Raw genomic sequence first — 288358 nt, forward strand, 5'->3', positions numbered from 1 at the left:
TCTAGCGATCCCACCTGCTTCCAATAAAATGTGGCAGAAAACATTTAGAATGATGTATCCCAGTTCTCACGCCTATTACCACACACATAGACACAACCCTCACCGTTGATATAACTTGCAGGGTTCCCCTTCCCCCAGAGGGCTGGATTGGGGCCCAGAGCAAACTGGATTAGGCCCATGGCCAGAGGTTGCCCTCCCTTTATCCAATAAACCCTTGTGTGTGATTTTTTTTTTAAAGGTTTTAGGCAGTGGCCCTAGAATGGTAGTTCATCTGGGGCTGGGATTGTAGTGTGAACACCATCACTGGCTTAGTAGTTTTGCTTGGCTGGGCAACCTGCAAAGCATGATCACTAGTGCCCAGTCCAGTTTTATTATAATAAGCCTAATTTACTTGTTATATTTGTATCCTATCTTTCCTCTGAGCATTTCAACTCTGTAGGTAGTGTAGGTTAGGCTGAGAGATAATAATTTGCATAAAGCCACCCACTGGCTGCCTTCAGACAACATAACAGTCAACGGTGTGGTAATAATCAACTCAACAGTTGTTTATCTAGAGGCACTCCCCACACAGCATGATAATCAACTGTGGTGTGGATTAGGATCAGTGTTGAGTTGACTATTAGTCCATGCTGAGTTGACTCACTCATCCCCCCCTCTTTCCTCTCAGTCCTCCCGGTAGTATCCCATCAGCCATTGCGTCCAAAAAACTATCCTGCCAGCTGGACTAGAGCAGCAGCCACCGCTTTGACTGCTCTTGCCTTCTGACTCAGTGGCTGACGAAAATAACCAATGGTGACTGACAAAATAACCAACGGTGCCCCCCACACAACACAATAACCAATGGTGGTTCAAATAGCCAACTCTGACAGTGTTGGTTCTTAGTGTGTTTTATTTTGGCCCAATAACCAACCAGAATCCCTCCACACAACACTATCATCTATGGCTGCATCAAAATACAAAAACAATAGAAATGAAGTCCAAAAGTGTATATATGAACTTTGATCAGAACTGACCCTATCTGGTCCTAGCTGCAACACTTTCTCAGAGGAAATCTCTTTATATATTGCAAAAGATGATAAAGACACTTTTCTTCTTTGTCTTGTAATTGTCTCAAAAGTGCTTTAGATATTACTTCCGCCCCCTTTGTTTTTTAACATGGAAAGCACTTCTATGTAGGAGAATAAGTAAAAGTCTCATGTAAATCATTATATACGATCATACATGCATCTTTTCCCTGCGTGTACATATTGAAGTGGTTTGCACATAATGCATTCTGGGTTATTGTGATGCATGAACCATGATTTGTTAACCACAAACCCATGAAAACAACCTGTGATTTTTTGTTGGGTTATGAACTCTGGGTTATTTAAACCGTGGGTGGTCATTATGGGTGAACCCCAAACTTTGGATTGCTCATGGTTGTTTTGCCAGGCCACAGAGGTGGCGGGCACAAGCGGTAAGAACAAACCAACCCAGCCACACTACACGCCTATACTGGAGCATCACAAAGGTGTCTGGGATACAGGGAAGAAGCAGGTGAAGGAGGAAGGAAATAAGTCAGGGACTGAGGAAACAAACCACAGGTATATATATATACAACCCTGTTGGGGCAACAAACCATGGATTGAATAAACCATGGGTGGAGAACTATGTCCAATTGCAGGTTCTCACTGTGGTTGGTGAGAACAGTGGTTGGGATTGTCACTTGTTACATAGGGGTAGTATCCATTGTTCGTCCTACTTAGACATTCGTTTCAATGGGCCTGCTCTAACACTGGATACTACCCTAGGTTTTAAGTGTACATTGTACGTTGAAATATCTTACATGTTAGAATTTATAACATACCAAGAAACCCTTAGTCCATATTGGAGGCACTAGCTTCTTCTTTATGTGTAAATAACCTCATTTGATCTAAAAATGTTCTAGAGAGCAGCATGTAAAGGTACCTTGATTCAGCAGAACAGCTCTCTCCCAAGTGATGAAGCAAAAACATTTCCCCAGTCCAATGCTTTTAAAACAGGTCCATCTGTTGTTATGCCTGGAGGAAAGGAAACTGATTTCCTGCGGGAGCCAAGTGGAGACACTGTTCCCTCAGTAATTAGTAGCTTAGGGTGGTTGCATTTTCCAGACCCTTGTCCAGCGACTAGTAACATCAGAAGAAAAACAAACCCTTCATCACCAAGGTCACTCTTCCCTTTTGCGGCTTCAAAAAGGGCTAATGTGATTTGGGACTGCATTAACAGAAACAAAGACCATAGCTAGATGGGGCAATATCCTGGGCGATCCCCTGGATCATCCCTGTGCATCCACATGACGCACAGGGGATCCTGGGAGCAGGGAGGGATGATCCCTCCCTCGCCCCGGGATCTCGCCCTAGCCTTTGAGCCCGCTTTTTCCACGGTCTTGGGCTGATTCCGAGACTGTGGAACGTTTGTACAGGGGGCGCGGTTTGTCCCGGCTCTTCGTGGGTGGGGTGGGGTGGGGTGAGCGGAGAAAATTAATTAAAAAATCCTTACCTTTTGTGCACAAGCATTTGTGTGTTCTTCTTTTAAAAAAGCAAAAACAAAATGGCAGGCACGGTGTCCACTCCCTCCGAGGTCACTGTGCACTGCGTGTAAACAGGGGGAGATCTCATGATAAAAATATTGCAAGATCTTCACCCTCCGCCATGCTAAACTAGCTAGGTCTAGCTGAGGCCATAGTTTCCAACAGGTAAAATGTATACTGCAGGTCAGGAAAGGTAGCACCAAGTCCAAGAGGTCACCACCAGCATGGTTAACAAGCAGTAGAAAAAAGAGCCAGTGTGTTGTAGTGGCTAGAGTGATGGACTGGGAGTCGGGAGATCCGGGTTCTAGTACCCACTTGGCCATGGAAGCTCACTGGGTGACTTTGGGCCAGTCACAGACTCTCAGTCCTATCTCACAACAACAACAACAACAACAAATTTATTTCTTACCCGCCTCTCCATTTTGATCGAGGCAGGGAACAACAGAAAAACAGAAAACTGAATTAAATCATAATATACATTGTTAAAACATCCTGAAAACATCCTCACAAGATATAATGTAGAAGACGAGGATTATATACGCTACCTTGGATTCCTTGGAGAAAAGAAGGGATATAAATGTAATTAACTAATTAATTAAAGGCAGAATCAGATCCTGGTTTTTTATCCATGTTTGTTAACTAGGATTAAGCCAGAGTTCAACTGCCAAGAGGTAATAGGGAACTTTGGCTTAATGCCAGTCAGGATCCCTGCACTGAAGCCAGTGCGTAAGGTGGGGAGACAAGAGGGGGTGAGGAAGGAGTGTGCTTCCATAGAGTTAACATCAAACCATGGACAATTGTTTGATGAAGTCTGGATTGTTTGATCTATAAACAACCCAAAGTTCTGGGTTTGCATGTCATGAAACAACTGAGATACTGGGGTGTTCCTGTGTTGTTAATTAAAAGTGGAAATGGCTTGCATGTGACTTGCACGTGACTCGCGTACTCTCCTTGTCCTCCTAATTCCTGGGTTAAACAATCTAGCAATTGCCACCATGAGGTGCAAATTGGATCTATATGTCTGTTTTTGGTTAAATTAAGGCAAAATGTTTGCACATTTATATGGTTCTGGGTGAGCTGCCAATGGACTTCCTAGTAATTCTGAGTACCAGGGGTAAGAGACCCACTGCCCTCCAGATGCTTTGGATTACAGTTCCCCTAAATTCTGACCATCCTGGCTGGGGCTTATGGGGGTTGTAGTCCTAAACATCGGGGACCAAGTTGCCTAAACCCATAAGAGGCTGAAATCTCCCATCACCATGCCTAATGAAGTTGGCTATGACTTCCGATAGCTACTGGTTAATAATGCTTGTCTGCTTCCTCTGGGCCTTCATCCCTTTCCACCCAGTCGTGGCCTCTGTCCCACTGCCAGTTGGTCCAGTGTTGCTAACAGCAGCTGTTAATTGTTCTTGTGTTCTGTGCTATATTTAATTCCTTGCTAATTTTCACCCTCCTTAATCATATTAAAAAGCCTGAATTTCCCAAGGGACGATTATTGCCTCAACTATGGAAATTTACCTGCAAATCACCCAGAGCTATGCCTAGAGGGAACTGAATATATTTTTAAACAAGAACTCAAAGTGACTTCATTTCTGAATTTATTTAACCCTTTAAAAATTGGGAAATGTGTATTTGGTGGTGTTGGTGTTCGTTTGTTAACTTTATGTTCCAGATTTATGTACTTCCTGATCACAAAAATTCTCTGGTCAGTTGAGAAATAAAATAAAATAAAATGGTAAAATGCAAAAATATAACATGACAGTAAAATCTAAAACGGAATAAAAGAGCAACGTAATAAAACCAGAATAAAACCAACAGCAGAGAATAGCATCACTAGAGCAGAACTAAAATGTATTATGAATATAAAGCCTGGGGAAATAAAAAGGCCTCCACCTAGGACTGAAAATACCCTAATGAAAGGTCAGGAGAACCTCCCTGAGTTTTTTTTTTTTTTAAAAAAAGATGCTTGTTTTCTTGTTCTTAACCTATTTGTTATATTGTGTTACAGTTTTTAAGTTTAAGTTTTACATTGCAAGTCATCTCAGAGGCCTTTAGACCAAAATGTGACTCAAAAAGAATATTATACATAAATAAATAACCAGTGTACCAAATCTGAAAAGTCCCTTTGCATGGTTTCCTTTGCATGTGTACTACTTTTGTAACAACATGCACATTTTATGTTTTCTACAGGAGACAGCAGACAACCATAATTGCCCTCTGATAGAATCAAGTTGGCAAGGTCCATGCTAGGTTTGCAGTGTGCTCAGCTGCCAACCCCTGATAAGGATTGTTATACATTGTAGAGGGGGCAGGAACGAGCACAAATATAAGTGCAAACCCCCAGCAAGTGTGAAGGGCTAGGCAGGAAAGCCTCTTGGAACGGGAGGTTCCCGCTTAATATCCTTTCACCTAGAAACCTGCTCAATAAGTGCTGTGTTTCCTAAAGATTAGCAAGTGCTTGCACGGAAGGGATAGTCAACTGCAATTGTTGGCTTTGCTGAGAAGGAAGAACTTCAGCGTAAAGAATGCCAGGCTTTGTAACCCACAAGTCTGCTTTTGTGCTTCTGTATCTTATGCCGGATTCTGTGACTACCAGCTCATATTCCTTTTCCCTGGAGGCAGGAGCTCTTTCATCTGTCAGCGTGCAGCTGAGTGCCTGGAGGTAGCTGCAGTACAGTGGTGCAAAGGAGCCAGAGCTCACAGGGACACCGACTTTTTTGTTAGCAAGGATAGACGCACTCCCAGCTCCAGACTTCACTTTGAGTTGAGCCATAATCCTCAGGTTGGCTGAGGGGGAAATGGATGTTCCCAACAACATTCTACTGTTGTGAACTATCTCTGTTCTAATGCACAATATTTGTGGGGAGGCTGGGCAATGACAAAATTGGATTGAATCAGCTTTACAAAAGACCATTGTCTATACGGCTTCTTTACCCCGACGTAAATGCTCAGATTCGCGTTTCAGGACACATGATGCAGCCACCCATTCGCTGCAGTGCCAGGTTTTTAACACGACAATGTGCATATTCGTAGTTGCGATTTACCGTGACTTTTGGATCAACGTCTGAGTTTGCACCACATTGTGACACTCTTTGCGTAAATTCAAATCTACAAAAATTCGGGTTTATATTCAATGAGGAGCAACCCCGTTGTTGTATAGAAGGGGGCCTGCTCCTGGTTGAGATGAACACACTGCTAGAAATGGTTTGCTGATATGGATCAACACAGCAGCCTGCATTCTTGGACTATCCTTGGGACTATGGGGACCGTCATGATGAGTGCTTGCGCTTCCAAATTGACCACTACACCACTGGGTGGTTGTCATCAAGGCCAGTAATGTTCAACTTTCTACCTCCATGAAATACTTGCGCCACATCAACTTCTCGGTCACATAAAAAGGATACTGGGAGAGACATATTTTAAGGCTACAGCAGTCACCTGTGGTTAATCTCCTCTTCTGGGTGTTGTGGGGTGGGAGTCGTGCGTTATTTTCAAAGGGGGTTCTTACATCTGGGATTATGCTCGGACTCTTGTGTATAAACTACTAGGCCCCGCAGCATACAATACAGGTGTGTAATACTCAGTTCCCCTGGGGCACAGGCAATGGGTTAGACATGCTTACCTGTGTTCTCACAAATTTAGGTCTGATAATCTTCCTCCCTTATGGGATTACCTTTATGGGATTACACAGTTTGCTCAACTGTGCAAACAATCCAAACGGGTTCTCAATTTGGCAGTATTTTTAGGAGTGTGAATAAAACAGTGTCTGATCCAAGATGTGCCACCCCAGGATCCCTTGCAATTTCTTAGAGGACCCTGGAGAATAATGTGCATGTGCACGTCTGAGCAGTGGTGCGGCTAGGTAATTTTAGACCTATCTGCACCACTGGGGGCCTGGCTTCAGTTGTGATGGAAGCACATGACTAACATTTCTCTTCCTCCCCTCCAACCACCATTCCATGCTTTAAAACTACTTTTACATTCCTGTTGTGTTAGAAGAACAAAACGGTTTGCCAACCCTGATTTTTTAAAAAAATTCTGAGCACGTGCAATTTTGCATTTTAAACTTACTTAAATCATAGCACCATCATGACTAGAGGAATAAAATGAGGTTTGCTTTTGCTGTCTTAACCACCTAGTGCTCTCTAGGTGGTCATTTGGGGGTACCCTGTGGAGGCCTGGATTTAGGCCTCAAAGGTCAGGTCCTAGTCACACCACTAAGTCAGAGAGTGGGTGCCCCAAATCCCCAGTGACATTGCTAAGGATTCTGTGGTGTCAGTTCAGCTGAGCGGCTTTGGGCTGTTGGTTCTGCCCTTCTCTTTTCTTGGTCTGCCCCTGCCCCTCTTATACTGATTGTCTTTATCCAGTGATGTAGTAGTACATTTTGAAGTGGAGGTGCTTACCTTGACAGTCCCCATACAAGAGTTCAAAAATTGGAGGCAGCTGTGTTGATCCATAACAACAAACCAGTTCTAGCGATTTTATCTTCTTAAATAAAATGTTTCTACTTCTAGAAACTTTGGGGTGTGTTGGTAAATTTTGAAATGCAGGTGATCTTTGTGACAGCCTCCAGAGCCACATCACCAAGGAATGTCCAAAAATGCAGGCTGCTGTGTTGATCCATATCAGCAAACCAGTCCTAGAAGGTTTAATCTCTACCAAGAGCAGGTCTTCTGTAAAGCTTTTAGGCCTTAATTGCCCATTAAAAACCAAGCTGTCCCACAAATACTGCGCATTATGATAGGGAACAATGTATTGGCCCAGTTTTCACCATTACGGTGCAAACAGGGCACGCCAGTTGCCTGCCAGCAGGATGGTCATAATTACCCTTGTCAGTTTGGCTTGTTGTGTTGTATGAAACTGGGTGGTTTGTTGCCACAGTTAACAAGCTGCCCAAAAGCCATGGACTGTTTTAGGGTTCTGGGGTGGCCTGTTAACCACAGCAACAACCCCCCATCAGATTTGCATGACAGATATACAAATCTCCCCAGCAAGTGATTAGCACACATGGTGGGGAAATAAGCCACTGTTGCTTATTTTCTCCACCATAATTGTGTAAACCAGGTCACTGTTGCTTAGAAAATTAATTTCCCTTCAGGTACTGTGAGGATCACAGCTAACCTCCAATGATGCCAGTGCCCCTGCTGATTAAAAAGCGCAGGGACAGCTTCCCTGTGAGCCCTGAATCCACTACGCTGCTTCCTTTATCCCTGTGTAAGAACCTTCTCTTTTGAATCTTCTCCTATACAGTTGGCCTTTTCCTATGGCCTTTTCATTTTGTATTTTATTAAACATTATTTAAAAAAATATGAATGAAGTCAAGATGAATTGTGGATCGGAATCTCCTCTAGTTGGTTTCTTTTCTCCCTGTTCTTGCTGTTATATTATCACCCTGTGCACCTTCTAGAGGAGGTTGGGCCCAGAATGAAAGGTCCTACAGAGAACCCATCCTTGTTAGACTGCATTGTGCTTCTGTGTAACAGCTGAGGCCAGTGGAGTGGGAGAAGATTTATCTCACAGGCCAAGAATTCCTCCTTTTATATTTTCTCCCCCTAGAGAATTCCTTCTCTTTTGGAGTTGGCTGTGAAGACAAAGGGCCCAGTGTCTCTACTGTTCTTTATAACAGTAAGAGTCATTTTCACTTTCACATTGCCAGCTACTTCATCGTCAAATGCTTGCTTGGCTTTGGCTGGCTTACTGATGGCCAGATAATATTGCAGTGCAAAAATACATGGCTGTAAACATGTCATTAGCCATGTATTCCATCCAGTGGATTCAACTTAATGTAATTTAATTTTGCAGGGATCCTTAGGATCAGGTAGAACTATTCACATTCAGTGTGGAGCACTCGAAAGCCCAGGATGCCATAGGTTTCAGGTAGAAGCATTTTCCCAGTGTAGTTACATTAAAAAAAAGGTTCAGCAGTGGGACTATTTAATCTGGGGCTGATCTAAATAGAGATGCGTTCTGAAGCGATTTGGGCTAAATCTGGATTTTGAGAGAGAAAGAGAGAGAGATGGTAAGAGGATAATCTAGAACACTTCAATTTTCTTTCATTCTAGAGCTACACGAATACACTAGGGTGGAGTAAGTGGAGGTATTGCTAGTATGGCTTTCTTCAAAACACTGGTTTGCCTTTCTAGGATACACCTTGCAAGAATGTGCATCATTCTCCAACCTAGTGCCCTCCAGAAGTGTTGGAGGACAACTCCCAGTATGCTTAGCAAGTATGGCTGGCTGGGGGTGCTGGGAGTTGTAGTCCAACACATCTGGAGGGCACCAGGTTGGAGAAGGTTGATGAACAGCTTTTATTCCCCCCCCCCCGTCCTCTCAGCCACCTTTCTCAAGCCTGTTTTGCAAGGTTGGCAAGGTGCTGGTTTACAAAAAAAAATCTGGTGGACTCCATTCATATGGTTAGAACAATTTACTCCCAGTTTGTTCCATCTAAAGCTCATACTTCCCCAAACAAACCTCTCTCTCTTTTCACTGCCTGTTTTTCTCCTCCCACATGTCTACACCAGTTGTTCTTTAGAGTTTAACACAGTTCCCAGTGCCCCCCTGCTCCGAAAGGCTCTTTGATTTGATGTGGTCCTTCATGGCAGCCAAGGTGGGCATCTTTCGTTCCTATGTGACATCACATTGGAGAGAGAATATCTGAGCCTGCTGGAAGAGATGCCTGTGCAGTCTAGGAACGACTTCCCCTTAAACGCAGTGGTGTGAGAAACATGACAAAGCCAAAGCTGATCCAAGGAAGGGTGTGTGCACTGTGAGTGGGTGGAGAGGATCCGTTGCCAGAGGAAACTCCAGTGTGCAGGGGGATCCGTGGTTTGAAATGCTTCCCATTGAAGGATTGAAGCATGGAAAAGGAATGCAACCCAGCCACCGAGAGACACTGTGCCGTGGAGCCCGATGACTTTGCTGCCATAACCACACTGAGTCACACTGAGATGCCTCTTGCAATCACTTCCTTTCCAGAGAAACTCCTATTTTAATGTACCCTATAGTTCGTATGCACGGAGGAAGGAAATACATTTATAGATCCTCCCTTGAACTATAGGCCTGGAGGCAGAGATAGTGGAGTTGTGCAAATGCAATATATGTGGATGGGGGCCAGAAAGGCAGCACATGACTAGTCTGTAGAATCATCATCATCATCATCATCATCTCAGAGGAACATCCCTGCTCTGCTTTCATGTTCCACCCTTCTAAGACAATGGCCACGACTATACGAGGTTGCATTTGTACCTCGTGTTTCATCATCCCGCATTTGCCCTCCTCTAGCGTTATCCTGACAACAAGGAGCACAAATGCAGGGTTTGTAAGTAATCCGGGGGCGGGGGGGGGGAACGCACTAATTTTTAATCCCTCCCCCCTTTTCCTGTAATTGCACGTGCGTGACCCAGCACCCATTCGGCTTGCTGGGCACCCCTTCCCCATTCACTCCCCGTAGTTTATTTGAAGGGAAAAGGAGGAAGCAAATGGACAGGAGGAACGTGCACAGTGTCAAGGTGGCGGTCCGTCTCTGTACCTCCCTGTAACTGCGACACCGCGCAGTTAAAGTTTTAAAAAACATTGAGCAAGGGTCCATCTTTCTCCTCCCCTTTGGGTGGCTGGTCTGTAAAAAAGAGAGCCTCTTTCATCTTTCTTTTAACTTTCTTCTACCTTTACAAGTGCTGAGGCTTGCTGGTCTGCCCTCTCCTTCCCCCTCTTCCTGTCTGGTCATGGCGACCAATTAGGGGTTGCTGCTGGCCAGGACATGCCACCCCTGCTGCTCCGAAGCAAGGTGACAGATGGCAGATGCTGTCTTCACCTTGCTGGAAGTGGGAAAAGTCCCAGTAAGTGCTGACTTTTTAAAACTGGAGCTTCGGGGATTTGCTCCTGGATAGCTTCACGATGGCGGCTGCGTCATGTAGATGACCTGCCGCCACTGCGGATGCACCCTGGGGCAAACCAGTCAAGACAAGCCCAATGTCTCAGCCTCCCCTTAAGTTTCCATTGACCAGTTGGGTCTCTGTGCATTTGGCCTTTCTGTAAATCTAGTCTGGTTTGTTTTCAAAATGGCATGAAAACATGATCAAGTTGCAATTTTTTCTTCCTTTCCCCTCCCCTTCTTCGCCCTCAATCCCTTCTTGCTCAATGATTATGAATATTCTCTTTGGAAAGATCTTACTCTCTCAAACAACTCCCTTGGTCCTTCCACATAACTAGGGCCCCACCCACAAAGCTAAAACCACATGTCTCTTTAAAGGAATTACCCCCATCATTTAAATTCACAGTTGGCTACAGAATCGAACTCAAAGAGTACTTATCAATGGAACCTTCTCAAACTGGGGAGAGGCAACGAGTGGGGTACTGCAGGGATCAGTCCTGGGCCCAGTGCTCTTCAACATTTTTATTAATGATTTGGACGAGGAGGTGCAGGGAACGCTTATCAAATTTGCAGATGACACAAAATTGGGTGGGATAGCTAATACCCTGGAAGACAGAAACAAAGTTCAAAGTGATCTTGATACGCTGGAGTGCTGGGCTGAAAACAACAGAATGAAATGTAATAGGGATAAATGCCAAGTTCTACATTTAGGAAATAGAAACCAAATGCACAGTTACAAGATGGGGGATACTGGGCTCAGCAATACTACAAACGAGAAGGATCTTGGAATTGTTGTAGATCGCAAGCTGAATATGAGCCAACAGTGCAATATGGCTGCAAGAAAGGCAAATGCTATTTTGGGCTGCATTAACAGAAGTATAGCTTCCAAATCACATGAGGTACTGGTTCCTCTCTATTTGGCCCTGGTTAGGCCTCATCTAGAGTATTGCGTCCAGTTCTGGGCTCCACAATTCAAGAAGGACGCAGACAAGCTGGAACGTGTTCAGAGGAGGGCAACCAGGATGATCAGGGGTCTGGAAACAAAGCCCTATGAAGAGAGACTGAAAGAACTCGGCATGTTTAGCCTGGGGGGATCTACACTACTGCTTTTAAAGCGCTTTAAAGCACTTTGAAAACGTTTTGAAAACTGTATATGCAGTGTGTCCTGGACCCCAACAGTTGTCAAAACTGTTATAAAGCGCTTTAAAGCAGTAGTGTAGATCCCTTCCTGGAGAAGAGAAGATTGAGGGGAGACATGATAGCACTCTTCAAATACTTAAAAGGTTGTCACACAGAGGAGGGCCAGGATCTCTTCTTGATCCTCCCAGAGTGCAGGACACAGAATAACGGGCTCAAGTTAAAGGAAGCCAGATTCCAGCTGGACATCAGGAAAAACTTCCTGACTGTTAGAGCAGTACGACAATGGAATCAGTTACCTAGGGAGGTTGTGGGCTCTCCCACACTAGAGGCATTCAAGAGGCAGCTGGAGGCATTCAAGAGGCAGCTGGACAACCATCTGTCAGGGATGCTTTAGGGTGAATTCCTGCATTGAGCAGGGGGTTGGACTCGATGGCCTTGTAGGCCCCTTCCAACTCTGCTATTCTATGATTCTATGAAATTAACCAGAAACAGTAGCTCTTTACTTATCTCTGATTTGTTAAAGGCTCAATGAGCTAACCAGACTTAAAGCCAAGGCAAAAGCTCCCCCTTAATTAGTAGCTCCTCAGTATTAGAATTCCATGCACAAATTCAAATCTATTTCATCACTGGTCCCTTTGTAAACTATTGCATGGTCATTATATTATGCATTCAGAGGTGGGTGGATTTCTACTTTCATTGCAAGCATACAAGCTGAAATATTTTCAGATTTCGTGTCCACGCAAACAAGAGTTGCTAATTCAGTATAATAAACCTGAATTGACAATCTCTGAAACAAGCTGAAGTATCAGATTCCATTGGGACAGCCATATTAATCTGCTGCAGGCAGCAGCAGAAAGAACAAAGAGCCTTGTGATACCTCCAATATGTACAGATTTATTGTGGTGTGTGAACTAACTTTGTCTGATGTATTAAATATTATCCTCATTTGGGGTGTGTACACTCACGGGCACCAGGCTGAATATGCAGTGCCCACTCAGGGGTTGTTGTGTTGTGTGAACCTGCTGAGTGTGGGTTATGCAAGGCTTCGACTACCCTCACATGACTCATGGGGCCTGTTCAGCCGACATGTCACACGCTCACTGTGGATCGCTAAAAAATGTGATCCATGGTAGTTTAGCATGTTGTGCAGCAGGAGAATTTCCTCCCCATGCTGGGTCAAGTACCCACGCCTGCTACCCATCTTCTGCGAGATGGGTAGCAGGCATCCATGGTTATTTGTGCTCATTCTGCTATGAAATAAATGGCAGAGTCCAGCAGCAAGAGCAACCACCATTTCCGGCGATGCTCTTGCTGTTGCAGATGTCCCCCCACCCCCATTTTTGCAATGGAGCAGCTGCCCATCCATGGTTCCCTTCCTCACCCACCCTCCGTGCATGCCTGAACAGGCTCATGATCTGTTCTAGGGTTTTGCAAGGGTTGGTTAACCCTCTCAGAACCCACACTTGCCAGGTTCTCATGACGTAAAAACCCCTGAGTAGGGGTTGAATATGCAAAATCCCGCATGCCTCACAGCTTCACTGTAAGTTAAATTATCCACGGAGGGCTGTCGGATCATGTAAACACCCCCACTGAATAGCTAGGGGGAAGGCAGTATTCAGCCCAGTTCATAAAATGGAGACCCAGTTTTAAGATCAGAGCTTCAGCTAAAGCCTAGTGTTTATTTCTGACTGATTATTCATCTGGGATAAAAGTTTCTAAATTTGCCTTGCTCTAAAAATGCAACGCTTCCTGACAGACCTGAATTTTCAGTTCCCCTGCAGAAGCAGCATTCTATGGTTTCCCAGGGCTGCTGTATATAGGAGGTAGGGGAGGGGGAGGGGGGAAGGATCTCTGAATTATCTTGAAGTCTAAAAACTGTTCCTGTTCCAGAAACGAATGGAAAATATATTTATTTTTAAATGTGTTTATTATTACAACAGAGGCAATAGGTAAATTGGAAAGGCAGTATATGGAAATGCGAAGCAGGTGAGGTGTGAGTCTGCTGTGGGTTGTCCCTCTGCAGTGATGCTGATGAAGGCCGGGGCAAAGGAGGAAATCTCCGTTGGGGCAACATTCTATCTACCTGCAATAGGTGTCTCCTGTATTCTCTTTTGGAAGATCCACTATTACAATGCAATGAGAGGGCTGATCAAAAGTAGTAATTACTGTTCCTGTGTATTGCAAAGTCTTTGTCAATCAAGGTTTTTTATAAACTTTGAGCTGGTTTGCATAGAACACTAACCCATTTTTAACCCATGATTTGTCTGCCAGATGATCAAACAAACCATGGTTTGTTTTCTCAATTCCTAGGTTGTTTCCCTCCTCCTTCACCTGCTCCCTCCTTGTATTCCAAATGTCTTTCAGTGCTGTAGTATTGGTATGCAGAGCAGCTGTGGGTTTCTTTTTACCATCTTACCCGCCACCTCTATAACCTGGTGAAATAACTATTAACAACCCCTGGCTCTATGTTCACATGTATAACAACAACCCATAGATTCAACAACCCAGAGTTCACAACCCAACAACAAACCATGGGTTCTGTTCTGGGTTATTCGTGGTTAACAAACTGCATTTGCACATCATGACAATCCAGAATTCAAGAACTCAGAGGTTAAATAATCTGTTGGTGAGCTTTATGCACAAACCAGGTCCTTGAATGCAGTCATTTAAACATAGGCTCAGGTTCAACCTTAGGCTCAGGGCCTCCACATAACAATAGAAGGAGTAATCAACATTCTTTAATTGGCTGTAACAAGTGAATCCTGCACAATAAATAAATAAATAAATAAATAAATAAATAAATAAAATGTTGCTGTGCATCCTCCTTCCTAACCAGAGTCTACCTTTCAGGGTGCCAACCAGCTGTCACTGTCACATGTCAGACCCTTTCCTGCTTCTTTGCCATTGAATACAGACCCTGATTGGGACACATTACTACTTGCATGGAGGAACTTTATGGGTGTACATCAGTATGTCTGTAGAGTGCTTTCCCACATTTGATTGAATACACACATGGCAGGTAAACATTTCCACCTCTAGCTGTGGGTTTTTTTTTCCAGTTGAGGATACTTTACCTGGGCCCTGTTTTAGATGAGTCCCCACAAAACTCACCCAAGAAAGGCAGCTTTGGATCTTGCTTTTCTGTCCATCTTCTTAAATTGAACAGCACAGTCACTTGATAACTAAAATACACCAAATTTATTTAAAAGGTATTAAGACAACAGTAAAGGATAAGTACTGTGGCTCCTTATAACATAGTTTATGAGTGGAAAACCACACATACAAGTTTAAAATAAAACTTCATACATTACCCATGACTAGGGTGACCATAGGCACCGGATTACTCCGGTAACCACCGGGGAAACCGCACGATCCGGAGGATCCGGAGTGGGCCGCTGAAACACCGGGGCGGGGGGGGGGACTCGGCCGCCATGACAGCTTTCTCCTAGCAGAGGCGACCCCATGTCAGACATGATCTCAATTAATAATATCCTAAATTCCTTTAAATACCCCATTCAATGTATCAAATGTGGTAATTGTGTGCCCTGAAATCTGTTTGGCTTCTGTACCTATGATGTTCTGGCCTATTCCTGTCTACCCATGCTTTCTGCCCACATCATTTGTTTCTTCCAAAATTTCAGTAACCATCATTGCCCCTAGGATGCCCTTTTGATTCCTAGGCCACAAGATCGCCTGTCTAGCCTCTTTGTAACTCATTTCTAACTAATAAATCAGCAAATGTCTAGTTCTTGTACTTCCTAGGTTCCTCTTTCTGTGATCTTTTATGTCTTTGCCGTGTGGTTTGACTTCTTAGCCAAATTTGTACAGACAGGCAATGTTGGCTTCTTGGCCAAACTTACCATATGTTATAGCTGCACTATGAGGCTTTATGCCATATCTTCTGAGCCATAGTTTGGTCCCTTCTGAGCCATTATTATATTTTTAATCTGTCCAATGTTCTCTGGATTACAAACAGTTGAAAGGCTGAAATACTGTATAAACACTTAATATTCCTGAACCTTGTCCTGCATTTCATAGCTCTACCCATTCCAGGAGAGGTAATGTTATTGATAGGGATATACACAAGATGAACAGCCTCCAAGTTCTAACAGAACTCACAGACAAGGAAGCAGTTTGACAGATAAGGAATAAGACCATGTGGGGAACACACACACACACATATGGTTTTTATGGCTGTTTTATCAATTCCTGTGCTAAATATCTGTATTGCATTTTATACAATACAATATTTAGCACAGGAATTGATAAAACAGCCATAAAAACCGTGTGTGTTCCCCACATGGTCTTATTCCTTATCTGTCAAACCGCTTCCCTGTCTGTGAGTTCTGTTAGAACTTGGAGGCTGTTCATCTTGTGTGTTATATAACAATAACATTATTACCTCTCCTGGAATGGGTAGAGCTATGCAATGCAGGACAAGGTTCAGGAATCCACTTTCAGGGGGGCTCCATCCCCAATACGTTTCCCACTAAGTCTGTTGCATCACCGATTCTATCTGGTGCCCTTCCAAACAGTTTTAAATGTTCTGCATTCTCTTTCACATCACAGGCATCAGCAGCAGGGAATGGGGCTGCGGTAGATCTCGGCGAGGACAGGGCCTACCCCGCACAATCCTGCAACTCTTCCCCTGCATTTTTTCAATATGAATGTGTGTGTATGTGTGTGGAGGGGTCATGTGAATCTCCCTATCCCTTCATAGTCTGTCATTACTGAGCATGCTCAGTCCTCATTGAGCTGTGTGGTTTTGTTTTAAACTATGTTTTCTTTTTAAAATGCCCCCCCCACTTCTGTAAACCTCAGGATTGCCTGAGCATGCCACCTGCCTCTTGTTCCTCAATGGCCCTGTGTCAACCATCACCACTGAATTTACTATTACAAGGAAGGCTAGTCTATGGCAGAGGTGTGGTTCTCCAGATGTTTTGGCATATGTCTCCCATCAGCCCTGGCCAACATAGGCAATAGTGAGGCATGATGGGAGTTCTATGCTAAAACACCTGGAGGGCCACATGTTGCATAGTCTCGGAGTAAATGTGTCTGCTGGTCTAAAAACTTATTATCCAGCAACATTGTTTATGTGAAGCAGATCTAGTTCTGGTTAGAGTCTAGATGGGGAACTGGAAACCCTAAAACATGCAGCCTCGAGCTTCATGAATAAATGGATAGATGTAATAATTTCATCTACCCAGCACCACACATTTATCATTCCCATTTTCTGCCGTGGCACAAACTACTTCAGGGCTACAAGACATGCTAAATGCTGCTGTGAGCTTGATGAACCCAGTTCAGCCTGGATCTATTTAACTCAAACACTTTGCCAGCTGGGTATTGAAACATCAGGCGGGGGGTTGTTATGTGTAAAATAACCTAGGCCACTTCAATTTGGGAAGGATTCGGGCAAGAAAGAAAGCCAAGTAAGGTACGGCGGGGGCCCAGTGTAGTAATCCTATGACAGGAAGGAACTTAGCAGGTAAAGTTTTCCTCATCATTGCATCTCCATACTAAGAAAGGCTGCAGGGTCAAATTGCTGCCTGTTAAAGTGACAGGATCTCTGTCAGGGGAAAATGTGTTAACCCTAAAAAGAAACTAGATCTCCTGGCACCTCCAATTCCCATTTTTGCCTGTTTTGGTACAGCTGAAAAGGAAACTGTTTCAAATTCGGCTGGGCCAAGACATTTTTCTGCCTGAGGCACATAACAAGATGACGCCCCCCTCCCATTTCCATTCTGTGTATGAAAGCTAACCAGACTGGCAGTTGAATCTGTGTTTGATGTTAGCAGTGGGGCATCCTCCTCTACCACACCTGAAAGCAGCAGTCTGGCTTAAAGGGCTTAAAGGGCTGTCAGTGCAGCTCACAGCTCTCTCTTTCCAAACTTTGCTGCAGCCTCCCAGCAACTGCCACTGGAGGCCACTGACTTGCTCTGCCTAATAGTAGCAATACTAATATTAATAAGGCAAAAGAGTAGTGGGGAATGAGTGAGCGATAGTAGGAGGCAAGTGTGTGTGTGTGAGGGGGAGAGAAACAGCAAGGCAAGGAGAGAGAAGAGCAATAGCAAGGCTAGAGGCTGGGAGTGAAAAGAAATAACAAGATAAAGGGATGACAGGGAGAGAAAGAGCAAGGCTAGGGCCTAGGAAGGGAGAGACAGAACAAAGCTAGGGATCAGGAAGGGAGAGAAATAGTGAGGGAAGTGAGCAAGGTTGGAGGCTGGGAGTGGACAGAGAGCGCATAAAGGGGAAAGGTCCATATGGACAGAAAAAGATTGGGCCGGCCAGGAAGCAATGCTTTCTACCACTCCCAGCCTGTAGCCACACTTTCTCTCCCCATATACCTCTAGCCAGGCCCTCACAGCAGCCATTATGTGACTAGCCACAGCCTCCACTGGTACCATTTTACCCACAGGTTTTTTTAAAAAAATTCCAAAGTGTGTACACAGGTCCAAAAGGTAATCAGACCCAGACTCCATGGCTTGAATATCAGCCACCCCACCCCACACTTTTTCCTTTTCCTGCTTGATGAAGACTTCTGAAGAACCAAAAGGTTGCTCAATTTTGTGTGACCTTTCAGCTGGCATAGTAAAAAAAAATGCAACTGGTGGTGCAGATTTAGGAAATATTCTTGGGCAATGTTCAAAAAAGTTTGTTTGGGTGTGTCTAGTACACGAATCCGTCAGGATTTCCCCTTTTTTTTACGGTTTTAAGCTACTTTCAGTTTTCCTCCCTGGGGCAATCCGAAAGCACTGTCTATCCCTCCCTAGCTCCAGCTGTTTATGAAAATCAGGGCTGCGGCCCCTTTAAAAACAAACTTTGCTGCTACTATTTTCCTAAGCGAAACAAAAGGGAGAGTCAGCCAGAGCAACTCGTGTGTTCTTTTCCGCCGGAGGCTGAGCCGCAGCGCCTACCTCGCCACAGGAAGCCTGCGCGGCCGCGTCGAAATCCCCACCGGGGCCGCCACCCGGGCCGTGCCCAGAGAAACGTCGTGTACCGCCGCTGATGTGAACGCCACACGCAAGTCGGCGGCGATGAAAACAAATGTGCTTCCTCTCCTGCCCCCGATCCACCGAAAGCCAGCCGAGAGCCGGGGTCGGTGGGGGACGATAGTGGCGTGTGTGACCTGATGCTTGAATGAAAAGCATTCCTCCCCGGGTCGGATGCAAAGTGCCAGAGCGCGCATGATCGCGGTTGAAGAGCAGTCATCGTTTTCACAGGGAAATCAAGCCCAATGTTGTTGTTGTTTGCCTAATAAATAGAGACGGCTGCGAGCCTGTTTGTTTTCCCATTGTCTCGGCAGATTCTTCGTACCGTGGCCATAGCGTGGGTAATCGCGGGGGTGCGGTGCGGGGGTGGGGGGAGGCAGTTCTGGCAAGAACAAGCCGAGGTGAATATATCTGTTTGGAACACGCACTTTCAGGGCAGGCTGGTGGCTCCGATGGCGGTAGGGCTGTGAATCCATTCTGGGTCTCAGTCAGAACCAACTAGAACTCTAATGGAACTACCTAAGATGCTGAGCCCAATCGCCAAAATAGCTCCGGAGGTTTTTTTTTTTTTTTAGAGTTCTGGCTGGTTCTGACTGAAACCTAGAATGGATTTACAGCCCCACCGAAATCGGAGCCACCAGCCTCCACTGCACACTGTGGGGCAGGGGAACGGAGGAAAGCATGGATTTCCTTCTCTCTCGCCCTCCCTCTCGCCCACCACGCCCCAGTTTCTCGCTCCCGCCTCGCTACGAGAGACTCTCGTTCAAAGCGAGCCTTTCTTTCCGTCTAGCTCGCTCGAGGTTGGAAAAGTTTCTTCAGTGGGTGGGAGGCGTGGCCAGCAGGGGTGTGGCTTTTCCGCCTGCACCCCTCGCAGTCCCAATTTGCATCGAATATTTCATCAGGACTTCCTGATCGCTTTCGATTGGCTGCAGGTAGCGAGCTGTACGAAAAAGAGAGAGTGCCAGTGGGAACTCATGCAAGTCTCTGGACGATCCTCCGCTGCCCCCGCCCCCGCCCCCGGCCGAAAGCACACAACACCAACTTCTGGCTCCGGCTCTGCCTCTGCGCTGCTGCTGTCGAGACGAACCGCGTCCCGGATAAGCATAAGCACGTGTGAGCGGGGGAGGGGGGGATCACTCCTGATCTCGCCTCTGGCTCGCCGGTGCAACGCGTGGAGGAGCTTTTGGACCACTCGTCCCCGGTGCCCCGCTAGCCACATGGTGGAGCCCTCGGGTGAGAGGTGAAAAAAGCCACGAAGAACAAGCACCGGGACAAGCGGTCGGAACCATGAATGAGATGTCCAGCTTCTTGCACATTGGGGACATCGTCTCCTTGTACGCCGAAGGGTCGGTCAATGGCTTCATCAGTACTTTGGGGTGAGTGATCAGCGCCCGACAAACCTTTCCCAGGCAGGGCAAAGCGGGGGACACCGTCAGTTCGGGGAAATGAATTTGGTGGTTGGGTTAAAAAGGAAACGGGGCTTCCCCACCGCGGGCTGCATCACTTAGGTCAGCCTTCCCCAACCTGGTGCCCTTCAGATGGACTACAACCACCATCGTCCCCAGCCGGCATATACCAGGTCGGTGGAGGCATAATTGAGCCCAATGCCATAGTCTAAAGAACTGAACAGAAATGGGTTCAGCAGCGATTTTGAAGTTGATCTGAAGTGTGCCCAAGTTCGGTTTCAAAAATGATTTGGGCTCAGTCAGACACAGACATTGCTTAAAGGAAGTTTAGATCTCTCTCTCTCTCCCCTCCCCCTCCCCACAGTGCCTGAATTTAGATGGGGAGAGGATGAGGGTGAATGTAGTGCCTTGTCCAGCAGGATATGTGCAGGATCTGCCGGCGAGTGTGATCGAAATGAGTTATTGTATACTTCTTGAGAGGTCTTCCTGCTGTGAGCAGCTTGCAGTGTGTCTCCTTACCAGCAGGGCTCCCTTGATGACAACAACAGTCCAATCACTTTGATAGGAGGCTTCCTTGAGCTTGTTGGGTGTTCGGAAAGATGGAGGGCAAACTGGTTTTGGCCATAAGCATAACTGTCCTATAGCAGCAAGAAAACAACAAATAACAAATAACAAAACAACAAATAAAAATGCTGTGGCTTTTGAAGAGGCTCAGGACCAATTTGCACAAAATGTTTTTAATCTACGCAGGACCCGACCCAACCCTTTCTGGGCTTGCACATGCATGGGCAAATTAATTTGTACTGGTTGGTTATGGATATGGTCAGCAGAAATTCCCATGATTGCAACAATGGGGAGCAGTGTCAGAATAATTGTGGAAATTGTTGCCACCTTGTATATATGATTGCCTGATAGTCCTTTTGCCCACAACTGCTTGCCTGGACAAAAACAAAACTGAATGTAGCAACTCTGAATGTAGCAACTCTAACTGGTATATTAAACTTGATGTTGTGCAGACTTCTACTGTTACTTTCTACTGTTAGTTTTACCCTACCCTGTGCCTGCTTACCCTACCCTGTACCTGTTTGCATTCTCTTCCCCTCCTTATTGTTTTACTATGATTTTATTAGATTGTAAGCCTATGCGGCAGGGTCTTGCTATTTACTGTTTTACTCTGTACAGCACCATGTACACTGATGGTGCTATATAAATTAATAATAATAATAATAATAATAATAATAATTAACATGGCAGATATTTTCATAGGCAAGATCCTGCTGCTTCTGATGCATGAAGTGGTAGGAATGTACTTGTCCACTATCAATTGCTGCCCTTCCTAATATATGTCAAAACAAAACCCTGTTGCTTTGGAACTGTTGCCTGAATCCTCCATGCACAGCCTGAAAAAGTGTAATTCATGCTACCAGTGTTGTATAGATTAATGCTAATCTTCAATGAATAGAAGGCCCTGCTTTTGCTGTTCTTCTAGAAAAACAAACTGTATCAAGAACTGCAGACGCCTTTCCTGAATCACCATGGCCTCGCCTATATTATGCTGTCTGCTTCCAGTTAACCCTCCCACCCTTGTTCCTCCTTTCTCTAAATCTCTCCGTTCACTTTTGTCTTGTCTTCTGTTTGAGGTGGTAAGCCTGCTGAGCGGGGACTTAGTCGCTTCTGTGTTCTGTATAGCACCTAGTGCATGGCTGGTGTTCAATCAGTGCTAATTAGCAGCTATGAATCAGTGCCTGCAAACTGTGACATAACTTGCCAAGTAGCTTGTCAGCATACAGTACTCAATAGCAGCTAAAGACTGACATCCAGCTGTGCTCATTTTATTACTTGCTTTGGTGGTCCATTTGTATCCTCAGCAGACTCTGTAAGTGTTCCCCATGAGAAGTAAAAGAACGAAATAATGTTACTGGCTGAATGTGGGTAGATCTTGGCTTCTCTCTGCTTGGGATCCTACTTAGTTCGCTGAAACTACACATCAGTGCCTGTAAATCTGAGGTAGGGGTCAGTAGTCATGGGGCCACCTCCCACAATCTGCCGATCAAGGCATTTTTCCTTAGCAGTCTGTTTGTGTCTAGATGGCAGAGTCCTGCGTTGATTATTCCAAGGAGCATGTTCCCTTGTGTGCTTGTGCCATCCTAACATCCCCCTATGTGATCAGTGGACAAGGACAAGAAAGAATTATCTTCCTATCAGAAATGACGTGTTGAAAGGTGTGTTGATACCACAGCTACCTCCTTCTGCTCTTGCTCTTCGTGTCCTCAGAGATAGACTCTCCAAGTTGTTTTAAGGGTCTCCATCGCTATAACTCTGGTAGATAGAACTGATGCTTAGAAAGCGGCTACCAATGTCCTGTACAACTGTGCATTATCTACCTTGTACAAAGATCATTGTGGTCTTTCTGGTAAAGCAATCAGCTAAACATACTGGCTTTCTGGGTTCTTTCCTTGTTACTTTTCTGAGTCAACACTCCTACCCATCTGCATTGGCTGGTCACATCCAGCTTTCCACACCCATAAATAGTATATAGAGCACCAGATGTGAGTGCACATAATTATAGAGGTATATATGTACATGCTTAACTTCATCAAGATACAGGTATGGTCTGGAAAGTGTTACAAAATTTGCTTGAGAGGTTTCAGAATACCTGTAGAACATTATTTTGGCCACAGAGCATTATGTTCTTTGTCCCAATAAATGTTGTCTACTGGGAGATTTGAGTAGAAGTTGAGACACACGGCTGTCTTGTTTCCAATTAGAGCAATCTCTGCCTCCAGCTAAGGCAATCTCTGTGCAGCAATGACAGAGCTGTGGGCAAGAGAAAAGAGAACCCAAGGCAAGGAGTATTACCGCAATGGAGAAGGAGAACCAGGGATCCACAATCCATTGCTCAGTCATCACAGTTTCACATCATTCTTAACTGCCACAATCGGCCATTGCTCGCAATAAACAAACATTTCATAACATGTTAAAAGACATTTTTTAAAACCTCTGTAAGTTACTGTGCAATCCTCTACACAGTCTACTCAGTCCCTCTTAATGAGACCTACTCCCAGGATGTGTATAGGATTGCAGCCTCAGTTTATTGAACCAAATTGCATTGTCAATTCACATTCTGCTAGAATCATCCATGCCTTTAGTGTATATGCGGATAAAATACCAACCTGCCTCACAGGGCTGTTGTAAGAATTACTATATATTATATTCAATTGCCTTGCACACGGTATAAATGCTAAACATTATTACTGTGATGGGCTGCCCCTAATGCTCCCGTCTGGATACACTAAAAGCTACCATGCAGTTCAGCACTGGATGAAAGTTGAGTAGGCAACTTTCATGGATGGACCAAAGTGCCCTAATTACTTGTCAAGTGTGTCATACTTAATATAGGGTAAAACCGTAACATATATATATATTCCAAATTAAGGCTCTGTTGCTATAGAATTGGGATTTTGATAGAGAATAAACTGGGAGTTGGAGTTTTCATTCCTGGAACAGTTCACAGCTGGGAGGTGCACAAACAGAGTGGGAGGCATGTGAGTGAGCAGATGCTTCTTGGTCCTGCTGGCTGGCTATGCAGGTGGGCAGCAGGACCAAGAAGCAGCAGACCCTGGACCACATAAAGTTCCTTCAGGAAGCATCTGTGCAAAGGGATTGTTATCTGCAGGGATGATTCTACTTATCACTGGCCCATTGCCTTCAGTTCTTCAGGCTAGGATGGGACCTCCTAATTTCAGGTATAGGGCATAGTCATTAGATTGCTGGGCAGGATCTACAGTACTGCTTTAAAATGGTTTATAACAATAGTGACAACTGTTGGGGCCCAGGACACACCCCATATACAGTTTTCAAACCGTTTTCAAAGTGTCATATCCTGCTTGGTGTAGATCTGGACCTGGATCCGTGTTGTAGGTAGGAGATATTATCCTGTATTGATTGAGTACATTTGCATATATTTAAGCCATGGCTAATATGTGATGTAACTTGCTGTGGCTTTTAATGGCATGTCTAATTCCTTGATCCAAACCACATTATGTTAGAAGCAAATCCTGCTAAGCTCAGTGGCACATTTACTCAAGACTATCATGTTTATATTCTCAACTGTAACTTGTTAGACATTTTATCAATAGACAAGGAAGGACTGGTTCTTGAATATGCAGGGAAGCCCAACAAACAAGGACAAGTGAAGGGAAACCCAATAGAAGCACCATTGCTTGACTCAGCCCTAAAGAATACTTTGTAGGATTCATAGCTGGTTTGAAGCCAGGATACCCAAAGGACTATCTTTTTCTGTATGATCCTGCCCATCCACTAAGTTCATTGGATGAAGTCATCTTTCATGTCTTGCCACCATCCAAGGCATGGTGGGTGGACATGACTGAGAAAGGTTTCTCAGTTCTGTCCAGCTGTTAGAACTCTTTGCCTCAGGAGATCTAATTGCCCCCCCCCCAATGTATTTTGAAAAACAACTTCCATCAACACCAGCTAACATAGCCAATGGTTAGGCATGCTGGGAGTTGTAACTCAGGACAGCATGTTGGGTGTTGTAACTCAGGACTGGAAAAGGCTGGTAGAAGTATTCTTAACAATAATGATGCAAAAACTGCAAACACCTGGATCAACTGATATAAAAGTTCTCCACTTAACCACACAAAGCAGCTGCTGCATTGCTCAAAATGATATATTTTAGTCTCAGGCTCTTGTACCCCATTGTAACTTATCTGTCTATAGATAAGTTTAAGGCTGTGGTACTGAGTTAAATTCAAGAAATGAAGAATTACCATTCTACAGCCAAAGTCTGATACCTTCCTGTAATCTTTCTTCCCCCCCCCCCAGACCCTATGCATTCATACGTAAGGGTGCAATCTTATGCATGTTTAGTCAGAAAAAGCCCCTACAGTTCTCAGCATTTCCCAGCCAGCCATACTGGCTGGGGCATGCTGGGAGTTGTAGGGCATTTTTCTGTCTAAACATGCATAAGATTGTCCCTTAAAAGAACTGCTCTCCACTAGTATACGTATTTTTGCTGATACAATTGTAGCATAACACTGTGGTTGGGTTGAACAACAACAACAAAAATCGGAAATAAACAACAAACGAGGGAAATGGAATCAGCTACATGTAGATCTTGTATAAAAATCCTTTCTATAGCTTGACTTGAATGCTTATTCTACAGCATTCGAACTTCTCTCACTGACCTGAACTACTGAGCTTCCTTGAATTGTAACATAAATCTAAAATAAAAATCTGTACATTGTCCAATAGTCAAGGCACTTCTAAAGAAGCTACTGCAGTATATTTTGGATATAAGCCTTTGACACAATCTGGTGTCTTTTTAGCTTATCTCTTATATTATCCATAAAATGAGGCTGTTGCTATAGGTTCCTTGCTATGAAGAATGAGACTTTGGTGGGAAAGGATGAAGGAAATCAGGTCAGCTGAAGAAATGAGGTTTAAATTCCTGCACCCTCATTCTCAAGGCCTCCTTTAGTTCCCTCTAGTGAACAGCAATTAATCTACAAGTCAGGATGTTTTGATCATTGCCATTAATGAAAAGGTTCCTATGGAACCCTTAGGATAAAATGGCATGCAAAAAAGTTTTAGTTGGGATGCCCATGTATAAATCAAAGGTGAAAACAGTGAGAATGTGATAATCATCTGACTTAAACTACCAAGATGTCATTTGGTTGTGTACATGTTCTTACATTTGTATAGCAATTGTAATTACATTGGGTAGTATCCAATGTTCATCCTACATAGAATCATAGAATAGTAGAGTTGGAAGGGGAATGCAAGGCCATCGAGTCCAACCTCCTGCTCATTGCAGGAATCCACCTTAAAGCATACCCGACGTAGAATACACCCATTGAAATGAATGGGGCTAACTTAAGTCTCATTCCTTTAAAAGTGTCTACTCTACGTAGTACTAACATTGGATACTACCTATTGTGTTTGGAAATGTTAGATGTTTTGATGGTCCAGTGAGAAGGGAGCAACCTCTACCCTGGTCCTCCCAGCCACTCTGGTGCAGCAGACCAGTGATAGGGGAAAGAAGAAATGAAATAACCTTATCCTTTTTGTTGCTCATTTTTGAAATATTGCATTGCTATTGTTTAGCTCAGTGTTTAACTTTGCTTAGGCTGTTCTTTGTACTTAAATTTCAATCCCAGCTCATGTTTTTTGCTAAGATCGGTATTGAAAGCTGGCCAAAAACGCTAAAATTACATGAAATGACAAGGTTGGAATGAATGCGGGAGACAATTAAAGACTCCTTGCAGAAATGAAAGGTTGCTCTCTTATAACAGCAGAACCCGGTGGCGACCAAACATGTGGAAAGAGAATTACCCTAAGGCTAAATAAAGCTGCCAGTTCCACCCTTTAGCCACATACTTAGTTTAGAAGGCTTTGCATTAATCTCACGAAAGAACAGGCAGGTGGGGAAGGGTGGAAAATCTACCAAAGCAGTGATCATGAAAGCCATTTTGATGAAATAAACAAATTCCTAAAGGGGTCATCTTTGTATTAGAAGGATCCAAGCCCTGCTTTCCCTGTCTCAGTTAGGAGTTAACTCTGGCCAGATAGGGAGGCATTATTTATTGCATGAATTCAGCAATGATAGTTTGATGGTTGCCAGGGCTACGAAGTGGTTTGTTGAGGGTGCTGAAAAAGAAGGGCTGGCCCAAGACATAGAATCATAGAATAGCAGAGTTGGAAGGGGCCTACAAGGCCATCGAGTCCAACTCCCTGCTCAATGCAGGAATCCACCCTAAAGCATCCCTGACAGATGCTTGTCTAGCTGCCTCTTGGACATGTTGCGTCCTGAGGCAAAGACAATATGGTGTTCCTTCTTGTTCTGTCTATAGTAGCTGATTTGACTGGCAGATGGATCTGTCTTCAACATGGATGATGGGGCAGGATCCTCCCCTGCTTATGAAGGCACCAGGCTAACTTAGGGAAGACTGTATGGCACACAGGTCTCTTCTTGAACATCTTGTGACTGGTTTCACTCAGCCTAATAGTAGGGCCAGCCCTGTGCGAGAGATCCTTAGCCCCTCTCCTGCTATAGATACAGTACTCACGCTTCCCTGGAGAGAGGAGATTATTGTGAAACCTGTCTAAGTCTGCATTGTAGATACAACCATTAGCTCAGAGAGATAATGATGGAATGGAGCAGAAAGAAGGTAGATTGTGGCTTACTTAGTGGTGAACCACCTAAGTGCCTTCTGGTTCCTGGTTATGAGGACCTTTTTCTGATCCAACAATGCACCTTATTTTCTTCAACAAGAGTGCTTGATACTGTGCCTGAAATATTAAGAGGTCCTGAGTACACACTCTTGCTTTGTTATCACCAGTGGATCATGTGGAGAAACTCCCTTCCAGTAAGAGGTGTTTGAGAATGGAAGAGACTGTGGCCCTTTCTACACATAAGGGTCTTCGGGGAGGGGGAGAGAGGGAACGATCCTGGACTTACCTGCTTCTGGGATTGTCCCTGGGCATCTAAATGGAAGAGCTATGTCCCAGAAGGAAAGAGGGACGTCATGCCCATCATTTAAAACACAAACACAGAAGCCAGGGTGCAATTGCTCTCCAGTGAAAAGCATGTGAAAAGACAAACAAAAAAAGCCCCAACTCCACTCCCCCCCCATGTCCCTGGACTCCCCCTGGCCTGGCTCCTTCCCTCTGCTGACCCCCACTACTCATGGGGAGGAGGGAAGAAGCCGGGATGGGTGCCCACCCTGCCTGCGGTCCTCGGGATCGTCTAGGAAAATGGAGGGATCATCCCTGACTGCTCCTGGGATCCCCTGTGCATCATTTGGACACAGAGGGACAATCCTGGGGAAAAAGGCAGGTGTGAAAGAAAGAAAGGGCCTGTGTCAAAAAGTGGTGGCTCTCCTTTACTGGAAGTATTTAAGTAGAGGCTGGACACAATTGAGGCTGGTGGCTCTGATGTCAGTGGGGCGGTGAATCTGCTTCAGGTTGTAAGCCTATGCGGCAGGGTATTGCTATTTACTGTTTTACTCTGTACAGCACCATGTACATTGATGGTGCTATATAAAATAATAATAATAATAATAATAAGGTTTCAGTCAGGACACTAAAGGAGCTGTCCAAGGTATGGAACTGGGGTGATACTGGGGAATGTGAAGCAGCTTGGGCAGCTCCTTTAGCATTCTGATTGAAACCTGGAGTGGATTCATCACCCCACTGACATCGGGGCCACCTTGATGGCCATCTGTCAGAGATGTTTTAGTTGCAAGATTCCTCCTTTGAGCAGGGCCCTGGACTAGATGATCTCTAAGAGCCCTTCCAATCCCCTTTCAGTAGGGGTTCCACAAGGCTCGGTGCTTGGCCCGTTGTTGTTCTCTCTATACATGCTGCCCTTGGGTAAGCTTATTCAGTCTCATGGCCTCCAATATCACCTATATGCCGATGATACACAATTATATCTCTCATCTCCGGAACTTTCTCCTGATGTTCACGATCGTATCTCGGCATGTCTTTCAGATATCTCAGCCTGGCTGCTTCATCGTCGTTTGAAACTTAATATGGCAAAAACTGAACTGCTTGTTTTTCCTCCTAAACCTTCTCCTCACCTCTCATTCTCTCTTACTGTCAACGATGTCACACTTACTCCGGTCAAGGAAGCTCGTAGTCTTGGCTTTATATTTGATTCCTCGCTCTCCTTTATTCCTCATATTGAGGCAGTAGCTAAATCCTGTCGTTTCTTCCTGTATAATATTGCCAGGATTCGACCATTTTTGTCTGTCTCTTCTGCCAAGACTCTCGTTCACGCACTGGTTATCTCTCGGTTGGACTACTGCAACCTTCTTCTCTCTGGCCTTCCTTCGTCTCACATCAATCCGCTGGTCTCTGTCCACCACTCTACCGCCAAGATCATCTTCTTGGCCCGCCGCTCTGACCACTTCTGAAATCTCTTCATTGGCTTCCAATTCACTCCAGAATCCAATATAAACTTCTCCTGTTGACCTTCAAAGCTCTTCACGGTCTAGCTCTTGCCTATCTCTCCTCTCTCATCTCACACTATTGCCCCGCTCGTGCTCTCCGCTTCTCTGATGCCATGCTTCTCGCCTGCCCAAGGGCCTCTACTTCCCTTACTCGGCTTCGTCCTTTTTCTTCTGCTGCCCCTTACGCCTGGAACGCTCTTCCAGAACACTTGAGAACTACAAACTCAATCACAGCTTTTCAAACTCAGCTAAAAACTTTTCTTTTCCCTATAGCTTTTAAATATTAAGTTTGTTCTGACCCTATACTGTCAGCTTCACCCTACCCAGTGCCTGTTTACACTTCCCTGTGCCTGTTTGCATTCTCCTTCCCTCTTTATTGTTTACTACAACTTTATTAGATTGTAAGCCTATGCGGCAGGGTCTTGCTATTTACTGTGTTATCTGTACAGCACCATGTACATTGATGGTGCTATATAAATAAATAAATAAATAAATAAATAAATAATAATAATAATAATAATAATGAAATTTTAGGATTCTAGTAAGAAAAAAAGGAAGGAAGAATAGATCACGCAAGAGTGAAACCAGCCTACTCCTGTTTTAGAAAGCATTTTGGGTTGCATACACCTGGTTTAAACAAATCTTGTAAACATCTACATGAAGATTTGAATCTATGATTCTTTACATCACAAGCCACAAACTTGCATTCCATCAGGGCAGGACAACTTACGCATAGTGTGAAGAATGTTGCATGCAAAGAGTATGTCAGAAAGTGAGCGTGACTACGTGTGGTGGATGCACTCTGACCCTGTTGCAGAGGAAGGGCTTTGAGTAAACATGGCTGAATAAGTGACTGCTATTTAGCTTTCAATCACACCTTTAGATAACCATTATTGTGGCTGCAGGTGGATTTGAAGGGTGGGGCTCTACGGAACATTACTTATTGCATGAGAAAGAGCAGTAGCAATGTGAAATGCCATTCTGTATAACAATAACAGCCACAGTAACGGTGCTTCTGCGCTCATTATTTCATATTGTTACTCTTCTAGGATTGAGAAAGAGTGGGACCAATTTCAGCTGGCTGGCAGAGAGATAAGTGCTCACAGAGCAAGTAATGGATTTGATACTTTTTTGTAATAAAAAACAATTCCCCATTAAGAGTGACCAATATGTAACAGTCTCCTTGGCCTAAGGGTTAAGTTTAGATGTGGGTGTGCTTTTTAAGCAACCGCTTGCTGGTTCAGGAGCAAACGTTGCTCCCTCCCTTCCTTGCCTTAGTCCACACTCTGCTGCTTTAGCACCTTTCCCTCCATCTCAGCTCTGATGCCAAAAGTGAGCCTTTTATCTCCTTTCTCTTGATCCTTTCACCCGTCCATTTAACATTAAGTATCACTTCTATGCAGCTTAATTGTTCCTTTTCTGATATACTTCTCCCACTTTCTAATGTTTCTTGTTGTTGTTGCTAATTCTGACCAGTTGTCTATTAATTATCTTAGGGTGCAATCCTATGCATGTTTAGACGGAAAAAAACTCCTACAATTCCCAGCATTTCCTAGCTTGCCATGTTGGCTGGGGAATGCTGGGAGTTGTAGGACTTCCCCCCCATCTAAACATGCAAAGGATTTCACCTTTAAGCTTAATTGAGCAATTGGTCTATTCTCCTTCTGCATCTGTAACTTTTATCTCATTCTGCTCATTCTGTTCTTCTTTCTCACAAAGCAGGGAAGCTCATATGGTCTTTGATTGCCCTCTCTCTTTTTATTTTATTCACACTATCCAATAATGTTCTTTGCTTCAAACTTTTAAAAATCACTAAGGGTGCAATCCTATGCATGTTTAAACATGCATTGGATTACACCCTAATAATCTTTTTTTCTCCTTTTTTTGTATGTCTCCCTCTAAGTTAATAGTTTGATCACTATCATTCTTATTTCTGGTTTGCCTCTTTCCTAGCTTCACCCTCTCTCCTCCATTCTTAACTCCAGTATCTATGTGTGTGTGTGTGTGTGTGTGTGTGTGTGTGTGTGTCTCATTTTGTCCACGTTTCTCCTGTATTACCCTCCTTCATCAGTTTTCTTATTGGGTCCAGTTTTAGGTACTACTTTGTTTTTTGTTCTTTTTTTTAAACCCCCCCCCCACTCACTCCTTTGCTCCTTGCTTTATTTGCCTTGTAATCTTCATTCTACTAATGTATTCCTCTTGGCTAAACCCTATTAATTTATTTACTAATCCATTTCTTAACTGCCTTTCGAGACAATAGTCTTCTGTATGTGGCTTACAATATAAAAACAATGTAAAGATATTAATAAAATCATATCCAATATGAACAATTTAAAATAAGATCAGTTTCAATAAAAGGCTACTAAGATAGTAATAAAATCATATTAAATATAGACAATTTTAAATTAAACCAGTTTCAATAAAATACAGGATGGTAGGGGCCACCAATGAGAAGGCCCTACCTCTAGTGCCCCTCAGCCTTGCTGTTCTTGGTGGTGGCCCAGCAAGCACAACCTCTAAAGATGAACTTAAAACATGGGCAGGTACATACAGGTATAGACAAATAACCTCTAGGGGGGTTAAAGGACTTGGAAATATACTGTATACTGGAAATATACAGGACTGGTGTAAAATGACTGACTGTGTAGCCCCAATGAGGATTTGAGCAGTTGCCTGTACCAGCTGAAGTTTCCAAGTCATCTTCAATGGCAGTCCCACATAGAGCACATTACAGTAGTCTAGTCTGGATGTAAGCAGGGTAGGCATGAATGAGGCCAGGTCCTCTTTCCTTGGATAGGGTCATAGCTGCCCTATTAACTACAAGTGGTAAAAAGGCATTCCTGGCTACTGCTGTCACTTGCATTTCCAGTCAGCGATGAAACCAGAAGGACCCCCAACCATGAACTTGGTTCTTAAGGGGGAGTGCAACCCCGTACAATACCAATTGCATCCCTCTATCCAGATCAGAAAAATTATCTGCGCAAAGTACTTCTGTCTCGCCTTGTGCTGTGAAATTACAGCGTACAACTTTGTACATTGTAGCCCTGCTATGAGATTACAGTATCAATATATACAAGTACATTCTTGTTCATTTCCTGAACAGACATAAAACAATGTTTACTGCAAATCAGTACTTTTCATACGAATCTAGGAACAGTCTTACTAGGACAGAGTTATGGGTCCATTTTACAGGGTGCCTTTTCCCTGATAGTGTCCTATGTGAACACCTAAGGCAAAAAACGTTTTATTTATTTTTACATTTATATTCTTCCTTTTCCCCTCTTGCAAGGAGCCCAAGTGCACAATCTTCCTCATCTCAGTTTAATCCTCACAACAACCCTGTGAGGTGGGTCATGCTGAGAGACAGTGACTTGGTCCAAAGTCACCCAGTGAGCTCCCTGGCCGAGTGGGGTCTAGAACCTGGATGTCCAGAGTCCCAATCCAACACTTGAGCCACTACATCACATTGGTGTAACAGAATGTGGGGCTGCCCTTCAGATGATTTAGAAGCTGCTGCTAGTGCAGAAAACAGTGGCTGGGTTATTGAGTGGAGTGCCTTGCTATGGATGTATGGCATCTGTGCTAAGGAATCCACGCCAGCTGCCAATTCTCTGCTGAGCTAGGTTCATGGTTGTGGCATTAGTACACAAAGCCCAACACAACACAAGACCAGGTTATCTCAAGGAACATCTCCCTGTATACCAACCTCCGAGGCCACTGCAATCTTCAGGGGAGGCCTTATTGTTCATGCTGTGGCCTACAGATTTCTGTTTAGTAGCAAATTGGGCCTTCTCTGCAGTGGTGCCCACCCCCTGAGATGCATCAAGTCTCATCACTAGGATGTGCTAGGTGTTTATTGAAAATGTATCTGTTTATTTTGGCTTTTCCCCAGCCATGAGCTACGTTTGTACCAGCCTCATGTGTGTATAGTTTTTGTTTGTTTGATTGTTTATTCTTTGGTAAATTGCTTTTGGATTTGTTTCAAATACAAAAGCAGTATATAGATATTGCTAATAAATAAACACACAAATTTGACAGAGTACTTGATGGAGCACTATATTCTGCGACAATTCTTTATAGCAATTTAAAGAGAATCCACACATCCAGTTGCTGCGATTGCTGGCTAATTTGAACTTGTAAAATGGTCATTTCTTGATGAGTGTTTTTATTACCTGACACAACTATTCAACGGTAGCCTCCCCCTCCCCACACAACATATTCACTGAATGGTGGTGGGCAATGGGATTGCACTTCCTGTTCTTATTCCTGACTTCCTATATTCAGTTCAAGATGTGATGAGAGCCTAAATGCATACACCCAGACTATGTATGTGTGCAGGGACCTTGCCTTTTGCAGGGTTCTCAATGATGTGGAGAGACCTATGCATATACAACTTGCATGTTGTGGGCTCTGTGCAACTGAGCATATGAAGGTGCAGCATGGGGACAAGGGGCTTGAGCCCACTCCCTCTTCCACACCTTTAATGAATATGCGAAAGCCGTTAGAAGGTGCTAAGCTTAGAGCAAGCAAGTATGTTTTGGGTTGGCTTGCCTATTGCTTTGCAGCTTGGCTCAGATGTAGACTGAATACTGAATTCTGTTTCAGGGCAATTCATGCATGCATAGACATCCCTTGATAACACATCAGGCATGGCCTGAACATAAGAATTGCTTTGCCGTATCAGGCCAGGGTTCATTATCCAGCATTCTGTTTTCAACAGTGATCAATTAGATGCCTCTGGCTTTTCACACACAGATCATAGAGGCGAGGGCCCATATTTGTCCTCAGGATCTGGTACTTTATATTTACTTTGTATTTACTGTGATGATGGCCCTTCGTACAACTTGTTTTAAAGGGGGGCATTCAAAGAAGGGCTGGTTGAATACATGGTGAATGGACATATAATATTAGCTATTACAAAGGGTGAGTTCACACACGTGTGCAATGTTCGTCCCTTGATGATTGCGGCAACAAAAAATATTTGAATAGAACTTCATGTTGTATTAAATTATGCATGATGCTTCTCAGTGGGGGAAGCTCACATGTTCAGCAGCTGTGAGTCATCATAGGATGTGACGTAGCAAGATTATCAGTATGTTGGTGTAAACCAGGAGTAGGTAACTTGGTGCCCTTCAGATGTTTTGGACAACAACTCTCATAATGCCTGACTATTGACCAAGCTGGTTGCAGCTTATGGGAGTTAAGTTTAAGATAGCTGGAAGATGCCAGGTTGCCTATTTCTTTTGAAAACCATAAGGGTGGTGGTGGTGATTTCACACAAACTCATCAGGGCATTCAGTTAACATGCAAACAGGTTCTAGGGGATATGTAGGCCCACTGTGGGAATGGTACGGGACCTCTCCCCTTCCCTAACAAAGGTCCAGTGGACACACATGAGAAGGAGTTCTTTGCATGTGGAGATGTGCACAAAGAGAACACTTTCTCATGAATGTTGACAGGACATTCATCAGGAAAGGAGAGGTAGGAGTGTGTAGTTTCAGTGGTGCATTGGGCTAGATCATGCGCCCTCAAAGCCCCCTCCTCATGTTCTCTCATGGTGAGCGTTGTGCATACCTCCTCTGTAGGGTTTCACATGTCACAGCTCTGCAGCTTGGTTAAGGCACAATCGATGAAAGATTAATGTGGACTGAAATGCTGTAAAAGTAAAGATTCTGGTGGCTGAAGTGTTGGGACTAAAAGCGTGAAAAAGAGCCTCGTTTTCCCTGTTTCTCCTTTATGCCCTTTAGGGACATTTGGCAGGACTGCATGGTTCACGATATGTTGTGCATTTGCAGTTTTCATGCCACACTTCTACTCTGCTGAAAGCTGCATAGCGAATTGACTTCCACCAGGTCGGACTATTTGTCTACCTACCCAGTATTGTTTACGCTGATTGACAAGGGCTCTCCAGGCTCTCAGGCAATAGTCTCCCTCATCACCTGTTTCCTGATCCTTTCGTTGGAGATGCCAGAGGCTGAACCAGGGACCATCTTTATGCAAAGAATATGCTACTCTTCAATGCTCCATCACAGAGATAGCTATAGTTTGACATGGAAGAATTTTGTCTGAAAACTCAAGTGTTTGATTGCTTTGGAATAAATTCAGTAAAATATTAGGAGAGCTGGCCCATTTCCCCCCTTCCTTGGCATGTTGTTGTTGTTGTTGTTGTTGTTGTTGTTGTTGTTTTCTATATCACCCCATAGTTGAAATTCTCTGGGCAGTTTACAAAATATTAATACATTAAAATGATATTTAAACCGTAAAAACATACAACAGAGAGTATACACAAAGACAACATACACCTAAAAACAACATGCTGCTAAATGACTGGGAAAAGGGAAAAGTCGACCTGGTGCCAAAAAGTTAGCATTGGTGGCACCAGGTGGGCCTGATTGGGGAGATCACTCCATAATTGACTCTGATTTCCTTCAGCATCCTACTCTGTTGCCCAAATGGTTCCTGAGATCCACTAACCTAGGGAAAGGAGGAAAGGGCTCCTTTACCTTTAACAGTTGCATAGAAAACGGAATTTCAACAGCTGTTATTTGTATGTGTGTAGCACCTGGTGGAATTTCCTCTTCATCACAACAGTTAAAGTTGCAGGAACCCTGCCTTCTTTTGTATCTGGTCAAGAGGGCAGGGCTCCTGCAGCTTTAACTGTTGTGATGAAGAGGGAATTTCACCAGGTGCTGCACGCATACAAGTAACACCCTTTTCTATACAACAGTTAATTATACAGAAGCCCTGTCCCCCTTTCCATATAGTCACCTTAACTAATCCCACTATGGTATAACATCTTATATACATTTGCAAAGAAATGCTTTGATTTTAGCAAAACCTATTTCAGATACTTCAGACTGATGCTTTTAAAAGTACAATGATGCCTCAGTGCTTTTTAGATTTAATCTAATCTTTTTCACTACAACACTGTCTATGATTCTGCAGTTAGTTTGGATTCTACTAATATACTGATTGTGTATGACTGTTTCCTGTGGTAGAGGTGCCTCCCCAGAGCAATCCAATTGACAATACCCATTTTATGAATATTCTATAATCATGTAATATATTCTGGCATACTAATCTATTTATTTATTTATTTATTTATTGCATATTTATGCCTCCCAACAGCCTACGCTCTCTGGGCAGTTTACAACTAAAACCATAAAATCCAGATTAAAACTTTAAAATCACAAAAGACCAGAATAAATTACAGTCTAGGGAAGGCTTGTTTAAAAAAGCTTGTTGTTGTTGTTGTTGTTTATGTTTCTGATGGTTTTTTAAATTTTGTGTACTTTTTAATGTTTACCATTTTTAACTGTTGTAAACCGCCCAGGGAGTTTTGGCTGTGGGGCGGTATATAAATATAATAATAAATAAAATAAATAAAAATATATGTTTTTAGGAGGCGTTTAAAAGTTATTACGTTTTCCGCCTCCTGAACCACACGAGGGAGGGATTTCCAGAGGGTGGGTGCTGTGCAGGATCAGACCAAAAGCCTGTCTAGTCCAGCATTCTGTTCCTGGGCCTGTTCAGACAACACGCTAAGCCATGGTTAAGCCACTAACCCTTTTGCAGCAAATGGTTAGTGAGTGTGTTTAAACTGTGGTTATGTAGCCGCCATGGTTAGGAATGGTTCACATGACATGCTAAGCCATCATGTTTAGCTCAAAATGCTTAGCCACCATGGCTTAGCATGTCTGAACAGGGTCACTGTGGGCAACCAGATGCCTACAGGAAGCCCACAATGTCTCTGGAAGGAGACCACACTTTATTTTCTCACTTACATGATTGGCTCATACATAGAGTGACCAGATACAAAGGAGGACAAGTGAGGGTTTTTTGGCAGGTGTAGGATTGAAAAAATAAGCTTCATCTGACGGCATTTCTCTTTTGAACAGCTGGTAAATGTACAGGAACCCTTTCATCATTCCAGATATCTGGTGACCCTGCATGCATTTGCTCTTTTGTTTGTGCATTCTGAGTACTAAACATAGTTCTTTGACATTAGGATTGTCCCATATTAGCATTCTGAAGATTCAGTGCTTTGTGATCGTACCAAAAAAATTCAGGATTTCTATTTTTGTGAGCATCCTACTGGGACAATGCAACACCGAACGTAAGGACAGCAGTGGCCCAGCCAGGACCTGTGCTAATTAACACGGGTGAAACTTCCTTAGATCATGCTGCACTAATTGCCTAATTGTAGTATCTAGATAAGGAATCCCATATAACCTAATTACAGTAAGATTCTCAGTGCCTAACATCCTTACTGAATCTATTTCTGTATTAAGCACCACGTTAACTATTTCATATCAACTGTACGCAAACATGCATTCTTGTTTACTCTGGCTTTGCCCTGATTATGTTTCAGTGGACTGTTCTGCTCTGTAGCTGCAATTATGTTATTGGCTTTTAGACATGTCTTATTGCTAGTGTTTTATGAATGTTTGCTGCCTTATTACTGTATCCTTTTAAAAATTATTATATAAATTTTACGTTGTGGGCTGCCTTGGGAGGGCTTCTGCTTTGAAAGGTGACCTAGAAATATTATAAATAAATAAATAAATAAATAAATAAATACAACTATGGCTCTGGGTAAAAGATAAACTGCAGCTGATATTTGAAGGAATTTTTCCAGGTTTAAAGGAAAACAAAAATCCCGTCCCCCTGTTATTCTCTGACCATGTTGCACCTTCCATCACTGCATGTAGGTAGACTTAACTGACCAGTATGCTGCCCTGAGATACTAGTGATATAGGGCAAGATACAAATGTTTTAAATAAATATTTCATTAATTCTACTAGTCATAGCTACTTACATTGTCTTGTTAATATTACATAGACAATGTACTATGCCAATAACACAGAATCAGGGCTCACCAATACATGAAATCAAACAGATAAAATCTTCATCTTCTTCTTCTTCATCATCACCCTCTTTAGAAGTAATCTCTGACATAACCTAAAGCTTTTAAAACTTGATGTTGTGCGGACTTTATACTGTTAGTTTTACCCTTCCCTGTGCCTGCTTACCCTACCCTGTGCCTGTTGGCATTCTCTTCTCTTCCCCTCCTTATTGTTTTACTATGATTTTATTAGATTGTAAGCCTATGCGGCAGGGCCTTGCTATTTACTGTTTTACTCTGTACAGCACCATGTACATTGATGGTGCTATATAAAATAATAATAATAATAATAATAATAATAATAATAATAATAATAATAATAATTGTCCTTTTGTGATCTGCAGTACCAACAAAGGATTGTATTCTTATCAGTAAATGTGCTTAAATTGGCAAACTAGACACCAGAAAATTGAATCGACGTACTACTCTATGAGAATTATAGAACTTCAAACAGAAGTCATATGAGCAGTGGGTAAATCCAACTTTCACAAGTGTACTTTGCTTATCATTGACTGCAGATTATCTACAAGTATTTAAAGAACAATTTTCATGTTTAATGTGTGTGCTTATTTTCATGTTTAATGTGTGTGCTTATTTTCATGTTTAATGTGTACGCTTATTTTAAATATCAACAAACTATTGCCTAAATGCCTTGTGAAATGTGTCCTTCACCATTTCATAGAGTTGGAAGGTACCTCAGAGATAATCTAGTCCAACCCCCTGCCAGTGCAGGAAGTCCACTGCTACAGCATCTGTAACAGGAGGCCATCTACCCTGTTTGAAACAAGTCCACCTTCTTCCGAGGTAAACTGTTGAACACCTAATGTTTGGCTGAAATCCTGCTTCTTGTAATTTGAATCTGTTGGCTTGGATCCTACTTTCTGGAGCAGCAGAAAGACAATTTGCTCTATTATCTGTGAGACAAGACAGCCCATCAAGTATTGCTTCTTAATCATCTCTTCTCTGAGATAAACAAACTGAACCCCTTCAACCTTTCATAGTTTTTGTTTCATATTAGCCTTTTTTTAAATTTAATGCAAGTTGATGTAAAGGTTTATTAAAATAAGAAATTCTCATGTGCCTCTTGAAGCTGATGAGTTTGTTCACCCTTAATTTGCATAGCTAATGTACTGTACATTAAGTATATATATGGGCGAGTTCATACGTTACGCTAAGTCACCCTAAGAATAAGCCACGGTGGATAGCTTGATCATTACTCCGAAAAGATGATTGCCCACTTGGGTGGCTTGCCATGGCTTGTTTCTCCCTCAGTCCCTCTTAGTCCTTCCGGCCACTGCCAGCACATATTCCTGGGGCCTTTATGGTAAAAATCCTTGTTTCCTCATTCCTTACGTCAGCACCCATTCTGCAATTAGTCTGCTTGGATTGTTGGCTCATGAGGGAACACCCCCCCCCCCTGCATCAGATTGACAAAGGAATTTAAGTTTCTGGGTCTTACAACTGCGTAAATGCATTTGCAAACTCCCCCCCCCCCAATATTTTTATTTTAGGGGTCTTGCGCAAGTGCTGTTGAGCTCAGCTTAGCCATATTCCCACTTGTCAATGTCCTTGTCAATTTCATCATCCACTTTGGCATTTCCCAAGTGAAACTACCCCCCCCCCCCCGATTAGATCGCAAAAACGAAATAATTTTCTGAGGCTTTATGAACATGGGAACACGTCTATAAATTTTTAAAAGCTTCCCCCCACCACCCCAGGGTCTTGTGCAGGTGTGCAAGACTGCATGTCCACTATTGAGCCAAGCATAATGATAGCCCCTGCTTGTCAATGTCCTGGTCAATTTAATCCTCTATTTTGGCACTTCCCTTACTAGTGAACACCTTTTTTTTTTTTTTTTTTAAAAAAAGGATGCTTCATGTTCTACTGAAGTTACAACACCCAGCCCGAAAGCTCCTTCTCTCCCATAGTCACCAGCCTCACCATTACTATTTGTCAGATGGACATGAGGATTACAGAACAGTGAGTGGGACTGCTAAACATACACAAATTTCAAGGCAGACAAGTGAGGCAGATTGCTAAGAATATGCACATTTCATAGCAAAGCGATAAATGGAGGGGGAAATTCTGCAAAATTCCTAGGAGTAGATATTCTCTCCTGTGCGCTTGCATAGGACTGGGAAAAAAATGTGAATGCATTCGGGACAGTCTTCAGTTTCCTTTCTTCAAGATTTCATATATTTAGATATCCATCCTGAGGTGGAGGATGGGGAGAATGGCAGCGGCACTAGTGAGATTACCAGTGGTTTTCGTCGCTCTTGCTGGGCAGCTCTCTAGCCATTCCCAGCAACCTACAATAAAATCACCCTACCAGGTTTGAATGCTATTTCAAGCCACTCTGAGAATAAGCCACCCTGAACAACTCCACTACAAGCCATGGGTTCTCATGGTGCTTGTTTGCATAAAAAAACCCACCCCGCTCTGGGTTCAGATGCCATGCTAACCCACCCTGCAACCACCCACGATAACAACCTACCATTGCTTAGCATGATGTGCGAACGAGGCCTGTGTAGTCAATTGAATCCTGGCCTCCCAAGTTTCAGCTTTGACTCTTCTGTACTGGACCACTTTATATATCTAAAACGTAGCCCCTCACTTCTCATGCAAGGTTCCTTTAGAGTTAAATACATTTTATTTCACCAACTTTGTTTTCATCAGGCTTGGTGCCTCAGGGTACCCTTTATTCTTGAATTCAGAGTGAGTAACACGAATGATAAACCAACTGAAATACAGACACGCTAAACACATTACTAAATGGATTCCTATGCTGATGCCATGTTCATCCTTGAAAACTTTCATTGAGGGGAAGTGAAAGGTTTTTCCCCATGGTTTTGTGTTTTTAAATTGTTGGTTTTATTATGCTCTTCATGGTTTTAATTTTTGTGATCCGCCCAGAGAGCTTCGGCTATTGGGCGGTATAGAAATGAAATGAAATAAATAAAGAAGATGTCCGGGTTTAGGTTTCAGGTGGCAAGGAATTCCAACACTAGTGGATCCTGATGTGTTGTTTTTGCTGTTCATACTGAGGTGGAGGTAATGTTATTGCTTGACGGCCCCTGGAGGATAATATGGATAGGGAGGAGACGGACACCATGTCTCTGGCCTACCTTAGTCATCACTGTTTTTGCAAAATGAATATCGGTGACTCATATCAGTGTAATCAGAGTTCTCTTTGTTTCAACTGCTTTTATGGTTGAAAGTTGTTCCATTCTGTCAATATATAATAAAAGAAGAAAATAAAACCAGCCATGTTTGCTTTTTTCAGAGTGTTGGTTATGTTGAGAGTGTAAAAGTCTGGCGTTTCCTGTTGTGCCAACTCCAAGGAGGTGGGTGGGTGTTTCTTTTATTGAAATAACTCTTCCAGCTTGGTAAAAGATGGTCCTTTGACATTTGGGAGAGTTTCCTTTATTAGATAATATTGTTTGGCGTTTATATAGTGCTTTGACGTGTTTATAGAACCTCACATGCATCTTTTCACTAATCGTTATGACAGCCTGGTAAGGTAGATATATTATTATTCCCATTTTGCACATTGGGTGATAAGGAGTGGTGGTGGTGGTGGTAGTGGGAGCCTGAGAAGGAAAGTAATTTAATTCCAGCTAAGTGTGAACAGGACTGCAGCCCTGGTGGGTTCATGGCAGGACTCCTGTACCTTTAAATGCAGCATGATAATCAGAAATGTCTATCTGCAGTTTTTCCCAATAGAGGGGTGCAATGGTGGGAAAGGTTGCTAGTCTTTAAAGAGACAGGTGTCTTCTTAGCAGAGAGAGGGCACCTTTAGGAGCAGGCTAATAAGAGATGAATGAGTATGAGAGGGAGAGAAATGAATGGGTTTTTTGAAGAGGTGTTTGGGCCTTCACTGTGTCTGTAGACCATAGAAACAAGAAGATGTGGTGCATTTTGGGCAGGAAGTATGAGTAGTTTATCTATTTGGGGGATACACAATGAGTTGCCCATACCTGGTAGGGCAGGCCTGTCAGTCATGATAAATAGCTAGGCACAGTGACATGGTTTGCCTGGGGGAAGCCGTGGGGCAGAAGAGTTGGCCGGCCAATGCAGGAACCAGATGCTAGGCCCATGAGCACCACCCTGATTGGCTCAGGTGTGCCTGAGCATGGGGCTCTTCCCACCTTTCCTAGTCTTGGAGTTGTGCCTTGGATTGGAAACAGGGTCCTTCAGCATATAACACAGTCTTCCCCAATCTGGTGCCCTCCATATGTGCTGGAGTACATCTCCCAGAATACCCCAGCCACACTAGAACTCCTCCTGAAACTCCTGTTCTCCTGGTTTCTATGACTGAACCTTAGGGCTGGGAGGGAGAAAACAAATGCCCCACACGATGCATCTGGGTTTGAGTCCTGAGAGCTCCTTGACTTTTGCCTAGAGCTGGAAAAAGTGCAGAAACGGGCAACTAAAATGATTAAGGGGCTGGGATTGTTTAGCTTAGAAAAAAAGGTGGCTAAGGGGAGACATGATAGAGGTGTACAAAATTATGTATGGTGTGGAGACTGTGGATAGGGAGACATTTTTCTCCTCCCATAATAATAGAACCCGGGGTCATCCCATGAAGCTGATTGTTTGGAGATTCAGGACAAATAAAAAGAAGGACTTCTTCACACAGTGCTTAGTTAAACTATGGAATTCACTACCCCAAGATGTAGTGATGGCCACCAATTTGGCTGGCTTTAAAAGAGGGTTGGATAAATTCGTGGAGGAGAAAACTTTCAATGGGTCTGTTTAGACATACACTAAACCACGTTTAGTCCACTGACCCTTTTGTAGCAAATGGTCCTGAGAGCTTTACATTATGTTTTGATCTGCTGTATTTTATGGTTTTTAATTGTGAACTGCCCAGAGAGCCTTGGCTATTGGGCAGTATAAAAATGTAATAAATAAATACTATGCGTCCCCTAAATTAGCCTTCACCCTTCAACTTCAGTGGAGAACGTTGTCCCATCATTAGTGAAGACAGAGTCATCTGCCCGCGCAGTTGGCTTTTATATGTGGAATTGGAATAGGACGTTATTTTGCCCTATACCTCAGGCAGCAAAATGTCTTGGGCCAGCCCTGCTCAAAATATACCCAGCTTCCTAATTGTGCTGATAAATCTTTTACAAACTTGAATGTCACTTACCCATCCCGAAAACCCATTCTATTTGATCAGACATGTATGCACAAAAATTAGAATTGTGGAAAACGGGCAATATCCAATTTGGCACAAGTGCTAAGATAAATTACATCATCCTAGCTTAAGCGGCTTCTATCGCAATGCCGACAGTATTTGCTAGTAGGACAAGGATTTCTGGGGAAACCCCATTGTGCCAACAGATGCTTTTGCCGTTGTGCTAGATGTTGCTTATACTAGTGCAACTTGATTCATGTTGGCGCTAGTGCTGAATTCGTTGCTGCCCCAGGGGAAAATGCACAGAAGTATAATTTCACCTTTTTAATTCAATTTAACTCTTTTGCAAGACTCCCAAAACAAGAGGAAAGCTAGAATAACCAAAAAATGCTAGCAGCAACGTCATGGTAGATGCAGGTGGCTCAGGGCTGCTAGATGGATGGATGTACATGTAAAAGTGAGATGCAGAAGGATTGGGGGAGGCTGCAGGATTTAGGGAGAGCTAGACAGGGTGGCAGCCACACTGTTGGCAGCTATCACTGTACATGAATGACATAAATAAATGCCATCTCTCCATTGAATAAATTGGGAACTGGAAAACATCCTAAGATTAAAGGTACACAAATGATTCTTCAAAAAGTAAACAAAGGGCACATATCAGTGGCAAAACTGAATTTCCTAAATCATCTAGGCTTCCAATTCAGGTAACTTGAAACAGTGTTTCTCCCATAAACAAAAGAATTAGAAACAACCAGTGGAAAACACACACAAACGGAACCTGTTTTGCTTCCAATTCATTTGTTTTTCATCCAGTTTACCTGACATTTGGGCAGCCTGTACCTGTCACCAAGATGACCAGTTTTCATAGTGATACACAGATAATCTCATTTTCACAAAGAACAGATTTTTGTGATTTTAGCATTTGTTAGCGGCATCTATGCAATTTCATGGGCATAGTGGTGTTCAGATGTTGATAATTTCCTGCTGTCAGACATTTGAAAAAAATCTGTTTTCAACAATGCAACTTCAAGAGGCAAACTCTTTTTTGAGCAATCATATTCACACTGGCATGGTGAAAATTTCCCTAACTGCATGGTGAACCATTGAAAACTGGCAGCTTATCACATGATATTATAAAAACAACATTACTACCACATCCTTTGGCAAGAACTCCCAGGGCTTCTCACAATCAATAAAAATAATTAAAGCAACATATCAAATCAGCAATAATAAAATTAAATAGCAGACACATAAAAGCAACCAGTACTAGAGGAGCAAAATAAAATCAGATACAGCTGACGCTTAAAGAATTGTAAAAGTCTTTGCCCAGTGCCTAGCTCTGCAATACTATACATGCTTAATTAGAGGTAAGTCCTACTGAGTTCAGTGAGTTTACTCCCAAGTAAGTGAGTATGGGATTGCAGCCTTAAGATATAATAGTAGGAGCCAGATGAGCTGTAAATGTAAAAGATGTAAAAGAACATGGGATACAGGTTGGAGATGAATACTATCAATGGCTACTAGTCCTTATGGCTAAGTGCAACCTTCAGTATCAGAGGCAGTAAGCCTGCATATACCAGTTGCTGGGGAACATGGGTGGGAGGGTGCTGTTTCACCGTATCCTCCTTGTGGTTCCCTGGTCAACAGCTGATTGACCACTGTGTGAACAGAGTGCTGGACTAGATGGATCCTTGGTCTGATCTAGGATGGTACTTCTTATGTTCTTAACCTGTGGCAGAAGACTCATGGAGGTGAACTGTAGTCTCCAGCAGCACTACTAGAATCAATCCTCCAGGTAGGGATGTAGTGACCCTAATCCTCAACCTGGTCAACATATGTGGAAGAATACCAGCGTCAACAGTATCAAAAGCTGTCAAGATTTCCAGGAGTATCAGCAGGGTTGCACTCCCCCTGTCCTTCTCCTGGCGTAGGTCATCCATCAGGGCAACAAGAGCTGCTTCCATGCTGAAATGGGTGTGGGAGGCATCAAACAGAAACAAGAGGAGAGGTGACCTCTAGGATGTGCTCAAAATGTTATTTATTAGTTAGGACCAAAATGCACTGGACCTACTTACTTAATAATTAACAGATATTCAGTAATCTCTTAAAGGTAATCTCCTCTATTGTTCATACTGAAACAAGGTCTGAAACCAGATTAAAACATATCTATAAAATCGTTCTAATCTAACAGAGACTGGAGTTGAAATTATTTATATCATTTCTATACTGCCCAATAGCCAAAGCTCTCTGGCAGGTTCACAAAAATTAAAACCATAAGGTACAGCATAAAATATAAAATATGGAAGATTAAGACCACAATATAAATCCACAGTATAAAAGTACAAACAGAATAAAACTGAACAGCAATGCAGAGATTTAAAATACAGATTTAAAACAGCAAAGCTAAAAGACTAGGATGCTAAAATACTGGGAAAATAAAATGGTCTAAACCTGGCTTGGGAAGGCGTACAATGTAGGTGCCAGGCGAACCTCTAGGGAGCGCATTCCACAGGCCCCTTTCCTGGTAGCTACCCACCTCACTTCCTTTGGCAGGGGCTTATGGAGAAGGAATGGCAATTACCTGCTCAAGACCCTTCCTCAAGATAAGCGCCAGTCCAAGACATTTTGCTTCCTGAGCCAGACCAACTCCAGTGACTGCTGCTTGTTCCTCCTCCTCCCCATCCTCCAAAGTGTAGCATCCTTTCTCAGAGTGAGGCGTTGTGGGACAAACAGAAAAGATGGTCTCTAAGAGTGCTGATTGCTGCAGGCTTCTTTGCTTTGCTGACAAATAGTGTTAAGCTCTAAGCAGTACAATATTGAACTTTAAATAGGTTTTGCTGCTGAGGCCAAGTGGTGGCGTTATGGATAATCCTAAAACTTTCTGGGGCCATCTTGCCCCACCATGCCTTGCTTTGACGAAGGGCACCAGGAACCCAATGTAGCACCCTACATCTCAGGAAAACTGTTGAACTTTAAACTGTTAACTGTTAAACTGTAAACACCTTTTGACACTGTGGGAAAGTGGTGGCTGCACTTTTAGGTGTGTAGGCACACCCAACCAGCAGACACACCCGGCTTTCTCTTGTGCAAGGGGTGGGTGGACAGCAGTGATAGCTGGCTGATGGCTGCAGCATGTACATGTGTCACCCTCCCAGTCCACTATAAGAGGCAAAAGGCTCGTCTTGCAGATGCTGATACCCCGTAGGAATAAACGGAAGCATGATTATAATGTTTCTGTGCTGCTTTTATATTTATTAATTCTTGGAGTTATATCCCACCTTTTTACACCTGGTACTTTAAGATGGCCACTAATATTAAAATATTAAATATTAATATTAAAATATCCAATACAATTTATAATTTCAGCATAAAGCCAAACTATAGCCCCAAAATTGAATAAGATACAAAGACTAATAAATGTAATAAAGTGACTATACTGCAGTCTAATAACTAGGTGCCAGATAAACCTATGTAGGACTGTATTGGTCTGGCATTTATAATCCCATTGCATGTCAGTGCTTTAAATAGTCTGGATGGTGTTAAACCTCTTACACAGAAGGTTGTCCATCTATAAACAGGTGTCTCCTGAATGCTTGAAAACAGCTTTTAAGATATTCAAGGGAAATAAGCAAAATACTGCTTGCTGCCTACCTCAGCAGAATGGAAATTGGTGCTGTGATAAGACTAAGGACACCTAAATTAGGTATTTGGTAATGACTTTAGGGGATATTCCAGTTTCAGCAACATCGGTGTTCGCTTGAAGCTGCTCTCTTAGCTCCTCAGGAAAATATGTTGGATTCAGCCTGGATGCCAGAAATAAGAATTTGCCCCCCTTTGCTGCATGTTTTCTGATGTTTACTTCCTTGCACCTCCAATTTCAGGGGTGCTGCGTTGTTTTCTTCATAGTGGGGCTTGGGGCAGGGGTCCAAATGCCACTTCCAGATGGCAGACCAATGGGAGGGCCTGCTCGCCTCAGCTGGACCCCACATTGTGAGAGCAGCTCAGGGGAGGGGAAAGGCTACTTGTATAATCTTCATAACTTGAAGTAGCTCCCAAGTGTTGAACGAAGAGACTTCAGCTAGTCTATTTTCCCTCACTTAAGAGGAGAGGCAAACAATGTGTGGTTTTTGGGCCTGTTCCAAAGTACTCAAGAGGCCAATGCTGCTAAGTGCCTGCATCTATTTCCCAGCTCTTAGTTTTTATTTCTTTTTCCAAAGCAGTAACATTTCAGCTCTTGTGAAAAGGCTGACTGGCCCTTTTCATGTCACACAGAGGCAGGTCTATTAATTATTATTTGTAGTAGCAGGTGCCTCCTTTCCTTCAGCGAACTCAAGGTGGTGTACGTGGGGTTGCCTTACCTTTGAAGACAGCCCGGAAATGCCGACTGGTACAAAATGCAGCAGCAACAAATCCTAATTTGGATGTTTGCCAGGACCATATAGCACGAGACCTAAAACATCTGCATTGGTTACATCGGGCCCAGTTCAGTTGGATTTCCTTTTTACATTTAAAGCACTACACAGCCTAGGTCCTGCCAGTTAAATGGAACACCTATTGTCTCTCCCCCGCCCACCATAGTTTATTAGGATTGGTGGAGGAGTTCTCTTGTGAGTGCCCTTGCCAAGTACTGTGGATGACTAAGAGATCTAGAGCCTTCTTGGTGATGATGTCCCAGCTCTGGAACCAGCTGTCCCCTCTCCAGGGAACTTTGGGTGGAACCCTTCCTGCTAGCGTTCAGGCGGAAGGCGGAAATCTTTTTGTTTTGAAGAGCCTTTAACTCAATTCAGTTTTTAAGATGGAGTCTTAAGAACATTGGTTCCTAGCCCCTTTAATAAGAGGATCCTCTACACTACAGCACCACAACATCACTTTGCCTTTGTTTGGAATACACTATCCAGTCCTAATATCTACACCGATATCATAGAATCATAGAATAGTAGAGTTGTAAGGGGCCTAAAACACTGCTAAACTGTTTTTTTGCATTTCTCATGACTGCAATTTGAATGCAAAACCTGTCTCTACTGGAAAGTACTTTTGATCTGAAAAGAGCTGTCTACCCTTTTTCTATTCTACATTTATAATGATCAGAAAAGACACATCCCAGACTAAAAGGCCTTCACACTGTCACTTGTGAAAATGCCCCATACCTCTTTATCTGTAGGTGAAAATCTGCTTGGTGATGGGAAGACAATTTTGAGTGGAAAACCGGCTGGAGTTGAAATGCTTAAGCAGCTGCATCTCCCCTTTACCTTCCCCCTCCCCTAAAGATTGCACTCTCCTTGTTTACTTTTGGTTGTGTGATTTTTAAGTCCATTTTAAGGAAGAACATGCAGCAAATACATTAATAGAGAAATGGAGTTTATTTACTATGATTTTTTAAGACAATATACAACCAGATATATGATTTGGTCTTATCTAATGTACTGAATCAATTTGTGGTACGTTTTTCAAATGATTACGTTATTGATCTAGTTTCAATGGTATTTCTTGTATACTCTAGTTCAGGAGTAGGTAACCTGGTACTCATTCTCCCGAAGTTTTGGACTACAGTTCCCATAAGACCCAGTCAGCATGGCCATTGCTCAGGGATTACGGGAGCTATAGCCAAAACCTCTAGAAGGTACCATGCTGGAGCTGTTTCTAAAAGTGTGTGTGTGAGTGTGTTATCTTTAAGTTGGGAAAATGCTTGACTGAGTTTCACATACTGTTTGGGCCTTAGTGTAATTTGTGAAAATACCTCACCAGCCTTCTGGTGCTCATTCACCAAAGTTCACTGCTTGAAGTTTCAACAGGGTGGATGAAAATTAAAGAAACAAAAACAATTACCTTTTGTGATGGCAGAGAAGAACTTTTAATTTTAGATAAGTGTAAGTATTGTTTCACGGAAAGCTAATCATCAACATGAATCTGTTTACTCACATTAAACTATAAAATGCCAGCAAAATGATAGACGGCTGAGCTGATAACTTGGCCAGTTGCCTTCACCCAATCGTGGGTCCTGATCCATTGTTTTGGAATCAAGACCACCTCCAGTCAAAGGATTTTTGTTGTGGGATCACATACGTACTCTGACTCTTCCTACTGAGTGTACCTTGGCATTCTTGGAATACTTTGAATGAGATCAGGAATGCATATGAAATTGTTGCTGCTTGATTAACGTGCTTGCCTAAATGCCAACAGTGGCTAGCGCTTCATGTCATGGCCCTAGGAAGAGTTGGAATGGAGACATACAGAATGAAGTGGTCTAGCAGACAGACCCTAATTCACTTGAGGAACTTTGTCCCCTAATACAAAAGCAGTTTGTTTTCTCAACATCTAAGTGTAGATTCTGAGGTTGGATCCAACTGAAGTCCCCAATGTCTCTTTTCCCAAAATGGTCCAGAGCAGAACATACTGGCAGCCTGTAATGTGGTGCCATATTGCTTCTGTGCATCCAATATCAAAAGTAATAGTTTATTAATAAACCTGGGGATTCTAAAATGAAAATGCATATGCTCATTAACAATAGGCTTACCAACTATACTCTGGTTCTTTCTTATTTGCATATGCTAATGTATTTGTATCAGCAAATTTTGCCTTTCATTGATGAGGATTTGATTTCCTATGAATACTGCAGCCCTAGTATAGATATCCATTTTAGGCTACTGAAGGAGGGTATAGCTGTGCTGGCTTGGGAATGCTGGGTGTTGTAGGACTTTTTTTGTCTAAACACACATAGGATTGTGCCCTTTTGGGACACACATCAAAAAACAAACCAATGAGAACTGAGCATGCTCAAAGGCCACAGAATGTGGACTGACCTGTGAGGGGGGAAATGGATAAGTGGGTGGGAGTGGGAATGGAATGGAATATCCCAGCAGAAGGCACAGCTGATATTTTGTTCCACGTGCCAGTTGTAAAGAATGTTCCATATCACAATAGCACACAAGAGCCAAAATGGATTAAGACACAAACAAGTTCAGATCTTATCAATATTGTGTAAGTGCCAGGTTTTGAAGACTGATTGACACATTTTTATCTGAACGCTTTGGGTTTCGATTGGATGAGTTCTTTCTGCTGCAAGAAAAGCCATACAAATAGGGCAGAAAAGGCCTCCATAAAACTTATTTTCATCAAATGTGGGATGAAAGGGAAGGCGCTGGCACATCTCTAGGGCTTGCATGTCAATGTGCATTTTAATCTCAACCTCATTGGTTAATCAGTGGCACATTTTCAACAATTAAACATTCAGTTTACACATCATATCAGTTCAAGCTTGTGGCCCTTATAAAGATAGAAACATACTTAAAAAAACCAAAACAGTTAAGAGGTATAGACCCATTTCGTAAGTGATGGCAAATTGTGCATGAGTGGGAGAGAGTGGGCATACTTCACCACCACATCAGCCACTTCCACTTCTAATCAACAGCCTACAATCAGCTTGGTTGTAGGTTGTTGAGCCTGACATGCAAACCCAGTGCTCCAGATCTGCATGTTACACCCAACAACTTACGACTCGGGTGTTCATAGCTTGTTGATTAAAGTGGAAATGAGGAACAATTGGGAGGCAGTGTGCATGGCAAATCATGGGTTAATGAATCCACGATTAAATTCATGTAAATTAGACACATGAAAGGTTATTGTGACTCCTAAAATTAAAAACAAACAAACACACAAGTTGGTACATCCCCAACACCCTTGATGTACTGTTGGTTTCTGTTGACTTCCTTAACTGACAAGCCATGGATTTTACTGGCATTCTGTTTTTTAAAAATGTTTTAATATGTTTTTTAATCTCTTAATTTTTTTACTAGTTTGCCTGTCATTGATCACCAGTCTGGAATCTGTTTAGACGTGGAGTGGTATATGAATGTTATAAATAAATAAATACATTTCGGTTGACAATTTTCTGAGCTGTGTTGCAACTGGAAGCATGCGTGCCAAAATACATTGAGGAATTCTTTTTTTTAAAAAAAATACTGAGGGTTGATGGCAAGTTACCAAACCACTTACCTCATTAATATAGTGCAAAGAGATTCTGTTGACAAACAGGAAATAACTTTTTAATTGCACATCATAAGTACGTTTTAAGTATTGTTGCCAAGACGGATTGAATGAGTTCTTGAGTAGTGATGTGAGGGAGGAGCTATAATTGAGGGATAGACGAATTCATGCTTTCCATGAAGAAGGTCTCAGGTCACTTGGCATCTCCAGTTAAATTGATCTCGGGGAACAGGCTGGAGAAAGACCTGGTGTCCGGCAGCTTTATATATTCCCACTCAGATACCCACTGACTTCCAATATCAGTATTCTCCGCAGTGGAGAAATAGTATGTACAGAGACCATCAATGTGTTCAGCCTTCAGGATCATATTGAAAATGTATTATAATCAAGGAAAGCTATCACATGTAATGTTGTGTTCCAAGTCACATATTTCAGAGGACTTTCGAATGATCACACAAAAGGTAGCCTTCTTGCCCCTTGATATTCTAACATTTACATTTCATTGCCTCCCTCTGTCAAATTGATTCTTAACTCTATACAGTTTATAAAGTGGTTTGCTGAGTGTGGGACTGCAGAGGGCAGCAGGAATAAAATTGGTGTGCATGTGAATCTGGCAAGCATGATTTGGGATATTAAAGCCAACTTGTTAAATATTGTAATGACCGATTTCTTATTTCTATGATAAAAAGTGTAGCATTACTGTAATCAACTTAAATGATGGCTGCTTGGAAGCATCTAGTGCTGAGTTCTGGCAAACTGTCTTCTGTGGAATTGAGGTTCTGCAGAAATGTATCAGAGATTCTATGAAAGGATGGATAATGGTAGTGAAGATGCCCCCCCCCCCAAATAGCTTGTCCTCTATACTGCCTAGTATCTTACCCTATAATGTGCTGTGGGAACCCATAATATGTTCCTGATCATCCAAACTTTGGATTGAGAATGCGACAATTATAGAAATGGCAAGAGTAGAGGGGAGGTTTAGAGATGTGAAGGCCTGGAAGAGAAAATAGAAACCCCCAACAAATATTTTAAAAAGGTACTATTTTTCTTCCTTGCAAAATAACTGGGGAAAACAGGGCTGTTTTTTATTTTGTGTGTGTGCCTTTTCCAGTTTTTTTCTAGGCCATCACATCTCTAAGGAGGTTTTATGACAACCCTGTCCCATCATATGGATAATCCCTTATCCAGTAAATAACAATGAATGTACTTTCCAACATGAAACAATTTTTATTTATTTATTTATTTATTTATTTATTGCATTTCTATACCGCCCAATAGCCGAAGCTCCCTGGGCGGTTTACATATAATTCTTAGGATGTTTTGGAAATTATTATGCTGAATCGAGGTGTCAGTTGACACTTAGAATGAAAGTGTTTGCTTTTGAATATATGCAGTGCCAGAAAGATGTTATGCAAAATTTGTGTATTTTGAATGACTCAGGGCGCCTAGTATGGCTAATCCCAGATGTTCCAAATCATGAATCAGCCTCCTCAAAGTTTTAAGATTAGCCTAAATATCATTTTGAAATTTCAACACGTAATATATTTTTCAGGCTTTTGCATTAGTTGCCTATTTTAGAACCTCTTGGCAGATGATAATCGCATGTTCAAGTTTAGCTTCACCTTTACAAGATTTTAAAAAAGTTATTTTTATATATTTCATAGGAGAGGAAATTTGTATTTATTTTTAAAAGCATACTATATCTATGAGCTATATACGTCCCAAATTTAAGTGTAAGCAACTATTTGTCCTGCACGACTCATTAACACAACAGTTAAGAAAATATATCCTCCTGCCATGTTCAGTGTGCAAAACCATAAAAGCTTCCCATTTATTGCAGGTCCTAGCTGGATCTACATCTATAGATCTGCCTTTGTGGGATTAAAAAACCCAAGATGTCTGGTTGCTTGGGCACCCAAAAATGTGATGCTGATGTACAGCATAATACCTTGATAGTGTCTTTCCCAAATTTGGGACTAGTTCTAAAAAGCTGAATTCTTAAATTGCATTTGTCAAGGCTAGAAAAATAATTCAAACCGAGAAGTCATCCTGTCTCTTCTCTTCTCTGCAATGGTCACTAAATAAAATGGAATAAGGAAACAGTAAAGCAGAGAACTTTTGGTGCGACCACTGAAAACACTGTTGGTCAAAGCAAAATAACACAATTGAATATTTTCTTGCTTGTTATTCAGGCTGGTGGATGATCGGTGTGTGGTGGAACCTGCAGCTGGCGATCTGGATAACCCACCCAAGAAGTTTCGAGGTAAGAAATAAAGCTGTAAACTCAGCTTTCATTGATGGGCCTTGCTGCTACTTTAGATTCTCTAGAAATAATTCTTTTCAGTTTCGATACTGGCTTGCCGTTTGCGTTAGCAGTGCCACAGCTATCATTGTTACAAGTCTAGCACCAATGGTACAGATTTGGGTGTGCTAGCCAAGAGGAAAGACTGTGTGCTGTGAACTTTCTCTGTCAGGGCTTACAAACCGAAGATGAAACGGATTGTTTTCAAACTTGTAATTCAGTTTGACATGTTCAGCTTTACACTCTTTGAGAAGGTCTGTGAAATCTGATTGCGTCTGAATTCTTTCTCTTGTATTCAGTATATCAGTCGCTCAGGAAACCCTTTCAGGGTTGAAATGCAGGGTATAAATATATGTGTGCAATTAAAAATAGATGGTCAACCTTCACCAGGGTTCACAGGATATTCTAGATCTAACTTTAAATGAAGCGGATTGTGACTATTACAAATGGGAAGTATCACTGGCAATTTATTTCCACTGCTGTGGAATGGAGAAGAGAAGGAGATGCTATGGCATTTAAGAGGCTATGGGTAGGCGCACAGGTCATGCTAAGTAACACACCCTGCAAATAAGCCACAGTGTTTGCAGAACAACCCATGGTATGCCCGACAGGCGATTGGGCTTGCCGTGGGTTGTTCTCCCTCTCCTTCCCCCTCCTTCCTCCAGCCTGCTCTGGCATGTACCCTTCCTTTCCCTTAGTATTATTTTTTCCCTGGTTCTTCGCAACTGTGAGCAAATTATCTGATAGGCAAGCTTGTTGTGTCAAATTTCCCTGTATGTTACTTGCTCCACTTCTACACTCCCTTTGAAAGCTGACACACAGAAATTGACCAGTCAAGACTACATATCTGATAGCCATTAGAGTGCACTTGTGCAAGTCTTACACAATAATAATAATAATAATAATAATAATAATAATAATAATAATTTGCAACTTCAATTGTGCATTTTAAAATTTAAAATATATATTTTTAAAAAAATTGGGGAATGAGTGACAGTCCATCCAAAGTACTGTTTTGGCACTGGTGGAAGAGCAGTCAGTGGCGAGATCCTGTAAAGTGAGCAGCCTGGGGTGTTTTTGCTGCTCTTGCCAAGTGGCTCTGTAGCCAGTTGTGGCAATCCACAAGAAAATTGGTATCCTGGGTTTGGATGACACAACAACCCATTGTGGGGCAAGAACAACCCCTGTGGCTTGTTCTCAAAATATAAGTAAATAAACCACCCTGCAGAAAATGCTCTGGGTTCAGATGACACAACAACCCAGTATGGCTGGCTGCCCTTGGTGGGTTGTCATGTTGTGTGAACTCAGTCTATTTCTGCAGTACTTCACCATGCATGAATGGAGCAGGATTCAGAATGGACTCTCATAAGAACCCAGTTTAGTCATAAAATAATAGTACTTTCAAGTGTCCAAAGTGCTTTGTAGGCAGTATCTAATCCTTACAACAATCCTTACCTGTAAAGAAAGTCAGTAAGATTATCCTCCATTTTGCAAGGGGGGGGGACAGAGGCTGAGAGAGAATGCTTTGCCCAGGGCAACCTACTGACTTCATTGGCAGAGGTAAGATTCAAATCAGGGATTTCCAAATTCATAGCTCTGTCTCTTAGCTGTCTTCTGAACCATCCATTGATCTATCCTCAGGTAGCTTACAAGTTAGGAGTGAAGAATAAGTGGCAGAGTAGCACAGGTAGGACACTTAAGGAACATGGATGCATTACTAAGCTTTGTGTAAGTTAACTTGGATATGATTATGATTTGAATTTATATACCGCTTTCCATAAATATATCAAAGCAATGAATAAGAAATACAATGGCGTAAAAGCAACAACAAATATAACCATAAAAACAACACAATGCAAATTAATCAACAATAAAACTGCACACTTTACTGTGTGCTCCAAACCATAGCTGGCTGGGTCACACATCAGGAAAGGCCTGTGTAAAGAGAGGAATTTTAAGAAGATGTATGAATTTTATTAGAACTGTGGGTGAGCTGTCCAATGTCACTTGCAAAGTGCTCCAGAGAGTGGGCGCTGCAACACTAAATGCTCTACTGCAAGTGCTCCTGAGGCAAACCTCAGGCGCACGGGGCATCCTCAGAAGTGATCCCTCTGACGATCTCCGAGACCAAGCAGGGACATAAGGAATGAGGTGGTCCCGAAGGTAACCTGGTGCCAAGTTCTTTAGGGCTTTTTATCTTGAACTTGGCCTGGTAGCTTATTGGCAGCCAGTGCAGTTCTTTTACCAAGAGTGCAGTTTGCTGTTGGAAGGAGGCCCCAATTAGCAGTCTTGCGCTGCATTCTGCACCAGCTGCAGCTTCTGGATCAAGCCCAAAGGTAGTCCCACATAGAGTGCATTACAATAATCCAATCTTGAGGTTACCAATGCTTGTACCACTATGGCTAAACTGTCCTGGTCCTGGTATGGCTGTAGTTGGCATACCAGCCGAAGCTAGTAAAAGGCACTCCTAGGCATTGAAGCCATCTGAGTCTCCAGTGATGGCGATGAATCCTGGCGTACCCCCAAACTACCTATGTTCCTTTGCGGGGAGTGTAACCTCATCCAAAACAGGTAATTGACCTATTTGCGGCCCACCCATCCAGAGTGCTTCCATCTTGCTAGGATTCAAGCTCAGTTTATTGGCCCTCATCCAAAAGACTGGATTTTAGTCTTTGCTGTGGTGCTGCATGAGCTCTGTTAACTTATTGGCAACAAGTCAGTAGCGCTGTGAATGTAATCAACCATTAAACCAGAAGCTTGATGGAAAAGTAGGGGAGAATGTAGGATGCATAGTTGAGAAGGTGACATTAATCTATTATACTTCAGCTTGAGAAACATTCCCCCAAGGCTATTGGTGGAGTTTCTGTTTCTCACCTTACAATGGATGTTCTCACCTGAACATCAATGGAAACAGACTTACAGGTGTGGCTCTGTGTGTTGCTCTAAATCTGCTCAGGGATTTAAGGGAAAGGGAAACCATGTTTTCTGCCCAACCTTCCCTCCTTAATTTCTTTGGCAGCTACTGTGAGGGCTACGTAAAATCTCATCCCCCAACCCCACATCTCACAGTATTTGCTTAACATAAGGATTTTGTTTAGTTTAGTTTTGAAATCGCCTTACAGGCTGCAAACAATTTCAGAGCCACCTCATGCTAGTTGCTGCTCACAGTGAGAGACAGCCCCACCCAAGAACAACAGATAATCTGAAAGAAAAACTAAACAAAGCAGAGGATTTTGGAACCAAGGTCTACCAGGACTTGAAGCCCTATAGGTATTTAGGATGGAGCAGATTATCTGCAGCTCCAGCATGCTATCACAAACCATACATGAATAGTTAGGACAGATCTGTCAGTGCAAATATTTAGGATAGATGAGTTATGTCTTGCCCAAGTTTAATTAGGGAATCGTGGAGGCCTGAAGGGGTCAAGAGAGTCAAGCAATGAGTAGAGAGAGTCAAGCAGGGAGAAGCAATCAAAGTGAGGAGCTGTGCCAGGTGTAAGGTGGCCACATGTGAATTGCTGAAACAGAGGACATACATTGCCAAAAAAGAGCACAACAGCTTGCATAAATTTTGTACAGAATTTGCACGTGCTAATTTATATGTATGCATGCAAATTTAGAAATAATAATTATAATTTAAATCTAAATACTGTAATTTCACCATAGTGTGGAAGACTGTGATCAGGTCTTCTGTGTGCCTTGCTCAGCCTGCTGTATAAGGGAGCTGCTAGTGGGCAGCTTCAAGACCCAGCTCTTCCTTTGGATGGGTCTTTAACTTTAAACTAGGCTTGGGCTGGCCTGTGCTTCAAACAGAGGATGCCTTTAAAATAGACACTCCTCTGGCTGCCCTGCAGTCCTCAGTAAAATGGCCAACCCTGTGACCCTTTGGGCATCTTGTGTCACCCGATCCCTGCTGAGTTGGAAGCTGCTATACTTCTGGCCAGCTGCTTTGGTAATGCTTGTTGTTGTTTATTCGTTCAGTCGCTTCACAAATATTAAGCTAGTGGTTTCCTCTGCTTGCGAGCAGGCATGGGGGTGCAAAGGGTAAGGCATCCTGGCCCTGCTACTACAGTTCTTTGTTTCAATACCCTTGAGGCCTTACAGGAATCAATTCCAAAGTGATAAATGGAATTAACATTTTCTAAATATGCCTAATGGGCTTTCATTACCTTGGAAACTTAAAAGTGTAATCTTATGCATGTCTGCTTAGAAGAAATTCACACTGAATTCAGTGGGGCTTACTCCAAAGTAAGTGTGCTTAAGGTTGCTGCCCTAAACTCACAATTTTGAGGAGTAACATCTAGCCCATAGCCAGATATTTATTGGAGAGTGGGTGCTAAAGGTATATTGGTAGGGAAATTGTAAGTGTGAAACAGCAAAAATTTACATACAAGTACATTACACTCATTATTTTCTCTGGAATTGCCATAGTTTAATCATTCACTTTTTATGGAGAATCCAGATGATGTTGTTGCCAAATGATTGCATTTACATGTTTTCATGTATTTTTTTCCAGGCCTGATTCATGGTGGTGGTGTGTATGCAGTACACAATTGCAGCACTTGGGTGGACAAGCAAAGTGCTATTGAGGCTTTTCAGTGTTCCTGTGTCTTTAATTAAACCTTCCTTTCTGCAAATTTGGCTTGTTTTGGGGGCCGATTCATGTGATTCAACAGCCCACCATGACTTATTTAAGCCACTATGGGCTGTGCAGGAACATGTGGTTGACCATTTTGAATATTCACTGCCCAGTCATGTGGGGGTTGTGCGAGGGTTAAACAATGGTGTTCTAGGATTAGATGAGGGTTATTTAACCCTTGTACAGTCCCTGTCTTCCAGGTTGGCATGACACAACAAGCCATGGTCAGACAGTGAATATTCAAATCCTGGTCAGCATATTCCCCCTGCCCCCCTCCCCCCCCCCCGTAGAACCCTGTGGGCTGTTTTGATTGTGTGAACTGGAACATTGTGTTCTGTTCAGTGCAGTTCAAAAGCTAGTGATAAATTGCCCATTAATTAGTTAGTTTAAGGGTTTTGGGGGGCTTTAATTACTGGTTTTTCTTGAATAATTTTTCGTAGTGAAAAATAGTGCTATTGCACTATAAGAGATTTTTTTTAAAAAAAAGGAAATCAGAAATTAAAACTCTCCTCCTTGCACCATTGGGAAACAGAACTGAGTAATTAAGGGTCAATTCATCACCAATCCCCCAGATATTCTGAATAGGAAGAAATAAAATGGGCTGAATTTGCAAGGAGAAACATTAAAGGAAACCTTGCTGAATGGTACTTCCTTGTGAGTAGAAGGTATTCGTGGATAATATAGCATTGTCTGGAATCACCATTTTAATTCTGCTTCCAGCGAATTGTGGAAAAGCAATGCCTCAATTGTGCTATAGGGTTCTATCACTGCATCAATGTAACATGATTAAATTAAAAAAGGAAGAGTGCTAATTGCTTGTTAGAATATTGGAAGCTGAGGGCAGTTTGATCTCATACTTAGCAGTTAGCAAGAATGGTGCTTTATATTTCTGCAAGTAAAGAGCTAACCACTGAAAGAAGAACCTAAAGTTGACAATTCAGTGCTGGAGTTCAGAATATTTTTTGAGAGTCTTCCCATAGCTACAAGCCCATAGCAGAACAAATATTGTTGAAAAACAGTTTGAATTCTTTCATATAAAAGCATTAGTCTTTCTGTAGAAATGAGATGGGATGGGATGGGAAGGAAAGGGAGATTAGAAATCCGTGGTGCAGACAGGATTTAGGGAGATATATTAATCCAAGCCTTTCTTTGACCCAAGTTTTGGTAATTATTTCCCATTCATACAACAGTCACTGATTCTGAAGTATCCCTTTGTGTGTTGGCTGACTCCTGATCCGAAAGGAAAAGAGATGAGTCAGCGAAAGGGCAGGGCGGCTTTTGGCATATGAAATAGGATGCCAAGGCCAAAGCAAGCACACAAGCAAACTAGATTCTTGGCCTGCAACTATTCCTTTTTCTAATCCTTCTGTGTCCAATCCTGACAACTGCAGTTTCTCTCAGTACTGAGGTTTATTTCTCTCCCGCAACTGGGTGTTCCTTCCAGTCTTTGTTGTCAGACATCACCTCAGCATGAGCAGCCTCCTAGACCATTTGGGATGGAATCCATATATGCTGACTGTCCCAATTTACCAGGGACAGCCCTATTTTCTGGTACCTTCTCCTGGTAAATCATTGTCCCCTTCAGAGATGCCTTTGTAGTGTGAGATGTTGTCTTACTTCAGCATGAGATGTTGTCTTTCTTCAGCTGTTGTCTTCCTTCAGGATTTAGCTCCCTCCAGTCTCTAGAGATTGAAGTTGCATTTCTGAGTGGGGATTGGATGCATTTCACTTCTAGTGCGCAGACTTGTAGATGCATGCCCATGATCACTAAGGCAACATGGCAGTGTACAGCTTGACTTTTCGCTCGCTGTAGTTTCTATGTTTTGAACTGTTGATATCATACTGTGTAGAGTCAACCACTGTATTTGTCAAGTCTATCTTTAGCCAAAAGAAATGTTCTTTTGGCTTTTACATCTGGAGGTGTGTGTTGGGGTGGGGGTGGGGAAGATAGGCTATGGCAATGTAAACAAATGCAGCACACAGCGGGCAGGGTAAGGCCTTTGGCAATGTGTGATAATAGCAGGGTGTGTGGGAGAGGCATGGGCAGGGATCCTAGGTATTAGAATCGACATGTCCTTATTTTAATCTGCAAAATGTTGGCGGGTGTGGCATTGTCCTGTGTTACAGTATGAGGAGAAGCAGCAGCCGGGCAAGGGAGTTGGAGACACCTTTAAAATATGTCATAAGAAGAGCCCTGCTGGATCAGATGAAGGGCCCATCTCGTCCAGTACTCTGTTCACACAGTGGCCAACCAGCAGTCGACCACTGAACCCACTAGCAGGACATAGCTGCAAGAGCACCCTCCAGCCCTGGTCCCCAGCAACTGGTATATAGGCTTTCTGCCTCTGATACTGGAGGTAGCACATAGCCCTCAGGACTAGTGTCCATTGATAATCCTCTCCTCCAGGAATTTATCCACTCCCTTTTAAACCATCTAAATTGGTCACCATCACTACATCTTGTGTCACTGTCTTTTCAAAGCTTGCTGTCCAGGCCAAGGTCTCTCTCTCACACATACAAGTTCAACAAGAAGCCATTGTAGAACTACGGGTTCTCTTCCATACAGTTCCGTCAACATATGGACACCCAAGGAAGCAGAATAGAGTCCCACCCTTGGTCTAATGGAACTGGGAATACAGTGTCATTGCCTCCATTATGAAACATTATAAAGACATTTCCCATGATCCTCCTTAGCTCATCTGGCATCATACATGTATTTATTTATATTAAACTTTTAAATCCTGTCTGTCCTAAACATTTCAAGGGGGCTGAGAAATGGAAAAATAATTACAAATACAGTAAAAATATTTAAAAAGTACAAATAAACTAAAAACATCACTATTCATAAGACCAGTGGGAAAAGCAGTTAAATCCAACAGTTCCACAAAAAGACCTCCCCCTTCTCCTCATGTTTGCATTCTTTCATCTCCACATTAAAGAGAATGCTACATTGCAGGGGGAAGGCGAGCCGCAACAAACACATGGGAAAAACAAAAAAAGTGCAACCTGAATTCTTTTGAGATGCAAACTTTTGACCTGTTGCTCAAAAGGAAGAGAGGGTGCGCATTCCAAGCTGTGTGTGTGTATTCTGTATCATTGTATAAGGCTCATGAGATGGAAATAGCTTCTGGCTAATTGTAGGTTAAAATACCATCATTGACAGCTTATGTCAATTATATTGTGGCTCTGTTAAACTGCTTGTTGCTCTTGCTTATATCACCATTTGATCTGGCATTTTTATACTTGCCCTTTTGCTTTCAAAAAAATATTTTGCAGCAGGGAGTTCTATAGGTGAAATTGTATGCGGTATTGAAGGTGTTCCCTTCTTTGCATTTGAGATGGAAAAGAAGGGACACCTAAAGTTTGGGTGCGGTGATATTTCAGCTGATGCTGGTTCTGGAAGTGAAAAACCACCCATCACTCGCCCTTGTCTTGCTTCCTCTGCCATGACCAGTGGAGGCAGGTGGCTTCAATTTTGGTGGGGCTGTGAATCCATTCTGGGTTTTAGTCAGAAACAGCCAGAACTCTAGAGGAGCTATCCAAGATGCTGAACCCATTTTAGAGCTGGGGCTCAGCACTTTGGATAGACCCTTTAGAGTTCTAGCTAATTCTGACTGAAATCCAGAATGGATTTAGTTGCACCAAAACGGGAGCCACCAGCCTCCACTAGCTGTAGCTCACAATTGTATATATGTGTGTATGGGGGAGTCTACACTATTCATTATATCGTTATTTTCTTTGATTGTTCCGTTTTTCATTTTAATGTTACTGAATGTAACTGAGCTCATTCGCGTGAAATACCTCTCTTTGTTACGTTGTCTCTGTTTCTTTGTTACTGTTGTTTCCCGCATTGTTCTTTATTCTTCATTTGGTTCTTCAGTGATCCGCCTACTTCCTCTTTGTCACTTGTGCGCCTCTGCCTTTGCCCACGTTCTATGCGCATGCTCTTAATTTGAAAATTTTCAGGCGGGATTTCTAGAGCGAGGTTGTGTTTCGGATTGTGGATGTTGTTAGATATGATGGCTGGTGAACGTAATCCCGGTAATGTTAAAATGTTTTTTGATATGATTTCCGTGGCCTTGCATTCATTGGAGACTGCTATAAACGCATTACAAGATCTGGATGAGGAGGAAGTCATGATACGTAGTTCTCGCCTTAGTTCATACAGATCGTATCGAAGAAGATTCGCCTCCCTTGTGGCACGCGTTAATATTAACTTATCTGACATGGCCCAAATTGCAAGATGCATCCATATGCCTGTTGTTTTCCGCCACTACTGGGCCATTCCTACCAGCATGGATTGGTGGGAGAACTTTGTCCTCAAAGTCTGGAGCCATTCGCAATGGATTGCCACCTTCCGAATGAGTAGAGCTACGTTATTCGAAATTGTTGCCCTGTTAAACCCTTCTCTCCTTCGCAAACGTACGGCAATGCGGGAACTTATTCCTGTTGAGAAGAAAGTGGCTATTGCCATTTGGAAATTAGCTAGTCCAGGCTATTATAAAAATGCTGATGATCTTTTCAGAAGCAACAATATCCATTTAAAACAAACAATGGAAGCAGACAGGGAAACACAACAGAAATACACTGAGCTTTGGATGGGAAGTTTTCAGGTCCTGCCAACCTTTCTGCACGCATACCTTTGGCTATACTGTGGGTTTTTGAAGCGGAATGAATCTTGCAAGGATACAAGGATATATGCAACAGCTAGGAAAAGTCCCCAGAGGTTTAAGCTTTACTGTCTTGGGATTTAGTATATTTGACCCTGAATGCAATGCCATTAAGCCTTGTACTGTTCCAGGGCTGCTTTTCCTCTCAACGTCATAAGATTTCAGTAGGAGCAGCTTCAAGTTACTGCAATTAAACCTGTGACAATAATAATTTTGTCATCTTCAAAATGACTGATCCTCCTAACACCTAGAAAAATCTCACACTCTTAAAAGCTGCCTGAACGAAAACCTTGCATACCACCTTCCAGCTTTCAGGAAGATTCATTCACAGGGAACAGAGGTGGAATATCTAAAAGTATTTTATCAACCACCCTCAGAGAGGTTCAACGCTTTTGGTATTTGGAAACTAGAGCTAGTGCAAATCGCGGTGGCCAGATTTTTTAATCTGGTGTGTGTTTTATAGACCATCTAACAGTTATGCCATAATGCCAGTCTTGAAACATCTCCTTCAGCTTTCGATTTGTTTCTGATCCCAATTCAAGGAGCTAATTCTTAACCATAAAGCCTTAAATGGCTTGGGATATTTGAGAGACCTCTTCCTCCTGTATGAGCCTTCCTTTGTCCTACTTTTTTATTCTGAGGTCCTGTTATGTGACCAACTTTCTGGAGAGGTGAGATTGAAGGGGACCTGAGGCAGGGCCTTCTATGTACCAGCACCCCAGTTGTGGAATTCCTCTCCCAGGGAGGTGAGATTGGTTCACTCTTTATTGGCCTTTAGAGAGCTGGGAAAAATTATATTGTCCCACTGAGATTTTACTGATTAAGACAACTCTTTGATTTTTATTTGTTTACCCTGTTTTGTTGTTATGTATTTAATTTGTTTTGTTTTAGTCTTGTTTGAAAATGTTGTATTTTACTGTGTTTATGATTTTATTGTAAATCAGAGTACTTGTTGAGTGGAGGGGTGAAATAAATATTTGAAATAAATAAATAAATATTGATTATGTTACAAGATTAAAAAGTTACTGGTCTTTGACCTGTATCATTAGATGTCTTTGGTCCAGTTGCAGGGGAAAACTCCACTTTAGACTCATTTTTCAGTCAAAAAACTTTGGTCTTTTTTGTGAAAAAGGAAGAGATGCATAGGCACCAATTGGGGTGGGGGACCTACAGACAACTACTATACAACCTCCGAATTAAATAAAATAAAACATCTTGGGACCAGGTTACTTGAAAGACCACCTTCTCCCACATAGAACTGCCTGTACCATAAGTCCCCTGATCCAAGAGGCAGGTGGCTACTAGGGGGAGCCCCGCCTAAGCTGTGATATAACCTCCCCGGAGAGGCTCACCCAGTGCCTTCGTTATGATCTTTTCAGTGCCAAGTGAACATCCTTTTCCTCTTCTGGATTTTTAAAATCTGATCTTAAAATCTAACTTTTTAGCCCATTGCTTGTATATTTTTAGTTCTGCCCTGAAATTGATTTTAGGTCTCTCTTCTGGAAATGTTTCTGCGTTTCGGTTTTTATGATAATCTCAAATATTTTACTTTTTTCAGTTAATATTTGTGAGCCTCCCACAAAACTTTTACTTTTTTCATTTTATATTTGTGGGTCACCCAGAAAACTATGTTATTGGCTAGCCAATATAAATACTATAAATTGAGCATCGAGCAGAGGGTTGGACTCAATGGCCTTATAGTCCCCTTTCAACCATTCTATGATTTTATGAAATACATTAATTAAATAAATAATCCTAAAGCATGGATTCCTTTTGATATATCCTGCTTTGTGTTGGGAATCTTAACAATCTCGTCTACAAGTTACTGGAAGGGACGGTGTTGCAGTTAGTTAATTCATGGGATATTTGATCACGGCTAGCATTAGCATCTCTATAGTCTAAAATGTATTTCCATGTGATTTCTTGCCTTTGCTCCTCCCCTTCCTTGTGTGTAAAACTGTTTTACCTTTTCTTCACCAAAGAAGGATGTGGTCCCCTTTTTATAGCCTTGTGTGCATGTGGGACTGGTAAATGCTCACATTCTGTTTTGCCTTTTTGTTTTGTTTTTTTCCTCTGCTATTATTATTATTTATTTATTTATTTATTTATTTATATAGCACCATCAATGTACATGGTGCTGTACAGAGTAAAACAGTAAATAGCAAGACCCTGCATTCTACTAAAATCATAATAAAGCAATACGGAGGGGAAGGGAATGCAAACAGGCACAGGGTAGGGTAAAACTAACAGTATAGAGTCCAAACTAATTGCCTTTCTAAGTGGAGGCATTGTTACCAATAGTCCCATCAATCTGGACCCTGGCATTTCTCTTACAGTATTCGTCTGATCCCTCTGGAGTCCCTTTTGTAGACTGCCTATAGCTTGAATTCCTAACTGCTCTGGCATAACTTTTTAAATAGATGCATCCAAGGCCTCTACTTCCCTTGCTCGGCTTCGTCCATTTTCTTCTGCTGCCCCTTACGCCTGGAACGCTCTTCCAGAACATTTGAGAACTACAAGTTCAATCGCAGCTTTTAAAGCTCAACTAAAAACTTTTCTTTTTCCTAAAGCTTTTAAAACTTGATGTTGTGCAGACTTTATACTGTTAGTTTTACCCTACCCTGTGCCTGCTTACCCTACCCTGTGCCTGTTGGCATTCTCTTCCCCTCCTTATTGTTTTACTATGATTTTATTAGATTGTAAGCCTATGCGGCAGGGCCTTGCTATTTACTGTTTTACTCTGTACAGCACCATGTACATTGATGGTGCTATATAAATAAATAATAATAATAATAATAATCCAAAGACCCATGCAAATGCTGCTTAAGAAGTCTTATATATTTGTTTCTGATTCTTTGCACAAGATGTACATTCATGTGAAGAGCTGCAGATTTGCTGAATATGTATGTATGCTTCCACATATGTATGCTGCCACATACTGGCATTCAATGGGTGGCTATTCATGAGCAGCCTTTCCTGTGGTGGCCCCCAAATTGTGGAATGTCCTCCTTAGAGAGGTCTGCTTGGTGCCTACTTTGTTGACTTGTTGGCACCAGGCAAAGACCATTTTAATCTCCCAGGGTTTTTAAAAAGAATGTTTAACTACTGCTTGATTTAATTAGGCGTTTCATGCTGCATTTTAAAATCATCCTTTCCCAGGTGCTTGGATGTTGATCTCTTCTTTTAAAAATATATGTTTTAAATTGCTGCTGCTGCTTTTAAAACTCAAAACAATGATTTTAATGTGTTTGATCGCCTCATAAATGAAATGAATGAATGAATAATAATATAAAGAACTAGACTTCTGAAATGAATGAGGTTTTAAGGTGTACATGTTTAAGAAGTCATATTGGCAGCAGCCCTTCCAATCCGGTTGAAAACACATTGTTCAGCTATGAAGTGTCTGGACTTGGCCAGGCCAACAGAAGCTTCTGAGGCCAACTTGGCTTTTCCTGCTCCCTCCCTTTCTGTAGTTTCCCCTGAGGCTCCTCAGCAAAGCAGGGGCCCCATGTTTGAACACGTTAGGAATCAAAACAGGCAAGGTGTTCAAATCCTGTACTTTGTCAGCGAGACGATGAGAAATGGTTTAATATTTTTTTAATGGTTGTTTGTGTGGGTGGGTGGATTTAACAGACAATATAATTGCAGAGCATGATCTATTCCTTCCCCCTGCCGCCCCACCCCTCCGTTATGCTTGCACATGTGCATGAGGGAAACACATCCAACTTATGGTTGGTGCCATTCATAGTTTCCAGACAGAAGAAACTCAGCCCTTAGCAGGATCAGCAGGAAGCAGAAGCCATTTTAGTAAGGCATTTACATTTCTGCTCTCCCTCTGGTTTTGAGTCCGCAGGGCAAATGCAGTTTAACCCTGACATGACTCACTTGAAAAGTATACACATATTCCTTTAATGATTATGGCAGAGCTAAGGAGTGGGAGGACTCTGAATTTAAGGACACACTCTATCCCCGGCTATGCCAATGTATTGCTGTGTCACCTCCCAAGATCCTTATTTTTCTAGCTTTAGTATTTGGGTTCCCCATTCTGGCCTTTCTTTGTTTAAATTACGGGTTGCTCTCCTTTAGGCACTCTGGAACTTCTGAAGCAGCCCTTACTTTTGCCTTCACCTGGTATTAAAGCAGATCAACCAAAGAGGTAGCAGAGCCATAGGCCCACAGCTGTTTTCAGCTGCCAGGAGACAGAAATCGAGGGGAGTGGAGGCAATTTGCAAAAGAAATATGTAAAACTGTCCCTTTAATCTACAGCACTGGCAATTGCTACAAGAATTGGGGTACAGGAGTCATTGTACTGGGATACACTAAGCATGGGTGTGGCATGCCTTCATTGGTTCAATCGAGATCCCCATCAGGCTGTTGCTCACTGATACTAGATGGTATCAGGTAGGAAACTCATGTGGGCCCTAGTCCATGGCCTTGCTCCATAGGGAGAACAACTACTGTCAAATATTTTTTGCTATAGCAAACTCTAAGTTAAGGATAGAGACTGGATTCGCACAACACAATTGTTGTGGGTTGTTGTTGAAATGTAGGTTGTTGTGCTGATTGAACCCAGCCCCGCTAAAAAACCATGAAAAACTCATGGTTTATTCTTGGGTTGTGAACTGTGGGTTTCTCATGGTTAACAAACTACAATTGTGTTGTCTGAACCCAGCTGCGATAACAAACAACCCACATTTCAACAAACAACCCACTGTTCAATGTCCACCCACACTCAACCATATTCAACCTTGAGTGGCCTTCCAGATGTGGAAACTTCTGGCCTTCCAGATGTTTTGCCTGCAACTCCCATCCATTTCCAGTGGCTATGTTGGCAAAAACTGATTGGAGTTGTAGACCAAAATACTTGGAGGACCACAACTTGCCCTCTCTTGGGTTAGAGTGTCAGATTTATTTATTTATTAAAAATATTTCTTGGCCGCCTGTCTGGGCAGAAGCCCTCCCAAGACAGCTTAGAGCAATAAAATATGTGAGTCAAGACTAAGACCAGGGAGAGACGAGATCAAACACTGACTTAGAATGAATCTCACTGAGCGTCTTTGGGTCAACCTAATCTTTCAACCTAATTTACCTCACAAGGTTGTTGTGAAGATAATATGGGTGGCCAGGGCAGGGGGGTGGTAGAACCATATATACCACCCTGAGCTCCTTAGAGGAAGGGCAAATAAACAAACTTGTTTGGGACAACATAAGTAGCATTCATGAACTATTATCTGCAGAGCTAATCAGTAGTACCACGATATGATCACTGTTTGCATCACACTTATGGTTCGAACTAGCAGTTCGACCTAGTCCTCAAAACCAGCAGAGGAGGTGGTATATCTATACCTAGGCGTTACCATTTCTAGATGCAGGTGGGGCATTACATAATGTAGGGTGACCATATGAAAAGGAGGACAGGGCTCCTGTATCTTTAACAGTTGTATTGAAAAGGGAATTTCAGCAGGGGTCATTTGTATATATGGGGAACCTGGGGAAATTCCCTCCTCCTCACAACAGTTAAAGATGCAGGTGCCCTGCCCTCTTTTAAATCTGGTCACAGTATAGCTGCAGTATAGCTCCTGCAGCTTTCACTGTTGTGATGAAGAGGGAATTTCACCAGGTTCTCCATATATACAAATGACACCTGCAGAAATTCCCTTTTCTGTGCAACTGTTAAAGCTACAAGAGCCTTGTAAAGCTACAGGAGCCTTGTCCTCCTTTTCATATAGTCACCCTACATAATGGGATGTTTTCCTATGTGGGGGAAGATCCTACACATAGAGAACTAGCATGTCAAGGAGAAAGCTAGGGTAGAACACTTCTTACTGACATCTATGTACAGGATTTGCTGTGTACAGGATTTGGGGGGTTTCTGTGAGCACCTACCTGCAGCAAGGAGTAGTACAGTACAGAGGCACAGGTTGGCCACCTCATTTGCCGATTGTGAGAAGCAGCAGGCCCTCATTCTGCAAAGGAGGAGAAAAGGCCAGCGAAGGAGTTGCACGCGAAGGGCACAGTGACTCACGAGGTCTTTGCTATGGGCCTTGCTAATAGCACAAAGAGTGCTGTGAAATGAGACATGAAAAATGGCTGTCCTCCAGAAGCAGTGAGAAATGTTTTTTTGTGCCTGCTTATTCATCATTGTCAGATAAATAACTGGCAGCTTGGGATGGGATCCAAGAATGGAAATGGTTTTCTTCTTGTGCGTGAAGTGTCCCGGGCTGCTATTTCAGGAGCAATTAGAGACACCAAGAGCTTTGATCTCACCCACCTGGGACCTTCCTTTCCACAAACAATTTCCAAAGCCAATTGAAATGAGTGCTGAGCCAAAGTGTTCGGCCAGCGTTTTTGCAAGTTTCAGGGGAGATGAGGGGTGTGTGTGAAAATCCCCCTGAAACTTGGATTAATCAGCAACTAATCATGCATGAACATTAAGCATTTTCAGGAAGCAGCCTTACCTTTAAATAAGAGATGGCTGAGTTTCTCCCCTTTCTTCTGCAAAAACGTAAAAAGAAATAAGAAACCTAGCCAACACTTCAAGCGTTCTGTCCCAGGAACTTGGCTGAACAGTCAAAACGCCGCTTGGAGAGGTGGCAAGGCTATCTATGTGTGTGAAAGAAAGATCCTTCAGCAGCTCATATTTAAAGATACCCCCTCCCCTCTGAAGCATATTAAAAATTTCCAGCCTCCTGAAGTCTCAGAACACCCCATCTACTCTTTCATAGGGGAGGAATGATCCCATAAAAAGGTGTGTGTGTGTGTATTCGGCTCAGCATTAATCAAAATAGCAGCCACTGCTTAATCCTGTACACAAATAGCAGGGTGGTGGGGCAGACTTCTTCAATCTGGCACCCTTCAAATGTTTTGGACTTCAACTCCCACCAGCCCCAGCTAGCATGACTAATGATCAGGAATTCTGGGAGTTATAGTCCAAAACATTTGGAGGGCACCAGGTTGGGGAAGGCTGAAATAGGCACTCTGACTGCACAGTGGTCCATTAGGAAGGGAGAACATAAAAGCCATGCTGGATCAGACCAAGAGTCCATCTAGTCCAGCACTCTTTTCACACAGTGGCCAACCAGCTTGTGGGCCAGGGAACAGCAAAGCAGGACACAGTGCAACAGCACCCTCCCGCCCATGTTCCCCAACAACTGGTGCATATTTACTGAATCAGATACTGGAGGTAGCACATAGCCATTAGGGCTTAGTGGCCATGGGAAACCCACAAGCAGAACACGAGTGCAGCAGCACTCTCCCGCCCATGCTCCTCAGCTACTGGTGTACGTAGGCATACTGCCTCTGATACTGGAGATAACATATAGCCATCAGGCCTAGTTGCCATTGATTGCCTTCTCCTCCATGAGATGTGTGATGCTCCTGCTATTCTACTTGCTCTCATATGTTAGGAGTTCTGGTGCATTGAGCAAGGGGAAGAAAGGGGAGCTGTTTAGAGGTCCACCTGGCACCTACACTGTACTCCTTTCGTCGCCAGCTGAAGACCTTTTTATTCTCTCAGTATTTTAACACTTAATTTTAACTTAAATTTAAATTTTACTCTTCTAATTCTGTATTTCAATCTTATATCAATTTCTGCTGCGTGGTTTTTATCCTGGTTGTGCTTTTTATACTGTATTTTGTATTTGTGTTTTTAGACTGTTGGTTGTTTTATTATGGTTTTAATTTTTGTGAACCGCCCAGAGAGCTTCAGCTATTGGGCGGTATAAAAATGTAATAAATAAATATCAATATTCCATCAAGTACCACATTCTTATTCATTCTCTCTCTCTCTCTCTCTCTCTCTCTTGTACTTGATGGAATATTGATATTTCTATGCATGTAATTTTTGTTCTCTTTTCATTATTTGTTGTTTGTTTTGTTTTGTTAAAAATAAAGGCAAACAAGTTTACTGAAAAGCTTGGGACCTGCTGGGAGGAGAGGATTTCTCTGAAATTCCTAGGGGATTCAGGGCTGACTTTATGGTTAGCCAGAGTGAAGTGGCTGCCTCAGGCAGCAAAGGCTGGGGATTAGAGAGAGAAGTGGTGAGATCCTGAGGGACACAGCTGTGTGGACTAGACATGGTGCCCAGCATCCTCTCAAGTGCCCTTGGGTGCAGTGGAGGATGTTGTTCTGTTGCCAGTGACGAGGTCAGATTCAACTGCCAGTCCAGTTAGCTTCTGGAATTGGAATGGGCACCATCTTATCCTTCGCCTCAGGGAGCAAAATGTCTTGGCCTGGCTCTGCCACGGCTTATATTCAAGGATTATATCTTACTCTAGGGATAGCCCTTGTTAACTACGGAACCTCTGAGCATGCATAGAGTGCCTCTGCCCCTCACCACTAGTGTAAGTACAGGTTGTTCACGCATGCCAATTTTACTTCTTTCTGTCTCCACCCCATTTACGCTGATATATATTTCATATTGGGTAAAATGTGTGGAAAAATTATTCTTGCTCCATACTACGTATCTTTGCCTATCTTTGCGTCTAGAGGAATTGTTATTCCTTTATTAAAGGTAGAGGAGAATCTGTTTTTCTACCGTCGGACTCCTGCAGGAGAGTTGGCGCATGTGAAAACCTGCCGTCTTTTCTCTGGTCTAAAAGCTGTAGGGAAATTTGGTTTCTCACACAGCTTTTTGATGCGAGGAGTGAAGAGACTCAAGTAGCTTTTAAGCTCTACAAAGGTAGATGGATTCCCATTATGAAGAATATTTTCTTTTTCAGGACGTTCGGATCTGTATCATATCTATTACAATACGTATCTGTTTCTCTTGGATGTGAATGTTGTTTCTGATGTTAACTTATATTTAACATCGGTAACAACAAACACACTTGAGAGTAACAGCTCTCTATAATAAATAGCAAGCAATACAAAAATGAATTCTGAGTTTAGTATGACATGAGATCACTCTAACTCCTTGGCTTCTTCTCATTTCAGATTGTCTCTTTAGAGTATGTCCCATGAACCGCTACTCTGCTCAGAAGCAGTACTGGAAAGCCAAACAAACCAAGCAGGACAAAGACAAGATAGCTGATGTAGTCCTGTTGCAGAAACTTCAGGTATGACCAGCGCAAAGACGTTTTAACCAAGTTTCTTTCTGATCAAAGGAATGGAAAAGCAAGTCCTCACTTAGCAATAAGAGTGATTCCAGTGCATTGTTACATTACTATGCCTGGTGTGTGTGTATTTAACCTTCTGCACCACATACTTCAGAGTACACCACACGAAAGTGTCAGTTCTGCAAGCAGAATCCATTATACAATATGGGAATTGGGTGTATATCATTTAGCATAATAAATGTGCAAAACTGAAGTGGTTGTCTTGCTTTATGAAATTTTGAACTGTTGTTTTATGGAAACAGAGGTGGTTGCATGCAACACAGTAGAGGCCTTGGCACTGTGGCAGTATTGGGTGGACTGGGGTTGAAGCAGGGTCTGGCCATTGCAAGGAAATCGTTTGAAACAAGTTCACAATATGCTGCTGACATCCTGGGCCCTTTATTGATCATAGGAACAGCGTGAGCCCACTAAGAGAAGCTGGAGGTGGTCACTTGATCCTTCTGTTGGTCTGACTGTTATTTTAATTGTTCATGTTCCCAGAGTCCTGTCATATTTTGTGGGTTCAAAGGTTTTTTTTAGTGTGTTGGAGCTCAGACCCGCTCTGCTTTGTGCTCAGTGATCCGGTTCACATGTAACACCAATTCATTAGTTGTTTAATCCATGAATTGGCGGGGATGAGTGGGAGTGAGTACGTTGCCTTTGGCACTCTCCTCACTTCTGTTTTCAGTTAACAACTATGATCGCCCTGCTTTTAGGTTGTTATTGTGATGGCTGAATTCAGACACTCTTGAGTTGTTGAGGGGTTAAATAAATCATAGCTTAACTGTGCACTCTCTCCCATTTGTGAGTGACAACCTATGGTTCAAACAAACCATGGGTTGTTCTTATGTGTGAACAGGGCCAGTCTTTTTGGCAGGTTACTTGTATTTTGCAACAGTTCTCATGGCAGCAGTTTTATGGTGGTGGCTACAAAAGCTTCTCAAATTGCAAAATGTGTCCATGGCCACAAAAGGTTGCCTACTGCCCGTGTAGATAATATTTATTTATTTATTTTATTTATTTTATTTAAGGATTTTTATGCCGCCATTCAGCCAAAAAAGGCTCTCATGGCGGCTTACAAAGGTATTTCTTGACAGTCCCTGCCCACAGGCTTACAATCTAAAAGACATGACACAAAAGGAAAGGGGATTGGGAGGGAGGAGGAGGAGGGGGAAAAGGAAAGCAAATTCAGGCACTACAATCTTAGTTGGAAAGTTCAGCAGTTACAGGTGACAGCAGGAGGGAGGGGGCTCTCAGCTGGAGCTGGACCCAGGCACAGTGGAGAGGTGCCTGGCTGCTGCTTCCTCCCTCACTGGTGGCCTCTCCAGAGACAGTTGGTAGCAGGAGGGAGGGGGCTCTCAGGTGGAGCTGGACCCAGGCACGATGGAGAGGTGCCTGGCTGCTGCTTCCTCCCTCACTGGTGGCCTCTCCAGAGACAGTTGGTAGCAGGAGGGAGGGGGCTCTCAGCTGGAGCTGGACACAGGCACAGTGGAGAGGTGCCTGGCTGCTGCTTCCTCCCTCACTGGTGGCCTCTCCAGAGACAGTTGGTAGCAGGAGGGAGGGGGCTCTCAGGTGGAGCTGGACCCAGGCACGATGGAGAGGTGCCTGGCTGCTGCTTCCTCCCTCACTGGTGGCCTCTCCAGAGACAGTTGGTAGCAGGAGGGAGGGGGCTCTCAGCTGGAGCTGGACCCAGACACGGTGGAGAGGTGCCTGGCTGCTGCTTCCTCCCTCACTGGTGGCCTCTCCAGAGACAGTTGGTAGCAGGAGGGAGGGGGCTCTCAGCTGGAGCTGGACCCAGGCACGGTGGAGAGGTGCCTGGCTGCTGCTTCCTCCCTCACTGGTGGCCTCTCCAGAGACAGTTGGTAGCAGGAGGGAGGCGGCTCTCAGCTGGAGCTGGACCCAGGCACGGTGGAAAGGTGCCTGGCTGCTGCTTCCTCCCAATGGTCTGACTCAGTAAAAGTTAACTTCCTATTTTCCTCTTCGCCTGAAAAAATATTTAAATTTGCATTTATTTTGCATAATTTATTCTGCACCTAATAGTTATGGATTGAGACAAAGTTTACAGGGTATTGAAGCTCCCCTCACCCACCAGCCCCGGCCAAGCACTGGGAAGCCACTTTTCCAAGCTCTGGTCCTGTAGCTTGAATTGGAATGTAACACATACACATTTAGCTGGGCATGATCTTCCAATCATGCATCTCCAGGCCAGAAAAGGTTTCACCTGCTCAGTTCCTGCATTCAGACAACACATTAACCTATCCTATGGTAAATGCCCTGCTTTCAGACCACACAGTAATCCATGGTGGGTTACCATGTTGTGTGAACTCAGCCTGTGCATCAGCCTGCAGTTAAAGGCATGGGGCTAGCAAAAGAAGTTGAACGTCCAATGCTTATCCCCACATACCCAGTGCCAATTTCTTAGATTTGGGTCTAGAGATGTCCAAATTCATTTTCACTGCTTTTATGGCTTAAACATTCTTTTAAACATGAAAACTCAGGGTTTTCAGGATGTTGAATTTTGTGCACAATACCAATTTCTGCATGTGTGTAGTGTGCTTGTGGAATGCTGGCCTGGCTATAGAATGGCTTGCACTTGCATTTCCTGTATTTTTTCCGTAACTGACAATGCATCCCAGCTGTTCTCTGGATTGCAGCCAGTGTCTTTTGACCTTGTATAATGAGATTAATTCGTACACTATCAACAGTTTGGTTAACCTACATGGAAACAAATTAGCAAATTAATATTTGATATAAAATAGAAGGGGGTTTTCTGTGTTAGGGGAAGCATGACATCACTCCATTCTTCCTTACCTCTCTTACCTTATTTAACCCATATATATGCTGTAGTGGTTAGAGTGTTGGGCTAGGACTGGGAAGTTCTGGGCTGAAATCCCCACTTTGTTATGATTCTCACTGGGTGATAATGGTTCATTCACTACCTCTTAGCCTAACCTGCCTCGCAGGGTCGTTGTGAGGATACAATGAGGCAGGGGAGGCGGAAACGTATTTGCTTCCTTGAGCTCCTTAGAGCAAAGACAGGATATAAATGAATAATAAATTATTATTATTATTATTATTATTATTATTATTATTATTATTATTATTTCTTACCCACCTCACCCTCTGGATCAAGGTGGGGAACAACATTGAATACAAAAATATAAAATACATACAAGTGATTAAAAACATAAAACCAATACATTATTAAAATCTCAACATCTTTAAGACATTTTAAAATTTGACTGGGTAGGCCTGCTGGAAGAGATCTGTCTTTATAGTTTTTTTAAATTCAGAAAGACTATTAAGCTGGCAAATCTCTCCCAGCAGGGCATTCCACAGTCTGGGAGCAGCAGAAGAGAAGGTCCTTTGGGTAATGGTTGTCAGCCTAGTTTTGGCTGATTGAAGTATAAATTCTTCCCAGAGGACCTGAGTGTGCAGGGCGGATTGTACGGGAGAAGGTGATCCTGCAGGTAACCGGACCCAAACCATGTAAGGCTTTAAAGGTGATAACCAACACTTTATACTTCGCCTGGAAACTAAATGGCAGCCAGTGAAGTGATTTTAAAGTTGGTGTAAACTGGTCACCCCTAGGTGTACCAGTGACCAACCTGGCTGCCATATTTTGCACTAGTTGAAGTTTCCGGACTAGGCACAAAGGTAGCCCTATGTAGAGCACATTGCAGAAGTCGAGCCTTGAAGTTACCAGCATGTGCACTACCGTCTTTAGGTCTTCTAACTCTAGGAAGGGTGGCAGCTAGCGTATCAGCCAAAGCTGATAGTAGGCACTCCTGGCAGTCGCATCTATCTGGGCTGTCATTTGGAGCGACGGATCCAGGAGAACCCCCAAGCTGTGAGCGCGGTCTTTTAGCGGGAGTGTAACCCCATCCAGAACTGGTTGACACACCTCCAAACTCAGGTTAGGGCCCTTAATAGTAAGCATCTCCGTCTTGTCTGGATTCAGCTTCAGCTTGTTTTTGCTCATCCAGTCCATTACCGCCTCCAAGCATTCATTCAGAGGAGACACACTATCCTTAGCTGTTGCTGAAGGCATAGAGAAATATAAAGCAAAGCAAATTATAAAGCAAAGCAAAATGCAAATCCAACATCCAGACAAAAAAGAAGTAGCAGAAAATCAAATTTTAAAGCAGTGACAAAAAATCAGCCATAAATACTTGCTCTTTCAAAGGAGCCTGTATGTTTGGAGTGATAAACGACCCAGGCTACAATAAAGCCTTTTGCATATGACTTAAGAAACATGAGATCTATTGTTAGTTATCAAGGAACATCCTTCTCCCCATGGCCAGGTTAGGCTGATAACTGTTTTTCAATCAGAGGAAATAATTTTCTAAAATAGAACTGGTCCCAAAATAAAGAACGGAAATCCAGTCCCAATGTTTTATAAAACAACAGTCTGAAGAATGCTGAGGTTATTCTTTCACATCTTTGAATTTGAGTGGCGCCATCAGAGCTCGCTTTACAGTACAATTCTACACATGTCTACTCAGATGTAACTCTCAGTGAGTTTAATGGGACTGACCAGGCAAGTGCATTGCAGCCCGAGTTCATTTTGGTGGCCCGGGGGAACAGCAGCCCATCCTTACCCATCATTCTAGGTCCCTTCAAGTTCCATTGGGGTAATGAGAAGTAATCTGGCCTGTTGCTGGATATTCTCTCTCATGCCTTAAGACCATGAGGTGAGACCCTGCTTTTTGGGCCCCTGTTACCTAATGTTTAGGCAGTGACAGCAAGATCTAGGGCAGGGGTAGCCAACTTGTGTCCCTTTGAATGGTTTTAGTCTATAATTCCCAGCATCCCTTCACTATTGGCTATACTGGTTAGGGCTGATGGGAGTTGTAGCCCCCACAACAACAACAACAACAACAACAACAATAATAATAATAATAATAAAATTCTAGAGAGCCAGAAGTTTCCCACTCCTGATCTGGAGAGCCTTTCCTCTCCATTCTCCTCTTAGGAAAACTCCTAGTACAATAGCCCATATCAAAAAACTTACATTACAAGGTACAAAAAGTTTGACTATCTTGACTTCTTCTTACAGAGGTTGTGGCATCTCCACAACTGCCAGTCTTATGTGGAACTGCTGGGGGGGGATTTAGGGGGTGGCAGCCCACCCAAACTGTTTCAGGGCCAATAATTACATCATAAATTACATGGATGAAACAAGCAGCATCTGTTGGGGAATTCCAGACTGTCCAACCTGTCTGATGATATTAAATGGCCTGATCAGGGTTGGCCCCATGTAAAGTAGTCAGATTGGATATTTTAAGATACAGGAAGGTGATCTCTACCAAGTGGTTCCAGTTTCAGCCACGTACTTTAAGAACATAAGAGAAGAGCCCTGCTAGATCAGACCAAGGGTCCTTGTAGTCCACCATTCCATTCACACAGAGGCAAACAGAGGCTTTTGTGAGCCGCCCAGAGAGCTTCGGCTATTGGGCGGTGTAGAAATGTAATAAATAAATAAATAAATAAATAAATAAACCAGCTGTCCACCAGGAACCCATAAGCAGGACACAGGTGCAACAGCACCCTCCCGTCCATGTTCCGCAGCAACTGGTGTACATAGGTATACTGCCTCTGATATGGGAGGTAAAATCTAGCTATCAAGACTAGTTGGAATTTATCCAATCCTCCAGGAATTTATCCAATCCCCTTTTAAAGCCATCCAAATTAGTGGCCATCAGTACACCTCATGGCAGTGAATTCCATAGTTTCACTATGCGCTGCTTATATCTGTTGGGAATCTCCCTCCAGTCAGCTTCTCGGAATGATCCTGGGTTTATTTATTTATTTATTTATTTATTACATTTTTATACCGCCCAATAGCCGAAGCTCTCTGGGCGGTTCACAAAAATTAAAACCACAGTAAAACACCCAACAGTTTAAAACACAATTACGAAATACAGTATAAAAAGCGCAACCAGGATAAAACCACACAGCAAAGTTGATATAGGATTAAAATACAGAGTTAAAACAGTAAAATTTAAATTTAAGTTAAAATTAAGTGTTAAAATACTGAGTGAATAAAAAGGTCTTCAGCTGGCGACGAAAGCAGTACAGTGTAGGCGCCAAGCGGACCTCTCTGGGGAGCTCGTTCCACAACCGGGGTGCCACAGCGGAGAAAGCCCTCCTCCTAGTAGCCACCTGCCTCACTTCCTTTGGCAGGGGCTCACGGAGAAGGCCCCCTGTAGATGATCTTAAGGTCCGGGTAGGTACATATGGGAGGAGGCGTTCCTTCAGATAACCTGGCCCCAAACCGTTTAGGGCTTTAAATGTCAATACCAGCACTTTGAATTGGGCCCGGACCTGGACTGGCAGCCAATGAAGTTGTAAAAGGACTGGCGTAATGTGATCTCGCCGGCCAGTCCCTGTTAATAACCTTGCTGCCCTGTTTTGCACCAGTTGAAGTTTCCGGACCGTTTTCAAAGGCAGCCCCACGTATAACGCATTGCAGTAATCCAAACGAGAGGTTATCAGAGCATGGATAACTGTAGCTAAGCTATCTCTGTCCAGATAAGGGCGCAGCTGGTATATCAGCCTGAGCTGATAAAAGGTGCTCTTTGCCACTGAGTTCACCTGTGCCTCAAGTGACAGTTCTGGATCGAAGAGCACCCCCAAACTACGGACCCGATCCTTTAGGGGGAGTGCAACCCCGTCCAGGACAGGGCAAACATCACCTCGCCGGACAGAAGAACCACCCGCTAACAGTACCTCCGTCTTGTCTGGATTGAGTTTCAGTTTATTAGCCCTCATCCAGTCCATTACCGTGCCCAGGCACTGGTTCAGAACAGCCACTGCCTCACCTGGGTTTGATGAAAAGGAAAGGTAGAGCTGGGTATCATCTGCATATTGATGACACCTCAGTCCACATCTCCGGATAACATTACATTATTATGTAATGACTGCCCCAGCAAAGTCAATGAGATTGGACAGTCTGAAGTTATATACACAATTCCCCAATGGATGCTGCTTATTTCATCCAAGTATTTTATGATGTAATTATTGGGACTGAAAAGGGGTTTGGGGGGGGGGGCTGCCACCCCTTAAACAACCCTGCTGTTGCACACAAGACTGGCAGTTTTGGAGATGACACCAGAGGTCTAAACAGTCAAACCTTTAGTACCTTATGATATACGTTTGCACTATCCCTATGTGACCAGCACCCTTTTGATACTTAGAAGAGTGGTAAAACCTTCTTATGCAGCCTTTGAATGGTTTGGGAATGGGGTGGGACAGAGATTGAGGCTGTTTTTAAACAACTCTTGGCTGTTTCGGGATCTGTGTGGGTCGTGTCATTGTTTGCTAATTGCTGCTGTTATTTTGTATTGTTTTACTGAATGGGTTTGTTTGTTTTTAAAAGCTGGTTTGCTACAAATTGGGGAGGGGGGTTAACACATTTTTGAAGCAAATAAATAAAATATGGCCTACAGGCTTGCTAACCCTTTTGCATCAAATGGTTAATAACCACAATTAAAACATGGTTATATAGCCACCATGGCTAGGAATGGTTCACACGACATGCTAAGTCATAATATTTAGCTCAAAATGCTTAACCGCTCAGACTTGGCGTGTCATCTTGACATGGTCAGTGTGAACATAAAGTGTTCAAGCTGCACTCCTCGGTCCCTTACCTGTTGATTAGCTTTCTCTGGCCACGAAGGATCTTCTTCATTGCACTCTTCCTAAGAACCGGTAAAATATCTACACCACGGGTGAGCAAGTTGTGGCCCTCCAGATGTTTTGGCCTACAACACCCATCAGCCCTCACTATTGGCTAAGCTAGCTAGGGTTGATGGGAGTTGTAGACCAAAACGTCTGGAGGACCCTGAAATTGCCCACCCCTAACACAGACAATCTACTGATCCAACAAAATCATTGCGTCTTTAAAAGGACACTGATCCAGGCAGCTGATTAGGGTTGCTTAATAGCCATAAAGCCAGCCAGCACCTTCCCCACCACAATTTTTGTATGTGGGAACTAAGACTAGTTTGCCCCATTTTGGTTTTGTTTAAAAATCTTTGCCATTGACATTCTATGAGCGTAGTCACATGCGGGGGAATCATATTTCCTTACCGTCGCTTCTCCACCCCCACTTTTGTCCTTCATTACTTCCTTTTCCCAGAGAGGAAAGAGGAAGTAAACATAAACCATGTGGCCCTTTCAGGGGCCGTTTTTATTGCCCAGCTTTTTCTGCACACATCAGAAGATCGTGGCTCATTCTGTTTTTTAAAGAAAGTTGGATTAAAGGGATCTATTTTGCAATGGAAAAACAAGTGGGAGGCACGGGGGAGGCGGACGTTGAAATCTAAAGGATGCGTGAACATCTGTAAGTGGGCAGTAGCAAGCATACGATAAAATGCTCGTCTGATGATGCCCTATGTCAATAAAGATGAATCCTCTGACTCGCATAAAGTATGCCAGTGCCACAGTTGTTACTTTTTTTACACACATTTATTGTGCTTCTGCTAACCATGGGGCTGAGTATGGTGCTACAGGTCAGTGAGTCCTTTCCCCAAACAATGGAAATTTTATTCCATCACATTGGTTAGTTTCTGAGGTTTCATGGCACGGTTTCAGCATGGTCAAAGGAAGAAACAAAGCTGGAACTCTCAGAATGCTGAATTTTGCACCCAGTATCTAATTTGATACTTGTGTGGAATTGGGATTATACACGGCCCTGAATCCAGACCAGCAATCCAAGTTTATCTTCATCATCTATAGGAGGCCAGAAAAAAAGAAGACAACCCTGAACCACAGAGAGGGTTTTAAATTATGCCCTGCTGCCTGAATTTATTGCTGTTTGCTGATCCCTTCCTAGGATCAGAATTGGTCGATCCGAGGCATGCTTTCTCTGCTTTGCCTTCCTAGATCCGTTTCACTATCTGCTCCTTCCCACACTTCCTGTACTTTGACCAAGCCCGGCAGCCTTAGGGCTTATTTGTTTATTTTTCTGACGGTTCCTTTGGCCGCCCATATTTTTCCCGAGTTCCAGGCCTGTCCCAAACTGTACGTGCTCTGCTTACATCTCATTTGCTGCCAGACTGGAAACCGAGTCAAATATTAATCCTGTGTTTAGCAGAGATTACGGCTGAATTGAATAAAAGTGCAGTAGCATTTTAAAGAGCTTTCAATTGCCAGTGAAGCATCCCTAAAGAGGAGGCCTCTGCCAGTATGGATTTATTGTCGGGGCACCACCTACATGGAAGATTGTTTTACGCCGTTGCTTTGAAGTGGCTGACTCATGGCAAATGGAGGCTCCGTTGCACCACAGAAGGCATCCACTTTCCTCCAGGGCAGGCTCAGAAATCCACCCTCCCTCATTACTTCTATACTTATTATTAGATACTGATCTGACCAGCAATTTCATTACAATTATATCCCAATCATCCTTAAGGGAGCTGAGAAGAAGGAAAGAGCTTAATAGGCTGAAGGGAAGGTTCCCTGATAGCTTTTCCTGTGCTGATTCTGTTTCAGCGGTTCAGTTATATGAGAACTGGAATCAACCTCTATATGTACTCCATTGGGATGGACAGTTTGTGTGCAAATGAGCCATATGTAGGCCCTGTTGAACTTTGTTTGGTGGGGGTAGGAAGCTGTGTACCTTCGATACACTTTTGAAAAGATTAGTTTTAATTTTAAAATAATAATCTTTACATCCACATGATCAGGGGGACAAACATGCAAAACATGTTCATAGTTTGTTTTATTAAATCAAAAAATAGAAAACAATGATCTCTCTCCCTGCTCCTTTTCTTCACCAATGTATTACCCTTCTAAAAGCTTAGGGCTTCTAGAGGCTGATTTAAGCAGACATTAATAGCAGGGCTGGTACCCAATTAAAGACATCGAGCAGGGCAATCCGAAACCTTATCTTGAACAGCTCCAGTGTTAAAACCTCTGAGACATCCATAGGCCTGCCAGACTCATGGAAGTCAGGAAAGAGGGGCATTTTGCTCCTTTCCCCGCTCCCTAGCATGGGTTTCTGTCTTTTAACCGATTCCCTCCCATGGAAACCCATGGGAGGGTATTAATCTATGCCAGCTTCAGGGTTGGTATAGATTACTGGCAGGTTTGGAGGTGTGATCAGCCTCTACTGATCTCCCCCCGCCCACATCCCCAGCACCCCTTCTTTCCCCCCTCTTTGACGTTGGTTGAATGTTTCCACAGGGGCTTGGAGTGGGGGATCTGACATCCGTTCTCCCCTTCCACAGCTGGTCCTCCCTCTCTGCTCTTGGTGGGGGAGATCCAGTATATCCTATGGCCCATGGGACACTCTCCCAGTGACCATAGGATTGCCTTGTTAGTCAACACTGCAGTGTTACACATGCTTCCTTGGGCGTAAGTCCAACTGGAAGTAAGTCTTTACTGCTAAGTAAACATGCATAGGATTTTGCTTCTATTGTAGAAGTTTAACAAACAAATCTGCATAAATTAGCACAATAATACAATAATCATTCTGGGGGGAAAGCATGCTTCCTCTGTTTTAGATGACAATGGATCATCCTAGCAGAGGCTCTCTTGTCCAAAAGAGAAGGGCAGGAGGAATGCGTCTCCTATGAGATCATCTGCCACCTGCAGGTTTTTATAGGTAGTTGTGTTAAAAATAAGTAAACATTAAAAGGCACTCAGTTAATTGGTGGCACCGTTGAAATCAATCAATGGAGCTTGAGTCAGTTCAGCTGGCTCACTGACTGAATAGTGCATCTCTAATGGATATATATATATATATCATCATAAGATATTAATACATAAATCAGTTTAGGACTCGTGGTTGCCTAATCTGGATGAAACAGTTGTGAAGTGAAAGGTGATTTATCGCCATTCCTAGGTTGAAAGAAGTAGTTTCCTGAACCCAAAAAGAAACACAGATTGTGGACACACACACACACACACACACACACACACACACACGGATTTACTTTTTTAGTATGGAGAAATTGTTGCTGATCTCTGAAGGAAGGTGCTTGTTGAGTTTCGTTTTTTGCTGTGGCATTTGTTCACAAATGAGAATGAGCTTTTAAGGCTGACAGTAGCCTCAGACAGATGAGTGCAATCAGGGTACACTGAATGCATGGTGACAGAGTGAGATTATGGCAGCAGGCTTCATGTCCAGCCTTCATTAATAGGTTGTATCTTGTAAACAGAGGCTGTGAGCGTGGAAGGTTGTATGCATTTAATTGAATCTTCCCGAGCCTGTTGCTCTTGAGATGCTTTGAATTACAACTCTGAGCATTCTTGAACATTGGCCATGATAGATGAGCTGATGGGAGTTGAAGTCCAAAACATCTGGAAGGCACTAGGTTGGGGAAGGCTTTTGCAGGATCCTAGATCATGCATACAGAACCTACATTTTGCATTCAGCGGTCTGTACAAATCAAATGTGCAATAAAACACATCTAAATTCTGCATCAAGGAAATTATTATCATCAGCTGTTTATTTGTACTCTGCTTTCCCAGACGATTGTGCCCAAACTGGCTCACAACATATCAAATGAATAGCAATAAATACATATCAGAAAACAGAATAGAAAAATTACACATAACAAATACGAACAAAATTACAACAAATAACAAAATATAAATTACAAATGACAGCATTGCAGGTTAATTCTGGGTTGTTTAAAAACCCAAACAACCCAGAATGCCCTGGTTTGAACATTACGATTACAACCTACAAACAGGACAATCGTAGGTTGTTAATTGAAAGTGTAAGTGAGGAGCATGCTGGAGAAAGCACTCTCTTTCACTCCATTTGGGCATAACAACCCATGGTTTAAACAGCCCATGGATTGCCGTTACTTGCAAACTAGGTCACTAAATTATGCCTGTTCCATAGATTTGCTTAGTTATCATACTTTATGTTAAGACAGTGTCTGGGCTTTTATAAAATCCAGAATAATATGGGAAGGGACTGGGATTGGAAAGGGCTGCAAAAGAAGAAGAATATGAACTAGTATAAAGAGGGTCAAAATTAAGTGGCCAATAAGAGCTACTGAAACTTTATCATTTATTAACCATAAATTACTGATGAAAGCCCGAGAGCTACAAAATCAAATTTGGTTTGATAATGGCTATGATTCTTATGAAGGCATTTTTGTACTGGAACCCAGGTTCTCTGTAGAGTGCAGGCAGGCCGACTAGGATGAACAACCTGGAGCTGCCAGAATTTTGATGCTTGTGAGAACTCGTTTAGCCAGAAGACCACTTTCTGAAAGGACTGGGAGGTGGTGGAGGCATATTGGTAAAGGTGCCACCACCTCTGGACTACTTCTTTGCATCTGGGTTTTCATCACCAGCTTCTCAGGGGGTTGGACTTAGCCCATTCACTGTTCCTTTATGGTATCCACATGTGGAACTCTGTTTCCATGCCCGCATAGCCCTCAGCCTGATGCAAGAGACTATTCCCTGCCCCTCCACTTTTAAGTTATTCTCTCCTCCTTTGCAATTCATGGCTTGGATTCACTCTACTATGTTTCCAAACAGCATGCAGCTCAGATGGAGCAGAAGCAGAATGAAACGGAAAATAAGAAGGTGCATGGAGATGTGGTGAAGTATGGAAGCGTCATACAGGTATGTACTATTGTCTTTCTCATGCCATTGCCCAAGGGTCACCTTTATGAAGCTGCATTTTAGCTTGGGGAGCATGAATAATGTTAATTAATGTCCATGTCCCAGGGTGTGGTCTGAAGGCACATGAGGCAGCCATTTTGCTGAAGCTAAGTAGATCTGGGACTGGTCAGTGCTTGGAGGGGAGTCCACTGGGGAACCACATGTAGCCACTTTAAGTTCCACAATGGATGAAAGGTGGGACATAAATGTAATAAATCTTGGGTTAGAATGTCATCGGGATGTCAGTACATCAAGATATCAGTTCTACAGTTATCTGTTAGTCACCTCCTATCACTCCTCACCCCAGTCACAAAGCACAGGTATTAAACAGAATTTGGAGACTGGGTAGCTGTAACTACTGGAATCTAAGTTCAGTTTCTATTGGTCTAAGTTGTTTTTAGGCATGTGGTTTGATATTCAACATTAGACCAGTGTTACCCCAAGATATTTTGTTGTCTTAGTAGGTAAGTCTAAAATTTAGAGTCTAAATTGTACTCTTATCCTATATACTCTGCCTTGTATAAAAATAATAATAGGAAATTAAATAGCAAAGACTTTCACATCCTTTAATGGTGGCCCCAAATCTGTCACCTGAGCTGAACTAACAGTATTTATAGCTCTCACACTTCTCAGTTGATGAGATATTGGGTGAGGTACATGGGTGTGTGAATCAGCCAACCCCATCTCCTACGCTTGGGAAGTCTATTAGGAAGTAAAGCTGGGGACGTGTTTGCATCAGGGAGTAAGCCATTGATGCTTTGGCTTCAGGCAACATGGGCATCGTTTATGGAAGACGTGGATGCTCATACACTGGGATACGTGGAAATGGTTTCAGGTTAGTGCCAGGGTCTCTTACTTCCTGCCTAGAGGCACCAGTGCCCATGTCCACCTCTCTTGGCTCCTGCCTGGCTCCGTAACCCTTCCTGATTTTTATTTCAAGATTGCTTTTTTAATTGGAAAACTGGCATGCTGCAAAATGAACAGCTGTCCACCAACAACTTCTTTATTTTGTGGTTTTGTGTTTTAGAGCACCTAAGTATAAAGCAGATCCCTTCTCTGCTTTATACTTAGGTTGTTAGACAAGTTACTTTTCTTTAAGTCTCACCACTGCATCTTCTGGGAAATGGGTATTTTGTCATTGGTCATGCCCAGTGTGGCCACCAGTTTATTAATGGGCAAGCCGCCCCCCATGGTTATCATTATGTGAGAGCACCCACAACTCTCTCTCAAAATTCCAAATGTGCCCACCGACTCCAAAAGTTTGGACACTTCTCCGGTAGTGGTTAGATCTGTTGCGAAGTGCTAAATGAAATTGAAGTTAAAATATTGATCTTGCTTTCCAGGAGGTATTTCCTTCTAATTGCCTAGAGCTCAGCTTTGTGTTGTATGAAGGCTCCATTTCAGCCTTATGAATTTTGATTCAAGGGGCTTGGGGAGCAATAAAGTTAAATGTTAAAAAGCGTTCAGCCAAGGTTAGGTTGGAGGTGAGTATCCACCATAATGAACCCATGCACTTTATAACTGCAGAAAGATTTCTCTTTGTTGGGGCTACTAAACATAATGTTTCTCTTCAGCTCTTTGTGTTACTGAGTACCGCATGAGGTTCTAGCTAGGAATTGCCTTGAATTGTTTTTCAGCTTCTCCACATGAAGAGTAATAAATACCTGACCGTGAACAAGCGCCTCCCAGCCCTACTGGAGAAGAATGCTATGAGGGTGACGCTTGATGCCACAGGCAATGAAGGCTCTTGGCTCTTCATCCAACCCTTCTGGAAGCTGAGAAGTAATGGAGATAATGTGAGTCTGTGGTGAAGAGGTGACTCCTCATAGTAATACGACATAGAGTTTGTAATTTTTAAGCTGTAGATCTCCAAGGGCTTTACAAAATGGAATTGTTTTAAATTTCTCTACTTCCCAGTGGAGTGGGCTCACCTTTACAGATGAGGAACATCAGATAGGGCTATCATGTTGGCTAGAGACATGCAAGGAGTCAGTGACAGAGCTCCCATGATACGAATTCTCAGTGCCAACCCTGATTCCCATGCAGAAATGCTAAACTTCTTGAGTTCAAACTTATTAGAGGAGAGACTGATTTAAGAACATAAGAAGAGCCTTGCTGGATCAGACCAAGGGTCCATCTAGTCCAGCATTCTGTTCACCAGGAATCCACAAGCAGGCCACAAGTGCAACAGCTTCCTCCCGCTGATGTTCCCCAGCAACTGGGGCACATAGGCTTACTGCCTCTGATACTGGAGGTAGCACATTGTCATCAGGACTAGTAGCCATTGATAGCCTTCTCCTCCAAGAATGTATTTAATCTCTTTTAAAGCTATCCAGATTGGTGGCCATCACTACATCTTGTGTTACTGAATTCCATAGTTTAAGTATGCACTGTGTGAAGAAGTCCTTCCTTTTTTCTGTCCTGAATCTCCCACCAATCAGCTCCCCGGGTTCTAATATTATGGGGCCCAAAGGAGTGCAGAATTGGGTGAGTTTACACATGTATATTCATTACTTCACAACTACAACATCAAGTAATGATTTATGTGTGTGAAACAACTGTAGACTGAGCTTTAATTTCAGTTCAAGCTAAACACTTTTTTGCATTTGCTCACATACAGAATTGCAAGGAACTACGGTAAGGTATCAACTTAAGTGATGTTGCGTGACGTACATGCATGTGGGGATCAGTCCATCCTCTGCGATTGGAAATGTATTTGCAATTCAAATAGGCAAGTAAAGATCCACAGGTTAAAATCCTTGACATACCTGGGAGCAAGCCCCATTGAGCTTGCTTCTGAGTAGTCATGTATAGGATTGTGCTGCCAGTTCCTCCATCCTCAAGTTGCTTCATGTTCATTGGAGAAGTTTTAGGGGAGCTTCACATGCCTGAGATCAATACCCTCTAACCATGATGTGATCCTTCCTCAGGTAGTTGTTGGAGATAAAGTGATTCTGAATCCTGTGAATGCTGGGCAGCCACTGCATGCCAGCAACTATGAGCTTGCCGATAACCTTGGATGCAAAGAGGTATGAGTTGCTGGGAGAAGGAAAGTCTTCTAAAGATGGCGACTTAATCATAAGTGTTCTGAGTTAAATGGCTATTTGCGATGTAATTTTTGACTGCCCCTTATTTGTAGCATGTCCCGCTCAATAACTCCTTGTCTTTCTAGGTGAATTCTGTCAATTGCAACACCAGCTGGAAGATCAACTTGTTTATGCAGTTCCGGGACCACATGGAGGAAGTGCTTAAAGGGGTAATGAGTGTGTGCCTGTCAACCTTGACTTACTTTGCCGGTTTTGTGTTTCTCTCTGCACTGTTCTTTCTTTGTGCTCAGTGGAGCCCTTTTATACTATCTCCAGCTTCTGAATGATGCTACTGACAGACAGAAAGAAGAGCAGTGTATGTATACCTTTAAGAGCTGGAGCATACAGAGGGCCAAACTACATTTGAATCAATGGAAGCTTTTTTCTCTCTTTTGAAGCCTCGGGCAGGTCTGTGTGAAGTTTTCGGAAGCAAATAGGCAAGATGGGAAGATTTAATCCTTCCCTTAAAGTGTGCTGGTCACGATCCGAATCTGGGCCATATGCACTTTTTCTAAAGTTAGGGTGACCATATGAAAAGGAGGACAGGGCTCCTGTATCTTTAACAGTTGTATAGAAAAAGGAATTTCAGCAGGTGTCATTTGTATGCATGCAGCACCTGGTGAAATTCCCTCTTTATCACAACAGTTAAAAGCTGCAGGAGCTATACTAGAGTGACCAGATACAGAAGAGGGCAGGGCTCCTGCAGCTTTCATTGTTGTGATGAAGAGGGAATTTCCCCAGGTGCTGCATGCATACAAATGACACCTGCTGAAATTTCCTTTTCTATACAACTGTTAAAGATACAGGAGCCTAGTCCTCCTTTCCATATGGTCACCCTAGTATATGTAATTGCTCTGCTGCACCAAATAGGCAGAGCCATCCTATGGTCCTTGAGAGAGCTTCCCAGGGACCAGAGGATATAGTGGATTCCCCCTCCTGAGGCTTTAGACACTACGGTGACCCAGGAAGATGAATCTGAGATTGGGCTGTTCCCCATCCTCCCCTTACAGCTGCCGTGGAAAACACTGTGGCAGTTGCTCTTCCAAGGTCACAATAGTGGCCTTTGAAGAGCTCGGGGAGGACAGAAAAGGGGAGGGATGGTGGGCAGGGAGAGGGGAGGCATGGATCTGCAGGATCCTACAGCCTCTCTCTGCAGCTGTCCCCAACTACTGCTGGTAAGTCTGCTCAGAAGCCCACCTAGCTGAAATTGCTTGTTTAAAGGAGGAACAGGGTGTGAGATCTCCTCCGGCAGCATAGCATAGACAGAGGGCACTAATCTTGGTCTTTGATAGAGAAATTGACCTACTTTTGTTACCTCCATGCAGCAGCTGTCACAATGCATGGACAGCGACTCATAATCCTTGCATACGGAAAGTTAACTTTGTATATTTCCTCGGCAGGGGGACGTGGTCAGGTTGTTCCATGCAGAGCAGGAGAAATTCCTTACCTGTGATGAATACAAGGCCAAGCTGCATGTGTTTCTTCGAACCACCTTGCGACAATCAGCCACGTCAGCCACAAGCTCCAATGCACTCTGGGAAGTTGAGGTGAGAGCGAGGCTTACGTACAGGTGCAGCATGCTTGCAAAATGCCTGCTTTACTTTTCTCTGGGGGGCTTATGTAACCTGAACGCATTGTGACCTTAGCCTACATGGCAGAACTGTGCGTTTTGGTGCTGATGTCCCAGTTCTGAGTCTCACTGATGGCAGTAAGAGGAAGTGGAATTCCCACAGAAGGTGGCATAGCATTCTTGGTCCATTTAGGGACAATGCAGTTGTTGTATCCAAAGGGAGGCGGAATAAAATATAAAGCCTTTATTTCAAGGTATCCATCACAAAGCTAGCAGCACTAGCACTATGCCTAATTAAGCCTACGCCAAGGATCCACCGTCTGCACCACACCCCATTTATCCAAACTCATTCGTTTAGCTTCCTCCAGGGCTGCCTCAATTTGAGTTGCAATAGTAATAGCTTTCTCTAATTTGAGGTCCATCTCTAGGAGTAAGCGCTCCCGTATACGAGGCAGAGATGTTTCCTCAATTAGCTGGTCTCTAATCATCTCATCCGCCCTATCGACAAAGTTACATTAGCTCATTTAGTCTCTCAAAGCAGCAGCATACTGTAATAGTGATTCCTCTGGGTTTTGCTACCACATTAGCGATTAGCTACCATATCCTCTTTTGACACAAAAATGCTCTTAAAAGCAACGCAGGCACTCTCATATTTCTCATCAACAAGCGGAAGGTTGTAGAATGTATGAAGTCCTTCAACTCCCAAGCAATGAGTAAGCAACACACATTTTCTTGCTTGAGCAAGCTCCTTATCACAGACTGCCAACAAGTAGTTTTCAGATATCTGAATCCAAACAAAATCCAACTGGAGGCTCACCAAAATGTTGTATCCGAAGAGAGGCAGAATAAAATATAAATCCTTTATTTAAAAGGTATCCATCACTAAACTAGCACCACTAGCACTATGCCTAACTAAGCCTATGCCACGGATCCACTGCTTGCACCCTATCCATATCCTTCATATCATGTATAATTTTTGTACACCTCTATCATGTCTCCCCTTACCCTCTTTTTTTCTAAGCTAAAACAATCCCAGCCCCTTGATCATTTTAGTTGCCCTTTTCTGCACTTTTCCCAGCTCTGCAATATCTTTTTTGAGGCGTGGTGACCAGAATGGTACACAATATCCATCACTAAGATGGATACTGGATCACAGTATCTACACTAAGTAGAGAGGAAATGTGAGATTCTGTCTTAGGGAATGAGATGGAGGAATGGTTCCTAGAGCTAAATTGCCATAACTGTACTTCTGGTTAATCGCAACATGGAAAGGATGTTTTCTTCTTAATACTGTTGTGAGAAGTAGCTAATCTGTCTTTCTGGTCATGGGTTTGCTGGTGATGGTGAGGATAAAGAGAATCCAAGCGTGGATCCTGAGTAAATGTACAATAATAGTGTAATCAGAGAACACTTCAATATTATGTATTGTAAAAGTTTGCCAACTATTCAAGAGTAGCTCAAGGGAAGGTTCTCGTTTGGAGGCTCAGAGAAAAAAACTTTGAGGTGTCACAAAATGTGGAAGGGTTACAGCATCCTTTGTTTAAATGTGTCGATCTTCAGAGGTTGCCGGGAAAATCCAGAAGTGTTATGGCCTTAAAAAGTCAGAGGATTCAAGCATTCCTGGACTTCTGCCAGCACCAGCACAGTGGCAAGTATCAGACCAAAGACATATGTATGACAACAATTCACTGATTTTACTTTCCAGGTGGTCCATCATGATCCCTGCCGTGGTGGAGCTGGGCACTGGAATGGCTTATACCGCTTCAAACATCTTGCGACTGGGAACTACCTAGCAGCAGAGGTGAGAGGAACTGAGTACACTGTAGCTATGTTGCATGGGTGTGTAAGATAGAGGTTTGGAGACAGATCCTGAAATTCAAAATTTTCCACAGACTACATTTCAGATCACACATGGAAACAAGGACTGATCTGGCATGGCTGATATTGCCTAGGGTTGTGGCATTAATTCTCTTAATTATTAGTTTTCTATATCTATTATGTGTTTTGGGTTGGGGCAAAGTTTGGTTGTTAGTTTTTATGTATATAATGTTGACAAAAAAAGACAAGAAGACAATAACAAGATTTTTTATAGCATGTTAAAACTATATATTAAAACCAAACTTTAAATTGTTGTAAACCGCCCAGAGAGCTTCAGCTGTGGGGCGGTATATAAATGTAATTAAATAAATAAATTTTTTAAAAAATAAACAAAAACTGAACAGTAGCTCCATTAGACAGTAGGCAAAGTGATTGCTCTTTTTATTGGCTCATGGGGGGTGGGGAGATCCTTGAATCATTTTTGCCCTTTTGATGCATGTATAGATTTGAGGCCTCCTTTTCTTTTTCTTTAGCTAAATAATTTATAGCTTTCTACAGGTCCTGATATGGATGGATGGGTATTTATTTATTTATTTGTTATATTTCTATACCGCCCAATAACCAAAGCTCTCTGGACGGTTCACAAAAACGTTGTTTAATGAGCAAGTGTTCAGCTGTTTCAGCTGGGAATTATGGGAATTGCAGTCAAGCACATCTGGGGAGAACCAGGATGGGGAAAGCTGATGTTGTGATTCTAAGCCCTCCTGCTGATGTGTGAGACAATAAAGAGGTCTGCTGTATAATCTACAAATCTTTATTCCGCAAATAGACATCTCTTCATACCTGAAAAGAGTGTGAAGGCTAAGAGGTGTTCTCTAGGTTTAATTAGCTTAACAAAGCAAGGCAGTTGCATATCAATTAAATGGACAGTTTCCTGTCATGCCTGACAGGCTTTTACTGGATCCCTCCTACAGGGAGGGTCTTTAAGCTGTAACTTCTGGCATGTGGCTAGTCTACCCGACCACCTCCCACCTCCTCTCAACTCTGCCCACTTGACTCTGTGGTGGACTCTGGGATCTGTCAATTCCAATACTCCCTCCCCCTCCGACAAACACTGAGTTCCCAGGGAGAGGAAGGAGGGGGAAGATGATATTTGAACCTGGGCCTCGTTTCGATAAGCTCCTGGGAAGATTCCTCCTTGATTCCTGGAGAGTCTTGGAGAATTTCCTCCCCCACTTCCTCTCTTGGCCAGTCTTCTTCTGATTCTGAGTCTGATTCGGGATCCACACCAGGGGGACTGATCCTGATCCTGACACCTGCTATAGACAGACTGGTAGTTTTTATTTTATAGTGGAGATATTCTGAGAAAGAGTGGAGTAGACTTTGCTCCAGCTACGTTCACATCGGGAATGGGAGTATGCCCTCCTAGGAGAGGTCTGTAATCCTGTTTCCTCCTTGCTTGGGCTCTTCCCTCAGAAAGAACAACACTGAAGTTTTGGCATATAATTAGATTTGTTAGGCTGATGTTCATGTGGACGTGGTCTTTCTCTTTAGTCCTTTCTTGCCTGCACTTGTTGAAATGGTTCCTGGGTGATTGTATGCCCCTCTCAAAGCTCTTCCTTGTTTACAAGCAGCAGAAAAGAAAAGCCTTGAGACCAGAGCCATAAATGCTATTGCTACTTGTCTGTTCCCAATGCCAGGCTCCTCCCAGTAGCAGTCCCCGTTCAACTTTCCCCCTTTACTGCAGCCTCTTCAACCTGTTAGTTGCTCTTTCATCACTTTATAGTGCTCTCCGTTTCTTGACTTTAAGATCGGTTGCTGTGGACAGAGGAAATCTCTTTTTTGTTTGTTTGTTCACTTTGAGCCAAAATCTACTCTCACTTCTAGAGGATTATGCTTGATGTTTAGGTAGCTCTAAAAATGTGGCTTGGCAGGTTGTGGTTCACTCAAAACTCTCTTGCCCAAATCCTGTTTTCCTTGTGCACCTGGATAGTGCGGTGATCCAGTCAAAGCAACACTCCCTTGGTACAGGTGTCTCCTGGAGACTGAAAAGGCACCATTCTAAGCTATGTTATGCAGCTCACCTCTATTAAGACAGTTCCATGATTTTAAAATAACTTCTCTGAAACATGTGCTGAAAACTTCAGCCATAGGCCAGAATCCACACACACATTCACAAATGGGGAAGCATGCAAGTTGTTCCTCATGGCCCAGAATATATTTAAAGGCAACTGAGTCAGTAAGAGCACTAGGCAGACATTCAGCCTTTTGTATATGCCGCAACTTAGGTATCTAGTACAGGATTTACATCAACACACATTTTTATGCCATGAAAGATAGGAGCTGTAATATTTGAGGCAGGGAAATCAGCCACAAGCCTTTACAATTTAATCTATGGTCGCATTTCACCAGCACCTTTGGCTATACTGGTTCCTTGATATTTTCAGCGCTTCACGCTTACATTTAAGCAGCTAGTACAGAAAAAGCTTGAGACTCCCTGACAACTGGACCATCCATTCACCCTGGGATTTCACTGTCCTACCAAAAATAACATTATATCAGGCAAGTGGCTTCCTTGCTTTGGAATGCTTTGGAATGCGAAAGGTCAAGATCAGAGGGCTCTTGTTGTTCCTTTATGCTGATGCTCTTAATTATTTCTTTCACTTTCTAGGAAAACCCCAGTTACAAAGGCGACACAGGGGAACCCAAGTCTTTGGTAAGCTGTCAGTTGCATCTAAGTTGATCGTTTTGTGGTTGTCCCGCTTCCCCTTCCCCTTTTAAAAAGTTGAAATGTCTCTGCTAAGGCTTAGCTACTGGCCGTAAGAGCTTTAACCTAAAACATGCTGGTACTTTTGGTACTTTGGCTTTATCCCTTTTGCCTTTGGTCTCGCTCACCGCTGTAATATGGCCCCTGAAAGTTCCTCTGAAACTGAATTTGGTCCTTGGATTGGGGGAGGCTCCCCCCCTGCATTAGGGAAATTACCTAGAGGCAGCAAGGGGGGTCCTAGCACAGAGCGATGCTATGGATGGCATCCAGCAGGAATTAGAAGACAGTCATTCCCTGTCCTAAAAAGCAATGGCAGACAGTGATGATGCCTGCCTGCTTCAGGAGAGGTGAAACTAGCATGGAAGAGGGAATATTCAGCAAACCCCTCCTTTTGGTGTCACCACAGATATATTGGAGTAAGTGCACATTGGCTCTTGCCCTGTTAAAATGCACATTAGATTAAACTTTCCCAGTTTGGGCCATTCTGTTGGCTGTATCAATACTTCTGCTGCCTTCTGTTGTAGTGTGGGTTCTAGATTTGCAATGCACTTGGCCTATCATCATAGCAACTCCTTGAACCCATGCCCTCTGGTGAAGGCTTTGAACCATACAACCCCAATCCTATGCAAAGTTACCTGCTGCTAAGACATTTATATCGATGGGTTTAGACACACCTAAGACTCAAGCTACATGTTACATTAAGCACACTTTTGAAAAAGCATGCTTAAAGCTGCCAGTTTTATTTTTGAAGGAAAAAGGATAGGAAGGGAACATCAGCACTCCCACCTCAGCCCCTGTGTGCTGCACTGGCGCGTGCTAAGCATGGACTTGAAAGTCATTTTAGGAAGTTACTTGACTGAAGTGGTAGTAAGGTGGTGCAAGTCTTTCTCAGCATGACTCTATCTTATTTACATACCTGGAAACCCCCTGAAGATTCCATAACACAATCACAATAATGTTTGGTGCATGAACCTTTGTGGCCCTGCAAACGCAACATTGAAATGTTTCCTTCTCTTGGGACAGGCTGGAACCAGTCGCTCCAGTCGGAGATATACAGGGGAAAAGATCAAGTACCGCTTGGTGGCTGTGCCCCATGGCAATGACATTGCTTCCCTTTTTGAACTGGATCCCACCACGCTGCAGAAGACTGACTCCTTTGTTCCCCGGTAAGGGGCTCTATGCAGAACATGCAGATCCGTCTGATCCAGAATGGAGACACTGGGCACAATCCAAAGGAATCTGCATGTTTGCGTGGAAAGCATGGCCAGTATCCCACTGTGTCATTCCACTGGCGCAAATGACGTTATGCTAGCAGAAACTAGGTTCCCAACTATGCACAAGAGGAGAATGCAACTAAAGTTACATTTGTAGAAGCGTGGTTGCACAACTGTTTGCCTAAGCATAATGTGCAACCACTTGTGTAATGGTGTAATGGAATGATTTGGCAGAGCTCTGCCAGTGCTATTTGGGAATGACACCGTTGGGTACTTATCTACCAATATAGAACAGAACAGGAAGAGAATAGATCCATCTGAATAAATGCTATGATTTAAGTGCCGTGGGTCCATGATGAAAAGCCAGCAGTCTTCAGAAAAATACTGACTGAGGAGGTACTCAAGAAAGGGATTTGCCATGTGAATCACCTCAGTTTCTTCTCTGCCTGAGATTTCTGTGCCAGAGTATCTTCCACTAATTCACTAGACTTAATTCATGTCTAGCATTTGTAATTATTTACCTAAGTTCACGTTTTTTATCTTCAAACCTTCCTTGCATATGTTGCTCAATAGCCCTGACATCATAAATTAGGCAGAAAGGAGATCAAGAAGATAAGGCAAGAGACACAAGTTGGTTATTGCAAGTAGTAAATAGAAGGCATCTCAAAATCCCCTGCTTCCAATCACTCTATGCGTATGCAAATAGACACACACAAGTGCTCTAAATAGCACTTAAGGTGCTTTAGTAATGGATACAGTTCATAGGCTGTAGGAATGAAGTCCCATTGAAATGAATGGAATTTAAGGCTTTAACTGCTTCAGTCTCATCAATGTCACTGGATTTATAGATGCTTAATAACTTCTCCCTTTCTTCCACCCCTAAAATCATGTTACACAGGCCTAGTAGCAAGAAATTATTTCTATGCTATAGAATTGGATGGTGTTTTTTTTTTCAGAATGGGAGGAGAGGATGTGGATTGTATGCTTACAATTTATTTTACTTATTTTATTTTTATTATTTTATTTATTACATTTTTATACCGCCCAATCGCTGAAGCTCTCTGGGCGATTCACATCTCTGGGCGGTTCACAATTTAGGAAATGCTCACAGACCGTTATTGGAGGCACCATAGAAATGAAATACATTGGTCATTTCAGGAACTCATATGTTCGATTGCGTCACCTCTGCACCAACACCTGGATTCAGAGTACCAATGTACCCATTGATGTTGATGAAGAGAGACCAATTCGCCTTATGGTATGTTTCTTTCTTGGTCAGAGGTGGCTTCTGCTATACATAGGGAACTAGTCCCTGATGGAAAAATGCCAGTTGCTAGAGGATGTGTTTCAAAAGGGCTTCAAAAGGGAGAACTTTAGCAGATTAACCTTCTTCCCTCACTGTAGCACCATGTCAGGAGAAGTTGTCTATCTGTGCAGTACGGTCCATGATGTTATAGTTATCTCTTCTGTAATTTTTATACTTGCATTTGTATTAATCAAATATTCAAGATGATCAGAGATGCAACTTCATTCTTAAGTTATTCGTATACTTCTTAGTTCTAGAAGCCATTGGTGAATTATACAGGATGGACAATTCCACAGTTCTGTTTCTTATATACAACCTTTTATTTCTTATGTTCACCACTCAAATATATTTTAGATACAGAGCAATATAAAAATTGTAAATAAATCTTTGAAGCATTCAATGTTGGCTGCAGCTAAGAAGCAGTGTTATGGGCTAGATGGATGATTGGCTATATAAATGTGCCACTGTAGAGCTACAATTTATTATTTATTTATTTATTTATTTATTTATTTATATAGCACCATGCTTGATTTGGTTTGATTTATTAGAATATTTCTGTTATGGGCTAGATGGATGATTGGCTATATAAATGTGCCACTGTAGAGCTACAATTTATTATTTATTTATTTATTTATTTATTTATTTATTTATTTATATAGCACCATGCTTGATTTGGTTTGATTTATTAGAATATTTCTGTCCTGCTACCTTTCTGTCCAAAAAAGAACATTCAGGGTGGTTCCCATTACAGTGAATATAATATAATATTTTTTTTAAAAAACCCACAATAGCTCACTAGCCAATGCCAATAATAACAATTTTAACACTCCAGAAGAATTTTAGAATAAAATAATCTGTGATGGTAGTTTGCAAAAAACAAATAAAGGAGCTTAGAACTTATAGGTGTTGCCCAGATCGGATGCTTGCTTTTTGACTTGGCACCTAAAAACAAGCAAGGAGGTGGCCAGAGGGGAAATGTACCTGCAGGGAATGTCTCCTGCCAAGGAGCTATCTACAGGTATTAGGTCCTTTTCAGGACAAAGTGAACTATGGCACTGGATGACAAGGCTCTCTTTTTCAGCTTGGCACATGCCCCACCAAGGAGGACAAAGAGGCTTTTGCCATTGTCTCTGTGCCAGTGTCAGAAATCCGAGACCTGGACTTTGCCAATGATGCCAGCTACATGCTGGCCAATGTGGTGGAGAAGATGAATGAAGGCTTCCTCAGCCAGAATGATCGGAGGTATAAAAACCAAGTACTTTGGGGATCCAGCCAGAATGTGCAAGGGAGGCAATGATGGGATGGAATCCATTGAGAAATATAAGCAACATGTGTGTGTTGTCCATTGCCTTGAAGGACCAATACAAGGTTATATTTTGCAAGAACGCAAGTTTTTGTTCTGCAAGAAGAAATCACTCATGCCCATGAAGGGCATGACAATTGCCTGAGTGTTTTGGATTGATTTGCATAGTTTATCTTGGGCACATAATTGGATATTTATTGCTGCAAAACATTTTGGTGCATGATGTGAGTTGCTATGAATTACAGGGAATTAGGGAATTAATTTAGATCATGGTTTACCTTTGTGTTGTTTTGGGTTGCTATGAACTACTCTTATAGAGAATCCAAATTACTATTGTATATGTGTTATTAATGTTCCTGGTTTGACCCTAACCATCACCTGTCTGGCAGGTTTGTGATCCAACTGCTGGAGGACTTGGTGTTTTTCGTCGGTGATGTATCCAACAATGGTCAGAATGTTTTGGATATTGTTGTTACCAAGCCCAACCGGGAGAGGCAGAAACTCATGAGAGAGCAGAATATTCTGAAACAGGTAAGTGGGGCCAGAGTAAAGGAGTCTACAGAGAAGGACCAGATGAAGAGCAGAGAAATGGCAGTATTAAATGGAGAGTTTTGAACAGTTTTGCAATGAGTGTGTTCTTCTAAGGCTGCAATTCTAAACACACTTACTAGGGAGTAAGCCTCATTTAACATAGTGGGACTTATTTCTGAGTAAACCTTTATATGAATGCACTGCACATCAGTTTTTCTCCAACAGTGAAGGGTTTGAGTATCCTGAAATCAGTTACTCCCCCATTTTTTTGGGTAACAGGCAAGACTTCTTCAAATTAGCTTTAGAATCTATGTCCCTGGAGAAGTAACTGCCGTTTCCCAGTTTCTGACCAGCATCTTTCACCATTACAAGGCTCCTGGGGAGCTCTGGCTCCATTTTCAACTTTACTTGACATTTGTTGAGCAACAGACTGAAAATGTTTTCCCCCCACCCAATCCCAGATTGGGTAGTCATGGCAGTAATGGAGTCTGCCATTTTGAATTCTTCGGAGCAAGAACTTCTCAGCAGAGAATATTTTTCTACAGAAAGCACTTTGTCTGTTGCCTTGGGTTTATAGGGAAAAAAGACAATTTTAAAGGGTTGCTCCTCTCCACATATTGTCTCATACTGCTTCATAGAGTGGCATGGGTCTTAGAGCCTTCTCACAGCAGCTGCCAGAGTGTCTCCTAGACACTAGGCCCTCTGAGACTGGCTTCCTAGAGTAGCATGGAAGCAGGCAGTAACTCCAGGAAGCTGCTCAGCATTGGTGCCTCATCTCTAGTGGTAAATTTGGCAGAGGGGGCAGGAGTCATGGGGGGGGTACACTAAACAGTGGGGGAGGGCTGATGTATGCAGCCTACAGACCATGGGTTGTGCACCCATGATATTGACAAAAATTGGAATGGTGGTGTGGGGCAGGAATTAGAGCAACCACTGTGATGTTGCAGGAAGCCCTGATGTGAAAGCAGACACTTTTTCAGAGACCTGAATTATATGTGAGCCCAGACTTTCACAAAGATTTTTTTATAAACACCCCATAGATGGTTCTTCAGATCTGCAGATAAATGAACCTGCTGCATCCCATTATTTACCTCCATTGGAAACTTTTAGAAACATTGAGATCAGACCTAAGATTGCATGGTCCCATCCAATCTAGGTAGCAGGCAATCACTTACTTCAGAGTCAGCTGGTAAACCCCATATAAATTTATTCATTCATAACAAAAAAAAAACCACGGAAGGAAGGAAACATCGCAGAATCACAGCTCTTCTAGTTGGAAAGTAATCTTTGGAAGTCACTTGAGAGGTAACCTCCCTTCTGTGCTGGCTAGATCTTTGGGATCCTGAAGGCTCCATTCAAGGACAAGGGTGAGGAAGGCCCACTGGTGAGACTGGAAGAACTGTCTGACCAGAAAAACGCTCCCTACCAATACATGTTCCGGCTCTGCTACAGGGTACTGCGGCATTCCCAGGAGGACTATCGCAAGAACCAGGTAGGCCTTCATTAAAGGGTGTATGGGGGTTCTACTGTCATTAGGTCATAATCCTGTGGGGGATTTTAGATTAACACCCAGAACTTTGGGCCTGTATTTTTCTGGGGCCTTTAGGCATAATGAGAAAATGATCCATTGGGAAATAACGTAAGTAATATTCACTTGCTCTGTGAGCTTCCATTTCCTCTGACCCATAAGAGAACTACCGCTCAGGCAGTGGTGGGTTTCTTTTGAAGCCCCTGGGTCTACTCACACAGGTGTGTTCTCCTATCCCACAGGAACACATTGCCAAGCAGTTTGGCATGATGCAGTCCCAGATTGGCTATGACATCTTGGCTGAAGACACCATCACGGCCCTCCTGCACAACAACCGCAAGCTGCTCGAAAAGCATATCACCAAGACTGAGGTGGAGACCTTTGTGAGCTTGGTGCGAAAGAACCGGGAACCCAGGTGGGTGACACCCCATTGGTAGTGAGGCAGCGAGGACAGATCACTTTGGGACCAGCTCCATGACAAAAGCTTGAGCTGCTAATTCTGGCTAAATCAAGCTGTTGTTAAAGACAAAATAAGAGGCTAGGCTGTTTCTATCTGGCTATTTGGCAATCTTAGGTATTGCTCAATGACCTCGTATTCAGGGAACCTTTTTTTCTGCTGCATTCCTTTTTTCTTTTCTTTCCGTTTTATGTCGTGGAGTTCCCTACTCCCAGTGCATTGGTTGGAGGATAATGTGAGCCTCTCATGTGTGTCCTAGGTTTTTAGACTATCTATCGGACTTGTGTGTGTCAAATCATGTAGCCATTCCTGTCACTCAGGAGCTGATCTGCAAATGTGTACTGGATCCCAAGAACACGGACATCCTTATCCAAACTGAGTGAGTATCCAGGAAGTCCCTTTTATGCCCTGAACGCTGGAGCTGCCTTCCGCTTCTGCTCTCTTCTAAGATGTGACGGGGAAAATAGTAATGGGGGAAAGGATTACTAAGGGGGTGGGGGTTCTCTTTCAGCCCATAACAGGTTGTTTAAAAATGAGTGCCTTGTAGTCAGTGGGTTCATCTTAAAACAAGTTCATGAAGATGTTCTTGAGAGCCTAGTCCTTTGAGCTTACAATATACCACATTTGGGCATATACCAGGCACAGTTTATCATGCAAGGCAAACTCAAGTCTGAGATGGTTGTCTTCCAAACCTTTTCTCAATATTGTAGACAAAAGTTCCAAAAAGGCCGGTTTCTTTCAAATGCAATTATTTCTGCAGCATGATGCACATTTACAAGATGGGGCTAAGCAAAGCTACAGACGAGAAGGACCTTGGAAGTGTTGTAGAAGATCACAAACTGAATGTGAGCCAGCAGGGTGATGTGGCTGCAAAAACAGCAAATGCTATTTTCTGCTACATTATTAGAAGTATAGCTTCCAAATTGTGCGAGGTATTGGTTTCCCCCCCTGTTTGACACTGGTTAAGCCTCATCTTGAGTACTGCATCCTCACACTTTAAGAAACATGCAGACAAACTGGAGGAGTTCGGAGGAGGGCAATGTGGGGAGGAGAGACTGAAAGAACTGGGCATGTTTAGCCTTGAGAAGAGAAGGCTGAGGGGAGGCATGATAGCACTCTTCAAGTACTTGAAAGGTTGTCACACGGAGGAGGGCCAGGATCTCTCCTTGATCATCCAAGAGTGCAGGAAGTTAAAGGAAGCCAGTTTCCAGCTGGACATCAGGAAAAACTTCTTGACGGTTAGAGCAGTATGACAATGGAACCAATTACCTAGGGAGGTCGTGGGCTCTCCCACACTAGAAACCTACAAGAGGCAGCTGGACAACCATCTGTCAGGGATGCTTTAACGTGGATTCCGGCATTGAGCAGGGGATTGGGCTCAATGGCTTTATAGGCCACTTCCAACTCTACGATTCTATGAATCTATGAACAATACAACAATATTGATTTCAGAGAAAGCATTATATTATATTGTTTCTAAAAGGGTCAGTGCATTTTAAAGGTTAAATTATTAGATGATTAGATAGGAATCACTGGAACCCCATTTTGTAGTAAAATAAAAAAGCAGGTTAGAAATATAGATTAATTATTTAATTAAGAGAAAGACTGGCAGATGGACTGATAGGGAGGGAGTTGCTTACTTTGAACTGGCCAAGGATTGAATGACACTGAATAAGTTCCTGGTTGGAAAGCAGGAAGAAGTGCTTTTGTTCAATGACCCACTTTGCTTTTCAGGCTGAGGCCGGTGAAGGAGATGTCCCAGACTCACGAGTACTTGAGTATTGAATTTTCGGAGGAGGAGGTCTGGTTGACCTGGAGTGACAGAAACAATGATCACCATGAGAAAAGCATCCGGCAGCTAGCCCAGGAAGCCCGAGCAGGCAATGCCCATGACGAGAATGTTCTGAGTTACTACAGGTAACAAGCAGTTCTCATTCTGGTTCCTGTTTGTGAACGGACAAGGAACTGCTTTGGTAAAGTCCTTGTAGCCAGGCTCAGTCTTTATTAATTTTGAAGTTCTTCATCTCCTCTTCCTTCTGCTCTTACTCATGCTCAATTTACTGATCTCTTCTTTGCCTCTTCTCCATCTGCCCTTCACAGATACCAGCTGAAGTTGTTTGCCCGTATGTGCATGGACCGGCAATACTTGGCCATTAAAGAAATCTCCAAGCAACTGGGGGTGGAGCTAATCTTCCTCTGCATGGCAGATGAAATGTTACCCTTTGACCTCCGGGCCTCCTTCTGCCATCTCATGCTGCATGTACATGTAGACAGAGATCCACAGGAGAAGGTGATGCCTGTGAAATTTGCACGTCTCTGGACTGAGATTCCTACAGCCATCACCATCAAAGAGTAAGACATATGAAAGATCTCTGAAGCAACGGGGAATGGGGGATGTATGAGGAGCAATCAGAGCATCAAATGTAGTGATCCTTCTATCCTACCCTTTCCAATGGTCACAGTATGTGGGCAACTTACTTTACCTTGTGGGAAGTATCCGTCTGTCGTCCAAATCTGATGTCATAAATCCAGCCACCCGAGTGAATCATTCAGTGTATTGGGAAAGTCTAGCAGCGGTCTGTGCTGAAGATCAGGTATCCTTTTGATTCATTTCAGTCATTTCCTTTCCTTCGCAGCTACGACGCCAATGTGAATAGCTCAAGGGATGACAAGAAGAACAAGTTTGCCAGCACCATGGAGTTTGTGGAGGACTATCTCAACAATGTGGTCAGCGAGGCCGTGCCCTTTGCTAACGAGGAAAAGAACAAGCTCACTTTTGAGGTGAGAAACCTGCCTGTGACATATTGTGAGAATGTCCATCCACATCTGCGACAGGATGACTGCACTCAGATGTTGACTCCTGGAAAAGACAAGAGATCAAGCCTGCTGTTCTTCCATATCCTCTGTCTGCATTGGGAAGAAAGCCAGATTATGTTTTGTGAACTTTTGGTGTGCCTTTGTGTCCCGCCATTTGCTCCTCTCCACATAAACTGGCATGCTGAAATCATTGGCTTCCTTCCCACATTCTAGACAGGTGTCTTTTTGGTCTCTTGCCCTCTTGTGAGTATTATGACTACACATCCATTCATGCAACACTAAAATAATACAGCTGTGGACAGTACAAACAAGGGACTCCCTCCTTCCCTCAGCCCTCGTGAAATGGTCACAACCTGCTCTGCTACGGTTGGCAGCAATAATGTTCCATCTGTGGGAATTCACATATATATATATATATATATTTAGTGGCAAACTGAAATATGGAAATCTGTGCCCCTTCAAACAGTTTTTAGTGTAGTACCATCACCGAAATACCATTGCCCAGATTTTTTCACTATAGGTGCAGCTAACTCTGGTTGCTACACAGATGCAATAAAAGGTTTGAGCAGGCTAATGCCAGCTTTGGTTTTTACCAGCCCATATTGGTGAAGTCCTGGGAGAGGGCAAGGCTGGCCGAGTCCTGTTGTTGTCTAGAAAGCAAGCCTAACCCAGACGTTTCTTTTACGGGGGTGGGGTGGGGTGGGTGGGTCATGTAGTATCACCTGAACTGTTTTGACCTATTGCTGTTCCAGAGGCTTCTTTGCTGGCCTGATTGGTCATTCATTCATTCATTCATTCATTTTTTTTTGTATTTTTAATCTTCTCAATAGCAAACGTCCTCTGGGCGAATTATTTTATTTATTTATTTATTTATTTATTACATTTTTATACCGCCCAATAGCCGAAGCTCTCTGGGCGGTTCACAAAAATTAAAACCATCATAAAACAACCAGCAAGTTAAAAACACAAATACAAAATACAATATAAAAAGCACAACCAGGATAAAACCACGCAGCAAAATTGATATAAGGTTAAAATATGAGGATTATCCTCATTTGGTCAGATCTAGCTGGTGGCTGAGAATTCCAGCCTAATACCCTAATGGGGGTATCTATATTTCCGCCCCACTAGGAACAATGCAATGTCATGATGTAGCATTATTTCCAGGGACATTCTGTTCCAGGAATGCAGCTGGAGCTTTCTGTTAACCCCCCCCCCACAACCTTTGAAAAAAGGGGGAAAACAACCCTGGCCACCTTGTATTATAAAGCAGGGATGGGCAATGTCCTCCAGATGTTTTGGCCTACAACAGTCCCCACCATTGACTGTGCTTGCTAGGGTTGATGGCAGTTGCAGACAAAAACATCTGGAGGGCTACAGGTTGTCTACCCATATATTAAGGTAAGAAAAAGAATATAGAAATTTGTTTAGCCCCCTGAAGATAAATCCAATTTGCTGCACCTCCTGAACCTCATGAAAATCATTGGGGTAGATCCTTTGGCCCAGCACAACTTTTGACCCAGAGGGTGGTTTTGTCTTCACCTACTTCATGAAGCTGGTCTCTTTTCTAGGTTGTCAGTCTGGCCCACAACCTCATCTACTTTGGCTTCTATAGCTTCAGTGAGCTTCTGCGCTTGACACGGACTCTTCTTGGTATCATAGACTGTGTCCAGAACCCTCAACTGATGATGCAGACCATGTACAATGATGATATGGCTGGTAGGTCCAGTGAGCCTTCCTGAGGATGAATCTTATTGAGACAAATGCTACTGCTGTCCCTTGTATTAATAATAAGAGAAGGCCACAGTATTAAACTCATAGCTATTTTTTTTTATATTGAGATAAATTTCTTGTACATGTGGTCAGACTACACTGCATGGCCACAATACTCCTTTTGACTTTAAAGGCAATTAAACCATAGAACAGACATTAAATGAATGTTGATTGAGCAGGGAATGTAAAAGTAAAACCTGAGAAAACTTCTGAACATCAAAACTTACCTTATAAGTTGTTTAATTTGGTTTGTTCGTTACATTTACAGGCTTGATAGTTATGAGCATGGGTTTGACAGGTGTCTTATAATCAGTTGCATGGGATATTCACACACTGGACAACAATGCAGAGGTGATAAAGATATCAACAGGATAACTAAGGAAAGGAATTTGAAATTTCTGCAGAAATAAATAATATTTCTGTATTCTTCAAGGACATGGAGCAGATATTTTATAATTTCCAGTGTAAAAAGTTTTACATTTCAGATTTAGAAATTTAAAATCAAGCTAATTTGTCTTGAGCTTGGACAGGCCTTTCTTCCTAATCCCCAATGGGATTTTTACAAGCTCAGCGCACAGCCACTGCATGATTTCAGTGAAAGTAGGACTGGCTTTAACTTTTGTCTGAATGTGGTTGCTCTTCCAGGGAAAAATGTCCGCAAGTCTATCCATGGTGTTGGCCAGATGATGTCTACTATGGTGCTGAATAGGAAGCAGTCCATCTTCGGCTCCTCAACCATGAATACTGTGGTAGTTCCTGAGCCAGCAGATAGAGGGAGGAGCATCGAAAATGAAAACATTGTGGTGATGGAAACGAAGCTGAAAATTCTGCAGATTTTGCAGGTTAGAGCAAATCTGTGATTCTGCCCCCCCCCCCCCCCCCGTAGCTGGTAACCATTTGACTTAGCGACTGATCCGGATGAGCCTTTTATTGATAAGGCACTGGGAGGTGGGTGGGGGATGATGAAAGATGGGAAAGGTATGGGAATGGGATGGATTGACTGTCTTTCCATACTTTCTGCTCTTCTCCAGTTCATCTTGAATGTACGGCTGGATTACAGGATCTCCTATTTGCTCTCCGTCTTCAAGAAAGAGTTTGTAGAGGTGTACCCAATGCAAGACAGTGGGGCCGATGGAACAGCTCCAGCTTTTGACTCCACAAGTAACCGTCTGCTTCTCCTTTCTTGCTCTTTGAACTGATGTGTGGAATCTCTTCTGACTTCATGCTGCCTTAATAGTCAATACATTCTCTCAAAGCAGATAGGTTTTTGATCACTGGATGAGACTCTATGGTCTACTACAGGGCTGGAGAACAATTTTGGGGTGGGGGAGCTCAATGAAGCCCTTCCTGACCCTCAATGGGCTGGATAATATCATGGGCCATGTCCATGTCCTGACATCCCTGATGACATCCAGTCTCTGGCTGACATGTTGGCCAGAGCTTCAGCTGACAATGTAGTCAGGGACTGGCTTTGTCCACACTCTGTCCTCCCCAATGGGGGAAAGTGCAGTGTGGGTGAGGCCGTCCCAATTCAGGTGGCAGCTGGAGTGCTTCATCTGCTGCCTAGGCTAAGGAGGCTTTGCCCACGCTGGGCCCTCCCCAATGTAGGAAGGGGAAGTCGGCGCCAGTCCCCGGCTTCATGCAGTGCACGTTATACCCTTGGGGTTAGCACGTGAACTGACTTGGCCAGTACTGGGAGGAACCAATCCTCCAAGCGCCAGCAGAGTTTCCTGCTGTCCATGTCCCCGTCATTATCTCCGATATCAGATCAGAGAAAATTGGGTTATTCCTGCATGGGGTGGGGCTTGGAGGGCCAGAGCCATCCCCTGCAGCAATCCAAGGCAGCTCTGCAGGCAGCAGGTTCCCTATCCCTGGCCTACTATGTCATCACAGTGTCTGTAGGAAGCAGTGGAGGCTGGTGGCTCTGATGTCCATGGGGCAGCGAGACAAGAACTCACCCTCATGGGATAGCTCTTTTAGAGTTCTGGCTGGTTCTGACTGAAACCAGGAGCAAATTCACCTCCCCACGGACAATGGAGCCACCAGCCTCCACTGGTAGGAAACATATTTGTGCAGAAACATCCTAATACAAGAGAGGGAGAGAGAGAGAATAAATACATAGTGACTGGGGCATGAGTGGGGTGGGGGTGGGGCTAGGACTTTAATACATCCAGCAGTTCAGATTATTATTTTCTTTTTTTTCGTATGTTTCCCTCATCCTCTCTCAATTGTCTCACGATAGTCCTCTGCATTTCTCACTTCATGTCCATTTCCTTTTCCTCCAGCTGCAGCTATGAACCTGGACCGGATTGGAGAACAGGCTGAAGCCATGTTTGGGGTTGGGTGAGTTCTTGTCTCTTTGGGGTTGGGTGAGTTCTTGTCCTTAGAACTGTGGGTCACCTTTTCCATAGAACACATGTACGCTCGGAGCCAAAAGTGTACATGTAAGACATAATTGATGGCAAGGAATTATGATAAAAATAATAATAATGGGATGAAAAGACATCAGGATTGTTACTGACCAATGCACGAAAAGCAAGGAGAATTCATTCCCTAGTGCTGGAGGTTCTAGAGCCAGGTTTGGTTTTGATTTCTTTTCTTTTTTTTCATTTGGCTGCAGGAAAACAAGCAGCATGTTAGAAGTGGATGATGAAGGAGGGCGGATGTTTCTCCGTGTGCTGATCCATTTGACAATGCATGACTACCCCCCACTTGTCTCAGGTTCCCTTCAGCTCCTCTTCAAACACTTCAGCCAGAGGCAGGAGGTTCTACACACCTTTAAGCAGGTAATGCTCTGTGCTGCTTTTGCAGGGCAGTAAGTCCTCTCCATCCACCTCCTCTAAATGCTTTCTTAAAAGTCTTCCTCAATGGAACTGGGCAGATGCCGGACATGATGTGCTTATCTGTGTCTCAGCGTTAGGCATAATTCTTCTCTTTGGAACTCCCTGTGGGGTAAGAGCAAAAAAAATGTTGCCTTTCTACTGTGTGTCTTGGGTGGCGTTTGGTCCACTGAGACCCTTCAGTATGTCTTCTGATATCTAAGGTTAAAAATACAAATTTTGTGGCTGGCGGCCACACAACACAGTATATGCTTCAAATGTGAGTCCTTTATTTATCACTGGATCCAGCTTAGCTGATGTGATAGTGACAGCTAGTTTTGCAAGAAACTGCACTGGTGCCATTGTGGGACACATAACAACAACAACAACAACAACAACAACAACAACAACAACAACAACAACATATTTATTCGTTACCTGCCTCTCCCTCCGGATCGAGGCGGGGTACAACATAAATGATAAAGATAAAAAGGCAAAGATAAAAAGAAGTGGGTCTAGCATCTCATCGCTGAGGCATTTTATGGCTTCCACATAAATAATGATGATGATGTATAAAGCTCCTTGAAAAATAGGTCCTGTACAATGATTGTGTTAAAAAGAACAAAGCTTGTCCGAAGTATTACCAGCGAGGAGGAAAAATCAGAGGCAATGAACAATTGCCATAGCCTAGTGACTCAGTTTGCACATAAACAACCCATGGTGAGTTGTCGTGTTGTCCGAACCCACATTTTGGCTTATTTTTTGCCAACAAGCCACCCTGACAGTACATGGTTTGTTTTAAGGGGTTGTTTTACCCACAGTGGGTTGGGTAAACCCGGCAGAGCCATCCTATCATTGGTCTTTTGCAGTCAAGCAAGTACAAACTTGTGTCTGTCAAATATATGTAACCTGGCCTTGTGTGTTTCAGCTGTTGAAAGGAAGGCAGTGCAGTATGAAACATACAAGGAAACTGACAAGATGAGCCTGCGTATAGGCTAATTTGACAGCCGTTGACAGTAACAGGTTGGAAATGGGGACAAGATTGGCCACTTGGCAATGTGATTCCCCAGGTTTGTAAGTGTTGAACTGACACTTGTGGGTGTCCTGCTTCCATTCCACACCTTCCCCAGGTTTCCCCAGCAAGTCTTTTTAAGAGCGATCTTGCCTCCCCCAACTTTTTGCAGCTTCCATTATTGTTCCTAAGTGGGGCTACACACACACACACACTTATATAAGTAGAATGGGCTGATGTTCTTCATGGTATCTTAATCCAGGTCCAGCTGCTTATCTCTGCTCAGGATGTTGAGAACTACAAAGTGATCAAGTCAGAGCTGGACAAACTGCGCATGATGGTGGAGAAGTCGGAGCTCTGGGTGGAAAAAAAAGGCAGCTCCAAAGGGGAAGATGGACAAGAAGGGGAGAAGAAGGAGAAGAAAGAGGTAAAGTCCAAGTAGCCACAGGGCAGGTGGCACGAAATACCTCTGGGTTGCTGGTTCATAGCCTGGGCAATCTTCATGAATTGAGGACCATTCCATGTGTCCTGTGGCAGAAAAGCTGGGCTTGTCACTGGATGTACACCCAACAGGAAACCAGTTTGGTATCTCTGATGAATGTCTGCAACAAAAAGAGGATGACAAAAGAGGGTTGGGAAGGCAGGGCCATTTTGGCCTGTCAGGCTGGTCCACCTTGATTGAGGCTCCTTCCCTCTTGTTCAGGGCAAGTGGGCAGAGGAATCCCCAACCCACAGTTCAAAATTACCCACACTCAACCACAGAATGTGGGTTGGTGTGTTGTGTTAGTAGCCCCTTAGTTTAATTATTACACCATAGGATGGTATATATCTGAAGCAGCCTTCAGCAGCCTGGTGCCCTCCAGCCATTTTGGACTAGAAATCCCAGCATTTCTGTCCATTGACTATGCTGGCTGAGACTCATGGGAATGGATGTCCAAAACATCTGGAGAGGACCTGGTTGGGGAAGGCTGCCCCAAAAGATGAGTTTGTGTACATTTATTTTGTCTGCTCTAAAGTTACAGTAGGGGTAGTGGGAAATGAACTAGGATGGCTAATACCCAACCACCTGAATAGTCGTATCTCTTCCTCCCCACCTGCCAGCGTACCACAGATGAAGACCCTGGGACTCCTGGAGAAAAAAGCAGTGAGAACTACCAGCTGGTAAAAGGGGTAAGCTTGGAGGAAGGGTGGGATAAAAATGTAATTGATAAATAAATAGCACAGATAAAACTGAGGTTATCTCAGGCATGAGACACCTTGGCATTCATCAGTTCTTCAGTAGCAAGGTCATATGAGGGCATCTCATTCTGCTTCTTTAAAACTGTGGTAAGATGGCTAAATGCTCACTTTCTTTCATTAATTCATCTCCCTTCATGGTGCTTTTTCTTTGTTTTCCTGCAGATACTGGAGCGGCTCAATAAAATGTGTGGTGTTGGTGAGCAGATGCGGAAGAAGCAGCAGCGCTTGCTGAAGAATATGGATGCCCACAAAGTGATGCTGGACCTCCTGCAGATCCCTTATGAGAAGGTGGGAAGAAGGAAATGGAAGATCAGTAGCCTGGTTAGGATAGTTGAACCGGTTGGGACTCTTGAGTTCTTACAGGATAATAAATTCATAACTCTGGGGTCGTCCAGTGCAGTGGTCTTCAACTGGTCCAGGCCTGAAACCCACCTTGGACTCCCAACCTTCAACATGGGATTCATTTTCACCATTTCCTCCATGCCCAATATGGTGGCAACAGCTGGAATTATCTGGTGACCCACTTTTGCATTGTGACCTACCAATTGAAGACCATTGTTCTAGTGCAACCTTCTCTCCTCCCATCTCCACCCAAAAAACCCAGGATATCGTATACCTAAAGTCTTCCTGATGGGTGTCTGCTTCCCTTCCCAGAAAACCTCCAGCGAAGGAGATTCTGCAGCCTTTGTCGGCATCTGATTTGATTGCTAATTCCATTCCACTTAATGTAGTTGAAGTCTAATCCGTCTCCCTCTGCCTTTGTATCTAAAGATAGTACACTTACCTACTGGCAGGCTTTCAGTTGGCAAATCAAGCACATTCTTGAAAAGTCAAGTAAAATGTCTTGTTCTGTTTGGTCATATGAGATCACATAAGATCTGGTATACGAAAACAATAATGGAGCAGAAAGTGCTACTTGCGAACCTGTTCAGATGACACACTAAGCCATGGTTAGGCTGCTAACCTTTTGCATAACGTTTACCTCAAATGCTTAACCTCTGTGGGGCTTAGCGTGTGTGAACAGGGTCTGTAAATGCAAAGGGGAGATCTTTCCTGTCTCACCTACATGATAGGTGATATGGACTAGGCCAGGATCTTTTGTACTAGGAACTTACTCTTTTATTCTTATGAACATATGCAGGGTGACACCAAGATGTTGGAGATTCTGAGATTAACCCACCAGTTCCTGCAAAAGTTCTGTGCTGGCAACCAAGAAAACCAGGCCCTCCTGCATAAGCATCTCACCTTGTTCCTCACCCCCGGGGTAAGAGAGTAGGTGCAAGTGGAAGAAGATGAAAAACACAAGAACAGTTGCGTATAGGCAGCGTGAACAGAATTCTAATAGATCACCATTTGCTGCTCAGTATAGAGCTTATAATTTAAATAACAGACCCATTGTCCCACTTGGAGCGTAAGGCCAAAGGTGGCTGGCCATGATGAGCCATGTTGCTCAGACGGTAGATTGGGAGGGATGGTGGATTACGCCACCGTATCTGAGACCTGCATGTCTGTCTGTTGTCACTGCCATTGCTTCGCCACATCTGTATGTCACCAATGGCAGCTGCAGGTACTGCTGCCACAGCCTGCCAATCTGCAGGCAAGTGGACTCTCCTTAAGAAACAGAATCATAGAACAGTAGAGTTGGAAGGGACCTATAAAGCCATTGAGTCCAACCCCCTGCTCAATGCAGGAATCCACTTCAAAGCATACCCGACAGATGGTTGTCCAGCTGCCTCTTGAATGCCTCTAGTGTGGGAGAGCCCACAACCTCCCCAGGTAACTGGTTCCATTGTCATACTGCTCTAACAGTCAGGAAGTTTTGATAGTTGGAGCCTTGGTCGTTGCTTTTTCCAGTGGACTATTAGGACGCACTCCAGCATGTCCGTGTCTCCTGAGATCTTACCCCTAGTCTTATCTCTCCTTATTCTTGCCAGCTGCTGGAGGCAGAGACAATGCAGCACATCTTCCTGAACAACTATCAGCTCTGCTCAGAGATCAGCGAGACAGTGCTGCAGCATTTCATCCACTGCCTGGCCACACATGGGCGCCATGTGCAGTACCTTGACTTTCTGCACACCATCATCAAGGCAGAGGGCAAGTACATCAAGAAGTGCCAGGACATGATCATGACTGAGGTGAGGTCTCTGTCAAGTGGAGGTTGGGTAAGCTCTGGGAAAAAAGGGTGGAGAGGAGGAACAGATCGAGATATGGGGTGATGAGAGAGCTGAAGAGAAGCAATAAGAGGTTGTAGGCCAACCGGGGAAAGCAGGCAGGCTCAAATGTGGGCTTTCACCAGGCTCTGAGGAACCAGAGAGTGAAGGTGAGCCGAGTGTCTTGGCTGTACGTCTTTTATAACCTCAGGGAAGGGGGCAAACTGGAAAATTTTGAAGGAGAAAGCTGGATGTCTCTGGCTGGGTTGACGGAGGGAAATTACATGGCTTATGGCAAACTCGTAAAATGAGACATCTGGTTTGGGCTGGTGGGAGGCAGAAGAGGGAGACGTCTTTGGATTGGCTGTGTCTCGGAAGCTTCTTGGCCCTACGTCAGAAGGTTAAGGAAGATGTTATCAAAATGGCCACACCTGTACATAACACGTTCTTAATTGTTGGGCATGCTGGCATGAGCCGCTGGGAGTTGAAGTCTATAACAACTGGAGATTTACCTTCTGCCCACCCATGTCTTAAAAGGATCTTCCTGCGATGCATCTGAAACCAGTGTAGCAACCATCACATTATCGACTACTGCTAAGGCCAGCTCAGCCATGGCATGGGCAGGAGCTTCTAATCACATTGGCAAACACATTTTGGAAAAGAGAAAAAGAATGGAGATTCAGGCCAAGAAGGTGTCTCATAGGCTAGGAGATTTGCTTTGTATGGCTGTCAGTGTACTCTTTAGCTCTACCATGGCCTGTATACTGTAGGAGTCGAGGCCAGAAAGAGAGAAAGAGGCTAGAAAGTGGTTATTTCCTTGTAGAGGTTTGGCAGTCTTGTCCTTTTGGAGCCATCTTGCTGAGAGTTCTTGCCTCTTTTCTGTAGCTGACCAACGCTGGGGATGATGTGGTGGTGTTCTACAATGATAAGGCCTCCCTGGCCAACATGTTGGAGATGATGACAACAGCCCAGGATGGGATAGAGGAGAACAGCCCCCTCATGTACCACATCTCCCTGGTGGATCTGCTGGCTGCCTGTGCTGAAGGCAAAAACGTGTACACGGAGATCAAGTGCACGTCTCTACTTCCGTTGGAGGATGTGGTGCGAGTGGTCACTCATGAAGACTGCATCACGGAGGTATCGGCAGGATGGAGGCCTCTGTCATAGACGAAGGCTGTGGCTTTGTGGTTGTAGAAGTACCCTGAGGTTTTGTCCTTCTGTGTAGAGACCAAGTTTTACACAGGGTTACTCGAAATAGGAGAGTCAGTGTGCAGTGGCACCGCTAGGGCCCAACCTCCAGGCGCAGGTCTTGGGGCCCTCAAACAGAAATGGGAACCACTTCTTTTTCTTTTCTGTTCTGTAAAACATTTTTACGGGACACGCATGCTGCTGCAGAACGAAGTTCCACAGACATCCCCACCGCTTTCATTTCCCAATTCCAGAGTACCTCTGGGCCCTCCATGGGGATTAGAGAGGCATCCTGGTTTGGACCATGGCGCCGCAGCAACCATGCATAAAGTTAAAAAGAAGAAGAAGAAGGTGACAGCTGCTGTTGCCTGCAAGGACCCAGGAAGCCAGAGGCAGGATGGGTGGGATTGAATAAGTCCCTCTTTTATTTTTTTAAAGAAAAAACCCTCTTTACACCGGTTTCTGAGCCAGCATGTCCAAAAACCCATGTAAAGAGTATAAAAAGGAAGAAAGTTTGATCTGTTTGAACTCTTTGCACTGCCTGGTAAGTGGGGAAGGGGATATGTCCCTTTTCTTTCTCATAAACCCAGAAAAATGCCCTCTCCTTTCTTCCACTTACCAGGAAGCAGAAAGAGAATAGAAGTTTCCCTTTTTTTATTTAAAGTAGGGGAGGTGTAAGTTAGCGGGAGACATGGGTGGTGGGGGTGGGCAGGAACGAGCCATCAGCATGGAGGACCCACCAGAGGGCATTTTGCCAGAGCCCCCTGAGACCTAGCAGTGCTGTGGCCAGCGTGGTGTAGTGAAAAGATGGGCAGAACTGGACAGATCCCTGCTCAGCTGTGACACCCACCGGGTGACCTTATAGCTAATCACTGTAAGAACCTGTGGAAGCTGGTGGCTCTGATGACCGTCGGGTGGTGAATCCGCTCCAGGCTTCAGTCAGAACCAATCAGAACTCTAAAGGAACTCTCCAAGGTGCTTCCACTGGTAAGAATGTCAGCAGAGCCCTGCTGGGTCAGACCAAGGCTCCATCTGGTTCCCCCTCCTGCTTCTCATGGTGGCTGGCCAATTTCCTCCGGGAAACTCAAAAGCAGAGCTTAAAAGCAGCAGCCCTCTCTTCCTATTGCACCCCAGCTGCTGGCAGTCAATGGCAAACTGCCTCTGATCACAGACGTTCCATTTAGTCCTCCTGGCATTCTCTCTTCTGAGCCTAAGCATCATCACAGGCTGTTGTGAGGATGACATGGATCGAAACCCCCCCCCCCCCCATGCTTTATGCCCTGTGCTCCTTGGATAAAGAGCAGAATGTGAAGACGATGGTGGTCATTAAGCACTTGCTCAGATCCCATCCCCACTTTTCACCATACAGATGTGGATAGTGATCTGGAGGACGTCCCCGGTGCTAATAAAAACAAAGGTGCCGATGATACAGAAGGGAGATGGAGGAATATGGAAGGTGTTTGCTTTGCTTCTTCTCTTCTTGCACCAGGCAGGAGCTTTTAACCCAGGCCTGTCTATTTCTTGTCTTTCAGGTGAAGATTGCATATGTAAACTTCGTCAACCATTGTTACGTGGACACAGAAGTGGAGATGAAGGAGATCTACACAAGCAACCACATCTGGACACTGTTTGAGAACTTCACCCTGGACATGGCCAGGGTGGGTGTTTTGGGTCCTGAACTGTGTTCCTGGGGGAAAGGTTGAACTGCCTTTGGTGAAGAAAAGGGAGAAGCAAATTCTCAGGATGCTGAACTTTTTCTTTGTAGGTTGAAGAGTGCTATTAACAATCTGAGAAAGACATTCTTTTGATAAGAAGATTTTTGCAGACATCTTCTTACAACCCTCTGAAGAAGGCCTTGAAAAGATACAGGCCGAAACGCGTCGGGCTCTTCAACCTTCAAATAAAAAGTTCAGCATCCTGAGAATTTGCTTCTCCCTTTTTTCACCTGATTTGGGTGCTTTTCTCCCCCTATTTTTGATTCTGAACTGCCTTTGGGACTGGGCTCTGGGAAAAGGAAGGCCATGAACCCCTAACGTAGGGCTGATGCGTTTCTGATGGCAGCTACGCAAACAGTTAGTTGAAGGTGAAGAAATTGGTGGAAGCATGACTTCCCACACAAGACCTCCTCTGTCTGTGGAACCCATAGCTGAAGGTGCTTTGTTGGTCTTTAGCAAAAACAGCTCTTTTTTAAAAGAGAGAGAGAGAGAGAGAGAGAGATTCAGTGACATCACATGAAGGAAAGGACTGTTAGTGGCTAGCAGTTCTGATAGAAAGGAGAAAAGGAATTGCAGGCACCAGTGCAGGAATGGGAGGAGAGAGCCTCTAAGGCAGCCTTCCCCAACCTGGTGCTCTCCAGATGTGCTGGATTGCCATTGGCCATGCTAGCTGAGAATGATGGGAATTGCAGTCCAACACAACTGGGGGGCATCAGATTGGAAAAGGCTGCTTGAAGGTGCACTAAATTATTACTTCTAGAGCCCAATGAATTTTGATTTCAGTTATCTTCAGGAACTCTATAAAACAAAACCACACCCTGCATTTTCTGTGTGCACTATTTCACAACAATTAGCCTTGATACCACTTTGGAGTTGTAAGACAGTACGCCTCTGACTACCCAATGCAGGCGGCTGTCAACAGGGAATAGGTTATCGCTGTCATGCCCTGCTCGTGAACTTCCCTTTGGTGCCTGGCCAGTCCACCGTTCCGGCTGTGGAACAATCTCCCCAGAGAGGTTCGCTTGGCGCCTACATTGTTTTCCTTTCGTTGCCAGCTGAAGACCTTTTTATTTCCTCAGTATTATAACACCTAATTTAATTTAAATTTAAACTCTGCTGTTTTAATCTCATATTTTAACCTATATCAATTTTTGCTGTGTGGTTTTATCCTGGTCATGCTTTTTATATTGTATTTTATATTTGTGTTTTTAAATTGTTGGTTGTTTTATTATGCTCTTCATGGTTTTAATTTTTGTGAACCGCCCAGAGAGCTTCGGCTATTGGAATGAAATGAAATGAAATGAAATGAAATAAATAAATAAATAAATAAATAAGACAGAACGCTCTGCTAGACAGACACGTTTCTTACTTTTCAGTGTGCTGAAGCTCTGTGTGCCATGATGTTTTATAGTCATGGGTTTTTGCGTGGCGAGGAATTGCTTCCTCAAATTATACTGTGCTGTTATGGCTACAGGTAATACACATTTGTTCCTTCTTATTTATTTATTTATTACACTTATATACCACTCCCATAGCCAGGGCTCTCTGGGCGGTTTACAGAAATTCTAAAACTGAGATAAAAACAAGTATACAAAATTTAAAACTCTAAAACACAGAACATACACAAGTAAAGTATTAAAAACCATTAAAAACTAAACATGTGGGTGATTAAGATGGCAGAACGCTACAACAGCAGGGACTCTATAGTATCGTAGGATATAGAACCTCTGCTCTGGATTAGAGGCAGCTCTGCAGAGTTCCCTAATTTTGGCAGTGGGAAAAAAGAGGTCGGCCTTCTGGCCCTCATGCCCCCTAGGCTCCTCACATTCTAGAAAGATTACCTTCATGCAGGGCTGGCTCTATCATTAAACAGGATGAGGCAGTCACCTCAGGCGGCAGATGCTGAGAGGCAGAAGGAAGGTGTTCAAGGATTGTGCCTTGCAGCCTATTCCGAACCCTCTAAGATAGCCTGCTGCCTTCAAGTTTAGTGAAGAATGTTGTCCCATCATTAGTATTGAAGACAGATTCATCTGCTGGTCCAATCAATATGGAATGGGACAGGGTGCCATCTTCTCCTTTGCCTCAGGCAGCAAAATGTCTTGGGCCAGCCCTGCCTTCATGCTATGTGCTTTTGTGCTGGTTTGAGCTAATTCACTGTCACTAAAAGTGTGAGCTGGGGAGGCCCAAATTCAAAGCTCATCTCAACCATGAACTCATTAGGGGCCTGAAGCAGCCCCCACCCCAGCTTGATGGGAGGCTGTGGTCTCAGCCTCCCATAACTTAGCAACCTTATGCTAGTATAATAATACTTAAAAGGCTGTACAAAAGGGAAGTACTATGATTTTGTCTCTACTTCCACAGGTGTGCAAGAAACGTGAGAAGCGCTTGGCAGATTCTACCTTGGAGAAGTATGTGCTCACCGTGGTTCTGGACACAATCAATGCCTTCTTCAGTTCTCCCTTCTCTGAGAACAGCACCTCCCTACAGGTACAAATGGGAAATTCAGGTTTCTGAATCATTTCCCCACCTCCTCCAGTACAGGAGAGCAGTTCTTTGGAGCATGCATGGGAATTGGAGATGTTGTCCATGGTGCCACTACCTCTGAGGAATGAAGGCACTGTACAGTTCTGTGTCTACACAGGCCACATGTAACAAGCCTCTTTCTTCTGTATTAAGCCACAGACACACTGGTGACAGGGGGAAAAGGTCCAGGGAAGCTCAATAGTGATTGGGGAAGCCCTCTTCGTGACCAAAATTAGGATTCAGTTTGCATATTCTTCTTCTTACTTGAATCAGGCTAGCAATTTAGGGACTTGAGATTAGAATCTAAAAACAAAAGAGTTGATAGATGCCAGTTTGATAGTGTCACTCTTAGGGCACAATCCTAAGCATGTTTAGATAGAAAAAAGTCCTACAACTCCCAGCATGGCTGGCTGGAGAATGCCGGGAGTTGGAGGATTTCTTTCTATCCTAATATGCATAGGATTGTGCCCTTAAGCATGTGATTGGATTTCCCACGTTTCCCCCCCCCCCCAAAGGTAAATGCAGGTGGAGGGACACGTGCATGCATGCAATCAGATCAGTACCATGGCATGGGGGGAGTGAGTGAGTGGGGGAGGGTTTAACCTTTCCCCCCATGCTATATCCCAATCCATGTTGTGCCCTCCGCCCTTGCTATTAGCTTTCCTCTGGAGAAAACAGCTTCTTTGGAGTGGGAGCAATTTGGATTGGGAAAATAGTTCAGGGGAAAGGGTGAACTACCTCCTCCCCCAAACACCACAACCCTGATCCCATTCAGGCCCCCACAGCTGCTGTTACAACTTCTTTAAGGCACCAGTTTTCCTATCTCCTGCAGTCTCCTCTCGCTGCACCCTAGCAGAAGCTGGTCTAGCAGTAGATGCAGCGTGCCAAAGGATGCTCTTAAATGCCTCCCCTCTTTTGCAGACTCATCAGACTATTGTGGTGCAGCTCCTCCAGTCTACCACACGGCTCCTGGAGTGTCCTTGGCTGCAGCAGCAGCACAAGAGCTCAGTGGAAGCTTGCATCCGCACGCTGGCTATGGTCGGTAAGGAGTGGTACCCATGCATCCCATAGAGGGTCTTCTGGAGGGCCTTTTGTCTGGGGTTTATCTCCTGAGTTCAGCATGAGGAAGACGAAGGTAGTCACCACATCCACATTTTTCAGCCTTTTATCATCAGATCTGGGTTGGGAGGCCTATTCTGCCCTTTTTGGTTGTGCTTTGCTTTGGCATCCAAGAACCCGCCTGGCTGCAATTCATTGTCTAGGTGGCCCAAGTACGACTTTTCCATTGGATCTCTGAGGGTCAAACTACATACTCCAATAATTGTGTGGCTTACAGACCTGTGAGGAATTAAAACATTTTTTTCCAATCCTGTGCACTGTGTGAACAGCACACAGGGAAGGGGGATTGAACCCTTCCCTCCCCAGGCATGAATGAAGATTGCTCTCCTCCCCAATGCATAAAAACTCTCAATGGAGCTCTTAGGAGCCTTTTCCCTCCTAAAGCCAACTCTAGAAGGGGTGGTGGTGGTGGTGTTTGTCCAGGCTTTAGCAGGGGGAGGAAGGGTCCAGCCTCCCTGCAACCCCCATAGGGTTAAAAAAAGAATCAAATCCCCTGACATGGCTGCAAGCCACACAATTAACATAATGTATACCTTGAGCCTTGATTTTTGGGTGGTGTGTACAGTAGCAGAGCAATGTCACAGGTGGCTGTGACCCGGGCAGTCTGCTAGAACCGGGGCTGCAGGAGATTATCTGTGCTGAACCACGGAGTGCCTTCCTTGCTGTAAGCCTCCTCTCCTTCCAGCCAAGAGCCGCTCCATTGCAGTACCCATGGACCTGGATGCCCACGTCAGTTCCCTGCTGAACAGCAGCTCCATCAGCAGCGCACAGAGGAACGCCTCCAACTACAAGACGGCCTCGCGCACCTTCCCTCGCGTCTCCGCTACGGCCAACCAATGGGACTACAAGAACATCATTGAGAAGCTGCAGGTGGGGGGTGACGGAGGCCTCATTGTGGGGCGCGCCCAGTGTGGGCTTGTTATGGAGGCAGGCCAATGGGTGCTCTGCATTCAGGAACAAAAATCTAAATTCTACTTCGAGGGAACCCAAATTCCCTGTTTGGTGTGAGGAAGACATCCAACTGGGTCAGCTCCCCTTACTGCCCCTCAGAAGCAGGGATTGTGTGACCTGGATCATTGCCCTGTGCTTGGTGCCAGCAGATTCCACCCTGTTTTCCCTCCCAAGACAGAGATTCTTGCTCAGTTTCCCCCCTAAAGAACCTCACTTTTTCCTCAACAGCTTTCTTTCTGAGGATCTTACCTTCTAACTTTTCCCTTCTGCTATGAACCAAAACCCAACCTCTTCTCAGTATTTCTTCCTCTTCTCAGAATCCTCTCCTTCACTGCTCTCAGGGACTCCTCCTACCATTCTTCTTCCCCTGACCCTAACCCAACCCTCAGACAGGTCCTGGCACAAGCTGGATGTTCGCAGAGCACTAAAACATTACATCTGCTGCACTGCGTCCTTTAGGCACACTGCTCTTGGGGTCTCCTTTAACACCTGTTTAAGAGGGCAATGAGCTCCACCATAATTAGAAGGCTAAAGACCTACAACACCACAGCATATGAGCCTTAATACCTGCCTAAGCTGCTCCATCTCTCACCCCAATATACCACGTCTGCAGCATTCTCCACTAATGCACTCATTGTAGGGAGTGGGAATGCATGAGAATTTCGTTTTTGCTCACAATGTGGGCATGCCCCTTTTGAAGCTCTGGACGTGAGCACGTGCCTTCCAGAAATATTCGCAAATTGTCGAACATGTGCTCATCTCGTTCCTGATCCCCAGTCTGATTTGCGCAAATTTCCTCAGTAGACTGGATCAGCCCAGCTTTAGTCTATGGAGGAAATCTGTGTACCATTCGATCACTGATTTGCGCACGTTTCCTGTTTGCAGAAAGTGCAGTGATCGCAAACGCAAATGGGAACTGGGCACAAGACGAGCGGTTGATGATGTTCGGAGAATTCTATCGATCTCATAGTTCGCTCATTCGCCCATCCCTAATTTAGCATCGTTTATTTTGTACTATTTATTTTGTTTCTGTTAGTTTTGGGGATGGGCAAATTAAAGAGCCATTCAGAGCACCCTTGCTGCCAGGATAGTCTACCCTCTGGCTTTGCTCACATATTTTCAAGTTTATCTTTGCAGGCTTAAGGACTAGAAACTTCTACTCAGTAGCAAATGTCACACTTGCACTGCATAATCCTAGAATCACACAGTACTCATAGCTTTGCCCTGAAAATACTATACTGTTACAGGACATCATAAATGCCCTAGAGGAACGCTTGCAACCCCTGGTGGAAGCTGAACTTTCAGTCCTGGTGGATGTTCTGCACCGTCCAGAACTGCTTTTCATGGAAGGAACGGAGGCCTACCAGCGTTGCGAAAGTGGTGGTTTCCTCTCCAAGTAAGTGGGTCCTAGGAGATGGTATCAATGCATTCTTTGGGGAGTGGTTCTGACCCCTAGATCACTGTTGTGTGATCTATAATATTGTTGTGTGGTCCAGCTCCATCTCTTGATCTGGTATCCTGGAGCCCTCAGCTGTCCTCTGCTCCTACTGCCCCAGTTGTGGCCACCACTTTAGATGACACCTTGGCCATTTTATTTTGATACTGAGCATGTGCAGCATCATAAGGAACAATGACAGTCAGGAGCGGGGGACACAGGGAGAAGCAGAGCAAAGTGCAGAATTGAAGAGTTAAAGGCTTAGTTTCTTTGCTGGTGAGCCTGAGTGAGGCTGAGGCAATTCGCAGGCTGTCTACTTAGGAATAGGATTCTTGATCTTTCTTAACACACTCGCTCTTTATTGATGATATATGTAGTGGAAATGAGGAGCATGAATTCTTTTTGTGTTTAACTAGATTGGTCCAGCACACCAAGGACCTGATGGATGCTGAGGAGAAGCTTTGCATTAAGGTGCTGAGGACACTTCAGCAAATGCTGGTGAAGAGGAACAAATATGGAGACCGGGTGAGTGAGAAAGCCTGTGCTAACACGTAAGCTTGATTTCATAGAATCATAGAATCATAGAATAGAGTTGGAAGGGGCCTACAAAGCCATCGAGTCCAACCCCCTGCTCAATGCAGGAATCCACCCTAAAGCTTGTGTCTTTAGTAAAACTTCTCAGTCTTGTGTTTCCCCGCTGGGCTTTCTGGGTAAAGAGCCAAGCCCTGGTTCTCCTCTTTCTTAGTAGGAGCCCTTCATAATCACTGGGTCAGCCATCCTTTAATTGCACAAAACTGTTCCAGCACTGCTCTTTTACAGGCTTTAACTCATTCACCGGGAGCCTGAATAAAAAGGGTAGTTACTATTAGAAACATAAAAAGGGCCCTGCTGGATTAGCCAAAAACAAAAGGAGGAGAGCATCCAAGCCAAGCCAGGTCAGAAAAAAGGAGAAATGGGCTCTCGGGATGCAAATAATTTATTTTCATGGAGCCCAACACATTTCGGCCTGTACTTTTTTCAAAGGCCTACATAAGAAGTGCCATGCTGGATGGGACCAAGGGTCCATCTAGTCCAGCACTCTGTTCACACAGTGGCCAACCAGCCATCGGCCAGGGACCAACAAAGCAGGACATGGGGCAACAGCACTGTCCCACCCATGTTCCCCAGCAACTGGTGCACACAGGCTTACTACCTCAAATACTGGAGGTAGCACATCACCACCAGGGCGAGTAGCCATTGATAGCCTTCTCCTCCAGGAATTTATCCAACCCTCTTTTGGAACCATCCAAGGGGGTTGTTAGAAGACAGTGTCATCAGAATTTCCTCTAGCAAGATAATTGTCTCCTGTGATAATATGGTGACTGACAGTCACTGTCTTCTAACAACCCCCTGAGGGAAGGCCTTTGAACAAAGTACAGGCCAAAACACATCGGGCTTTGTGAAAATAAATTATTTGCATCCTAAATTATTTCTCCTTTTTTTAATACTATTTTTTATTGATTTTCAAGTAAGGACAAATACAATAAACACAGAGAGTAAAAGAAAACACTCAACAACAATATAAATGTTCCCACAGTACCACTATTAAAAAGCATGGGTGTTCATTCCTTCAATAAGCACTTGGTACAGAAAAAGATGCAGGTTAAGATAGAACCTCTGACCAAAAGGTCCCTCAGGTCCAACAGTCTGTTTCCTACATTGGTCAAGCAGATTGGAAGCCCCCAAGAAGACATGAAGGCAGTAGTTCTCCTGTGCATACAGCCTCTGAAGATGGAGGCTCCACTTCGCTGTTGTTCGTGAATTTGTCTCCACAAGCAAAGGTCTTTAAAAAAATATCTCAGCAAAAGCTTGCAATTCATCCCATTTCTTTCTCATGCCAGGGCAACACGTTAAGAAAAATGCTTTTGGCTAATTACCTGCAAACCAAAAAGTCTGGTGCCAAAGGAGAGATTGTTGACCCTTCTGGGGCTGGTGAGTGCCTTGCAGTTCTGGTTTTCATCTTCATTTTCTTTGCCTCCTTTCCTCCACATCCCTTCTCTGGGTCCCTTAAATTCATCTCTTCATCTGCTGTCTTCGACTACTTAGGTGTTTGTGACACAAATCTAGTAAAAGGTTGAAAGAGGTTCCCCACCCCTGGTCTACATTGACTGGTGGCAGCTCTCTAGGTTTTCAGGTAGGGGCCTTTCCCAAACCCTATCTCAAAATACCAGGGTTTAGCAAAGCATGTGTTTTACCACTAAACTATGGGAATCTTGCCTTGTCAAGGCCTGAACAATAGTTTTCAGCACACTCTGTCAAGCTATCACTTTAAATCAGGGAGCTATCCGAGCTAAATGGGGAGGAGATTGAAGCCAAGAGTGGCCCAGTTTGCAAATACTATGCATGTATACAAATTACTCATCATCAACTACTAAAACTGCACTGTGCCCCTAATACAGTTCAACCATACTAATGGCTTTTGCATCTTTTTGTGCTTGATTTGGCCCAAGTCACATGAACTGCCTGAGGGAATGAATTAAATGAATTTCCATGTCTGGGGGTGATACATTAACCACTGAATCAGCCTTCCTCATCTTATTAGTTAAGTTATAAATTTTAAAGCTGTTGAACAGGCTCTTCCCATAATATTTTTCTGCATCCAGGCCAAGACCAGGACTGGTCAATCATTGCCGCCATTCAGTGCCGGCTGGACAGAGAAGGGGCCACCAAGCTGGTGTCAGACCTCATCATGAACACCAAAAATGAAAAGATCTTTCAGGAAAGTATCCGCTTGGCCATCCGACTGCTTGATGGGGGCAACACAGAGATACAGGTATTGCGTTCGGAAGACTTTCCACTGACCCCTGAGATAACTACCCAAGGGTTCACATTATGCTTTTGGTACATTGTAAATTCTGATTCCATACTATGAATGTGGAGTACAATATTTCATTCATGGCAGGAACAAAGTTACCAGATTTAAACTATTCATCATGGGTAGCTTTACCGCCGTAGAATTTTTATCGTGTAGCAATTATCTGGGGTGCCCTAGAGCAGCAAACACAAAAACGTTAAGTGGAATAAACTCCATTTTGTTGTTGTTGTTTATTCATTCAGTCGCTTCCGACTCTTCGTGACTTCATGGACCAGCCCACGCCAGAGCTTTCTGTCGGCTGTCGCCACCCCTAGCTCCCCCAAGGTCAAGTCTGTCACCTCCAGAATATCATCCATCCATCTTGCCCTTGGTCGGCCCCTCTTCCTTTTGCCTTCCTAGATAGACAATTGGTTCATGGCATAAGTAGAAGAAAGAATGAGTTGTAAGACATCTAGTCAGGTTTCTTTTATCATACCCTTGAGAATTTTAACTGCTGTAATCTATTTTCTTAAATAACATTTGCTCCCTCTGCTGGGCATCTTTAAAATAGCATGTTTTGCCCATCTCCCCCGCCCCCTGTCAGCATTCCTTTATTTCGGAAACATGACCTGGGCATAATTAACTCTGAAAAACACATAACTAAATTTGTTCTGATTTAAGTTCTTAAAATCCTTATAAAAGCCAATAGCATTGCAGGTTTCTGACACAAAAATGAATTACAATCCGTCTAAGATTTTAACTCACTACGTCTGTGGAGAAACTGGTGATGAAAAATGATATATCGTAAGTCTGATAGCGTGGACCAAACCACTGGCTGCTTCTCCTGGCATCCTTTCTCCTTTTTTGTGTTTTGTTCTTGAAACGTTAGTGTAATATGAGTCCTGCTTGTTGGGCTTCAAAGGGTAGGAATGTTGTGATGATGTGCCTACCAGATGAATTTTAAACCTAAGAATTTTAAGATGTTGTGATTATTTTAATACTGTATTGGTTTTATATACTCTTTAAACTAATTTTATGTATTATATTTTATTTGGTGTTGTTCCCCACCTCGATCCAGAGGGAGAGGCGGGTAATAAATAAAATAATAATATGATACCTGAGACCTTTTCGTTGGGGATGGCCCTGGAAGCAATGCTGGGTGCTAACTGGGGTGTGTCTAACCACTGTGCCTGTCTTCTCTCTTCCTCCTTTCTGAAGAAATCATTCTATAACTTGATGACCAGTGACAAGAAGTCAGAAAAGTTCTTCAAAGTTCTGCACGACAGGATGAAGAAGGCCCAGCAGGAGGTCAAGTCCACCGTAACTGTGAACATGAGTGACATCGGGAACAAGCCTCGGGAGGACAAAGACTCCCCGGATCATAGCAATAAAGGTAATGTGGAAAGGGAGGATTTTCCTTTGAGCTCGCCTGGGCATGGCTAAGGAATCAGCAAATGCCCTACCAAGTCAAGAAAGGACACAGTTTTACACATGTTCAGACAGTCCCATGCTGACTGAGGAATGCTGGGAGTTGTAGGACTTTTTTCTTTCTTTGGATGATGCTAACAGCAAGGGAGAGGCTCAGGGTAGCCAAGAGGGATCATAGAATCATAGAATAATAGAATAGTAGAGTTGGAAGGGGCCTATAAGACCATTGAGTCCAACCCCCCACTCATTGCAGGATGCAGGATGCGGCCCTTTCTCTGATGAGTCAGACAGGCTGTACTCCTTGGCTTTAGTCCATCTGTTAGAGATTCTTAGGGATTGTGCCCTAACCATCTCTAAAAATGGCTTGGATTCTAGAAAGAGGAACAATACTTGCCTCTTGAAGAATGCGAGACTTCAGCCTGAAACTCATGCTTTTCTCCAACTACTTCCTGACCAGATGGTTCCCTAAGTATTCAGTCAACTTGATCATTACTAAACAAAAGTAGTGTTAGATGCAAAACGTTGCTGAGAAGCCAACTCACAGTATGTATGAAGGGCTGTCTATGTGATTCAGGCTGACTGTAACCAAGTAAGGGAAACGCCCAGTTATCAGTGTGTGTGTGTGTCCTTGATGTGGTTATTGTCAGTCTGAATCACTTGCAATTCATCTTCCTGGTAGCAGCCATGCTGCAGGATAACAAATGAGCCAGTCCTATATCTTCCCATTACATAGTTTTAAATGGGCCATTCTGGAATGCCAAAGGGGTGATATTTCTTATTCATTTATTTTATTTACAATATTTATATTCAGCTCTGTATCCAAAGATTTCAGAGCAGTGAACAAATAGAATAAAATAATAAAAACGGAATAAAAATGTTATTAAAAACTACATTTTTAAAAGAACAACGTTCAGATAAAACCATGGCCAGTCATGGCCAGTTTTCAGAACAGCGTTTTCAGGAGGCACCAGAAGCAATAAAACGTTGGTGCCTGCATGACTTCCAAAGGCAGGGAATTCCATAGGAAGGGGGCCACTACACTGAAGGCTCTTCTTGTGTTGGACTCCAATCGGACCATAGGTTCATGTGGAACCACCAGGAAATGGCCTTAGATGACCTCAGTGACTGGGCAGGTTGGTAAGGGAGAAGGTGCTCTCTCAGCTATCATAGTCCCAAGTTGTGTCTTGACCTTTTGGATGATGCTTACAGCAAGGGAGAGGCTCAGAATAGCTGTGGTCCTTTCTCTGAAGAGTCAAATAGGCTGTACTCCTTGGCTAGTCCGTCTAGATAGATCACAGGTGCTTGTGTGCTAGCAAGGGATGAAATGTGGATTTCATTGCAGGACGAGTAACCACTTTCATGCTGCCTGGTGCTCCTTCCCGCTACCCAGTGAATGTAGGGTTCCGGACTGGCCATGATACAAGAGACAGGGGGCAGAACAATGAAATGGGGATGTCCATTTTGATCATGGAGCCAATCCTTCGCTTCCTGCAGCTGCTGTGTGAGAATCACAACCGTGATCTTCAGGTGGGTCTCCATCAGTGAAATGGCTGCCTTATGTGAACCTGCCAGTGTCATGGCTGCTGTTATCAAACAGTTCACCGCTAAGATGCCTCTTTCATTCTGCTCTGTGTTTTCCAGAACTTCCTCCGCTGCCAGAACAATAAGACCAACTACAATTTGGTGTGCGAAACGCTGCAGTTTCTGGATATCATGTGTGGTAGCACCACAGGACGGCTGGGCTTGTTGGGCCTCTATATCAATGAATACAATGTGGCCCTCATCACCCAGACTCTCGAGACCCTGACGGAATATTGTCAGGGACCCTGTCATGAGAACCAGGTAACCCAACCCTTCTCATGAATAAAATCACATTGTTTTGTAGTGAGGTGAAACAGCTGCCAGGAAGGTCAGCAGGCCAGCTTTGGTTTACTTGCTCAGGATAAGGCAATGCTGGACAGAGCGTTGATGCTTCCTGCAATGCCTGAGCATCTGAACAGGAGCAGGGATTTGGAGGCAGCTGCGAACTCTTTGGGTAACTGCATGTATTAATCCACAGAGCTGCATTGTGACCCACGAGTCGAATGGCATCGACATAATCACCGCCCTGATCCTCAATGACATCAGCCCCCTCTGCAAGTACAGGATGGACTTGGTTCTTCAGCTGAAGGTAGATGGGGCAGCTAAAGAGCCTGGGGTGGTTCAGAAAGGAATGGGACGGGATTATTCCACATTATTCTATCACCAATCTGCAATCTACGTTTGAGGTTGCATATTTATTTATTTCATTTCATTTCATTTCTATACCACTCAATGGCCGAAGCTCTCTGGGCAGTTCATAATGGCAGTTGCTCTCCTGGATGCTGGTGTGAAAGATTTTTTTTTAAAAAAATTTGTATGATTCTCTGACCGTAGGACTAGAACAGGCTTGAAAATCATAAAGTCTGTCTTCTTACACCAAGGCAAGGTCTTGTACGCACCAAGCGTCTTCCACTCCCTGCCTTCCCGGTGCCCATCCTTCGTCACAATACATGTCAGTTACAGAGAACAAGTGTGAACGAGCCAGGAGTGCCTGTATAATTCAAGAAATAGATGAGTAGACCTCCTTCCCCTATATGTACCCAGCCGACCTTTAAAGTGGTCAGAGGAGGTCTTGCTGGTCATTCTGAAATTAACGGGACGTCACCATGCAATACCTTGATGGTGGACCTTCTTGGTAGCAGCATCTACTCTCCGGAAAACCCTCCCTTGTGGAGTTTGGGAAGCAGGAGGTGTGCCATCTTTCAAACACCTCCTGAAATGTGCTTGTTCACCTAGGTTTTCCCTGGCTTGTAATTAAATTTATCACACTGCTTCATCTTACTGCTCTTTGTATTGCTCTTATTGTAATTGGAATTGTTTTCCCTACTGTATTTTAAATGTGATTTTAATATTTCTATGTAAACCGCTTAGGGGTTTTATTATATTTAGCGGTATATAAAATCACAAATAAATCAGTAATGAAATGGACTCAAGCGTGTTCACGAAGGAAGTTAGCAAATAGAGCTTGGGTGAGAATTTCTTCAAACTTCCGATATACCCATCACCTGTTCAAAGGAAGCAGAAACATACTGCAAAACACTCACACTCAACAGCATCATAGTAATATTTGATGTCCTAGAACCAGGGTGGCCAATTGGTGGCCCATGGGCATATGGATATGTGAAGTTGCCTTCATGGCTATTGGTCCATCTAGCCCAATGGTGTCCACTCTGACTGGCAGTGGCTTTTTCCAGAAGAGGTCTTTTAACTGGAGATGCTGTGGATTGAACTTTGGAAATCATACAGTGTGTACTTTATGATGGAGCTATGGCCTGCATATCCAAGATGGGTTTATGTGGTCTCTAAGGGCTTGTCTATACGCTCTATATACTCCAGCGTAGCTGCACAGTTGCACCCCATTGTTTATATGACTTAGCTGCCAACTTGCAGCCACATTGTGCTATTCTCTGCAAAGCTGCAGATTTTTGATGTGTCTTTTTTCCATGAGTTTTTACTATGCTCCAACATCACCACGGCTTTTTGTGTGTGTATCAGTGGTGGCTTCAGTTTGAATTAAGAGAGAGGGTGAAATTATACTATTTTATACTGTTGCTTTTATGTTTTTGATGGTTTTAAATTTTGTATACTTTTTAATGTTCACTGTTTTTAACTTTTGTGAACCGCCCAGATAGCTTTGGCTATGGGGCGGTATATAAATTAAATAAATAATTAGGGGGCAGGTCCCAGTGCAGGATAGGCGGGGCAATACAGGGCAGGGGGTGGACTCCATGGTGACATTAAAGTCTCATTCTGGAACAAAAGTAGGAACAGTTATGTATAATGCATAAATTCAATGAACTCTAGCAGTGCAGATGTGCAGCTACAGGCTTTCAAAGCTACAATGTTGCACAGAGTTGCCAGAGAACAAACGAAAAAAGGTTCTGGTGGTTTTCAGTCACTTGATATTTGCTGCCCATTACCGTCTGACAACAGTGCTGCAAATTTTCCTGTTTGGATAGGCCAACCCCACTCCTGCCATGTAACCCTATTAATGCTGCTTCGCAGCAGCGATGCTATGGGTTTTGGGGAGAATCGGTAGGTAAAGCAGCGCCATATAGATGCCTCCCAAAATGTCTTGTGGAGATGAATCAGGGATCTCAGTGTGGACGAATCCATGATGAGTCATTTCCACCTGCGGATTTAGCCTATTCCTGCAATGTGCAGGGGGTTGGACTTGATGGCTTGTAGGCCCCTTCCAACTCTACTATTCTTTGATTGTAACTGTTGGGTTCTGCTGCTTTTGGTCTCCCCTCCTTACCACTCCTTTTGAATCCTGACTTTGATTTGTGCTACAAATTCTGTTGTAGCCTTGATGAAGGGTGGCTGATTCTCTGCAGAGGAAGGGAGTTATAGATGGATGGTTTTAGCATCCCTTCAATCTGCCGTCTTTCCCTCCCCAGGACAATGCCTCCAAGCTTTTGTTGGCCCTGATGGAGAGTAGGCATGACAGTGAGAATGCTGAGCGGATTCTCATCAGTCTCCGGCCGCAGGAACTGGTAAGGAGGCTGAGGAAGTTGGGAATGTTTTGCTTGGCGGTTTCTGCTTGTGCATTGGGGTCCACATCATGATTGAAAGCAAGGAGGAAGGGACCTGAATTCCATGCAACCTCTTGAGTGAGTGAACATCAGCTAGAATATAGGATAACAGTTCCCCAAGCAGCTTCTCATCCTTCTCCTTTACTTAATCCCAGCTTTGCAGTAGATTTCCTCTTGCTAGGGCTGTGTAAAAATGCAGCCAGCTCTACTTCATGCATATGGAAGCCACTTGCTCCGAAGTAGCTAGCCTCACCCTACATCATGGCAGATGGGTATCCTCATTGGGACCTCTTCAAACAAGGCAGTAACCCTTTGCTGCCCATTTGCACCATTTGCTGGGGAACATGGGTGGGAGGGTGCTGTTGCACCATGTCCTGCTTGTTCATCCCTGGCTGATGGCTGGTTGGCCACTGTGTGAACAGAATTCTGGACTAGATGGACCCTTGGTCTGATCCAGCAGGGCTCTTCTTATGTTCTTAACAATGTCAACCCTTTTGTGAATTGGCCAAAAAATGAATGGGTTACATGCAACTTATTACTCAATTTCATCTGGGTCAGGAGTTGACCCAGATGAAGAACATTTGTCTTGCTCTCTCATGGTTTGGCAAGAATTAAAATGGAATAAGGAATTGGCATGGAGAATGGGAATGTATGGACTCTAGGAGAGGACAGGGCACCCATGTGGATGGAATAAAGACCTGTCCACGGCATTAGTTCTACCCTCTAGCCACTGGACTTTCTACTCATAATTTCTTGATTCTGACATTTTCAGTAATTTCCTTACAAGAACTAGAAATATAAAAGCTAGGAATGTTCTTCCTAAACACAAAAGCTTCCTAAACACAAAAGCTGAGATTCACTGCAGGTAGTGGGTGGTGTCCAATGGGGTGTATCCAATCTTCATTAATTTAAGCATCTAATTCATCTAATTTCAATGGGTCTATTCTAAGTAGGATTAACTTTGGATACAACCCTCTCTGCCTGTGTAGCAAGTCCATAAATATGCAGGATATCGCCTGTTTATACCAGGTTACTATACTAAAGCCCTACCCGATTCCTGGTTTAGTGTTTGGATCTTACTTGCAAAATATCTTACAGGTTGATGTCATTAAGAAAGCCTATCTTCAAGAAGAAGAATGTGAGAATTCTGAGGTTTCCCCTCGGGAAGTTGGACACAACATCTACATTTTAGCCTTACAGGTATCCTTTGTCAGGATGTTCTATGCGTTTGTAAAATTCCTTTCTCCTTTTCTATGCTATAGTGTTGTCATAGGAGGGATTAGAAAGGGAAGCTGTCCCCCCCCCCACCACCATTTCATTCAGCCCAATTAAAATAGTTTCTCAAGCCCAGCGCAGGAAGATCTTGGCTTCAGCTGAGATGCAGATGGAGCTTCAGTGTTGATTCATACATGTACACATTGTCAGAGAAATTGGCAATGGATTCCAATGAGTACAGATTTCTATAAATATGACCTGTGGGTGCTGCAGCAGACCAGCTTTTTCCAAGATGTGTGGAATTGCAGATAATTTTTAAACTGGGGGGTCGGATTTGCACAAATTTGCACTTGCCCTAATGCACATTAGCGTTAATTCACACTTGTGAGTGGAATGAAATTCTCGTACATTTCTAAAAAAAAATCCAATTCTATCAATGAGCAGACAGTGGAACAGAAGATGGCTGCCAAACTGTGAAACACAGGAGGAACGGATTTAACAAAATCCCAAAATTCCTAACTCTAGCTTACTTCCTATGGAAAGAAATGGGAATTTGGGCTCCTGTTCTCCCTTCAAACCTATATCAGCTTGACACTTAAGATGTAAGCATTGACTCCACCTTCCTACCCACATGCCCAGATCAAGTCTGTACAGCTCCTTATTTTTCTAAGCAATGTTGTGCTGCCAGCATGGACTTTAGTGACATTGTACCCCCATATCATAGCTCCATCTAATCCTTCAAAGAAGAGTAATGGTACAACTGATTTGGACATATTTGGATGTTAACAAAGAAGTAGGGAGAACAGGAAAAGGAAGAGTAAGTGATGCCCTTACTGGCCTGGTTCAGACAACACGCTAAATTATGCTGCTTAACCACAAAATGGTTAAGGGAATGCATTGATGGTTAATGGTTAATGCATTCCCTTAACCATTTTGTGGTTAAGCAGCATGGTTTAGCGTGTTGTCTGAACCAGGCCTTTGTGTGAGTAACATCTAAAGGAGAACGGTCTTGCATCTCACCTGGGGGATGTGGCAACAGAGTTCCAGTTGAGACACAGTAGAATGAAGTGTGGGAAGGAGCACTGTGGGCCATTTATTTATTGTATTGTATTTACTACATTCCTATACCTGCTAATAGAGAGAGTTTTTTGGGCGGTTCACAAAAATTAAAGACCAAAAATACAACTTAATAAAAAAATAATATAAAACCTTTAATGTTTAAAACAGAATAAAACCAAAGTAAAAAAACAGAGTAAAGGCCAGCAGCAGACTAAAGCTCTAAAAAAAGATCACATAACATTGCCCAGCTAGTTCTCCGTAATGGCTGCATCCATCCTTAAAATCCAGTGCCAGGCTAAAACCATTTCTCCAGTGCGTGTTTAATGATGAAGGGCCAAGCCACACATTTTCAGTCTGTGGCAGCCACTGGTTTTAATCAGCCCGTGAGGACTTTTAGACACCATACTTGAACCTGATCTGGTCATGTGCATTTTGATTAAGAGCTAATAATTTTTTGAGGGCTGTGATTGCTTGAAATTTAGGTTGCAATGACCCATCCACAAATGACTCCAAGACAACACTCAAACTCTTGTTAATCCAAGCTTGTTGCCTCTCTTAACATTTCCAGCTCTCTCGGCACAACAGGCAGCTTCAGCATCTCTTGAAACCTGTGAAGCGGATTCAGGAGGAGGAAGAAGAGGGGATCTCTTCTATGGTATGTATGTGCCCCTCGGTAATCCCATTAAAAAAGGGAGGAAGTACTGCCCACATAAATGTGTCAGTGCTGGCGAGGCAGAGTTCTGTGGGAGTTTCCTATCATATCATTTTTCATCTGTTTAGGTATTCCTGTGAGGTGAAGTGTAGAGTTGGTAAAGCTTCACTGATCTTCAAATATCCAATTCCATAATGACATTAACTAAGGTTATTGTCACTATCCCAGCTTGTAAGGCTAGGGGTAGGCAACCTGGTGCTTTCCAGATTATTTTGGACTACAGCTCCCATAATCCCATAACTTTGGCCATGCTGGCTTGGGTTTATGGGAGTTGTAGTCCAAAACATATGGACAGTGCCAGGTTGCCTCTCCCTGTTATAAAAGGCATTATTAAAACTCTATTGAAACTACTGAGGTGTTTTGTGGTGGTGAAATCAATGGCAACAATTGGTTGACAAACTGCTATGTAATTGAATGTTCACAAACATTCTAACTGCTGAGGGAATGAAACTGTCAGTATCAGTATGTTTGAAAACAGTCCATCTGTGAGGGAAGTGAAATGTCAGTTTGCTGGGATTAAAACTGTACACAGACAGATTGGCTAAAGGGAGAGGGCAGAGCAGGCAGTGGACTTAGAAACAGGTAGAAGTGACAGAGGATTGAAGAAAAGTTGGGCAAGGAAGAGAGGAAAAATACAGAGCTGTGGGGTTGCAGGAAAAGTTCAAGTATGTTGTAAGGACAAGAGAAACTGATATTGTTGGCAGAATGGGGATGGAGGATACTTAGTCACTATTATTGTTGTGTATATAATGTGGTTTCTATTTGATGTGGTATGGCATTATTGTGTAACTTGGATTTGTTAGCTGCCTAGAGCAGCTTTTCGGACAGGCAGTATTGAACTTAAATTATAAGAGTTCTAGGCAGTCAAGGAGGCTGGTTAAAAGTCAGGGTGGTGAAAGGATGCAGGATGGAATGGCACTGGGTTCAACAATAGGTGGCAGAGGCACAGAATGGAACGACAGGAGGCCATTGCTTTTTGGCCATAAGATTAAGATCAAGAGAGAGGAGCCAAGAAGAGAACTGAGCTAAAAGATAACCTCATAAAGAGCCTAGAGCCAGAAAGGGAGCGAACAGGTAAGGGAGCTTTGGAAGCTGGAAGATTCTAGGGCCAGGATACAATGGGGCATAGCTTCACTTTCTGAGTATACCAAGTTGTGGCTTCTCTTGTTTCCACTGTAGTATGTTGGGAAAAGACACACCAGGTGAAATTCCCCCTACCACCAGTCACATCTGCCATCAGAGCAAGTGAAGGCAAGGCAAACAATAGGCTGGATCACTTTGAGTAACTTCCTTCAGTGATCAGAGATCAGTGTGGTGGGCAGCGGCACCATCCTTCACTTTATCTTGCCCCCTCTTCTTGGTGATGGCAGCATGGCTTTCTGAGAGCAACAGCTGGTACCGCCTCTGGAGTGGGCAAGGCATTATTCTGGCCCCACCTCCTTCCCTTAAGGCAATATCCCATCTGTGGGATACAGTGGCACTTGTAGGCCCCTAATCAATCTGATGAATTCCTACCGTATACTTCCATTGCCAGAAAATCTTAAATATTGCACAGCCTTTTGTGAAATGCCCATAATTATAACATTGGTGAAGGGGAGTCCATATATTGCAGGGACTCCTGAGAGGAAAAAAAAGCTACGGGTGGTACATTATACCAGATTAGAAAAAGAACCAGCACACCCAATGTAGGACTTTTCTGGACGCTTGTACATCCTTGTGCCAATTTCATATGGGTCTCTGGGCACACATGCCCTCACCTCCTGGTAGAACTTTTTTATATAGCAATGCAGGTGAGATTTTCCTGTAGTTGAGCCAACTTGCTCTTTACCTTCAGAGATAGCAAAATCGACCACTTGACTGCGTTTGTTTGCTCTCGTAGCTTAGTCCAAGACCATGATCACTATTCAGCTGCAATTCCATTTCTGTGGGGATTTATGGGCACTGATTTGTAATTTGTGGATTAGTGGTCTTTGGCTGTAATTACTGTGGTGAATTGAATAGCTGTCTCCCAGGGGAATTCCAGGCCCTGTTTACACTCACTGTATTTGCTCCCCTTTCCCCAAAGCTTGTCAGGCCTAGTAAATACAAGGAAATGTGTTGTTAATATATAGAAGGAGATCCCTGCAGGCTTTTTCAAGCTGCAGTGAACTGATATAATTTCTTTCCCCTTCTTTTTCACGCAGCTCATTCTACACAACAAACAGCTGACCCAGATGCTGAAATCAACAACTCCTGTCCAAGAGGAAGAGGAAGACCCATTAGCATATTATGAGAAGCACACGTCCCAGATAGAGGTGCAGCTCACTATCCCCTAGCTCTTTCTACACAGAATTAGATTTGTTTTCTAATATCTAGTGTCCTGATTTCCCTTTAACATGATCTAAATTATGTAAAACACAAGTTGTTATCTAACAACAAGTGGATAATCTGCTCTGAAGTCACAATGAGTCCAGCAGGCAAATGTGCCACAGCTCTTCTGTTCACCATTGGCTTGGCTGTTGTGATGTCACAGAATAACAGGGCAGTCTAGGACTAAGCAAACAATGCTGAAAAGGGCTTGGAAGAATCTGGAAATGGAACTCTATAGCCAATCCATTCTGCATTGAGTATGTGGTTCAAGGACTGCATTATCACTGACTCCTAATTACAGGGTTTAGGGCTCACTGTTGAGATTCCAGCCCATCCAGGAATGGAAGCCCTTTCTCCTTGTTTCCCATCACCTTTGTTCCCATTTGTGAGCTCTAGATCCATGCAACCAGAGCTAAACAGATGTGACATCTGATCAATGGTCTCCCTGTGTGGGGTTTAGGTAATAGTGGTGGTGTGCTGTGATTGAATGTTGTGCCATATCCTGTACTATGTTGAAGCAACGCAGGCTACTTCATGACAAAGCTGTGAGGTGTATTTGTGGGGATGGCTATTTTCTAATTTATTTTCACCTCCCATTGAGTTCAGTGTAGGGGAGAAAGGGAATGCTGGGAGTTGTAGGACTTTCTTCTGTTTAAACATGCATAGTATTGCACCCTAAGAGAGACGCCGTGGGGTTGACTCAATCCAGATTCAACTTTATCACGTTCTTTCTCCGATTCTGAACCATGTAAAAACATTTGTGGTGATGGTTCCTGTTGCCAGCCAATGCGGCTGCACTAACGCAAATTCCAGGGGTCTGGGCAATGCGCTTCAACCTATTTATTTCCTGTCTTAACAGCTCATAGGGTGGGGATACTTGTTGGAATAAAAGGGGCACTGATTTTAACTGAATATTTTGTACATGCTGTTTTAACCGCTGTTACCTGTCCTGAGCCATTAAGATGGGGCAGGCTAAAACCACAGTCCCCTCCGAACCCTATAAGTTTTGTAACTGCAGATAAAAAGAAACCCAATGATGCCTCATTCCCTGCTTTCCTCCAGATCGTGCGCCTGGACCGGAGCATGGAGCAGATCATCTTCCCAGTGCCCAGCATCTGTGAGTTCTTGACCAAAGAGACAAAATACCGGCTGTTTACCACTACGGAGCAGGACGAGCAGGGCAGCAAAGTCAGTGACTTCTTTGAACAGTCGTCCTTTCTCCACAATGAGATGGAATGGCAGAAGAAACTGCGTAGTAAGTCCCGGACGAGACTGTGGAGTTGCTCACGTCACTCTCATTTGGGATGTGGAATTGCATGTCAGCTCAGGTCCCTGCTGCACTATGCAGCACCTGTTGAATTTTAGGCGATGGATAATAAAGTGACATTTACTGACTTGAAATAAAGAGCTTATATTTCCTGGCTTAGAAATAGGAGCGCAGGAGGCCCATAATACTCACCTCAAATTCAAGGCAAGCATTTTGCTCCCATAATTCTTCTTTGGCTCTGATTTATTTTTATTTTATTTATTATTGTATTTATATCCCGCCTTTGTTTCCTGCAAGGAACCCAAGGCGGCATACATAATCCTCCTCTCCACTTTATCCTCACAACAACAACCCTGTGAGGTGGATTGGGCTGAGAGTTTGTGACTGGCCCAAAGTCACCCAGTTGGTTTCTATGGCTGAGAGGGGACTAGAACCCTGATCTCCCGACTCACAGTCCGGCACTCTAGCCACTACACCACACTGGATCACTGATTAAAATCAGTCAGAGGTTTGGATAATATTGTAGGTCCCCCCCAAAAAAAGATTCTCTAAGAGAGCCAGGGGCAGAGGATGCTTTCTAAATATCCCACAATCCCAGCATGAAACTATCTTTTTCCATATGTATTGATATTTCTAAAATGGTTTTTCCCCATCTGGCAGTAGTGGCATAATATCATCAGGTTTTATGATTTTGTGTTGGCCTACCTGGCTGTATGTCCCTTTAAGCAGGTATGTTTACGTTCAGAAATTCTTAGTAATGTTTTTCTACAGACAACAGAGGAAGAAAGAAGGATATGAGGACATAATCCTGTGCTACAGTATACTGAAGCTTGATGAGCCCAAGCTATGTGCTACCACTTGGAAATTGTGTCCCCGTTTCTTGCAATTGATAGCGTTTGCAACTAGGTTGAGGAAACAGGAGTATTGATCCCTGGCCTTGTGAATAATTGTACTGAGATTGCTGGGTCTTTGGGGAGGCCTGTGCTACTTCTTAGAAGCAGACGATATTCACTCAGCTTTGCTTCTCATTCTTCCCATAGGCAATCCACTGATGTACTGGTTCTCCCGCAGAATGACACTCTGGGGAAGTATCTCCTTCAACCTGGCTGTCTTCATAAACATCATCATTGCTTTCTTCTATCCTTATGTCGAGGTGTCCTCAATGGGTATGTGCTCCATCATGCTCACTTCAATTTTTACACCATCACTTCTGGCATTCACGTATCCCTTTCTGGGGACACTCTGCAGTTGTGTCATCTGAACAAAAAAAAATGTTATCTGGAGTGCTGTGAAGCTACAGAAAACTTTGCTAGCTAGGCCTTTGCAGCCAACTCTTTGGAATTACTCTAACATGCTACCATTTGAAAACCACCAAACATTTATTTATTGTCAGTCACAAAGGTAGCTGTGTGGGCCATAAGAAAAACCTCCAAAATCCATATTAGTATAATATTAATATATTTACTGGGCCTACCAGAACGTCACCCCTCAAAATATGCAAAACTGTGATCATGCAGACTTCGAGATCTTATAAAGGGGCAGAGATCTCGAATGCTTACACATTTTTTGTGACCTTTGGTTGGTTCGATAAAGGTATTACACCAATATGGATTTTGGAACGTTTATTTTTTTTGTTAAAGTTAAAAATAAAACCCCTCTGGAAATAACCTTTCAGTGTAATCACCATGTCTTCGGTAAAACAGTAATAAAAGAAGTGTTATTCCATTCATGAATTGTGAGAGTTTCTGGCTTGATTTGTGAAAAAATACTTGTAAGTCTGATAGATTGTGCATACCTTGATTTGGTATTCTAATGCAAATGCATCCCTTTAGATCTGGGTACGCCAACATCACTGGGTGCTTTGGCAGCAGCCGTTAATGAACTGGGGTTGGAAATGGTAAAGGTATTGTAGGCAGCTGAGTCAGGATGTGGCTTGTTTAGCCCCATGCAGGTGTGCTGCTGTTGAATGGCTAGCTGTGCCCAGTGTGCTTACAGGCTGATGACATCTTTCATCCATACTAGGCACTGCTGGCTATGCATTAGCAACAAACATGCGCTGTCTGTGCAAGCCACTCTCTGCCTTGACAGACACCTGCCAGTAAAGGCACAGGGTTTCCTTTCCTGCCAGTGGCTTCCCAGTGATGATGGCCACTTACTGCATTCAGTTTCACCTCGCTGACTTCCACTGAGCATGTGCTCAGCTCGTATTTATTTAAAGTGAAGTCATTAACTCTTTGGGCTCCCAACGTTTCTCTCATTCTCCAGATCTATTGTTGTGTAAAGAGATAACATAACAGCATATCTTACAAATATTCACTCAGCGTGGCTGCTTAATTAGTGTATCTGTCTGTTTTCCAGGATTGTTGGATTCCCCATTGATCCCCCTTCTCTCGTGGTTTTTAATCTGCTTCTCTATCATGGCTCTGTTCACCCGGCGCTATGGTGTCAGACCACTTCTCGTGGCACTGATCCTGCGATCCATCTACCATCTGGGCATTGGCCTCACTTTGAACATACTGGGAGCTCTCAATGTAAGGCACCTGGCTAAACTGAAATCACACTTAGGCTGCAAAGTTGCACACACTAACCTGGGAGTAAGCCCTATTGAACAGTGGGGCTTACTTCTGAGCAAACATGTATAGGATTGTACTGTTAATGTACCTTAGGTTGAGCTCTCTGAAGCAGAGTTCACAGTTAAAAAAATAATCAGCTGAAGGTATTGGGACAATTCCTAAAGCTAAGTTCGGTTCTTTGCCTGTGCAAATGTAATGGCAATAGATTTATGTTAGTGTTAAATGAAATCAGAATTCCAAAGTGGCATAATAAATATAAATTCACTCTGAAAAGTAACTGCTTGCCCCCTACCCTTTCTGTCTTGTGATTGCTTCACAGCTGACAAATAAGATTGTGTTTGTGGTAAGCTTTGTTGGCAACCGTGGGACATTCATCCGAGGATATAAGGCCATGATCATGGATGTGGAATTTCTCTATCACGTCGCCTACATCCTGACCAGCGTCTTGGGGCTCTTTGTACATGAACTCTTCTACAGCATCTTGGTACAGTAGTCTCATCTGTACAGGGACAGGTTGTGGTTTATTAATGATGCCTTTTCTTTTCTTGCTTTTTATTACCTACCTGCCCATTGTATGCATAACATTTTGCCCATCTTTATGTCTGTCTTGTTCTGCCTAGCTATTATTTGTTGCATTCACTGGAAAGACATATGATTTACTAGTTAGATTGGAGTGTCCGTGATCTGGGAATAGTGAAGCCAAGATCCTAAAGCAAGAGACTGGGGGTGGCCAGAGTCCAAAGGTTTTTGCATTCCATATTTACATAGTGACCATATTTACAGTACATAGTTTATCTATCATTAAAGTAGGGATGCTGATGTTTAGTGGAATGGAGTGTAGCCAATCATTCTTCAGTTCTGGGGATAATGGTGATAGGAATAAAGGACTGTCACAGAACTCCTGTTTTCTTTGGATTGATTCTGTTGATTCTAAGGAAGTTTTTTCCCCCCCGTTTCAGCTTTTTGACTTGATCTACCGGGAAGAGACCTTATTTAATGTCATCAAAAGTGTGACACGAAACGGACGCTCCATTCTGCTGACAGCCTTGCTGGCCCTCATCCTCGTCTACCTCTTCTCCATTGTAGGCTTCCTATTCCTGAAAGATGACTTCATTATGGAAGTCGACCCACTGCCCAACATCAAATCTAAAGGTCTCTGCCACCCCACACCCCTATACTTCAAGTCCAGTATCCCCTTTCCCCATTCTGAAATGCCAATGAACTGGAGAGAACCAGAACTGTTTGCTCTTGGTCCTGCTAAGAAAATTTTCATAGCTCAATTCATAGACTTAATTTGAAGGACTTTTGATATGCAGCCCATCATCTGCATGTTGACTTAGAAACAAGTGCCGCTGAGTCTCAACAGGGCTTACTCTCAAGTAAGCATGCATAGGCTTGCAATCTTAGGCCGGTTTAGTCCTACCAGTTCAGGTAAATTAGATTCAATTCTGTTGCGTTAGCTTTAACTTGGCTGTGGATTGGACTTGGAGTCTAGATCTTGGAAGGGATGTGTGTTGAAACAGTATCCCTATGAAAAACAACCATGGCTTAAATATAGATGTAGTGACTTCCTTTGTTTTCAGTCGGGTTCATCCAGTTACATTGGTATCCCTGGGAACTTGTACATTCACCTACTGCGTTGTTTTAGCAATTGGTTTTCACCTTAATTGTGTCCTGGACTTTTTAACCAAGACTTAATAACTAGCTTGTTCATGCAGTTAAAGCTGGCAGCTTGGAGGCCCTGGTGGCACTTTATAAAGAGATCCAACAACGAAAACAAACAGGCAAAATCGTACAAAACGTTTCACTTTGATAGCGGATTGGGTGATGGTTGTGCATATCTTTAGTGTCTTTTATGAGTAGCATGTATGTGAACAAGTAGTTTTTGCCACCCAGCAAACTGGCTCCTTGTTTGAATGTATTTTGCAAGCTAACGCTGCAATCTGCATACTTGGTATTTTTCTTAAATTACGCTATGCACATGTATTTTGCAAATCTATTCTCAAATACAAAGTAAAATATATAAGGACAATCTTAGACTGGGGTTCAGATAGCATAATAACCAATGGTGGTTTAAATAGTCGATCATTGGTTATTTAACCCACCATGGGTTATCGTGTTGTGTGGAGGGAGTTTTGGGCCAAATAACCAATGCTGTGCAGAGGTGGCTATTGAAACCACCGTTGGTTATTGTGTTATGTGGAGGGCACTGTTGGTAATTTCCTCAGCCAACATGGGTTACTTTGTCAGCCACAGATTCGCAAGGCGAGGGCAGTCATCAAAGCGGTGGCTGCTGCTCTAGTCCAGCTGGCAGGATAGATTTTCGGCAGCAATGGCTGATGGGATACTATTTATTTATTTATTTATTTATTTATTTATTACATTTTTATACTGCCCAATAGCCAAAGCTCTCTGGGCGGTTCACAAAAATTAATACTAGTGGGAGGACTGAGTGGGGAGAGAGGATGGGGGATGAGTGAGTCAACTCAGTGGGGACTAATAGTCAACTCAACGCTGATCCTAATCCACACCACGGTTATTATCATGTTGTGTGGGGAGTACCACCTAGATGAACAACTGTCAAGTTGATTATTACCCCATCGTTGACTACTGTATTGTCTGAACACAGCAATCTTCAGTTCAGGTGTAGTGGAATCTGGATCTCAAGGGGGCAGGGGAGATGACTCACATTCCCAGTTACCATCAGAATAATACCACTGGATGATAGTGTGGTACTAGATAGAAGGCCACCTAGAATAACAAGGCAAAGCATGTGGTTGGAGATACTTTTTGGTGTAGCTTCAGCCATAGGAAATGAGTTTTCTGGACTGTTTTTGTTTTTTTTTTTAGTTATGAATCGAAAGGGGATATTTTGACCATTTAACTGTATCTCATACTTCCAGCAGCTAACCCCTTCGGGATGCAAGCAAACACGGACGCTTTTATGGAGTCGTGCAGTAATGACAAAATGAGCTGCTCTTCTCATGTTGCTATGACTAAAGTGATGGAAGGTACGTGGGATGGCTCAAAGGGTTTCCTCTAATAGAGGCGCTAGTGGGAGGGAAGAGAAACATTGCATCTTTTACATAGCACCTTGACACTGTACCTAGGATGAATTTGGTCTGTATCCTGGGTCAGCAGAAAAAAACAGTAAGATCTTTTAATTTCCTAGTTAAGATAATCCTCCCTAAGTAAGTAATAGTACAGGGCTGTTGCACCAATATTTTCCATTATGTTTTATAAAAAGCAATAATTAGACAGAGCAGCCAAATATTAGCTATGTATCATTAATACAGCTAGTAAATCTATAGAGAATCTGGCGCTCTGAAGGTTAATCAGAGATGAATGGTCTGTTGTTGTTTCCTGCTGAGTTGGTTTTTGCTTGTATTTCAGTAGATGAAGATAATACAGAGCGTGCCTGTGACACACTGCTTATGTGCATAGTCACCGTCCTGAATCATGGCCTCAGAAATGGAGGTGGCGTGGGAGACATCCTCAGGAAACCATCTAAAGATGTGAGTTCATTTGGGACAACCTATATAAGCAACAGTAGGGTAAGGATGTAATCCAACACCCTGTAAAGCAGTAAAGACAACCTCTTTTGGTCCAGGCCCATATTGTCCCCCAGACCAAGCCCAGCAAGCTGGATGATGTCAAGAAGTCTGGACATAACATCAAGGGGATGGAACCCCATCCAGAGCCCCACCCTTCCTGTAAAGTCACCAGTGCTGCAGCTCCCACTATTTTTCTTTTCTTTTTTCATGCAGAGAGATGCACAAATGCTTGCAAGCAGTGGCCCAAGTCTAGTGACTCCTTAAACTGCCCCGTTTGCATGTGAATTGGGGCACGAGTGGCTCCTTCCCCCCTCCCTCACACCCTGATTGGGGGGAGGAAGAAGGCATCTGACTATGCTGGGGCTTGCAGGAACCAGCTACTGCAAGCACCAGCTGAGTTGGACTGTTCTGTCCTTGCTCCTGTAAGCCTGGCCGATTGTTATGGGGGAATCTCTAGCTTATTCCCAGTCTTTGATTGGAGACAACAAAGGGACTCTCCATCGTGTAGCAAAGGGGTGGGGCAGGGGGCAGAATTTCAGTGGGCTGGATTGACCCCAGCACAGGCTGGAGTAAGCATGTGGGCGTGAGGTTGCCCTCCCCTGCTGTAAACAGTGCTTATGTGCCACTGAAGTCACTGTGACTTCATAGTGTACAAAGAATAAAAGACACTAAATATTTCTTAATTAAAAGCTATTGAACCAGGAATAGGGTTAAGGAAAAACAAATAAACGAATACTGTACAGATGTTCTTAACTACTTAAATTAATAATTACATATAATGCCACACAAATAATTAAAACCCTAATAGGCCTAATACTGTGAAATATGCTACATAACAATTTAGAAATTTTGTAAAAAACAAACATTAAAAATAGAATTGTTATATTACCAGGCCACTGATGAAGACTTTTGTGTAAAAATGCGTTTGGCTTATTTTGTAGGATATTTCACAGTATTAGGCTTATTAAATTTAATAATTTGTGTGACAATTTTATGTAATTATTCATTTATGTAATTAAGGGATCCTGTACAGTGTTCATTTATTTGTGTGTTTTTCTTAACTCTGTTTCCGGTTGACTTCATGGTGTGCCAAATTGTGCGCTATGGTTTGAGACAGACTTGTCACATTATTTTAAGTTTCTCTTCTCACACCTCCAACACAAATTTACACTTTGCTTCTTATTAAACTCAATCTCTCCTTCACAATCTAGCCTTTTGTGAGATCTTACCATTCCTACATTACACATCAAATATAATCACTCCTTCCAAATGATTTTTTGTATTTACAATATCATCTATTAATTTTGTACTCAGTGGAGTTCTGATAACCCATCATGTTCCTTCCCACCTAGCCAGCTACCTTGTAGCAACATTCTAGAGGGCAAAGTTGCATATTTTCCAGCAAAACACTGGAAAAGAGTAAGCTGTGCTTACTGTTAATGGGTATCCTTGTTTTCTGCCCTAAAGGAGTCCCTGTTTCCTGCTCGAGTGATCTATGACCTCCTCTTCTTCTTCATTGTCATAATCATAGTCCTCAACCTCATCTTTGGTGTCATCATCGACACCTTTGCAGATCTAAGGAGTGAGAAGCAGAAAAAAGAAGAGATCCTCAAGACTACATGTTTTGTATGTGGTAAGTGTCTAGAAAAACTATTTATTCAGGGAACTCCTCCATATATCCAACAAACGTCCGCCAAGATCATGCAAGCCAGGCAGGGGAGGGAGGGAAGGCTATCCCCCTCTCCAATAGTGAAATAAATAAAGAGGAGGTGGGTTACGGTCACATGATTCAGAGAGGTTTAGGTTTGGTCTGTAACCACTGGATAGGTTTATGGCTCATCTGGAGCAGCTAACATTACCTACGCTAGAAAGATGTGTTTTATTTTATTTATTTATTTATTTATTTATTACATTTCTATACCGCCCAATAGCCGGAGCTCTCTTTTTACTTCAGATGTGCATTGCCCTGCGTGCAACATCATGAAAACAGGTGTTTGCTCCTCCCCAGTAGACCCAGACATATAGACCTCATTGTAAATTTCACTACAAGAACTTTTTTTTCTGATGGTTAGTGGACACAATACGTCAAAAAGGAGAGGGCAAGACCCGTTTCCTCCAATATGCTATGCATGATAACTAACCCATTCTACATGATATGCCTTATGTTGGTGTTTAAATTTCAAGAACTAGCTTTAAAAACTGGACATAATCTGATGCATTTCTCATGTATTCTTTTTAAAACGTGGCTTTTCTGAAGTCTGTTGTGAGATGCCTATTCAGTTCCATTCCATGGTTAAACATGGAGTAGGACCTGAGAAGTCCATAAATACAGAGAAAAATAAAGAAAGGGATCCTTTCCTGTGTCCCTGCCTGGTGGACCCAGCAGAAGCTCTGAGGACCTTCTTCAGATATAGATTCTGCCTGAGAAGTCTATGGCCTGTCTTGGATAGGATTGAAGAGAGGACTGAGGGCTGTGGGTGTGAAGCATTAGGTTTTTGGCCTAGATTTAGACCAGCCTGTGGGAATTAGAGAAGTTCTATGATGTCTGCAGGCATTCAAGAGGCAGCTGGACAATCATCTGTCAGGTATTCTTTAGGGTGGATTCCTGCACTGAGGGGTTGGACTCGATGGCCTTATAGGCCCCTTCCAACTCTACTATTCTATGATTCTGATTGTAATGAGCTGCTTTTGTCTGCACCATCTTAGGAACACCTACTGTAACGCCTCGTGTGTGCACATAGTCTATGGCTTTCTAGAAGACAGGAGGTTCTAACCACCTCTACTGGGTATCCACATTTCAGGAAGTATCCTTTAGAAGCCAGGCACCTAGGCTCAGCCATCCATGGTCTGAATGTACTACAAGGCCCCAGAGCAAGAGGTTTTTACATAAATATAAACCATGGATTTGCCTCTGCCATGTGTAGGATTTCCGTTTTGAGACATTCTCTGCACAAATACCCAAATCATGCACACTAGAGTGAAATTTTCACTTCAACCTCGACCGCAAATATTAGGCAGAATCCATTTTCTGCTCAAGACCCATTAAAGTCAGATTGGAAGTACCCCCAAAGGCTATCTATTTCAATTCTCTGCTGTAAACAGGACCATCCATCAGTGCCCCACCAATCTACCTATATGCTACAAGTGGAGATCAAGTGCACTAGAGAAATATGCTTGCAGAACCAATCACTCTGAATGGGAGCTGTGAAGAGGCATGGCAGATGCTAGATAATACCGCTTTCCCCTTTCCTCCATTGCTTCTTTAGGTCTTGAAAGGGACAAGTTTGACAATAAGACTGTGTCCTTTGAAGAGCACATTAAATTTGAGCACAACATGTGGAATTACCTGTACTTCATAGTGCTGGTGCGAGTGAAAAATAAGACAGACTATACAGGTCCTGAGAGCTATGTAGCACAAATGATAAAGGTATGTACTGTATAACTGAGTTTTCACCCTCACATGTCACTAAGAGTTACCTTGCAAACAGACATTTTCAGCAAACAGCCAGTCATTTTAAATTCATTTTTAAAGTTCAGTAAGGACATGGGAATCTCTAGCTTTTTTGCATAACCATTCCTCCAACAGTGGAGAAAGGCATCCTGGAATGAGTAACTCCTTCCACTTGTTCCAACAGGCAAGACTTAATGGTCTGGTTCAGACAACATGCTAAACCATGCTGCTTAACCGCAAAATTGTTAAGGGAATGCATTCACCTTAATGCATTCTCTTAACCATTTTGTGGTTATGCAGCATGGTTTAGCGTGTTGTCTGAACCAGGCCAATAAAAATTAGCTTTATAATCTTTATCCTTGACAGTTTGAGAATGACTGCTCTCTCCCAGTTTCTGTCCAGCTTCCTCCACAGTGATATACCTCCTGAGGGGCTCTGGCTCCATCTTCAATTTTACTTCAAATTTTTTGAACAAGACTGAATTTCTCTCTCTCCAGCTGAATCCAGATTAGGTGGTCAGGGCCGGAAGAGAGCCTGCCATTGTGAATTGTTCAGAGCAAAGAGCTCCGAACTACAGGCCATGTCTTGCTTCCTATGTGATGCTAGAATATAGCTTAAACAAACCATTCAGCTGTCATCACATGTAGACTGAAAATAAAGCTGCAGTCCTATTAACTTTTTCCTGGAAATAAACCCTGTTGAACATAGTCAGACTTACTTCAGAGTAAATATGAATAGACTTGCACTGTAGGCATTTCAGGAACAGCAGGACTGAGACTTTAGAGATGGAGGTAAGACAATGGCACTTTTAATCCCAAGTTTAACTCCGTGTCTGTAGTTATGTTCCTTACTAATTTTGAAGAAGTTGGCCTGAGCCATCTCTCTTCCATGATATGGAAATAAGGATGGTAGTTTGCAGATTCAGGCAACTCCAGAAAAAGATGCTGAATTTCAAGATTACAGAAAAAACATTCTGGATCAGCTTGGGGAAGTTTGCATGTAAGCGGAAAGGAATACTCCAAAGCATGAGATTGGTTTAAGTCAGGGTTTGGGAACTGTTCTCGCCCAAGGGCTAAACTGATCCCTGTCCTGGCCATCAGGAGGCTCATGCCACCATAGCCAGGGCCTCTATCCCAAATGGATGGCTACTGGTGACATGCATCCAGCCCATTTTCAAACACATTTTCTCTCTCAAGCACATACACTTCCTAATTTAAACCTCCCTTGTCCAACATGAGGATAAAGACCAGACCTCTCCACAGCTCACCTGAGGAGTAGAGACGTCCCAGTCTTCATCCTCAGTATGCCATGATGGCTCCTTTACTCAGCCCTTGTGTAAACAGGGATTTTTCCTGCCTGGGGAAGAAGCTAGCAGGCTGAATGCAGAACCCCCACAGGCTGTATCTGAATAACAGGGTGCATATTCCCCGTGCCCACCCTAAAAGATCAGCTGCATAGTTTGGGGGTGGGGGTGTCTTTTGGGTCCATCATTATCACTAGAGGCTCAGATTAGGCATTCCCTCCCTTAAACTCTTCTTCTCTCAAATGACCGTTCCAGAACAAGAACCTGGACTGGTTCCCTCGAATGCGAGCCATGTCGTTAGTGAGCAATGAAGGTGAAGGGGAGCAGAACGAGATCCGGAGTCTACAGGATAAATTGAATTCCACCATGAAGTTGGTATCGCATCTCACCTCACAGCTGAATGAGCTAAAGGAGCAGGTAATAGAAACATGGAGAACAGGGACACTCGGGGGGCTGCATTGTGTATTTTCATCCAGGTAATAGAGTCCCTAAATGGACCAAGCGAAGCAGCACATTTAGAGTTTCACAGATGTCAAGGCATTGCCCCACATTTGCTACCCCAACTAAATAATTATTCTGGAAAAATCTTATGACAAATGCATGAACTTGCTTTTAGATAAAATACAGAGCAACTATGTGATGATCTCTGGCTTCCTCCTGACAAATACAAGGATTTCAGGATTGCAATTTACTATGCAGGGAACCACTAGCCTCCCCACTTTCCAAAAGACTGAAACTGTGCCTCCCGTTTTGATGTGCCAAATACATTTGATGTGCCAACTCATTATAGTGATTTTCAAATTGTATTCTGCAGAAGATTTATATTTGGTGGAAGCTAATTACAGGTTTCCCAACAAGATAAACAGTAGAGGACAAGCTGTTCTAACCCCCTGCCATTATCAATCTCCCTCTTCAATGTATAGCTTCAGAGTAGTGTGGGTATATTTCTAGAGGGTAGACACAGTTCATATGGAATGCCAGTACCTTATATGAACTGAGGATATACCCAAGAAAGGGTCTCTGCAACATGCAGGCGTTTGTGGGAAGTTGTCTTAACAATAGAGTCCAGCAATTGTAGGTTTGATAAATACTGGTGAGTGGATTCAAGTGTAAGAGCCAGTGTGGTGTAGTGGCTGAAGTGTCGGACTTGGAGTCAGGAGATCCAGGTTCTAGTCCCCACTCAGCCATGGAAACCCATTGGGTGACTTTGGGCCAGTCACAGACTCTCAGCCCAACCTACCTCACAGGGTTGTTGTTGTGGGGATAAAATGGAGAGTATTATATACACTGCCTTGGGTTCCTTGGAGGAAAAAGGTGGGATATAAATGCAATAAATAATAAGAGATTTGCACCACCTTTTAACGTTTCCTTTTTCCCATTTCAGATGACAGAGCAAAGAAAGCGAAGGCAGCGGATGGGTTTTGTGGATGTCCAGAACACTCTGAACCACTGAGACAGCAACATCCACTTCCCCGAGCTAAAACTGCAATATACACATGCACTTCCTGAGGAGGATCTTTGGTACTAGATTCCCTGCACAAATCTCATCAAGGAAAGCTGATCCATGCCGTGATGATTCATAGTGTGGAGTCTCAAGCACCACCTTCTGTTCATCTCCAATAGGGTTGATTGCAGACATGTTATTCAACAAGAGACCTGAAGCTGATGACTTTGTGTGGTTTCATCGTTTTGTTATACCTTTGGGAGCTTTGCTGCTCCTGATGATAACTGTTCCTATAACAGGGGGTTATCTTTCTCCATGCACTACACGTTGATGGCTACCTAGCCGGGTGCAAATAGGATTGACATTTTTAGCAATGAGCAGTTTGTTATATTTTAACTTATTCCAGAAGAGTCCATGGAAAGTCAACATACATGGATTTTTCTCTACAAGCTTGTCATCTCAAGTCCTCCGAAGTCACTGGAATTTTTGGGATTCTGACACAATCTCACCTAAGAAGCAACTGCAAGAAAATATACTATTATTTTAACCCTTCAAATGAAGATGGGTGGCAGATTTTATTTGGGGGGGGGGGGTTAAAAGATTCTTTGCCTTCCCTGGAGAGAGACTGTGGACATTAGTGGGAGATTGCCCTTTCACAGTTCAGCATGAACATGCAGTCTATGTTCCTCACGCATCTTTTCCCAGTATACTTAGGATTCATCCTGCTTCTAGGCAACAAGAGGTCGTAGAGTTAAATTATTTCAGCTGGCTGAGAAAAAATACCAATATATCTTCACTGTCTCCAACTGGATGCAGAAGCACCAAAGGATACAGTTAGTGTGTATAACTGAGGAAGTGGAGATTTGAGGCAGGGAAGAGGAGACAGGAAAGAGACCATTCTGGAGAAATTTCATGTAAAATGTATTCCGGGGCTATCACTATAGAAGTCTAGGCTTTGAACGTAAACGTTCCCTCGTCTCTCCTAACTCCTCAACTGTTTGGAACGTTGTATTGTATGGAAAAGTCATATGTCGGTTCTGCTTATACAGTCAAACCCAACTGTAGGCAAAGCTAGGACTTATTAGGTACAATTTAAGTTATATCTGACTTCTGTGATTCCACTTGGTCCAGAGTGATACTCTGTTTGGGGAGATAGAGGTGACCAGGAACAGATAGTCCCTTGCAAGAGTCTTTCCATTTATTTCACTTTCTGACCAAAGCAGGGTGTGCCTCAAATGTACTGACTGCCATGCAGATTTCAGAGAAGAAAAAGATTCCACTAATCAGGGATCCAGCATTGCCATTTCTTTTGCTCTGTTATGTTTTACAAATACTGGTTACATTTTAATATGAGAACTTCCTGGAGTTTTAACATGCAAAATCAAATAAAAAGGAAAGGAAGTGAAGGAATCTCTTCTTGATATACTAGTAGAACTGCAAACTTGTCAGACAAGAATCGTATGAATAATTTTCTAAAGAATGATTGAATTAGTCATAGAATTTTAGAGTTGGAAGGGACATTAGAGGTCATTTATTTTTTAAAAATGTGCATTTCTTCCAATCAAAAAGAAGGAAAAGACACTTGCATTCAGGAATCCAAACCAGGTGAAATGAGGTTCTCCAAACTGTTCTTGAAGCTCAACGGGCTTGAGCATTGCATGTTTGCTCATCCCTAACAAGGGCACAAACTGCCACATGTGTCAGCCACCCTTTCTGAACTTTGTGCGTTTAATGTGAGGACGTAAGAGAAAATCTAAGCATGTTCAGTTGGGGAGTGGTGGAAGTGGGGCTGACACGCATGCCACCGCATCTCCTTATGCAGTTTGTGCCTTCAGTGCTTCGATTTATAAAGAGTAAGATTGCATTAGCCTTTTTAGCAGCAACTTTGCACTACTGACCATTTTTGCTAGATACTGAAGCCATTTAGTGAGAATTTCAGGCCTATCCTTTGCCACAGTTTTTTTTTTTACTGAATACTCTCTAGCTGTGGAAGGCAACCTTCTTACTCTTAGGGAACCCTTTGTACAGTGATCTGTCAACCGCTAGATTGCTATGTTTGCTGAGGCATGGTCTAGTGTGCACTGTGTTTGCAGAGGGTGTTGGCAGGGCCTAGTGGCCTTTGCTATTGGCCCTTAACAAATGAGTGTGTACCCTGTTGCAATTTAGGGGGGAAAGAGATGATGGTGGATAATGTCTTTTGGGCAACTGCTCTACCACTACTGATTTTCTCACAGGAAAAACACAAGGCTCCACAGAACAGTTTAAAAACCACAGCTTTATGGGAACGCTCCATTTTATACAATATCAACACATGGCAGACTTTTTCCCTCTTGAATAAACCATACAAGAGCATTAAGAAGGACTAAGAAGAGGCCACACATATATCCAGTATAATGTCCGTATTTCTTTGGGAGTTTTCTTTGAATTCTAAAAAGCTATGAAATACAATTCTATTATGTTTCAGCTCATCAACTACAAGATGACATCCAACAGTACAGTCTTTCCACAAAATGCCCGTCTGGTGTAAACACGTAGTCAAAGAATGGCATCATATCACCACTGTCTTCTGCAAATATAACTAAAGACTTCCTAATACCCTCCATAAACCAACATAACCAAATGGGCTTTGCTTGTTCTGTTCAGGAAGAACTTCTCATCAAGTCTTTTGTTAATACTCAACCACTGTCCCCAGGAAGAATGATTCTGAGATGAGATGCTAAACCTGGGTCTTTTGACTTAGAAAGTCTGATATTCTCATATGTAAGCCAATTTTAAAAAGTTATGTTTCGAGAAGGTTTACCATACTGGCAAAATGCAGCGCTTTAGGAACATTGGTTAGGGACAAGAAGTTATCATTTGGAATCTTCTTCAGGATGCTTGGCAGAGAATTTTTCACGTAACTTCGTCCATTTTCCTTTGTTCACTTCTTCTATCTGCTTCAAGGTATCTGCAGCCAGGGAAGGGTTTGGACAAAGGAACATAGTTTTTGTTATAAAAACAAGCTCTACATTGCTGCCTGCTTCTTTAAGAGGCTGCTTCACACAACATATGGTGATTATTGCATGTTTGCCTCTAGGGAGGCAGGGCTGATCCTAGCTTCCGGGTGCATGTGCCTATGCAATTCACATTGCTGAAAACTCATTATATAAACACATACTGCAGGCAGAACAGAAATCTGCTATTTAGCTATGTGTCACTTCAAATGTGTTTAAAATGCACTTTCCCCCATAAAGGCTCTTTGTATAGACATACCGTAACGAAAATGAACCACAGTATAATAGAAAACTCCTGAACTGTAATAACTGACTTTGAAGTTTTGTATAACAAGAAAGCATTTTCTACGAACACAGAAAGGGTATGTGCATTTGATTTCGATTTATTCCTGATATTTTCTTGGTCCAAGCAATGCAGGAAACCAAAAATTGGTTGGATTGCTGTTGTCTTTCCTATACTAAGTGAGTGTCAGTCTTGTTTAAGGCACATTAAACTTTGGAAAGACACCCTTCTTGTTCAGATTTTCTTCAGTGCTCCTGTGCTGGCAAGACTGGACCAAAACAGGACCACTGAAAAACAAGTGGGAGAATTTGGAAGGTTTGGGTGAACCTGGGCTATGCAGAAGTTTGGAACTTTAAAAACAATGGAGGCGTGCGTACATACACACACACACACACCCCCCGCCTCCAAACACAACGCAATCAGGACTGAGCATTCTCAGTGGATTCCACAAGCCATGGAATGTTGGGTGTCAGCTGGAAAAGAACAATGGAAAGAAGAGGGGAACGGTCCTGCCAGGGACCTTTGCAGTATCCTGGAGGTGGGCACAGCTGGCTTCCTGAATAGAAGCACTCGTGTTTGGGATGACGATAAACTGCAACATTTTGTTGCAAGTCCTACTTGGTTCCTTTAGCCGTGGGTTCAATTTCTTGGGACATAAAAATCCATTTATCATCGTGTGCTACATTACCTCAAGCCAATGCATTACTCAAGAGACTCGGTTCGCATTACTGTGGCACAATTAACAAACTACAGTGGTTTGTTAACTCCACTGTGCATGTAAGGGGCCAAACGAATGGCCCCTTACATTTTTAATGTTAGTGAGAGGACTGGTTTACACGATGCGGCATGGTTAACAAGCCATGGTGGGTTATTTCCCCCCCTGCGCATGCCAGTCAAATTTCCCTAATTGCCCTCACTGGTGCCACTTGCTGTGCCATCCAAATTTGGGCAGTATGGCTTGTTTGTGGGGGAAGCAACCCTCAAATAACCCACAGGCTGCTGTTGGTTTATTTGAGAGTTGCTGCCCAACTGTGCCAAACAAATCATGCGACCCGGATTCAGATGATACAGCAAGCCTTGCCAGCAAGGGTAATTAGGGAAATTCAGCTGGCACGCACAGTGGGGAAAATAACCCAACTGGCTTGTTAACCATGCCAGAATCATGCAAACCGGCCCTCTATCATTCAAAACTCCATCCATTTGGATCCTTACAAGCACATTTAGCATAACCTGCTCATGGCAGAGCTGTTGACAGGAAGGTGGGGTGGGTGGGTGGTCAGCAGGAGGAAACTCCTGGGTACAAAGCAGGACACACAGGAATGGATGGGAAGATACAAGGAGCAGCTGCATTATGCTCATAATGTTTCTGCCAATCGACATGGGATTTGGTGGTCACATAATAAAGGTGGTGAAAAATATTTTGAGAGTAGAACAGCAAACTGAATAAGTAATAGCTAGCCTAAATACCTGTTGCAAGGACCATCTTGCATTCTTCTACTGTCACCCCAGTGAAGCTTGTATCTTTCAAACGTGGATACTATTCAAACAAACAAACAAAGTTACATATAAACAACCCCCTTCTCTCTCACCCACAATGATGCTCTTATTCTGCTTCCTCATATGGCAATGCACTGCATGCTGATTGCTGAAATAAATTTATTAGGAGTTACAGCATTAGCATACTCATCAACAATTCATGAGATATACAACTACACACACAAACACCCATTCCTATAATCGCACACTCGGTAGAAAATGATAGGTGAACTGGCTTGTCTTTTCCCGAGCAAAGGCTATAAACAAATCAGCAGCATTACAGCACAATACCCAGAGGTGGCAATCAGATTTCAACACTGGATAACCAGAGTCTTGCCACAATGAGAGAATTTACCTTGGTTTTATAGTAGTTGGTATGGATTCTAGCTAAACTTTCAAACATTTCATCGCATGTCACCGGATCAGAAATCTGCAAGAACACAAAAGTACAATGAATTTCTTCCTAGAATATCCATGAGAGAATGGCATTACATTAAAAAAGAATGCAGACAAGTTTTGACCTTCATCTCTATCCAACAGAACCACCAAATTAAAAAGCACCCAGAAGGCCATTTAATCTAAATTGCAAGGACCTAGCCATGCATCAGACTCCCACAAGTCAACCTATACAGCTCAGAATACAATGTGCCACATGCAGAGACCAAGAAACTGCATGCTGAGTAACTAGCTCCAAAATATGCCAGAAAACCAATGACCATAAGCAAAACCCATCCTCTTCATTGGGCACAATTCCATGTAATCCAATATTGTGTCACTAGTTGTTCCCTAGATGCACCAGATAAGTGGATAAGCCAGATCCCAAAGTCACATGGAGAAGTGTGTATTCATTTATAAATTTTAACAGTATTGTCTTGTCACTCTTGGTGACATAAAAATGCTTAAAACAGGTTTTGGGAAATAAGATTAATTTAAAAAATGATATCAAACTACCAGAATGATCTCTGGCCCCTTGGTACTTCATACCCAAAAGACACCTCAGAAAGCAATCCTCTTGTATGAATTATACAAGTCAGAATATTATGATGGGGTTCTTCTTCCACAGTATAAGATACTGGCCAACGCTCAATTTGGGGAAATGGGATAGACTGCCTGCATAATCTCGAGTTTTACATATTTCTGAATTCATCTTGAAAACCTCTGATAGCGCTGCAGCTATCAAATGGAAAGCAGAAATAGCATTTCAGAAAGAAAAAAAAATACCCCAGCACATCTCATTACACATGAATAAAGCAGGCATTAGACTTACAAAATACCTTTATAGCTCTAGCTCTGTTCTTTATGTATTCCTCCTCCTATCTGGTGGCAAATTTCTCTTTATTGTATGAAGTATTTTATACATACAAATTGATAACAGCGCCACAAGCATCAATTTAAATGTATCAAAACCGAGTGGCAGCTTGGGGAAATTAGTGTGGGAGTCAGCTGTTCTGAGCACAAAAAGAAAGGAAAAATGCTCTCTGAAATGCATGGAGCAGATTGCTCTGGTGACAAAGGTAACAGAACAATTTTCTGTGCTACTCTCAGAATGATCAGAAGACGATGACTCTCTTAAAACTGCCTGTCATAGATTTATGCCTGTCATTTCATTAACATTTGTAAAATGTATGCTTTTCCTCCAAGGAGTCCATTACACGCTGATGTACTATTGCAATGCATACTCAGGTGTGGTCCCAGCTATTAATAACTCAGTTTCCAATTCATTTAAGCCTTAAGGACTGAACAAGCCAGGTGCTTTGCATTTTAAGGAAACTTGAGACAGCAGCTTCTCTTGGTCCAAGCTGTATGTTATAGCACTTCATTGGGAGCAGAGGAAGTACCCTGAGGAAAGGTAGGGACTTTCCCCCTTGGAATACAAGCCCCCCCCCCCTGTGCTCACCACAGGAAGTCTGTTTTGACATTGGCCAACAAACATTGGCCCCATGTCAGCTAGCTTGGAGAGAAAGCCGCAGCAGGTGGGACACCCCACAAATGAAATGCATCAATATTTGAACTAGCATCACATTGGAGGGAAGGGGAACCTGGCAAGTTTTGGTACCTCACTGCAGTAGAGGGGCGATAGGACAGTAGGATGCATTCCATCAGCTCAGCTGAGAGACCAATTGCTATTTGGTTCTTCCCTCCCTGAACTATTTTCATTCAACCTGGTTTTCATAAGAACTATGTAACTTTAAGAACTGGTGCCTTAGTTTGGTTATTTTCCTCTTCCCCCCTCTCTCTTTTTAGTTTTATGTTGTGTCTTTTAGTTCATCAGCCTGTGGGTATGGACTGTTTTGTTAACCTGCATAAAGTTTCATAAACTTCAGGTACTTAAAAAATCATCAGTTGTAAGCATTTCTAATATTTTTAAAGCACTGGAGAAAGCAGAAAGCCTAGCTCTGGCTGGGCATCAGTAGCTAAAGGTGCAATCCTATGCATGTTTAAACAAAAAGAAGTCCTATATCTCCCAGCACTCCCCAGCCAGTATTGCTTGCTAGGGAATGCTGGGGTTGTAGGACTTGTATGTGTCTAAACATGCATAGGATTGCACCCTAAAGACTTTAACGACACTAGGAAGTTCCAAGTTGAATCCAAATATCTATTGCTTAATTCCTCTACCTCTAACACCCAGCACCCCACTGTCCCTAACAAACCTCTTCACATATTATGAAATTTCTGAAAACAAGGAATTTCCTTGTAGAAATTAATAAGGAACTAGTGTAGAGCACGATAAATAATGATCATACACATGTTTTTCCCCCCACCGGATGCCATCAAAAGAGAATTTCAACAGTGTGGTTCTTCTCTCGACTGCATGACAAAATGCACCTGTCAAAATTCTCTTTTCAGTACTGCTATTAAAGAGACAATCTTATGCTTCTATGCCATCTGCAACCCTCAGTGTTCTCCAATGACAGTGTCTTGAAGTTAGAGATGGATTCATATTTTGAAAGTACGTCAAAATTCAGAGAATAACAAAATCTACACATATTACACAGATGTCATGTGAGTACTTTAGGATAAGTTACAATGTTATTAAATATTATTTATACAATACTTAAGTCATTTACTCTTGCTAGAACAGTTTATAAGCTGCATGAAACCATTTACCATATTTAGGAGCAATCCTAAACTCACTCAGAAGGCCCTGGAATGCTATGGACAGCCCTCTCTGCGGGCACATTTATTAATGTGCATCTTGCACATTAATGCTGCAATCCTGTGCACCCTTACTTGGTAACAAGTCCCATTAAACAACGTGTGATGCTGCTTCTAATAATAATGCAATAATATTTAGCATTCAGTCTGTAAACATCTTGTAATCTTTAGAAGAACTCTCTAAGGTAAGGCTGCAAAGACTGGTTGAAAATTATTCAAGCCAGGGACGACTTCCAGATTTGGGACTCAAGGAATAATTCTACGGACAGCAATTTGGGGGTATAACTATGCCCTATAGAAGAAAACACTGGGACTTACATCTGAGTAAAGATTACAGCTTCTGCAACCACTACACTGCACCAGGAGTAGGCAGAAAACAGTTCTAAATGTACTGGTAGATCTCTGGGTGATTTGCAGATTTCTGATTCCCAACTGTTTTAACAATAGCAATATGATTACTCCCCCCCCTCCTCCTCTTCAATTCCCCTGCCTTAAATTATACTGCTGAAATGAAGAGAGTGGATTTTCGTGTGGAAGGACTGTGAGGTCCATTCAGTTCTGGTAGTCAAAAGAAATTCCTGGACTCAACTTTTTAAAATTCTAAGGGCACGGGCATATACATGCTTAGACAGGGGGGTGGGGGAAAGGCTTTCTTCTATCTAATCATGAATAGCATCGTGCCCTAAGTGGGTGTCTTTTCCACCAGGTTGGTCGATCTCAGGGTTCTGGAGAGGGGCGGGGTAGTAGTTCCCGGTAGCCTGAAGTCTGCCCACACTGTACTACATCAAGGGATCAGGTGAAAAGTAATATAGGGAACTGCTTTCTAAACCAATATTGTCGACACTAACTGGGGGGACTCCTTCCTAGGCCTACCAGGGGATGGCAGGGATTGGACCCGGGACCTTCTGCTTGCGAAGTCGGTGCTCTTCCACTCACCCCCATGGCGAGTTAGGGTGGCGAGAAGTTAAAGGTGGAAGAGGTCAGCGGCTCCTGCACCTTTAACAATTAGCTGGGTGTACTACAGAAGAGGGCATTTCAGCAGGCCTAGCGCGCCTACTGAACCACCAGCTTTTAGTAGTGCAGGAGCTCCGTCCTCCATTTCACCTGGGCATCCCATGCCCGGGACCAATACGCTGCAGAAGTCCCGAGTTCAGTTCATGCGCCCACCCGACACACCATTGGGGTTGTACAGTAGCGGCCGCCTCCTCCTCCTCCTCCTACGGAGGCGCACGAAGCCCCCGCGCCCACCTGCGTGTTCTCTCCCTCGCGGAAGGACTGCGCCACCCGCTGCCGCAGGAAAGCACCCAGGTCCCGGCCGCGCTTCGTCTCCTCCACCGGCCACTCCTCGCAGAGCTTCAAGAAGCGCCGGTACCGCGTCACCGCCATCTTGGCATGCGCCTGCCCGACACCATTGGCGGGTGGCTCACGTGGCCCCGGCTACGCTAATTACGTCGTGAACTGTTCCTATCCGAAGGGGGCGTGGCGTTGGATTCTCTTGTCTCTGGATAGTCTTGGGATAGAACGGAAAGCAGATCGCACCTGCGCAGACAGCTGTCCAAGCTTGACGGCCCACAGAGATAAGAAACGGAGCGACTCACCTCTTTATCTGGATAGGAAACTTCCGGGGTCACATTTGGAGAAGCCCTAAAGCGTAAGTGAGTCCTGCCCACATAAGTGAATGGAGAAATCCAGGCTGTGACTGGGCCCCATCGAGAAAGAACAGGTAATAGCAAACAGAGTTCTAACTCAGGACTACTTGAAATATTAAGCATTTGAAGAATAGCTCTACCAATGCAAATTCCAATGCAAAGACAAAGCTAGCTCAGTATTGTCGACACTGACTGGCAGCAGCTTCCCAGGGTGCTTGTTTATTCCTGATTCTCAACCACCACCACCCCATCCACTATTTTGCCCCTGGACCCAGCTGGAGAGCAAGTGAAAAGCAAAGCACATTTCCAACCACTGCTTTATTTCCTCTTCTCTCCCATTCTCTTTTCCTTATATGTCCTGTTTTTGTTTTGTTTTTTAAATGTAAGCTTGCAGGCATGGATGGTCTTGTCTACTTGATTACATGCAAGGCACTCTGGGAGCCTTTTTGGCTTAGGAGCGGCATAAAACTACTTCAAATAGATCAATAAATAATACTGTTTCCTCCAGGAGCTGTGAAGCAGGCAGTTGCGGGGCAATTGTGGAATGCACAGGGACCCCTCTAGAGTCACTGGAATACCCTGGATTGCAGTGGCAGTGGCCATTCATGCCGAGAAGCTGGCAATCCTGCATAGGAGTGGCTGATCGTGCCAAGGAGGCAGCGATCATGCTGAGGAGTGGGCGTTCGCATTTAAGGGCAAAATTGACTGCTTTTATGTCTCTACAAGAGCCAAATTACAGCATTCATTATCGGAGACTACTTCAGGGCAACCTGTGCAGGGGCTGCAGATCTTCAGAGCTGTGCCCTGGATCTGTAAGGCTTCCACAGTTGCCATCATCTGCTTGAATACAAGCCTGGTTCTTCCCTCTGAATTCAGTAGTCTTGCAGTTGCTAGGAGACTTCACTCCCTTAGCAGTCTCCAATCAATCCATGAGGCTCAATGCGCCTTGCAGTCCAGGTGACACAGGTATGAGAACTGCTTCCTCCTTCTCTCCCCCCCCCCCCCAATTTGATAAACGAGAAACCTGAGGCAAGAAAAGGCCAGCACAAGAGGCAAACACAGAAATAATGCTCATTTGCTGCTTCAGAGTCAGGCGTTTTCGCAGCAGCTGTGAAACAAGACTGAGCTGGCTGTCCAAGAGAAGTACAAGAGGGGCAGCAGCAGAAGGCAGGCCAATGGCTAACCCATATGCTCCTTATTTCCTTCAGGTTACCTGGCCTCTCATTCTCATGCTTGCAAGTACTCAGAAAATTCTTGGTGGGACACACAACCCGCCTCCATTTGAGAAGGTTACGCCTCATCCAGTTTGGACCTCTCTGACACATTTGTCCTTTACAGGACCTTCTCATGAAGATCAAAAAAATACAGCTGGGATATCCTTAAACCAATCATATTTCTGTGACCAGGCCTGGGGATATTGACAGGGCATTCCAGCAAATTGAGCTGAGAGAAAGACTAGGGCCATTCCACCAGCCCTGCTGAAAGACTTCATGTTTTCTGGGACAGTTCAGGCAACAGTCTATATTTTGTAAAACGGCCTAGAACTGAAACTTTCAAATGAGACAAATCAACCAAGCTCACCAGTCACACATGGCTGGATGGAAATGATACAATAAACAAACACTACCACACAATATTAGAATTTAAACCCATCTTTAATGTATATTATAATAATATAACAGTATCAAACTTACCTCAAAAATTGCCAATGTGTCTTTAACTTTTAGCTCTACCAAATCACATTTGACATCATCAAATTAAATTTGTCTATTGTTAAATCAGCATAATTTATATTCAATGATTTTAAGAAAGCCTGCTGGTTTAAGACTAGAGTTAAAGCTATCTCATGTTTGCTCATGGTCCACAAATCCAGAAAATTGGAAGCTAGCCAGTGACAGTGATGATGTTGTACAATGTCATGAATTATGTTTGCTTTTTGATATATTTTCCTCTGGCTCTGAATATATACAGTTACAATCAGTCCACTGTGTCACCTGATTAATTTGATTCGATGCTGATCGTGTGTATTAAGGATATCCTGTGTTTGGTTATTGTGTGATGTTTTGTGTGATTGGGTGTTATATCTTGTTATAAATGTAAAATTCAATAAAAAAAGAATGCTGTTTGCTTACAGTTTATCCTCCATGCATCCACATTTCTCCTAGGTCTTTCAGGCCTAAATCCACATGAAGATGGCGTGTCTGGGACCAGCAAAGTGGCCCCATGTTGTCCTGGTCGTGTATTGCCTTATGAAGCATCTGAGACTTTATTGCTAGAGGAACCCTCCTGATAGTTCAGCCAGGCCTGTTTGTTAGTATCCTGCAGTAGCTGGCAGGATGGGTTAAACAATGGGAGGGAGACGTCTTCTAGCAATAATACTAGATGCTTCACAAAGCAATATAGGACCAGGACAACATGGGGCATCTTGGGACCAAGGAAAAGTGTTGGGCAATGAAATGAAATGAGAGTACATACAGTGTAGATGTATGTTCAATGTAACATGTGAATATAGTGGGAGATATGATCCCTGCACGCCCTTTCCCTGTTACACAGAAAGTAAGAACAAGGATTGGGGCCTTTATAGTGCATTTCTTCTTTCAGAAAGGTGGTGTGAAATCCTGATCCTTCTTCTCCCCGCATCTGTGCATTCCATCACAACTCCTCCCAAAATACCTGAGGGTCAAACTTCATGTTACTGTAAAGGCATAGCTAGGTTTTCTATCTTTTTTTTTTTTTTACTCAAAAGTAAGCTTATGGGAGCTCATAGGATCAGGACCCTAGACTGGTGGGTAGGCAGCTTTAACCCCTTTCCCTATGCCTGCATGCTTTTTTGGCAATGTACATGGGAGGCATGGGTAGGGATGTACACATTTTCTAAAATCCATTCTGGCTGTGTTTCGCAGATTTGTTTTGTTGTCCACTCATTGACAGAACTGGATCTTTTCTACAAGAATTTCATTCATTTACAAATGCACATTAGTGCACTTACATGCATGCAGACATGCGCTAGTGCACATTTGCACAAATCCCCCGCAAAAACAAAAAACTAAACTGTAAGTCTGATTATTAGAACATTGTTTTTGTGGAACTTTTGCGAATTATTGCATTGCTCTCATCCAGTCATGTTTGACAGGTGAATTTGCTTGATTTTGCTTATTTTGATTGCTCTTCTGGGCCATTTTCCAGAATTTGGACTATTGCCTGGAATGGATACTGGAACATGGTTTCTGTGAAAGATTTGTGCCTTATTGCCTCCATGTAGCTATGTGTGACAAGAGATTTGTCTTGCTTGGGAGTTCCTGTTCTGCGCCATATTATACAATACAGACTGTTGCCTGAAACAAGCACAAGAACATGACTTTGTGGAGGTTTTATTTATTTATTACATTTTTGTACCGCCCAATAGCCAAAGCTCTCTGTGCAGTTCACAAAATACGTTTTATAACATATTACATCACCCCCACATAATCGTGTGTGACTGGTGAGTTTGGTTGGGTTGGCTCACTTGTAAGTTGGTGCTTCAGACCATTTTTCAGAATATGGACTATTGCCTGGAACAGGCATCCCAAAATAATTTCTGTTGACGTTTTGTGGCCGTATTAAACTTGTTAAGTCTTTTGAGGTGCCACGGGACTAACTGCAACAGACTAACGTGGCTGCCACTCTGAAAGTTTTTCAGGCAATGGAATTATCAGCCTAGTATTTTTTTAAAAAATTAAGTCTGTGCTCAGCTTGCTCTCTTAGGGAGGCACATGCAAGGAATCTCCAGAGGGATGATAGGGATGTGCATATGTAATTCTTTCTGTGAGCCTTTCTTGAGGAGGGTAACATCCTATTCTGTACTGTTTAAAAATTCTGCCAGGATTTGTTAGTGACTATTCACTTTTCAGGTTGAAAACTCATGGTAGTCTTTTCCTAAGAGTTTTGGCAGCTGGGGATTCCAATGACTATATCAACTGAATCTTTTAAAAGGAACAAATGGAACCTTCAAAATCTCAGCATGTCTCACATTTTTACACCTTCCCAACAACCCCCATGAGACCAGCAGTACAACTGTAAAAATTTATCTTGGATTTCACAGCGTTCATCAATCGTTGGTTGCCAGAGGGTGGCAACAAGCGAGGAGGGCTGCTGGCTCAGCCTATAATTATTGTTATTTCTTCTGTACTTCAAGTGTAAACCACATTGTGCTTTTTGGGTTTGTTCATCTTCACAACAGTCTTCTTCAGCCCAATGCCTTCCAGAAGGGACTTCAAATCCTATCATCATGCCTATGCTGGCTGGGAATGATGGGAGTTGCAGTCCAACACATCTGAAAGGCTTGAGGTGGTCTGATGTAGAGGCCTCAGCCTAGGCAGAGAAATAGTATCTTGCCCATGGCCACTTAGTACAGCTACAGATAAGGTTGCGGTACCTATCCAGATTTCCTGTATCCCCAGGTCCATCACAGAGTTTACAGAACCCCACTCACAGATGTACTGCTGCCAGCAGAGCTAGCTAGACTCTCTTTCATATTCCACTCTGAGGGATGCATAGCTCTGTGTGACCCTAGGCTGCATTCTACAAGTAAAGTCACTGAGCTCTGGCTAAATCAGGAACTTGGGTTGACAGATTTTATTAGGAAAAATAGCTTATTTGGAAGTAAGCTTTGAGCTGGATTATAGTTCAGTTAATGCATGTGCACCATGATTCCAAGAATACTTATCTAGAAGTTTCACTGAATTTAAAGGACTTACTCCCATTAGTTTAGGACTGCCTGCAGCCATGCTGTCCCATCTGATGCATGCTTGCTTGCTTACTTACTTTTGAGTTCAATGGGACTTACTCCAAAGTAAAGTGTTAATAGGGTTACAATCTTTCAGTACAATCCAATAGGCTTCTCTACATTAAGGAAAAATCCTGCAGTCTTTAAGGGCTTCGTCATCCAGAGTCTTTGCAGGTTTACAATGGGCACATTACATGTGCTCCCCTACTCTCTGTATTTTCTGGTTCTTTTTTGGGTTCATTCCATATGTTTCACTTATACAGCCAGTAGATGGCATTGTAAGATTTTACACCACCTATTTGATGGCATTTTTTTATTACTGAATTTTTGGCGATTTATAAAATCGCTGACTAAACCTAAAAAATGAGAAGAAAGGCACCAGAGGTTGATAATGTTGTGAAAAGAATCTGCAAACTTCTGTGAGTGAACAATCAAGAGTAAAAATGCCCTATACATGTCTACTGTAAATCCTATTGAGTTTATTGAGGCTTCCTGGGTTATAGGATTACAGCCTTAATCTGCATATCCACATAGATTTTTTTAAAGTCTCTTCTCTCAAAGGTATATCCACATGTTTAACACAGAAAAACCAGTTGCATATCCTATGGTATGTAAAATGTATATTTGTAATCTGGATCTTGGGAGAAAATGGACTACTTGTCTCTTAGTTACTTTTTTGAGTCTGACAAGGATTTGAGTTCTACGATGAGTACAAATGAAGACAAAACCATTTGTGCCCGAAGACTTTGACAGCTCAAGTGGGACTGCTCTGGATACTCGCTGTCAATTTCATGTTAGCAATATTTGGCATTGTGAACAACTTCTAGCAATTTCCTGCAGCTGGGTAACAGTCTAAGTGGAACATATATTTGGCCTAATGATTTAATCTTCCTGTCACAATTTGTAGTTATTCACAGGCCATAGGCAATAAATAGCTAGCAAAAGGAATTCTCTGGAGGCCAGATATTTAAACTAGGGGAAACAATTTATTTTTACTGCAATTATGCAAATGTGAACAGGTCTTTAAGAAACAGTTTAAAGGAAACACAGACACAACCAGCCCTTTATGTAGTCTATACAGTTTATTTACAGTCTGACATTCCCAGTTTGTTGCTGGGATTTACATCTCTATTCTATATTTAAAAGTGTCCTAACAGGTTTCCCATTTGACGTAGGAAGGAATCTAGTATTTGAGTGCTCCATATTTACAACGGCCCACAAATCTTGTAAACATTTTGTGAAGTTTTTGTAATTTTTGTCCACATGTGCAACCCCTCCCCACCTTCCCACCACATACATACACGCACATAAGAAGAGCCCTGCTGGATCAGACCAATGGTCCATCTAGTCCAGCACTCTGTTCGCACAGTAGCTAACCAACTGTTGACCAGGGACCCACAGCAGGCCACAGTGCAACAGCACCCTCCCACCCAAGTTCCCTAGCAACTGATGTATATTGGCACAGAAATGTAACATAAAACTTCTAGATGACACTTGGGCCCTAAGCCTGGTATCTGTGCACTCATACCTTCAAGGTCTGTCTAGTTCCTCGGACAAAGTCTCTCCAGTTTAAAATGCCAGATTTGAATCCCTTCATGACTGCTATTTTTCACAGATTTTGCACACTGCGTTAATAAGTTCTTTTCCAGCTCTTCCATTTATTCTGGGAGGGGCTATCTGGCACCTGCCTGCTTCAAATTTTGGTTTTTATTGTACTCTTTTAGGCTGTCATGTACATTCCTTGGAGAATACCTTACTGCATACCCTGGTACGGAATACAATGGATCAAGAAATTAATGTGCAGTCATGTTTTTAAAGGGCTTGTATTAGGTGGCTGAGCTTGTGGACAGCGGTTGTCATCTTGATCGGGTAACTGAAAGTCCTTGGCTCATAAAACTGAGTGAATTAAAATGTAAAGCTGCAGGTTTTTAAGGACCTGCCACCAGCGTAGCTACATAATCCTTTTCACAAACACAATATCTATTTGGCCCCTGTTGGCCTTGCAAGTCTGAGTGATGCTGGATGAACAAGACCTTAACGCCTAACGTTCCTTTCAAGTAACATTTTCTTCTAGCTCATACATGATATGAATGGGCAATGTCAAAACCAGAAAGGAAAACAACCTTCTGACATTCTGACAGATCACAGGTATGATGGATTCTGTCCAGTCCACAGTGGCATGTAGCATCATCTGAACTTTTCCTAGCAAGTTATCTACTTCAGTCTTCCCAAACAGTGCATGTGATGTAGTTGCTTCAGAGGACTTCCTATTATTGGCCCGATGTGCAGGTTTCTGCCTTTTACAACCATAAAGTCTCTTGTCAGCTCAGTGGTTGTCATTCTCCCACTGGGATACTCTGAATAATTTTTATTAGGTTTTCTAGGCCAAAAATATAGCCATGATCTGGTCCATCATAGACAGTCTGATTATACCGTGAGCCTTTGTAGGTTGTATGTGCAAAGTCTATCATGTGGACAGCGACTTTTGGGTGACCGTTTCCATGTGAAACAGGGCAGCTAATATTTTGACAGTGCCCCTGAGGGTGATTGTCCGAAGGCATTGCTTTCTCCAGTCCCTCATAGTTTATGAGAAGCGAGCTGGAGTAGAATCGGTAAGAGCTCTGTTTTTTGATGACGGATAGCAGAGCCTTCAGCTGAGCCACAATGGGTTCCACAAGGTCTGTTCTGAGGTGAATCCCGTTATGAAGGAACTGGAAGAGCGCCTGTCTGAAGCCATCAGGTGAGAGCTTCCGTCCATAATACTTATCTTTGCAGAGATACTGGACAGTGTCTGCCTGGTAAACCTTCAACAACAACAGCAACAAAAAAGAACAAAAATCTACCTTAGTCATCTGTCTTGCAGGCTATAATTTGATAAGTTATCTTATATACCTGAAAGCCTTAATAGTACAGTGTCTGAGTGTATCATAAACTTAATTTATCTTCAGCCCTTGCAAAGTTAAGCAGAACTGTAATTTCCTGTATACAGGTGGGAACTGAAGTACAGAGAAGTTACAAGTAAGTTGGGATGGAGCAAGGTATTTAAATATTTTTTTTTAAAAAAATGGGTATATTTTTTTAAACTTTACTACATTTTTATGCTGTCCTTCTTCCAAGCCTTTCAGAGCAGTACACCCTCCTCTTATTCGTACAACAACCCTGAGAGGTAGATTAGGCTGAGATAGTTAACGGTGCTATGGATACCCAGTGATCTTCATGGCTGAAAGAGGACTTGACTCTGGGTCTTCCAGGTCCATGTTTGGCCTCTGTCATTACAACACAGTGACTATTACATCATCATCCTTTTAGTATTTATATCTGGGAGATTTAATCTAATACTAGTTGCTGATAGTCCTGCTGTCATCTCTATGTTTGAAATTCTCCTTGAACTGTAACACTGAACTTGTAAGACTGTGGATGGTTCCAGGTGATGCATTTTTTGTACATTTATCCTACCGCAAACAGAATTTTACTGGGGGAAGGGAGTCCAGATGACGTTATCTCCCATGTATAACCCTCTTGTGTTTTCCCACCACTTCTTCCATATTGTTTTCTGACTACCAACTATCAATTATGGAAGGAAAGACAGAATGGCTACACAATGCCTTTTGATTGGCAGTGTTGGAAGCACCCCAAGTCTGTCTTGGCAATTACAAACATTGATGGTCAATTATCAACTTGCTACAATTCTTCAAATCATAGGACAGTTTCAGGCACCATGATTTGGGGCAATTCCTAGGAATCTCCAAGGTAAAGAACAATTGTAATAGTCACATCCCCAGGAGATCAGGCACAGGTTGATATGCACAGTATACATCAACTCACAGGCTGCACGTTCCATTGAGATGTGAGTTGGAGCAATTATTCCAGTGCTTGTAATTAAAACAACCCCCCTACTTGTGTACAAGTTTACATATTGAGCCTGGGAGTTGCAGTCTGGAAGGTACCAGATATAGGGAGACGGTTGTGATCTTTCTTAGCGTGTTAAGTGTAATACCGGTCTACTTAAATCATTGGGCTTTTTTCATCTGTCACTATTCCATAAAATATTGCTATGATACATTTGCTTGTCTTTAAGGTGCCATAGGACTCTTTGTTGTTTTTGCTGCAATAGACTTGCGTAGCTGCTCTATTGGAATTTTGTTACTGATTGTCAAGGGAAAGAGGATTGCACTCTTGATTTTGCCTAAAAGAGGCAAAAACCCTTGTTTTTGCCTAAAAGAGGTAGGAATTTTATTTTTAAAAGCTGTAATATTTAGGACCACAGAGGTTCCTTTTGCCTTTCTTCATTAGACAACTCTCATGGATCAACAAACATTTCAGGTTATTCTCTCTCTCTCTCTCTGTTTAAATACAGACTCAGGGTAAAGCAGAGCAGCTTGGATGTAAAATCAATAATGTCTTTTTTTACTAGCAGTAGGTTCTGAGTTGGTGTGTATTACAGTTTCATTTGGAGCCTTATTTCTTTATACCACGAAGCATGGGCTCCCTGATGAGAACACTATGTACTTTTTTGAAATAGAGAACACTAGAACGAGTTCTTCTTACCTGCATGCCACAAATACGGACTCCAAGGGATGCTGATGTACTCTGTTCACATTTCTTTATTTGGCGCGCTTTCTTCTCTTCTGATGCATCGTCACCATGTTGCCTGGTTCCCATCTTCAAGTCCAGAATGCATGGGAATTTATACTTGGATACCACATTTTCAAGCAATAGAAATTCTGGACACACACGTTAAGGAAATCAGTTTTTTGACTTGGACTTACAACTGCAGCAAAACTTTACAGTCTACCTTCACTAGCTCCCCTGACTAGTTTCTTGTTTCAATCTCAACACATTTATCCTGGCAAGGTTCCACAGCCTCAGAGGCATCTGCCCATCATTTTTCAATCCCTGTTAAAGGCCAAATGGAGGCTTTGCAGCTCCAGAGGTCACTAACCAATGCATAAAGGTTGATAGGTAGTTCTTCTACAAGATTGGGCATTGAGATGGGTATTACGGGATGAGCATCATGGGTCTTCAGATGGGTTTTTGTGTGCAGAATCTTTCCTTTTCCACCCCTGGAGCGATACAAGGTAGAGGTGGAAGAAAAATCAGCACACATTCAAACTTTTGATTAATTCTTCCCTTTGAGACACTTAAATTTGAATGCAGTTTCGAATAGTGTGGAATATTTGGATTGCATGAGTGAAAAACTTCACTTTTGATTTTTTTGTCTACTTGTGAAACATAACAATGAAATGCAAGATCTAAGAGATGCAAATTTTGATTTCCCCAGATTTGGTTCTTTTTTGGTAAACTAGCATGTTATAACAGGCAACTTCTGTTATAGAGCAACTATATAAATAGTATGTATACATAAATAAAACAACAAAACTATATAGAGCAACTATATAAATAGTATGTATACATAAATAAAACAACAAAACATCTTGTGCCACAAACCTCTTTGCTGTTTTTGCTGCAACACACTAAGATGGCTACCCTTCTAGTAACTGTCAAATACATGCATAAATAAATTTGCACTTAAAAAAATTAAAAATCATTTTTTAAGTATTTTGAAGTCTATAGGTAGTATTCATAGGGAGAATAATGATATGGGCAACATCCAGGTTGGGGAAGGTCAGGGATGATGGGAGTTGTAGTCCAAAACATCTGGAGGGCAACAGGTTGGGGCTGAGTCATGACTTACAATTATTGGATTGTACCCTATAGCTTTATATTTTCTCCAATACTACTAGAGCCTACAATAAGTACAAATTATCTATGATATATGTAGGTTGTAGTCTTCATCTATTATTAAAAGTTAAGGGGATACTGGGAGTTCTGCATTGCATCCTTGGGATTATAAACAATCAGTCAAATGTAACACGATGAGCAAAGAAAAAAGATACGATGAGGTTTGTTCTCATTATACTTGGAAGACATGCGGTTCAAATGCTGTTTGTGGCAGTGCAGTCCCCAGGGGTTATAGCTGTTCTTTTCTGCCTGGTTCCCATTGGCATCCTCCATAAGTGAAGACACCTCTCTGTGGTGTTGGAGGTCTGTTTGCAATAGTGCTTTCCCTTGGCAGCTAGGCACAATGCAAAAAAGAAATCTGATTAGTTAATTATCTAGACATAAAACACTATCACCCTGAGCCAGACGAAGTATGTATATTCAGAAGTAAACCTCAATGATGACAGTGGGACATACAGCCCAACCCTAATAAGTTCCTTTGAGTTCAATAGGACTTGCAATCCTACGCATATTTAGACAGAAAAGGCAACCATGTGTCAGTTGTCAGGAAATAGTTCATTCCAGCTTATTGGTTCACCTCCCCCTACTTTTTAATGTCTTGTCTATTTGCTTTCTTCTGTAATTTTCTTCCTTAGCATCTTTCCCTCTGAGATCCCCCTCTGGTAATGGACAAAGAAAGATGGCCCTTGAATCAAGTACACTAGCTTCTAGACACGTGTAGAGAATGCACACAAGGAGTTTGCCACTGAAGAGTATGCGGCTCCATCAGTGTAAAAGCAAAATGTGGTTCAAATTGGTCTAAGTGCTTTTGCATCCATTGGCATGTAATGCTGCCATGTACAGCCCCAACTGGAATTCTTGCCCAATGCAACATTAAAACAACCAGAGTTCAATCCAGATTTGACCACTGCTGCTTTGGAAAGCATGAGCATTATATAGTTGCATATTGCTGTTTGTAGACTTTTTACCTGTCTTGAATGGCATTTGTGCGTAGGTCATGATTCCATTTGACACATGTGTGGCCACCACTGCTGGTGTTTGCCTGGTTGAGCTTCTGCCATATCGTCATTGGACACTCCTTTGAAGTATTATCAAAGGAATTGTGGTTATCTGTTTGTGAGCAGGCTATGAGGCTCAAATTGCCCATGCTGTCCTTCTTGAGGTGTACAGAAATAATACCTTTAAAGGAGAGAAAGAATTGTGTAAATGTGGGAAAATTAATCTCTAGGCAGTAAGTTTCACATACATACAATATATAGGAGCTGAGCAGGAAAAATTGGTTCACAATTCTTATTTTAACTAATGTTCATAATTTACTTCCACTGAGATCTATTGGTTTCCTCCAAACTGCTTAGTTAATGAATTCAATTAGTCATACTTTGACTTCACCATAGATAATTTGTGAAGTAATTATCCATGTTTAGTTATGGAAAAACATTTAAATGACTGTGATTCTCTTAGAACTTTGTCTTACAGCATGTGGTTGAAATGCTAAGGAAACAAATGCTAAAAATTCACAAACTCTTCTCCAATAAATTGCCACCTCAAAAAAAAAAAAAAAAGTACGTCATGAACTCACAAATTATGAAATCAGTACTTTTGCCTAGATTATCAAAGGTGATGATTTATAAGTTCATTAAATTTGAACCTTGATTTGAGCATTTCTTTCAGGAAAAAGTTAGGTAAGGTACATGATATGTTGGAGTGGCTATTGCCTTGTTCATACGACATATCTGGAAAAATGATATGAACACAAGGATGGGGTTCACATCTCCCCCACCATTCACACATTAATCCAAAGCTCTCTGCTGACCACACATGCATGTCCCTGGAAGGCTTGTGAAAGCATTTGTAGCCTGTTAGGAAGCTCCTGACTGTTCAAATTTAGTTCTATTTAGATCTTTGACTTTGAGAAGTTGGACATGTGCCCTCTCATTCTTTGGAAAACAGCCCTCAGCTTGTCTGAAATACCTTTTTCCTTACATCTTCGTTCACCACCTCCATATTTCACATGAGATCTACTCTGTATGCCATGTCCTTCCAATGAAACTTTCCAAGTTATGCTGCAGCTGAACCAACTGGAGCCTGACACTGAATGCAAAACATGCAGAGCCCCTGGAGCTATGAATGACTGGCAATCAAATTAGACATTGTGGTGGCAAGACCCACGTGTCGGAAAGCTGTGCCAGGTGCCAACTTCCTATGAATCAGGGAGTGGGGTGGGTGATTTAGAGTATAGCATGGGCAAGTAAGGGTGGAGTGCTTCTTCAACCCTTTCCCATTCTGCATTTTCTCTTCCAGAAATGGCTTTTCTTGGCCATTTTACCCCCAATGGGAATTCCTTCCAGGTTTGGGTCTCCATGGGGAAAGAAAACAGCTGAGGAGGTGTTTCAGGGAGAAAACTAGAGTAGCCACCTAAGCATCGCCAAAAAAGAGGAAACACATCACTAAAAAAGAGGACCCAGATTTGCATAACATTTGCATATGCTAATTTATATGTAAAGCTGCAAATTTAGAAAAAATCACTTTAATTTGAATGGAAACATAGTACATCTCCCTCCTAGTGGGGGAAGAGTGTGACCAGGTAGCCTGTGTACCTGCTCAGTCTGCTGTCCAAGTGCTGACTTTCGATGGGCAAATTGAAGGTCCCTGTTGCTCAGCCTTCTTAGGGTTCTTTCTCTTTAAATCGGACTTGGATTGGACAGCTCATCAATGAGGGGTTGCCTTCAAATAGAGGACAGTTCTCCATAAAGTAGGACACATGGCCACCATATGCAGCACCCCTTCTCTGCACTTTAAATTGACTCCAGCTCCTGCTTCATAGGAATTTGGTAGCAATCTATTTTTAAGATGCAGGCCTGCTGCCATATACAGGTTTGTCCCTGGAGTTTCACTGTTAGGTAAGAGGAGTTTTTAGTTTTAGTTTTCCACAGTGGGATAAAATCTCTCTGAAGGAAAGGGAAAAGCAACTAGAAGAGGCAATCAAATAAAAATACAAACCAGGCACCCTAGAAGTGTTCTTAAAGCCTGCTTTTCCTCATCGCTGCGGTGCTAAAGAAGAGGTGAGTGGCCTTATTATCTGCCCTTTAGCCTTTCCTTTATGTAGCAAATATGCTGCTTTGCTTCTTCTAAAATAGAACAGGCTCTTTCCCACATTACTCGGATTTCACATATGTGGCAATGTGTATTGCCTGAAAATAAAACACCATGGCAAACACAAGTGGGGGCCGGCTGCTCTGAAAGCGGATCTTGTTGTTGGAATACCTTAGAAGAGGATCTTCCAAATTTGTGTGACGGTATCATATCAGAATAGCCGGTATCATTGTTCATTTGTTTATTTGTGATATATCTTGCCATTGCCCAAGGGCCCAAGGCGCGGAATGGTTCTAAGGTTCTTATGAATTTCCCCCTTTAAAAAAGCATCCAAATATAGCTTATTTGATGCAGAAATGACACAAGCAAAAATGACAGGGCCTTGTCCCAAGGGAGAAATGAGGTAACGAAACAAGAAAAAGAGGGGAAGAACTGAAGTCACCAGGCTAACAAGGATGATTGCAGAGATTAGATTTGCTACCCAAAAAGTTCACTAGGATTATTGAGATGTATAATACTGAGTATGTTACTCCTCTGATTGATTTTGCAGTGTAGGAATATATTTCAATAGAGAGAGAAATACACAGAAATTTTTGAAAGCCTACCATGCTCTCAAAGAGAACTCCGTGCATGCTCACTCAGTAGCATCCAAGTGCAAAATGCGGGCAAACACTGTGGAGTGGTTCTGTTCCAGTCAGTTAACTATGCCTCTTCCAGGATATGCCATTCCATCCCCACTCCTGCCAGATTCCTGCCCCACCTCAGCAGTCAGCCACATTCTGTGGTCACTAAGCATGTTCAGTCCTCATTGGGCTGGTTTTGTGCTCTCCGCCCTGCCCTCGTTAGGATTCCTTCCCTAAAGATGCTTTGTACATCTGCAACCTTGGGGTTCTCCCAAGCTTGCAGAATGCTTCCTCCTTGTGTGGGGATAGAGCTATCCAGCCCTCTTAACTTTGGAAATGGAGGAAATGATTATTTATTTATTTATTTTCTATACCGCCCAATAGCCAAAGCTCTCTGGGCGGTTCATAATACCTCTAACACTTTTTCCTGAGCACAAAGTGCTCTATGGGATTATTCTTCAAGCCATCTTGTGAAGCAGCTTAGGTTTTGGTCCTATGCTAGGCTTCATAGCTAAACTGGGATTTGAGCTTAAGGACTTTTCCAGGTGGTCACTTTCTTGTCTTTTTAAGTTCTGAAAGTGCTGTAGTTCGCTGGATAGAATGCACCGTCTAAAGGGTTAATGCTTCCAGAGTTAAAGTGTCCAGGGCTCCTTTGCCCCTGCAGCATTTCATTACTAGTTCACCCAGCCTCATATTGCTTGGGAAAAAACAAAGCTGCAGAAAGGGCGAGAGCACCGCAGCCACTTCTTCTGCCTGCCTAGCTCCCCATACAGCTGACGTGTCAGCAGCAAAGCTTTAGGGGAACAGGGGGTGTCATGCAATGAGGGAAAGAGAGGGTGGGCAGCTGCTCTAGAGAGCCCTGCCAGCTACTTTTACTCCAGCAAATATCATGGTGGGAGAGCAATTGGCAGGGCTCCACAGAGCACCCATTGGAGGTGATGAGGCAGCAGTGGTAGACCATTCTAGTGGTGGTTGGGAGCGGCTCAGTTCACCACTCCTCCTATTCTACTGCCTGATGATGGCACGTCACCCTGCTTCATGGGAGAGCCAGCCCTGCGGATGAGAGTCCCAGTGGTGGAGCATGTAAAGTAGGGTGACCATATTTTGGAAACCAAAAAGGAGGACAACAAGTCGCCCCCAAGGGGGCGTGTCCAGTACCAAGGGGGCGTGCCCACCCAAACATAGCCTTGGTCACATGTCTGATTTTACAGCACACATTTAAGACAAATCTGTTCTACATAACATCTTAATGTTAAAATCGCTGAAATAAAGAACAAGAGAGAAATTCAATGTATCTGAAATTAACTTCACTCACTCCTACTTTTGTAGGTTTTGCTGTACTTTGAAGCTTTTGCTATACTCTGTGTGTTACATTCTCCCCTTCCCTCAAATACCTTTTCTGACTGTATCTTCACTCATTGCAAGCTGCTGTTGTTGTTAACAGGGTTTGCTACTGGCCCCAGATCTGTTTCAAATTTGGTATGGCTAAAGCTCTACCTAAAAGCTATCATGGTGCCAACTTTCATCTCTTTATCTTTAAAAATGACAGTTTAAAAATAATTTTAAAACCTAAATTTTTTAAAAAATTCCTAAAAAAATCAATGGATGAATGGATCTGTTTCAAATTTGGTATGACTAAAGCCCTTCCTAAAAGCTACCATTGTGCCAAGTTTCATGTCTTTATCTTAAAAAATGACAGAGTTATAAGCATTTTTGTTAATTCCCTTTAGAGCTGCTCTTTGAAAAAAATCCAGATTTCCCCTCCCCTCCCGGATTTGCCATCAAAAACCCAGACAAATCCGGGCAAATCCGGTCATATGGTCACCCTATGTAAAGGAAGTGCTCTTAGCACGAACAGTCCAAAAGCCTTCGAAGAGCTTCCTCCCACACTAAGATGTCCGACATCCAAACTAGGTCACTAAGCAGCCACCTGCAGACTCATCCCAGACTGTTCAAATCACCAGCGGTGGGAGACAAAGCAGCTGCAGCTTCTCCCACCTGTTTCTCCCCAGGTCCTCTTGTCCACCCTTCTTCCTCACCTGCTGTTCAGCGAGATGCATGTGGAGGTCAGGTGGGGGGGGGGTGGAAGATGAGGGGGGGAATGAGTGGGAGAGAAACTATAGCTGCAGCTCAGGCATCTCCCACTTGACCTGCATTATTAAAGTTATAGGACTATTCTCTGTGTTATGACAGGGCAAACATACTCCAGAAAAACAAAACCTCACAGTCCAGTATGCCAAAGCCTGTATTTCAGCAGTGCCCCTCCCGCACATGGCCACTCAACCTTTGACATATTATTTACCCCACTCCCAATAAAGCCCAAGTGACCACAGTTGCAGCCCTGAGAGTCTCAAATGACAGATTACTTTTGGGCATGGCTTGTGGGTGAGGCAGCTTTGACCTTTTGATGACAGGCTGATGACAGTGGTCCCCCATCTTAAGGACAGCCTGGATGGTGAGCATTGCATTATCGGTCACAGGCTTAACTTCCTCACAACAGGGCCGGCTGAGAGCCTTTGGCATAGCGCTGCTTTTGGGGGATTCGTCAGCCTCTCTTTGGGTCATGTGAGCTACTTGCAGGAGTGCCTGGAAGGCTCCAGGCCTTGTGGTGGGCTTACCAACTGGCAGTGTTCTGGCCTTTAGCAGTGGCTCAATACTTTCCACAGCATGGAGATGAAACATTATCATGTGCTACAGTCGGGTGGGGAACCTGAGGCCCAGGGCCCAAATCTACCTCTCCTGGGGCCTAAATCTGGTCCTCCAGGGTTCTCCAGTCACCATGCACTCCTTTCCCCTTGACTGCAGTTTGGTGGCTTCCCAGCTTTGCGTGTTTTTTCCCTGCGTTCAAAAATATGGAAATGCCTCTCCCAAGGCTTAGTTACTAGCTGTAATTGCTTTAAGCTAAAATATGCTGGTACATTTTGCATTTTTGGTCCTGCCCACCAAAGGAATGAGGCCCCCAAGAGCTTCTCTGAAACTGAATTCGGCCCTTGGGCTGAAAGAGGTTCTGCAGCCCTCAGCTAGAGTTTGCAGTTCCAGCTGTTAAAGGCAGCAGAGCAAAAGCCAGTTAAAAAGGTTGGTAACAGCATGTGATAGACATTGCTTTATAAACTAACCCAGCTTTCCCCAAGATGGTGCTCTCTGGAAGTGTTGGACTACATCTCCCATAATTCCCAGGAATTGTGGGAATTGTAGTCCAACACTTCTGGAGGGCACCAGGTTGGGGAAGCCTGTACTATCCCCTTCCACAGATACCAAGTGCAGAAGATTTGATGGAATATAAACCTAATTTTCTTCTCTATTCCAAAACCTGGAGACAAATATATTTTGGAGCTAATCTATCCACTTTAAATCTTATAGTTCGAAATCTCTATAACAGCAGCATCTTCTTACTCTACTAACCTAGTTTTCCATGTATTACACATTCAGTACATTTTCCTAGCCTGACTCAGACATCCTAAGCACCTGTTGCCTCCTAGTACTAGGAAACCTGGAACTTGCCCCTGTTTGCAGCTGTTCAAAATAGAAGATCAGCACCAATATATAAGGCTGTGTCTGGATGGTTTCTTCCCATACGCCTCACTCCTGTACTGCAGTGTTAAACCAGATGTGGAGAAAGAAACACCTGAAAAAAGAGGTGTCATGTACCTTAAGGTCTGATGGTCTCTTGTTTTCACTATCAAACTTGATCCTGCCAGTCTCAGAGAAGGATATGGATCTTCACACATCCCCCTCCTAGCTTCTGGGTGTCAGGTATGCTGAATCAGCAGCATGCTCTCAACACCCAACAATTTTCAGTCTGGATACACCCTAAAGGGGGGGGGGAATGCAAGACACAATCTTGGCTCATGAATCAATCAATCTATTTTTGTGCTTTGCCCAGCAAGGGGGAAGAGAATAGATACTGTATTGCTGGGTAGAGTAACACATTTGATGTAAGGAAAGGAAGTTTTACACATGACCTAAAATGTGCCCTATTCCTTTAGATGCCCACAGTAAATTTATGCTTGCTTTTTCTTGAAAACCTCTGAAGAAGAGGATTCTGCATCCTGTCTACTAAGTGAACTATTCCCTGATGATAAATAAGCTGGTTAGAAAACTATGAGGCATTTACAGTTTAGCGATTACTGCAAAATAAGAGCTCCTGTATTTGTTTCAGCAGGTGTGCAGAAGGGAACCACTTTCTCACAGCTTATTTTCATGTCACTACAGTTAGATATGGAGGCCCTGGACCATGTGGGTGGGGCTAATCACATGGACACTTCCTATCCTATTACCACCTGACCCAGAGGGTGATGACTGTGTGTTAAAGAACCACACAACTGGACCTGCCCATGCGTTTCAGGCTTCTAAATCTTACCATGGTGGCATGGGGAGAAGCTGTGGGGAAATAGTTCCCATGCTGCTGGTAAGGTGACCATATGAAAAGGAGGACAGGGCTCCTGTATCTTTAACAGTAATGTAGAAAAGGGAATTTCAGCAAGTGTCAATTTGAAGAGGGTGAAATTCCCTCTTCATCACAACAGTTAAAGCTACACTAGCTATATTAGAGTGGCCAGATACAAAGGCTTCTGCAGCTTTAACTGTTGTGATGAAGAGGGAATTTCACCCTCTTCAATTGACACCTGCTGAAATTCCCTTTCCTACATTACTGTTAAAGATACAGGAGCCCTGTCCTCCTTTTCATATGGTCACCCTAAGCTGCTGAGGTAACAACAGAACAAGCCCTGTGTGACTATACACTGCGTTTTCTTTTAAGCCACAAAAGTGGTAGGTAGTTCTGTTGGTTCACAAGAAAAAATCCAAAAGCCATAGTATTAGGACAAACTAAAATGTTACAAAGTTGTGAGCAAAAGTTTTCATTAGGCCAGATGATGAAGAATTCTAGAGAATGTGAAACCTTGCTCATGAATTTGTGACATTAAAGTTGGTTCCATTAAAAGTATTGCCATACTTTGGCTTCTAAGCCAGTGGCTTACGCTATCTGACAGTATGGTCTATTCCTCTGGTATACCTTACCTGTATGTATGAACAAAGCTTACTGGAAGAGTTAGTTGTGCAACTGACACATATTCCAGAGAGGTGGCCATGTTAATGTGCCACATTGTAAACAACCAAGAGTCTTATGTACCTTAATCCACTGGCATGTGCAACGTATGATCACAGAATCCATCGACACACACAACATAGTTTCAGCGAACTGGTTTCTGCAATGCTCTTGCTTTGGTATGATTTTGGATTTACCACCAAAGGGGCAAGAGTTTGTTATAGCTAAATTCTGCTTTTGCCTTTATTTTGGTACCCCTGATGGTTTTGTTGGGTTATGTACACTTCAAGGCAGTCAGTCAGAATATTTACAGAAGGTATCGGCATGTCAGAAGGATCTCAGCAATTCTCAGAAGCTGTTTTGCTATGTAGTTCCCTAGGTCTGCTCTTGTGTGTGTGTATATATTTTTAAATTAATAGGCACATTTATTTACTGCCAAGTGCAATATGAGTCTGGCCAGAATCTGGCCTGAAAACAAGTCTATATCTCACAGTAAGTTCTAAAGTAGACAGGGAGCCTTGAGAGAGGAGCTGTTTATAAAAACAAGAAGAAGCTTCTCTCAAGGTCTTCTAACCTGTGTTGGAAATGCATACAAACAGCTGCCTGCTCTGTAAACAGACTCCTGAAAAACCACTAATTGGTATTAGATTTAAATGATGACAGTGAAGGAAAGTTTTGCGATACGGCATCATTGCATAATTGTCCCATAGCTGCCATGAAGCCTTCAGGATGTATAAAAATAGAGACAAGGTCCAACCGCACTGGTGAATCCATGCCAGAGAGAGCACGGATATTGCTTTTGACGTTCATCCTACCCTTTCGCCTCATGATAATGTGTTAAGTTTCTTTCTTAAGGATATGCCAGCAAGAGCTGGGTTTTTGGGGGGTGGGTGGGGTGGGGTATATTCTAATGTCACTGCAGGTAGGGTGACCATATGGAAAGGAGGACAAGACTCCTATATCTTTAAAGGTTGTATAGAAAAGAAAATTTCAGCAGAGGTCGTTTGTATGTATGCAGCACCTGTTGAAATTCCCTCTTCATCACAACAGTTAAAGCTGCAGGAGCCCTGCCCTCTTTTGTACCTGGTCAAGAGGATAGGGCTCTTGCAGCTTTCACTGTTGTGATGAAGAGGGCATTTCAACAGGTGCTGCAGCATACAAGTGACACCTGCTGAAATTCCCTTTTCTATACAATTGTTAAATATACAGGAGCCCTGGCCAACTTTTCCATATGGTCACTCAAACTATAAGGGAACTGTTCATGCACTTTGCATTCCATTCTGGGTTGCATCTCTAATCAAGACCCCCCCGCCATTGCAGAGTTTGTTGTTGGGAAGCCAGTACTTCATTAAGGAGGTATTGAATTTCCAGCAAGGCTCCTCACAAAATCTGTGGTGAACTCACAAGGAAAATCGTGCCCAACAAGCTTGCCATTTCTAACAGCAATCTGAAACAAAAAACCCTTCAGCAAACCTCCTCGTAAGTAAACACTCCAGCCTGCCAATTCAAGCAGCAGGCTGGAGCATTCATCCATGAGTAGATTTACTCTTCTGGTAGTGCTCTGGCCTGCGGTTTCAAGTGGGAGGCTGGGACATCTACTTTCTGAGTATTCCTGGGCTGCTTTTCTTTTTTGCATGTGTGGAACACCAACATGCAAGCAGCAACCTGGAATAATAAAAGAACAAACTAAAGATAGAGGAGAAAGGCTACGAGAAGACAAACCCTATTTTGCACATCTGAGGCAAACTCTCATTGGACACAAGTACTTGTGGTTTATAAGTTTATCCTCAAAATCATGGAGACATCTATCCATCCATTCTATCTCTAGTAAACACAGACAGTTTTTCAAATGGCCATTAAAGAAGCATTAGCTACCTTAACTGGATCGTGATTAGGGAATGCTATACATCTCTGAGACAAAATATCAGCGGGGGAGAGGATTGCACATTCTGGTGAGCTGAAAAAGAACACTTAAAATGCAGGTGCGCTCTTGAATACATCCATGTGTCATATTACCATGGAAATTTGACAGCCTGGGGGGGACAAAATGCTTTTATCTTGCCTCTTATGAGGGAGAGGGAGGCGGAAGGGGCTTTGGTTGGGGCAGTCTATCTTCCGTAGCTTTGCAGTCACTAGGGCAAAGTTAATTAGCAACTGCTGAGGAAGTGTGTGAGCTGAACTGTTATTAAATAATATTAGGAAAAATAATTGGAGCGACTCAGTGGAAGAGTAGCTTTCTGGTTAGAGCAGCAAAGCATTCAAACAGAAGAATTTCAGTTTTCAGGGTCTCTTGTTACATTATACATATTGATATTTTACTTCCCTGATCCCATTTTGAAAAGTATTGATTGCAAGCTCTTTTTATATCTGAAGCTCTCTTCTTTCAGATATGTACCATTCCAAGCACATTTTATCTTAAGTCTGTATGAATCCTTACACTTTCAAAATTTCACAGAGATTGTATTGATGATTTGGAAAACACACCCACCTACACCCACATCTGTTTCTAGCTTTCTGGTGTATTTCTTCTTAATTTCTTAACTATGTATTCATTTATTTTCCATCCGATAGCTTGGTTCTCAGGGTGGAATACAGTAGAGTAAAAATAAGTTTAAAATTCATATAATATGTTGTCAACCACCAGACAGAGAGCTTGGGCTATCGGGGGGGGGTGTAGAAATACAATAAATAAATAAATAAAATTTAAAAATGTTTAAAAGCAGCACAGTACAGATAAAACTACCAACAGATTAAACGGCCTGGGGAAATAAAATGACCTTTGCCTGGCAATGAAAAGTTATCAGGACAGGTGAGCCTCTCTGGTGAGACATTCTACAGCTAGGGATGCCAGCACAGAAAAGGTGTTTTTACCAGCAGCCATCAATGGCACCTCACTAAATAAGGGCTTGCAAATGGTTCAGCTTGATGCCATGTGAATGCTGGAGATCATTCAGTTACCCTGGTCCCAAGGGCTTTAACAGTCGAAACCCCCGCTGAATTGGGCCCAGAAATGGACTAAGTGCTGGCAATGATGACAACACAGTGGATTGATGATGCTCATAACATCCAGTCTCAGCAATGTTGTTGCTACATTCTGAATGAACTGAAGTTTCTGGTCTGGCTTCAGAGGTAGCCCCACAGATAATAGATCGCAGTAATCCAAATTATTGCCAGGCAATGAATCTACCACAACCCCACCTGATATAGAGCCTAGTGATCTCTTGTTTATTCATCTGTACCCCACCCTTTCTCCAAGGAGCCTATGATAGCATACACGGAGAGGGTTTCTTCTTGTGCAGTCTTCTACCCTGGTGAAGGCCCCAGATGGCACTTTAGCACAAATAGCATTGTTGTTGGACTGAGATGTGGTGAAATTCATGTTCTGGACAACTATGGCACATGTGCTACCTCCCTGGGAGTTAGGAGGCTCACGTCAGCAATAGACATATGATCCCCTAGATGCAGTGTCAGATTTAGACCAGATGTCTGATGTTATGTATCTATTTGCCTAGCAGTTCTCCTTATGGGGTGTCCTAGGAGAGTAGGAAATGGGCAAGGATGGATATTACGTGTTTACGTTGTTGAAACCCTATTATCATTCCACTTGCCTGGCCTTGACCCCACTGCTTTGATTCCTAAGTCCTTGAATTTCAAATCTCAGCAAACACCAAGGCGAGAACTCATCACCTTGGGTAACGATAGAATTTATTTACACTTTTTGAGTATTTAACAAGCTTTACATCACACACATTATATCAGTAATCTTTACAACAACTCTAAATCCATATATTCAACCTTATCTTGCGGATGGGATGTATGTGTATGCTGAGGCTATACTGAGTGTATACTGAGGCATCATTTGGGCCATATCTACACCAAGCAGGATATAGCACTATGAAAGTGGTACGAAAGCAGCATATGAGAGGCAGGAGCCACACTACTGCTTTATAGCGGTATTGAAGTGCACTGACAACTGTTGGGGCCCATTGACACATACCATATACTGCTTTCATACCGCTTTCATAGTGCTATATCCTGCTTGGTGTGACTTCTGCCTCTTATATACTGCTTTCATAGTGCTATGTCCTGCTTGGTATAGATCTGCCCTTGATCCTTGGACTTTCTAAGTAGCCATTGAACTACACCAATAGTTGGCTATAGCACACGAGATCTCTACAACATCCACATATTAGCCTTATGAAAGAGGACTTTACTGGTTTCTGGGACTCTCACCAGATAAAAGGACGATCAACAGGCACCTGTTCCTTTCTGATCAAATTCAAGGCATCAGTTCTAGCTCTGCTGAGAAGAGCTTGGAGGTCTCATTAATAAAAGAGCAAGTTATTGCTCTGTAATGAAATGAAAAGGCTCACTGTTTGTCTGACTCTGTTACCCATTGGCAAGCAGATATTTGGAAGCCTCATTCATACATATAGTACTAATAGAGTACTTCCATTTAATTGACAAATAGTCAGTTTCTTGTGCCACAAACATATTGGCGATTTTCTGCAAAGGAGAGAATTGTACTCCTTGAGAAGAAAAGCAACCACATCATGGTCAAAAGAAAGGGTGTATCTTTGCACCATGATGCCCCCCCCCCCTCGCTACATCTCTGTACTTAATAATTTACTTTAAAATGCATCATGCCATAAAGAATAAAATCCTGAGGAGAAACATAGTTTTTGTTGTGGTCATTGGAGAGACATTTTACCAACAAATAACACTCGATACTCAGATATAGGTCTTTCTCAGTCTAGGGAGCAACATCTCATTATGGGAGGAGGTGTAATGTGCACAAATGGTCTCCTTGAATGGAAATAAAGCACTATGAATTCCAAATGGCCTTAACTTTCAAATGTGTGTCACAGCCATTGAGATATTTGCAGTGTCAGTGCCCTGCTGGAGGGGAGGAAACTCTGAAGGCCTCACCTGTCAGAAGTAAATGGGATTCCTTTTCTCTTTCTGAATCACTGGAAAGAGTAAGAATTTAAGCCCATTCCCTTGTCTTCCATCCTCCTCCTAGGTTTTCATGTTCTTAATTCCCCATAGCCACTCCTGCAAAGATGCTGCATCATTCTAGCCATCTGAGATTACAATCCTGACAACAAGTTGTTGTGTTTTTTTGACTTGTTGGTGCTTCTTCATGAAAGGCAACAGCTGGCATTAAAAGGCAACCTGATCTGCTAGGCACCGGGGGGGGGGGGGGGGGGCTTCCTCCATAAACTAATGGAGCCTTACTAAAATCAAGTGAGAATCACCAGTATGCAACCTTACTCTAAATTAACATCCAAGCAATTCTCACCAACAGACTGACAATAGGACAGCTGTCTCCATTTTCTATGAAATGTTGTCGACTGTCATTTCATCACTCTGAAGAAGTAACCCCCTCCCTTTAAAAACCTTCATCATATAATATCTTTAGCTGGTAAGGCTCCTAAATGGTGATTTTATTTCCCCTTTCCCCTTTTCGCCCAGTCCACATTTTTAAGAATTGCATAGATGGGACCATGCAAAACATAGCCATCTGAAAACCGGCATTTGAAATCTGAGTACATGTAAAATATTTCAGGTAGCTTTGTGTTTGCATAAGCTATGGATCACAATTCCATTCTTGTGAATTATACTTTGGGTCCCAAGACTATCTCCTGCCCCAGTCTTGCTTCACATATATGCCATGACTATCTTCTTGCTCTTGTCTCAGGTTGCAGTCTTTTCATTCACAAGTCGCTAACAACAACTGCCTGCATATTTCAAAGGGTCTGGGAGAAGTAAATCATGTATCTCTTGTATAGTTTTTGGATGCTGTGGTAAGTAGTCCTATAAAGTGTAGACTAAACAATGCATCCATTGCTTATACAATGCCTTCAGCAACAAGCAATGACTGTGAGCTTCTCTACATAAGCTATTTATTGCATGCTCATGATTGGCCACTCATGGAAGTTTGTGGGTCCTTTACATGATGTTGTTAACCTACAGGATGTCTCCTGCACATTTCTCCAGTAATCTCGCTTAAATAATCAAACAAAGAAACAAAAATTGAGATAATGCAGTATTTAAAATAATGGGATTATTTCTGCCACTAGCTGGTGCTGTTTCATTTAACTTTATAGATCATTGTCCAGAGGGGAAGTTTTCAATTACAAATCATGTGGTCACTGTTGGTTGCCATCTACAGAAGCCAATAGTGAATGATCCAAGGAGAAAAATCCTGGTAAGACTGTGGGGTTTTCCCTTAATGTAGAGCTGCTGTGTGAGAGTAGCACCATATTGGACTCCATAGCAGGATACTGAGCATTGACAATCATGTGATATTTTTACTGGCATAGGCTGCTCTGATGGTAACCCCCCTCCTGAGTACATTATTAGCAAGGCCCATTGCCACAGCTGCTGTTCCCTCCTTTGCTTTTGGCTTGGCAACTGGAGGACAGATGGCTCTCCTCTGGGCCCCATATTTATTATATGCACCAAGCACTGAATGCAAATCTTTCCCCTTTATAGCTATGAAATCTGGCAGCCTGATCTTAATTATGTTTATTCAGTGTCTTACTTCCTAATAAGTACATTTAAGACTAGAATCTTGGCCCTACCTTTGTACTGAGGTGTGAATCGTTTCATCGCCATGGGGAGCGACTCATAGAACCATTGCTCCTGGGAGACCAAGGGCTTGCAGACGGTGTGATCATCATACTTCATCATGCTCATGTGGCCTCCAACTTGGTGGACAAACGGCTCCAGCGGGATCCCTTTCCTAGTATCCCCAATGTCCAGATTGTTCTGCACTACCATGGTGCACCCGGAGTTACTGGAGTCTTTCTCTGTAGGATGCTAAGTCCCAACTGAAGGAATGACCCTACTTTCGTTGCTCTAGCTGGGATCAGAAGATGGCTTCAGGTTTTTCATGTCAGCAAGTGAACTCAGATCTAAAGCATGGATGCCTTCCAGCTGCTCGGTAACCCTTTGAGAACTTTTCTGCAATTTAAAGGATAAATTCAGCAGGTCAACTAAAAGGAGGAAATCCCCAACCCATCCAGCCACCCACCCACATTTCTCCACTACCCAGTGCAATGTTTACAAATGTTAGAGATAATATTTAATGCCTTGGTGATTTCCTGACCAAGAGGAAGCTGTGTATTAGCCAGCAAGAGATCACACACTTTTTTGGGCAACAGGCATTGGGTGGGACCTCAAACCTGAAGTACATATCTGGACCCAATTAGATTGAATGGGTACTAGTGGTGGCCAAGCAGAACGGTAAGGTAAGGTAAGGTAAGGTAGAAGAGCTATCATGTTAAGAGGTTTCCCCTGAAAGCAGCTGCATCAGGACATTCCTACTGCCAGCTAGTAGCCAAGTTATTAATAAGATGCTCCTTCTCTGTCCTTGTTAAGAAGACTCCAGGTTAGGGGAATAATCCTAATTTCCTTACCAGGGAGCTGCTACCGCTGAGCTTTTAGACTTTCCCTCAGGGAGCATGGGACCAGAATGTTCCCTTGCAATAAGGTTATTAATAATGCTCCAGGGGAACCCCAGGCAGGACATTCCCCACCATTAATACCCTGGCATTAGCAAAAGTGATATTCACCTTTCCCTCAGGGAATCTCCCCACCAACCCCCCATCTATCCCAAAGAAACCTCAAATCAGGACATTCCACATCAGTCAACACTCAGACATGTCATGAGTCAAGGCTTTCTCCCCCTCCCCATTCCTCACAAAGTCACCTTCTGCAAGATACAAAAACATACCCCAACTTTTTATTCACCTCCTAATGTTGACAGATGTGGAATGTCCTGATCTGATGCTTCTTTAGGTAGGGTGACCATATGGAAAGGAGGACAGGGCTCCTGTATCTTTAACAGTTGCATAGAAAAGGGAATTTCAGCAGGTGTCATTTGTATGCATGCAACACCTGTTGAAATTCCCACTTCATCACAATAGTGAAAGCTGCAGGAGTTATACTAGAGTGACCAGATACAAAAACGGGCAGGGCAAAACAACTGCACAGGACTCCTGAGTTCCATTTCTGAAGCCATGCAATTCCTACTGAGTAATTCCAAAATTCATTGCCGACATCAGAAATGTACACCAGAAGATGTAGTGATAGACACCAATTTGGATGGCTTTATTTGTTATAAAAACACACATTTGTATCCCGCCCTATATCACACTATATCTCAGGGCAGCTTTAAAGGGGGATGGGACAAATTCATGGAGGATACAGCTGTCAGTGGCTACTAGCCCTGATGGCTATATGCTGCCTCCAGTATCAGAGGCAGTACACCAGTTGCTAGGGAACATTAATGAAAGGGTGTGATTGCACACGTTTTGTTTGGGGGGTTTCCCATTGGGGCAGCTGGTCTGATCCAGCACAGCTCTTCTTATGTTCTTGTCAGAGGCTGGATGGGATGCCATTGGCAGCTAGGCAACCTGCTTAGCCTATCATCATCATCGGCTCTACCTCCTCCTATGGACAACATGACAGGCTTCCCCCCCTAAGTATTCCCTAGTAGCTTATAAGAACTGGCTTATTGATTGTGAACATATTATAGTAGCTGTAACATTAGAACCCATTAAGTGATCTCACCCCTCCACCATGACCTGATGCATTAAACATGAAACTAGCACACATTATGGTGAGGCAGCACCAGAACAGTTGCAAACGAAAATATCTCAGATTGAAGCAAAGAAGACAGCAATGGGTGAGGGAGCTTGCTCCTGACCATCCAACACTGTGGCAAAAGCATGTTCCCCCCCCTCTATAATAAACTGCAGGGCTATTTGTGCAATGGCTTTCATCAGTTTTAGGGCTCAAATGATGTTAGCCATCAAACTTTGTAGTCAGATTGTTTTTTAAAAAACCCTATTCCAAAAAGAGAGCTTTAACTGGAACCACACATGCCAAAAGGCTGGATTTTCAGAAGAGCTCAGAGTATTGAGTAAATGGAAGCAAGCTCTTCAGTAAGTCTAGCTCCAGAGTCCTAAAAATAGTTGACTGCTTTTTCCCTTAGTGCAATTTAGTTTCCCATTACCACCTGAAAGTTATATATACACAAGTCTCTCTGTTGCTTTATACATGCATTGCCTACATGCCTGATCAAAAGAAGCTGCTTGCAGACACTGGAAAAGATTTGGTTGGCTTTAGTCAGCTCTTTACATAGTTCCATACGGACATTTCCTCCAGAATGCCTGGGATGCAGCATTAGTCCTCTGTGTATTTCTAAATCTGCTTTTGCTCCTCTTCCCTCATCTGAAAGAATAACTGTCCTGGGTGACAGAGTGCTGCAAATGAAAAGTGTCATTCTGTGCGAGGAGCCACGTTCCAGCACTGAGGCCATAAATCCTTGTGTGCACAAACCCTGAGCCCTTTTAATCTTGTATTTCCTTTCCTGAAAGAATATGATGTTCATAAAGTTTATGGCTGGTCCCAGCATCCCTCATGTACAAGAAGCAAAGATACCATTTGATTCACTGAAGGATTTATTTGGGCTGCTCTGCAAAGCTGGAGGATTGCAGGCAGGCAGAAAGGATGGAGGCCACGTTAGCCGGGATTGATAGGCTGCTAAAACAACTGTCTCTCTTGCCTATGATTGCTACTAGGGCATTTGGGATAATGGAACAGCTGTGATTGAATCATAGAATAGTAGAGTTGGAAGGGGCCTATAAGGCCATCAAGTCCAACCCCCTGCTCAATGCCGGAATCTATTGCCTGTGGTTTGTGTACTTTCAATAAATATTCTGTAGCTCTCTTTTATTATTTATTTCTTTAAAATTTTAATAACTGTGCTTTCATCCCCAAAACTGAATTCAATACAATTATAAAAGAAAAAGAAAACTTTGATTGTATGATATATTTAGCTAAAAGACGAGATCTTGAGGGTGTGGCTATAAACGTTTGCCTTTTCTGCACTGCAACAGGCACGCCCAACCTTCAGAGCTATCCTTCGAGCTAACTTCTTATCAGTGCCTCTCTGGCTTTCCACATTTTCATTTCAGTGTGGCTTGGGGCCAATTCTGTTTGAAACAAGCCAAGACTGCACTCACCCTTTGATAATGTAGGCAAAGAAAGGATATTCTGCCACTCTGCATCCGACCCAGAAATATGAATATGTTAATTCTCCTTGTCCTAACCTTTAGGGGGCTGTGCGCATGGCCTAGAATGAACTGGAAAGGAACTGCGGTGGATGGAGGCACAGAAAGTCCTGCTGTGGGGCAGGACTTTCCAGTGAGAAAGCTGCTCTGTGCCTCATTTGCCATTTTTTTAAAAATAATGTTTACATCGAGCCAAATTGAGACCTGAAGTCAGTAGCGGCACCAGGAAAAAAAATGGATGGAGGCACAGAAGTGGCAAAGTGCTTTTCTGTGGAGGTGGGGACAGACAGGAAGAAGGCTTTGTTCCCCTGAAAGATGAAGATGTATTTCATTTTAACGCTCCTATCCTAAATATATTAGGGCCTATTGATTTTGATGCAATTAACTTTCAAGGAAGCATGCTTGCAATTGTAGCCTTATTTTAATTTCCTGTTAAAGATGTAGTTATATTTAATATGTGAAACATGCTTTTCCTCCAGCAATGGAGGGGGACAGGGGGAGGGGGTGAGCAATCTATTGGTCTGAAGGCCATGCTGTCCCACCTCAACCCCCCAGCACTGTCTATGTCTGAAATATTCTGGTATGAACATGGGGCTATTTACTGCATGGGCTTATTGGCAACGATTTCAGATTCATGTTAGGCTAACAGATAGCAGCTTATCTTGTTATGTCACAAACATACTTCATCTCAAAGGCAATGACTATTGCATTACATTCACCAGAGAGCAATTAAAGCAGCTTGGCCAAACCTTTCCAACAGTGGAGGCTGGTGGCTCCTACTTTGGTGGGGCAGTGAATCCACTCTGGAGCAATCCTGTTCCGCACTTAATAATTATTTATAGAAGACAAGTACAAATCTTCAGGGTTTCTGCACACTCAAGCTTGATCTATTGCACCAGAAGGACAGCAAAATATTTGTCCACCCTTTCCCAATCCCACTCCGTAGCAAGCAATATGTAGATGTGGCAGAAGCACACATGCCAGCCTTCCCCTGCCTGGTGTGCTCCAGATGTTTTGGACTACAACGCCCATAATTTCTGACCAATGGTCATGTTGGCTGGGGATGATAGGAGTCAGAGTCCAACAACATTCCAGCTGAGAACCCCCTCCCTCCTGCTGTCACCTGTAGCTGCTGAACTTTCCAACTAAGATTGTAGTGCCTGAGTTTGCTTTCCTTTCCCCCCTCCTCCTCCTCCCTCCCAATCCCCTTTCCTTTTGTGTCATGTCTTTTAGATTGTAAGCCTGTGGGCAGGGACTGTCAAGAAATACTTTTGTAAGCCGCCGTGAGAACCTTTTTTGGCTGAATGGCAGCATAAAAATGCTTAAATAAAATAAATAAATAAATAAATAACATCTGGAGGACACCTGGTTGGGAAAGGCTGATGTATGCACTGGGAATTAGGACAGACTATACAAAAAGTCCCAAACATGTTTTAACATAAAACAGAAATCAGGCAAACTTTGGCAGGACTGTATTTAACTTGGTAGACTCTGATGTTCACCCACCCCTCCATTTATTCCATCCTCATGGCTTAAGCCTGCCACTTTCTGAAGCAAATGAAGACCATACACCCAAGTTAAAAGGTCAACTCTTCCTGCCTGTGGTCCCAGAACAAAACCAGGGATTTTCCTCTAGAGCTAAAAGAAGACCTTGATGAATACAGACTGATACCCAAAAGTGATTACTCACCCAGCTAGCTGTTCCTTTGCAAATCGTGTGAGTAGGCACTGGTTATGGTGGTTCAGACAGGATGTTGATCTGCTTTGATTCCTTGCTATAATGCAGTCTTGCTGGAAGTCCAGACTGAGTATGCGAGTTGGGGTGTGGGAGAGGGAAGGAAATGGGAACAGGGGGTGTCACCTGACCTTCTTAGAAATTTTTGGCAGGCATGTGTTATGTGCAGCCAACAGCTGACGCAACTGGGCTGTGGGGGGTTAAATGGAGACAGCTAGAAGAGGGGGAAAAACACCCATGACATTGAAGGAAACAGAACTGGGACAGAGGACTGCTTTGAACACATTGCTTTTTCCATCACAGAGTGTATTTCCATCTTGGTAAAAGATGGAATGGAAATTGCATGTTGATCATCATGCACATGTCTGAGAGCACATATGCTGTGTTGGTCACAGCTTCCCAGCATATATGTAGTTCATGGGCATGCATGAGTGTCACACATAATGACCTTCATACACACAACTCTCCCCCTTACATGGAAACCCTTGCCTTTTGGGAAAATCATAACATTTGAAGCAGCCCTTAGATGGTTAATGTCATAATTAGAGAATAATTGCTGGAAATTATTGGTATCTTCTCCAGTAGATGGATGGATAGGCTTGATTAAAATTGTGGTGACAGACAAGGTCCTTGCTCTGGTTCGCTGTTGGGAACTCCCAGAACATTCCTTCCTAGCCTCTGAGAAGCAGGGTTTGAAGACACAGGCATTGTTTTTTTGTTTTGTTTTAATCTTCTGCTCACTGGCTTCTCTCCCACCATTTGAAAAGAACTCTACTCTGTCTGCAGTTCTTTTGACATTTGCAGATTTTGATGAGATTGGGATGGAGACTAGCAGCCTCTATTGTTTCACCTGTAACTCACTTTGAAATCCAACAGATGTTTGGGGACAGGCAGCTTCACAGGCAGCTGATTTGTATTCTGTTTGCCTTGTTAAACTGTATTATTTGTCACACCAGTTTGGCCATTTGGGTGAATGTTGTACTTTTGTGTTAGAGTGGATTGTGCCTACAATCAGTGCAGAAAGCCATCACCTTTGGCTATCATTTCCCATTCCACCTGAATTTGAACTTAATGGAAGTGTGGGCTGGAAACTGGAATGGTTGAACTGACCACTTTTGCCACCCATTTTTGTAATTTTATTGCCCACTGAGAGTGGATTCTCTCCCACCTGCCCCCCCCCCCCCCGGCCCGGGAGTTGCATGGCCTTACAAACATTGGCTTTCCTGTTAAGGAAGGTTTAAAACATTTCCCTTTTGTGATGGAAATTCAAAGTTACATTTTCAGATCAGTTTCCTTTAGAAGGAAGAACACTGGAGACTCATAAAAACATAAGAGGAGCCATGTTGGGTTAAATCAAAGGCCTATCTAGTCCAGCATTCTGTTCACACAGTGGCCAACTAGCTGCCTGTCTGAAGTCCATAAGTATGACATGAATGCAATAGTACCATCCCTCTTGGGTTCACCAGAAACTGGTACATCACCCTTAATACTGAAGGTAATATCTATCTATCTATCATCTATCTATCTATCTATCTATCTATCTATCTATCTATCTATCTATCTAATCTCTCTCCATCATGACTAGTAGAGCTTCTCTACATGAGCAACTGTTGCACGCTCATGATTGGTCACTTATGGAAGTACAGTATGTAGGTCTTTTACATGACACCATCAACTGCCAGGACATCTCCCACAGTTTTCCACCTTTATCCCGCATTTAAAAAGTTTGGAGATAAGCTTTAATAAAAATTAACATGGCATTTTGGCAATGTGTAATGCCAGTGTAGCACTATAATACAGCCACAAGATGGCACTGTTTCACTGAACATCTAGAGCATCACAGAGAAAGGAAGTTTTCAATTTGAAATCATGTGTTCGCCGTCTAAAGGAGACCATCATACCACCCCCCCCAAAAAAAAACTTGACAAGAAGAAAGTCTGGTAATAATGCAGGATTTTTGTTTAATGTAGAGAAGCTCGTAGTCATTGACAAACTTATCCTCCATGAATTTTAAATCCATTCACATTGGCAGCCATCACTACATCTTGTATTGGGACCAATGGGAGATTCAGGATAAATAAAAAAACTACTTCTTCACGCAGTGCATAGATTTTTGTGGGATCCCACTGCTAATATCCCTCCACTGGGATAGTTTACAATTTATTCCTACTCTCTACTTTCTGTTCTTTAACCAGTTACTAATCCATAAGAGGATGTCTCCTCTTATCTCATGACTGCTACGTATACTCAGGAATCTTTGGTGAGGGACTTTGTCAAAAACATGTTGAAGTCCAAGTTAATAATATCTACTAGATCATCTCAGTCCACATATTAATTGAGAACACCTAGCAAGTCAAGCTCAGCTCCTGCCAAATGTATAAAGAGGATTCTTCAGAGTGAGGCAACGTTCTGAATAGTAAATGCAAAGCAAGATGAGACAAAAGCAGAGCAAGTTGAAGTAAAGCAGAGAGGTGCAGCAGCAACCTCTTGTTACCCTGACTTTGGTGTAGGGTGGTCATGTCCTATATTGGGATAAAGGACAGTCCTCTGTTGGGAGGGCTGCCAGAGGACTGCCCTCAATTTGAAAGGCTGTCCTGTTCAACTCCAGTTGAAACATAAATAACTATAAGAAATGTTGGCCATCAAAACTTGTCACCTGGGTAGCAGACTGAACAGCCAAGCGCACAGGTCACCTGGTTACTGTCTTTTGCTGTACTGTATTTCTATTTGGTGAGATGTCCTGTATTTCTATTTAAATTATAATAATTGTTGTAAAACTGCACAGAGAAATGAAATGAAATTAATTAATTCATTAATAATGATTTCTAAATTTGCATCTATACATATAAATTAGCTTATGCACATTATATGCAAATTGGTTGCCTCTTTTGTCTTCTGTTTGAGTGATGCTGTTCCTCTTTTTTTGGCAATTAATAATTGGCCGTTCTACTTGGTTGTAAAGTACCTCTTTGGGAAGTATAAAATCCTCTTTCTCTGCTTTTAGGTTTGCTCCTGAGCCAGTACATTGGAAGCAAAGGAAGATGCATTGGTCCATGTGGCTAGTACAGCCTGCCTTACCCTGGTCCCCTCCAGAAGTGTTTGCCTACACAGCCTTTCATCCTCAGCCAGTATGACCGTTGGGTATGCTGACTGGGGCAGATGGGTGTTGTAGTCCAGCACCAGGTTGGGGCCATCAGGCCTAGTAGATGTCAGTGAAAGGGAGCTCCTAAACACCACCAATTTTGGGGGAAGCATCTGCCACTTCCAGTCACTTTGGAATGTATATGGAATGCAGAGAATGTTCTCCGATGTCATCCCCGGTTGCAAAAGTGGTGGGGAGGAGATGTATGAGGATTCAGGTTGGTATTAAGTCCTGGATCTGGAATGTGAGGAGTGTCACACAGGCAGATACGTGCCTATGGGTCAGCACCAAGCTCTGTCCAAAGAAGAAACCACAGGGCAACCAGCCAGAGAAAAGATGATACTTAAACAGCAATGGGCCAGAGCAGGGGATCTAGTCAAGCCTGATCCCAACACAAGCTTGAGGGTCAGCCTGACCCCCAGATACAGCCCCTTCCTAGGTTTCATTTATACAGGTTATCCTAGGTTTCATTTATACAAGTTAAAGCTGCAGGAGCCCTGCCCTCTTGACCAGATACAAAAGAGGGCAGGGCTCCTGCAGCTTTAACTGTTGTGATGAAGAGGGAATTTCACCAGGTGCTGCATGCATACAAACAACACCTGCTGAAATCCCCTTTTCTATGTAACAGTTAAAGATACAGGAACTCTGTCCTCCTTTCCATATAGTCACCCTACACTGACTTCTGTGTCTCTTCTTAAAATATATTTATTTATTTATTACATTTTTATACTGCCCAATAGCTGAAGCTCTCTGGGCGGTTCACAAAAATTATTTCCTCTTGTCATGGTGAAATGGAAAGGGGCTGTTTTTGTTACTTCTCCCCCACCCCTGTTTTCAGTTAAACTGTAGAGCACTGTCATGTAATCAACCAGGAAACTTCTGTGAGTGGCCAGTCACGAGCGTGCTATAAATAGCTTCTTTCAAGGAGTCTTAAGTTAATTAAGCCTGCAGTCTCTTCCTCAGTCCATCTTTGAAGATGCAGACCTCATGCTTAGATGTGTGGGGTGGACGCAGCAGCAGCAGCAGCAGCAGCAGCAGCAGCAGCCCCTCTGCCCATTTCTACTAATTCTGGCCCCGGTTTTTGGAGGACAGAGCTGTGTGTACCACACAGCCTGCCCTGAGCTGCTTAAGCTAGCCTGCTGCCCTGAGACATGGTGGTGGTGGAGGATGCTGTCATGTCCGCAGCACTGGCAGCAAAGAGTCTTGGCCCAAGCTTGCTGGTCTTTATTCCTAGTTCTACTAGTCTCCCACTGTACTTTTCCTAGGCAGGGCTCTTATTTCTTCTCCTAGCCTTCATTTCTATGAATGATACATTCTTCATATACATCCAAGCTTTTTATGAAGTCCACATTGCATTTTGGGACTCCCAGATGCTATCCTAATGCAGGTATCACTCAGGCTACTGATCATGAGCCTCACACACAGTCATGTGTGTGCAGGAACACAGGGGCAAATCAACCTTTGTGTTATGAAAAGAGATGATTCTGAGGAAAGAGCGGAAGAGTGGGGGCAAGGTCAAATGTAAACCACCAGACTATAGAAACCCAGAAAGATTAAACAATGTTTTCAACTGTGTTGCCTTGTTCATTCACTGGGCAAATTGATCAAACTTTATCCCCTCTGCATAGCCTGAGGAACCGCGCCCCACTCATCGAAAAGTCGTTTTTGATCTGACTCCTCAGCCCTTATCTCTAATGTCTTGCCTATGAATTACTTTTAAAACATTTATGATATGTGGTTCTGAAGAGCTCCCTTTGAATAACTTTTCCTCGGGCTACACAGGGAGCTGGGAGAGAGAGCTGGGTATTTGCTCGGTTTAAATGATTCTAAAGACTCACTGTAGTGGTGTCAAGAAAGTACAGCAAGACAAGAGGTTGAATTCTGATCTTGGATAGACCTCTCTGAAATCTGGAGAAATGCTCCCAAGTTCCTCAGAGATGCCTCAAGGTCGCTTGCAGTACTAGCGTACTTACTTAGGAAAGCGTGTTAAAGATTCACATTAATCCTGTATCTAAGTTCAAGGGAATAGGTGTAAAACACCCTTTTCTAATGCTGGATCTACAAAAAGGTGCGGCAGACTGAGTTGGGTAGAATGGACAAAAGGTATTTCAAACAAAACAAAACAGCTACACCAATGTTTATTGTTTCGAGAATGTCTCTTTATCCAGAGCAGTTCTTATTACATTCACAATGTCCAAATAATGATTAGAATTTCTCATGAGAGGTTTATAGCACGTTTGTGACTGGCCACGCATAGAAACTTGCGGGTCAATTACATGATGTCATCAACAGCCAGGATGTCTCTTGCGATTTCCCCTGGTAAGCCTGTGTTTTAAAAACATAGAGATAATCCAGTATATAACTGATGATGGGAATTATTCTACCACTAGATGATGCTGTTTCATTTAAAAGAATAGGCTGTAATAGCATTCCCTTTTCAATTCAAAATAACATGGTCGCTCTCTGAAGAAGCCTGCTGTGAATGCGAGAAGATCAGAGACCTGGTAAGAATGCGGTTTTTTTTCTTAGGCCTTAGCTAGACCTAAGGTTTATCCCGGGATTATCCCTGTTCATGTAAATGACACACAGGATATCCTGGGAGCAGGCAGGGACGACCCCGGGATAAACCTTAGGTCTAGCTAAGGCCATCATGTTGAGACACCGTTTGGTTGAGAAACCCTTTGGTGCAGCTACCTTTTTGGTTTAGAATGAACAGTACTTCATCAGACTACCACTTTGGAATGCTTCCTCAAGTTAAAAGAAACTCCCTACAGATAGAAAGCTAGCATATCAGGGAGACAAGTTCTAGCACAGCCCTTTCCCTGATGCTGTGAAATAGGATTGCTATTTCCAGGGAGTTATTAATGCAATGCCGTATTCAGCAATTTCCCACCAGCAGTGTGAAGTAATACAGTCCATTCTTCCACCACAGTATTCTATTGCCTCATTTTATTGCTTAAGCCAGTTACCCTGAGTTGATATTGGTTTTCATTTAAACTAATTTAGATGTATATGTTAATTAGCTTAGGTTGAACCCCAGGGGTCAATATCTGTCCTATTGTCACTTATCACTGATCCTTCTAGCTCATTACTGAATCTGGGGCCTTATACATACAAAGTGTGTGTTCCACCATTGCACAATGGCCCAGACCTGCACTGACACTGTGCCTGAAGGTAGAATTCTGATGGGCTGTTTTAATGCTTCCAGTCTCTGCACTCCAAATACAGCCACCCTGAGAACACTTGGCATGCCAACAGTGTAGGCAAAAGCTACTGTTCTAAGATTCTCAGTATGCTCATTTCTATACACCAACATGGCTAGATTTTACACAGCTCTGTTGCAGAATGACATACATCTGGCGGCATCCAGAGCCGCCTTCCCCAACCTCATGGGTGGGGTGGGCAATAGGGTGGCCACTTCTGAACTGCCAAAGGGACAAGCATCGTTAAGAAAGAGGACAAAAGAAGGTGCTGATTTGCATACGCTAATTTATATGTAGCTATATTTAGGATTGCTATAATTTCAATAGAAAAACAGTACATCACACTGTAACATCGAAGACTGTGACCAGGTCTCCTGTGTGCCTGCCTGTTCAGTCTACTGTCCAGGTGCTATTGGTGGGCAACTCTTCCTTCATATGGTTCTTTATCTTTATACTGGACTGGACAGAACTTCAAATACGTGATTCCTTCAAAATAGAGGACAGTCCTCTCGTAGCCCTTCAAAGAGTGGACTGTCATCTATAAAGGAGGATACATGGCCACCCTGGCAACTTGGGGCCTTTTGGATTTTGTTGGACTGCAACTCCCATCATCCCTAACCAGCATAGCCAATGGTGAGGGTTGATGGGAGGTGCAATCCAATAACATCTGGAGGACCCAGCCATGTTGACTGGGATTGATGGGAGTTGCAGTCTAAGACATATAGAGGGCCCCAAGTTGGGGGAGTCTGGTCAAGGAGGAAAGAGCACACCAACCTTAATCTAGTGAATTGGAATGACAAAAGTTCCTAATTTCAGGCTGTAGCTCTGCTGTGAAGCTTGCTAGGTGGCCTTGGGCAAGTCTCTATCCCTCAGCCTAGTCTACCTCACAGGGTTATAGTGGGGATTCAAGGAAACCGAGAGATATACTGTAGCCAACCCAAAGCCCTTGAGATAAATAAATACATTTAAACCAAACTTACACCAAGATGTCCTCAGCACAAACTGTTTTGGAAACGATAACAAAGTCTTGATCCGTCATTTCTGCCTTTCTTAAATCCATCCAGAAATTGATTCATTGATTGATTCCAAATATGCAAGCTGGCATTTTGTTTAAAGAATGAACCTAGCACAGCCCACAAAATATCAACTCATTAAAATGAGTACATCCTGTAAAAAATATTCACTGTGTTTCTGAAGAAGTGGTGTCTACATGAATGTCAAGGTGGCCATGCTTTTATTTCTTTATTCATTTTGTTTTGTTTCATTTCATTTCTATATGACCCAATACCCAAAGTTCTCTGGGCAGTTCACAAAAACATTTGTTTTTCTGTGTTGCTGGACTATGGGCAGTGAGCATCCCTTCTCTGATGGTTAGTACTTTTCCAAGTGATTTCATTCTCTTTTTATAACACACTGACCAGAATAGAGAATGGAAATTCCAGATGGCACTCTTACGGTATTCTATGTGGCATTAAACAGTGGGAGAGGCTCGAAATAGTTTCTAGCAATGTTTTCTGACCTCTACCGCCTCCCTCCATATCCTTTTAGGATGGCATTAGGATTTGCTGTTCTGCAATTTCTATGGTGCGGTTCAACTTCAAGTAATTGCTCCCTTATTATTGACCACATTACCTGACAGGCTCTGTTAAATATTTGCTGATAGATAAGATTCCATCAGTATCACTGGCCAAATATTTGCCAGTGGCAATGTGAACAAGAAAGCAATTAGTGACTTGATATGGGTGTGGATGTGGATATTTAAGATTAATTATTCTTGTAAAACTGTATGTTTGATTTGAGGATCTCTAGCTTTTATGCAATGTGTGCTGCAATTCAGATTATTTTGTAGGTTTCTAATTCTAGTCTGTTGACTGCAATATATTATACACCTTGCCAGGCAATCATTAGAATCATAGAATAGTAGCGTTGGAAGGGGCCTCTAAGGCCATCAAGTCCAAATGATCTACACTTTTAGCAGGACTTCATACAAGATCTAGCTGAGAAGGGTGATCAATATTTAGTCTATATAGGCAGGAAAGGATTCCACATATGGATTACAGTAATCACTAGAACACATCATTAGCTATCAATGCAGCTAACATAGAAAGAATTATTATTATTATTATTATTATTATTATTATTATTATACAACTCAATAGCCAAAGCTCTCTGGACAGTTCACAACTAAGCGCAGTGCTCTCAGTTTCTCAGGGACGAGGAACTTTTCTGGTTGGGATCTACTAATTACCCTTTTAAGAGGAAATCTGGTGCCCTGGTGACACCTCTCTTGTGTCCACCAGGCTCTCTCCCCCCCACCAAATGTCATTTTTTTTCTTAAGGTATTTTAATATTTTTTTTAAAAAAAAATTGGGAGGCTGGCATGCTTCAAATTTCTGCCCTCTAGTACCATCTTTATTTAGGTTTAAACGGTTTTGTGGGGGAGTGTGTGTGTTGTGGAGCTCATCCCCCACTTCTGCTGTGCACTTAGCTGATTCGGTACCCTTCTTTTCTTTTAGTGTCACCAGCTTGCCTTCTGGGAAATGAGTGTTTTGTGACTAGCCAAGCCCCCATGGCAGCCATACCATTCTGTCAAAATTCCAAATGTTCCCACTGACCCCAAAAAGTTGGGGACCCCTGGCCTCGTCCCAAAAAAGGTGTCCCTCCAAATGGAAAGAGCAACGTGAACTTACACAAAGCTGACAGTAATTTAAAATGGGAATATACAGAAACATATTCAATCTCCAGCAGAAATTCCATCTCCAACCTCAGGGCTGCTTTACCTAAGAGTACTATTTCAGAAGACCACTGCAGTTTGATAAAATCTGCTGGGATCCACCTTCTCTGCATCATTGTGTAACTATGTGTCTTCCCTGTTCATATTCTGAGTAAGGAGCATGGGTGTTTTCTCATGGTAAAAAGCAGCTGTCTCCCATTTGGCAATGCACTGTATTCATGGTTAGTGTAAATTGCTTTAAATTTGTGGTTCAGGAAATATGCAGAGTATATGAGGGCGGAATTAATTTTGCATTCCCATTACTTTTTGTTCTCCCTTAAACTTGGTTTATTAGTATTATGCAGCAGAACATTTCATATGTACCAACTAGGGATGTATGAATTCTGTTAAACCGTTCCACCTGCTTTTCATGGACTGTCAGGAACCTTTCATTTTGTTGTCTGCTCATTGCTGGAATTGGATTTTTTGTAGGAGAATTTCATTCATTTGCAAATGCACATTAGCATGAATGTGCATTTTGCGCTTGTACACATGCTCGCAAGTGCGCATTAGTGGTAATCAAATTGATGCAAGTGTGCATTTGCGCAAAACCACCCCTCTAAAAAAACTAGTCTGCAAGTCCATAGAATCCGTGCGACTTGGAAAAAGCTGGCCTGTGGAGGTTGAATTCATAGAAATCAAATCTGATTTGAATCCATTGTGGACTTCTCTGACATCCCTAATATCTGTGTTGTGCTATTTTGTCACTCTACTTCATGCATCTAATGAAGCACTATGTTGTCTATAAGAAATTCATGCCAAATAATGAGTAAAGCTGCTTCCAGATGAGGCTTCTGCTGTGCAATTGCCCTTCCTTATGTGCAGGGTTTCCCACAGAGTCCAGAGAATGACTTGTTCAATTTGTAACCCTGCCATGTTTTTCCAACACTTCTCCCATATTTTTTCTTACCAGAAAAAAATCCATTAAGGAGGGAGAGATAGAGTTGCACAATGGCTTTTGATGGGTAGTGCCTGGAGCTCTCCCTCTGGAAGCACACTAAGGGCTCATCTACACCGAAGGGTGTAGTGGGAGGGAGGGGGGATGATCACAGTCTTATCTGCTTCTGAGATCCTTCCCCAACTTCTATATGGTCACATGACATCCCATAGCCTACTTCTGGGCTTATGCGTCGGTGGCAGCGGCAGCCACCGGATGCAAAGACAGCAGCGGCAGGTAAGCCCCTCCCCCCTCCCCTGCTGCAGGTAAGGGACTTGCCAAGGGCTGGCTCCAAAGCACCCCGAAGCTTCGGAACCAATTGGCTTCGGCTTTGGGCCACCTTGGGCTTCGCCAGGACTCTCTCGGAAACTATTCGGCCCGCCACGGCTCGGATTTGGGGCCTCAGTCCGAGGCGGAGCACAGCCCTAGTTCAGAAAATATCCATCCTGGGCTAGATCTATACTACTGCTTTATAGCGGTATTGAAGTGCAGTAATAACTGTTGGGGCACAATCCATATTTATATATAATTTTCATAGTGTTATTTCCTGCTTTTTATTCCACATTTGTAATGATTTGTCAGAATGTGTAGATCTGGCCCTAGAGTTCTCAAAGAAGTTGAATATGAAATTGCTTTCTTCTAACTGCTGATCCCTAAGATCAACCTCTGTATCAGAGGACTGGAGAATGGCCAACATTACACCAATTTTTAAAAGGGTTCCAAGGGGGATCTGGAAAATTTCTGGCTGTTTAGCTTAATATCTGTTCCATGTAAACCGTTTGAGAGATTATTAAAGATAAAAATTAGTAACCATATGGAAGGACAAATCCTATTGAAACAGAATGTCCACACCTTTTGGAGTTCTTTGAGAGTATCAAAAAACATGTGGACAGGGGTGATCTGGTAGACATGACTTGGACTTCCAAAAGGCTTTTGACAAAATCTTTCACCAAAACTTCCTGAACAAATTTAGCTGTCATGGAATAAAAGGCGAGGTCCTCTTATGGATCAGTAACTGGCTAAATAACATAAAGCAGAGAGTAGGAATAAACAGTAAATTATTACATTTGAAGGATATAAACAGTGGAGTCCCATAGGGATCTGTATTGGAACCAATGCTCTTCAGCTTTCATAAATGATCTGGAATTAGGAGTGAGCAGTGAAGTGGCCAAGTTTGCAGATGGCATCAAATTATTTAGGGTGACTAAAACAAAAAGGGATTAAGAGGAGCTCAAAAAGGATCTCTCCAAACTGGGAGAATGGGCATTCAAATGGCAAATGCGGTTCAATGTAAGCAAGTGTAAAATGATGAACATTGGGGCAACACCCCCCGCCCCACCTTCAGGTATTAGCTGATGGGATCTGAGCTAGCAGTGTTTGACCAAGAAAGAAACCTTAGGGTTGTTGTTGGCAGCTCAATGACAATGTCGACCCAGTGTGCAGTGTTGTGAAAACGGCAAATTCTATGTTATGCATAATTAGGAAAGATATTGAAAATAAACCTGCCAGTATCATACTGCCCTTATACAAAACTATGGTGTGATCACACTTAGAATACTGTGTATAATTCTGGTCACCACACCTAAAAAGGGATATTGTAGAGTTGGAAAAAGCGTAGAAAAGGGCAACTAAAATGATCAAGGGGCTGGAGCATATCCCCTATGAGGAAAGGTTACAACAGCTGGGATTGTTAAGCTTAGGCACATGATCAAGTAAGGGGAGACATGATAGAGATGCACAGAATAATGCATGGTGTGGTGAATGTGGACAGGGAGACATTTTTCTTCCTCTCTCATAATACTAGAACCTGGGGTCATCCCATGAAGCTGATTGGTGGGAGAATCAGGAGAGATAAAAGGAAGGACTTCTTCACACAGTGCATAGTTAAACTATGGAATTCGCTACCACAAGATGTTGTGATGGCCACCATGTTGGATGGCTTTAAATGAGGATTAGACACACTCCTGGAAGAAAGGGCTATCAATGGTTACTAGTCCTGATGGCTGTGTGCTACCTACAATCAGAGGCAATATGCCTATATACACCAGTTGCTAGAGAACATGTCCTGCTTGTGGATTTTCCATGGGAAGCTGGTTGGTCACTGTGAGAACAGAATGCTGGACTAGAAGGACTTTTGGTCTGATCCACTATGGCTCTTCTTACATTCTTACATTTTAGGTGATCTTTTTGTTGGCCTAATTAAGATAGTACACTAATATGGAACTTGGAAATTTGCTTTTGGACAACACAGCTACATTCAGTTTTTGTTCGATTTCATTACAGTCCTCACAAACTTTTTGTGTGTGGGCTGTCAACTCTGTTAGCATGCAACTACTACTTAACACATGCTAATCCCCTTCAGTATTTGTGCAGTGACATAATTCCTATGGCTGTGATACAAGGACGCAGACAAATCAGTAGCTGACAGCTTACAGAGTCAGCAGAGCACAGCATTTGCCACATGCTACAAGGGAAGAATCCACAAGGAAAGAAGAGTCCCTTTGAAACTTGCAAGCAGGTGCTAAGACACTTTTGGGCTAATGCCTCTGGGGTAGGAGCAGATTCCCCCCTGCAAAGGAAGTGTACGAATTACCATTGCTTGATACCCTCTTTGCATCCTAGGGATAGATGGGTAGGCTTAGGTAATAATCAAGCCACTGGTTACTGCAAACATCCAGAGTCTGGAATGTGACTTATAAATACTGGAGCCACAGCTAATCCATGTTATGTCTGGAATGATCCCCTGCCAGGCCTATAGCTAAATAAAGGGCAGAGGTGGCAGCGGCACTGGCCCCTTGCCTTGCCTTCTCTTGTAAAAACAAGAATGGTTCCAGAATCCTACCACTGAACCCTCTTTCTGACATGAATGGAAATTTTGTCCTTCAAGATCTTCTTAACAGTTGGAGAGTTGCTATAGCCAACAGCCTGTTTTTTATTTCTTTAAGAAAAATAATTAAATGGGGCTCTGTACTGCAAACATTGTATAAACTGTCAATGCCCTTACCCCTCCTCTTCCATGTCCACTTCAAACTACAAGCGTTTTTACTCTGAGCTGATCTTACAAATCCTGGTCTGAGCAGAAGGTGCTAAGCTGATACCTTCCTCTTAGGCCCGACAGCTCAACAATATGTTATTTGTATATGCGTGAGGAATCCTAACATCCTGGGGCAAACTATCATGTGGACAAAATTTCCTACAGTGTAGCAGTACAAAATTGCTGTGGACTATAACCACAAGGCTTTTATAGTGCCATTGTCCTGCTTCATTCATGAAATGTTGGGGAGAAAGGAGTGGAGATGCCATCGTCTTCCACTCATAGCCCTCCCATGTTATCCCACCGTTTCTTCCATCTCTTCCCTTAACATGTAAAATCTGTTAAAGAAAAAGAAGAAGATGGAATTGCTGCACAATGGGCCTGTTCAGACAACATGCTAAACCATGGCTAGGTTGCTAACCCTTATGTAGCAAGTGGTTAATGAGCATGTTTAAACCATGGTTATGTAGCCACCATGGTTAGGAATGGTTGCTACATAACACTAAGTCATGGTTCACAAGACACACTAAGCCATAATATTTTGCTCAAAATGCTTAATCATGGTTTAGCGTGTTGTCTGAACAGGGCTAATGCTTTCTTGATACGTTGCACTAGGAACTTTCCATCTGGAACCACGCATGGTTACCTATTTCACATAACACCTGTTACCAGTCAAACAGAGCCCTCCAATCTGCAGGAGATGTCCTGCTCATAGTCTCCACACACAACAACAAATGAGGTCAGTGTGGTGGGGACTCAAGAGAGGTCTTTCTCAGTGTGTTCCCCCCACCCCCATTTGTGGAACTCCTTCCCAAAAGAGAGGCAATTAGCCCCTGTTATAATATTTTTAAACCTGAATTAAAGATGTTTTTATTTATATCAACACTTGACTCCTGACTTGTTCGTTTGGGTGCTTTAGGTTAGATTATTATTTTTATGTAAAGGCACTGCTTCCTTGCTTCTAGTTGGGCTTCTAAATTTATACTTTGACATCTTCTCTCATGGCCACAATGCGGCTTGTTCACTGTCCGCCAGTGGCACCTTCTGGGACATTCATTCTGACTTGTCTAACTACAAGGATGCCACATGATTGCGTTGAAGTGTTGCTTACATTGATATTTTAGCTGGGCTTTACCAGGCCAAGAAAGAGCAGCACATAACTAGGCCAACTGCTCGTGATAATCCTTGCTTTGACCATATCACCCACTGAGCTTTTTTAGCAGTGTGTCAGTAAGAACAGAAGGTGGCTAAGTAAGAAGGTGGATCCTATAGCGGATAAGAACAACCGTCTCCGCAGAGCCAGCCCTACCACAAGGTAGCATGAAGGGATGTGGTTGCCACACATGGCAAATTTTGGATGCTGTGAAAGGTCACCGATTGGTCAGCTACGTACATAGCAATCCTATACTCCAATTGGGGAGAGCAGAAGAGAGGTTGCCATTATGCCAGCAGAATGACGTGCTTAGTCCAGAAGGGGAGGTAAAACACAATCTTCAGCAAATCCCCAAATGGTGCAAAAATGGCAGATACATCCATAGCATCTCAGGAAACACTCTCAGTGCCCACCAATCAGGGATTTTGACAGCCATGATGACACCACACGTGATTCTCTTCTTGCTAGCTCTGTTGGTTTTTCTCACTGGCTAAAATGAATGAGCTATAATTTCCCTGTGCCACCTCTTGGATGCTGAAAGATGTACAACAGAATGTCGACAGGCAGTTTCAAGAATCCATTTTGGAGGGTGGGAAAAGAAAAGAAAAAGAAAAAAGGGGGGAGGTGTGTGTGGGGAGAAGACAAAGGGAAAAAAAATCACCTTGAAGACTCCTATGGTGAAATTGCTCATGTAGGAGGAAATCTTTGACACCCTTCTGCACTTTCCTACCACCCAGCCGTTATGGATTCCTGTTACAGTTGTGGAAGGGACACTTCCCGAAAATCGGATTCAGAAGCACTGCAGCACTATGGAAAGGGCCAGTAAGCCAGCTGCCCATGTATCAAGGGAAAAGGTAGAAACCCCCATTTTTTTACTCTGGTTGAGCACCTGTATGGAGGAAGATGTCTGATCACTGTCCTAGCCAACCTGCACATTGTCATTGCTCGGTAGCAGAGCACATGTTTTGCATGCGTAAGGTCCCTTGTTCAATCCTTGGCATCTCCAGTTAGGCCTGGATAACACTCCTGTTTGAAACCATGTAGAGCAGCTAACATTCAGTACAGGCAATACTGAACTAGATGCACCAATGGTCTGACTCAGTATAAGGTAGCTTCTACGTTCTTATGCATATGTATGTGCTTTAATGCCACAGGATGGCTTCATTCCCTCCCATCCTAAACCTGCCACATAGGCTGGCGTAGATTGCGCTGGAGCATCTAAGTCTTATTGTATGTGGTGGAATGTCATTTTAGGGTCTGATGAAGCACTCCCACAATGAAGGCAATTTTGCTCTTTTTGGAGGAACATAAAGAAACTCTGGCTATCTGTATGTCCCCTTATGACATCACCTGTGTGTGCTGCTTTTGTTACAGTCTGTTGATAACTCTACATGGACTCCAACAGCTCCCACCACTTGTCACAACATTACGAGAACCTATAATTTCTGGAGCTATCAGTTCCCCCCTTAACTATAAAGGAGCTTTCAGATGGACAGCTCCCAGTGCTAACAGAAGGCACTGTGCAGCTATTCTGTCTTTACTTTCTTAAGGGTTTATCCAAGAAGAGAAAAGAGAAGTTTCATTAATTTGCTTTTGCCACCAACTGTTTCACATTGCTAGCTTGGCCATCTCATTGGGAAACACCCAGAATGCCTGACTTACAAAACTGTTTCAAAAGAAAATAATAATAATAATAATAATAATAATAATAATAATAATAATAATAATAATAATAATTTCATTTATTTATTACCCACCTCTCCCTCTGGATCAAGGCGGGGAACAACATTGAATACAAAAATACATAAAACAGATTAAAAATGTAAAACTGGATTTGGCCTGGCATGGACTCTAGTTTTTTGGGGGGCTGTGAATAGTCATTTTCATTGTTGGTGCTGGCTAGTCCCCCAGTCATGGGGGAGCAGGGGAAGCTCAGTGCAGTTAGAAGCTGAGCAAAAACTTTAACAAGATTCATTACCATGACTGCAGGATGACCAGGGCTCAGCATCATTAATGCCAGGGGTTCAGTTTCACACCACATGTAACTATCACTTCATCAGAGCCTCCTCCAACCCACTAGGCTGCCTGGATGTAATTATAGACTAACTTGACAGAATAACACTCTCTACCACAGCCCCCTGGGTAAAACAGCTGCACATCTGGAAGAAAGGTCAAGAGATAACTTTCAGTCTCCTGCCACTTCAGAGTCTGCTGCATTCTAAAGGCTGCTGAATAACTACAAGTGATAAATTGTGGCTATAAAAGTCTCGCTTTCTTCTGTCAAATCTCACACAAAGTGGTAAAAGAGATGATGATGAGCTTTTATGCGCAGGCTGCCAGAGCGTCGTTAGCTCTTTGCTACATCAAGTAAGAGGCTTGCAAAGAAATGTGATGAGACGGGCTCATGGCATTGTCCTCCTCTCACCACAATGTTGATATAAACTCATGTTTCTTCCCCAAATATTCTCCTGCCCCATGAAGGGAAAAGCATCTAAATCAGTCTTCCCTAACCTTAACTCCAGATGAGTTGGACTGTATCACCCATCATTCCCAGCCAGGCCATGCACACATGTGCATGTATAGTCCACTACATCTGGAGGGGGACTACATTGGGGAAGAATGATCCAGATGTTCCATCACATGAATGGATAAGATCCTTAAGAAATATTCTTGCCTGTTATAGGGGTGACATAGGTGCTGAAATCTTCCTGAGGGAAACAGCTAGTATTAAAATAATTCTCCACAATCAAAATGGAGTCCAAGCCAATCCAGACTCCTGGTTTTCTTTGACTGTGAAATAACTTTTTAAACCAAAGTTGACTTTTACAACACTATACTGGACAAGATGGATGAAATAGCAATGCGATTCAGCTGACGCTTGCCAACTGAGAATAAAACTCTGTGCATCTGACGTTGCAATAAATCTTACATAAGGCTCTTTGTTCTGGGTAGGTACGCTATTGTCCATATTTGATTAGTGAATTATATATTTTAAATAAATAATAGTGATGCTTTCTTATTCCTGTTCATTATTAGCTGATTTGGGGACCAAAGGCTCAAAAGGTGGCATATAATTGGAACTAATACATAAAATACGCAAACTAATTGTAATAAAAAGGGTGGCAACAGTATGTACCACATGGCATTGCGCAGTCTGTGCCGTGAAACAACCTTTTGAGTGAGCTGATGTATATTTAGAATCCCTTGTGGCAGAATCTCAAAAGAAAAGAAAAAGAAACAAGGACACATCTCACCTAGATGCTGTAAGCAGCCCAGAAGAAAAAAGCAGCAAGAAGTGTTTCGCACAGTTGTGCCAAGAGCTGCCCAAGCAACCTTGTTAGATCTGAACCCAGCTTGTTAACTGTCCCTAGTGCTGTAGCAAAACGGTAAGCTCACGAAGCCTCTGTTTTTGGGGTGACAAGCTGGTTTATTTATAGAATGCAATAAGCCGCTGCATTCGGGCCCAGTTCAGCCAATGTTATTTGCAGACTCCTACATTGGAGTAGTGGAAAAGCTCCCTGAGATTAGCTGCTCTTTAAGCCTACAAGACACAAGCTGAGGCAAGCTACTGTAGCTGGGCTGGCAGCCTCCATATCAGTTTCTCCCTTGTAATCATCAGTCTCTTTTTGCCAGAGTCTCTACCTTTTTCTGTGCGTGTCGTGTGAGCGAGCGCTTTTAGCCAACGGAACCTGGCAGAGCCTCAGTGATTTCACTGGGCTTTACTGATGCATAGAGAAGTGGCCTGTCTAATTACCTAGTTCACCTTCAAAATGAATTCGGTGCTGAGATAAGGCACGGGGAGCTCCATTTTGCTTCTCCTCCCTATCAAACATACTTTTCAAGGCTCCATTTCCCATTGCTTAGCACCCATCACAGGCTTTTCAATTAACACGGCTCCTACTTTTTCGGTGCTTTTCATTCTAGCCCATACTCTTACAGAGGCAGTCAGGGAGGTGACAGACATCACAGGGACAACTTTGCAGACTTCACTGAGATTTCACATCTTTTATCAAGTCAAAAACAACCACCCCTCTCAACACTGAAAGCTTTCCAATAGCCCAGTTAATAATTTTGCTGCCTGAGGCAGAGCAGGAAATGGCGTCCTCTCTCTCTCTCAATGTGAACAGTACCCAAGGCTGGTCACATTATTTTGTCACCTGAGTCAGAAAATCCTACAAACATCTCTCCAGCTCCCTGGCAGTAAAATTAAATCAAGTTTCATTGATTTCAGTGGGTCAAACTGAAGTATGACTGAATCTGGAGGCAATTCAATCAATTATAATAAATTAACAACTAACCATTTGCTGCCTTTTCATGACCAAAACTTTGCCAGTTGGGGCAGCTTCATGGTAGAGCTTGTCAAGGACGCCTCAGTCCCCACCCCCACCCCCACCCCCGGGTGTGTATGCACTCAAGTGCAGGCATATGGAACAATGGCCCTAGAGCCCTTCTACCTCATCCCCTCTTCTTTCCCTGCACTGTAGAATGGCAGCCATTAGCAATGACATCAGTGTGTGCCAATGCCCAAAAAGCTTTGGTGGAGAGGCCAGCTTGCATGGAGTGTACGGAGTCCTGCCCACTCTCCTGGGGCTGAGTAGAGTGGCCAAAAAAGAAGAAATGCATCACCAAACGAGAGGATGAAAGAGGGCAGATTTGCATAAGCTATTTTATACACATATATCCAAATTTAGAAATAATAATTATAATGTAAATAGAAATATGGTAGGTCTCACCATGGTCAAAAGCAAGGGGAGGTGAGCATCCAAGTCAGGTGAAAAGAAGAGAGAAACAAGTTCTCAAGATGCTGAACTTTTAAATTCTTAGATTGAAAAGCAGATGACAGCAATCAGGTGACCCATGTGCCTGCCTGTTTAGTCTGCAAGTTGTACTGGTCCTTTATCTTTAAATTGGACTGGAACAGGACAGTCCTTCAAACAGAAGACACCTTCAAATAGAGGACCATCTTCTGGCAGGCCTTCAAACAGAGGACTGTTCTCTATAAAAGAGGACACATGACCACCCTAACACAGAGAAGATGCAATTCACATTGTGAAGGCAACAGCTTGCTTTAGGAAGTGATAATTAATCATAACTTCCCAGAATGTCCTCTGCCCTGCAATAAAAAACATGTGCACTATCTTCATGGGACATTGGGACAACCTACATGAAGCTTTTATGCATTTTCCTACACAATGGTCTGATTTTCATGTAACAATAAGCCAGAATTCTCCTGGCTTATCAGGAATGAGCAAGTGTCCTAGTGCACACTGTTCAATTGCTCCTGCTTGGCTGTCCCTGCCAGTGGGAATGGCTAAACAAACCAGAGACCATCTGTCTATGGTTAGCTTGGCAGTTAACCTGAACTAGAATCTCTGGCTTGTTACTCTCCTAGCAAGCCAGAGTCAAAAACAAACTCTGCCTTATGATTCTGGCTTCTTGGGAGATGAATGAGCCAGAGATCCCAGTGTGGACATAAACAAACCATGGATGGAGGAGTCAAGTGGGAGCGATTTATTAGCGGCGTGCACCAGGATGCTTGTTTGTTCATGATGAGCAGAATTCTGGCTTATCATTATGAGTAAACTGGGCCATAATATCAGAAAAGGTATTCCTGCTATACTTGAATTACAAGCCCGTTTCTCCACTGGTGACTGCTTCCAAACATCTGAAGTAGGGGGAAAGGATCATGGTACATACTGTATCTTTTACATCAGTAAGATGTGGCATGAAATAATCCAGTGCTGATACTGCACCTCCAAAGCACAAACAGACATCACAACTGTAGTAGTAGCGATCATACTTATCTGCAGCACTGATTACTTGGGTCTGTTGCATGGATCAGATATAAAAACTAACTGCTGTAGCAAAAAGCCATGGCTGAAAAATTGACGTACCAACTGAAACTAGCTAAAGGCAAAGTCAAAACTTCTGACTTACATAAAATATGGCAGGGTTTTATTTTATACGCTAATTAGGGACATACCCAGCAGTATTTGTCAAAGCCTTTCCTCAAACTATGGAAAAAGGCTAAATTTAATCTGTTAGAGTGAAGAATTATAAAGAAAAACTCCAGGCAGCCTATGGATTCCACCTATATTTTGGTATGAAAGATACAGTGGAAAATATACATGATTAAACTTCTCATCTAGATTACTGCAATGTGTTATACATGGGGCTGCCTTTGAAAATAGTCTGGAAATTTCAGCTGGTCCAAAACAGGACAGCAAGATTGTTAACAGGGACAGGCCAAGGAATCCACATTATGCTACGGTAGTACTTTCCCTGCTGCACTGGCTACCATGTCTGGGCCCAATTCAAAGTGCTGATATTAACATTCAAAGCTCTAAAGGCTTGGGGCGAGGTTATATGAAGGATCGTCTCCTCCCATATGTTCCTGTCCAGACCCTAAGATCATATTCAGGGGGTCTTCTCTGTAAACCTCTGCCAAAGGAAGTGAGATGGGTGGATACCAGGAAAAGGGCCTTTTCTGCTGTGGCAACCTGGCTGTGGAATGAGCTCCCTAGAAAAGTTCACCTAGTACCCAAGTTGTACTCTTTTTGGTGTCAGATGAAGACATTTTTATTTTCTCAGTATTTTAGCATCCTAGTCTGTTTTAAATCTGTATTTTAAATCTCTGCATTACTGCTCGGTTTTATTTTGGTTGTACTTTTATATTGTGGTTTTAAGCTTCCATATTTTAGATTTTATTCTGTACCTTATGGTTTTAAGTTTTGTGAACCGCCCATAGAGTTACAGCTATTGGGCAGTATAGAAAATAAATAAATGTACTACTCTTTGTCAATATGAAGATTTAAATCCAATTTGTTTCCATTTGTTTATTGTTGGTTTGTATAAACTTGTTCTGGAAAACAAATAAAATAATCTACAGATTGCCACAAGTGGAGATGTAACCTGAACTACAGCTATTTCAAGAACATGGAAAGACCCACAAGCAGAGTGAGGAACAAGAATAGGGTGATCATATGGAAAGGAGGACAATCCACACAATGTTACATTCATTTGCCTTGGCACAGAAGCACCACCACCACCACCACGAGAGTGGAATGCATGCAGCACCTGGTGAAATTCCCTCTTCATCACAACCTTTAAAGCTGCAAGAGCCCTGCCCTCTTTTGTATCTGGTCACTCTAGTATAGCTCCTTCAGCTTTCACTATTGTGATGAAGAGGGAATTTCACCAGGTGCTGCATGCATACAAATGACACCTGCTGAAATTCCCTTTTCTATACAATTGTTAAAGATACAGGAGCCCGGTCCTCCTTTCCATATGGTCACCCCAAACAAGAACGTTGATTCCTGCCTAAGAACTTGGTCAGATTCTCATGGTGGTGCTACTGCTTCTGTGCCAAGGCAAATGAATGTAACATTTTGTGGATTGTATAATGTATGATTATTTGAAGAGATTAATTTTTTATGTCGAGTACATTGCGGTGCCAAGAGAGGTGTCCTTTGCAAGTTATTATATCATTAAGACATGTAGAGCTGCCGACTGCTGAACGAGAGTCCATGAAATATTGTGAGGTTGTGGCCTTTGCAAGTTCCCTGGGGAAGCGGGCTGGGCAGATTACCACAGCTGAAGGGACTGCAAAGCGCCAGAGGCAATTACTCAGCCACTTGTCAAACGCGCAGCACTCTGAGGGGGAGACCAGGCCTGTTTTGATCCAAAGTATGCTAATAAGCACTAATTATAGGCACAAAGATAGTATTACTCTTGGCTACTGGCAGCCCAAGGTAGACAGAGTTATTTTCTTGGCCATTCGACTTGCTAAAGTGGGAGGTTCATAGCAATGTCGTTTGTGTCCCATTTGTGCGCAGCTTCTAGCTGTGCTTATCGCAAAGCATATTATTCTGGGTTAGGCTGACCATATGGAAAGGAGGACAGGGCTCCTGTATCTTTCAACAGTTGTGTAGAAAAGGGAATTTCAGCAGGTGTCATTTGTATGCATGCAGCACCTGGTAAAACTCCCTCTTCATCACAATAGTGAAAGCTGCAGGAGCTATACTAGAGTGACCAGATACAAAAGAGGGCAGGGCTCTTGCAGCTTTAACAGTTGTGATGAAGAGGGAATTTCACCAGGTGCTGCATGCATTCCACTCTCATGGTGGTGGTGGTGCTTCTGTGCCAAGGCAAATGAATGTAACATTGTGTGGATTGTCCTCCTTTCCATATGATCACCCTATTCTTGTTCCTCACTCTGCAGAAGCCCTGCCCTCTTTTGTATCTGGTCACTCTAGCATAGCTCCTGCAGCTTTAACTGTTGTGATGAAGAGGGAATTTCACCAGGTGCTGCACGCATACAAATGAGACCTGCTGAAATTCCCTTTTCTACGTAACTGTTAAAGATACAGGAGCCCAGTCCTCCTTTCCATATGGTCACCCTATTCTGGGCTGAATGTTTTAATCAAGACCTTTAGTTACCAGATTTCAAACAAATAGAAGTGATGTGGGCAAAACCATTGGGAACTGGTACCAAGTACAAAAGGACACCCTGCTTCTAAGTGGGTTGACTTGTCCTTTAAATAAATTGAGGCTGCAATCCTATGCTCACTTACCTCAGAGAAGAGGGGCAGAATACCATTTTGGAGACGCTCTTGAGGAGGGCCCCCGGCTGCATTCTTGTGGTGGGTGGGTGGGTGGGTAGCTGGGCTGCAATGCAAAAGTGGCAAGGCCAGAAAAGCAGACATAGCAGCATATTGTAGCTTAAAGCTGTTAATGCCGGTAACTAAAACTTAGGAAAGGCATTCCCACCCTTTAGAATGGGGGGCAAACTGCACAAAAGCCAGGTGACTGTGGGCAGTGCTGCTGGCTCCAGGTTTTGGAGGGCCCTTGGGCCCTCATCTGCCTTCTCACTACCATTGTCCCCAGCTGCTATTTCTCCTCCTTCCCCGCCTCCTTCTCATCATTGGTACCACTTGCTTAATTGACAGGCTGAGAAACAGTGAGCAAGTAGGGTGTGACATCTACAGCCCCTCCTTCTCACCACCATTGTCTGGGCTGGAGCAAGAAGCAGGTAACAAGCAGGATGGCGGAAGGGAGCATGGTCTTCTGGGGGAATCCAGGAGGGTCAGATTTAGCTCCCGGGCCTGAGCTTCTGCTCCTTGTCCTTAGACTAAGTTTAATTTAAATCAATGGAACTTACTTCTAAGTAGATTTGTTTAGGACTGTGCTGTTAGTTACAGCTAGAGCAAGCATGGATTAACAAACCCACCAGAATTTCCCCCACTCCCAAGCTGCGGTGAAATCAATTCTCCAAGCATGATCCCAGGACATTTGTTGTTATTAATAACAATCAAGGCCCACCCAGGAAACCTTATGCAAGTTGTGCTGTGAAGGAAGGGCTACAGAGCCGTGCCACCGGCGTTGCGTAATTCTGCTTTTCTAGGTGTCATAATCTGAGGTCTGTGTCCTGATCTGACCCAGCATGGCTATCCTGTTTTATTGGAATGCTAATTTTAGTTGTGTGGCACAGGATGGTTGGAAATATCGTCCACAATTTGGATATGAAGTGTTTATTTCTAAAGCCATAATTAAAAACCAACCAAACCCAAACACACATAGTGTCCGAAAAAACAAATCTAGAGACCAGGGACTGAATATAGCAGTTGTGCATTGAAGCCCATTGATTTCAATGAGATTGAACATGCTCAGCTTTATGTTGGATAGTGGCCCAGATCGTTAGCAAGGCAGGGTGCCAAATTGCTTCAAATGACTGCATCAGTTTAAAAAACAACAACGTATACCAGCCTTGTTGCTACCATTGCTACTGTCGGAAGGCTAATACATACAAGAGGCAGGAAGCCTATATACACCAGTTGCTGCAGAACATGGGTTGTGGGAGGGTGTTGTCGCACCCATGTCCTGCTTGTGGGTTCTTGGTCGACAGCTGTTTGGCTACTGCATGAACAGAGTGCAGGACTAGATGGATCTTTGGTCTGATCATGGCTCTTATGTTCAAGGGAAACAAAACAAAACAGGAACAATATATGTTCAGTTCCTATGTCAGGGCAGATTTGGGTGCCTGTACAATGTTATCTGGTTTATATAACTCATATAGAATAACACTGTAGTCCAGTCAAATTAGCATTTGATCTGGACACTTATTAGCAATGTGTGCTTTTAGGTAAAAAGAGAGAAATCTTCTGTTTTCCAATGTAATGGCTTTTCCAATGTAATGGTGTGTGATTTTCGCTATGCTTATCAAAGCAATAAATTAGGGTACCATATGGAAAGGCGGACAGGGCTCCTGTATCTTTAACAGTTGAATAGAAAAGGGAATTTCAGCAGGAGTCGTTCGTATGCATGCAGCACCTGATGAAATTCCCTCTTCAACACAACAGTTAAAGCTGAAGGAGCCTTGCCCTCTTTTGTATCTGGTCACTCTAGCTATACTCTTGCAGCTTTGACTGTTGTGATGAAGAGGGAATTTCATCAGGTGCTACATGCATGCAAATGACACCTGCTGAAATTCCCTTTTCTGTGCAGCTGTTAAAGATACTGGAGCCCTGTCCTCCTTTCCATAGGGTCATCCTAAATAAACAATCTGTGCAATTTTCTTCTAAGTGTCCCGGTTGGGACTCAAATTTTGCTAATTGCACTGGACTACTATTCAATTTGCATATCATGCAGCAGCAAGTACGGATTTTTCCATTGAGTGGGGGCCCCTCAGCCAATGTACTTCCAAACACCCATTCGTTGCATGCACACATTAAACATTAAGTGGTACCTTTAAAAATTGGTTTGGCTGCAATCCTATATGCACTGATGTGGGAGTAAGCCTCACTGAACACATTGGGACTTCTGAGCAGACATGCATAGATGATATGTATCTGTGCTCACAGAAAGCTGGATGGTGGGGAGAGAAGATGCCCTTTCATTCACTTGCCACCTGCTTTGACAGCTCCCCTCCCTTAGGAATTCATCTTAGCCTGTCATCATGGATGAATGCCTTCTAGGAACTGTTTGCACAGCACTTTTGCCATGTGGGATCAGTTCCTACAGAGGCGCTTTGTCAATATTTCACCCCACAGAGAGAATTTGGGGCTTGTCTATACGGCTTGTTTACCCTGACCTAAATGCACATATTTGCGTTTCAGGGCGCATTTGCGATTTACCGTGACTTTTGGATCACGTCCGAGTTTGCACCGCGTTATGGTTATGTGTCATTGTGGGTGTTAAATTGCATTTTGACATGTGGGCGGAGCTTTGAGGGTAGGACAAAGTGATTGGCTGATTCCCCGCCTTTCCACCTATCGTGTCCTCTGGCTGCCTCTTTCCTTCCTGTCATTTTGATGTTGAATTAAAATGGAGCTTTGAAAATGAAAACAAAGAGGGGTGAATGGGCAGTGACAGAGAGAGGAGACCTGTTCAGTCCCCCGCTCGCATCGTCCTCTGTTGCCTCATTCCTTTCCGCACTCATTTTTCCTCTTCTATGAATCTGCGGAGCTCTGCAAATTTATAGCTTGCCTCGTCTATAATCCATAGCCTCGTATGTATGAATGTGCACATATGCACATTAATAACTGCACTATAAAAAAAATTCAGGAGATAAATCGCTGTTGCTGCTGCAGGGTGCTTCACTTTACCTAAATTCAAATCAATGAAAATCCGGGTTAAAATTAAATTAGAAGCAGTCCCGCTGTCATATAGATGGGGGCTTTGTGAGTGAAAATGGGAGCATGGCGATGATGATCAATGATTTTTTCTTGTTTCAGTTTATTGAGTGCCACAGCCATTCTTGTGAATTTCAATCGTTTTTCCTTTCAAAAGGACATGATTTGTTTATTTATTTGTAATGTTTATATATTGCTAAATATAATAAAACCCCTAAGCAGGGCATCCAAAGTTTGCATCCATTTGCTAAACTTATCTAGCATTGGAGTGTTTTACAAGCCACCTCCGGAACACATCTGCTCAACTAGTACTAATGATCCAAAGTCTGAGCCAGTGCAAAAGTGTAACATGATGTCATTTCTCCCCAGTATTTATCTAGGCATTTCTGCTTTTTTAAAAAAGCACATGTTGAGCTGCTTTTGTGTGTTGTTGTTGTTTTAAGTCCCCATGGGGCAGGCATTCAGATTGGGCCCCACATGCTTACAGTAAGGTAAATGAAATGGTGAGGATCAGTTGCACGCTATGCATTTAACACAGCATGTAACTTAGCCCTGAGTGATCATTCTGTGTGTTCCGGAGAGGCCCTTTCCATGTATGGAACAGCAGGAGAATCTGGGACACTGCTGACACCGCACCCTTTTTATGGAGCTATCGAGACGGAGCCAGGTCGGTCTCCTTCTTCCTTTTGCAACAAGGATGGCTTTTGCAGATGGTGTGGCCTGCCAATGGCGTGTAATCATATAGTCAGATTCTCCTTGCAGCTAGCATCAGGCAGGAGATCTCAGACTGGCACATGGCTGTGTGCAATGGCAAGAATTTACAAAGAAAAATGATTGAAGGCTCAAATTCACATGTGACTCCAGGGATGATGTACCTTCTGGTGACTAACACCTGTTTTCAGTGCAGTGTTAAGTCCTCAAGGCAAGTCCTGTTCTATGCTATGCACAGGGCTGCCTAATGCATATGTTCAAACATTAATATCTCCTATCAGCTAATAATAGTAAAAATATTAATATTAAACCCAATCCCATGCTGTATATCCACTGTATATATAAGCCCCGGGAAAACTAGCCAGCTTTTCATGTTTGCCTTTGTGTAGCTTGATGTAAATTCCCTTCCATGGAGTTTATGCTGAGGTTTTCCAGCTTTTGTCCAACAATCCATTTGCTTCACTTAGAGCAGCTGCGAACATTCTGTAACTGACCAATGTTCCTCACTGAGTGAAATGTGTGTGGGCATTCCGAGACATCGCGGCAGAGAAGACCCTATGTTGCTGTACGAGGAGGAACAATTTACTAGGGTTGTCTGCAGGTTTACTAGGAGCTTGTAGTAAATTTACAGAGGCTGTCTCTTGGGTTATAACCCATTTATAGTCTAACCCAGCCTTCCCCAACCTGATACTCTCCAGTTGTTTTGAATTACATCTCCCAATACTTCTAACCATTGGCTATACTGGCTGGGGCTGATGGGAGTTGAAATCCAAAACATTTATTTATTTATTGCGTTTTTATACCACCCAATAGCTGAAGCTCTAGAGGGCACCAGGTTGGGGAAGTCTGGTCTGGCCCAAAGGATGAGCATCGCTAATCCAAGAAGATTGTTGCACTAGTGTTCACTACAAACAACCTGTGACAAATATTTGCCCCAGAAGCCGTTGCGTCCTACAGCAACCTGCATAATAGGCTACCTTGCCAATATTGATCCAAAATAGTGTTTAGTCTTCCACCTATTTCTCATAACCATGCTACTCTCCTAAGCGTAGAATTTTATCAAGAAACCAATGGAATATTCAGATTTATTTCTAAATCCTGATTTAATCCTAGAATCCTAAACTGATTCTAACAAAGGCACTGTAGCATAAGCATTTGTGCTGAACACGCTGTGACTTTTGACTTAACCTTTCCCTAACCTAGGAATGTGCTATGGGAGAGATGAAATTTTCCCAGCTGAACTCAGGAAAGGAGTAACAGGTGCATCAGATAAGAAAATTGAGAAAAGGAAGAATAACTGCTTGGACTATTACATGTATTGTTGTTAATATGTTTTACATATGATGCAAATATATGGACACTAAATATTGTAGCAAGTAAACAAAACTAAGAAGCACTTAAGATTTAAAAGAGTAAACCTGAATAAGAGAAGCAGATGCTATCCCATTTCAGAGAAAAATATACAGCTCAGATATGAAGTAAATGTATTACTTCCCAAAATCTTAGCTGAGAACTTTGGGGGGGAAATCGCTAAAGAGTTAGAAATCACGTAAACAGCGCTGATAAGAAATCAGTTAAATATGAGAGGCAAATTCAGGAACTTCATAACCCAGAATTGGTTCTTCTGGGGTGCAATGTCTGTCATTGACTTCTCTTCTCCATTTTGCTCCAAATCAGAAATGTCATTGGTAAGATGTTTAATCTTTAAAATGAAGGCAATGCTACTAGAAATTAAATGTAGAATCTTTTAAAATGAATTTTGTTTGCAGCTACTATGCATTCTTGTATGCTTAAAAACATTTTATACTATAGGAGACATGCCTGATCTCAGAGTCCTCTATTTACCAAACACTGTGTGTAAATACCAGAACTCTTGTAAACAAACAGAATCCTTGGTGTCACTTTGTATCTAGAATACGGCATAAGATATGTTACCTGTGGAACTACAACCAGATAAATACAAGTATCCCATATTGTAATGTCCCTAGAGAAGGACAAATCTGTCATAAACTGTATGAAAAAAGGCCCACTGACCCAAGGATGCCAATATATCTTGCTTAGAGGCCAGAGAAAGACAATCATTTATAAGAGTGTTGAAAATGGTGTGATAGAAGCATCAATTCCTATAGAATACCCACCACCTGGAAAAAACAACTTGTGGACTAACTGTGGGATAAGTGCCTATCATGGGTAATGATGCCTCTATCAAACCACCAGAATGAATGAGTCTGAGTTCTACAGAAAGATGAAGTAGGGAAAAGGTGGGTGGTAATTTATGCGCTGAAATCCTTGGCGTTAATATAAGCCACTTCATTCTTTTATCACTATTGTGCAGACAGTTTGAGGCTCGGTTTTCCAGCATTCTGTAATGAGGTTTGAGGATGTGCCTTTGGTTTTGATCTGGAAGCTTCACTGTCACCAGCGTTGACAGTAGCAAGCAGAGGCAGGGCAGCACCTCTCAAAAGCACACAAGAAACCCCTGCTTCCAAGTTGTAAACCTGGGACATCCATCACTTACCTGATCGCACACTGAACTGGAAGCAAGTCTTTTAGTGCTGACAAAGAGCACCAAAGAACCAAGAGTTATAGCTACATTTTAGACCACATTGGTCATGGGTTTTTAGAATTCACGGCATTTTAATATTGTTGTTCATTTCTCAGAGTGGGTGTGCAGTCTGATGATAATGGGGCATGTAGGGAAATGACCCCGGGTAGAAGTGCTGCTAAGCCTGCTGTCAATTATAAGAATCAATTCGCTAGGTTATCACATATAACTGATCTGTAATGTAACCACATTTGAGGTTACTTTCTGCAACTGCATATTATGCTGTTCAAATTCTACACAATTCAGTAAGAGCTAAAAAATAAAATCTGTGAAGGGGCAGAAAAATACATATATCACTCGAGTGCTGGAGGGAAATGCTATTTTAAAGGGACTAGCATATGGCTATATAAACAGGGGATCGCTGTATAATCTGAGACCAGTTTTAAAAATAGACTTGTCATACAGGTTAGCACTGCAAAGTGCACAAACCCCAAGGGCTCCTATATTAAAACTTTGAAGAGTGAGAGCGTTTCCACATTGTTCGTGTGTTAGATTATATATATCCATTGTGTTAACCCCTATCTAGAGCAGTAGCTATTCTGTCCCCTAAGCAATGAGTAAGTATGCTACAGGGAAAGTAGCCATGCTGCTGTTTGCAATTTTCTTTTTTGGTGAAAAGTTTATGTAAAAACATGGCTCCTCCAGGTGCATGTAATGATTCTTGGCTCAATGAAAGGGGAGAGATGGGAGCAGCTTTCCTGGGACTGGAGTAGTGCTTTAGTAACACACACACACACACACACACACACACACACACTTTTTTAAAAAACCTGAAAGTTAAAAACTCTCCAAAATCAAACGCACTGAACATGTGGATGTACTTGCTGCTCATCATTGACATCATAGACACTGTCCAATAGCTGTCTATGACAATAGCATAACCATACATTCCACGCACCAGCCCTTGCCACAACGATGGATAAATAAGATAATATATTCACCAAGGAAACAATTGCATTTGCCCAACAACAAAATGCTGGGAGAATGGGATACATTCCCCCAAACAGGATGCCATTGGGAAAAACTAGATTCCATGCAGTGCAATAAATGCGCACCTTGAGCTACAGACTTATTGTCTGAAAGGAAATGATTATTTGATTTGTACCTCACCTTTCTAACTAGAAAAATGGTAAGGGGCCTTATGATCAAAAATAGAACTTGATTAAAACAATAAAACAAATTGCATTAAACCAATAAAAAACACAGATGTTCTGCTCATATTGAGGAGTGAATCTTAAGTTTATGTTTCTTGTTTTTTTTTTTGTCGGAAAGCACTGCAGAAATGGCAGTTACCCTCTTGGGGAAACAGGTGCTTAGGGGATGGGCAATTTTAATCAGGATCATGGCAAATGGGGTAGGGTGCCGTGGTCCCGATCCTTTTCACTGTGCTAGTTAATTAAACTAAATATACAAAATGCATTTTATGTATTGTCTAGTTTGGCCTACATGTTTGAAGGTTACAGGGCCAAGCCCTTGAGAAGTGAGCCGCTTTGGGGACATTTCACTGCCTGTTCCTTTTTATTGTTTACTTCGTGATTTTCCCAGAACTGGCACTGCTCCCAAACTAGGCTTCCCATAAATATAGCACAGCATCAGCTGTCATGTCAGTGGGAGACAAAACATTTAATATGAAAAGTCTTTAATGGAAATGGAAAATAAAAAGATAAAGGGCAAATTTTATTTTAGATCCCTAGTTGGTACATCCCCCCCCCTTTTGACAGTAAGAGGACGTGATGGCATTATCAGCCCATATTTTTAAGATTCGTTTATATACTGTCTTCCCTTGTGTGTGTCAGAATGACAGAAGAAACTAGTTAAAGTGCAAACCTCCCTACACAAGGCAACTCTTACAAAAAGGTGCAAGTGATTGTGCAGGTTAATGCACCCACCCACCTGATGTAATAAGTTAGCTGCTGCTACAGGACACAACATACAGGCTCAAAACACATTAACATCTCTACATTAACTTTGGCAATTTAAAAAGGTTTGGAAATGGTATATATACACTGGATGTCTGACAAAGGTTTCAACTGAGGAAACAGAAGGGTGCTATGCCTCAGTATACCCATGCCGGTGGCTTGTAACATGGATCAGGAATGTGGTTAAGCAGCAAACAGGGGCTACCCCACTTTCATTAGAGAGGGGATAACAACTTTGTGCTTGCTGCATTCCTTGTTTGACTTCATTCAAAGAACACATGCTTTACTTTAATTTCCTTTTTGAGTCCTTGCCTGTGGCTTATGTGATATTTTCTTGATTTCCACCACAGTGCAGTGCATAACAGACTTGATTTCAGAGCCTGTGTTTAACCCTAAAGTGGCTTTGGGTAAGTCACCACCTCTCAGGCCTTAGTTCTTTGCCTGTATTTTCATTTTGCAAGGGCTATACTTCAGACACCCCAAAGTGGCTTCAACCTTTAAAAGAGTTAGGGCTCAGCACATCCTGAAAACCAAGGTCAATAATTTTGGGTATTAAGAGAATTAAAACTGCCTTAAGAGACTCTTTTAATATCTATCTATCTATCTATCTATCTATCTATCTATCTATCTATCTATCTATCTATCTATCTATCACATTTAGTCAAATAGATTTTTAACACTTAAACCTATTTACCAGTGGGGTCACTGTACACATCTTGAGCAGGTATCTATCTTCTAAACCACTTTCAGTTATCTGGAAAAAGACCAAATCCTATAATTTTTCTCCAGCTGGAGGCATTCAGAAATAGGAAGTGTTGATGATTTTAAATTGTTTTCAAAAGCTGGTTTTTAGCTCATTATTCCTAGGGTCTTAGTTTTTTATAAGTACTGTTATGCTTGACTAGTGCACTCCAGAATGTATTGTAATTCAATATAATCAGATGATGTTCCAGCATTAAATATTCAGGGGATTAAGCTGCCTCGGTTTGCCCTTGTAACGGAGGATACCAATTATTAATACCAGCCAGTTCTATTTGTAACAAATTTTAATTTTGCAAGATAAAATGTACAGAGACAAAGTGTATAATAAATAGCACCAGCCCATCTACATAAAAATAAACCAACAGCTTAATCAACTATACAAAATACAGTTTAGCATTTCTTTTTGAGAGTCAGATGGTAAAAAATACCCACAATTTTATTTTAAGCCCTAAGAATGCAGGCACTGTGGAAATCTTTGCAAACATCAGCAGAAATTAAGAACACATTAAAAGGAAGGGGTTACCCTCATTTGATTATCTCTTTTAACCATATAAGAGGAGTGTGTGTGTGTGCATATAAAGATGGCTAATGTCATGGAGACATCTGTTAAATTTCTTTTGCTCTAACGCAGCGTCTACGCTACAGATGGCAACATGTGGGGATAAAATTCAACTGAATGCAGGATTTTCTTCTACTTAACCAATAAGACCTCCTGGTGCTTTGTTTTTGGAGGCTGCTTTTCTTTGCACCGATTTCAGCTGATGAACCAGCAGGAGGCATATAATGAATTGCTGCGTGCTGCTGAGACAGCCTCAAAGGACAGCCGAGGTGAAAAAACTCCAACCATTCCATTTTTCAGTTTGGCCAGCAGGGGGAGCAGAAGGGCAAACTTCAAATTTAGACCGCCACCACTTGTAAATAAATGGATATGCTAGTTCAAAGACGTGTGAAAAAAGGTAGCATAAAGCCTCAACCAAATTTGCCTCAAGAGGTTCATATATGCATATATTATTATGAATTCATATGTACTCTAGCTACAGCTATTGGACAGAGGGACAAGTTCACTATGCGCAGGTATAAGTCTAGAGTCAGTGACAGAATGGGATGTCATCATGCAAGCGCCCCAGACTTTGATGCTACAGCAAAAGTGCATGGCATTGTGGTACTTGACATTTTGGTACAGTTCCCCCCCCCCCCGGCCCAAAAACACACACAAATTGACACAAACATGAACTTGGGGCAACCAATATTGTATACACACACAAAGTACGTTACTATTATTGGAGAACAGCCTGCTACTCGTTGCAGTATTGCCCAAATACTTGATCTCGGAGACCATTTTTTAGACTGAACACTGTAGGCACCTTAATTCCTCTGTTGTAGTGCATGTGACTCATAATATGGCTGCTGTTTTCTACTAGGCCATTTTTAAACACATAGAAGCCTTTTATCTGTTTTTACAAACTCAGTTATGTTTTCTGAGCAGACGTTTTCCTACCCCTGCCTAAGGAAAAAAGCACGAAGACTGCAATCTGCCATAAGCCCCTCCCACTTCCCCAGCTTGTCTCCAAAGGCACATGAACTTGCCCTCTCAGCCCTCCCCACTCCCCGTCACCCTATACACAGATGCCAGCCCCCTATAAGCACATGGGATTCCTGGTCTGTTGGTAAGAGTAAATATACCTTCCACATTTGTTGCCTACTCCTATCCAGGGCGTTTCTGTAATGAGCAGCCCTCCTCCCGTTAGTGGTTTTAGCACTAACGTTGTGAGAGGAAGGTCAGATAGTTTTGGTGTGATGTTATGGAAGACTATCAATGGCATCTTCAATTTGGCAAGCAGTTCTCTTTTTAAATGGTTACATTACGGAAGCCAAATGTGTGCCAGAAGAATAGCTTTGATGTGCATCTCCGCATCATAGTTTCTATTCCTTACAGACAAACTATTACCCTGAAGAGTCATTCTATTTCTCCTAAACACACGGACGGCAGTGTCAGGGGCGCACCTGAGGACAGACAACAGGGCCTTCCCTAACTAGGAGGAGGCACATCGCCCTGCAGTGTTGAAACATCGGCTTGGCCTTGGCATGGCGCTAAAGGTCTGAATCAGAGAGATAAGTTGGCTTCGTCCAACGCCACACCAGCATGTCCTCTCCCGCTACCCTGTGCGATTCCGTCTGAATCCGTGACTCGTTGGAAGCAAGGAAATCCACTGCCCGGTCCCAAACTCGCTTCATTTTTTTCCTGGGGGAGTAAAGGGAACATGGTAATCTAAACTGAATATTTATGCACATAGCACTGCCTAAGTGATCCTTGACCTTCAAGGCAAAAGAAAAGAAAAGCACGGTACAGACAAGGGGCTTATTGGTGGGCAGATGTTAGGTTTGGAGCTACTGCCCGAACTTTGGGTGATTGGATTTCTGACCCACCCCCACCCACAATTGTTAACAATAGCAACAACATCATTACTCTTTCCTCCCCCGCATTACAAACAATGAAAGAAAGCATAATACTCTTGGAGTAACCAGGAATGGATTTTTGTGTGGAAGCACTGCAAACTCTGCTTAGTTCTGGTACTCAAAACAAATTCCCAGGTCCAGAATTCTTTTAATTCTAAGTATCTGCCCTTTTGCATCAAGATTCAGGTGTTGTATCTTTGGGTCCCAGTAAAAAATAAAATAGATCCTGCAAGCCTGAAGTCTGGATTAGGGCATACACCACCCACATGGCCTCTGCTTCCACGCAGCAAAAGGAAACTCAGGAATCACAGTAAGCACAAAGTCCTAGTTGCAAACACAGGAACAAGACTAGCATGATTTCATAGATATCAAGAGTATTTAGTGAATGTCCCTACTGTTGTGTTGGTGCTAGTTAATTCCATTTTAAATTCTGAATCCAATAATAAACAATGTCAGATAAGAACATGTTTTGTATTTGACACTTGTTGGAGTTCATTATGCTGCTTCACTTTGTTCTCACAATAAGCTGAGATGTGGGGGAGCTAAATGATGGTCTAGTGAGATTCTAGCATCAATTCTATACTGGCCAACTTCTGAAAGTCCAAAAGAAAGAATTAGACTCCTCTCCAATTTGCATGTACATTACTGTAAATTACATATACAGAAACATCCAATGAAATCCATTTGTAATTTTTATTTATTTATTTATTAAAGCTCTCTGGGCAGTTCACAATAGGTTAGGTCAAACAGAAAACATGTTACCTCATGAAATTAATAATCAAATTATGGAATTTGATTCCACAGGATGTGTAATGGCGACAAGCATAGATGGTTTTTTAAAAAAATTAGGCACACTCATGAAGGATGGGCTATCAATGGTTATTAGCTATTTGTGAAGAGGAAAATAGTTCTAAGCACACCATGACAGGGCATGGCTGTTTCTTTATTCTGCTACCTAGGGACAATTGGTTGGCATTGGTTGAGAGATTGACCCCCCACATCTGTACTATGAGTTTATTAATGGTCCTGAACAAAGCAAAGAAAGGCTCACCTATCCTGCGGTGGAATGAGTGTGTCTCTGATGTGAAGGATGCCTACATACGGGTACCGTTCCAGGTTCTGCTCCCACTCTTTGTAGTGACCCTGGACAGCAGCTATTAAGAGACCACAATGCAAGTAGTCAGGAAAACATCCAGTCATATGGTATTGAGAGCATTTTAGTTACATTTTGATCGGCAGATGAACTTTACCTATGATTTTCTGCACCATTTTATACATGGTCCGCTCCTCTTCCTCCCTTTTCCGCCAGTAATACTTCAGAAGAATCAGAATTCCCCAAAGGAAAGCTAAACCTGGGAGAGGAAGCACAAAGATGAAATCTCGCAAATACAAATAAACTTGCAAGAAAGGATCTGAGAACATGTCCCTGGACCCAATGTAATCCTTAAGATCAATCAATCAACCAATAGCACTGTCTAAGAATTCCCATGGATCTTAGACAGTCATATCATGCAGAGATCTTTCTTGGTGGCTGCCACACAACTATGGAACTTTCTTCTCTTGGAGACTCAATAAAACTCGACCATCATTGCAATCTTCGTAAAGAATAAAATAAAAAATTCAGACTAGCTTTGGCAGTAGATTGTATTTCTATGTTTTCAAACAAACAACATACACTTAAGTTGCTGATGCCAGTCCAAAGCCTTTGGGAATGGAGGAAGCTTCAAATATGAATATGCAAGAGACTTTGCATCAATTTGGCAGGTCACCACATTATCTGATGCCTTCAACAAGGAAGCTCAGAGCAGCAAACTTGAGGCTATTCCATTTTATCCTCACAACTTAAGGTGATTGGTCCAAAGTCACCAAGCTTCATGGCTGAGTGGGAATCTGAACTCCAGGTCTCTCAAGTCTGAAGATGAAGTCCAAGACTACATCCACTTCAACACACGGGCTTCCTAAAGGCAGAATGATGTTAAGTTTCTCTTTATTCTTGCTCTCATGTATATCAGAGGTCTCCAATACACGGCTACGGGGACCTCTGACTGTGGCCACTGCCCGCCTGCTCACATCTATCTATCTATCTATCTATCAATCACGCTAGGGCACTAGATTCTCCTTCCTGTTCCTGAACCTGCTGCAGATCAGCTGTTGGTTGGCAGGCAGAGAAGGAAAGAGTTGCTTTCTGCCTCACTCCATCTTCCGCCCACACATTTCCCTATCCCCATCTTCCCTGCAACTACTTTCCTTGCTATTCCTCTCCATTCCTTGTCCCTAGCGTTCTTCTTTCTCTGCCTTGCCAGCTTCTAGCCTTGCTCTTTCCCCTCTACCCCTTTGCCTTGCTCTTCCCCCTCTTCTCAGCCTATAACCTCACTATTTCTCCCCCCTCCTCCACCACTACTTTAGCTCACTGATTCTCTCTCACCTAGCCTCTAGCCTTGCGCGCTCTCTCTCTCTCCCCACTCATCTACCCCTTTGCTTTGCTCTTCTCCACCCCCTTCCCAGCCTCTAGCCTCACTATTTCTCTCTCCTGACCTCCTCCACCATTATGGCTCACTGATCCTCTCACATAGCATCGACCTTTCGCCTTGCTATTTTCCTCTCCCTTTATCTCCCCCTGCACAACTCTAGCTCATTCTTTAGCCTCCACTGCAGCCATTATACGAACAGCCATATCCTCTGTGGGAACCACTTTGTAATGGAGCCTACAACAGTTCCTCAAATTCCCAAATGTGTCGGGGTTCAAAAAGGTTGGGCCCCCTGATCATTTATCATCCCCATACATGTCTTCTAAAGGGAATCCCCCCTATATGGTCTGTGCATCAGAGCTGTGCTTTTGCTTAGATGACATGGCAGTGCATGAGTAAGAACAATGAGTATTGCACTACTAAGAAAGAAAACGGTACGAACAGTGCTTTATAAGGTGGAGGACAGAATCCGCTGGGTTAAATGCAAGAACACAACTGTGTGAAGTTGTGGTACGTACACACGGTTGCTGATTTTCAAGCAATGGCAAATATTCATAATGTAGGAGCCAATCTCTAGTCTGCTTCCTGCTGTTTGGCCACAAACTTGATTATTCAGAAATTTCACTCATTGCCATAATTCCCTTAACTTTCTAGACTCTCATACTGTGCAAGACTGGGGATCTTGGCTGACAAACAAACTTACTCCAAAAGAATATAAATAGGTTTGTAACAGCTGTGCTTAGTGCCCGCTTGAAACGGCAGCCTAGCCCCAGCTGTGGACGGGTAGATTCGAGACAAACCACCTGTTTCACAGCAGTCACTGGTTCTGAAGGCTCATTGCCTTGTAACCTGATGAAAAGAAACAGAAAGAAGCCTTAATCAAATAATGCAAAGAATCCAATGGTCCATATTAATCAGGATTATAAACACATTAAGGCTGCTCACTTGTCCATCGCATGGTTTAGAATAAACTTGAATTCTTGCTGCCAGCCTTCATGGAACATTTCAGCACTGGCTCCTTACCAGTAGAAGGTAATACAGATGCACAGGGCTTTGGGGAGGCAGCAGGTAGGATTACCCCCTGGCAAAGTGAAGTCCTCCTCTAGAGGGCTGCTGCTTTTATTTTGACAGCACCTCTCAGTGTGCAGGGGATTAAAATTTTAAATTGGATTCCCTCCTCCAGTGACTCCACAGGGAGCAAGCGAAGGGGTGTGTATGTGTGTGTGTCTATTTCCTTGAAACAAATTATAACAGTCAACTCAGCTGGAAAAAAATTTAAGTATACCTGAATGAAAGGACGAAAAACCCTGCTAAACCACAACTTTATTCTAAAAAAAATATACAATTGGGAGAAACTTCATACTGCAAAATGAGTCCCCATAAGGCAGTGCAAATGGTAGCTAGGATGATTCTAGTTCTCCAGCCATAATAAATCAATCAATCATAGTAACCCTGTTCAGACAACATGCTAAGACATGGTGGTTAAGCATTTTGAGCTAAACATCATGGCTTAGCATATTGTGTGGACCATGACCATGAAGCGTGAACCATTCCCAACCATGGGGGCTACATAACCATGGTTTAAACACGCTCACTAACCCTTTCCTGCAGAAGGGTTCACGGCCTAACCATGGCTTAGCATGTCATCTGAACAGGCCAACCAACAGTACTAGGGTACAGCAGAGCTTTAAGTGAACTATGGTTTTCCTGAGAACCCAACAGAGTGAAGAGTGAAAAGGGAGCTCTAGTGCAGAGGATAGAAATGGGATATTTGAAGAAGAGATGTGCCAGGGAGTAAAAGGGGAAAGTGAATGGGAGACAAGGGAGTAGGGTCTAAGAGGAGGTTATTGGACAAGGCTGCGCATTCTAGCGGTGTGAGTACACGAGGGGTACAGTAATTGTATTTGCATGGCAGCAGAGTGTGTGAATATTGGGTTTATAGTCTGCACATGCAGGTCAAAAGCCACTGAAAACGTATCTTGGAAATTGAAAGTGTAGAAAGGGATTTTCTGTAAAATGTAGCAGAAAGTAGTACAGTAACTACTGCACTCTAATCCATCTTTAATGGCGGGCTAGAAAGAATTTTGGATTTTTAAAAAGATTTTACTGAACTTTGGGAGATCCTCATCTTTATTCAGGGAGGCTCATTATAAGAAATCTGGAGATATGCAGTAGGATTCCCAGTTTACAGCTCTTTTCAGTAAGTATGAAGTCAGATGATCACATTTTTGACAGCTAACTGATTTCACACCAGCATTGCAATTCATAGCTTATCATACAAAGAAATTTCAAATCTGTTGTAGAAGAAATCATGGTTAAATGCAAATAAACTCCCATTGTGTTACACTGCATGCATTGCAGTGCATTGCCCATTTCCTTGGATTATTTGTAGTCCAAGTCTCTAAAAGACCTTAAAATATGCAGCAGGGCTCCCAAGTACAGCTGTCTTACTTGGTTCTGCTCTTTAAAGAACAGTGTCAAATAAGTTCACACAACATTAGTTGAAAAGCCTGCAGCAGCTTTTTAGCACACTGTACATTCTTACTGAGTTTCATATCGAGCTGCCAGAACAGGATCAATTTGCTCAAGTGTTGATGAAACTCTTAATTATGGTTGAATACAAAACTGGGGAGTGTATTTTGTGCTTCCAGGCTATCACTTGTAACAGTGAAGAAAATCTTAATTAGAAAGCACTGAATTCCACCCCACCAGCAATTCTAAGCATGTCCCTAAGGGAACAGTGTTTAGCACTGTGGAGTGTTCACATACGAAGAATGGAAAAAAGAGTGCATTTTCAAACATTAGGTTGCAGAAGAGTTTCAGATAATGAGATTAGGGGAGGAGGAGTATTTTCATACCGCTCACAGCCTCAGGCTTGCTAAGTGATTTCACAGCAGCTATAGAGTTAACAATGTGGAGACATTATTTCTGAAATCTGATAAGGACTACTGAACTGAGGCACTGGCATGTACTGATTTATATGAAAACAAAGTAAGACAGTACCTTTGGGATCTTCTGTGAAATATTTAACCACAACTGTATTCCCTAACAGACTAGTTAGAATCTGCTATTCTGAAATCCCATAGAAAGCTATTTGTGTATCAATGCAACTGACTTCAAAAAGGGCACAAATGTAAACAGTTTTAGAGTTTAACCATGAAACATTCTGCCTGATGAAAGATTGCAAGAGATAACCTGGGGCATAGCTATACTACACATGCAAACAGGTTTGGTATCGCTTCAGCTACAACGGTTTCCCCCTTTGAACTCTGGGAATTGTAGTTCTGTGAGTGGGGCTTTTGTGAAAGGGTTTAGGGATTAAAAACAATAATTCCCAACGTTTTTGGTTAGGACTGGAGCCATCATGATTATTACAGGTTTAAAATGTGTTATGAAAATATGCCCATACATGTTATTTCCAAACCTACAGCAGCTTTGAATTAGACAGGACTATAAGCTTAATGTAAAATAGTAACTACTCTGAGGCCTATGGGAACTTCAACAGTGACTTTGGTACACAGGGCTTCAAATGTCCAACCCCAAATAAATAATTCTAGGGTGCCATCCTATCTGGATGTCTATAAGCCTCCCCACTCAGAGGCTGACAGGCATCCCATTCAGAACGCTACCACCTGCTAGAGGAGCGTTTCCACCTGTCTAGGTGGGCATATAAACCTGTCTAGCTGAGGTGTCAGGGAGGGAGAAGGCGAGAGGCCGGAGAGAGTTTGCATTTCTGCTTCTCCAGCACCCCCGCCTCTGCTCAGCCTGCCCCCTTGCCCTCCTCTCTGAGCTTGCATTTGAGAGCTTGTAGAGGCAGCCAGAGCAGTTCTCTCTGCCCTGGCAGGGAGGGGGCGGGGGGGGGGGGGGCGGACGCCAGGGTCCACATTTGGAGTGCTGTCTCCAGCCTCAGATCCAGGAATCCAAAAAATCCTATGCTCTCTCTGATGCTGCCTAGGGGCCATAGGATTGCTCTCCTTACCACACAGAAACAACAGAGATGAGTGCATATGAAATAACCTTAGAACACTAGAGGACTTGACACCCCATCCCCCCGCCCAAGTCATTGCAAAGGAATGCTTTCATGCATCCTTTCCTGCTCACCCCTCCAAAAAGTGTTTTCAAATAGCACATATGTATGTGAGAGTTTGAAAATATAATATTTATATGGGCTTTCTGCTTACAGTGAGTGACTCTTGATATCTCCCTCACAGTCCAAGAGAGTAATCTATAATATCAGGACAAGACAAGGAAGGAAGTCCTTATAAATATATAATAGGCACTCAGAGAGACTTTGCAGTTTTTCAGAAAGCTGAGCAAAACCTTAGGGTAATTTGCAAGGGATGATGTTTGGTCTCCAGGTATAGGCTCAGTTCAGACAACACATTTCTCTATGGTGGTTTTAGAACTCCACGGTGGAGTTTTTACACCACCGTTGAGAAATGTGTTGTCTGGAGGGAAAACTCCACCCCATAGTGGAGGTTTTTTTAAAAAAATTTTTTAGAAAACACCCCACACTGAATTTTCACGCTGTGCAGAAGAGAGTTCCTGCACAACTCTTGTGTTGTGTGGAGGGCTCCATGGAGTTTCCCGCTGCACTGAATGGGCTTTCCCCAATGGTTACAGTGTTCTCTGGCATGAGTAACAAAAGGAGGAAGTGCCACTCTAGGAGAGCTGCTGGGATTGGGTGGTGTTTTTTTGCAGCAATAGCTTGAGTGGCGTTTTCCCACTGCGTAGAGTAACGTTTTGTCTGAACTGAGCCACAGTCTGCAGCCATCATTGTACAAACAAACAAAATTCAAGTATGAGAATATTGATAAAAAAGAGGGAATACATGTTCTGGTTAACCCAGAACCAACTCAAGTCAGCAAAAATCTTGGCACTGATGGCAATGAGCAAGTTAGTCACTCTTTGAAGAAGTGACTATCCAAACATTTATTGTCTTTTTCCCAGCCCCAAAGACTATAAAACATTCTTGTATTGCAACTATATTTACTATGAGCAGAAGAGAACTGGAACAAATGCTCAAAGTGAAACACATCCTCTGTGAATCTCCCGAAGTCAAAGCAAATGAAACCAAGGGCAGCACAACCAAACTCACATTCCTACAACTTGCATAAAGTGCTGCGGTATTAAGTATCAATCACATGAAACAAAGAGCAATTAATAAATATCTCAGAGGACAGGAATCTATTTTATATTTCATTTGAAATATCAGAAAACGCACACTGTCCAATTGCTCCAAACTGAGAGACTATCATATTTTGAACTGTCAGTATTCACACACATACTAGCAGACAGAAGGTTCACACTGCCTCCACCACCACCTGGAGAAAGAATGTGAGAGTGGAACTGTGTTCCCATTGCTGCTGCATGTTCGATCAGCATGGGAAAGGGCTTTATTTGCCAACTGATGAATGAGCGTAGAGCCTCACAGTCCCTCCCCTTATGTGAAGCTGCTATATGCATGTACATCAATGCTTTCCCATGCCAACCAAACATATAAATTTTATTTATTTATTATTGCATGTATATCCCGCCCTTTTTCCTGCAAGGAACCCAAGGCAGCATACATAATCCTCCTCCTCTCCTCTCCTCTGCAGAGGCCACCAGTGAGGGAGGAAGCAGCAACCAGGCACCTCTCCACCGTGCCTGGGTCCAGCTCCAGCTGAGAGGCCCCTCCCTCCTGCTACCAACTGTCAACTGCTGAACTTTCCAACTAAGATTGTAGTGCCTGAATTTGCTTTCCTTCCCCCCCTCCTCCTCCCTCCCAATCCCCTTTCCTTTTGTGTCATGTCTTTTAGATTGTAAGCCTGTGGGCAGGGACTGTCAAGAAATACTTTTGTAAGCCGCCGTGAGAGCCTTTTTTGGCTGAATGGCGGCATAAAAATCCTTAAATAAATAAATAAATAAATAAATGTTATCCTCACAATAACAACCATGTGAGGTAGGTTGGGCTGAGAGTCTGTGACTGGCCCAAAGTCACCCAGTGGGTCCACTATACCACACTGGCATAGATGGCAGGGAAGCATTCCCACTGCAGGCATCCATGCAGCAGGCATCATCAGCAGGGGAGCAGAGTTAGCCTGTGCAGCCCCATCACCCCCTGCCATGATCTTTCAATGTACTGCAAGTGGGCATATAAACCTTCCTAGAGCCTCAAGTTTCCCAGCTTTAACATGCTACAAGAATTGCCTACCTTGCATGATCTAATGCAGCTTTCTCTAACCTGGCGCCCTGCAGATGTTTTGGACTTCAACTCCCAGCACTTCTGACCATTAGCCATGCTGGCTAGAGCTGATGAGAATTGAAGCCCCAAACTTCTGGAGGCCACCAGGTTGGGGACAGCAGATCTAATGAGATCTCAGGGTGAGGAATGACAGACAGAATATATACATAAGTTGTTAAGTTACAGAAGATTAGCCTGTGTTTGAATCAATTGGTGGGGCCTAGGAAGGAATCTCCATGAGCTGAAAGTTTATTTATTTATTTATTTTATTTATTACATTTATATACCGCCCCATAGCTGAAGCTCTCTGGGCGGTTTACAAAAGTTAAAAACAGTAAACATTAAACAACAGTATAAAAACAACAGTATCCATTTAAAAACAACAGTTCTGGGGTTAGTTGGCTTTTTCGTGAAGGAACAATTAAGTTGTGAACGTAAGAACTAGGTTAATCTAACATCTAAATAGGAATATAGACCAAGATTGAAGCCAAAGCTTCTAGATTTTATGCACAGCTCTGGAAAGAGAGTAAGGTCTAGCGAGCTATGGAGGAGAGCTAGAAAATCACATCTACAATCCTAGCTTTCTGCTGACTCACTGATGCCGCATGGGCCCACATCAGCATGTGCCACCCTGATTCCTGAGAGTTCCCCATAGCAGACTTAACATGCAAATTTAGATTTCTTTAATTGGCAATAGACCTAATAGCCACTACGCTACACTAGCTGTAGTCCTAGGGCAGGCCTGTTTAACTTGTGACTGACACAAGCTGCATAGCCAACCAGCAATTGTGACCTGCCACATACCTGACAACCCATTTTTTTGGTAACCTGAGGCAGGCAGCAAGAACTGGTGGACTATGAATCCTGTGGTAGACTTTGTTCAACCTAGTGGGTGTTAAGTTGTGCAGAATGGCTCAAGATCTAATGCGGATTTAAATAAAAATGTCTTATAGTGCCAAGCTATTCCAGAATGCTGGGGTCTCATAACAAGGTAGCCTTACCCGACTTGTTTTCCAAACAGTCTTGCCTCTTTCGCTGATTGAACCCTAAGCAAACCTCTCTGCTGCATCTCAAGGGACAGTAGGCGTAGGTTCAACAATGTTCAAATTAACTTACGATATTCCTGAGTCCTTGTGGTTGTCCATTAACCACTGCAAGGCATCCTCAAACTTTTCTTCAGAATAGCCAGTCACATTCTGTAAGGAAGCATGCCCCCAAATATAAGTTCTGCAATCCTCTGCCAGTAAGAGATTTTTGTGTAAATTCATTTATTTCATCCTATTTAACTGATTACATTAATGTTCTACCTTTTCCCCCTAGGGAATTCAAGGCAATGTACATAGAGCTTCCAGGCCTTCTGCCACCCAGAGCTGCTTAGCTTCAGCTCATGCTCATTTAACTACTGTACACCTAGTTCAGCAACCTTTAAATGTATTTAAATGAATGTAACTAGTTGGAAAACTGAAAAGATCTGTGACACACTGGCTATAATTATACAATCACCATATATGATACAGGAGCACACATCATAAAAGTATACAGTAATATATATAAAGCACATTATTTCCTATAAAGCGGTACAAAGCAGAAGGAAAACAATGTGTTTTATATTGCTTTGTCAGCAAGAATAGAGAAATACAAATGCTAGCAGCCCCAAAAGGCAGGAAACCTTTGGTTTTTCAAATAGAAAAAGATACTGCAAATCTGAGCAGTCAGATGACTTAAGACTTCTCAAAGAAGCAAAAAATAATTTGAAAAAATTGCCAGGCCAAGTAACAGTTGGAAAAAACAAACAAAACAGTTGAAGGGGGAAATCAAATGGATGGTTGTTTTTAAGGCAATAAATAGCAAATATGAAGAGATACAACATATATTCCAGTTTTGTTTACCTCTATATACTCCTTTGCTTCACTAACTGGAATGCATTTACTTTCTAGATTCTCTGGGTTTCCACATTCAAAGCTACCTGGGGGGGGGAAGAAAAAAAGAGTTACTTACATAGAAGGAACACAATTTTAGGCAATGAGGAAACTTGCCAAATAGAATGGAAGCACTGAGCCAAGTTACCTTTTAAATCACGTTTAGCCCTGGCCAAAATGTTTGTGCAAACTCTATAGATATATTATACCCCAGATTAGTTCTATGACTTAACAAAATGTGTAGCTGCTGTACATAGGATAACATCATGTTTACTCCAAATGTAAACACTAGGAGACTCAGTAAGGGTTGCAATCTTTCCTGCCTATTGTAAGGCCCCCTCTTTCTATGACAGAAAATGGTTCTTTAACAATGGTCCAATACCAAAGAGACTGAAGTTTCTTGTTTTCCTCCCCCCCCTCCATCCCTCATTTTCTTTTTTCTTTTCTGTTAGGTCTTTTTAGATTGTAACCTGAGGGCAGAGACTGTATTGTTTTTATTGAACTGTAAGCCATTCTGGAAGTCTTTCCAACTGAAGAGGAGAGTATAATTGCTGCAAATAAATAAATAAACCACACACACACACAGTGTGTGTGTGTGTGTGTGTGTGTGTGTGTGTATATATATATATATATATATATATATATATATATATATATATATATCTCACCTATTAGGTCTTAACGCTGTCAAAGTAGTATTGATGTTTCCACTGGATACTAAGACAGCAAACCCAATTTTAAATTAAAATTAAAAAGCAGCTTAATTCTTCAGTGGTACAAGCAGCTGAAGTAGAAAAACGAAGTCCACTTTTCCTGACCACTATGCAGCTTTGTTGGTGACGAAGGACAAAAACATCCATTGGTTTTTAGTTCAGAAGCCTTTTAAGCATCTTCCTCCAAAGGGTGGCCATATGGTGAGTAAATATGGTATGCAAATAACCAGCAAACTAGTTTTAGAAAGCTGAAGAATCACTAACAACCAGGAAACAACCCTATTACATGGAACTTTGGAATAAAACTACTACCAGCCTCTCTCCCCACACATAAGAATCAGAGGAGCAGCTTTAGCCAGCTACTTAAAATGTCTGTTGTACTGACAGTTGCAAAACATTTAATATATCAAGATATCAACTACCTGGAGTGAGAGCTCACTTACATGAGAAGTACTGTCCTATGTAAGTTTACTTGGAAGTCTTACTGTGATGAAGGGGGGGGGGTTACTCTCTAGCAAACATACACAGGGTAGGATTGTAATGGACTTAGGACACTGTTGGTGCAAAAGAAATGTTACCTAGCAGCAATCTTCATAGGATCTCCATTAACTAATCCCCATCCCTGTAAGGCACAGTTCAGTTCTGCAATGCAGACTGGGATAAACACAGACTGAGAAATGCAATACTTAGTAGAAAAACTGGTCTAGCTAGGGGAAAGGCAGCACATCCTGTGATCAAGAAAGCCATACCAGGCAAAGCTCCACATAAAGTCTGAAAGAAGGAACAGAAACCTACTAGCAGCTGGGAACCATGGAACCAACTGCCTGGGGAGGAGGTGGGCTCTCTTATAGCTGGAGGTGTTCAAGCAGAGACTGGACGGTCACCTGTCAGGGATGCCTTAAACTGGATTCCTGGTCTGAGTTGGACTCAATGGCCTACATGGCCCCTTCCAACTCTATGATTCTTTCAAGGGAATATGTATTACTAACATCCTTTGAGATGCCAAATACTGATGTCTAACTCATCCACTATGATTGGTACTTTGTTTTGACTGATCTTCTGCTAACATACTAATATAATTGAAATTGCTGGACTGTGCTGGCATCCCTTTAAAATGATGAAATATATTTATGAAAGACAGGCCTTGAACTAAACTTGTGAAGTGTGCCTATATTTTGGACATGGAAGATTGGGTGGAAGGAGAACACTTGAGAACTGAAACCTTAAATCCCAAACCAGAATAATTTCTCCTGCTACGTCATTATGTTAATAAAAATTCTGCTCAGATTTAGAGAAGCTATTTTTCCTATATTCCCTCAGGTTGTCTTTGAAGGGAAAAGAGAGTTTCCTCTAATCTCCTAAACTGAAATTAAACTTAGAAATAGCTAGCTGGTAGAGATGTCCATTGCTATTGAAAATTCAAAGGGATTTGTTTAAGGAAAAATCAGAACTTACCAGCTTGAATTGCAAGGTAATTGTATAACTCATATAGTATAGTCATTGATATTTCTTCTTGTTTTGCCTGACAGTACTGAAAAGGAAGAGAGAAAAATTGTCAATAATCTTTAATTATTGGTAATGACGTTTAAAGCCCTAAACGGCATGGGACCTCGATACTTGAGAGAGCACCTCTCCTTATATATGCCTGCCCGAGATCTTAGATCTGTTGGAGGAGCCCTTCTTCGGATCCCATCAATGCAACATATACGCTATGATGGGACAAGGGAAAGGGCATTCTCTGTTGTGGCACCCTGACTGTGGAATGCCCTCCCCTTGAAGGCCCGATTGGTGCCAACATTGATTTCATTTCGACGCCAAGTAAAAACATGGCTTTTTAACAAAGCCTTCGATGGTAAAACTCACTGGCACATTGTTTTAACTGCTTTTAAATTATATATTGTTTTAACTTGGATCATGGTTTAATTTGTTTTTAACTGTGCGTATTTATTGTTTTATACTGCACATTTTTATCTGTATGCCGCTCTGAGATCTTGATGATATGGGGGGGGGGGATATAAATGTTTTAAATATATAATTAATAAATAACTCAACAAGCTACAAGAAATTAACGTAAAATATTAACTGGAACATTTCCCCATCTGCTTTACTTTAGTTAATGAAATTAAGGTTGTACTTATATGACCTCTCTTTCCCACCTAGGAATATTTTTAAAGTGTTACTGCAAAACTGCTATATCTTGCGTGGGAATGGGGTGTGAGTTTACTATGTAGTGGTTTCCTTCATGGCACCCAGTTTAGCCATCATGCTTAGGGTTGAGAGCATATATATTGCGCAATCCTTGCACCTCAAATTCTTATATTCTATGTATGATAGATGAACAGTAATCACAGATCTACGTACAGCAAACTTTATCCTTTAAAATATCCATACTATACCAAGGTTGATCATATTCAGCTACATGTTATGGAACAAGTCACAACTACATACACACATCAGGAGAGATTAAACGCTATTAGCTCTATGTAAGCTTGTTATTGAAAAGTAGCTTTGCAGATGAAATCCTTGTCACAAACCAATCACACTTTTGTTACGAATAAAATTTCTGTAAGAGCAAGGATTCAGTTTTGCAGCAGCTTAGATTTATATGGTTAGAATGATTATTCTTTATACTAATCTAATAAAAAGCAGTATATTAATTCCGCATCAATACATCATTGAATTTCTCTTGGAAAAGAGGATCTCTGCTTCAGCAACACTGACACTAAGTGACCTACACACCATGCTTATGAGTGAAATTTAACACTTACATGATCTGTACTTTTTCCACAATCCACGGGCAACAGCTTAACTGTGAATGAAAAGAAATAAGGATTAGTTACCTGTCATTACATATTCCTGACAAGGCCTGAGAAATGAACACTTATTTTTAAAAATAAAGTGTCTTGTGTCATTTTAAAGATTACCAGATTTATTGTGGCATAAGCTTCTATGGATTAGAGCTCACTTTGTTTTGTTATAAGACTATCATGGCTACTTCGCTAGAACTTATTTAAGCATATAAGTCTGATAAAGTTGCAGCACAAACCTGATCATGTTTTGTAGAAATGCCCCATTTTGCTCAAGGGGACTTGCTTCCTAACAGAGTATATACAGAATTTAAACTGCATCTAATTGTGGTTATTGTCTCATAAAAATGAAATTATGTACATGGCATGGTAATTAAGCAACAAAACAAAACAAATCAAGTAACATACATTCTGCATTCAAGTCAAAATAAGGACATTTGTTTACTTTGCAGAGGGGCTGGGACTTGATTTTGAACAAAACTATAGATAGAAAATGTGATTTAAGTTCTTGAAGACTTGTGTATTAAAACACAATACAGACAAATCTTGACTGAGATGGTGAATTGCTGTCATGCTGTAAGAAAATTCATAAAATGTCACATTGATGAAGGTGCAATCTGTATGCTTACTGATTTTTAGTATGAAAGAGAATTCATGCTACTTTATACTAACACAAGGATAAGAGATAGGTATTCTTTGCTATAAATGCTTATCAGTTTTTAAAATGGGAGCACCCTTTGCAATCACACATACTCAACACATTATTCTAAATGCTTTGCAAAAACGAAGTGAGTAGATTTTTGTGTGTGCATGTGCATCAATTGATGATAAATTTGTAGTTGCTGGAATAGCTTTTATGACTTTGGAGTCATGATTTGAGCCAATGAACCAAATGTCTATTAAGTGCTACCAGTGACTTCCATGTCCCAACTGTCTTTTTGGAACCAGATAATAAAATTTCAGAGTATTTGAGAGCAGGATAACTCATTTTTTTTCCTTTTCAAGTTATAGAAAGACCCCCATTTGTCTGCTTACTTCTTTGGGTCACTGCAACAGATGCACATTTCAGGATTTGTAATTGTGAGGCTGTCAATATTAAAAACATTGCATGTCTGTCCCTCTTACAAAATACACCCTTAGAATATGTGCCCGGCAATTAAATGGGAGAGCCATCCTATAATGATGATCTGAAAAGATCCTTATCCCAAGACAAATATTTTATACAACCATTACTAGCCTTTGAAAGATTTGAAGCCAAGTTCAATTGTAAAGCAATCTATGAGCTGTGTTTCTGTAAGCAACAACTTGAAAAGAAGAGGGACTACGAGGAGACTATCAGAGGAAGAAGTGATGGAACTAGGGTTAAAGAGGGAAGGAGACAGGAGTATCTCTACAAGCCAGTTAAATATAACACGTACAGTTCTCCTCGGCCCCTTCCAGCTGGGCAGGGCCCATCATCTTCACTGTAAGGATGCCCAGGAAAATTACCAACAGCCCTAAGGTTGCCAGCCACAGGAACCAGGAGAGATAAAATTCTAAGCCCCTGCCTTTTCTTCCTGTGCCCTGAGCTTGAGATTTCAAACCTATGTGTTCGGGTGTCCCATCCCAACGGGTTCCATGACTCAATTCTTTTCCTGCTCCTGTCCCCCATAGTAGTTGGGAACTTTTGGAAGCTAACCCAGGCTCTTTCTCTGCTTTCCACGGGGACCTGTAGGTTAACCACTCTCCACTCCTTCCTGTTACTGAACCCAAATAAGAGCTGGGGGGGACCCTGCTTTCTGTCTCTAAACTGGCCCTGTTGCTGAACCTTGCGTTGCTTTCCCTTGTTCTGGATTCCCACGAGGGGCTGGTGCTCTGCTCCCTCTCCCACCATTTACTAGGGTTTAACCCGACGCCTTCTGCTCCTGTGGACCTTCCCCCCCACGTGGTGCTGGACGCTAATCGATCTGCAGCTGCGTCCCTTTGATATGAGGATGGAAAGCCCGCTCCTGCCTCCAACTGGGTCCTCCTTGAGGTCACCCCACTACTTCCTTCCCAGAGGCTGCTGGCTTTACCCCCCTCTCCAGTCGCCCAATGGGACCTCCCGGGGGTGAATCCAGTCTCTACCCTCCAGTGGTTTCTCTGAGCTAGCCCTCTACTGCCGGTCGCTGCCTCCCTGTGAGGCGGCTCGTAGTCGCTCCCCTCCTGCTCTTCCTCGCTCTCCTCATCCTCACTCTCCCTCCTGTCCAAGACGCGGGCCCGAGGAGCTGCTCTGGGGCTGACACCGGCGGCCGCCCTGGGCCTCGTGGAGCCGCTCGGGGCCTGAGGAGGCGCCCGGGCGCTGGTGCCGCGGCTCCTCTGCCCAGCGGCCACCTCAGCTCGTAGACGGGTGAGCTTCTTGGCGTAGACGTTGCGGGTGGAATCAGTAATAGGGCCCGCCTGGTAGCCCAGGGCCAGCAGCTCCGCTCGCAGTTCTGTGTCTGACAGTCCCGCTGCGGCCATAGCGAAAGGGACCGGAGAAGCACAAGCCGGAAGTGGTACCTTCCAAACGCGGAAGGACTACTGCCATCTTGGTAGAGGCAAATAGTGTTGCTTGCCGCTGCCATTTTACAAAAATCGAGGCTCTCTCTTGACATTACTTCTGGGCAGCGCCATCTTGAGAAGGTCAATTACGGGACGATGCCTTTAATGGAAAGCGTAGCTATTAGACCGCTGTTAGACCCTTGCAGCGAGAGGTTGCCTTTTCAGTAGCCTCGCCCCACAGCAATGCCAGGGCATACGGAAGTCCCCGCCCCGCCCCCCTTACCCCAATGGTCTAAAATAAAAAATCTTGTCTTTTTAATGCAGAGTTTTAAAGAAGATGATTAATTTTTATTTTAAAGCGGTCCGCGTTTGTTTGTTTATTTATTTATTACATTTTTATACCGCCCAATAGCCGGAGCTCTGGGCAGTTCAACAACATCGACCCATGCAATCCTGCGGATAATTACCAGGGAGTAAGCCTAACTGAACACACTGGGAGTTCCTTCTGAGTAAATGTTATGTAAGGATGTTATGCATGAAAAACTATCCCACTTAGTGTACCTTTGGAAAAGCAAGGGACAACAGTTTTAATAGGGTGACCATATGAAAAGGAGGACAGGGCTCCTGTATCTTTAACAGTTGTATTGAAAAGGAAATTTCAGCAGGTGTCGTTTGTATGCATGCAGCACCTGGTGAAATTCCCTCTTTATCACAGCAGTTAAAGCTGCAGGTGCCCTGCCCTCTTTTAAATCTGGTCACTCTATATAGCTCCTGCATCTTTAACTGTTGTGCTGAAGAGGGAATTTCATCAGGTTCTCCATATATACAAATGACACCTGCTGAAATTCCCTTTTCTATGCAACTGTTAAAGATACAGGAGCCCTGTCCTCCTTTTCATGTGGTCACCCTAGTTTTAATGAAGGGCAGATAAGAGTTAATCCTTTGGTTGTTCATGTGTCAGGCAATTATAAATGGGCCTTTCATGATACCTCTAATTAGGACACATTTTAAAATGGTTGCAGCTAATACAAAAATATCCCCATGGGACATGAAAGACTAGTAGATTTCTTGTGGCATAGACTAGAGTGGGGTAAACAGCAGGGCCAAAAGGCTATGAAATACAAGAAGTACAGCACAGACTGTACTTCTTGTATTTCATGACATCTTGGCCCCACTGTTTACAACTTTTTCTCTACCTTCATATCCATGCCAATTGAGAGCAACACTTCATATATCTGATGAAATCAGTTCGAGCAACAAAAGTTTATGCCATAATAAATCTGGTCTTTAGGGTCCCATAGGACCTTAATTATGAGTTAATGTGATGTAAAAGCTAGCTGAAACGGGTGCTTCGATATGGGATATGCATTCTGCAATCCTAAACATACTTTGTATGGATTAAACTCTATTGAACAGAGTGAGAGCTCCATCACACCTTTTTTTTTCCTGGTACGCACCCGCGATTTTGACCTCCGTTTCATGAGTGAGGCAAGCCTGGTCCCTTTCATGATCATCGCTGTACCGGGGGACTCTCTTTTCACTTGCTTGCTCTACCACTATTGCACCCATGCCACCCTGCCCCTTCTCCTCTCCCCTCCGGTTCATTGGTTCTTGTCAGGTGATGGATGTGAGTGCCTCCATTTGGGACCTGATTTATTTATTTATATAGAGCGTTCCCAACATCAGAGTGATCATAATGGTTAAAGTTTCGGGAGTCACAGGCAGGCCTTCCTTATGTAGCAGAAGTCCCCAAAGTGTTTGGGAAGTGCTGGGGGGTGGGGGTGGAATGAGGAGGACTTGAAGCCAGGTGCAGAGTCCTCCTGATAGCACAGGGGTGACTTTCTTCACCACCTCTTTGCTTAACTTCAAGCCAGCTTCCCAACTTTCACACACACTTTTCCCCATGCCTTGTTGGAAAAGCATCACCAATGCTGCCCCCCACTCCTTCTTTGACACACATCCCCGTTTTCACACTCCACACTCCAGTTATTTTATCCACCCTCTCACAATCCTAACTAATAACACTTAACAAGATAGAATCAGTGCACCCGTTCTTCCCAGCCATAGTCCCGGTCCAGTGAGGAGAAATGTCCGTCTCGGGAGCGGAGCACAACCAGAAGTGCTGCCTCTTGCTTGTAGCGCACTGCATGTTTGTGGGGCACCCGGTGCTAAATCATTCGTAGGTAACCATGGAAAATCCCAGACCCATCAGCCAATATGATGGACGTAACCAAAATGCTTACAGCTCCCTCATATTTAAAGGTAAAGAGATGAAACTTGGCATGATGATAACTCTTATGTAGGGCTTTAGGCATGCCAAGTTTGAATGAGATCCCTTCATTAGTTGATTTTTTAATGATTTTTACCCCCCTCAAACCATTCACCCACATAAATATCCACACACACCTCTGATTTTGCTTCAATCCACCCTGCACATTTATGGAAGGAGCTTTTATCCTCTATAAATGTGCAGGGGTGGATTAAAGCAGAATCAGAGAGGGGTGTGGGTCTTAATGTGGGTGAATGGTTTGAGGGATTTTTTTAAAAAAAATTGTAAAAACTCAACGGATGAAGGGATCTCTTTCAAAGTTGGCATGCCTAAAGCCCTACTTAAGAGCTATCATGGTGCCAAGTTTCATCTCTTTATATCTAAAAATGACAGTTTTTTTAAAATAATAATAATTAAAAACCTCAAACTTAAAAAAACCCACCCACCTCAATATTAAGTAAGGAATAGATCTGCTTCAAACTCACTATGGCTAAAGCCCTACTTAAGAGCTACCATGGTGCCAAGTTCCATCTCTTGTTCTGCCAGGCTCAAATCTTTGCTTAGCTCTGAGGCCCATTAGATGACCCAGCAAAACCACCTCAGTTCTCAGCTAGTGCAGTGGATTGGGTCATGTGGAAGAAGAGCAGAGGCCACTGTGAATTGGGCCCAAGCCAAGAAATGGCTATGGAGTGAGGGCTTGTATCCTGCAGAAACTGTATGCTGGTTTGGAACTGAGGGTGAAATAAGACGCTACAGAGTTACAAGTTCTAGGGTTGAATGGTGCCCCCCCCCCCCGCCAGTTAAGCTTAGTACCCAAGACAGACCAAATTCTTTTGTTTCTGGAGGCAGAAAATTCCACAAAAACAGCAAAAATACAATACAAATAAAATAACTGTCTATTTTCTGCTCTTTCAAGACACTCCAAGTTATCTGCCTGATGTAACCGGCTCACTCTGTCTAATGTTAGGGTTTCCTCTTCATATCATAGATTTCTGTTCCATCCCTAGCTTAAGTGTGAATTATTACTTATTACCACACTTCAGTAATTGTTATTGAGGTTTCTGAAGATGTTAGCATTGGCTTATTTTTTTTTTTTAAAAAAGCAATTAAACTGGATTTTCATATTAGTTTATTCATTCTGAGCCTTTGAGGATATGTATGATGCACAGTTATGTTCAGATACTGCTTTGAAGCCTAATATATACTTTTGATCTTTTGCACCACATTTTTATTTGTCATGGGAAAAATGAGATGCAGGTCCCCCCAACCCCTTTTTGGTTACCTTAATAGATTTTCGGTGGTAAGGAAAAAGATTGAAGAAGTTGGGAGAAAACAGGAGGGCTTTGAATGAAAGGTGATGTTGTCTGGACTCCTGCCCCCCAACATTCTGTGAATGAGGCAGTGTGATAGCACTATAAAAAGCCTCAACTGGAAACATCTTATGGCTTTTCGTTTGAGAGATAGAACTATGTCACTGACTTGCTGTCTCGAAACAACAAGATCCTAGAGTTCATTAATTCCCGCAGGCATTTCCTCTGCACAGGCATGAGGAGTTTTGTTCACAGCCAGAGTGCGGCAGCCGACAGACAGGAGGAACGAGTGATGAGCACCATAACAATTGGCAATACTGAGATCCTAGGGACAGTGTGAGCCACTGCTGCTGATAGGATTTACAGGCTTGAGGACAAATGTGGGTAAATGAGTTAGGCGTCTGGCATCCAGAGTGCACAGAAGAACTGAAGCTAGATCCCAGGGACAAGGAACAACATCTAAAAGGCCTTTATCACTTTTTATATGTAATTCAGACATGCCACACTGCTATGTCTGGCTATAAATACAAACCAGGCAGCTGGAAATTTAAAGAACTTAAAGGGAACTAAAAGAAGATGAAGGATACCAATCGATCCTCCAGTTTTTTTTAGTACAGACAAGGGATTGTAGGGCGGGAGTGGGGTGTGGGGTGTTGGGATCCATATTACAGCTTTGTTCTGGGACTAGAGAAATGGTGCACTGCTGATAATCAGGTTACACTTTTATGATACAGGCGGACGTTTGCCACATTGTCTTAGAATGGAACATCAGTAAGTTTAATCCACACAAAGCATTTTGATTTTGTCACCGTTCTCTTGGATTTTCACCCTGTGGTACATATCATTTATCACTGTTGTCTCATATTATTTGTGTAGAGATCCTGCAATGTTGCATATTTTAATACCACAAGATGTTCTGTTAATGAAAGAGCTCTGTAATGTTTCTTTCTGGCTTGTATCACTGAAGCATGCTGTTATACATTCTCTTTCCTAGTGATCTGTACATCTGAGGCAGAAGGAAGTGTGGGTATATTAAAAGCCTGTGGCACTTTCAAGGAAGGGTACTTCTATTGTACTGGAATTGCCAATGATAGAGCAAGCAGACAGTTCTTTTTTTAAATCTCTCTCTCTCTCTCTCTCTCTCTCTCTGTCTGTTTCTCTCTGTCATTCTGATTATGTTCATTTCCTTTACAAACCACAAACTCTGTGGCATTGCATGAAATGTATTGTGTCAAACCTAGTCAACAGCCCAGGAAAAACCAATTCTCAGAAACTACAGGGCTCACAACCCAGTTAAGGAAATGTAAGATAAAGTAAAGAACTCCATAACGTGAAGGTAAGGATGCTCATTACGTGAGGTTTCCTATAGATTATGAAATGATAATCAACATCTCTTGGTATAACCACAGCAGTTTTCATCTAAAATATGGATCTAAGTGGATATACGCTATCATCTAAGTGGATATACACTATCAAATGATAAATACAAAATGCTGAATATAAAATTATAAAATGATTTAAAAGTCTTCATGTATGATGGGGTGGGGGACCTCTTTCAGCCTGAGCACAGAAATCAGTTTTGGAGAAGATTTTGGGGGGCACGTTCCAGTGGTCGGTGGGGCCAGAAATGCCAGCATATTTTAGCTTAAATCTCCTACTGCCAGTCACTAAGACTTAGGAGAGGTATTTCAACCTTTTAAAATGGGGGGAAAAACTGCACAATAGCTGCAAAACAACCAAATGATTGGTAGTTCAGGGAAAGGAAGTGGGGTCAGGGGAAGGGGGCACGACTGTCTTGGGAACCCTGGCTTGAGGTTTCCCACCCCTGATGTATGACACTAAGATATGCCAGGGAATACAGAGGGCCAAAATTAAACACCGTGGGCTTCCATGTATCAAATATAGACAGGTATCAAACTTTGGAAGTCAAATACCATGGGCTACAAATTTATCATTGGATGAAGCCCTTTATCACAGTGTTTCATTCCACTGCCTGAGAACTACTTCTCATATAGCCAGTAACCCACCTCACCTTGGGCTAACAGTCCTCCACAAAATTTCTGGCAGTTTTTCATGTCAGGGAACTTTTGTACCTTGCCAGTTTAAGAGTCCGCAGCTATAATTCATACTTTTTGTGAATTATAGCAATACTTTTTGTGAATTATAGCAATAATTCATAAAATAACAATATGACACTACTGTATATGCTTACAAACTAAGAATTGTTGATATAATAACAAAGGTACAGTGAAAATTACTGATTTGGGGGTTACACTTCTTGTTATTTTGTAGCTCTCTGATTTATCTAAAATGAGACCTTATAAATTAAAATCTGTCCACTAATTATGGAGATATTGATGATTTAGTGAACTTCGGGGATGGCCATCTTGATTATGTCATCAATATTATGTGTTACACACCAGTAACACCCTGGAAATTATTGTTATTCTATAGCGCTCTGGTTTAACTTTAAAATGAGACCTTATAAATTAAAATCCGTCTACTAGTTATAGAGATATTGATGATTTAGTGAATTTTGATGGCGGCCATCTGGATGACATCATCAAAACTACCCATGACACCTTGTGCGACACCATGGAAATTATATATCTAAAGGTAGCTTCTGATCAAATAAAACTAGCCACATATTTCTTTCAAAAATTCTGCCACGGAGCATAACTTTTTCTACATATGCTCCTGGTCTAGCAGCAGCAGCCGCAGCAGCAAAAGGTAGAATAGACACTGGGTGCTTCCAGACAAAGCTTTAATAATCAAGATGGCCATCTCAAGAATTTGTTTGGAGGGGGCTCCAGATGTCATTGTCTTCCATTTGTAACCTTCCCATGCTTTCCTACCTCTTCTTTTATCTCTATTACAACAACAACAACAACAACAACAACAACAATAACAACAGCAATGTTAAGGAAGCAAAAATGGAACAGATGCACAATGCCTTTTGGTTGGTACTACTAGAGTCTTCTGTCTGGAGGCACCCACTGCAAAGTCTGTATATCATGTGTGGGGGAATTTTTTTTGTCTTTCTGATTTTGCTAAGAGGTGAAATTATTTATTGAGGGCTGAATTTTACTGAGTCTATTACTACACATCAAAATTCCCCATGGGGAGAATAATCCTATGCCCTCTAGACAGCATTTGAGGGACATAGGATTATTTGGTTTCTTGGCTATGAGGCTGGAAACAGGACTCTGAGCTCGGAGCCTGGAAACCGTGCTCTCTGACCTCTCCCCATCATAGCTGGTGTGGGAGAAACACACTGGGAATTGCTCTGCACTTGGAAAACGGAGTGCAGAGACAAGGAAAGGTGGACATTTCCAGGGGAGGGGAGGAGAGACCACGGTGGCACATCAGATATAACAAAACTTATGGCTGCCCCAGTCTCCTTCCCTCCCTCTCCCTGATGCCTCCACTAGATGGGCCAATAATGCCTGTCTAGCTTAAATTCAGACTGGGAGGCATGAGGCAGATCAGATTGGGTTGCTCCCTCCGGCTCTTAAAAGTACTGTGTAATAATCAGACATTTCTGGTGAAGTGATGTTTCTGAGGCAAAACATTATCTAGTCCCCTCCTTTGTTTGCAAAATAATGTATAATTGCTTTCTGAATATATTTATCCTGTTCACATGATGTCCTATGACAAATCCAGTGTCAGATATGATATACTGATAGAAGATACTGGCAGGAGCTTGTTTCGAGTACTCAGGAGACATTCAGTCTCAAAATCTGCAGTGGGAGATCTTGAGGAGGATTTAGGAGCGAAGATACATTTCAACACTAGTGGAGGCGTTTGTTGATATACTGCTTAATTCCATTGTCACTTTACAAATCTCCTGACCCTCTCTGTATGGAATTCTGGGCCCATGTCACCTTGATCCCTGTCTCCTTTAATTTACTGCTGAAACATCTGATCATCTAACAATGAAGTTAAGTGGAGCAGGAATAAGCTGGAATCGAGGGAGAAAAGGAGGTTTGCTCCTCGTAATTAAAGAAGAAGGGAAAAAAAGCTGTGATTTGAAAATTAAATTTAGCACATCAGAGATGTAGAGTAATTGCTTTTCCCGGTGCTCTCTATAAAAAATAAACGAAAACAGCTGAAATATTGCTGCTTAATATTTGAGTTTAATTAAAGATAATGCAGAAATAGTGACTAATGTTCTTCATAATGGCAACAATATAAAGATCTTTAAATGTACCTAGCGCATTCATTGCACTCTTCGTGTAGTGTTTTAGGGGTCTCTGACTACTGATATTCATGTTCAGGATAGTGAAATAAGAGACAGGCCTTCTTAAAGAGGTTTACTTAGGGTAAGACTGACCCACTCTTTTCTCTCCCACCAGCCCAAGTGTTTGATTTTATGATTTCATTGGGCTAGGACAGGGATGGGCAACTTGTGGTTGTCCAGAAGTTGTCAGACTACAACTATCATCATTTGTAATTATTGGATACTGGCTAGGACTGATGGGAGTTACAGTCCAAAAACATCTGGAAGGCCACAAGTTGCCCATGCCTAGGCTAGGAGGTCGTGTAACCTCCTCGAATCATAATCAGTAGCGTGTGGGTGAATGTGTACTTCCCTGCATGCTATATTGACTGATGGTCTCTGAAATTAATGAAACAATTCCTTGTTTATGGGCAACCTTTTTTTTAAAAAAATCTCCCTATGGTCTTTTCAGTGCCTGAATGGAAGATGGCTAGGATCCCCACATACACAATTTTGAGTTCCATAATGAAAGAAAGTTTATTTATTTATTTATTTATTTATTACATTTTTATACCGCCCAATAGCCGAAGCTCTCTGGGCGGTTCACAAAAATTAAAACCACAGTAAAACACCCAACAGGTTAAAACACAATTACGAAATACAGTATAAAAAGCGCAGCCAGGATAAAACCACACAGAAAAGTTGATATAAGATTAAAATACAGAGTTAAAACAGTAAAATTTAAATTTAAGTTAAAATTAAGTGTTAAAATACTGAGTGAATAAAAAGGTCTTCAGCTGGCGACGAAAGCAGTACAGTGTAGGCGCCAGGTGGACCTCTCTGGGGAGCTCGTTCCACAACCGGGGTGCCACAGCGGAGAAAGCCCTCCTCCTAGTAGCCACCTGCCTCACTTCCTTTGGCAGGGGCTCACGGAGAAGGGCCCCTGTAGATGATCTTAAGGTCCGGGTAGGTACATATGGGAGGAGGTGTTCCTTCAGATAACCTGGCCCCAAACCGTTTAGGGCTTTAAATGTCAATACCAGCACTTTGAATCGGGCCCGGACCTGGACTGGCAGCCAATGAAGCTGGAAAAGGACTGGCGTGATGTGATCTCGCCAGCCAGTACCTGTTAATAACCTTGCTGCCCTGTTTTGCACCAGTTGAAGCTTCCGGACCATTTTCAAAGGCAGCCCCACGTATAACACATTGCAGTAATCCAAGCGAGAGGTTATCAGAGCATGGATAACTGTAGCTAGGCTATCTCTGTCCAGATAAGGGCGTAGTTGGTATATCAGCCTAAGCTGATAAAAGGTGCTCTTTGCCACTGAGTTCACCTGTGCCTCAAGTGACAGTTCTGGATCCAAGAGCACCCCCAAACTACGGACCCGATCCTTTAGGGAGAGTGCAACCCCGTCCAGGACAGGGCAAACATCACCTCGCCAGACAGATGAACCACCCGCTAACAGTACCTCCGTCTTGTCTGGATTGAGTCTCAGTTTGTTAGCCCTCATCCAGTCCATTACCGTGCCCAGGCACTGGTTCAGAACAGTCACTGCCTCACCTGGGTTTGATAAAAAGGAAAGGTAGAGCTGGGTATCATCCGCATATCGATGACACCTCAGTCCACATCTCCGGATAACCTCCCCCAGCGGCTTCATGTAAATGTTAAGTTGAAGTATAAATGTAGTAAACTAGCTAACTAACAAAGGGGTTCAGCTCAAACCTTCATTATGGGCTTCATCAGATTTGCATTAACATTGCATTTACATCTACATCCTATGTGAGGAAAGTGATGAACATTCTAGCTGCACTGCAGTTACTTTACTGCAAACCTATTATACTGCTTATTACAAGTCAGACTTAAGTATTAGGTTGCACTGACCCTGCAAACTGTTTGGGGTTTTAGAAGGCCTCTAGGAGTTGTCTCCACTTTTCGTCCCATTCTTCAATCACCAGAGGCTTACAGCAGAAGCCAATGGCATCTGGTAGGGTATTAGATCTGAACAAGGATAGTCTAGTCAAGGTAAAGCAGTTCCATCTAGGCAGATGAGGTTGTGTCAGGTAAATGGAATCCAGTCAAGGTAAGTACAGCAAGTTATGTGAAGGCAGAAGCCCTCTTGTGTAAAGGGCTGTTAAAACAGGACCATGGATAGCACATTCTTTGCTGACTGTAGCTGTCCCCTAGGAGCACCATAGGAGGATATTGTCTCAGCAGCTAGCTAAAGCCAACTGAAACCTCATGTAGGCAACTACAATCTGTAGGGTGATCAATTCCACCCCTTCTGGAGGAGTTGGCTGGACTATTAAAGGAACCTCACCAGATTTTGTGCTCTCAGACTTCTGCAAAGCTGGGGAGATGAAAGCTCTGCTGGTGGTTCATTGTCTGACTCAGAGGATAACGGAAAGGCTGTGTCCTCTAGGGAGGCCCTGAATACAGGAATTACTGTCTTTCCCCTGGAAGAGCAGTCTGATCCTCATATTTGTCAGAGTCATCTCATGTACTATGCTTCAGCGGAGAGTGGTGGCTGTGGCTGCTACATCCTAGGCGGGATTTTGACAACAGTGTAGCACTTAGGCATTGAGACAATACAGTGAGGCAGCAGTCATTGCTCCCAGTCCTATACTCTTTGTTGGCCTGGTATAATTTCCATAGTTTAACCAAGTCTGTGTGAGATGATGAGAAAAAAAGGAGAGGCCAGGTTGCTTTATCATTACCCAGTCTTCACTTATATCATGACCAGATAATATGTTTAGCTGTTGTAGCATAAAGAGTGACTCCTGGCTTAAACACACTAGTGTGGTGTGGTGGTGGGGATACATCCTATTGAACTCACTGAGTCTTACTTTTGAATAAGCATTCTTTGGGTTGCACTTCAGAGGAGCATCCAGACATGGTTGCTTTGTCCCCTAACAGTGCAACACCCTCCACTCCTGGGGTGTTTAGGGATGCAACCATTTTCCTTTGATCCTCGTGACTGATGGGTGATGCCTACTCCCTATCAGAGTTACACACGAACCACAAGAAGTGGTGCCTTCTTGTGGTTCCAGTATGTTAAAGAGGTCCTTTCAGGTGCACTAATACTGATGACCACTACAGCAATCGTTGCCAGTCTTGGACAGCTCCTGCTTTTGGTATGATCATGCCACAAGTTATAGTATTGCTAAAGAAGAAGAAGATTGGGTCCAGTCCTTTAGGCTGCTATTCATATAATTCAGCTGTTGGATTGCAAACACAGTTGTTAGCCACTGCTGTGGTTGGTGTAGTGCCCTGTGTTATTGCACCAATTCTATAACAATGTTAAACGGTAGCTGTAATCATCAGGGTAATGCTTATTATGCAGAATTTCAGCCAATAATATAAATTAATTTTTATTTTTAAGCTTTTTGCTTTTATAGATTTACTTCTTCAGAGCTCTGATAAATGATCAACTTAAAGCATCTTTTTCATTTGTATTCACCGAGAGTGCTTAAACTGTGAGAAATTATGGTTGGAAGCCTCCCTTTATTTATTTATTTCAATTGGGAAACTTAGTTTTAACTGTCAGGTTTTTATTTGCATTTATTTATGGGGTTTTTTCTGGTATCTTATTCTGTTTCTATAAATTTAAATGATTACAGTTGCTGAGAATTATGGACCCCCGATAATAATTATTAGATTATAGCAGATGCTGAGAGTGGTAAAGCCTTATTCTTCACAAAAACCATTAAGGCTGTGAACCATGAGTCATTGTTTGTGGTCTGAGCGGTAAAACATAAAGTGTCAACACTGCATGACAAAATGTACAAAATACATAACCTTAAACCATTAAATTGCATTTCCGTTTCTTACTTATTTTGTATTAGGCAAAGATGTTAATATGTGCTATTCATTACTTTCTCTGACTCTAAATCCTGCCTAGCAAAAAGAACTCTTGGGGAAGTATATGTTACTTCGTTTATAGATGTGTTTGAAATAATAATTGACCAACAAATAAAAGCATTTATCAGTTTGATTCTGAGATGAACGGTTTGCCAGGCTGCCAACACAATGTGGGTAGTATTTGTACATTTTATGAGTATCCCTGATGCTGTTATCGATCCTTTAATACATATATCTGGGTCTGAGTTGCGTAATACTTGCATGCAGATCTGATGGTTTTGCCTCTTTCAACTGTACGAGAGGAGGGGTGGCTTTTTGGCAGTTTTGCAGACACAAGAGGCTGGAGATTATTGGGAGCTTCTACAACTCAATGCTGCAGTAGTTGCTCCTTCCAACCTTCTGCTCCTCCAAGAAAATAGGAAGGATCTGACCATAAGGTCCTCTAGTCTATACATGTTGCGAAGTGAGAGTTCAGTGCCAGATATTTGCTAGAACGTTTGTTGTTCATGCTAAGATTGCAGTGAGCTTATCCGAGCAACTGCGCTTGGCCCTCACCATGTCAGAAATGAAAACCTTGCATTTTGGACACATTTTCAGTTTTTCAGAGGCATGCCAGTGGGCCATATTGCCTCATTTCACACGTCCTTCTCTGGTTATTCATTTTAAACCCCCTCCGTCCGTTCTCCCAAGTTATGTAAATTGTAATAATTACAAGTGCTGCTTGAGGGGGAATGGAGTTGTATGTGGTGCATGTATTATTTAGCTTTCGGTAGAACCCCCTTTGAGTCATCAGAGCAACTCAGAGTATTAGCTGACAGGGTGTTGCTACACTGCTCATACATAAAAGCCTCGTGTGGTTGGTCCCATCAGTAAAGAAATCTTCCTCCCCTCATTTATGCAGTTTATATTCCCTTTTAAGATGTGAGGAGACCTTTGAAGTGTGAGAAATTTCATCTGGATTCTGCTGGGTGCATTCGGAAGGAGAGAACATCGCGCCGTTATAGGGTTCTGTCAGCTGATGAGAAGATGCGTTTTTGTGCTATTTCAGTGAGCGATTGTGCCTTTGATTTTAATGAATGCATTAAATACAAGAAAAAAGTTGGTTGTGTTGCTTCTGCCTGCCGGTGCCCTCTTTTCAAAACCACTTTGCTCTCATCGCTTACTCTAATTTAGGCCATCAGATCAAGCCTTGCTCTGCTTTCTTTATTAAAGGAGGCGGCTGCAAACTACACTGCAATTTCTTAATCTGTTTAGCAGCCACAAATGTATATTTAATGGAGGCCAGCAAGCCTGTTACAGGAGTTTCTGGTCTGAGAGGAAAGCCTGGGAGTGCTAGACTAAATTTGTATGTTGTCTAACTGGACAGTCCAAGTCACTGCTAATAGTATAGAGCAGCAATTAATATAAATATAGAATTAAAACACCTTCTCCTTTCACTGAGATCCCCAGATAAATATTTAGGCCCAGGGCCTTCAGTCTGTGTGGAGAAACCTAGGTTAAGCTGACAAACTAGATCAGTGAAACCAAGTAATATTTTCCCATCTCTTTTAAAGTACTATTTCCCGTAGCACTGTAATGGAAATGCTATTGTGTATTTTCAAGCAAATGAAGAGAGGTCTGTCATTTAATGGTCCTTTCAGACGCAGGATTCCTAGTGCTACCAATCAAAAGACATTATTTATTTACAATATTTATATACCATTTAGCATCTCTAACTGGTTTACATTCAAAACTACTAAATGCTACTGTTAATATATATATATATATATATATATATATATATATATATATATATATATATCATATAAAAATGAAGTGCGCAACTACTCCAACTTTTCCTCCTTAATGATGTTTTTCTGGTAAGAAAAAATATGGAAGAAGCAGTGGGAAAACATGGGAGGGTTATAAATGGAAGATGAGATTATCTGGCTTCTCTATAAGGGCTCATCTGCACCAAGCAGGATATTCCACTATGGAAATGGTATGAAAGTAGTATATAAAAGGCAGGAGCCACACCAAGCAGGATACAGTGTTATGAAAGTGGGCCCCAACAGTTGTCAGTGCACTTCAATACTACACAATCCCAGTGTGGCCAAGAATCAGCAAGGGAACCACAAACTTGGTTGCATTGGAATTGCTGGAGCAAGGAGGAGGTTAAAGACTCGTGATCCAGATGAAGATAGCTGCTTCCCCACTGCTAGAGGCATGGAAACAATAGTCTTGGATGCACTGGGATTCCTGGAAGGAGGGATGCAATTAAGGTCTCCCACGCCCAGCAATCCTGATTCAGACAGCTGTCCCTACATTGCGAATAGCAAAAATGAAACAGCAACGTTCTCTCTGCCGCACATCACTCTCTGCTCATCAACCCGGCAGCTGAGGAAAGGAGCTTCCTGGGATTCTGTCAGCTGCAAGTGGCCCACAGGTTGCCCACTTGTGCTTAGATGCAGCCACAGTCCACTTAGCATTAATCTTTAAAATGGGAAGTCAAGAGACGTCAGAGTGGGGAAGAATGGCATCCTTCAGCATTTTGAACATTAGGAAAATATGATTTCCTTGTAAACAAGTGATTTCCTTGTGTGTCTTTGAGAGAAAATGTCTGCATCCTTCACAACAACTCACACGCGGACAAAATTGATCAGCTAGAATGATGCCACATTGGTAAAAAAGAAAAGAAAAAAAGAATATAGACGTTGCAGTGCACCTGCTGTAATTCTCTGTTGGTTCCAACCTTACCAAAGACATCGTTTTGTTTCATGCGTATTAGAGTCCCCCAACCTGGGGTCCTCCAGATATTTTGGACTATAACCCCCAGCACTCCTGTTCATTGGCCATGATGGCTGGGGCTGATGGGAGTTGAAATCCAAAATATTTGGAGGGCATTGGGTTGGGACTAAGGCTGATGTGTATTCTTGCTATTTGGATTTACTGCAGAGAGTGAAAAGATATTTGAATGCTATTGAATGATATTTCCATTAATATGGAAAATGTGACCACCGTCAGTGACCATAGTATCAATTAGTCTCTTTGAGACTGTCATTCATAGCAAACTGTAAAGCAGAACTGTGTGTGTGTGTGCTGTTTTGGCAGCAATGCTCTAGCTCTCTCAATGATTCAGAGTGACAGAAGAATTCACATTAACTTGGAAGTGCGAAATTGGATTGGAATTGAATCTGTGTCACACGTATCATTTGTCACAGAGCTTCTTTTTTTTCTCCTTTTCAAACCTTGCTGCTGTTAAAAGTTGTGTCACCTACAGAGTGGCAGCTCTTCATCAAATGTCAGGCCTTTAAGTGGTTGGCAATTAATGTAAGATTGAAGTAGATTTAAGTTTTTCCAGCAGATTTGTTTACAAGATAGAAATAGGCATCAGTTTGTAATGAGTACTGTCCTAAAGTGCACTAGCAGAGGAAGGAACTAAGCAGACATGCAGAGAGTATCAAATTACAAACCTGTAATAATGATAATAGGGTTGATATTCTGGTGGTTTGCGTAGTCATGGTGGGTGACCAAAACACTCCAATCCTATAGATGCATGTATAAGCTGTGAAACTGCAGAGAATGGTTTAAACCTCTGTGTATCTACATCAGCATCCATGTGAAGCAACTGGGGGTATTTATTTATTTATTGTTGCATTTATAGCCTGCCTTTTTTCCTCTAAGGAACGCAAGGTGGAGTACATAATCCTCTTCCTCCTCTCCAATTTATCCTCACAACAACAACCCTGTGAGATGGTTTGGGCTGAGAGTCTGTGACTGGCCCAAAGTCACCCAGTGGGTTTCCATGGCTGAGTGGGGACTAGAACCTGGATCTCCTGACTCCCAGTCCAACACTTTAGCCACTACACCACACTGGGTATGTCCTGCTAATCTGTTTGTCATTAGCAATAGCAATGTTTTGGGTCACTGGCTACTGCTATATATCTGATGTGTAGGGCTGTGGTGAAATAGCTGGATTCATAGTAGTGGAAGGATCTTCAGAAAGGGCATCAGAATGGTGCTTTTGTCCTGACTCCATCCTGACATGCTGCCTTCTCTCCATCCATTTATACTCGATGCAACAACTTTGCATGACACCACAATGCCTTCCAGCACTTGTGTCGTCTCTTATTTCTTGCGTCCGTCCCACAAGGCCCATTCTGCCATGCCCGGCAAAGCCTGGGCATGGGGAGGGTTTTGTGGGCGGAGCAGGGAAGAGACGTGGCTATCCTGCATTGGCAGGATTTCCCGCCACTGGGGCTGGGAGGGGTTTTCGGCCTTTAAAAGTAGGTGTCTGACCCCTCCAAGCCCTCTTGCTTCTGTGGCTCCCTCCCTCTCTCCCTCCCTGTAGACAGTGTGAATTTATTGGTTGCCATTAGGGGGGCGTGTAGGAATTTTTTGCTCACGTTCTGAATTGGACGTGAGTTGTTTCACCTACTCCACACTGTAAGACAGCGGGGGAGTATAACTAGGTCAATTTGGCGGCGAGTTAATTTGGTCACCTAATTCCAGGCAAGTAGGGAAGGGCATCCAGAGGGAATATAATGGCGAGCTTCCAAGGCACTGTTACAGTGATTGGTGACTCCTGAGGGCTCCCAGTGTTGAGCCTTGTGGCCAGGCTGGGGGATAAGGACCACCTTTGAGGCCGACCTCTCTCACCCACCTTGAGCCTGGGGGGCATGGGTTGGGGGGTGACAAGGGAAGGTCTCCCTACCCCACGTAGGGGATGGACAGCAGGGTGGCGAAACTGAGCGCCACCCGCTGAGCCCGGAAAGCTCGCCCCTTCACTTAGTAAGGCCTGAACGCAGGCCTGGCTGGATGCCCGATGGGAACCCTTTGCAGATCTTTAATTAATGTGGCCCAGTTTAATTCCAGCACTTGTGTCGTCTCTTATTTCTTGCATCCGTCCCACAATGCCATATCTTGTGACCGGCTGTTGCTGGTGAACTGGCATCAGCATATATACTGGCATCAGTATTGGGCAAAAGGTGGGATACTAATACTAATACTAATACTAATATATGATTGCATTAGCATAACATTCTGGGTAAGCTGTTTCACATTAAATGGTTCAAATTGCTTTTCACTATTTATACAATAGCTCTGTAAGGTAGAACAATGTTATCGTGCCCATTTTACAGATTTGAGAGGGTGCCTGGAGGATGACAGAACAGTGGATTCCCTAAAGGTGCAGTGAACCTGTGGCTGAAGACAGTCTGCTTCATGGGGGGGAGATCTACACTACTGCTTTTAAAGCGCTTTAAAGCACTTTGAAAACGTTTTGAGAACTGTATATGCAGTGTGTCCTGGGCCCCAACAGTTGTCAAAACTGTTATAAAGCGCTTTAAAGCGCTTTAAAGCAGTAGTGTAGATACTGCCATGCTCTTCACCACTGTGCTACACCAGCTCTCTAATGAGGCAATATAAGGCCTACTGAGCACACACGGTCATTTGCTGGTGCACAGAGATTTATAGGATCAGTCGGTAAGTAGGACAATGTGTATTCTTTAGTAGTTGAGGGAGAGGTCTATAAGGCAGGGCTCTTGGGGATCTCTTGTCAGATTAAGAATGGAGGATTTCCCCCCACAATTCTGAGATTCTCTTTGCCTCTCTTTAAAGATTCCTGTGCTGCAGCATAAAAGGTTTAGTAATGCTGCTTGGGTTAAAGACAAGGTGAAATTAAACAATATTGTAGCTCTATGCTCTGTAGTGAAAATGGGCAGGTATGGACAGTTATTGGCAGCAAACATGGAGCTTCTGCAAAAACATTTCATCCACATTCATTCTTGAACATATAATACTGGCAAAGTGTTATGCAACTTCCGGAAAACACATAATCTACTTTCGTAGTCATGTATGATAAACCACACTTTAGAGGAGCCCTGGTGTCCTCCAGCTGTGTTGGACTATAGCTCCCAGCATGCCCCACCCATGTTGGAGAAGTCTCCTTTAGGGTCCCACCCAGTGAAGGCTGGTGTCTCTGAAGTCAGTGGAGCAGTGAATGTGCTCCGGGTTTCAGTCCGTATTCTAAAGGAGATCTTGCAAAGCTATCCAAGTATAGAGCTTCCCATTGCAGCCACCACCCCTCTAACCCAACAGCTTCACTCGGCCAGCATCTGCAAACAAGGGCAGTTGTAAACATGCATGCCCATTTGCATCCAGTTGGAGACAGGCTTTCCTCTCTCATCAAAGTCCTTGGCGCTGGGGGCTTTTTGCTTCTTCATCATAAGCAAAATATTAAGAGTGGTAAGGAGAACAAGGTTTAGCAGTGCACACCTATACATCTCTACTCAAAAGTAAGGACCAATGAGTTCCATTGGGCTTATTCCCAGGTATGTGGTATAAGATTGCAGCCTAAATTACTTTGGGCGTACAAAGTATTCTGGTGGATGGAATTGAATCTAGGCTACAAATGCAGACTTATTTGTGTAGTGACATCTTCCTTTTGTGCTCTTGGATGTTCATTCTAAATTCTTTCAAATGAACTGTCAACAAACTAATCATATGTTTCATAGTTTATTGGCTTGCATAAGTATTTTTTTCCTGAAGAGCACTTCTGCATTAAGCGGAGTCTTGTAAATTTGCATGAAGCCTCTCGCCCTTGTCCTCTAGTTCTTAGGACATCAATTAGCTATAAAGAGAAGAAAGAACAAAAATGTAAGTTTGTGAATCAATACTGTACAAGATTAAACTTGAATCTTCCTAATCTGTCACATGAAAGCAGATTATCACAACAATTCTATTTAAGATGTGTTGTCAAACAGACCCATATTTTCACATTACTGTAGGAAGCAGTGTTCACTCACATGTATAGGATGGATTAGAATTCTATTTCACTAGGCTCTTCTCAGTGCTGATTATTATTTACCAACTGTGCAACCCTATACTGTAAGTTCCATTGACTTTAATGGGGCTTACTCCCAGCCAGGTAAGAGGGTAAAAGATTGCAGCCTAAGTGTGAGATTTGAGTTGAATTTTCAGAACTGCTTGCCACACATCTTTGAATATCTGGCTGCAGAGGTAACTTGAACATTTTGTTGCAGCATAACCAAAATTCTTTTGTTATTTAGAACAATCCTGGGTCTATTATTTTACTTCATCATTCCTCTTTTTATGTAGCTTGAAACCCCAGCAGTCTTGCTCTTTTCAGTGAGATGGAGTTTCACAATCACGCCCATGTAAATAAACTCTCTGATTTTATGGCAGAAAGATAAGCAATAACTAAAGAGGTATTAAAGGCAATGAATGCTTGCAATTTAATTTATTTCCGAGTCTGATCTCATTCAAAGAGAATCAGGAGCCACTCATATAAAGAACAATGCATTATCCAATTTGAAGTGGAATTCCTCAATTCATTGTGAACGCCCAGTATTTCCTTAAATGTACAGTTCAGAAGAGCAGCTCAACGGCTGATGAAAATGGACATAGTACAATTGTCTTTCACCAGATATATGATTTTATGGTAGCTGGAAAACTGCCAAGACATGGAGCCATTGCACTAGCCTATCTTGCTTTTATGCTGATGCAAGTTTCAAAATGTTTCCCAGCAATGTCTTTTTTTTCTAAAAAAATAATAATGATTATCTCCTCAGAAAGGCATGGAGGCTGCACATTCCCCACCTTTTCCTCTCACATCTCTGTGAATGAGTGGTGTCAATTTCACTGAAAATGAGCACTACTATCAATTTGACTCCCCCTCCCTCTTTCAGTAGTCTTGTCAATTTCCCTTTCCTTTTTGGGCAGGAGAGGATTAATCAAGATGGGGCCTACCCTTCTGGTACAGCAGTGTGCACATCTATTCCCCTTTTAAAATGTGGGTGCCCTGCAGTTTGGCTCTGTCATGTCTAGCCCTGCTCCCTCTGGGTTGGAAGAAGGTGTTTCAGGTGATCAATCAGAATCAGACTCTGAAGTAGAGGAGTTGGCGCCAGAAACAGGCCAGCCTGTACCAGTGGGGGAGAAAGCTCATAGGCTCTTCACCAGCTGGGAGTGAACCCTCTCCCGAACTTATCTCGTCAAGGGCAAACAATACACAATCAGTGGGAAGCCAACATTCTTCCAAGGGAGAGAGCTCAGAGAGCCGATCCTAGAGTATGTTGCAGACTAAAACAGGCGGAGCTAAAGGAAGGCAAGAGAAAGTCGGCCCGGCTTGCATCCCATCAGAAGCTGCCTCAGAACTAGTCTCTCTAAAGTTTACAAGTCTTGGGAAAAGGCTTTCCATTCTTCTTGAAAGGACAATTGTCTCACTTAGTTTGCATAGTTTTGCCTAGGGGAAAGTTCCTACAGGTTAGACTCTTTTCAGGTGGGAAGATATGTTTATTGTTTGAATAAAGCTTTGTGGATTACTTAGCAGGTCTCGTTATTGTCTCCCAAGAAGGCCGTAGATTTTGAGAAACACAACAGGCTGTCCCCTTTCCATCCTCTGCAACGAGGTTGTCTCCTCTTCAGTAAGGCATCCCTCCCATAAGTATCGCAGGACCAAATATAGTGTTAAATGAGAAAGCATTGCACAAATGATAAATGTGGCTGGGGAGTGCTCCCTGTTGGTTGTGATCAGTGCTGATAGCAGAAGGATTTATGATCTTTGGTAAAGAACTTTCTAAAGTGAGCAAACATGATGCAAAAGGCATTCCTGGAATCTCAGCACTGAGAGGACTTCCAAGGCAATTTTTTAAAGATCGCTATAATACCTTTCTGAGTGTCTGGTAACATCTCTGTTAGGAGTTCCTCCAGGACATCTTGGTATTTTTCCAGCTGTCTGGAGTTCAGATGTATTCCAATTTCTACAGGAGCAATCAGCTGTGAAGGAATGCAGGGTTAACAAGCGAAGAAGACTAACATTTTAACCAGATTCTGCATCATGCACATTGAAGAGGACAGAATCATTAGTATTAGATCATTTGTTATTGCTAAAAGGGATTTCCTCATTCCGTATTTTAGCATTTGATGACGTGACCTGTGGAGCAGGGTTAAATTGCTTTTTGAAAGGCCAGTTGCAAAAGTCAATGGCAGTTGCTTCTGATCTTGTAAGTCTTGACAATTTATCAGCTTTCTAAAAGCTTGCGCCTACAATACAGTACAAGATGATGCATGCATATGGTGAAGGAAATCAGTTGAACTGTGAACTGGATTGTGATTGACTGAAATGTCTTGAATTAAAAGATGGCAAGAACTTTAGCTCTCACACAAGCTGTATCTAGTCCCCAAGGCTGCAGAGACATTTGTAAAAACAGGATGGCAGTGTAGCTATAAGAGTTCGGAAATGAGAATGCAAATAAAACGAACCCTGTATTTAGTCATGTTACTTGGTGATATAATTTTCAAGTTTGTCCGGTAGGCAATTGGGCTGGATGGAACAGAAGCATGATGGTGTGGTGCGATGTTTTTGAAATGGATGGGGACTCCCATCAATTTTTAGAACAGCTTTTGAGTGGTTAGACAACCATAATTTGGCCCTCGGACCTGAGTTCCTACACTCCTGTTTTAGGATTTCAGTTGTATATAACACGTTAGAACAAAACATACCCTTATGTGGATACACAGTACTTCAACAAATACAAGTATGACTACAACAAAATGCTGCAGTGTGGAGTGTTCATGTTCAGCATTTCAATCAGTCAGCCACGCCCTTGTTCAGGATGCTCCATTTCATTCCCCGCCCCATACACGTATTTTCCCATACCGTCACCACAGTGAGCATTCCATTGGGGACTCCTGTCCACCCACCCCCCGCTGCCCAAAGATCTTTGGTACTTCTGCAATCCTTGGAGTCCCCCCCTCCCAAGTCTGCTAATACCTCCTTCCTGTGTGAGTATGTCTGTTTTGGCTACATAAGCAATGGCACTCACGCCTGGGCATCAGCAATAGAGGGAATGCTGCTGCTGATAAACCAGGATTTCACAGATCATTTCCCCCCTTTCATTTAGATTGTTTAGTGTCATTTTAAGTGAACAAGTAGATTTTCCCTCTCTCATTAATTTAGCTTAACAGTGAACTCATCAGTGCTAAAGTCTGAGTCAAATGAATTGAAATTGAACTTCATATGAATATTGTCAGGGACCTGAATTTGAATGAGAGGAAATGAACGCTCATATTTGACTAGTGATTCTTGATAACCTCTCTTTTGTTCAGCTCTAGTAAATTCCATTCTAGATGATGTGAATGTTTATTGTAATAATTAGGGATGTGCATTGGATTTGGCCAAAGCCCAAAGCAAATTGGGCATCTTTGGACCATATCTGGGGCTTTCCAAGGTGATGCAAACTTCTCTCCAAAGTGACTAGAATCGAATGAACGAAGGATTCATTCATAATTTGGCTTCAGAAAGGCAGACATGTCTCTTTTGGTTTTGCTTCTCTGAATGCTGATGAAGGGAGTAGATAGGAGGAAGGAGTGTTGTTGAGTGACTGACAGTTCACCTTCTAATCATAGGGTACATTTTATCAAAGGCTCTGCAATCACTGTTTTGGAGAGGGTGAGGATTGAATTCTAAGATGGACATCCTGAAAATGCTGCCTACCAGGCTTCACTATAGAACAAAAAATCCTTGAACTGTTTTTTCGTAATCACAATGCCCTAGCCCCTGCACCTATCCTTCTGAAACTTTGCAGATTTCTTGCCTAGGCACATCTATATGACATGTGCCATTTTAATACAAATTGCTCCAAAAACCATGGGGGTGAGGGATGGAATGGGAAGCAAATCAATTCCACCCACCTCTCACTTGAAAACTCCCCTTTCACATGAACCACTGCACTTATCCTTCTGACACTTTGCAGATTTCTTACTTAGGGATACCTCTAGGTTCTGGTTATTTTTAGAACAATAGTCCATAACAAACATAAGGGGATAAGTGTGTCCCCTGAAAATGTCAAAGCTGCTTTTGTACAACCTCCCTGCACTTTTTTTTTTTTTACATTGGGCAGGCATAATCCCCTCCTAAAAGTCCACTATGCCTGCAAATGTCATCCAATTTTATCAATGTGTAGAAAAGTTATAGTCATTTTTGGCTTTCCCATCATAGTCAATGGGAAAACTGAACAGTCAAATTTCTAAACTTCGGTTTGGGTTTTTTATCAGGTCAAAACGGACCGACTCTGATTTAGTGTGAGCAGGAGTGGGCCCTTTTACAAAGTGCCAATTTGAAGTCCAAGTCAAAACATGGGGTCAATACACACCTCTAGTCACAGCATTTGTATCTAATAGATACAATGTACTGCAAAAACATCTTGCATGACTTCAGGTGGCTGAACTGCAGAAAGTGAATGTGACTTTCCCCCCCCCCCCCGAGAATGTAAAGAGAATTAAAATAAGGCTGGCTCTTCATCAGTAGTTTACGTTGCATTCAGTCTGATGCTTTGATTGGTATGTTAGAAGAACGGTCCTTCTGTACTTGTCTGTCTTGCTGACATAATCCAAATCACAACATACCTTGATGACCTGTCCTTCATCATCTGAAAGTTCAGGAAAATCTCTTGTGTCCGATCGCTCCTGCAAAGTCAGGGATTTCTTCTGTGCTTGGTTCTTCTCTTTCTCCTGGAGCCATACAACAAGAGATAATTGAGAATGCCATCAATTGGGCTGGCCACAAATAGGAGAGTAAGAATGGTAATGTTACCATTTCAAATGAAGATACCTGGGTGATAGGCAAAGCCATCTGGTCACCATATTCCCTTCAAAAACACTGGCTAAAACCTCCCTTTACATCCCAATCCCATGCATGTTTATTCAGATGTCTTACTGACTTCATTGCAACAGATGGTGTTTCCAGACAAAGACTTTATTGTACAATCCTCCTGCTTCATTCATGGAATTTTGCAGGCCATCCAGAGGTCATTATCCTCAATTTGTTTTTCCACTGCTTCATCCATCTTTCCAGAATAAATCAACTAAGGCAGGCTGTTTCAGTGCACAATGCCTTTGGATTGGTAGTGCTAGGAGCCATTCACTTGGAAGCAACCTTTCTCCCCTCTTTATAAGATTGTAGCCATAGCTTTATTTTGTTTTCCAGCTAACACCACGTGCCATCGGAAAAGGATCTGTCTAAGCTTGGTCATTTTTGTTAAATGTTCCTTTGCTCCAGATTCCTTGGTCCTTTCTAATCCATTGTATTTAGAACTGTAGAAAGTTGCCACTGGTTGGTGCCTTCTTTCAACCATATCATTCATTGTTTTGTGGCAACATACTCTCTGGATAGATTTCAGGCTTTTTAGAGCAAAGTGGGACAACTTGTGGCCCTCCAGATGTTGTAGAATAACAAGTCCCATCATCCCTCACCATTGGCTATGCTGGCTCAGGCTGATGGGAGTTGCAGTCCATCAACATTTGGAAGGACTTTGCCCTATAGAAAAGATGATTGATCAACTTCCTAAGTGTTGTGCTTCAGGACAGTTTTAAGGCTAGAACACAAATCTAAGATTATTAACCACAAAAACAACGTAAAAGTGGACTGGATATTCCAGCCTCTGTGGGTAGGTTCCCATTGACAAGGACATTGTTCCTGATGAGAGAGAAATCAAGACATTGCTAGAATAGGAGCTGGAAATACCATGGCAGAATGGGCAACAGATGGGACTTCCCTGCCTCCTTTTCAATCCTGTCATAGGAATGTAGGAAGCTGTCTTATGCGGAGTCAGGCCCATTTAGCTCAGCATTGTCCACACTGGCTGACAAGCAGTTCTCTGGGGCTTCAGAGATTTAACCTGGGACCTTTTCACTATAAAGCATGTGCTCTAGTGAGCTAAGATTTCTCCTGCCCTTTGGCACACTGTTTCCAAGGAGGCTAACCTGCATTCTTCTGAAGTCTTCACGACTGTAGAAAGCGATGTACCCTTCACTCTGCTCAGCCAGCATGGCCACCATGTACAGGAGCAGAAGAGTTGCCATCACTTTTCTTGGAACCATCCTGGAGCATGAGAGAAAATAAACAAAACAAAACAGGAAGGGGGAGGTCACATAAGATGGTCTGTGGCAGCCTTCTGCAACCTGGTGCCCTCCAAAAGTTTTGGAACACAACTTCCATAAGCCCCAACCAGCATGGCTAATAGTCAGGGATTATGGCAGTTGTAGTTCTAAAAACATTTGGAGGTCCCAGGTTGGGGCAGGCTGGCCTATGGACATGCCAGAAACCATTTCAGTCTAGGTCTGTACAGTCTTTTCCACCATGATAATGTGGTGAAAAAGACTGTACAAAGCTAGCCTCTGACAAGTTCAGTAGAATGTGATCATAGCAGTTCACTCAAAGAACCATAGAATTGTAGAGTTGGAAGGGGTCAGAAAAAGTAAGGGCATCGAGTCCAACCCCCTGTTCAATGCAGGAATCCACCTTAAAGCATACCTGACAGATGGTTGTCCAGCTGCCTCTTGAAGGCCTCTAGTGTGGGAGAGCCCATGACCTCCCTAGATCTTTGGTTCCATTGTCATACTGCTCTCACAGTCAGGAAGTTTTTCCTGATGTCCAGTCGGAATCTGGCTTCCTGCAACTTGAGCCCATTATTCTGTGTGACTAAGAACCTCCCACAAAACATTTAACCTTGGCCTTCAGTGCAATGCAGTGGTTTTAGAACATTGCTGCACTGTGATTGTTCTGGGAATGGGGTGCTTTCCTCCAGGTTTCTTGGTCCTCTACAGTTCATATGTAGTAAGAACTTGAGCCCACACCACCCTCCTGCTTGGGGCCCAATTACACATTATGTTACGAGCACAGCTTGTGGACACATCAGTTTTTTAAAAATACATCTGGAGGGCACCAGCTTGGGGAAGAATCATGTCATATTAATTGTAGCAGTATTTCCAGAAATACTTAAGCTTCAATTCACCACCTCCCCATTGCTATTATATATATATATATATATATATATATATATATATATATATATATATTCTGACTCCTTATAGTCTGGAATATGAATGTATGCATGGCCACTGGAAAGAGAGAGATGAGCTTTCCTTTTTGTTTTAAGGAAGGGAAAGATGTAATTCCAGATACTACACAAGAACTTAAGAACATTAGAAGAGATGTGTTGGATCAGACCAAAGGCCTGTCTAGTCCAGCGTTCCATTTATACACGGGCCAGCCAGATGCCTGTGAGAAGCCCACAGACAGGACACAAGCACAATAGCACCCTTCCGCTCATGTTCCCTAGCAACTGGTATTGATACTGGAGGTAATATATAGCTATCATGACTAGTAGCCATTGATAGCCTTATTCTCCATGAATTTGTATAGTCCCACACATTAAAGCTGTCCAAGCTGAGATCAGTAGATCTGAAATAACTTCATGACATTACAATCCTGCTTTAGTATTTCAGTTGCAGCCAGCAAAGTCCTAAGTAATACAATAGTGGTTCCAAATGGTGTGCAGTTTAGTCTATAAATTGCAAATGTATCCATGCTTTTAGCTGACCAGCTGAATAACTAATACGTCCTTATTAATTGTCAGCCAACACATCATATTCTGCTCTATTTAGAGTGCTTTTCATGGTCTAAACAGGGAACCAGTCTTCTTTTTTAGTCTTTAGAGATGATGATGCAAAATGGCTTTTTTATGAGTTGAGAATCAGCAATAACATTCTGAGAGATAGCTGGATCCCTTTTTTCCCTGGCCGTTAGAGAGCCTGCATCTCTGAGCTGAGAATAGGATTATTTTCCCTAACTTTCTATCCTTAGGGAAAACTTTCTACATCAACTGTTCTGTTAAGGAACGCCTGATTTGTTTTGCAGTCCAGCACATTGCAGAGAAATCTAGGTGCACATTCTAGAAGGCACTTCCATGACATGTGAGATATCAGCCAGGTCTGTTGTGCCTTCCATTTCCTTTGGAGCATGTACCTAAGATTTTTCTGGCCACTATGTTAGAACACAGCTGCAGGAAACTGAACTGTGTGGGTAGAAGGTGGATCTCCAGATGTTTGGACTTCAACTCCCCAAAGCCCCTGCCTGCATGGCCAATAGTTGGGAATGCTGGGAATTGAAGTCCAAAACATCTGGAGATCTACTTTCTGCCCACCAATGTGCTGGAACATCCAGCACTTCCCTGCAGCTGTTCATTCAGGGCTGTGTCCATCTGTGCCACTCTGAGGATACCAATAGAGGCCCTTCTCACTTGCCCACAACCAACAAATGGTAGGTTGGTGAGTACAAAGGAGAGGGCTTTTGTGTGTGTGCGATAGTGGTGGGTTCATCACGCCCTTTCTTTGTAGGTCTTCAGGAAAGCTCTGAAGACCCACCTATTTTCACTGGCCTTTTCTTAATTTTAGGGCTGCTGGTTTTATTTATAATCACACTTTGTATTGAATGTTATTGTTTTGCATCTAATTTCTATGTTGTCTTGGGATTTGCAAACCCATTTCAAACATCGTTTCCAATTCTTGTTTGGTGGACAAACACAGACTGTAGTTTTGCAATTTGGGGAGGCAAACTATGGTCTACCAAACCAGGAAGGGCTCAGGGTAATGGGAATGCCTAATGCCATTACAGGTGGATGGGCCCATTGCCTTGAGCAGAGACAAGGACTTTAGAGGCCCTAGCTGTGTTTTCTTTGCTAACTACCAGTCTGCACTTCCTTCCCTCAGCTGAAATAAAGGTTATGGGGCTTGGGAAGATTCCTTTTCTAACCATTGTCCAACACCACTGGCTTGTTATTAAGAAATAATGTGCTGCTTTTATAACCAAGTCTCCGGGAGTTTTACATTGCTGTGCAGTGTCGCTAGATTCAAAGCCCTACTGTAGTTTTATAGTGGTGTTTCAGAAATCTGGGCATTTAAACAGGGCCACGTGCATGAGGGTTTTGCAGCTTTCCTCCTTACCATTAATTTCCTTAGAAGAAAGGTTTCCCGATTTTGGCAGGAAAACAGATTGTTTTACTGTTATCATCGTCATCATCATCATCATCATCATCATCATCATCATCATCATCATCTCCCCCTTTTCCCTTTCCTCCATAAACTTCACAGAGGGGGGGAAAAGAATCAGACAGCTGTGTCACAGTCCCTAATTTTATAAGAGACTTAATAAGCTCATCTGGTCAATTCCCATTGGTGTGCTGAACTCCTTAATAAACCTTGATAGGTTGTACAAAGCTAAGGCCACGGTTTGTCACTCCTGCTCTATGGGAGCCTGACTTTAAGGAGCTGCTGTAAACCAGTTTTCAACTCGACTGGACAGCAATACCACATCACAAGGAGGATTTATGTAAACATTCAAGAGCCCTTTAATTATTAAATGCTCTTTCTTGAACAAATTTAATGAAGCATGGCCCAAGTAGTTAGAAGCTATGCTCATTTTTATCCTGAGACTTAATTAATTTTTTTAAAAGTGCTTTTGGCATTATTCAAGTATTGCTCCTGGGTCAGTTTAGCTCCAAACTAAGCCTTTACGTACCAATAAAATTGTGCAGAATCTGAAACTAATATTGTGCAGCACCTAAAAACTAATCCTTCTGGCACATTTATTGCTCAGATGTATTAGGGCCTGGGAGATGAAAAAGAGCTGAGCACAATGTCACTTATGTGGTCCTTCTCGATGGAGTTTTGATGGTACTCTTATATGGAATTTTGGGGAGGCACATTCATTCTGTGCATCCAAAGCACACACCTGCTCCGGCACCCAGGGACCTTGCGCCCACGTCCACCCACACAAGTGTTATCCCAGGCTGTGCAGCTGTAATGTTAGTACAACATATGCCGCACTGCACTATACCTACTCTTTTGACTGTACACAAGAGCACAAATAGGATTTGAAAAGTTTCTGATATAGTTATGTGACAGGGGGTGCTTTTCTACAGTTGAATCTTGTCCCATCTAGATCCTGGCATTGATCATGTGGCCAAATATGGACCAGCAAAGGAACATGTGCCACAACAAGTTTCGTATACATATGGGTACATATACGGAATCAAGTAACTAACATCACATCTAATTTGGCCCTTGTTCCTCCTTGTTACAAACTAACGGTTTGATCCAGACTTAGTCATGTTTAGAATAGATCCACTGGTATCAATTGACCAAGTTAATTATGAGTGACTTATGTCCCATTGATTTCAGTGGGTCAATTCTAAGCATGGCGAAGTCTGGATCCCACCCAATATTGACAAATGCATAGTAAGCATAAAATTATTCCAAAAGGACTGCTGGCTCAGATATGAAGATAGGGTGGTTTTGTATAAAATGGGACTGGTTCATGGAGGTTTAAATGTTCTGCAGTAAGAGGAAGATGTCTGTTTCATCTAATCTGGCAGTGGCCCTGGATGCTCTCTGGAACTGCTTCATGTCTAACTGGACTTCCTGTCCAAGAACGGCAGTGGGAAACCTGGGCCAATCTTTCCCATAGGCCAACTGAGTGGAACAGATAGGATGGATGCTGCCTTTTGCTATAAAACCTCTCAGGCAACCTTCCACAACCTGGTGCCATCTTTTGGGCTTCAACACCATCAGTCTTGCCAGCAAGGCCAATGGTCAGGAATGCTGTCTAAAACATCCAGAGGGTACCAGGTTAGGGAAGGCTTTTCTCTAACCACTGCTTTAGTTCTGCGGTGCTAAGTAGACATGGGGGGAAATGAACTTTAAAATGAGTCTCAACTAGCTGTGGGAGTTTGAGCTGCAGTCATTGTCTGGTGGTGTTCCCCTAGGACCCTTTCTCATTAAGGCCAGATGCATGGCTGCCAGGGTGTATGGCCAGTGGGCATGTTGGCACTGGAGATGTATGCCTAGGAGGTGTGACCCTGCTTCCCTTTCATATATTTGCTGAACACCTTTGTGTGTGTGCACAGTATGGTCCCTTAAATCATAGAACTATAGAACCATAGAATAGTAGGGTTGGAAGGGGCCTATAAGGCCATCAAGTCCAAATCAGGGGTAGCCCTCCAGATACAGTTCTCATCAGCCTTAGCCAGCCTAGGCAATGGTGAGACATGATGGGCACTGTAGGCCTATCTGAAAGGGTACAAGTTGCTCACCTGGCTCACTTCTAAGTAGCTCGTGAATGTCAAGTGTGCTAATGCACCTCCCCACAAAAAAAAATCCCCTCGTCTAGAAGCACTGAAAAGCTAAGGCCCAGGTTCTGCTTTACAGCTCACCACATGAACAAAGGTGCCTATGTTGGGCAGCAGATATATGTATATCAGCTGCAATGTTGGCACCCAGTACCTTGCACAGTTTGCATGGATGTGTCCATCTCAGCTCGTTACATGGCCCCCCATTTTAGTAATGGAACAGCTCTAGCTCAGGGGCACTCAAATATCTGTCACAGGGAGCCTTCCAAAGGCCACAAAACATGATCTGAATAATAATGTGGGGAAATCAAACAAATACGATTTAGCTGGTACCACCCAGTCTCTTGTTCTGGTTTGATGGGTGGTAATGCTGAAGAAACAGATTGTTCAATGCAAAGGAAGACAACACTGTGAAATGAACCTGTGCTGTGATTTCAGGTCTCCAGAAGAGGGACTTCAAGGAAAGAGCAGAAAGAGCTTCATATGTCCTTGGCTTTGACAGTCAGCACTATGGGAAAGCAGTTGGCTGCCCACTGACTGGGCTCAAAGGGGTGTGGTAGAGGTAGGGCAGCCTGTCAATCAGGGGCAGGCAATCGGGTCCCTGTTCCAGATGTTTTGGACTACACCTTCCATAAATCAGGGCCGATGATCAGGAATGGCGGGAGTCGTAGTCCAAAGTATCTGGAGGGCACCAGGTTGCTTACCCTTGCTATAGATCCACTGGACTAAGGGTTCTACATTCTCTCCTTACCTGCTGCTTCTCTGCTCCAAATTGCCCTCCCACTGGTGCTTCTTTGGGGAAGGACAATAACCCAGTGGAAGAGCCTGCAGAAGATCCCAGGTTAGATCCTTGGCACTTCCCGGTAGAGCTAGGAAAGACTCCTGTCTGAAACTCTGGAAAGCTATTGCCAGTCAATGTAGATAATACTGAGTTAGAAGCGTCTTCCTGAGGGTTCCCAGTGCATGTTTGCAAGAGCCAACACCCCTTGGAAACATTGCAGGTAGCAAAGCAGCTGGGAGTCTAATGTGGAGTGGAGAAGTGGAAAGCAGGGAAAGGGTTAAGTGCCAAGTGCCCCCAACCTCTGCTTCACGTCATCCCAGAGCCACTGGGAGTTTGTTACATGCATATACATGAAACATCTAGCTTAGTCCAATGGAAGCCAGATGCCAAGGAGAACACGGCTTTTATCAATTGTGGTTGGTGGCTCCAATATCAGTGGGGCAGTGAATCTGCTTCGGGTTTCAGTGTGAAGCATCTTGGATTGTTCCTTTAGAATTCTGACTGGTTCTGACTGAAACCCAAAATGGATTCACTGCCCCACTGTCATCAGCTCCACCAGCCTCCACTGGTTTTTTTCCTGTAAGTGTGGAATCTGCCCCCTCCTGTCAAGATGCACATGAAATGGGAGGGCAGAGAGGAATTTATACTTCTGCCAGGGCTTGCCCAAGATTGGGGGACAAGATCCCCCCCTCCTTCTATACCTGGACCAGTGGTAGACTCTTATTTCATTACTGGTGATAGGCCATCATCCTTCACTTCACTTGAGGGCAGCAGCTTAGGGGGTTCAGGATGTATTACCCACAACACACCGCTCTGAGCTCCAAGAGATGGGAATGGCCAGGGGGTTGCTGTTGCTTCCCCCTCCATACCCAACATGACCACGGCACTCTGCCTAATGGTAGGGCCCCCCCTGACTCCTACTGGCTTTACTTTCCCTGTCACTATGTGAAGAATCCTGGTACACTGCACCTGTATCTATATAATCATGGGGAGAAAAAAGAGCACTTTTCTCATTCAGTTCATAATGGCTTGTTAATGTTAATTAGTGCATAGACACACACATTCATTTGCAACTGGAAAGCAACAGGTTGCAGTAAATCACTACTGAGGTTCACTTTGCATTTTCTCTTTATTAGTAAATCACTCGCCACTACCATTACTTCCTTCTTACGTTAGTGCTTGCATGCTTAATTTTGAGCAACCTTCATTTGTTTCTAACATTGCCCTTAAATAACCCTCTTTGTTGTTGTTCTTCTTCAATTGCCGCATTTAGTTTTTCTGCAGGACTTGAAATTCAGGACAATTGTTTTGGCTATTTTTGAAGCAAATGCTGATGCACTTTGTTTTCATTATATTGGACATTTGTCTGTGCACCATTTCCATGGACACAATGCCCATAGCACACCAGAAACCAGAAAATCTCTAGTTTCCAAAAGATTAAAATAACTTTTCTTCCTGAATAGGAATAAAGACAAAAGGTTGACATTTTTCATCAGGTTAAAACAAAACAAAACAATTTCCTGAGCAGCTGTCATGCCCACAAATTGTTGCTAGGGTCCAGAGCCCTGGAGTAAATTCATGGATTTTACTTCAAGCCAATTGCACCATCAGGCACAGTGAAGTGTGGCATTGCTGGCTTAGAATTATTAAAAGGGTGTTGCCCAGATCTATATAACACAATCTGTCTCTCCTTTTTCATACAATGTTACCTTTGCACAATTTTACTTTTCCGCTACTTTATGTATCTCTTCAACTGGACAGCTCCAAAGCCAGTTACATCTTTCCCTTGTAATTGACACTTGCCTTGATATTTCTCTGCTTTTGGGCAAAAGCCCCAACCCTAGTTTTCCTTTTGTTTGATTGGCAAGTCCGCTGAATGTCCCAACATTGTTTTGCAAACAGGGCACATCTTTCATACATTAATGCTCCAGCTCGGTGCCTCCCCAGGCGAACTGAGTGCTTGCGGTTTGTAAACTAGCTTTACCAGTAACATTAAAAAAAAAGAGGTAGGATTGAAAACTGGACATGTTTGGGGCCGGATCCTCTTTTGCTGGCCTCTTTCATTATCATTCAAGTTAGTACAAAGCGGGTAGAAAGAGCAGAGACGGAGAAGGGAGAGTAGGGCACGCTTTCTCTTTTATTTAAACCTTTGGTTTAGTCTCCCCTCCCTCCTCCCCTCCAGCCACATTAGAATTGTGGGCCATAGAGTTGGTTGGTTTATGTAAACATATGCATAAACTGCCTTTCTGGACTCACTCTGCCCTTGTGTTATTAATGTTTCTTTAATAATTAGTTGATGCAGATGGGGGGCAGCAGAGAGCTAGATTGGAACCATGGCTTGGGGTACCCCCACGTCACTTAAAAGAAAAATCAAACACAGAAGGGCAAACTACATGGCAAATATCACGTCTAGTCCGGCCCTTAGTCACCTCTGTGGTGGGTAAGCTGAAACCAATTTACAGTTTTGTAGTTTTTGTAACCAAGTGTAAGCACATGCATCTGAAACATTCACATGTTCTTTCTCCCATTTACTTCTCCCTCATATTTTAGAATGTCAGCATCTTGGGGCAGTGACTTCTCTTCTTGTCCTCTATAAAGTGTTGCGCTTACTGATGCTGCTGGTGCTGGTTTGTATTAGGGCTAAACTACATGTCACCATAAACAGGTGGTTGCCACCAATTCACATCTGGATCATCCTGGAAACGTTAATTAAAGAAGATGCATGACATGACATAATTGTGCTCAATATTTACCTGCTCCAGTGCACTGGAGTGGAGCGCAGCGGAGCAGGGAAAATGCTGAGCGCAATGTCATCACATCACATGTCAGCTCTAACTTTCAGTCAAACTAGACAACATCTTAAATGTGTTATTGCATACTTACAATTTTAAAACTATAGTACTGCAGAAGCCCCCAATCTAGATTGGGGATATACAGGCGGAGGGGGTGGTTAACGCTTTCCTGACGAAAATACTGCTGCCCTCTAGCTGCCAGTTGACCTGAGAGGGAAGCAGCTATGGGCACAAACTTACTGGGAAGACATGGTGGTGGATGAAGGTGAGCAGATCTAAGAAGCAATTTTATCCTTCGATTGGTGAGAACACAAGGGGTTGTTATCTGTTTGAGCTTGGAAACAGCAACTCTGTTGACAAAGCTGGATCCAGGAGTACCCCCAACCTGTGCACCTGAGCTTCCACGGGGAGTGCAATCTCATCAAAACAGGGTGAGCACCACTTTCTTGGCCCTGAAAATGTCTAGCCACTGTGCCTTTGTCTTTCCAGGATTCAGTTTCAATTTATTGGCCCTCATCCAGCCCATTAACACATGCAGACATTTACAGTTTTACTTGACTCAGATGACAAGGAGAAATAGAGCTGGATGTCATCAGCATACTGATAGTCCCTCACTCCAAATCCCTGGTTGACCTCACCAAACAGTTTCATACAGATGTTAAAGATCATGGGGGACAAGATGGAACTCTGTGAGATGCCACAACAGATCAAGCAGAAACTCCCCAGTACTATTTTCTAGAGCCAATTCTCCAAATAGGAACAGAACTATCCTAGCACCATGCCTCCCACTCACAGTCCATACAGTTGGTCCAAGGAGTATACTGTGGTGGATGATATCAAAAGCCACTGACGCAGGAAATCTAACCACTTGCTGGTGCAGGAAATTCACTACTACAGTACCCCTAGTCTTTGGTTATCCAGCCACTGCTTAACTGTGATTCTTTTATTCAGGGCTGGTCTGGGACGTTTTGCAGCACAAGGAAAAGGTCAAGATGTCACCCTGCTCTATTCAATGTACAGAAGCCAACTGGATTGGCAGTTTAATGTTTCTTCAAATTTGCAATCAGATAGCATCCTCCACCACACCCAAGGAAGGGAAACTAGCTTAGAGGGTACAGGATAGGTCACGTACACAAGCTCCGACCTCCATGAGAGAGGAATGCCTGGGGGCTCAGATAGGTTGCTACCACCTGAAGTGGTTGCCTCACTCTGCCTAAGGGTAGGACTGGCCCTACTGCAATGTCATTATTTTTTACTGGGTTTTGTTGTGATTGCAATCTTAAAAGCTGCTCTGAAGATCCATTGGGCAATGTAGTGACCTATACACATAATAAATGCAAATCTAGAAAATGTAAATCTGTAGCAGGAAAATGTCCTTAAGACTCTGGTTTATTGTGGCATCAACATTTGTAGGTAAGGGTTTATTTTGTCAGACAGGAATAGGGTCCAGATGAGATGAGGATATGCATTCGTAGAGTCTCAATCATTGTCATCATGTTGGTGTAAAAATATTTGTAATCTCCCTTGACATTACTAGGGTGACTTTCGCCTGTATAGCAAAGGCCCAAAGCAGAATGACAAAAAATCTATCTTAACTCCCCCAAATCAGATTACATCGGGCTCTCAACCCACAAGTGTTTTATCCTTGCCACTTCATCCTCCAGCTTTGGCTGATTCATAGTTTTAGACAGTATTCTTATCTGTGCACGCCACCTATTGCTCTGGCTTTCTTTGGCCTTTGAGAAACATGTCCCATGACATCCTTTTGACAAACCAACACTAATAGGTTTAATAGACAGAATAACGGATACAGGGGAAGAACCCAGAAGACCGTTCCTGCCCTTTGCTACACAAAAAGTGTTTTGGGCAATAAAACGCAATGAAATACCCATATAAGGAGAAATGTCCTGGCCCTTATGAGACCCCTAAACTCAGTTTCCCCAGTGAAGAAATAGAAACGAATGTGTACAATGCTTACCTGGTGAATGTTCTGTCTCCTTGTCTGTAGATCAAGGCTGCAGAGATTCCTCTTGCCTGTTGTTCCCTCCTGCCAGATGACATTGGCCTATATATAACCACTACCACCAGCACCTAATGACATCAACAGCCCATTTTTAGTACCCATGGTCCTTGAAGAGACTGGGGTGACTGGATACATAGGAATACAGAAATGGCTTTGTTGCACATACTGCTTCTTGTTTTGCTGTGATTTGTAAGAGTTCTGTGTTTCCAAGGAGGGTTATTCCATTGGTAGTAGCCTTGGCTGTAGCTTCATTTTGAGTATATCATTTATGACAGTAGTAAAGATTGAACTTCCAGAATCTCATTGTTTACATAATTACAGTGTGACACCTTAATTTTAGTGCCAGGCCCTTATTTATCTTGTGTAATGTAGGCTCAGCTTCCAGGATGGGCTTCTGTGAATTCTTTTGATAATGTTTTCCATTCTAGTGTAGCTGGCTTGAGGGTTAACGGTTCCACATCTAAATTCACCTCCAGGTTCTTGTATATCTTAAACTGCTAAATCTTCACGTATAATTAGGCTGTGCAGACTTTCATACCCACGGATAGTATAACCATGTTTGTTTTATAGTGAGCCTTTCAATGTTTATCAATTTGCATGAATTGTGGAAAATTATAGCTTTTAAGTATTTCCCATCATTTATCCATATTTGTCAGCATTAGAGAAAATTAGGATGTCATACTGTAATTATGTAAACACTGAAATTCTGAAAGTTACATATTTACTACTGTCATAAATGATAACTCAAATTACTTACATCACACGGTAGAATATGCCAAATAAACACTGTTAATTCTACATATCATCAGGGGTATTCTGATTTTTTTTAATGTATTACTTTGCTTAGACATTCATTTCCCTTATTATTGATAGATTCTTTCTATTTAATATTTGGTAACTATGTGTGGTAAAGGTTATTATAAATGTGTAGTTCTTCCAAGTCTGTACTTAATACTTCCATTGAACCAGAACATTCTTTGAAGCCCAAATCCTCAAAACTCTAATCTTGGCTTTCTTCCTTTCATTAGTCTAAGTGGGTTTGTGTAGCCCTGAGGCCTGCAGAGAAATGCTTCAAAGTGTGAAGGTAGCACACTTCCTCTGAGAGCTCATGTATATAAAAGGCTTGGTCATGTGGAACTTTCTGTGTGTGTGTGTGCTCCAGAGAGTCTGATGAAGAACCCGTACGGCCTCCCTTACTGACTCTCTGCAGTAGCCCATCCTTGTGGAAAGAGGCAGCCACAATGGTTAGAAGCCCAAATTATGGGCAAATATGTTTCTAAATTATCATAAAATCATAGAATCATAGAATAGTAGAGTTGGAAGGGGCCTATAAGGCCATCGAGTCCAACCCCCCGCTCAGTGCAGGAATCCACCCAAAAGCATACCTGACAGATGGTTGTCCAGCTGCCTGTTTTGATTAATGACTGCAGTAGTATTAACCTACTGCTGCCTTTATTTTAATTTCCTTGCCAGGAAATCTTTAACTTGTATTTGCCCAGGCCTCTTAACACTGTATGTATTTTATGCTGGATTTTAAAAACCTTTTAAGTCTTAAGAACATAAGAACATAAGACTAAGGGTCCATCTAGTCCAGCACTCTGTTCACACAGTGGCCAATCAGCCATTGGTTGTGATGCTGTTCTTAAATTATGATAGCTCAGTAGTAGAGCACCTGCTTTGCATGCAGAAGGTCCCAGGTTCAATTTCCACCATCCGCAGAGAAGGCTAGGAAAGAATCCTGCCTGAAAACCTGGGGACCCACTGCCAGTCAGTGTTGGCAATATTGGCCTGAATCAGGCCATAGCTTGATGAGGGTTTATCCCGGGGATCGCCCCGGGATCATCCCTGTGTGTCCACATGACGCATAGGGGATCCCAGGAGCAGGGAGGGATGATCCCTCCATTTCCCCAGGATTTTGCCCTAGCCTTGCAGGCTGGTTTTTCCATGGTCCCAGGTTGATCCCAAGACCGCAGAACATGTGGGTGGGTGTCACGGTTTGTCCCGTCTCCTTGCGGTTACTTGCGAGGAGCTGGGACCCACACACGGGGCACAGAGCTTCTCAGGAGCTCTGTGCCCTTTGTGGGTGGGGTGGGGGAGTAGTGTTTTTTTTTTTTTAAAAAAAACCTACCTTTAAGCACATGACACTCATGCACTTCTTCTGTTTTATTTATTTATTTATTACATTTTTATACTGCCCAATAGCCGAAGCTCTCTGGGTGGTTCACAAAAATTAAAACCATTAGGAACATAATAAAACATCCAACAATCTAAAAACCCAAATACAAAACAATATAAAAAGCACAACCAGGATAAAATCACACAGTAGAAATTGGCATAGGATTAAAATACAGAATTAAAACAGCAAAGTTTAAATTTAGGTGTTAAAATACTGAGAAAATAAAAAGGTCTTCAGCTGGCGACGAAAAGAATACAGTGTAGGCGCCAGGCGGACCTCTCTGGGGAGCTCGTTCCACAGCTGGGAACGAGCTTTTGTTTTTTTTTTTAAAAAATGGCGGGCATGATGTCCTCTCCCTCTGAGGTTGTTGCGCACCGTGTGTAAACAGGGAGATCGCACAATAAAAATATTGCAATATCCTCACCCCTCCATCACGCTAGACCAGATAGGTCTAGCTGAGGCCTCATTATAAGGCAGCTTCCCATGTTCCTATCATTTACTTGTTTTTTAAATCTTTAATAATGTTATTATGATTGTATTTGATTTTATGTAAACCTTGGGTCACTGAAGAGTGGGGTAAAACTAGCAACATCACCAACAAAAATCTGTTCTTTCAAGGAACATTCCTACTACTGTTGGTTGATACGGAGTATTTTCTGTGTTGGTTAGCTGCAAGGATGGCCAAGACATGAACTAGTTAAAACTAGGGCTGTCAACAAACAGCCTCTCAAAATTCTCCACTCTATTTGTAGGCAGAGAAATTGGGCATGGAGGGGACGGGACAGGACCTTTTCACTGAGTTTGTCCATGGGGGAGAAGAAATTCTCCAAGAGTTTCTCAAGGGCGGGGCTCACCATCAGCACATAAGGTACAATAGCACATAAGATTTGTTTTTGTGTTAGTAGCCCAGCCACCATTTTACATCTTTCCCAATCAATGTCCTGGACATAAAGCGTCATCAGACGGGGAGGGGGATTGCATTTTGTGTTTCTTTAGTGTCGCTTTGGCCTCCTGCTACTGTTCCACAATAGCTGCCAACAGCTTCCTCTTTCTTCACACGGGGAAGAAAGAGGAAGCAGTAACGACCATGTGGTCCTTTCAGTGGGCGTTTTTATCATGTTGCTTTTCCTGCACACAGCAGAAAATGGCAGCCAGTTGTATTTCAAAAAATAAATAAATCAGATTTACCAAGTCTTATTTTGTTGAAGAAAAAAGACCAGAAGGAGTGGGAGACATGCATAGTGTTGTTCCAGGGCATTGTGTAGGAGAAAACGATGGAGAATATTTGGAGAATATAGATGGCGAGAAAAATAAAAATCTTGAAACCGTCTCAGAAAAATGTCTTCTGAGAAATGTTTGGCGCACCTCTCGTTACAATGGGTTTCTTCTGCTGCTTTGGCTGATAGTGAACAGCTCAACACTAACACATCCAACTGTGGAATTTCACCCAAGTTTTATGACCAGTTTCCAGCTATCATCCCAGTCAATAATGTCGTATTTGATCAAAACACTCCCTAAAAATGTGCTGGTAGTTAAGGGACTCCCCAGAGCCCTTTGTATTTATTATAGTTGATTGTAAATCCTGTGAAGTGGGCACAGCTGTAAACCTCCAGGAGGGGTCAAATAGCTTTCCTCCTCGGAACTTTGTGCCTCCCCGTGACAAAGTTGTGACACCAGTTTTCATTTTAATTGAGTTTTAATTTTTTACAGCTATGATGGATGTGGCTGCAAGACAGCAGATGGTGTTGGAAACAGCAAATTAATTATCAGGAAAGGTCATTCTTTGAAAGCACAAAACTTTCATATCGCTCCCCCCCTTTTTTTTTGCCTGCCAGCAACATGAGGGACAGTTTTTAAAATAAAAAGAAAATAGTTAGATCAATCATATTTGTATCAATTAGATGTCAGAGGACAAATTGACTATGCATATGCTGTTTCCACAGCATGTGTGCAACTATGTCGAAGCAGAACCAACACTCTTGAAAAGAAAGACACACCTGGTATAAACTGCTGATTGAGGCTCCATTGATTGCAGTGGGGTGATGCTTATTTTCAACAAGTGAGGATTTGTTCAATAGTCTTGTAACATAGGAGAACAGCTCATGAAATTCACCACTAAGGCTACTATTAACTTTAATGGGACTTAGATTTCTCTTCTAAATGTTTGATTCAGCAGGTTTAGCCCAGTATCAGAGGCAGTAAGGCGAAATACACCAGTTGCTGGGGAACATGGGTGGGAGGGTGTTGTAGCACCCATGTCCTGCTTGTGGGTTCCTGGTTGACAGCTGGTTGGCCAACTGTGTGAACAGAGTGCTGCACTAGAAGGACCCTTGGTCTGATCCAGCATGGGTCTTCTTATGTTCTTATGTCCCTGGTATCTTGACACTTCCTCAAACTTCCAAATATCCCCATGTGCTTAAAAAGGTTGGGGACCTCAGGCCAAGCATATTCAAACTGCCCATTTCAACTTTTGCTGATGATGCTCAAGTCTTTTAGTGATCCGGTTAGTTAAGACTAACTCACAATTACTGAGCATACACATGGTGTATGTCTGTTTATCTATACTTATCTATATCTAGTTATTGTCGGTGGCTGTCTTTTATATTGTACTATGGCTAATAAATCATATAAATGATTTGTTGTGAACATAAATAATGATTTGGCACATCGCTGTTCAACTCCTATTAAGAAGAACTGTGCTTATTTGACAAAAGATTAAGAGAACCATCTCACAATGTAATAGGTTTGGGGAAATTCCAAGTGCAGTGCGGTCATGAGGACTAGCCTTTGTTTTAGACTCCAAGCCAGTTTCAGTAACTTTAGATGCAGGTGGGGGGAGAAACTGGTGGTCCTCCAGATGCTGTTGACTACCCCTTCCATAGTTCTTGGCCATGCTGGCTGGGGCTGATGGGAATCAGAGTACAACAACATCTGGAGGGCCACTGGTTCCCCAGCCTTGTGAAATGTCCAGGGCTTTGGCTATTGGGTGGTATAGAAATGTAATAAATAAATAAATAATAACCAAAGCCAAGGAAAATGCAGCTATGAGGCTGACCTCTAATTCTGCATGAAGGTGGGCAAGCACCTGGCTCTGGAGTCCTAGGTAATGCAACAAACGATAGAGCATCTATCTTATCCCTATGATGATCCCAAGTCCATTGCATAAAGCAAGGATTCAAACTCAAGCACCTTAGCTGCAGAGTCCCTCAACCGCCCCCTCCCCCAAGAAGATACAAATTTAATTGTTTTCTTTGAAAATGATTGGTATAAAACAGAACACATTCCAATCCAGGCGACATTTGCAGATTGGTGCCAGCTAATGTGCACATGCATTCTGGACAATAGCAGCCAGCCGCTGCTGCTATCTGTGGGCGTTCAGCTTTGCTAATGAAGAAAAGTGCCTTTAGCAACTTTTAATACATTTTTCTTAATATTAGATTTTGTCCTGCTGCATACATAAATATTTGAAATTCAGAGGGTTTAAACACATGCTCATTTGCTGCATAAATATTTTAAATGCACAGCCTTTAACTTGTGTTTTTGTTCTTCCCTGCAGACTGGTTACATTTCTCCCAACTTCTCAGCAATGTAATTCATGTTAATTTACTGGAGCGTGGCAGGGATGGGAGACACAATCAATAGTAAGATTTAACTCCTGCTGGGTTCAAACCAGGCTGCGTTCTCCGTTCTTAGGCCAGGGAAAGTGGTGTCGGATTAATGGGAGATCTGATGGCGTTTTGTCTTTTGTTTAATGCTGTACTCTTTCACTTTCCCTGCCCTATCAGGTGGATGCTGAAAGTCCTGGAATCCTGAATTCAAATTTCAGTGGGGAATTTTCTTATTGATTCTGACAAGAGCAGATTCAGTTTCAGCGCTTTGAAGATTTTGGTCGAAAGCGGTAGCGGTCACTTTAAGTCAATTGTCTCTTTGTGCCTTCCATAAAAAAGCAGAACGGCCTTTCTGCATGTACCACACATGCAATAATCAAGGACACAGCAAGTGAGGTCTCATCCTGTAAATGGGTTCTACATATGCATGGTGCAGACAGAAAAGTTGTTGGCAGCACAATCAAATCTTTAGCCAATGCTGCTGGATGTTGCCAACTATATCATCATCATCATCATCATCATCATCATCATCATCATCATCTCTTTCTCGCTCATGGTGGTTTTTCTAGACGGACATGACCGGCATTGCAAAGTCATGCTGTCTTTTACAGATTCAGGAATTTCCTGACAATTGAGAATGTTTTAAGTATGACTGCTTTCTGGATGTTGGTGTGGATGTATTTTGGTAGGCCCAGTTTCTGAAGGTTTTCTGTATAGTTTTTTGATGTGATGTGACTAACGGAAGAATTGTGACCTTTTCCCATTGCCATAGTTCTTTGACTTCCATGGCCAGTGGTGTATATTTTTCTCTCTTTTCCTCTTCTTTTTCAACAACATTTTTGTCATTCGGTATTGCTATGTCGATAAGGTATGAGTGTTTTTCTTTTTTGTCTATGACTGTTATGTCTGGTCAGTTGCAAGGTATTGTTTTATCAGTATGAATTGTTCTGTCCCAGTATATTTTATCTGCATTTTCCAAGACTGTTTCGGGTGAGTACGTATAGTATAGTGTAGGTTGTTTGATAAGGTTGAATTTGATGGCCAGTTGTTGGTGAATTATTTTTGCAGCTGTATTGTGTTTATCCGTATAGTCCATTCCTGCCAAAATTTTACATTGTCCTGTTACATGGTTTATTGTTTCTTGGAATCGATGGCATTTCCTGCATAGGTCTGTTGTTACATTGTTTTCTTTTATGATGTATTTTTGGCAGTTCTTGGTTGCTATAACTTGATCCTGTATAGCTATTAGGAATCCTTCTGTTTTTGGAAATAGCTCACCCTTCCTAAGCCATTTGTACGATTGTTCTTTGTTCTTTGTGGGTTCTGTATTATGTTGTAGTGCTTCCCATGGAGTGCTTTTTGTGCCCATTTTTCTTTTTTCTCTGCGAGTAAGAGTGCTCGTGTTTGGTCTTCGTTTTGTAGTGCTAGGTTGAGTGGGGTATAGTTTTTAGCTGCTTTTACTATGGTGTTATGGATGGGGGTGTATTATTTACACCATCTCTGTGTGTGGTGCTTGAAAAGTACAAGAGGATGAGTGCCCTGCCCCAAGGAGCTTACAATTTGAAATTCAACATTTGGGGTGGGGGGATGACAGACAATAAAGTATATAACACAAATATATGTTGGTTTTCTGTTAACTGTCATGGCTTCCCTCAAAGAATCCTGGGAAGGGTAGTTTAGTAAGGAGGCTGAGAGTGTGAGAGATTCCAAGCTGTCCTCACAGAACTACAGTTCCCATGGTTCCCTGGAGAGAAGGGTTGGATATTAAATTAGTAAAGTCTATAGTGTAGACTTCTATAGAATCTGACCACCAATGAGGGGTAAGATTGCTTTGGCCAACAAAATACAGTCTAAAGCAGGAATGGGGAACCTTACCTATTCAGAAGTAAGCAGAATAAAGCATCTCAATGTTTACTCTGAAGGAAGCAGGACTGAATAACTCAGCAGCACTTTCAAATGGCATCTCAAAGATCAAACTGCTGAATGTCTACTCACAAGAAAGCATGACAAGCCTCAAAAATAAGCAGGATGAAATCACTCAGTAACCTCTTCCCCAAGGTCCATCCCCTCTCCCTCTTTATCTCTGATCAGTAGCTCATTGGAGATAATAGCTTCCTCCTGCTGTGCAGGGAGAAGGGAATATTTGTCACTATGTACCAGGGAAAAGCTCTTAGCTCCAATCAGCAGCTGATCAGAGATAAGAGTTCTTCCGTACCAGGAGAAGGGGTGTGGTCTGTAGAAGAAGCTGGCAGGGTATGGACCATATCCTCTTCACTAGACTAAAGTATGTAGAGCCCCTACAGAAAACAGAGGTTGGCTATCCCAGGCCCAGATGACAGCTTGTGGCAAGATTATTGCTATGCTGCTTTCTACACATCTGGTTTAGCTCTATATATCGTGGAACCACTAATGTCTTAAGATGCTGTCGGGATGTAGTTGAAGAGATCCAGCATATGCTATAGCCACTGTTTAAATTTCCCACAATGCTCCTGACATGAGGGCATTGTGGGAAATTTGCATGGCAGTTAGACCCAGCTATCTGGAGTACTGGCTGCCCAACACTGCCAGATAAGCCCACCAGCTCCCTCTGATGGAGGAGTGGGTCCGGCCCTGCAGTGAAGTAAGTCCCTCATAAACTTTACAATGAATTATTTATTACTAGCATTACAAAGTGCTTAGTGTTATGACAGGGAGGGTGCACATAAAAGAAGGAAGGAAAGAAGGAAGAAAGGAAACAAAGAAGGAAGGAAGGAAAGAAGGAAGGAAGGAAGGAAAGAAGGAAGGAAAGAAGGAAGGAAGGGGTCTCCCTGGGGATTTTGGTCAAAGAGTCCCAGGCCAGTCTTGACCTCATTGACTGGGTTCATACAACATGCTAACTGATACTCAGTGGTTAAGTGTGGGTTGTCGTTGAACCATGGGTTGTTTGTTGAACCATGGGTTAGTGTGTTGTCTGAACCCAGGACATTTTCTGCAGGCTGGCTTATTAACCATGCAGTGTGGCTTATTTTTCTCAAACAAGTCACCTACTGGGGTGGAGGCTAAACCTGCTCCCTGATATTGGTGACTCCAGTCAAACTCTGCCCCTTCATCTGCATGGCCCTTTCCCAGGTTGTGCTCCTTGATCAGAAGGTTGGGAGCTGCCTTTGATATGTATCGAGGCCATTGAGTCTTTACGCATTGACACCTTTTAATTGTATTCCTAGTTCTTCGGCTCTTTTCCTTCCTGTCCATTTTAACTCTGTGATACCATAAAAGAAATATATCAAGCTAAGCATAACGATATATAATACTACAGAACAACAAAGGACATTTCGTATGTCTGTAAGTCTCTTGTACAATCAAATCAGCAAGACAATGATGTATGTTACCCGAGCCCCTCTGATACGGGATGAAAAACTGGCTTTCAAAACAGGTAAAAATAAAAATGACCAACCTGTACTCCTGGCCAACCTTTCCTTGATCACACAAATATCCTATAGAGGCCAATGGATATTTTGCCTCGGTAAGGAGCGAGAGTGCCCTAGATTCAACTTTTTTTTGGTCAGTCTTGTCAGAGGAGATTAGTTGTGAACGTGAGAAGTGTACCATGAAAAGAAATAGCTGTTCTCGATGCTGTAAATCCCTGGAGATTTCCTGATAGCGTGAGTTGGATTAAACCAGACTTGGATGCACAGGATTTATCAGCAATTTCAAAGGACAGCTGCCCGTTTCATTCCCAAAGTTTGGTGCGATTGCTGTTATCTTTGATCTGCGACTGAGAATTTGCATTTGCTTGTTTGTGAAGATTACTGGGGCAGCTATTCATTCAGCCTTGACAGGCAGATGTGGCCTCCATGAAGGCCTCTATGAAGCTGCCCCTCCAAAGTGCTTACCATCACAGAAGAGAAACTTGGCTCCACCCTAGACCCAGTACAGCTGCACTCTTCCTCTTCACAGACAGATGCTCAGCATTGCGTTAGGGCATTCTTGAGATAAGCCTTCCCCAGCCTACCCCCCGCCCCCAGCTGTATTGGACTAAAACTCTCAGAATCCCCCTGCCAGTTTATGGAGGACAGCAGGTTGGAGAAGACTGCTTTAGATGGTACACCAGCTCTTCACCCTAAGAACAGCACAATCACAGTGTGGATCCATTAGGCAGGTCAAGAGGAGGCATTTAGGGCCAGTTCATACGTGTAGCCAGCCAGTGATTCTCCTCTTGTGACAGAGGAGTAGGCACACTTATACCTCTCCACTGTGTACATACTACATGAATGGCAGCTTTCTTGGGTTGAGGGTGGGTGGGGGGCTGCAGTGGCCCTGCCAAAAACCACTGTGTGACACACTGCTCCACTGCTGCCAGAAATGGGCGCATGACCATTTTCCCAGAGATTCTGCAGGAAAACAAAGTGTCTGTTCCCCACATGCCTTGTTTCCTGTAAAGTTGCTGGGAAACCAGTGATGCATTGGGGACTATGGTGGTAGTGGCGGCAGGGGACCCAGTGGAGGGCCACAAAACACCCTGAGGGAGGCCATGTGGTCCATGGGCCACATGTTGCCCCCCTCTGACATACTGCCTTGTGTGAGATGGGTGCTTCACACGGCAGCCTCCACTGCATAAGAGAGCGAGAGAGGGAGGGAGGTGTGTGCCACCCTATATGACTTACTTCCCCAAGAATGACACAGCCCAGAGTTCCTTAGTTCATGCTATGCACAGGTAGGAAAAGCCAAGAGGGTGTGGCAGCAGGAGGGAGCACTGCAATAAACAGGGACTCTGAAAGGACCCATGGGAGCCATGGCTGCTGATAGGGTTTATAGGCCCCAGGATACATGTGAATAAATGAGGTAGGCCTCTGGTCTCCAGAGTACATGGAAGACCTGGTACTAGATCCTTGGAGCAGGGATAGGGTCTAAAACAGGCATTTGCCACTGCTGTGCATCACTATGGGGGTGCAGAAGCTCTTTGAACCCCATTTTGGAGAAGCTCTTGGCAGCCGCATTCCAGGAGTGGGTGAGGGAAGCCACAGGAAAAAGGGGCAGGTGCAAAAATATCTGCATGTTTTAGATTAAAACACTTACTGCCAGGAATGAGAGAGAGACATTTCAGCCTCATAGAATGGCAGCAGGGGAGCTGCACAAAAGCTGGGAAGCTGTATAATGATGGGGTGGGGCCAGGGGAAATGGGCATGGCCTTCTCAGGAAGCCTGGAGGGCTGATTTTGAAGTCCTTCATCCCTGCCATACTGCCATGTCTGGCTAGGGATGGATACATCTATCAATTTCATTACCAGATCTACACCAAGCAGGATATGACACTTTGAAAACGAGTCAAAAACTGTATACGGAGTGTGTTCTGGGCCCCAACAGTTGTCACTACTGTTATAAACCGTTTTAAAGGAGTAGTGTAGAACCTGCCTTAGTTTCTCATTTTTCTAATCTTAAATTCATTTCACCCCGTTTCCACATCAGTTTGCTATTTCTTTTTTTGTCTTTTTAAAGTCTCCATGAAAATTGGTATGCATCGACATATACCACATACCACTTTCATATCGCTATATCCTACTTGGTGTAGATCCTGCCTTTTATATACCACTTTCATACTGCTTTCATAGTGCAATATCCTGCTTGGTGGAGAGAGAGAGAGAGAGAGAGAGAGAGAGAGAGAGAGAGAGAGAGAGAGAGAGAGAGAGAGAAGGACTGCATGGACTGAGTCTAGGACAGGATCTACACTACTGCTTTAAAATGGTTTATAACAGTATTGACAACTGTTGGGGCCCAGGACACACTCCAGATACAGTTTTCAAACCGTTTTCAAAGTGTCATATCCTGCTTGGTGTAGATCTGGAAGCCCTCCACCTACTTATACATAAGATGAGACTTGACAGTTACGTTTCTCATTTCTGCACTGAGATTTTACCTATGAGGGAGGTTTGGACAATGGCAGCAACAGTGAGGGCCTTCTTAGTGGTGCCCCCCTCCCCCCCCCCCAGTTATGGAACACTTTCCCCAGTGAGGTCTGGCTGACACCAACATAGTTACCTTTTCGGTGCCAGGTCATGACTTTCCTTTGACAGCATATGATAAGGTTTTTAATGGATCCTAGGATTTGATTATTCATTGTTTAAAACTGTGTTTATATTTTGTATGCAAATAGGTTTTTTATGTTATTATATTGTAGTTTAAGGTTTTCATTTTTGTAAACCACCCAGAGAGGTTTGGCTATTGGGCAATATATAGAAATGTAATAAATAAATGAATGTGCACGTTTCTGTGATCACAAATATTTGTGATTTTTTTTTTCTGGAGATCCAGTTTTCTACCTCAGCTCAGCTCATTCTACAATCCTTTCTAACGTTTGATTTTATTCCTGCCAGGCTATGCATTCCTGTAGCCAGTAGAGGGCTCGGAACATTTAGCTGGAACAGCTACCTGAGGGAGAGTTAATCTTGACTTTGAAAAAACAAACACCCAACAACTCAACGAACCTAACTGTAAATATATCTGTGTCCTACTTCTTCCCTGTCACACATTTAAATCTATTTGATCCACTCTAATGGATTGATCTACAAGTTTGTGCACACACATCCTGCTTGGGGCGGCCCGGCTGACAGCAATTCACCGATCATGACCTGTCACATCCACTCAGGCTCACCTCAGCCAGGAGCTGCTGGGATTGAATCCAATTACAGGATAAAGAGTTTTCTTCCCCTTCCATATGGTCTCTACCTCTCTCCAGATTTATCTCAATTTAACCCCTTTTCCTGTTGGGTGAGCTCACAAGCCACAGATAAGCAGCTCAGCTCCTCAGCTATGCACAGCCGTGGGTCTACTGTGGGGTGGGGGGGGGAGAGAGAAAAAAAGAGAGAGGCGCAGGTGGGATTGGGGGCTGCTGGTGGAGAAGCCAGGCATAATATGAGATTTCCTTCCTCTTCCCCAGGAGGAAAGCGATAACACTTTCTGAGAACCAGGAACCAGGTCAGGACATCATTTAGGGAACTAGGCAAATGTTTAGCTTGACAACCAGTTTTCTCATCTCACCATTGACTTGTTTCCCTTGTGACCTTGGGTAAATCACATGGACTTGGCTGTCTTGCCAAGTATTCTGTTTTTAGGCAACCTCTTCCCCCTGCATCCTCTGTGCCACAAGAGCAATGCCATGATTTTATATATGACAATTTTATACAGATTTGTTTCCCTGAGACTGTAACCAAGAGTCACTTATTTTGGATGCCTAGTAGTAAAATTTGTCATATTCAACCGTCATGATTAAGTCTAGTGCTGTTGGAAGTTCTA

At 42.9% G+C, this 288358-nt stretch overlaps 5 protein-coding genes across 6 annotated transcripts; 1 reads left to right on the forward strand and 4 right to left on the reverse strand.

Moving 5' to 3' along the window:
• Positions 1–19583: 19583 nt before the first annotated feature.
• On the forward strand, positions 19584–149825 carry ITPR3 (inositol 1,4,5-trisphosphate receptor type 3). Of its 2 annotated transcripts, none has more exons than XM_063141290.1 (58): positions 19584–19926; positions 53152–53222; positions 71504–71625; positions 84169–84255; positions 85932–86090; positions 87225–87323; positions 87467–87550; positions 88781–88927; positions 90656–90751; positions 93440–93484; positions 94559–94701; positions 95908–96007; positions 97137–97297; positions 97748–97889; positions 99220–99381; positions 99660–99832; positions 100134–100253; positions 101609–101791; positions 101975–102226; positions 102511–102655; positions 104263–104410; positions 105110–105306; positions 105496–105625; positions 106750–106807; positions 107085–107250; positions 108558–108722; positions 109397–109465; positions 109697–109822; positions 110676–110798; positions 111469–111669; positions 112570–112821; positions 114405–114530; positions 116949–117074; positions 118032–118152; positions 118915–119099; positions 120428–120576; positions 121032–121140; positions 122496–122586; positions 123258–123427; positions 124667–124841; positions 126219–126403; positions 126518–126718; positions 126936–127046; positions 129358–129453; positions 130591–130692; positions 132335–132421; positions 134662–134772; positions 135890–136082; positions 137135–137260; positions 138453–138625; positions 138987–139151; positions 139627–139819; positions 141571–141678; positions 142061–142182; positions 143689–143854; positions 145488–145648; positions 147231–147392; positions 148360–149825. In XM_063141290.1, exons 1-58 carry the CDS (start codon positions 19838–19840, stop codon positions 148426–148428), a joined length of 7998 nt encoding a protein of 2665 aa, XP_062997360.1. In that variant the 5' UTR covers positions 19584–19837; the 3' UTR covers positions 148429–149825. The 2 variants fall into 2 exon arrangements, with proteins under 2 accessions (XP_062997360.1, XP_062997369.1); XM_063141299.1 differs by having other exon boundaries at positions 141574–141678.
• A 980-nt stretch (positions 149826–150805) lies between these two features.
• LOC134408832 (ubiquinol-cytochrome c reductase complex assembly factor 2) lies at positions 150806–157784 on the reverse strand. Its single transcript, XM_063141310.1, has 4 exons — positions 157636–157784; positions 153587–153661; positions 153163–153232; positions 150806–151366 (listed from the first exon to the last, which is right to left on the reverse strand). The coding sequence occupies exons 1-4, from the start codon at positions 157771–157773 to the stop codon at positions 151272–151274; spliced, it is 378 nt and encodes a 125-aa protein (XP_062997380.1). The 5' UTR covers positions 157774–157784; the 3' UTR covers positions 150806–151271.
• A 6082-nt stretch (positions 157785–163866) lies between these two features.
• Positions 163867–184268, reverse strand: IP6K3 (inositol hexakisphosphate kinase 3). Its single transcript, XM_063141348.1, has 5 exons — positions 183894–184268; positions 169512–169722; positions 168699–168877; positions 167350–167525; positions 163867–165605 (listed from the first exon to the last, which is right to left on the reverse strand). Exons 1-5 carry the CDS (start codon positions 184090–184092, stop codon positions 165138–165140), a joined length of 1233 nt encoding a protein of 410 aa, XP_062997418.1. The 5' UTR covers positions 184093–184268; the 3' UTR covers positions 163867–165137.
• Positions 184269–222186: 37918 nt separating this feature from the next.
• LEMD2 (LEM domain nuclear envelope protein 2) lies at positions 222187–240080 on the reverse strand. Its single transcript, XM_063141323.1, has 9 exons — positions 239004–240080; positions 237547–237587; positions 236234–236309; positions 234036–234112; positions 233263–233342; positions 226624–226769; positions 224703–224804; positions 224504–224606; positions 222187–223237 (listed from the first exon to the last, which is right to left on the reverse strand). Exons 1-9 carry the CDS (start codon positions 240064–240066, stop codon positions 223087–223089), a joined length of 1839 nt encoding a protein of 612 aa, XP_062997393.1. The 5' UTR covers positions 240067–240080; the 3' UTR covers positions 222187–223086.
• An 18210-nt stretch (positions 240081–258290) lies between these two features.
• On the reverse strand, positions 258291–275307 carry MLN (motilin). The gene is made up of 5 exons (XM_063118925.1): positions 275262–275307; positions 264507–264624; positions 263151–263255; positions 260411–260519; positions 258291–258354 (listed from the first exon to the last, which is right to left on the reverse strand). Exons 2-5 carry the CDS (start codon positions 264621–264623, stop codon positions 258347–258349), a joined length of 339 nt encoding a protein of 112 aa, XP_062974995.1. The 5' UTR covers position 264624; positions 275262–275307; the 3' UTR covers positions 258291–258346.
• Between the last annotated feature and the right edge of the window lie 13051 nt (positions 275308–288358).

Source organism: Elgaria multicarinata, chromosome 1 (assembly GCF_023053635.1).
Source record: "Elgaria multicarinata webbii isolate HBS135686 ecotype San Diego chromosome 1, rElgMul1.1.pri, whole genome shotgun sequence".
In the NCBI taxonomy this organism is placed as follows: domain Eukaryota; kingdom Metazoa; phylum Chordata; class Lepidosauria; order Squamata; family Anguidae; genus Elgaria; species Elgaria multicarinata.

Coding starts and splice junctions, on each gene's coding strand:
- ITPR3 (XM_063141290.1), top strand. CDS start 19,838: ATGAATGAGATGTCCAGCTTCTTGCACATTGGGGACATCGTCTCCTTG. Junction 118,153..118,914: donor CCGCACGCTGGCTATGGTCG/GTAAGGAGTGGT, acceptor CTCTCCTTCCAG/CCAAGAGCCGCTCCATTGCA. Junction 134,773..135,889: donor AGCACACGTCCCAGATAGAG/GTGCAGCTCACT, acceptor GCTTTCCTCCAG/ATCGTGCGCCTGGACCGGAG.
- LEMD2 (XM_063141323.1), bottom strand. CDS start 240,066: ATGGCCGCAGCGGGACTGTCAGACACAGAACTGCGAGCGGAGCTGCTG. Junction 237,588..239,003: donor GGAAGGGGCCGAGGAGAACT/GTACGTGTTATA, acceptor TTTCATTCACAG/TTAAGCTGTTGCCCGTGGAT. Junction 236,310..237,546: donor GTGGAAAAAGTACAGATCAT/GTAAGTGTTAAA, acceptor CTTCCTTTTCAG/TACTGTCAGGCAAAACAAGA.
- IP6K3 (XM_063141348.1), bottom strand. CDS start 184,092: ATGGTAGTGCAGAACAATCTGGACATTGGGGATACTAGGAAAGGGATC. Junction 167,526..168,698: donor TAATGAGAACAAACCTCATC/GTATCTTTTTTC, acceptor GTGTGTGTCCAG/AATTTCTATTGCTTGAAAAT. Junction 165,606..167,349: donor TCCGTATTTGTGGCATGCAG/GTAAGAAGAACT, acceptor TTGTTGTTGAAG/GTTTACCAGGCAGACACTGT.
- MLN (XM_063118925.1), bottom strand. CDS start 264,623: ATGGTTCCAAGAAAAGTGATGGCAACTCTTCTGCTCCTGTACATGGTG. Junction 263,256..264,506: donor AAGACTTCAGAAGAATGCAG/GTTAGCCTCCTT, acceptor GTATGGCTCCAG/GAGAAAGAGAAGAACCAAGC. Junction 260,520..263,150: donor ATGAAGGACAGGTCATCAAG/GTATGTTGTGAT, acceptor ATTCCTTCACAG/CTGATTGCTCCTGTAGAAAT.
- LOC134408832 (XM_063141310.1), bottom strand. CDS start 157,773: ATGGCGGTGACGCGGTACCGGCGCTTCTTGAAGCTCTGCGAGGAGTGG. Junction 153,662..157,635: donor GCGAGGGAGAGAACACGCAG/GTGGGCGCGGGG, acceptor GTGTTCTTGCAG/ATTTCTGATCCGGTGACATG. Junction 153,233..153,586: donor CCAACTACTATAAAACCAAG/GTAAATTCTCTC, acceptor TTGTTTGAATAG/TATCCACGTTTGAAAGATAC.